At 35.3% G+C, this 288,358-nt stretch overlaps 2 protein-coding genes, 1 long non-coding RNA gene and 1 pseudogene across 6 annotated transcripts; 2 read left to right on the forward strand and 2 right to left on the reverse strand.

Moving 5' to 3' along the window:
* Positions 1-13,977: 13,977 nt before the first annotated feature.
* On the reverse strand, positions 13,978-70,817 carry SLCO4C1 (solute carrier organic anion transporter family member 4C1). 3 transcript variants are annotated; one of them, XM_045565953.1, is made up of 13 exons: positions 70,427-70,817; positions 66,658-66,921; positions 48,606-48,683; positions 42,657-42,753; positions 41,183-41,304; positions 39,626-39,744; positions 37,338-37,482; positions 36,740-36,935; positions 27,657-27,810; positions 22,905-23,095; positions 18,232-18,296; positions 16,515-16,652; positions 13,978-14,943 (listed from the first exon to the last, which is right to left on the reverse strand). In XM_045565953.1, the coding sequence occupies exons 1-13, from the start codon at positions 70,770-70,772 to the stop codon at positions 14,783-14,785; spliced, it is 2,076 nt and encodes a 691-aa protein (XP_045421909.1). In that variant the 5' UTR covers positions 70,773-70,817; the 3' UTR covers positions 13,978-14,782. The 3 variants fall into 3 exon arrangements, with proteins under 3 accessions (XP_045421909.1, XP_045421907.1, XP_045421910.1); XM_045565951.1 differs by having other exon boundaries at positions 48,606-48,788; XM_045565954.1 differs by lacking the exon at positions 70,427-70,817 and adding an exon at positions 69,538-70,173 and having other exon boundaries at positions 48,606-48,788.
* A 1,935-nt stretch (positions 70,818-72,752) lies between these two features.
* LOC123648309 lies at positions 72,753-131,808 on the forward strand. Its single transcript, XR_006738561.1, has 6 exons — positions 72,753-72,831; positions 78,126-78,250; positions 111,349-111,506; positions 111,623-111,845; positions 116,717-116,912; positions 131,758-131,808. It is a non-coding gene; the product is annotated as an uncharacterized LOC123648309 (long non-coding RNA).
* On the reverse strand, positions 115,320-190,990 carry SLCO6A1 (solute carrier organic anion transporter family member 6A1). Its single transcript, XM_045566029.1, has 14 exons — positions 190,458-190,990; positions 182,240-182,500; positions 176,112-176,297; positions 174,297-174,393; positions 169,882-170,003; positions 168,244-168,353; positions 156,394-156,538; positions 143,116-143,311; positions 132,706-132,859; positions 128,402-128,589; positions 121,797-121,861; positions 119,567-119,704; positions 116,648-116,812; positions 115,320-115,611 (listed from the first exon to the last, which is right to left on the reverse strand). The coding sequence occupies exons 1-13, from the start codon at positions 190,837-190,839 to the stop codon at positions 116,670-116,672; spliced, it is 2,187 nt and encodes a 728-aa protein (XP_045421985.1). The 5' UTR covers positions 190,840-190,990; the 3' UTR covers positions 115,320-115,611; positions 116,648-116,669.
* A 75,477-nt stretch (positions 190,991-266,467) lies between these two features.
* On the forward strand, positions 266,468-267,224 carry LOC123648176 (annotated as a pseudogene). The gene has a single exon (XR_006738509.1). The product of XR_006738509.1 is annotated as a DDRGK domain-containing protein 1-like (transcript).
* Positions 267,225-288,358: the final 21,134 nt, after the last annotated feature.

Below are 288,358 nucleotides of genomic sequence, written 5' to 3' on the forward strand. Positions count from 1 at the left end.
ACTACTTTTTATTCTAACTGGAAATCTTTTCAATGATATACAATGAGAAAAGAATTCTAGCAAAATTAGTAGAAGAATAGTAAAAATGACAATGAGAAAATGCAAATGAAATTTTTACAGAATGGCCAGACATATTCTTGCATCAAGAACAGAAAAAAAGTTCAGGCAACAAAGCACCTTATTGTGGTAGTAAAAACAGCACTGCCACCTGCTGGTAAGAACAGAAATTGCAAGCCTGGAAAGACTGAAAGGATTTAAATTTAACACTTTTTGCCCTTGAGACTGTCACATTTTTATGTCTAATGTTTCAAAATTGCTTAATTATTTGATAAAATATAATTTTAAGACTTAAAAAAACATTGTGTAACACCCTTAACTAAAAGTTGTGAAATGTGTTCTTTTTAATCTATGAAGTTAACCTCGGTATATTCTAGTAAAAAAGGGAAAGCCTAAGTTTTGGAGCCACAGGTATCTGGATTCGAATTTAAGATCTGACACTAGCTTTGTGGCTTGGACAACTTAATTTCCCTGGGCTTCGGTTGTTTCACACGTGAAACAATAAAGAGTGGTGTCGTGAGTATAAAATGTGTAGCACATCTAGTATATTTCCTCATACCAATGTTGAAACTCCCTTTATAAAATTAATAAAAGGTCACAAGGTGGGTACTGTGGTAGAGGCCTGAACTCTGCAAAGCTATAGGCATAGTTAAAAATATATATAACCAGCCATTGTTCCCTAGCTTGCTTTCCTATGGTTGCTTACTACTCAGGAGTCACACAGCTGACGGTCATAAATATTCTTAGCTTTCTTCATTGTCCCCATAGATAACATCATCCTCGTGAAAGGGCTGATCTTTGAGATGTCTTCCAGACCTGCATCTGACGTGGCCCATACCAGGGAACTGACTCTATTGGTCTTGCAACCCTCTACCTGAAGGCTGACTCAGAGCAAGAAAGAAGACAATTTCTGTTTCCCAACCCTATGAGTTTATTCCCAGCCAATCAGAACCAATTCTCTGCTCTTTGTGCCCACCAAACTGTCTCTAAAAACCCTGGCCCAAAAATTCCCGAGACAGATTTGAGATATTCCTCCCATCTCCTCACTTGGCATACCGTGTTATTAAATTTTTTCTCCACTGTAACCTCTGCTGTCTCGGCGTATTGGCTTCCTCCTGAGCAGCTGGCAACAAACTTGGCTGGATGGTAACTTTGGGGCTCAGAATACAGTACTTTGAAATGAAGTCCTCCGAAGCAGCCTCAGAAGCAAAAGTTTTTCTCTGACCTTTTCCTGTCCTTCTGTCTCTTAGTCCCATTCTCCCCCAAGGTTAGCCATCGAAAATAGAATGCCTCTTCCCTAATGCAGGTCATAGAAACCAGAACTCCGTTTCCCCAAAGCCAAGCCATAAAACCTAAAAATATTTAGTGTAAAAATTGGTAATAGGCTGGGTGCAGTGGCTTGCACCTGTAATCCTAGCATTTTGGGAGGCTGGGGTAGGAGGATCATTTGAGTCTAGGAGTTCGAGACCAGCCTGGGCAATAGCAAGACTCTCATCTCTACAAAAAAAAAAAAAAAGTGTCTAGGTTTAAGAACACTTGATAGCATGTAAATATTTAAAAAAAAGCCCTGACTTAAGCATAAGATATTTATATAACAAAACATTTGTATCCCCTTAATTAATATTTTGAAACAAAAACTGGCCATAAAGAAATTATCTTACCTACCATGCTTGACTGTAGGTCATAAGACCCCCATTCAGAGAGGTCCCTGCCCCCCATCCAGAAGAAAGGAACTTCCTTCTCAGAAAGGCCAAGAAGAATCTAGACAGACAGGCCTTGCTGGGTTTCCCCACTCAGTCTATTAGAATTAAAGTATACACTTTTTGTCCAGTCATATTCCTACACAGCTGTCTATACTTTATTGAACCTAACCATAAAAATGGACAATGTCCTCTATATCTTTGGGTCTTCATTCTGAAGGCTTCTATGTATACACATTGAATAATTTTTTTGCCTTTTCTCCTGTTAGTCTACAACTCGTCAATGATTTTTCTGTGAACCTTCAGAGGGCCACTTAGTAGATGAGCAATAACTGATGACTGTCTTATTTTCACTAGAATTACTTGATCTTTGCTATACTTTTTTTGAAAGTTTTCATGGGCAATGTTATCCAACATGTTTTTGCTGCTTATAATTTTCAGACCTTCAAATCACCTGTCAAAGACCTATGGTAATTATCAGTACATCATTTACTTATATAAAAGGAAAGCCAGTAATAGATTGAGCTGATCTAGCCAAGGCAAAAACAGATGGATAAAGAAAAGAGAGGGGAGAATGAAACAAATTCAGACACATTCGGTATCATGATTTGTTTTTACTTCCCCTGGGTAGGCTTTGGCCTTGCTGACGACTAGCAAAGAGACCAAAGTATTGTGCCATTCAGCAGCTAGATGAGTCAGTTGTTCCCATACTATTTGAAAGATTCCAAGTATATAGCTGCAGATTATGTGCCAGGATGTCTTTGTCTTATGTCTTTCAGTGTCTTTACTACCTCCTGCTTAGTTATGCCAAATTTGCCCCATTTTCCTTATCAGAATTTCTCACATTGTAATTGGCTCCATGAACAAACACAGTATCACACCTCCACATACATGCTTTCCCTGTAGCTTTCTTATGCTTTGGATTCCCAGGCCTGTAGCACTCAGTGATCAGAACTTTATAACCTTTCTGTTTAACCCTTTCACATTTTGAGTTACCTCCGAGAAACAGCAGACTCTTTGCAGGATATTAATGTCAAGACTCACCATGTGACTTCTGAATAAGCCCCCGGGCATGTATTACAGCCCAGCTGGGTCCTCTGCCCACTACTCTGTAAAGGCCAATATGTTGAGACAGAAGGTGTTGTAGCAGAGAAAGAGTTTTATTTTGCAAGGCACCAGGCGAGGAGATGGGAGTCATTTCTCAAATCCATCTCCCTGAGAATTTTGGGACTAAGGTCTGTAAAGGTCATTTGGTTAACAAATGGCTACGGAGTTGGTCTGCTGATTGGTTGGAGATGACCTCACAGGGTTAAGAAATATAAATCATCTTCTCAGTTGGGAGATTTCCTGGGTAGGGGGTCTCAAGGCTTATTGGATCCATTCTTACACCTGTCCACAGGTCTAGTTGATGTCAGTGGGTCCCCCTGAATGTAGAGTCTGAAAAATATCTCAAAGACCTGTCTTAGATTTACAATGGCAATGCCATCTATAGAAGCAGTTGGGGAAGTCAGAAATCCTGCACCTGTCAGGGAGGATACCACTAAGCAGTAACCGGTTGCAGCAGTAAGGAATTTAAGGAAAAATCACTGATTAACTTCTGGCTATATCTACACTTTCATAGAAATCAGCCTTTTATTACTATTTTTACCTTATGGTTTTACATTATTTTAATATAGGTGCTTTCACATGCCAAGATTCACCATCCATCACTAACCTGTGACTTCTGAATTAAACCTCCAGCACACACTGTATTTAACATAACCTGCCCCCAAACACGCAGCCACCTTCCTGAATGTCTTCTAAAAACCCTTGCCCTCAGTTAATCAGGGAGATGGATTTGAAGCATTTCTTCTCTCTCCCAGGTGAAGTCATCTGCAACATATCCTCTTTCTTCCTTGGCAATCCTTGCTGTCTCAGTAATTGGCTTTCTGTGTGGTGAGCAATCAGACCCAGGCCAGACCTCCCTTGTGGGTTCAGTAACAACATTACTATCACATTATTCCTGCACTCAACTAAACTACTCCTATATCTATCTGTCCATGAGCTATCCTGTAGTGTTATGTCCACGTTATCACTGAACTAGCTCACTAATGCAGGAAAAGAAGGAATTTACCAAGTGGTGTTCTCTAATTTTTTTTTTTCTGAAAGGAAGAACCTTAGGAAAAATTTAAAAGCAGGTAAATTTTTGTCCCTAGTTTTTCAACTTTCTAGCAACCTTTCTTCCCAAGCTCACGTCACTCTACCCTAAAGAACACATGCTTCCATATTTTTAGAAGCCCTAGTAATGTCTTAAAACTCAAAATTATCCCATTATTTTTCCCCCTCTTTTGATTGGAAGGACCACAGGGAATTTCACCCCAAAATATGGCTCCCTAGTATAATGAGTATTTTGAATTAAAGACCTTTAGAGATCAACAGACCTTGGAAGAGACTTTCTTTGTCCACAAAGGAGAACAATTGTTCTTTTTCCCCCTCCCTATTATCCCATTATCCATTGCAGAAAAGAAGGACAAGGATGTGACCACACCTGAATAGACCCTTTCACAAGATATTATCTGTCTCCAAGGACCATTCAAATTCCAGAGAACTATTTACAAATTAATCTTTTTTCACAGATCCATTCATTCACCCTAGTAATCACTTATTGCCATTCAACAGAAGTCCTCCTCTCCCTCTCTCATAACCTGTTTTGTCAGGATCCATGCTCCCATTCTTTCTGTAACCTAAAGATGGTATATAAGCTTCTGAACCCCATTAGGATATTGGGCAATCAATCTGTGCTTCTCCCTGTGGATACTGTAGTAATAAATTTGTAAAGCCTTTTTGCTTGTTAATCTGCCTTATGGTTAGTTGATTTTTCAGTGAATCTTCTAGGCCAAAGAGGGAATTTTCCCTGTGTTCCTATAACTTTCAAAACTAAAGTTTTATTGTCTCAGAGTAAAGTTAGAAATAAAAAAATTATGATCAAATCACTGACAACAAAATGTGATTGCTGCTCCCCTCATCATCTTAAATATATTTCTTAGTTTTATATTCAGCAGTTTCCAACCCTGATTTTGTTACCAAAAGTTCAGCACTTGTCCCTGAGGCTGCATCAGAAAAACAAGGACAAGTGGTTTTAGGAGAAGGAAAGGGGAGTCTAATCAATTTGCCGGCAAATGAGGAGATTGGTAAACTCCTGTCTCAAAGTACCAACGTCCTGCCTCTGACCAGAAGTACAGAGCTTTTAAAGGTTCTGATTAAACCTGTAATCCATCTTCAACTAAGACAATCTCATGATCTCCACCAGTATTCATCCAATCTTTGGCTAAGACAATCTCGTGACTTCTACCTGGACAATTCTCTCAAGCTATTTCCTGTGGCACAAAGAACAAAGGACACCCTCCTGTCCCTCCCAACTACTGGCCTTAGGCAGGGATATAGATTTTAGTTCCCAAAAAGGGTTGAGGGGGTTTTGAAAAGATAGAAAACATTTTTAAACTTTTTTAGGCCATTCTCTTACAACTTCACTTTAGAATCACCTGGGAAATTTTTAACAAAATAAACTTAATTTGTCCTGGATGGGGCTTAAACATTGTTAGTTTTAAAAGTTCCAAAGGTGACTTTAATTTATAGTCATTGTTGCCAACCTCTCAACCCAAAGTCTAGTTAATGACTTTCAAGAGATAAGGAATAGATTTTTGCATAGGCTTGAGAGGGAAAATTGTACTAAAATCATAATATTTATTTCTTCTGAGCAGGTAAAATGTGGATACAAAGACAGTAAAGTAACTGGAAAAAGCAGAGCTCAAAGGACAAATCTGTAAAGGAAATACTAGCCTCCTTTCTTACAAACATTTTCGTCACTAGTATGATTCTCTTAGGGACTTATTCAACTTGGGGAAACCCATCAATAGTTGATTTTTTTAACATTGTTTCCAGTATTGTTCTTTTCCTTTCAAGCTGATTTTAATGGGGCAAAATTTGCATATAGTAAAACATACCATTTTTAAATGTATAGTTCAGTGATTTTTTAAAAAGACACTAATATTGCCATCACTGCTGTGCCCTTTTGCAGATGTGATAGCTTTTTCTTCGATATAGCATTAGCCATTTCTCCAGTGAGCTCTTTTTCATAACGACTGGTTTTTAGAAAGCAAGATTCATTTGCTTACGTGGGCTCACTCCTACAGGACTATCATTACCTCTAGGCCTTTCAACAAACAGAATCTATACCATGTTTTTATTTTTTATTTCAGTTTATTATGGGGGTACAAAAGTTCAGGTTATATATATGCCCATGTCCCGCCCATCCCCCCGAGTCAGAGCTTCAAGCGTGTCCATTTCCTAGACAGTGTGCATCGCACTCATCATGTAGTTATACCCCCATCCCCTTCCCCCACCCTCCATCCCCCCCAAGACAGACTCCCACCCTCCATCCCTCCGAGACAGAACATTCCAGTGTGTCCATTCCCCAGACAGTGTGCAATGACATATTCTCTCTTCTTTAGAGAAATATCTATTCAGATCCTTTGTCCACTTTTTTGTTGGGCATTTACTTTTTTATTGAGGTCTAAGAGTTCATAATATACTTTATATATTCTTGATACAAGTACTTTATCAGATAAGTGATTTGAAAATATGTTTTCCTATTCTTTGGGTTATCTTTGTACTTTCTTGATGGTACTGTTTACAGCATAAAAGTGTTTAATGTTGATAAAGTCAAATTTATCTTCTTTTTTTTTTAAATGTTGTCACTTTGCTTTTGGTGTTATATCTAAGAAACCATTGCCTAACCCAAGGTCACAAAGATTTACTTCTACATTTTCTTCTAAATGTTTTAGAAGAAACACTTACATGTTTTAGCTCTTACATGTAGACTTATCACCCATTTTGAATTAGGTTTTATATATGGTATGAGGCAGGGGTCCTACCTCATCCTTTTGCATATGGATAAATTATCATCTATATCAGTAAAGACAAATATGAGAAAATATATATTTATACAGAAAATATATGTTTATATTTATGTATGTAATTACTTTTTCTAATATTCATTATTTTTTCATGTGAATTAGTTTTAACTTAGTGTCATTTCCTTTCAACCTCAAAAATTTGAGTGTTTCTTGTAAGGCAGGTCTGAGAGGAGCAAATTCTTTAGGTCTTTGTGAATATGGGAATGTCTTTATTTCACCATCACTTTTGGAGCATGTACTTTCTGAATATATAATTTGTGATCAATTTTTTTTCTTTCCCTATTTTGACTATGTCATTCCCCCCTGTTTTCTGGCCTCAGTTATTTCTGATGAGAAGTCAGCTATTAGTTGTATTATTTTCCTCTTATGCATAAGTGGGTTTCTATTTATTGCTTTCAATATTTTCCCCTTTTCTTTCAATTGTTTGAATATGATGTATCTACCTATGAATCTCTTTGTGTCCATCCTACTTAAAGTTTGGTGACCTTCTTGGCTACAGTTAAGCCATTATTTCTTCAAATATTTTCCTTCTTTTCTTTCCTTCTGTGATTCCAATTATCCTATATATTTGTATGTTTGATGGTTTCCCACTGTCTCTGAGGCTTTTATTTTAACTTACTCTTACTCTTTTTACTTCCTAATCCTCAGATAGAATAATTTCCACTAGAAGATCTTCAAGGTTGCTGATTATTTTATCTGCCATATTTAATCTGATGTTAAGTCTCCCTAGTAAATTTCTCATTTCAGTTATTATACTTTACAATTTCAAATTTTCTTCTTGTTCTTTTCTATAATTTTTTATTAACATTCCATCTTTAGTGAGTTATTTTGATCATACTTTAATGAAATTCTTTAAACATGGTTTTCATCAGTCATTTGAACATATAATAGCAGTGTTGAAGTTTTTGCATGCTAAGGCTAATATCTGCCTCCTCTGATGGGTTTCATTGATTATTTTCCTTGAATATGGTAATGATTTCCTGCTTATTTACATGCTTCATAATTTTTTGTTGAAATCTAGACATTGAAGAAAATATACTGTGGCAAACTTTGAATTTTTGTTCCTCCTGGGTGAGTTCAGGGATCCCTGTTAAATTTGTTGTTCGTCTGCTGCTGTTGCATGTTTCAACCAGCATTTCAACCTTAGGCTGGCTGAAACATTGATCACTGAAATTTCCAGTGACTGGAAAAATGCCCAGAGGCCTTGAGTTTTACTGTATTCTACTCCAAATCAAGCAGCCTCCTCTACCAGCAAACTGCTGGTTTTCACAATCTGCTCTATTCTCGTAGTATTACTATGATGATGGAGCTGGTAAAGGAAAGGGAGCATCCCCAGATTAAAACCTCAGGGACGCCCACTTTTCATAACCAAGATTTAGTATTTTTTTTTTCGCTAAATAAATATGTCCCAGTTTGTTACATGCCTTTCTTTGATTTTCAGAGTCCTAAAGTGGTTATTTATGACAATTTTGTCTAGCTTTGTTGCATTGTTGCACTTCAGGAGAGTATTTGATCAACTCCTTATTCTACCACTCCAAATGTTTTGCTCAGTAAATCAGGTTTTTACAGTGTATGTGGCAGTAATACTGAGAGTAATTTATGTGTATATCAGTGTGGTAGAAAGAATTCTGAAGATGCTTCCCCAAGATTCCCATTCCCTGGCCCATTTAATGAAACACTTACCTAGATGCTGTGGTAAAGGGACTTTGCAGATGTAATTAAGATTATAGACCTAAAATAGGGAGCTTATCTTGGATTGTCCAGGTTGCCCCAATCTAATTACATGAGCCCTTAAAAGCAGAGAATTTAATGCAGGTAGGGTCATAAAGATGCAACAAATAAAAGGAGTAGGAATGACAAGACAGGGAGGAAGTCAGAGAGATTCAAATCTTGAGGAGGAGTTGACTTGTTATTGCTGGTTTTGAAGATGCAAAAAGTATGGGGCAGTGCATGAGCCAGAACATGCGGGCAGCCTCTAAGACACCCGTACATTATCCAGCAAGGAAACAGGGACCTTAGTCCTTACAGTGCCATGGAACTAAATTTTCCCAACAACCTGTATGAGCTTGGAAGCAAATTCATCCCCAGAGCCTCCAGAAATAAATGCAGAGACAACAATTTGATTTCAACTTGTGAAACCTGGAAGGGATATCAGGAAACCAGGTGAACCACACTGTGCTTGGACTTCTAACCTACCCAACTATGAGATATAAATGAGTATTTCTGCATGACACTAAATTTGTAGTAATCTGTCTATGTGAGCAATACAAACCAGTATTGGACAATAATCCAGTATTGGACAAATAATGTGTTGTAGATAATGACAGCCAGGTTTCTCACTCAGAGAAAGAATTTACAAATAAGAAAAAGGAAGATTAACATGAACTCTGGATAAACATAGAAATAGATGTGTTGATATGCAAATCTTGGTTTTTAAATGCCATTCTTTGATAAAAGGAACCAGAGCTTCTTGCAGAAGGGAAACCATAATACAAGAGGAACCTGGAACATTTTGTGGTGCTGAACAATAAGGATGTGCTCAAATTATGATGTGGATATGTAAAAAAAAAAAAAAAAGAAGTCAACCTGATTAAGCTCTCAATGTCCAAATAGAAAACAATTTGACAAAAAAATTAATGGATAATAATCCATAGAATAAAATAATTACCAATGAGTTTATACTTACACAAAAAAAATAATTGAACAACTTTAAATAACAGTTGGGATGGAACAGTTCTTTCTTAGAATAGAATCCCAATTAATACACATTAAAAATGTGATGGAAATAGAAAATCACTACTGACAAAAACCACAGAATCATCAATGGATGCTAAAATTGGTGGATGAAAATTTGCCGAGAAACAGGATATTTGCATGGTCTCAAAGAATCTCACCAAGAGATAGCTCATAATAACAGAGGGGAAAATGAGGTTAGAGTGGTCAGTGCTGGCAGATACATTCATCAATGTCATATACAGACATCACGTACTCACGGATATGATGCACTGAGAAGAGCATGACATCCTTTTTGCAAAAAACATATAACATCAATATAAGAAAACATCAGACAAAACAAAATTGATGGATATTCTGCAAAATAATTGGCCAATCCTTTAAAAACCATCAAGGTCATATGTGGTAGTCAGCCTCCTAGATCATTCCAATGCTAATCTTGGTATTCACACCTTTTTGTCGTTTCCTCCCACACTGTACCAGGGAAGGCAGGCAGAATTCTAAAGCTGTCTTCCTGTTCCTTGTTTATTCAACCACATAGGAATATAGGGGCTGAGGTGAAGGGACTTTGCAGATGTAATTAAGATCACTAGAGTTGTCTATACGACCAGTAGAATGTGATAGAAGAAATGATATGTCCCTAATAAATTAAGTCATACAAGACACTGTGGTTTCAGTTCTGGCTGCTCTCCCTTTCCTTTGTAACATTCACCCTGAGGACAGTCAGCTCCTTGTAATGAGGCCCTAAGAAGAGGTTCATATGTTGAGCCGCCTTCTAACAGCCATGTGAGCACATTTTCTTATAAGCAGATTATCCAGTCCCAAGCAACCCATCGGACGATTACAGCCTTCATAATCAACATCTTTACTGCAACCTCTTGAGGGAACTCAACCTGGAACCACCCAGCACAGCTACACCTGAATTCCTGACCCTCAGTAACTGTGAGATAATAAGTATTTGTTGTCTTAAGCCACTAAAGTTTGGAGTTATTTGATACATAGCAATAGAGAAGAAGTACATCATGAAAGGAATAGACTAAACAACTGTTCCAAACTGGAAAAGATTAAGGTGCTACAATAAATAAATTTAATGTGGGATCCTAGACTAGACTTGGACCAGATAAAGACCACTAATGTTAAGACACGCAAAATTATAATAAAGTCTGTAGATGAGTTAATAGTATTGCGCCAATGCTAATTTCTTGGTTTAGATAATTGTTCTATGGATATGTAAAATATTAACACTAGGGGAAGCTGGGTAAAGCTTATAGGGAAATTGCTTGTACTATTTTTACAACTTTTTACAATTCCAAAATCACTACAAAATAAACTTTAAAAAAGAAAATCAGACACTAAATTTAAAAGAAAAAAATGGCTTATCAGTTCCTAAGGATAATTTTTGTAAGCTAAACCAATTTTAGCTAAAACACTAAAATGTTTTAATTCAATTTACCCAGTTTTTCAGAGTGGATTGTGTCTTTTATTTATTTTTGATTACTCTTATGTAATATATAAGAGTTAATGTTTATTGTACTTTGGCACAAAAAAGGCTGAAGGAACCTAAATGTGTGTGGTGAGGGGAAAGGAGCATTGTATCTCAAATTAATGTCCAATCTATTTCTCTAAAAGTATTGTACTGAGTATTTTGATAAACCAAGATGAATTCAATACATCCCTTCCAAAACAAATTATTTTTGTAAGCATCAGATATTTTACAATTAACTGTCTAGAAAATGTATCCTACTTATATAAATCATATATCAATCTGTCATATATGGAAACTATTATGTGAAAGAATTTTCCTAGTATATATTTCATAATAAATACGGTTTATATTGAATTAAATACATCTTTCGAGATACCAGAAATCACTGGATTAAATTACATTCATCTAATTCAAAAGTACACTGATTTCCCTTTCCCATCCATAAAATGTGCTTATATTCATAAAAAAAGATAAGCCAAATTTCAAAATCTGTGTCATTTAATAAGGTCAAACACTTAAAACAATCTAGTATAAATATTCTGATTTAATAGAAGGCATGTATATATATTTGTATAATTGTTACAATAAAGGAAATCTTGAAAGAAAATAAGTCTAAAATTTTATTTATACTTCCCTCCAATTTACATAGTAAAGTGAATTGCATACAGTTCTTTCCGTGTATAAGAGTTTTACATTTGTATTTTCTACAATTGAGGAAATCCAAATGTTAAAAAGGTTTACGACACATATCCAGTTATGTACAAAATCACAATAGGTCAACTTACAAGTTCAAGCTTACTTAAAAAATCTTTATAAATTGTGGAAAATACATTTCATGAACAATTTTGTTCTAGAAGTACCTTATCAACTCATATGATCTAAGTGAATTACAAAGTAAAAACGACTATAAATTACAGTAGTGTCTCCATTGTCCTATCATAAAAGGAGGTATTCTTTCTAAATATATATATTATAAATAGAAGAGTCTGATTCTCTTTAAGCGCCAAAACTATTTTCACTTTAACAATTTTCATTAAAAACTTATGTATCACCTTATAAAACTAAGTATGCTGAATAAAATGCAGGCTTTGATAATTAAGAATCTTTATGAATGCTGATTATTTAGTGATCTGTTTACCAAATTATTGCTATGTACGGGGTAATTTTTTTCTTCTCTCTAAATTAAGTGGCCCCATACTCTGGTGTTTCTTCAGATCATATAAATCTTTCACCTTTTAAATTAAGTGGCTCCAGATTAATATGTTTGTATAGTTAATCTGTTTCCTTTCTTACTGTCATTTCACATCTCGATCAGTGAGTTCCTCAGAATTTGCCATTACTTCCCAGCTATGAGACTCTTCCATTCTATTCCCTGCTTCCACATATAGGACACGGAAGCCCTAAACGTTCCTTTGGTCTTGGATCCAACAGGAAGCATCATTTAAAATCCATCTGGCCGGGTGAGAGAGAGATTATCAATCCAGATGTCATTTGTTTGTACCCCTGCCTATCTTTCCCTGCCCCTTTGGTTGCTATGAATTTCTTGCTTCCCAAATACCTGGATTTTTGGTTACCTATTTGGCTGCAGTCTTTGGTGTTTATGTTTCTGGTTTAAGCAGGTCCGTCTCTGAGATTCCTGACCCACAGCTCCTTTCCTCTAATACTCAAGTATGCTTCCTTGCCTAACTCCTAACTCATTCCTTTTCCTTGAATTTCACTTTATAAATGGTACTAGATTCTTGAATCATCATTGGCCATAGATTACCGCAAAACATAATCTCTTAAATTCTGCAAATTTTTAATGCTTCTGAACATGGTTTCCTACCAGGTCTTTACTCACAGTTTGTGTTAGCCTGATCACAATGTATATAAAACACCACTTGTAAAAAACTAACCTAGGGGAAAGCTGATAGAAGAAACGTGGTAACAAATCTTATTAAATTAGTAATATTTATTTAACAAAAATGTCAAATGGAATCATCTCTAGGTTTGAATGAACTTCAACATTTTTCTTTTTTTTTTTTTTTTTTGAGACAGAGTCTCACTTTGTCACCCAGGCTAGAGTGAGTGCCGTGGCATCAGCCTCGCTCACAGCAACCTCAGACTCCTGGGCTTAAGCGATCCTCCTGCCTCAGCCTCCCAAGTAGCTGGGACTATAGGCATGCGCCACCATGCCCAGCTAATTTTTTCTATATAGATTTTTAGCTGTCCAAATCATTTCTTTCTATTTTTGGTAGAGACTGGGTCTCGCTCTTGCGCAGGCTGGTCTCAAACTCCTGAGCTCAAATGATCCACCTGCCTCGGCCTCCCAGAGTGCTAGGATTACAGGCGTGAGCCACCGTGCCCGGCCAACATTTTTCTTAATCAGTAAAATTTAAGTTATTTTTGTTGATGTTCATTAATCTATTAATATATCCTCCATATTCTGAGCAACGTTGGCGTTAAGTCTGACCTCAGAAAAAAGAGTGAAGTTATAATGTTATCAGGCTTGTGAAATACTTTATCAAATAAATTATCAGGTAAAGAGTCAGGTTTAACATTTTAATCAAACTGCAATGATAGATATCTACCACATGCCAAGCACTATTTTAGGTGCCATAAGTAATGTGCTAGATGATTGGCATTTAAAATAAGAAAAATTAAAGTATTGAGTATGTAAGTATTGGTCAACAGTCCATTAAGAAATTTTTTCCTGTCTAGTTGGCACTTTACTGAAGCTGGCACTTTCCTCTGAAATATATTAACTGAATAATACTATCACAGAATCATAAAAGTTAAGTGTTAAAAATCAGCAACATCAATAAATTACCTCCTGGAATTCTTGAGTTAAAGTGAAAATATTTGTATACAATGCTGATATTTCTTTGTTTTTACATATCTATATTACTTTTATGTATAAATATCCTAAATAAATATAATCATACTGAATTGCACCAAATATAAAATAAAATAATAAATGAGTTAACTCAAAAAAATCAAAATCAAAGATCATTTAACACAAGTAGTTAATTACATCCCCTCAGTAGGCCCAATAAAATATATGTAATCATTTAAATATTTTATTTTTATTTTAATAGATTTAGGAGGTATAAGTTGAATTCCATTACAAGTATGTATTGTATGGGGGTGAAGTCTGGACTTTAGTGTACCCATCATCCCAACAGTGTATACTGTACACAAGTAATTTCATCCCTCACCCCCTCCCACAATCCTTCCTTTTGAGTCTCCAATGTCCACAGTGCTGATATTTCTGCATTCATTACATACTAGGACACAAAGAGGATGAGTAAGCTATATTCTAATAGTTTAATAACTTGTTTCGATAAAGAAAGGCCAGGCTACATTTAAACATGTAAATTAAACAAATTACATGATAAAGCTGGCACTAAATTCATGGGCTTTCAATAATAATTCCAAGAAATCATCACATAAATTTGATTAGTTTAAATTTTTATCCCACAAATTTTCTAAATAAACTCAAACTATTGGCATGAAAATTAAAATGAAACAAGTTATAAAAGGGATAGAAACATCGCTGTTTCTAAAATGTAAACTTTTAACCAGTTGCTGGCTTTTTTTCTTGTTATTAGCTGAGGATTTCATACCTAGACAATGGTAGATGAGTGTGTGTATGTGTGTGTGTTTGAGGCTTTTGGTGGTCTTTGAAGGCACAGGTTTGTTTCTTGTATTAAAAAAACAGATGAGTCCACACATGTATAAAAATACATTTGATTATAAAACATAAATTTTTAAAATATAATTGTCCATATTTGGTAAGTAATGCTGCCATGGCAAAGTGTGTTCTTAGAAATGGAGGTGAATTTTCCAGCCGTAAAAGTAGTCTCTTCATTTCACCCTTCTTTTCCTACTTTGTTGAAATCCTGTTGTACTGAAACAGTAGTCACAACTCCATTCTGATTTTGAAATGACACATCTGTGCCAGATGATGGTGGTGTATACAGAAAGATTGCAAACCCATTGAAGAAAATGGTGATAATTTTACAAGTAACAGCTAAATATAAAAAAAAAAAAATTAATCATGCATCTGGGTCTTTAGATATTAGAAAAATTAATTCTCATTGAGAAATTCTTCATAACTACAAACTCACTACTTTAAAGAGAATAATTACGTGGGCATTATAGTTCTATGTTTTAAATTTTTAAAACATTAGGGAGAAAGAAATAAAACATTTCTATACAATTCAATGAACTAGTATTTATTTTCTTTCAAAACAATAATAATGTACAATAAAAATTATCCTATTGTTATAATTACACATTCTTATAAAATAAGTATTATATAGGATTAAATAAATCCATGTTCTATTTCTAAATTTGTTAACACAATACCATATCTATAAAAAATTACAAGCAACCAAAAGACAATGATAAATGAAACTTACACCATCCTTGAACCTGAATAATAAGTTGCAGAATTTTCATGTCCAGGATGGAAAATAATTATAAAAATAAAAAAGACTTTGGAGTTCTTAGGAGAAAGCCTCTATGGAAATAATGGCTTTGAAGTTCTTAGAAGAAAGCTTAGGAGAAAGCACATTCAATGCTTAGCCAGATCTACTCTTCATTATCAGCTAAAAACATGAAACATTAAGATTTACTTTCACAAGCTTTGATTTATTATAGTATAAGCATTTAGTGTTAGCTGACTAAATTAATGTGGTCTTACAGTGTAGCTGTTGCAGTAGCTAGTTTATTTTTATTAATCAATAGTATTTTATTTAAAAATCTGTATTTGAAAAACAGGAATGCTCATTGATCTAAGCAATATCAGATTCATAGGGAGATTAGTTATATAGATACAACTGTTACAACTTTTTTGGTTTGTTTGTTTTTGAAAAATTAAAGGTATATATGTTTTGAGGAAAAAAAAATTCACGTTGATCATTGAGTAGGATAAGGAGTGATTCATTATACATGTATTTTGGCCAAAAAGTACAAACAAAAGAGATTAAACACTCGGATTACTCTATTTTTAACTATTTTAATTTCTTAGGTTGTTTTTGAAATTTTAAATTTCAAATTTTATCTTACTAGCACAAACTAAATTCCTCTATCTTACCTTAACTTTCATCTGTTGTTTAACCAAGACTATACAAACAACAAAAGGCAAAAAGGGTTAAACATCATAGCTAACTTTCTAAACTATAAAAAGTTTTCTTACAATGTGCCTTAAAGAAAAAGTATACTTCCCTACCTCCATTGTATGTGTTTTCCAAAGCCCAGATACCTAGATAATCATTCCAGAGAGTTTCTCAGAGTTCTCTTTTAGCTTTTGCGTATACTTTTCAAAAAATTTTGAGAGAAATTGTTAAAAGAAAATTACAAAATATATGATGTAATGAAAGCTAAAATTTGATTCTCTTTTATTTAACACTGAGCCTCGCAGACTTCATTAAAAGCCTCTCATAACATGCTGTGGTAATTATTCTTTGCTTCAGGATGATAGGATGGTTCAATAATGTGAACTGAACATTCCAAAACAACTATGACCTAAGTAACCAAGAAAAAGATTTTTGGGGCATCGTTAGTTTACTCTAAAGCAGTCAAGAAGTCACCACTTACTTATGGCTACTAGCATATGGGCCATCTTGATGTTATCATAAATCCAGCAAGCTCCTTTCGTTCCACATTCGTTAATATCCCAAAGCATACATGTGCTGTCTATTGTGACACCAAATATAATTGGTCCAGGTATTGTGCCTAGAAGAATCAGGTGAAATAAATATGAGTAAAGATTATAGTTTATAATTACAGATTTCTTTTTTTTTTATAGAGATAAGGTCTCACTACATTGCCCAAACTGGTCTTAAACTCCTAGCCTCAAGTAAACCTCCCACGTAAGACTCCAAAAGTGTTGGAATTACAGGCGTGAGCCAACATGCCAAACTAATAATTACAGATTTTTATATATATGGTTACACATATATTTCATATAAATAAAAATAGGTATTAATCTGTCCATATGCAAATTAATCAATTCACCTATAAATCAAAGGATATAAAGAAGCATAGATAAAATATTTTAAAATAATTATATGTCATTATTATGTATTTCTAATAAATTCAAAAAGTATTTTAACAGAATCTCTAACATACATTGGTTTAACATTTAGTTAAGAAAGTATTTTAATTCATTGCTTATCTAATACAATGAATGAATATCCCTTTGAAATTAGCTACTGTGCTTTTATAAAATCAAAATAAATTATTCTTGATACATAAATAAGTCTGCTAAACTACAGTATATGTGTTATGTGCATGCATGTGTGAGTGTGCACATAAACTAATGTGCATGTAGGTGTATGTGTGTATATACACGTACTAACAATCATATGTGTGCATTAGAGTATATATGTGCACATATACAGACATATACATATTTAATATATAATTTTTCATACTAACATACCTAAGAGTGTTTCTATCTTATATACACATACTCTCAGCCCCATGAGGCACTAAACATTCACATAGTTAAGGAACTTCCAATTGTTACAAATAAAATACATTATTTGAGGTGCCAATTCTTAGACAAAGATTTCAGCTACATACAGTCTATTTTTTCAGGACCTGTAACATGATAGAGTCAAAAGAGTACTGGACAGAGACTTAGGAATCATTTTCACCATTAATTATGTAACAATGGGCAAAACCCTGCACCTCTCAAGGCATTAATTTACTTATCTAAAAAAAAAAAAAAAAAACCAGAGAAGTTGGACTAGGTGATTTCTAATATTCCAACTTTTTATTTTTGTTTTAATAAATGATATTATTATATTCATTATGCTTCTCTCTTTCTTCTTATTTTCCTATGTCTGGAACTTTATAAAATTCTCTGACATAAATTCTTACTTCCAACAGTTCTTAACTAACCACAATATCTGTGCCACTGAAACATTTTTGACTCATTATTTTGCTAACGTAACACAATAGTTTCACAAATGGAGATAGAAGTAAGGAGACAAGGAACTGTGTGTTAATGATCATATTTTATATTACAAATAAATATGATATACTTTTTAAGGCTATATTTGCAACAGAACTGGAATTAACAGGTAACCAATCAGGCAGGTGAAAAGTAAAGTCATTACATTCTTATATGATATATAAATAATACTACATCTCAAACATTGGAAAACAGCTTTCTTCAACAACAACTATGTAGTCTTCCACTACACTTTAATTATTTTCTTGGTATGTACCATAAATGAATAAATCAATAACACTAATGAATCAAAACAACCCAATAGTTATCAATGATTAAGAAAAAGAGGCATACCCAATACTCGAAGCAACATAAATTGTATTCCCAATGCTAGAGACCGCTGCCTGTGATTAACACACCTGGAAATATAAATACATATGAGACCAAAAAAGTTGATATAGTATATTCACTCTTTGAGCAAGTTCACATTTGTACCAGTTTAGCATTTCAATCTTAAAAAACAAATTATTTGTAAAAGCTTATAACTGGTTTCATCTTCCTGAAATGTTATCTGAACTAAAATATTGCAAATAACACCAAAAGAGTCACTAGACCCTATGAATTTTAAAATATAAAGGAGAAAGAACATTTATTAACAAGACATTTTTTATTAAAAATTCTCAACAAATTATGTATAGAAGGAATGTACCTTAATATAATAAAGGTCATATACGACAAACTCACAGCTAACATCACACTCAATGGTGAAAATCTGAATGCCTTTCCTCTGAGATCAGGAATAAGACAAGGATGTCCACTCTCACAACATCTATTCAACACAGTACTATAAGTCCTGGCCAGAGCAATTAGGCAAGAAAAAGAAATAAAAGGTATTCAGATAGGAAAGGAAGAAGTAAAATTGTCTCTTTGCAGATGACATGATCATATATGTAGAAAACCCTAAAGACCCCATTAAAAAAAACGTTAGAACAAATGAATTCTTTAAAGTTTCAGGATATGAAATCATAATAATAAAAATCAGTTGCCTTTCTATACACTAGCAATGAATTACCCAAAAAATAAATCAAGAAAATAATACACAGTCATGTGCCACATGACGCATGATTTCAAAACACACAGTTACACATCATATGGCAACATTTTGGTCAAAAATGAACTGTATATGAAATAGTGGTTTCACAAGATTACAATGGAGCTGAAAAATTCCTAGAGCCTAGTGACACTGTAGCCATCATAAAGTCATAGTGCAATGCATTACTGGTGTTTTTGGTGATGCTGGTGTAAAGAAATCTAATGGTGCTCTTGGTAGTATGAAAATATAGCACATAGAATCATGTACAGTACCTAACACTTCATAATGATAAAATGACTATATAGTTGGCTTATGTATTAATATTTACTATACTATACTTTTTATCATTATTTCATATTGTACACCTCTACTTATGTTTAAAAGAAAAGTGAACTATAAAACAGCTTCAGGCAGGCCCTTCAGGAGGTATTCCAGAAGGCATTATTATCATAGCAGATGACTGCTCTATGCATGTTATTGCCCCTGAAGACCTTCCAATAGGACAAGGTGTGGAGACGGAAGATAGTGATATCAATGATCCTGACCCTATGTATGTCAGGGTGTGTGTGTGTTTGTGCCTTAGTTTTTAACAAAAAAGCTTAAAAAGTAAAAATAAATAAATAAAATAAATTTTAAGTAGTTAAAAGCTTATACAATAAGGATATAAAGAAAAAAAATTGTACAGCCATACAATGCGTTTGTGTTTAAAGCTAAGTGTTGTTACAAAACATCAAAAAGGTAAAACAGAATTAAAAGTTTACGAAGTAAAAAAGTTATGGTAAGCTAAGGTTAATTTATTATTGAAGAAGAAAAACGTTAAAAATAGATTTAGTATAGCCTAAGTGTATAGTGTTTATAAAGTCTATAGCGTATAGTAACATCCCAAGCCTTCATAGTCACTCACCATCCACTCACCACCTCACCCAGAGCAACAACTTCCAGTCCTACAAGCTCCATTCATGGTAAGTGTCCTACACGGGTGTATTTTTTTTTTATCATTTATACTGTATTTTTACTGTATCTTGTCTATGTTTAGATAGACAAATACTTCCCACTGTGTTAAAATTGCCTCCAGTATTCAGTATGGGAATATGCTGTACAGGTTTGTAGCCTAAGAGCAATAGGCTATACCATATAGCCTAAGTGTGTAATAGGCTATACCATCTAGGTTTGTGTAAGAAACTCTACGATGTTCACAGGACAAAATTGCCTAAGTATGCATTTTTCAGGATGTATACCCGTCATTAAGCAATGCATGATTATACTACAAAGCTATAGTAACCACACATTATAATTTTGGCACAAAAACAAACATATAGACTAATGGATAAAAATAGAAATCCCAAAAATAAATCCACATGTTTACAGTCCATTGATCTTCGACAAAGGCACCAAGAACACATAGAGGGGAAAGAATAATTTCTTCATTAAATGGTGTTGGAAAAACTGGATATCTAGATGCAAAAGAATGAAAGTGGACCCTTATCTTGGACCATATACAAAAATCAATTCAAAATAAATTAAATACTTAAATATATGACTTGAAACTATAAAACTGCTAGAAGAAAACATAGGGGAAAAGCTTCTTGACATGGGTCTGAGCAATAATTTTTTGAATATGACACCAAAGCACAGGTAACAAAAGCAAAAATAGACAAATGGGATGGCATCGAAGTAAAGAGCTTCTGCACAGCGAACAACAGAATGAAGAGACGACCTAGAGAACGGGAGAAAATCTTTGCAACCCATACATCTGATAAGGGATTACTATCCAAAATATATAGGAACTTAAACAACTCAACAACAAGAAAATAAATTAATTAATGAGCAAAAGACTTAAATAGATATTTCTTCAAAGAAGATATACAAATATCTGAGAGGTATATGAAAAAATGCTCAACATCATTAATCATCAGGGAAATGCACATCAAAACCACAATGAGATATCAGTTCATACCTGTTAGAATGGCTACTATCAAAAAGACAAAAGATAACAAATGTCAGCAAGAATATGAAGAAAAGGGAACACTTGCACACTGTTGGTTGGAATGTAAATCGGTATAACTATTATGGAAAAAAGCATGGAGATTCCTCAAAAAGTTAAAAATAGAATTACCATGTAATCCAGCAATCCCACTGAGTATATAGCCAAAGGAAATGAAATCAATATATCAAAGAGGTATTTGCACTCCTATGTTCATTGCAGCATCATTCACAATAGCTACGATATGGAATCGACTTCAGTGTACATCAACACATGAATGGATCAAGAAAATGTGGTATATAATAATATTATTTAGCCTTAAAAAAAATCCATGTTGTCATTTGTGACAACATGGATGAACCTGGAGAACATTATGCTAAGTGAAATAAGCCAGGCACAGGAAGACAAATATTTCACAATCTCATGCATATGTAAATTCTAAAAATGTCAAACTTATAGAGAGTAAAATGGTGGTTGCCAGGAGACTGAGATGGGGAAATGGGGTGATGGTCAAAGGGTACAAAGTTCCATTTATGCAGGGTAAATAAGTTCTGGAGCTCTAATGTACAGCATGGCAACTGTAGTTAATAATCCTGTATTGTACGCTTCAAATTTGCTAAGAGAACAGATCTTAAATGTTCTTACCACACACACACACACACACACACACACACACACACACACGATAACTATGTGAGCCAATGGATATGTGTATTAGCTTGATTGTAGTTATTATTTCACAATGTATATGTATATCAAAACATTACATTCTATACTTTAAATATATATAATTTTCATTTGTCAATTATACCTGAAAAAATAAGATATATTTGCCAATAAATCTGAAACAATATTAAAAAAAAATAAAACTAGCATTTTTACAAGAAAATATTTATTTTTGGCTATCACTGTTCACTTAAGGTTCAAGCACATAATTCTTACTCTAACTCTTATTAACTTTGAAACCAGACTCATATCTATGGGATAATGGTACAAATTTGAGGCAATGCAAAATAGTTGCTGAAGCTCAACCTGATTCAACAATAAGGTAACGACTGTCAAAGATGAATAAGACATGAGACTGGCACACAGGAGAGTCATCTGAGAGATAAAAAGACATCAGCTGAAAAGAAATAAGTAGTTGAAAGGTGATTTATGTAATTTTTAAATAAATTTTTAAAAAGCATTTTCTCTCTTCTCTAAATACCTTCCATTTCTGTGCAGTATAATGTCAACCATTTAATGTTTTTAGAAAGAATTTCTAAATTTTCCATCCATCAAAAAATATGTGAAAATGTAGTAAGTGAATTATTGAGGAACAAAAACTTGAAAAAGGAAATTTGATTCCTTCCCATCTGGAACAGCTGCTGTTTCTTACCTGGAAAAAGCTAGAATTTGTTGGGAAAAATATAGAAAGACTAATGAGTCTATGGCAGGGCAGGTAGAACATATTTTGTAAAATGGTATTGAAGGAGGAAGAGCAACTGAAAGCTTAAAATACAGACAAACAGCCAGGTGACAGCCAGCTTAGTAGCTGTAAATAAATAGTCCTGTTTATAGGAAGACGTAATATCACAGCACCTAATCTATAAGGTAGAATGCATGTCATTCTGATTCTAGTATATGTGCAGGACATTTTATTCCTGTGATACTCAAAACTGAAAATATCTACAGCTCACCACTGAAGCTTCACGTAAGAAGCAGAGAAACTAACAGCAAGGACACGCCAGGTAGGCAATGTTAAGACACTTTCACATACGTAATCTCATTTAAATCTCACACATCTGGAATTCTATGAGGTAGCTTATCCAATGCCACAGAACTGATGATCCTATAAGGTCTGAATTGGCACTGGAACCAATAACATAAATCCAAAATGAGCCCAAGTTCATTTTCTTCCCATTCAACATGTTGTCTTAGGGAATGCAAATTTCACAACACAATACATACCTTAGGATGGACACAGTTATAGGAGTACCAGCCATAAAGGTAAAAATAATTGTAACAAAGAAAATGCCAAGAAATATGGGCAAGTTTGCACATCGAGTTTCACACTTTCCAGCTTTAGCTTCAAAACCAAAACTTTCTGCAGTAGATGTTATTTCTGCTTTCCTCTCAATACAGGAACAATTATAATATATCTAGAAATATTAGACATAAAAATGATGAAAATGTTTATTTTGAAAACAGAACATTTTAAATTGGGTGATCTCTAGACATGGCAAACACTCTCACGTTGTCTTAATCCATATATGATAAATCATGCTGAGAAAGAGTAATTAACAGTTAAGAAATTAAGCAACTGGAAACAAACCATATTTATGAAGCAGAATCATCTGTATTTGCTTTTGTGGCCATTACTTTAACTTGTAACAGATTGACTCATGATTTACACAACAATTTAATACGAATACAATGGTTACCTGATCTCACACATTCTAGACTACTTTGAATAGATAAAAATTGCTCAAATAATGTTTTCTTGCTAACTTTCTTCTTTTCTGTTATGGAAGGCAAAGGGACATCTATAGTGACAATCTCATTATCTGCATGAGTTTGAAAAAACAAACACTATAATTTTGACAAGTGCCACAGTAAAATGAACTAGTATGTACCAAAACTTTGAAAAAAAAATGCTGCTTTTTTTTTTTTTTTTTGCTTTTTGTTTTTGGGTTTTTTTTTTTAATTTCAAAGTTTTAAGGGGGTATAAATGTTTTTAGTTACATGGTTCGTTTCTGTAAAGCTTGAGTCACAGCTGTAAGTGTGCCCATCACCCAAATAGTGTTCGTTGTACCCATTAGGTAGGTTTTTGTCCATCATCTCCTCTCTCCTCCCCCTGCTTGATTTCCACTAAGTTTTACTTTCTTTTGTGCACATTTGTGCTCATTGGTTAGTTCCAGTTTATCAGCAAGTACATGTGGTGTTTGTTTTTCCATTCTTGGGACACTTCACTTATAATGGTCTCCAGTTCCATCCAAACTGTTGCAAAAGGATTAATTCATCCTTCTATATGGCTAAGTGGTACTCCATGGTATACATACACCACATTTTATTACTCCACTCCTGAATTGATGGGTACTTGGGTCAATTCCACATCTTTGTAATTGTGAACTGTGCTGCAATAAACTTTGGAGTGAAGGTATCTTTCTGATAAAATTACTTCTTTTCCTTTGGGTAGATACCCAGTAGCAGGATTGCTGGATTGAATGGTAGGTCTACTTTTAGTTCTTTGAGGAATCTCCATACTGTTTTCCATAGAGGTTGTACTACTTTGCAGTCCCACCAACAGTGTTATAAACATTCCTTTTTCTTTGCATCCACACCAACATATGTTGTTTGGGGACTTTTTAATAAAAGCCATTCTAACAGGATAAAGTGTTATCTCATTGTGGTTTTAATTTGCATTTTCCTGATGATTAGTGATGTTGAGCATTTGTTCATATATTTATTGGCCATTTGTCTATCGTCTTTTGAAAAGCTTCCGTTTGTGTCTTTTGTCCACTTTTTAATGGAGCTGTTTGGTTTTTTTGTTGCTGATTTGTTTTTGGTAAAACATAAATCTTTAGAGATTCTGGATATTAACCCTTTATCAGATGTATAGCTTGTGAATATTTTCTCCCATTCTGTAGGTTGTCCATTTGCTCTGTTGATTATTTCCTCAGTTGTGCAGAAGCTTTTTAGTTTAATCAAATTCTATTTTTGTTGTTGCTGTGATTGCAATTGGCATATTAGTCATAAATTCTTTGCCTAGGCCAATATCTAGTAAAGTTTTTCCTACATTTTTCTCTAGAATTCTCATGTTTTCATACCTTATATTTAAGTCTTATATCCAACTTGAGTTAATTTTTATGATTGGTGAGAGACAGGCATCCTGTTTCACTCTTCTGCATGTGTCTATACAGTTTTCCCAACACCATTTATTGAATAGGGCTTCATTTCCCCAATATGCATTGCTGTCTGCTTTGTCTAAGATCAGTTGTCTGTAGACAGATGGTTTTACATCTGGGTTCTCTATTCTGTTCCATTGGTCTATATCACTATTTTTGTGCTAATACCATGCTGTTTGGGTTACTGTAGCTTTGCAGTATAGTTTGAAGTTTGGTAATGTGATGCCTTCAGATTTTTTCTTTTTGCTTAAGATTGCTTTGGCTACTTGGGCTCTTTTCTGGTTCCAGATGAAGCATATAATTATTTTTTCTAGATCTGTGAGATATGACACTGGCATTTTGATGGGGATTGCATTGAAACTGTAAATCACCTTGGGTAGTATGGACATTTTGACAATGTTGATTCTATTGATCCAAGAGCAAGATATGTTTTTCCATTTGTTTGTCTTCTCTGCGATTTCTTTCCTCAGTGTTTTGTAGTTCTCCTTGTAGAGATCTTTGGTTAAGCATATCCCTAGGTATTTTATTTTCTTTGTAGCTATTGTGAATGGTATTGAGTCTTTGATTTGACTCTCAGCTCTCAAATACAATTTTCTGAACTTTTTTCAATTGTTTTACCAAAAGCAAACTATCTTTCTTAAAATGTGTTTATAACAATTAAAAAATAGAAGTTACTACCTCATTATCCTTAAGGTTACTTTATACATAAATAACATTAAATAATTCTCTCATATATACATATATATGCATAGATATGCATATACATTAATAATATAAAATGTTGGAAAGTAACATTTAAAAATCACAAATATTACCTTTGTAGAAAAAGAATTCAGTTACTTAAAAAGTTTATTAGCTATAATTATTTCATAAAGGTATTTTACATCTCAACTGTATCCTTACTATAAATCTTTTTATACATTTAAAGTCTCAAAATCAGAGCAGAGCCAGGGAAGTCAGAGAAAAGTGGCAATTTCATTATTCCAAAGGCCAGACACTTTTTTTGGTGCTAAAACAATTCCAGGACCACTGGTACTGATTCAGGAAAACCAAATATACAGATGACACCTCCAAAATTGACTATTACATACACAACAATCAGACATATCACATAATGAAGCAATTCAGCCTTTAAGAATCTTAAGTAGGGGCCAGGCGCGGTGGCTCATGCCTGTAATCCTAGCACTCTGAGAGGCCGAGGCCGATGGATCGCTAGAGGTCAGGAGTTCGAGACCAGCCTGAGCAAGAGCGAGACCCCGTCTCTACTAAAAATAGAAAGAAATTATCTGGCCAACTAAAATTTACATAGAAAAAATTAGCTGGGCATGGTGGCGCATGCCTGTCGTCCCAGCTACTCGGGAGGCTGAGGCAGTAGGATCGCTTAAGCCCAGGAGTTTGAGGTTGCTGTGAGCTAGGCTGACGCCACGGCACTCACTCTAGCCCGGGCAACAGAGTGAGACTCTGTCTCAAAAAAAAAAAAAAAAAAAAGAATCTTAAGTAGGGAAACCTAGAACACTATTTTCTATCCTGATGAAACATGACAACTCTCTTACATAAATAAGTATACATTTGCCTGCAATATAGCTGTTAGTCAAAGTCTGTTTTTGTAGTTTGGGTCACTGGTGTGAAATATAAGACTCATATTACATTGCTGTGAACAAACATGCACAGGTGTGTATTATAATACATTAATATAAATGTATTTTGCCTATCTGAACTAGTTCACAAGGAAAAAAAAATCCTGTGAATTAATGGATTGTGACATGGACTGGTTGGACATGTCACAAATAGACATGTGTACTTAATGTAGAAATCTTTTCTTGCAATCTTTATCTTTATATAGGAAAAGGAATGTCATTTCACTATCCCATATTTCAAATATTTAAGAGTATCACATAATTCTTACATATCTTATTCATTGTGGTCTTTTATATCATAGTATATATTTTCCCCAGGTCCTTTTAAGTTATCACGTTATCTATTAATGCATAATATAGTATATACTACTTATAATCCAAATATTATTTATTCCCAAGGCTTTCAATTTAGCTAAGATGAAATTTTTAGATTATAGATATAGTCAATAAAATTCTATTTAATTCTCTTACACTATTTATATTAAAAATAAATAACATCTAGGTAAACTGATATGCATCCCAATCCAGAATTAAAAGTAAATTTCTATGCAAGAATGAATTGATTTGGGTATTTTTAAATGTGTCCACTGTACATCAAATAAAATATTTATTAAGTTTCTATTATATACACTGTACACAGTAAAAATAGGCAAAGTTAAGTACCGTTAAGGAAAAATACAGCTGAGCCTTGAACAACATTGGTTTGAACTGCCTGGGTCTACTTAATACACAGCTTTGCAGCATGTGAAACCTGCCTGTAGAGGGGGCCAATCTTTAATCTACTTGGGTTGTGGATTGCGGGTTCTGCAGGGCCAACTGCAGGACTTGAGTATGGGGCATTTTGGTATGGGGGGGGGTTCCTGGAACTAATTCCTCATGTATACCGAGGGGTGACCGTAAACCAGTGTAAAAAGGTAAATGATACTTCACTACTACAACAGAAGTGATGTTACTAAGATGTATGTGAGCAACTACCAAATTGACTTTTGAACAATAATTATATGAGGTGTGAAGGAAGGAGAGTCTTTTTCAGCTGGAGAGGTCAGGGGCTGCTTAATGGAGGAGGTGAGGCAGGAAGAAAAGAAAAAAAAGGCATTGCATAACTCCAGAAGAGGGATCAAGATCGACATTCATAAATACATTGCTTCATTAAGGGTAAAACAGCAGACATAAGTTACCTTTGGTTTTGTTTTTGAAACTGAGTTTAAACAACCTGCAAAGCAGGGAGAAAAATATTGGACTCTATCTCCTCCACAGACAGGATAATAATATGAGCGCAGACAGTTGCAATTGGCATTACAAGGGGCTGTCAAGTTTCCCAGTTCTCCTGTCCTGTAAGTAAGAAATGAAAGAAGGGTAAATTATCTATGTCATAACTTTTCATGAACCGTTCAGAAGTATTATTATATTTTGCCATTCAGTCATTTATTCATTCACTCAACACATAATTACTGAATGAATAAAACAAATAAAATTTCTTCCTTTGCTCATAGAGCTTAAGTTCTTGTGGAGGAGAGGCAGTAAAAACAAGAGTTATATAATACAATGTCTGTCAGTGATAAGAAAGATAAAGCAGAGCAAGTAGAGAAAACAGGCTTTCTCATTTGATGCCAGATAATTGTGGGGAGCTGGTTCTGTGGATTGCAGAATGTTTAGCAGCATCCCTGGTCTGCACCCACCAGACACCAGCAATAATCTCCTTAATTATGGCAACCACAATATCTCAAGATATTACCAAATATCTCTGGGAGGCAGGCAATATTTTAAACCTGGAAGGATGAATAGAATCATGTTGTTAAACACACTCATATATTATCAATGGGAAAGCTGAGGCCTAGAGCAATCAAGTTACATTTCTCTCCCTGCCAAATGTAACTTTCCTTGTCCCCAGGCCCAGTGTTGTTTCATGCTGCTCACTTCCTGTCTCTGTGGCATATTTTGACAATTCTTGTAATATTTCATAGTTTTGCATTATCATACCAATTATGGTGATCTGAGATCACTGATCTTTGATGTTACTATTAAAATTGCTTTGGTGTGCCACAAACCATGCCCCGATGAGATGGCAAATTTAATCCATAAATGTGTGTGTTCTGACTGTTCCACCGAATGGCCATGCCCTTGTCTCACTCCCTCTCTGCAGGTCTCCCTGATCCCTCCCTGCGACACAACAATATTGAAATTAAGCCAACTAATAACCACATAACAGCCTCTAACTGTTCAAGTGAAAGGAAGAATTGCACATCTCTCACTTTAAATCAGAAACTAGAAATGATTAAGCTTAGTGAGGAAGGCATGATGAAAGGAAAGACAGGACAATAGCCAGGCCTCTTGTGCCAGTTAGCCAAGTTGTGAATGCAAAATAAAAGTTCTTGAAAGAAGTTGAAAGTTCTATTGCAGTGAACACACGAATTATAAGAAAGCAAAATATCCTTATTGCTGATGGGGAGAAAGTTTGAGTGGACTATGTAGAAGATCACACCAACCACGACATTCCCCTCAACCAAAGCCTAATGCAGAGCAAGGCTCTAACTCTCTTCATTTTTATGCAGCCTGGGAGTGGGGAGGAAGCTTCAGAAGAAAAGTTTGAAGTTGGCAGAGGTTGGTTCATGACATTTAAGGAAAGAAGCCACCATCAAATATAAAAGTACAAGGTGAAGCAATAAGTGTTGATGTAGAAGCTGTAGCAAATTATTCAGAGGATCTCACTAAGATAATTGATGTAGCTGGCTACACTAAACAACAGGTTTTCAATGTAGACAAAACAGCCTTCTGTTGGAAAAAGATGCCATCTAGGATTTTCATAGCTGGTGGAGACATCAACACCTGGCTTCAAAGCTTCAAAAGACAGGCTGACGATCTTGTTAGGGAATAATACGGTTGGTGACTTGAAGTTGAAGCCAATGTCCATTCACCATTCCAAAAATCCTAGGGCTTTGAAGAACTATGCTAAATCTACTCTGCCTGTGCTCTAGGAATGAACAACAAAGCCTGGATGACAGCACATTGAAAGACAAGATTTATGGCTCACTGAATATTTGAAGCCCACTGGTGAGACCTACTGCTCAGAAAAAAAGATTCCTTTCAAAATATTACAGCTCATTGACCATGCACCTGGTCACCAAGAGTTCTGATGTAGATGTACAGGAGATTAATGTTGTTTTCATGCCTGCTAACACAACGGTCATTTGAGGTGTTCAAGATATTAGTGGAGGAAGTACCTACAGACGTGATAAAAATAACGAGAGAACTAAAATTAGAAGGGAAGCCTGGAGATGTGACTGAAATGTTGCAATCTCATGATAAAACTTTAACAGATAAGGAGTTGCTTCTTATGGATGAGAAAAGAAAGTGGTTGTTTGAAATGGAATCTACTCTCGGGAAGATGCTGTGATCACTGTTGAAATGACAACAAAGGATTGAGAATATTTCATAAACTTAGCTGATAAAGCAGCAGCATGCTTTGAGAGGATTGACTCCAATTTGAAAGAAGTTCTACCATGGGTTAAATGCCATTAAACAGCATCAAAGGCTACAGAGAAATATTTCATGAATGTTTTAAGAGTCAACTGATGTGGCAAACTGCATTGCTGTCTTATTTTAAGAAATGGCCACAACCAACTTAAACTTCGGAAACCATCACCCTGAAAAGTCAATAGCCACCAACATCAAGACAAGATCCTCCACCAGCAAAAAGATTATGACTCACTGAAGGTTCAGATGATCATTAGAAATTTTTAGCAATAAAGTATTTTTATTAACATATGTACATTGATATTACACATTTAACTGACTATAGTGTAGTATAAACATAACTTCTATATGCACAGGGAAACCAATACATTTGTGTACTTGCTTTATTGCAATATTTCCTTTATTGTGGTGGTCTGGAACCAAACCCACAATATTTCTGAGGTGTACCTGTACCTTTTCTTATACACATGTTTCTTAGGTGAGGCTATTTTGACTAAGCTCTTCATGATATAAACATTTTAACATGCAAGGTATATAGAAGCTAAAATTCAGAACTTGGAGCCACAGGGGAAAATGATCTGACAATGTCACACCTACTTTGTGACATTTCACTCTCTATTTATATCTATATATACACACATAAATATCAGTGAGTGTGTGTGTGTGTGTGTGTGTGTACTCACTTTCAGTTTTTTCCATCACTAAGAGATGTGTATGTACATTAACATTGTCTCTATGTCCCAGATCTTGATATATCTTCATGGCCACCCCCTACATGAACCTCAAAAATAATACCATTACTCTTGCCTTCCTATCTGATTACACTAAGGACAATTCATCTGGTAGCAACTCTTGTTAAGGTAGAAAATACCTAGTGGATTCAAATCTACTTTGTTTGTTACTCAGGGTGATAAAGTGTGTGCTAAACTATCCAGAACTTTCTGTTTTTCTAAAAGAAACATTCAGAAAAAGTGAATTGTTGTCTAGGTTTGGGTAAAGCTTACAGGGGTGAAAATCAGATCTGCACAACTTACCTCTAGCTACCTTTCAACATTCCCACATATACTTCTATTATTTCCAGACACATAATCTAACCTAAGTTCCATTCAGATTGGTCCCTAAACTTACCTTTCATTTTTTATAGCATTTATACCCTTAGTTTAGCATATTCCCTCTGCCTTTCCCTCATCTCAAATTTGTATCTCTCAAAACTCTTTGTATCCTTAAGAATACTTAAGCCCATTCTGCTATTATGCCATGATGGCTTTCCTGATTCTAATCAAATAAAATTGAAAAGCTCTTCTTTCATTATTCATGCACTGTTTTATTTTCCAATCTCTCCTTTGGAACAGGGATTTTGACATAAAGGTCTGCCAAAGAAAGCATTCAACAAATGTTGGATAAATGTAATGGAGCTTAACTAAACACTGTTTTAGAATGTTCAGCTTCACATTAATGTGAAAGAATGACAGACACATGAACAGCAACTACAAATCATGATAATTGTTGATGGCAAACTTTCCCAGACAAAGTATATTTTATTTATGTCATCTGAATGCCATATTGCACAAAATTATCGAGTCCTTGATCTGGAATACCACCTTCCTCAAAAGGCTCAAACATGTGTAATGAAAAAATTAAAACAGCATTGTGAGTTATAAAATACACTGCCGTATAACATCCTCTTGCCTGCTCCTCTACCCATGGCTTATAATTTCAAAGCAAAACAAATAAGGAAAAGAAAAATGGTCAATCCGGTTACAGGTAGAACCATGTCTACAGTTCAGAATATCAAAAAGTTATTTATTTATCTACAATAAACACGAATATCTAAGTAGATACAACAATGATTAGTATTACCTAGGATTAGCTTTATTTTATATTTCTTTTCTAGGCTATTTTTAGCTGACCTAATAAGTGAATTTTATTATAGGGAGTCATTTATATTTTTTTAAAATTTAAGACAGTAGGAACATATAATGTGAACAACTTCTTAGGGTGTAAATAATCCTTTAAAGGCAAAGATTTTGTTGTATTAAACTTTGTAATCCTTTACCCAAGCATAGTGCCTAGTACATGATAGTTGCTCCTTAAATGCTCTCGAATAGATATCCCCAACTTTTAAGAAGACATCAATTATTTACACCGAAAACACTAAGGGAATTCATCACAACTAGACCTGCCTTAAGGAGTCCTAAACATGGAAATGAAAGGTCAATACTCACCATTACAGAAATACATGAAAGTATAAAACTCACAGAACTTATAAAACAATCACACAAAGGAGGAAGATAAAGGACTCAAATGGCAACACAACAGAATTCCACCAAACCACAAAGACAAACAGAGAAAAAGAAACAAAACATTCATAAAACAAAAAGACAGACAAAAAACCTCACATATAGATATTAACCCTGAATGTAATGGATTAAACGATCCACTTAAAAAGATACAGACTAGCAGAATGAATTAAGAAAACATGATCTGGCCAGGTGTAGTGGCTCATGCCTATAATCCCAGCACGCTGGGAGGACCACTTGAGGATAGGAGTTTGAGACCAACCTGGGCAACATAGTAAGACTTCATCTCTACAAAAAGTAAGAAAAATAAGCCAAGTGGTAGTGCATAGTCCCAGCTACTCATAAGGCTAAGGGAGAAGGATCACTTGAGCCCAGGTGTTTGAAGCTTCAGTGAGGTATGTTCCCACCATTGCACTCTAGCCTGGGCAACAGAGTGAGACTCTGTTTCAAAAAAAAAAAAAACATGATCCAACTATATACTACATATAAGACATTCACCTTACCTATAAGTAAACTGAAAAGTAGACTGAAAGTAAAGGGGTAGAAAGAGATATTCCACATAAACAGAAACCAAAAGTGAGCAGAAGTAGTTATACTTAGATCATATAAAACAGACTTTAAATAAAAAACAGTAAAAAAAAAAAAGATAAAGAAGATCATTATATAATCATAAAGGGCTCAATTCAACAAGAGGATATAATAATTTTAAACATATATACAGCAATCACCAGAGCAGCCAGATTCATAAAACAAATATTGCTAGACCCAAAGAAAGAGATAGAAATACAATAATAGTGGGGATTTCAACATGCCACCCACAGCATTAGACAGAACATCAAGACAGAAAATCAGCGAAGAAACATTGAACTTAAACTGGACTTTAGACAAAGTGGACCTAACAATTACAGAACATTCTACCCCAAAACCACAGAACAGACATTCTTCTCATCAACACATGGAACATTCTCCACAATAGACCATATGCTAGGCCACAAAAAAGGTCTCAACAAATTTTAAAAAACTGAAATCATATCAAGCATCTTCTCAGACCACAGTGGAATAACACTAGAAATCAATACCAAGAGGAACTTCAGAAACTACACAAATGTATAAAGATTAAGCAACATGCTCCTGGATGATTATTGAAATTAAGATGGAAAATAATTTTGAAACAAATGAAAATAGAAACACAACATACCCAAATCTGTGGCACACAGCAAATGCAGTGCTAAGAGGGAAGTTTATAGTATTGAATAACTACATCAAAAAAATAGAAAGATCACAAATTAATAACCCTACATAATACTTCAAGAAGCCAGAAAAACAAATACAAACCAAACTCAAAGCCAGAAGAAAAAAAGAAATAACACACATCAGAGATGAACTAAATGAAAGAGACCAAAAAGAAATTACATAGAATCAATAAAATGAAAAGTGGCTCTGCAAAAAAGATAAACAAAATTAATAAAACAATAGCTAAACTAAAAGACAAGGGAAGGTACAAATAAACAAAATCAGAAATGAAAAAGGAGACCTTACAACTGCTATCACAGAAATACAAAATCATCAGAGGCTATTATGAACAACCGTACACTCACAAGCTAGAAAACCTAGGGAAATGGATGAATTCCTAAAAATTTACAACATCCCAAGATTGAGCCAGGAAGAGACAGAAATCCTGAACAGGCCATTAACAAGCAGTAAGATTGAATCAGTAACAAAAAATCCCCCAACCCCAAAATACTCCAAGTCCAGATAGATTCAATGTTGAATTCTAGCAGATAATACACAGAAGAACTAATACCAACCCTCCCAAAAATGTTCCAAAAAATCAAGGAGGGAATTTTCCCTAACTCATTCTATGAGGCCACTATCACCGTGATAACAAACCCAGGCAAGGACACAACAAAAAAGAAAACTACAGACCAATATATCTGATGAACAGGTACAAAAATCTTCAACAAAACATTAGCAAACTGAATCCAATAGCATATCAAAAAGGTAATACATTATGATCAAGTGGGTTTTATACTAAGGATGTAAGGTTCAACATATGTAAATCAATAAATCTGATACACACATAAAAAAAACCATATGATCATCTCAATAGATGTAGAATAAGCATTTCATAAAATTCAGCATTCCTACATGATAAAAACCTTCCACAAACTAGGCATAGAAGGAACATACCTCAAAATAATAAAAGCCCAATATGTCAAATCCACAGCCAAACTCATACTGAATAGGGAGAACTTGAAAGCATTCCTGCTAAGAACTGGAACAAAACAAGGAGGCTCATGTTCAACACTCCTATTCAACATAGTACTGAAAGTCCTAGCCAGAGCAATCAAGCAAGAGAAAGAAATAAAGTGCATCCAAAAGAAGAGGAAGTCAAATTATCCCTGTTTGCTGGTGATATGCTCTTATATCTAGAAAACCTTGAAGACATCAAAAAACTCAGATTTGATAAATTAATCCAGTAGAAATTCAGGATACAAAAATCAATGTACAACAATCAGTAGTGTTTCTAGACAGCAATAATAATCTAGCTCACAATCAAATCAAGAAGGCAATCCTATTTACAATAGCTAAAAATAAAATAAAATACCTACGAATATATTTAAACAGGGAATTGAAAGATGTTTACAATGAAAACTACAAAACACTGATGAAAGTTTGAACTGAAGATAGCACAAACAAATGGAAACACACACCCCATGCTATGGATCAGCAAAATTAATATCCTTAAAATGATCATACTGCCAAAAGGAATCTGAAGATTCAATGCAATTGCTATCAAAATGCCAATGTCATTTTCCACAGAATTAGAAAAAACAATACTAAAATTCATATGGAACCAAAAAAGGGCCCAAATAACCAAAGCAATAGTGGGCAAAAAGAACAAAGCTGGAAGCATAACATTACCTGACTTCAAATTATACTACAAGGCTACAGTAACCAATACACTATGGTACTGGTATAAAAATAGACACAAAGATCAATTGAACAGAATAGAGAACCCAGAAATAAAGCCATATATTTACAGCCAACTGAACACTGACAAAGTCAACAAGAACATACACTGGGGAAAACCCATCCTTTTCAATAAATAGTACTGAAATAATAGAATTGCCATATTCAGAAGAATAAAACTGTACTCCTCTCTCTCACCATACACAAAAATCAACTCAAGATGGATTAAAGACTTGAATGTAAGACCTGGAACTTTAAAAATACTGAAAGAAAACCTAGGGAAAGCTCTTGTGGACATTGGTCTAGGCAAAGAATTTATGACCGAGACCTTAAAATCATAGGCAACAAAAACAAAAATAGACAAAAGGGACTTAACTAAAAAGCTTCTGAATAGCAAAAGAAATAATCATAAGAGTGAACAGGCAACCTGGAGAAAGAGAGAAAATATTTGCAAACTATGCATCTAACAGGGGACTAATATCCAGAAATTACAAGGTACTCAGATAACTCAATAACAACAAAACCCCCAAATAATGCCATTAAACAGTGGGCAAAGGACATGAAAAGACATTTTTCAAGATAAGACATACAAATGGCCAATAGGTATATGAAAAAGTGTTCAATGATACTAATCATCAGATAAATGCAAATTAAAACCACAATGAAATATCATCTTACATAAATCAGAATGGCTATAATTAAAAACACAAAAATAAGAGATGTGGACAAGAATGTGGAGCCAAGGGAACGCTTATACATTGTTGATTGGAATGTAAATTAGTGTCACCTATATGGAAAACAGTATGAAGGTTTCCCAAAGAACAAAAAATAGAACTACCATTTGATCCAGAGATCCCACTACTGTGTATCTACCTGAAGATAACAAAATCATTACATCAAAAAGTTACTTGCACTTGTATGTTTATCGCAGCACTATTTACAATAGCAAAGACAGGGAATCAACCTAAGTATCCATCAGTGAATGACTGGATAAAGAAAATGTGGTTTATATACACAATAAAATATTATTCAGCTATAAAAAAATAAAATCCTGTCTTTCAACAACATAGATGGAACTAGAGGTCATTACTTTAAGTGGAAAAGTAACACAGAGAAAGACAAATACTACATGTTGTTCACTTGTAAGTGGAAGCTAAATAATGCGTACACTTGGGCATAGAGTGTGGAATGATAGACAATGGAGACTCAGAAGGGTGGAAGATGGGAGGAGGATGGATGATGAGAAATTAATTAATAGGTACAATGTATATTACTGATACTCTAAAAAGCCCTTGATTTCACCACTTCACAATATATCCATGTAACAAAATTACACATGTACCCCATAAATTTATACAAAAAAGACCCTACGTGTTCTTACATAGAAGAAAAGCCTTCTAATTTATAAAAAAAGCTAATTCCTCACCATTTTACTTAAGAAAGCATATATACTTGGAAATGCAAGCATTTGTTATTCTGATATTAATTATCAAAAAGTATTGAAATATATTTACCCATTATATAATTCAGACACACCAGCAAATGGCTCATTTTCACAGTTGGCATAAAGAAATACAAAACTCAGCATAAATGCAACTCCAGATGAGAACAACGCAAACTTCATCGTATTTTTACATGTCATTTTGAATTTTGACACAAGGAAACCACCTAAAATCTGACCAAGAGCAGCTCCAGGAATTAAAACAGCCCCTAATGAGAAAGAAGACACAGACAGTGAGAAAACACACACATACACTCAGTAACTCATAATAAAATTTGGAAAACATCAAAAACAAGCACCAATATAGTTTTAACATATAACAGTATTCCTCTGATAAAAGAATTATATGCATAAATGACTTAATTCTCTTAAATGAGGAATTACTAAAATTAATATAGTGAACATTAAGATTAATATATATTCTCTTTAGCCTTATATACCCTTTGTCTCTCTCAAGTTCATACAATATGTCTGAAAATCAGAAACTTTTATCAATCAGTATTAAATATAAATTTTAAGGAGTGGGATATCCCAAATTATATTATCCAATAAAATTTTAATGCAGTAAGGTAAAATTATTAGATTAAATTAGAACAAAGAAAATCCTTTACCTCCAAGGGTAGCTGCAAAGCTGGATGACAATCCAAATTGATTTTCTATAAATTTAGGTAAAAATGTAGCAAATCCAGTAGTAATTAACGCTTCTGAAGAAGTTGATAAAACTAAACATATAAAGACAGTATTCTTCACCAAATTCTGAAGAAAAAAAGTACAGTTCAACAAATGAATAAGTATGATTATCCTGCAAAGTACAGCACTAGAAAGTTACCATGATGGAATAGCAAAATTTTCAATAAACACAATATAATCATTTGTAAAATTTTAGCATTTTCTCCAGCACAAAAATAAAACTATGATTAATAGATTTACATACACTATTATGAAAAAATTATATATATGGAACACCTAGAGAGTTGACAGATGATTGATTCATCAATATTGTACTTATGACTTTATCACATTCAAGGGACCAGGAAAAGAAAGTAAAAGCCTGCTTGGACAGGTTCCCTTCCCAAGTCTTACTGTAAATATCCACACTATAAATTTACTCCCTATTTGATTCTTTCACTGTTTTGAATTCCTATGTCTAATAAACAAAGAACTTAAGACTGTGAGCACAGATAAGAATGTTCTCTAAGTACCAAACTTGTAGCATTGTTCCATAATTAAAAGACTAGTAATTACGAATCTTAGATGGATATGTGGTTAAGCAACTTTAATAGGTGTCTGTATTGCTAAAGCTCTCAGAATCTTATTTATCTACAGAGAAGAGTGCAGAGATTCATTGTTTTAATACATTTAAGCACAAAAAAATGAAAACCAAATTACAGTTCTGGAATATTAAATGCAAAGAAATGTTTCATAAACCTAAGCAAAACACACACACAGAGGAGTTACAAAGGGGCAAGATAAGAGATTTAGAAGTCAGAGCCAGATAACTTACAATATAAGGATAACAGAAGTGACAAAAGGAGAAAAGTACCTGGATGAAAACATGCAATAATTTAAAATAGTAGTAGTAATAGTAAAAGAAGAATAAAATACTTAAGTCTTCAGATTGCAAAAGATAATAGATTCCTAGGAAGATTTAATATAAAAAGACATACTTAGGCATTACCAAGCAAATTTCCTAAAATCAAGGATAAATGAAAAATTTACAAACTTACAGAAAGAATAAGTCAGAATCACATTAACAAGAAACTTCTCAAATTCAACATATTTAAACAGAAAAGAGCAAACAATATCCACAGACTGCTGGAATTATAGGGGAATGATCCAAAAGTATTGATCCCGACAGAAATATCATTCAGACATTCAAGGATATTTGGGTGGTATCCCATTCAAAGCAAACCAGCAATACAATCCTAGGTCTATAGAGATCTCAGTCAGAATAGAGATCTGCAAGAGGCCATAAGGATAAAAAAAAGCAATGTTGAGCAATGAATCTTGATGGTAATATAAATGGGAATTTATAAAATAAATTAAATGGAGATATATGAAATAGAACAGACCTACTATAAAAGAAAATAATAGTAGTTGGAATTAAAACTTATGAACAATGTCAGCAAAACACAAGAATGTTCATGTACTGGTGGCAGAGTTGAAAGGCGGGCTGAGTGGACAAGTAAAATCATGTTAAGGCTTTCATTTGACAGGAAGAAAAAAGTTATGAAAAGCAAATAATATCACATCTTTAAAAGCTAAAATTATAAACGCCCTTATGAATAAAGCTTTTATGATGCTAAATAGAAAGAATGCTTTCTGCTAAGTACAACCGAATAGACTCTAACACTTATTTCTTAGCTTCAAACCAAGTTACCACTATCCACCACCTTTTTCGCAAGGGAGAAATATCACTTGGGTATTCTCAAACATACATTAACAATTCAGTGATAATTGATGAATCCATTACACAAGGGAAATGTTATGGAATAATGGCTATAATGCTAATGAAAAACCACTGAATATTGATATTGCTAAGAAGACAACTCATCCTCTTTCTGCTCCACAATAATTTTCATTTGCTCAAAGGACAATACAACTAAATCTGAAGAATAGTTTATAAGAGCTAGAATTGTACCAAATAAGCAAACAAGAATGTATTATGAAAAGATTTGTGTGTGTGTACATATATGTGTCTGTGTTTATGTGTGTGTATTCATGCAAGTGGGGTTACTTATGAATGTATGTAATAAATACACACATCTACATATATGTACCTGTGATTTGTGTGTATGAGAGTGTGTGGTGTGTATGTGTGTGTGTGTGTGTGTGTGTGTGTGTGTGTGTGTGTGTGTGTGTGTGTGACAGAGACAGAGAAAAAACAGTTTTATTTTACCTTCAGTGCAGCTGGAAAATCTTTAATACTTTTTCCAAAATTCTCATCTGAATGTTGCAAGGAAATACTCTTATTCTGATGAGCCTGGCAAGTTTTTCCAGCTTGAATTTTTGCTGTACCTAAAAAAGTAGGAAATGCACTTGATTTGTCACTTCACTTTTCATTTAAAAAAAAAATGCTTACTTTTTAATTGACACACACTTCCACAAGTATATAAATTCCATAAGAGGCCAGTTCCTTTCTTTGTCAACAAAACTGTACAAATATCTAAGTAATCAGGCTGTCCTAAGAGCTAGTGTTCATTACCACTCAGGAAGTTCCAACCAGTCCAAACATTAAAATGAGACAATTTTACTCTAATCTCATATCTAAGCTCTTCAATTAAAATCTCTTAAAATGTTTTATTCCTTTCAAATGGTTCCCTTTTTTATCCTTTGTCAAAGCACATTTGTGGCCTTTTACTTTTACTTTCATTAGTTCTAACATGCTTAGCAGATGAAATATTTACCATCTATACCAAGTCCCTTTGACTTTTAATAATGGTACTGTGAATAAATCTGAGAAAACAGTCAATATATGGAATTATAAATTGAATGGCCGAGAAAGAAATGGAGTCCACTTACTTCTAGTCTTCCCACTTTTTTGCCAATTTCCAAAAGTTAATCATCTATTTCATTGCAAATAACAATAGAAACTAAATGCCTTCAACCTAGAGAAAAATACTTCTACAGATATGTATTTTAACTACACAATTAAACAGAAGCAAGATCTCATAGAGAAAAAATGGATATTCTTTTCTATTAACCTTTTCTTTTTGGACAGAGTGTCTAGTATTATAATATGGTAGAAAATGAGTATACTACAGCATGACTTTGGTGATAATTGAAAACTATAAGCTGTACTTTCAACTAATTAACATGAATGACTTAAGGCAGATTGAAATTATTGGCTACTGAATACAAACTAACAGTTTAAAAGATATTGTAGGCCAGGCACAGTGGCTCACGCCTATAATCCCAGAGCTTTGGGAGGCCAAAGCAGGAGGATAGCTTGAGGCCAGGAGTTCAAGATCAGCCTAGGCAACATAGCAAGACCCCATCTCCACAAAATTTTTTTTAAAGCTTAGCCAGACATCACAGCATGATGATCACTTGAGCCCAGGAGTTCGAGGTTGCAATGAGCTATGATCACATCACTGCACTCCACCCCAAGTGACAGAGCAAGACCCTGTCTCTAAAAAAAAAAGAGATATCACACCTTGCATACACATAAAGCAGGATTCCAGATAAAACCTAAGAAACAAATTGAACAAGTAGTAAGGAGGTGAATATGCATACAGCTTTATTATTAATTGGAAATATAGAAAACTCACGAATATTAAGATTGCTACCCAGTGTTTCCTAAAATGAAGATAGATATTCAAAAGTTTGCATAGGCAGACAGTTGAGATTCTATAAGACAAACAGGGTGAATCTATGGTTCTTATTAATTATATAGAAAACAACACTTGGCTTAGAAGTAGAATAAAACTCTCCTGTTTAAAGAAAACACATTTACCTGGTAAATGTTTTGGAAAGCAAGAAAAAGGTATTATCAATGACCAAGCAAAGATCCAACATAGAAGAAATCCAATCCACCAAGCTCCCAACCATCGTGGATCATCCTCAGTGACATCAGGACTACATGATATAAAAACAAGAGGTAAAAGCCAACTCTACCTTATTAATTAAAACTCAGTTATGATAATCATATACTTTATACTACTACTGCATATAGTACAATATTATTAGAATATCCAAAATTTTAATAGAGCCGTTGTGATGACTCAGAAAACAGGTAGCAGGTATAAATGAGTTATAAGAATAATGGTTACAAAGTATTTTAAAATGACAAATATGACATAAAAGTTTCAAATATTTAATAGTAAATATAAGTATGATAAATATTTGAGAAGATACACAGAATTTCTGAACATTCTTTAACTTTCGCTAAGTTTTCTCCACTGTCGTATTAAATTAAATACATCTCAAAGAAAATCACTGATCTATGTTAAAAGCTCACACACTGTGCTTCAATTACAGCATTTCTTTAAATGTAAAATTATTCTTAAAGTGATTTATTAACAGTTTTTTATAATGGTTCTCACATTTTAATATCAATAGGCCCTTTCAGAAAACACAACACTCCTACAACTCATGCAATTTTCCACTGAAATTAAAATGTCCTTTCTTAAAACTCTGACTCTCTGCTTCAAGAGCTTCTTCTACACACATTTTTATAAAGACTAAAAAGGCTCAGAGAACCAATCACATACTCATGACCACATTTTATTATTCATGGTCATACAAAGGATTGTGTAGTTATATTCCCAGTGGCAAAATGAGAAAATATGGCCTCACCAAAGAGCACTAAATTCTATATTCAGGAAAAAGAAAAGGTAACTCCGTAGTTAAGAGTGAAGTTTTGGAGTCAAAAATATATACTTCATGTCTCGGCCAAAAGATAGCTTGTGAAATAAGTGAACACAAAAAAATCATTTGTATGGAACATAGTATAGGATAAATAAATATTACTTATCATGATCCTTCATTGTTGGATAAAGTGACATACTTGGATCTCTCTGACATTATTAGAGCTACTATAGAACTTACTCTGAGAATCATAGACTCTTGAGACTCTTCAGGCTATCTGTCCCCAAATACATCTATGGAAAACATAACTTATTTGTATTGAATTCTTGTTTTTGAAAATGCAAGGCATCTTACATATGTATTTTTAAAAATTTCATCAACTGACTCCATTGAAAATCTTTATTCATGAGTAAATACATTATTATACTAAGATGGTATGGCATTGATGCATAAAGCAATGCAGCCAAAATAAGGCATTTTATAAGAATTATGTGTATTCAATTTTGTTTCCTGAAAAATTCCTCATACTGTACTGGCAAAGTACTGTAAAAATATTCTATGATGTTAGCATTATTGAAATAAAATAAATTTAAATAAAAGAAAGATAAATACTGTCTTGCCTTTGTCCCATAGCAACATCAATGTACATGGTTAGCAGCTGTCCTCCCAACACATAGCCAATAGCAGGACCTAAGACTGACATAGCATAGCCAATTCCTAGAGAAGAACAAACACATTTAATATAGTCATATGTATGACTTTGCTTTGCATGGCTAACAATAGTGAAGAAGAACAAATGTTTCACCATAGAAAAATTTAAACGAATAGACATCAAAATTACACATATTTTTACTAAAAATATATCATTTGAATGGTATCATTTGGTCAATGGTCAAGACAAGAAGCCTAAAATATATGACTCAATGTAAAAGGTGTTTGACTATAACAATGACTACAATAAAATAAAAAATAATAAATATATGGAAAGTTATATTTACTGGTGGCAGGGGTAGTATTAATATATCCACGTTATCCTTTACTCATAGTGATAATACATCGTGGAAGGAAACAACATAAAACAAGAAGGCTTTTGCACTCTGCACAACAAGGAAAGCATTCTTTATTTTAGACTACAGAAGCTGACTTCAAAACCTGGATCTTCCAAGAAGTCTATTTTTTAGATATAAGCCATTAGTTTAAACCTCTTGTTCTTCATGATTCTCCTCATTTTGACTTTCCCCAGAATTAAACTGAGCATATTTCTGTCAGAAATTCAAAACTTTGCCATATATACCTTTGAATTTTTATGGAATGAAATTTATTTTGACCAATCATTGCCTTTTTATTGCTGTTATTGTTTTTCCTTTAAGCCTCCAAGTATTTTGGGATGTCAGCTGGATATAATTTCACCATTTTTTCTTTCATTTTTTAGTTGACACATAATGATTGTACATATTTATGGGGTACACAGTGACATATCAATACATCTATATAATGTGTAATGATCAAATCAGAGTGATTAGGATACCCATCACCTCAAACATTTATCATTTGTATGTAAAGGGAACATTCAGAATCCTCTCTTCTAGCATTTTGAACATATACTATAAATAATTGCTAACTATATTCAACCTGCAGTGATATGGAACACTAGAACTTATTCTTCCTAATGTAATTTTATATCCATTAACAAAATTCTCCCTACGCTTCTCTCCCCTCTACTTTCCCAACCTTTAATAACCATAATTCTACTCCACTTCTATGTGCTGAATTTTTTTAGCTCCCACATATGAGTAAGAACATGTGGTATTTATCTTTGTGCGTCTGACATTTCACTTAACATAATGTCCTCCAGGCTCATCCATGTTGCTGTGAAGGATAGAATTTCATTTTTATAGCTGCATAGTATTCCATTGTGTATATATGCCACATTTTCTTTATCCATTCATCTGTTGATGAATATTTAGGGTGATTCCATATCTTGCCTATTGTTAATAGTGCTACAATAAACATGGATAAACCTGGAAGTTTAGATATCTTTTCCATATACTGATTTCCTTTCCTTTGGATAAATACCCAGTAGTGGGATTCCAGGATCGTATGGTAATTCTATTTTTAGTTGTTGAGAAACCTCCATACTGTTTTCCATAATAGCTATACTATTTTTACATTCCCACTAACAGTGCATAAAATTCCTTTTTCTATACGTACTTGGCAGCATTTATTGTTTTTTTGGTTTTTTTTTTTCTTTTTGGAAATAGGCATTCTAACTCGGGTGAGATAATATCTCATGTAGTTTGGATTTGCATTTCTCTGATGATTAATTAAGTGCAGCATTTTTTAAATATATTTATTGGTCATTTGTATGTCTTGTTTTGCGAAATGTCCATACAGATCCTTTGCCCATGTTTTAATCAGGTTTTTTGCTTTTGTTCATTTGTTTGAATTCCTCAAATATTCTGCATATTCATCCCTTATCAAATGAATAATTTGTAAATATTTTCTCCCATTCTATGAGCTGTTTCTTCACTCTGTTGATTGTTTCCTTTGTTGTACAGAAGTTTTTTAGTTTGATACAGTCCCAATTGTCTATTTTTGCAAAACTTTAGCCTCAACTAATGTCCAGAAGGATTTCCCCTATGTTTTCTTACAGTTTTATAGTTTCAGGTCTTAAATTTAAGTCTTTAATCCACTTTTAGTTGATTTTTGTATATGATGAGATAGGAGTCTAGTTTAATTCTTCTGCATATTTGGGTATTCAGTTTTCCCAGCACCATTTATTGACAAAACTGTCCATTTCCCAGTGTATGCTCTATTTCTGTGTTTTATATTTCTGTTTCATTGGTCTATTGGTGTCTGTTTTGATACCAATACCATGCCATTTTGATTAAATTTTGAGGTCTGGTGGTGTGATGTCTCCAGCTTTGTTCTTTTTGCTCAGTATTGTTTTGGCTATACAGCTTTCTATTTTATGATGCAGGCATTTATTGCTCTAAACTTCCCTGTTAGTGCTGTTTTTGCTGTAATCCATAGGTTTAGGTATGTTATGTTTCCATTTTCATTTGCTTCAATAAATTTTCCTTCTTAATATCTTCATTTATCGATTGGTCACTCAGGAGCATGTTGTTTAATTTCCATGTATTTGTACATTTTCCAAAGTTCCTCTTGTTACTGGTTTCTAGTTTTATTCCATTGTGGTATGAGAAGACACTTGGTATGATTTCAACTTTTTAAAATTTGTTGAGATCTGTTTTGTGGTTTAATATATAGTCTATCCCAGATAATGCTCCATGTACTGAAGAGAAGAACATTTATTCTGCAGCTATTGGATGAAATGTGATGTTCTGTTAGGTCCATTTATTCTCTACTACAGTTTAAGTCTGATACTTCTTTGTTGATTTTCTTCTAGATCATCTTTCCAGTGCTGAAAGTAAGATGTTGATGGCCCCAACTACTACTGAATTAGGGTCTCTCTCTTTAGCTCTAATTACAATTTGCTTTCTATATCTGGGTGCTCTGATGGTGACTGCATATATGATTATAATTGTTCCATCATTTTGGTGAGCTGATCTCTTTGTCATATAATGATCTTTCTCTCTTTTTTATATTTTTTGACTTAAAGTCTATTTTGTCTGATTTAAGTATAGGTACTTCTGCCTGCTACTGGTTTCCATTCTTGTGGAATATCTTTTTCCATCCCCCCACTTTAAGTCTACGTGTTGGAGTGACTTGCTTGTAGGTAGCGCATTTTCATATCTTTGAGGGCTTCTTTTTCTTTTGTTTTATTTTTAATCCATTCAGCCAGTCTATATCTTTTACTTGGGGAATTTAAACCATTTACATTCAAGGTTGTTATCATTGATAGGTGAGAACTTATTACTGTCATTTCATTAATTGTTTTCTGATTATTTTGTATATTCTCTCTTCCACTCATATTGTTTATCTTTGCAGTTTGGTAGTTTTCTGTAGTGTTAATGTTAATTCCTCTCTCTTTCTCATTTGAGTATCTGCTCTACCATTGAGTTTTGTACTTTCATGTATTTTCATGGTGGTTGATACTGTCCTTTTGCTTCCAGATATAGAACATCCTTAAGAATTTTGTGTAGAGCCAGCCGATTGATGATTCATTCCCTCAGTTTGAGCAACTTGTTTGTCTGAGAAAGACTTTGTTTCTTCATTTCTGAAGGACAGCTTCAATAGGTATAGCATTCTTGACTAACAGGTTTTTCTTTCAGCACTTTGAATATATTATCCTATTTTTTCCTTGGCTTGTAAGGTTTCTGCTGAGAAATCTGCTGTTAGCATGATGGAGATCCCCTCATATGTGACTTGGCCCTTTTCTCTCCCTGTTTTTAGAATTCCCTCTTTGTAGTTGACTTCTGACAGTTTGACTATAATATGCCTTGGAGGGGACATTTTTGGGCTGAATCTATTTGGAGATCATGGAGCTTCCTATATCTGGATGTCTATTTCTCTCCCAAGACTTGGTAAGTTTTCAGCTATTATTTCAATAAATATATTTTCTATGTCTTTTCCCATCTCTTCTCTTTCTGGAACTGCCAACTGTGAATACTTGTTTACTTAATGGTGCCCCATATATTACATATACTTTCTTTATTCTTTTTAGTTTTTTTTTTAATTCTCCGATAGCATTATTTCAAAAGATTGTCTTCAAGTTTGGAAATTCTTTCTTTTTCTTGATCTGGTCTATTGTTGAAGCTCTTGATTACATTTATTATTTCATTCATTGAATTATTCAGTTCAAGGATTTCTGTTTAATTCTTTTTTATGATATCTCTTTGTTGAATTTCTCATTCAGCTTTGTGGGTGGATGTGGGGACAGGTCAGCAAGATCCCAGGGATGTGGAGATACAGGGGCTATTGGGACCCAGGGCAGAATGTTGTCTGGTGGTGGCTCCAAAATGGAGCCATGCTGAAGTAGCTTGAGTACCAGAGGGTGGGAGTAACCCAGCGTGACTTCCCTCTCTGGAACAATGCAGTTGTGGACTCCAGGCTGCTGCCTATACTAGGCTCAGGGCCTGTGAGGGCTGAGGTGTTCTGTGGCTAGTATTGCAGGCATTTGTGGTAGGAATGTAAACTTTTGGGGATCTCTTCATTATTTTTTGCCCCACAATGGGGAGTCCCTCTTGGCTCTAAGCTAAACCAGTTAGATGCTTCACTTCCCTCTCTCCTCTCTGTTACCATCTCAATTTTCCACATCCCAGAGGGTCTTTTTCACTTCCTTGCTGAATTCTCATGTTCTCTCTTAGATGCTCTACTCAATATGTAGTTATCTCTCATTGTTTTGGTCCTTATTCATGGAGGGGGCAAGTGCTGGGTGCCTCTAGTCAATCATCTTAATGACTCCTCCACAAAACAAAATTTATGCATACACCAATGTCTAGTGTATTACCACCTTCTAGATGTTTTGTTAACTGCTAAGATTCTCATCCTCACATCCGAAAGAACAGGAAACTAATTTATACCTGAAACTAAGCATACATCAATGGCAGAAATGATTTATGCATTATCTCAAATCTCCAAATGAAAGCTCACACAAGGTGATCTGAAAACATATAAGAATTTTTTTTTATCTGTTGACTACCCTAATTTATATTTTAGCTATATTTTTAAATAGAAAAATTAAAGTATGTAATATATAAATAATTAAGTGTGCACACATAAAGGATTCATGCTCAAAAAATTTATGGATAAAAATACATGATGAAAAATGCTGAAAATCAGGGACTCACAAATTATCTTTGGAGACAGATCTTTTTTTCATAATTCCCAACTGGGTTAGATTAATAATTTTGTAAGACTATGTTATAAGTTTTGTAGAAGTATAAAATTGCTATAGAAGTTTTTACATTAGCAATGTGCCCAAGTAGATTTAGTAGTCTTTATCAGGGCTGCACTGAACATACTTCCGTGGCTGTGGCAATGGATCTTCTATGTTAGAATAATAGATTGGTAAGGAGAAAACTCAAATGCAAATAAAATATGCAATAACTAGATGTAGGGCCATGTATACTGTAATTAGCTCTACCATTTTGAGATCCGGGGAGGCATTTTAGAAAAACTCATGCTACCAGGAATTAGAGCACAAAAGAAAAAAAAGAGTCATATATTTCAAAAAAGGTGATTTGAAATGAAAAACTCCATCAAGTTTCCAGACACTATCTTGTGGTTTCTTTTGTAAACTGTAGTCAAGTCCACGTAGGATGTAATAATCACATAAAAGAGTAACGCTCAATCTCCACACCTTGTGTAAGTAACCCTGGGATTCAAGCAATCTAGACAGAATGCCGCTTGGATGGCTCTTCCCAACCAGGAAGGATGGCATGTCCAGAGCAGAAAATAAAGCAGGACGTAAACAAAAATCATTACTCTTTCTATTTACTGACTTAATACATTAGAAAATAATTAAACAGATAAAAGTAATACTGCATTTATCTAAGAGCAATACGGCATTACAACTAAATCTTTAATAAGCCTATTTTATGCTTTATTTCTAAAATAAGCAAATAATACAGCAAAATGATACTGAGTTTAGAGAGTAAGCTTACCTATATAGAGAGAAGATTTGTGTGTGGGCACAGAATCATCAATAAAGGCTGTTCCCAGGGTGTAGAGAGGAGTTCCTCCTGTCCCCAGCAACAGTTGTCCCAAGATGAAAACATACAAGTAGTTAGAAAGTGGAGAGGTTGAAGAGGTACAACTGGTACTATTCCTTGTTATTAAGCAAGTGTCTTTAGGAGAAAAAATAAAATAAAAATGTTAATTTTACAGAAATTTAGTTAACAGTTCAAATATATATCATACAAATTATACTTGCTTAACATGACATTAATTATTTCTTCCAATTGTTTCATTTTGATTATATTTAAACTATTTAAAAATATATATTACTTGAAAATTTTAAAAAATATTATCATTTCAAAATTTAGAAAATGTAGAATAAAACTGAGAAACATTAAGAATGAAAATTAATAAATTTTCAGGTAAACTAATCTAAACACAATTGAAGCAAGAAGTGCCAGGGAAAGATAGTTTTCAGATTAAGAAAGAAAACAGGTACTATATGACCATCATATTGAACTTATAAATCAATACCTTAACCACATTTGAAAAATATACTTAGGCTATGGACTATTTTGACCAAAATATAGTGATCCCCCCATATATATATGTTTACTATATGTATATTTAATATATATATTTACTATAAAGCAGCAATATTGAAATTATATCTAGTTCTTTTTTATAGCTCAACTGTTTTATCAAGTTTCCTTTTATGGAGCAATTTTTAGGTCTACAGGTTATTCTTATCAAAGGAAAAATGTTTACCTTTAAGATTTGATCAAAATCTTTTTCTAAAAATCATACTCAAAATACAGACTGGATATTTAAGTAAATTCATATTTCCTAAACTCAGCTGATAATATTAATGAGCTGAGATGACTGTTAAAAATATTCGCAGTCCTTTACCTTTGAATCCAGTTTATTACTCAAGAACATGTATTTAACAACACGGTCAGCTAATTCTATTTTCATTTCTTTATACTAGGTCAAGATATATTATTTCCTGATGGATGAGATAAGTAAAGCTTCCAAAGCACCAATCCTGAGATTCTTTTAACTCATTTAACTCATTATATTTTTCATATAATTGAAATAGAGAAATTAAGTTCATGGTCACCAAACTATAAGATACAAGTCTATGTATAAAATATGTATTTTTGCATTTCAAATTTAAAATATACCCTTTAATACTGTACATATTCAGACAAAGACAAACATAAGCATAATCAACAAGGATAGGAAAACATATATATTCAAAAGTAAAATTAAAGAAACTTTGCTAAAATACAGACTGATCTTTAATTTAAAGAAGGCATAGTGCATCCCAGGAAAATTTGATGCAGGACCTTCAACACAAAGATATTCCCTTGTAAAGTTACTGGACTTAAAAGATGAAGAAAGACTTTTTTGAATAGCCAGGCCAAAAGATAATGTCACTTATGCAGAGGGAAATAAAAAAAAACCAAAACAGTAAGCTTGCATTTAGTCTTCTCTAAAGCAACATTAATCCCATAGAGGCAATATGGAAATGCCAAACGAGTAATCAGTGAAAGATAGTGTGACCCACAAATTTTATGCTCAGTGAAACTCTCATTCAAACATAAAGACAAATATTTAAATATAGAATATTTTAAATCTCATGGAATAAGCCTTCCGTGAAAAAAACTACTGGATGGTACATTTAAGCTTACAGAGAAATACTTCATAAAGATAATTAGAAACAAATATGAAATCATTTATTAAACTGTATATAAATCTAGATTTACTTATTCTGTGAATTCTGTGGTATTACTAGTTGAGGAAACCATTTGATCCTAGGATTTAAACTTATTATGGGAAATCAAATAATTTCTGACAAAATAGAGTTGGCCCTCCCTATCCACAAGTTCCATATCTTCAGATTCAATCAACTGCAGATCAAAATATTCAGAAAAAATAAAAAATAACAATACAACAATAAAAATAATATAAATTTTACAATACAGTATTAACAACTATTTACATAGCATTTAGGTATTATAAGTAACCTAGAGACGATTTAAAACATATGGGAGAATGTGGGTAGGTTATATGCAAATACTGCGCCATTTTACAGAAGAGACTTGAACATCTGTGGATTCTGGGATCTGTGGGGATCCTGGAACCAATCCCCCAGGGACGCTGTACTTTCAACATTAATTAAAAGGCACGTGATTTGACAATGCACCACAAGAGGGAGCTCTTATGTTGTTTATAAATTTAGAGGCCTGTTGTCAATAAAATTAAACATCAGAACTTTACTTAATAGACAAACCGGTCGCCAGTCCTGCCCACAAATATTGACAGGGCCTGCGGCAAAAGGACATAAGAAAATCCACATACCATATGTCAAAACATAGAGAAGTTCAATACCAAGCTCAGCCTAACTCAATCCCACTCAAGAGCCCCACAGCCTGCTGCTCCCCAGGCATTTGCCCTGAAGATCTAGAGGCTAAAGGCATTTCTTTTTCCCCGGGTCTATCCTGCTGTCAGGGGTAGCGCAGGATGGATGCTACAGTGGGAGGTGGAATTCCACTCCCCCAGCCAGGATTTCCAGGCGGTGCCTCGAGGGCATAGAGCCCAGGGGAGAGGAGTGAAGAAGCATAGTTTTCCAGGAACCCAGCCTCCCCAGTTACCAGCATTAGGTAGCCTGAGGTGGCTTTTTTTTTTTCCAGCTTATAATGGAGGTACAAAAGTTCAGGTTATGTATAGTGCCCATGCCCTCCTCCCCCCCCAGTCAGAGCTTCAAGCGTGTCCATTCCCCAGACAGTGTGCATCATGCTCATTATGTAGGTATACACCCATCCCCTCCCCCCACCCCCCACATCGGTCCGAAACCCAATTGGTGTTATTCCCAAATGTGCACTTAGGTGACGATCAAGGAAACCAGTTTGCTGGTGAGTACATGTGGTGCTTATTTTTCCATTCTTGGAATACTGCACTTAGTAGAATGGGTTTCAACTCTCTCCAGGAGAACAAGAGATTCTATATCACCGTTATTTCTTATAGCTGAGTAATACTCCATGGTATACATATACCACAGTTTACTGAGGTGGCTAACTTTAAACAAAAGCAGCCTCTCTTTTTCCCTTCCCAGGGAGTGGCTGTAATTTTCCTCCCCTGGCCCCACTCCCATCTCCCATGTAGCCACTGCCCTAAGGAAGGAGAAAGACCTGCTGCTGCTTTTGTTTAAACTTGACCATCCCCAAATCTAAATAGCACTTACTGTTCCGGGAAATTGAGCTCACTCCTACATCCTTCTCCCATAACTTCCGTTCACTAATCCTGTTGCAAATCTTTCAAAAAGCTTTCTTATCAAACTTGAAAAAGAAAGCAAATTATCTTTGAGTCTCAATATTTGTGATATGTAGGTACCTCTAAGCACAGGGCTCAGAGCAGGGCCCCTCTTGCTGGGGCCTAAGGGCAAATCGTGGCAAAAGATCTGAGCAAGGAGCAAGAAAAATATTCTTCCTGAAGGTAAAAAGAAACACTGTGAAGTCCAAGTTTATATTCTTTGCCCGTAACAGGAGATGAACCAGGTGACAGCAGGGACTTCCCTCGCTGCTTTGACTCGTAAAGACAGAGAGGGTGGGGTGGAAAGAGACTGCAGAAAGAATCTCACAGACCATCCATCTTCCGCACTCTTTGTGGGAGCTGAAAAGTCAAGAGCCTTTGTCCGAACAGCCAACCTGCCAGGGATGGCAGCCGGGTCACTCACCTCCTGTGGGAACCTAACCGAGTCAGAGAAGTGATTTTCAAAAGGAGCTACCACAAGCATCTATAAGAAGATAAGAAAAAAGAGCAGCATAATATTATTAAAATTAAGACTAGGGCACTGACCACAAAAATATTTTCATGGAGCAGATGAAAACTGAACACATATTCATTTCATCATGAAATGAAGCAATTATTTATATGAAGGAAGACAGCAAAGCAGAAATAAAATAACAGAAACAAAATAGTAAGGGAAGGAAAGAGGAGACAAAAGATGTGCTGGCAGAGAAGTAAAAGGAAAAAATTAAAACCCCAAAGAAATGAAGATACAATTGAAAGGAACATAAGGGTGAACAGACTGAGAAAACCCAGTAACAGGGATATAGAGTAGAGATGAGAAAAGTGAGCAAAATGAATGAAGTGACATTGGTACCCAACCAACAACATAGTAGTGAGCTCCCTGGGTTTTATTTTTGCGTCATCTATCCTAGATTTGTAGCTAAATAAGCCAGTAACTCAGAAATGCCAAAGGGTGCAGATGGGGGAAAAAAAGCCACGAGAAAACCCCAATCATTCTAGCCAAAAGATCAAAAAAGAAGCAGCCTGGCTAAGCAGAAATATTCAGACAATAACCACTTTAGTCAATCCCCACTTTAGACAATAACCACAGAAAAAATAAACTGTGGTCTCACCCGTACCTACACCAGCAATATATAAACAGAGGCTGTAACAAGGTGCGTCAATCCCCCCTCTAGGGTGATGTTAGAGAAGGCTGAGAAGGGATCTGGGACTTTCATCCCCACCAAAAGGTAATGAATGACCCCCATCCCTGGTGCCAGTGGAGTCTATGTTGGTAGCCTGAATTTCCACCACCATGTAGTAATGGAGGCACTCGTCTTCCTCTTGCTAGTGTTAGAGGAAGCCTAGTGAAGAGTCAGACCTTTCACCATAGTCCAGTGGGAATTAAGGCCTACCTCTCCGCGCTGGTCAGCAGAGAAGGCCTGGAGAACAGTAACAAGTCACTCCTTCCCCCCCCAGACAGTGAGATATTAGTGGAGTTCCAGTGGAGATACAGAAATGCCAACATCACCCAACAATGACAAGGAGTCTTACTATTAGGTGTCAACTGAGGCCAGGAGGGAAACTAGGACTTATACCCCACATAGCAATAACAGGGCATCACCCACCACACCTCAAACTCATCAGTGTTGGAGTAAGCAGCTAAAGCAGAAGGTTTAAATAACATTCAGAGTCTAACGATACCAAGATTATACCTTATGGACATATAATGCAATACCTAGAACAAATACTCATAAAGCTACACAAAGAAATATACTCAAAACACTATAGATAAATCAAAATAAAATTCTAGAAAATGTTCATGCAACCCACAGGAAGGCAGGAAGAATTAAACAGAGAAAATGAAAAACAGAAAGAACAAACATCAACAAAATAGAAAAGTGCAAGTTTAAACTTTAACATACCAATACTGATACTACATGTAAATGGTCTGAATATTACAATTTAAAGACAGATATTGGCAGAGTGAATTAAAAAACATAACCCAACTATGTATCATCTACCAGAAGTGCATTTTAAGTGTAATGATATGAATAGGTTGAAATTTAAAGAACAGAAGAAAGATATAACATCCAAGCATTAAATCAAAATAAAATAGGAGTAGCTATGTTAGTATCAAAATAAAACTAACTTCGGAGCAAAGAAATTTACCTGACACAAAGAAGAACATTACATAACAAAAGCATAGTCAATCTACCAAGAAGACAGTAATCCTAAACATGTGCTCTCCAACAACAGAGCTGTAAAACATGAAGCAGAAACTTATAGAATGAAAGGAGAAACAGACAAATTCACAATTACAGTTAGTTTTCAACACTCTTCTCTGAGCAACTGATAGACTTAGCAGGATATAGACTAATTTAACAAGGGATATAGACTAACTTAACCACATCTACCAACAGGATCTAACTGACATTTCTAAAACACTGCACCAACCAATAGCTGAATATATTTTGTGTTCAAGTGCCCTGAGACCATATACCAAGATAGACCATATCCTGGGACATAAAGCAAATCCTAATAAATTTAAAAGAGTTAAAATCTTCCACAGTATGTTTTCAGACAACAATGAAATCAAACTAGACACCATTAACAAAAAGATAACAGCACAATCTCCAAATATTGGAAACTAAACAATATACTTCCAAATAATCCATGGGTCAAAGAGGAAGTCTCCAAGGAAATTAAAAAATACACTGAATTGAGTGAAAATGAAAATGTAGTATATTGCAATTGTGAAATAAAACTAAACCAGTACATGAGGAAACTTTATAGCACTAAAATGCATACACTAGAAAAACAGAAAAGTCTCAAATCAATAATCTAAGCTTCCATGTCAACCACCTAGAGAAAAAAAAGAACAAAATAAACCTAAAACAAGCTGAGAAAAGAAAATAAAGATAAGAGGAGAAATCAATGAATTTGAAAACAGAAAAACAACAGAGAAAAGCAATGAAACTAAAAGATGAATGAATTAACTACCTCTATCAAGACTGATAAAGAATAAAAGAGAGTAGACATATATTACCAATGTTAGGAACAAAGGATTTCACAACAGACCTTGCAGACAACAAAAAGACAATCAGGAAATACTAGGAACAGCTAGCTCTATACACATAAATTTGACAACTTAGATGAAATGGACCAATTCCACGAAAAGCACAAACTACCTCTATTCATCCAAAATGAACTAGATTTGAATAGCTATGATGGATAACTATTAAGGATATTGAATTTTTAATAAAAAATCTGCCCAAACAAAAACTTATAGGCCTAAATGATTTCACTTGGAGAACTGTAGCAAACATATTAAGAAAAACCAAAATTAATTCTAGATAATTTCTTCCAGAAAACAGAAAAGGAGAACACTTCCCAATTCATTTTATGAGGCTAGTAATCCCCTAAAACAAAAACCAAATAAACATAGTAAAAACAGAAAATGATACACTAATCTCCCTTATGAATATGTGTACATAAAAACTCTTAACAAATTATTATCAAATAGAATTCAGAAATATATAAAAAGAATTCTATGCCATTGCCAAGTGAGGTTTATTCTGGGATGAAAAGCTGGGTCAATATTCAAAAATTTAAAAACTATAATCTACTATATTAACAGGCTAAAGAAGAAAAATCACATGATCTTGATCAGATCACGTGATCAGAAACCACATGAACAATTGATATGGAACAAACACGTGACAAAATTCAACAATGATTCATCATTCAAAATTCTCAGAAAGAAAGGAATAGAGTGGAACCTCCTCAACTTGATTAAGAGCGTTTATAAAAACCTGCAGCAATGGTAAAAGACTGAAAGTTTTTTCTCCTAAGATAGGGAACAAGGTAAGAATGTCCATTCTCACCACTCTTATTCAAAATAGTACTGGAAGTTCTAACCAGTGCAATAAGTCAAAAAAATTAGACATACAGAATGTAAAGGAAGAAATAAAACCATTCTTATTTGCAAAAGATATGACTGTCTACATGGAAAACGCCAAGGAATCTACAAAATAACTTCAAGAACTAATAAGTAAGGTCACAGGATACAAGATAAAATATACAAAAACCAAGTGTATTGCTATATATTAGCCATGAACATATAGAAACTGAAATTTAAAATACAATACTATTTATAATCACTCAAAAAAACCAAAAGAGATATCTAATGAAACATGCATAATTTATATGTGAAAACTACAAAATATTGATGAAAGAAATTAAAGAAGATCTAAATAAACAAAGATATATATATATGTTCACGGATTGGAAGACTCAAAATAGTAAAGATGTCAATTCTTCCCCAATTAATATGCAGTTTAATGCAATTCCTATCAAAATCCTATTAAGATATTTTACAGATATACACAAGATTATTTTAACATTTGTATGAAAATGAAAAGGGAATTAGAGTAGTCAGTAAATTTTTAAAAATAAGAATAAAGTGGAAGGAATCAATCTATCACATATCACAACTTATATGGCTACATTAATTAAGATTGTGATATTGATGGAGAACACACAGAGATCAATGGAACAGAATAGAAATCTTGAAATAGATCCATACATATTTGCCCAGCTGATTTTTGACAAAGCTACAAAAGCTGGTGGAAGGAAAGCCTTTTCACAAAATGGTGCTGGAGCAAAAGGACAACTACAGGAAAAATTAACCTTGATCTAAACCTTATATCCTATATAAAAATTAACTCAAAATGCATAAAAGACTTAAATGTAAAATAGAAAACTATAAAACTTTTTGAAAAAAACAATAGTAGAACATTTTGGGGATCTAAGGCTAGGCAAAGAGTTCTTAGACTTGACAATAAAAGTATAATCCATAAAAGGAAAAATTGATAAAGTAGACTTCCTCAAAATTAAAAACTTTTGCTCTGTGAAAGACACTGTTGAAAGGATAAAAAGATGAGCTACAGACAGACTGGATGAAAATATGTGCCAACTACCCTGTGACAAAGACCTAGCACTTAAAATACATAAATAGCTCTCAAAACTCAATAGTGAAAAACAAACAATCCAGTTAGACAATGGGCAAAAGACATGAAAAGATATTTCACCAAGGAGGATATACAGATGGCAAATTAGCACACGCAAAGATGCTTAATATCATCAGCCATTAGGGAAATGCAAATTAAAACACAAGATTTCACTACATACCTACCAGACTAGCTAAAATTAAAAATAATGATAATACCTAATGCTGGCAAGGATGCAGATAAACTGGATCACTCATATATTTGCTGATGGGAATATAAAATGGTATGGCAACTCTGAAAAAGTCTGGCAGTTTCTCAAAAAAATTAAACACAGAATTATCATATGGCTCAGCTATTTTACTTCTTGGCCATCTCCCTCAGAGAAATGAAAACTAAAACTACACTCACACAAAAATCTGTACACAGATGTTCATAGTTTTATTTGTAATTATCAAAAACTGGGAACAAATCAGATGTCCTTTAACAGGCAAATGATTAAACAAACCATGGTACATCCATGCTATGGAATACTAATTGCCAATACTAATAGAAAAGAACTAACAATTGATAAATATAACAACGTGATGAATATTCAGAGAATTACGCAGAGCGAAAAAAGCTAACTGTAAAATGTTATGCCTGTGTTACTGAAATATACTAAAATATTTAAACATAAAAATGTTTATCGTGAGATGATTTATAATAAAAGTGTTTAATGTAAATATTCAACTCTATGAGAATGCTTAAAATGTAAAATGAAATGCTATGCAATAAAAATGCTCACAGGTTGCAAAATATATTAACTCTATAAAAAGATAGGCACAGTAAAAACCGTAAGAAAATCTCAAAGTTGCAGTCCTTGAGAAAAGAATAACAATGAATTGAGATTTTTCTCTTACCACTTCTTAGTATTATCCAAATTGTCTGCGTGGCCCATAGAACATCTCTAACCAGAAAAATAAAATGCATTAATAAAAAATATAACAAAGGAGGGCTGAGTAAATAAATTATTTATAAAAGGAAACAATATAAAAGCATAAGGATTCTGCAGCTCCATCTTTACTCATATTAAATGATATCTAATACACATTCCAGGTTTTTAAAAAAAGTAGATATCCAGATTCAAAATATTGTTTCCTTAAAACAAGGATTTTGAATGTGTAAGTATGAATCTGTATATGTGAATGTAATGTACAGATGTGTGAATATGTGTAAATGTTAGTAAGTATGTGAGTGTGAGCGTGTGCATAAATGCGTGTGAATGACTGTGTAACGCAATTACTTGACTATTTGTGAATACACATATGAATGTGTACATACTTTAAAAAAGACTGGCCAGGCCTAGTGGCTCAGGCCTGTACTCCTAGCACTCTAGGAGGCCAAGGTAGGAGGATCACTGGAGGTCAGGAGTTCAAGAGCAGCCTCAGCAAGAGCAAGACCTTGTCTCTATTAAAAATAGAAAAAATTAGCTGGGCCTGGTGGCACATGCCTGTAGTCCCAGTTACTGGGGAGGCTGAGGCAGGAGAATCCCTTTAGTCCAGAAATTTGAGGTTGCTGTGAGCTAGGCTGATGCCACGGCACTCTACCCTGGGCAACAGAGCCAGACTCTGTTTCAAAAAAAAAAAAAAATACTGAACAACGTTAACAATGGGTAATCCAGGTTGCATTATCACAAAAAAAAACCCTTTATTTTCTTCCTTATTCTATTTTTGTTTTTTCTACTTTCTGAATATTTTACAAAGCACCTATGTTCAAAATCAGTAAAAAATTAAAGATATTTTAAAAAAGGCAATTTGGCTATTTAAAAGGCAATATTTTAATGTGTCATTCTAAATGGACCCAATTAATATGAGCTATGCCAAATAAAGTATTTTCTTATCTCATAAGAAGAATACGATCTTAGAAACATATCTAATTAAAATATTTTCTAATGTATTATTTTTAAAAAGTTTGGCCAGACAATGAAGATATGTCAAGATCAAGGGACACCTACAAAAAATGTACTATAATGAAAGATTTTTATTAATTTATATTATTTTAAACTACCACTTCCAATAACTAAATGAAACAAGAAAGACAGTTACTTACCATGAACATCATTATTATTCATTGTTACTATTTAACGGGCAATTCCTCCGCACCAAGCACTGCCTTACCACCGCACAGGTATAATCTCCTATGTTGTAGCAATTATTTTTATCATGATTTATAGTTGAAGAAACTAACTCACTTCTGTCTGACCCTAATATCCCTGCTATACTGCTGCATAACTACACTAACTGTAATATGCTAATAGTATTAAAATAAAACAGAGAAACTATATTAAAACACCCATTGGACAATTTGAGCATTTTTAAGAACAGTGACTAAGAAAATTAAATTTCCTCATTTCTTTCCTGCCACAAACCACATTTGTTACCAACCTTTCTCAGGAAGCTACAAAACAAGCAAAACAAAACAAAAATTAGCATTGCTTAATTATCACCTCCCATACCTTATATCTAGTTAGACACAACTATGCCTATGGCCTGCTTGAATGCTCTCTCAGAGCATTTCATTTTACATGTAAAGATAAAAAATGTCTCTCAACAAATAATCCTGACATTTTAGAATAATCCTGACCACTTTAGAAGCTCTGAAGCGAAATGAACATTTTAGCAAGTAACTAAGACAAAAACCCAAAGTAGAATATCAAAGCATTTTGCTGTTTCTGGATATGTTTTTCATTCTAGCTTCCTTTTTCCCAAAGGAAATTTTTCAGAACCTAAATCTTACCCATAAAGATCATTTATGGCAAATAATTTTTGCCTGTGATAACACAATTCTTCCTAATTCAGTGACCAAACAAAAGAGAAAATGCCCCAATATTCTTTAGCCCAGGTTTATGGAAAATGTGGAAAGAGAATGTCAAACTGCCTTTATTTGCCATTACCTAGTCTTGTTATCTTCCGTGGAAGGGTAAGGCATTAGACTCCTAATAAGGCTCTATAAAAAGGATCTATTCATTCACTAATATATTTCACAACTCAACAAATATTTCTTGAGCACCTACTCTACATCACATGCTGTTCTAGGTCCTGACCATAAAAAAGTTTCTAAACTCAACAAGGACTTTCAAAATCATATACTTAGACCTAAGATAACATAGGGCAGATTTTCCCATGTGTTCCCTGAAACACCTAGAGAAGGAAAGGAAAAGGGAGGGGTGGAAGCCAGAAAAAGGAGACAAGTGTAACAATTTAACCTCTTGGTAAGTTCAGAATTCTACATATCATACCCCTAACTAAAGAGTTACAAAATGCATTTGCTTTTACAGTGATGTAATAAAGACACCTGTTTAACTTTCATTTTTTCCCAAACTCATTCAACCATGGAACGTATTTTAATGCCTCTAGAAACTGTGCTCTGCAGATCATACTTTGGGAAATGCTGGAACATGTTTTTCTCTTGATGAAGGCCATGGATTTTTTAAACCTCTGACAGAAAACTATAGTTTGTGAGGTGAATTGAGTTTGTACTAAGATCTCATTGATAAATTTTTTCCTGTTTATTTTTTCCCCTATAAATTTCCTCTATCTCAGAAGTTCAGTCATTTGAATTTCAACAAAACTGGCCGCATTAGAGCACCTAGTAATTCATGATATTTTATGAAATTCCTATTTTAAAGGAAGATATAAAGCAATAATCTTGAAATGAAAGAAATCTTTCTCTCCATGTTCACAGTTAAAACCTTTACAAAATAATCAGGCACTAAACTGGACATGTATATCCCAAATTGGACTAAGATAACCTGGATAATTTTTTAAAATATTGATTCCTGAGTCTTACTCCAGACTTATTAAATCAAGATTTCTAAGAGGCATCGTTAAATAACAACCATCCAGGGTAATTCATATTATCTAGGAAGTATGGGAAAGACTGAAGGGGATTCTGATATCAAAAATCATGATTGTTTCATTTGGAGCATTGACTATACCTAAAAGTTACCTCTAGCCCTTTTATCATGTGTATTAAATTTAAATTTGAATCATTTGTTTTAATACATCATTGTTTTTTCTAATCTAAGACAGCATCTCTCCTCTTTATTTCTTTATTCATTTCAATCACAATATAACCAAAGTATAAGAAAAATAAAAGCAATTTCCATAAAAGAAGAAGTATATCAAAGAAGGAAGAACACTCACTCAGAGTCCAAGCAAAATTAAAGCATCCTGTACTGAATTAGTAGTTGAAAAACTCTAAGATTCTTTGCCCTAGGTCTTCTCCAATCTAGGCAAGCATACCATGTTAAAAAAAAAAAAAATACTGTAAGAACACAAGATAAAAGATGGTAACTGGAAATCAAGTCCAACTTTGAGTCCCACTCTTATCATTTTCATAGCACTGCATTCTTAAGTAGTTACTCGGCATAACCAAAGTTCTTTGTTGCAACATTCTCCCTGAAATACCAGTCTAAAACCTTAGAAATTTAGTGCTGCAGCTAATGAGAATTTTTATCATTAAAGGTTACCTTTTTTTTTTTTGAGGGAAAGGGAATCGAAAAGAGAAACAAGGAAATAATATACCTAGGAAAAATTATGCAAGTATTGGGCAATAAATAAAAAGAGCTTTACTGGATTTCATAATTTTCTATAATTCCTCAGTGTTTAATAATGACCTCCCTCCCAAATTCTCAAAGAGAGCAAAAGATTATTTTGCTTAACAACATTAAAATAACACTCAACCAAAAGGAATTAAAAAGTACTTGGATGAAAACAAAATGTTATGTGGTAAAGATTTATTTATTACATTTTAAAGATTTTAAAGTTATATTAGAATATGTTCTTATATTAATGTTATATTAAAATATTTCAAAAGTGAGTGTCAAATATGATTTACTTGAAAAATGTTTTATGGCACTATTCTATTTTCAGATTAACATATACAAAAATCAGCCCTTGAAAGTATGTATTTGTTTCTCTTAATTTTAAGAATTCCTCCTTTTTTTGAATTCAATAACAAAACTTCACTTTGATAATCTTCATTCAAAGTTAATCACCTCTAATGCTTATGTCTCCATAAAAGTTTCCCTTAAAAACACCTTTCTCACAAACCTATTTAAATTTATTTTTTACAGAACGATAAAAAATTCAAGCTGTTTCTAAACACACCTTTCTATCTTTTGCTAATTCTTAACCTCCTTTTGTGTTATTCTCACACCTGGAGAAATTGTTCATGCTTATCATATTTCATATTTTGGTTTTTTCTACTTATTAACTGTATTATATTACTTTAATCTCCTTTTATAGAGATTATCCCATCTAAAGTGAGCCCTGACTTTGGTTTCTCTCAAGTTCAAAAACCAAGAGCAACAAAAAAAAAAAAGCACACAAAGGTGTGTTAATTTCCTCAATGTCCATTTCAGATTAAATTACATGCATGATTTCTATTAATAAAATGATTTCTTAATGTTATGCTCTATGTTATGTTACTTAAGAAGATTGTGCATTCCCTTTCTTCTAATTTATTTACAGGAATCTTTTTTATTTTTTGAGACAGAGTCTCACTCTGTTGCCAGGACTAGAGTGAGTGCTGTGGCGTCAGCCTAGCTCACAGCAACCTTAAATTCCTGGGCTTAAGCAATCCTACTGTCTCGGCATCCCGAGTAGCTGGGACTACAGGCATGTGCCACCATGCCCGGCTAATTTTTTCTATATATATTTTTAATTGGCCAGATCATTTCTTTCTATTTTTAGTAGAGACGGGGTCTCGCTCTTGCTCAGGCTGGTCTGGAACTCCTGACCTCGAGCTGTCCACCCGCCTCGGCCTCCCAGAGTGCTAGGATTACAGGCATGAGCCACGGCACCCGGCCAATTTATAGGAATCTTTCAACTGATTTGTTTTCCTTTTCCTACTTAAATCCCTAGTTGTCTTCTCTATTCTCCTTAAAGTTAGATAAATAATTCAGATTTTGTGTTATAGGTTCCCATATTTGCAAAAGTGAATGAGTTTACTTGAGCATTGACAAGTTATGATGTTTTAAACAAAGTACAGACCATTATACCAGACTACTTGAAATTGGGAAGAAATGGTTTAAATTCATAAAAATATTGAAATCATTCAATATAGTTAATACCTACTATGGGTATTAAGCATAAAAACTTGAAAAACATTAAACAAAGCATAAAAATTAGGATTAGTTTGAGTTGTTGTTAATCATCTATGAAATCACTATGAAGTCACTTCACCTCTTGCCCTAAGGTTTTACATTGTTTAAAAAAAGGGGATTTATGATTTCTAGCATTCCTTCCTGTTTCTAAATGTCTGAGTTGTTTAGATATGTAACACAATTTCAGTCCTGAATTCCATATCTGTTATACACACCTACACACACACACACACACACACACACACACACACCCCTCACAATGTTAAGGCAAACTTTCAGGAAAAAAAAAGAACGCAAAAATTCACAATATTAATAGTAGCTAGGCATTTTCATACACTGACAATGAGAGAATAACTGGCATACTCCTTCATGAAAGTCAGTGTGACATTATCTGTCAAACATTAGAATGAGGAAGCCCTTTAAATCCAGTGTTCGCACTTCTTGGATTCAAGCCTAATGATTTACACATTTATGTAAATGCATATGTTTGAGGATACATATTGCAACATTGGATATATAACATGCAGTTCATAGTTAAAAACTTCAAACCCAAATTCTTAATTTCCACCTCCAATTCTGTTCTACCTAATCTTCCACATCCTACTTAAAATCACCTCAGCTGATCAAGCTAAATACCAAGGAATCAATATTCATTCCTCCTTCACAATAAATCCAATAAATTCCTATCTCTTTTCCCTCTAAAATACACTGAGAATCAGTGATCTTTGGATCTATACTTTGGATCTACATCCCAGTTTCAACCACCCTTATCTCTCACATGAACTACAGTAAAAACCTCCTGAGTTATTTCCTCCCATTTACTCTCACAATTATAAAAGCCAAAATGACCATTTTAAAATACAGATAAGATCATGAACTTCCCTGTGTAAAACTCTTCCACAACTTTGCACTGCACTTCAAGCAAAGTCTAAATGCCTCCCTGGTGTCTACTCGCCTCTCCAAAACATTCTCCCTTGCTTTGATTATGCTGCCTAAAACTGACAATTCTTAAAATCTACCAAGCTCTTCTCTACTCCAAGGCCCGTAATCATTTTGTTCTCCAGCCTAGAAAACATCTTTCAAGCTCCTCATTATCTAGTTATTATCACAGTAGCCTTCCTTAGTGCACATATTTACCTTCTGCATTCATCTACATATCTCAGTTTTTAATTACCCTGTTAATTTATTATGTATTTCTTCCTACTAGTACATAAAATTCCAATGGCGTGGAACTGTTTTACTGCTGTTATGGCAGTACCATGTAGAGCCCATATCAATAAATATCTGTTGTATGAATGGCAGAATAACCTAAGAGCAACCTGAGTTTTTGCTTTCATTTGCCACAGATAAGCTGCTATTTAAATTATGAGTCTTAATTTAGAGTAAAAATTTTACAGATCAGGCAGTTCCTCTATCTAATCCATTTCAATAATCTACTAAATCTAGTCTGCTAAAATAATGAAAAATGTCAGAGCGACAAGAATTTAGTGAAAACCTGCATGGCACACAGTAATGTACTAAAAGTTTATGATCTAACTTCAGAAATCTTCTTAGCTTCATCTCTGGTCACACACACACATTTTAATTTGTGGTCATTTCCCTTTGGGAAATACAAATTGTTCGGATTGGCTATAACTCCAGGTGTGCATGGCACGAGACAAAGCTGAGAAGATTGCTGAAGAGAGATTAGGCTTTTGTACTGGAAGGAATGTTATGTTTTAGTTTAGAGAGTCATAGATTTGTGAGCAAGGTTTGTTTACTTTAAGAGCAAGAAAGGCATCTGGGTGAGGGCCTAGATGCAGCACAAAGATTAGCAGCTAAATGCTGTACACCAGTAACATTCTCACCATCATAGAATCAGTGTCATGTTTTCTTGTGTGGCAGATTAAAATTTAGATTTTCCCTTACTATTTAGATTTCAAAGGTGTTATACTTTAGCCTATGCTGCAATATGTGCCTTGTTCCTAAAACTACTCCCAGTGAAATTACATCAAGTTGGCCTTGTGCAATCTTGTTCAATCTTGGATAATATGCTAGAATCCACGTAAGTGCTTTTTCTACTGATAACATATTCTCCTTATCTTACCCATTCCAAACTCTATCACATTTTAAAAACACCCTCTATTCATCCATCTGCTTGAATATTCTATTTTTTACTTCTAAAATGAAGTCTACATACCTAAAAAGCACACTCCTAAAACCACGCTGCATGATATATACTTTGTTATAGAGAGTATTTTCCTTTTTGTTATCATTCTAGAATTGGAAAATTGGTCTTGGGAGAGATTGATACTTTAATATTATCTTAAGTCCATTTGTGTTGCTATAAAGGAACACCTGAGGCTAGGTAATTTATAAAGAAAACAGGTTTATTTGGCTCTCAGTTCTGCAAGTTGTATAAGAATATGGCACCAGCATCTCCTTCTGGTGAAGGACTCCAGCTGCTTCTGCTCATGGTGGAAGGGGAGCCAGCATGTGCAGAGATCACATGGTGAGAGAGGAAATAAGAGAGCAAGAGGGGAGGTGCCAGGCTCTTGTTAACAACCAGCTCTCTTGGGAACTAACAGACTAAGAACTCACTCACCTCCCTACACTCAGAGGGCATTAATGTATTCATGAGGGATCTACTGCCATGACCCAAACACCTCCTATTAGGCCCTCATCTCAACGTTGGGATAAAACTTCAACGTGAGGTTTGGGGGGAAAAATATCCAAACTATAGCAAATATTAATTTTCAATATTAACACACAAATATAACGATCTTAACATTTTCAAAATAATGCCTATAGTGTAGCAGGCTTCAATTCTCCTTTCTCTCCTAAGCCTTTTCTCCATTTACATAACCCTTGAAAGCTCCCAAACTGGTAACCATCTGATTTTATTCCTAATTATTTCAGTATTTGCTATTAAGAGTCTCAGGAAGGACATAAAAATGTTTCATTAGCACATGCCTCTGGCTCTACCATAATTGTTTTTCCATTAAAAATAATTCTTTGTAAAAAATTTAAATAATCAAATTTCCTTTCTGAGCCTTTGAATAATGTACTTCTTTATCTAACCACAGCAACACCAGAGCAACACTGTACATTGCTCTGAAGTTCTGTGTCTGTAAACTAGAGCCAAAAGTAGAGATAGTTTCAACAGTAGACTTTTCTTAGGAAAAGTCTCACTCCTATAAATGTCACCTCTCTTTTGTCTCAAATCAAGAATCAACATGCCCAGGGCCCAGAGCTGTAAACACAGAAAATAAAAGCACAAAGGGAAAAAATTCCAGATCTCAGAACTCTAATGAGGTCATAACACCTGCAAAGGAAAGCAGTCATCTCTTTTTTAAGAAGGATTGTGTGTAATATAGGAATGAGAATCGGATTAAAAATTTGGAGAACTGCTGAAGCAATGAATAATGTGCAGTCTGCCTCTGTAATGTCCTACTTCACCCAACTCACATCACAAATGAAGCAGTGAGCAGTGGAAGAGATTTAACCCTTACCCTACTGTACAAGTAAATTGCAATATAAAGTTAACAACCTAGTTTTAAACTAGTTCTTTGGATTAAAACAAACATAAACACAACGGAAACTTACCTTCAAAAACGGATCCCAACTGATATTCTCCACTGAAAAATTGTGGCAATGAAAATACAAGTGCTCCCAGTCCTATCATGAAGGATGCAAATGCAAGCCATCTTGGCTTGTGTCCTCTTTCACCAAAGAATGATACAAATAAAGACAGCAAACAGAATGAAATATCGTAACTTGATGATATCAGGCCAGTAAGTGAACTCTTCATTTCATAACGCTTCTCAATAGTGGAAATGCTAATATTTACTAGGCCATTAACTACAATACCTAAAAAAAAAAAGAGAAGAGCAAATGTATGTGCATTATTACAGCTTTACCATATAGATCATGATTATTAACACAATGAACTAAAGTTTGGTTGTTCATGGGTTTTTTGGTATTTTTAAATGTGCCAATTTTAAAAGTCTGGAAGTTTTATAGTCAGGCAACCCAAACATACTTTCCTGAAAATAAGTTTGCTTTATAAATTGTACACTTCTGAATTTTCAGGTGTTCAACAAAACTGATGCTTGCTACATACTACATTGTAGTTAACTATCTGTAATTCATTTTTCTTTAAATGACCAACAAAAATTCAGGCTGGTGAAGTCGCATAAAAGTTTGCTGGAGAGTTTCCAATTCCAACTCCCATGGACCTCACTCAGGAGAGTACAAAAGGTACAAATGACCCCACAGGCCGCTGCAGTTACACTTAATTGCTTTCCAAATTACTCAATCCTTAAATATACTTACCTTAACAAGAGAGTACTTTGATTTAGTCTTAAGAAGGAGAAATTGAGCTCTCCAACCTCTATTTTTTTCTAACACTCTTACAGGTATTGTTATTTAAAAAGTTCTGGAGCAAAAATAAACAAAGCTAAGAGTCTTACTTCAGCCACTAGCACTCTAAATCATAAACAAAGTAAAAGAAAAAAGTAAAAAAAAACAAACCTTACACTTCATGTGCTTATTATAACTATAATGAAGGAATAGAAGGTAAACAAAGAAAGACAAAATTGATTTTGACTGACTTAAAAATGTTCTGTCCAGATGTAAACTTACAGGAGTTTAAACATTATTATAGATTGAAAATAAAAAGCATATGATCAAATTTTAACTAGTTATTTCTTTTACTTAAGAGGTATTAGAAACTGTTTTCATTCATTAATTAACAGAATGAGTATACTCAAGTCATGATTTCTATAATCTCTTTAAATTTTACTTTATCAAGACTGTAACTGAAGATATATTTCAAGAAAAATGAATATAACAAGTTTCAAAAGTCCAAACATGATTTTTACTTTTATACCAACTTAATAAGACTACCAACTAATTTACAAGTCCTGGGATTTCAAGATAAAGTATCTAAAATACCTAGGAAGGACATTTTTATAAAGAGATAAAGTTATCTGATAATATGAAAATTTCCCTATCCAAAAATCAATTTCCCGGCCGGGCGCGGTGGCTCATGCCTGTAATCCTAGCACTCTGGGAGGCCGAGGCAGGTGGATCGCTAGAGGTCAGGAGTTCGAGACCAGCCTGAGCAAGAGTCAGACCCCCGTTTCTACCAAAAAAATAGAAAGAAATGATTTGGACAGCTAAAAATCTATATAGAAAAAATTAGCCGGGCATGGTGGCGCATGCCTGTAGTCCCAGCTACTCGGGAGGCTGAGGCAGGAGGATCACTTAAGCCAAGGAGTTTGAGGTTGCTGTGAGCTAGGCTGACGCCACGGCACTCACTCTAGCCCAGGCGACAAAGCGAGACTCTGTCTCAAAAAAAAAAAAAAAAAATCAATTTCCCAACACAACTACCATACTCATTAAAAATCAGTCATGAGAAATTATTGCCTTTAATGGTAAAACTTCTCTTTGGAAAAGTAAATTTGTAAACTTCTTTGGAAGGATAGTACTTTGATCCTATGAATTCCAACGTGAATTCTATGTTATGTAAGTTCCAAGAACACACTGATTTTAAAAAAAAATGCCATGATACACCGCAAACTACATCTCTATTGTAAATGCATGAAGATAGGAAGCACATTATGATATTAAGTGCCAAAAGAAACCCTGTTTGTCCTTGAGCAATGTTGGGTTAAATAAAATCAATTCATTTGACATTTTTTCTTCCCAATTAAACATCTATTAATATTCTACGAAAATAGTTTTCCTAAGGACCATGTTTGAGAAACATGGCAATAATGTTTCCAGTCACTCAAACTTAAACTGAAATGTGAATTAATTTACTGGGTCACTCTCCTCTCAGATTATGCTTCTTCAATTGGGAACCTCCAGGTAGATGAGGAATTAGCCTAAACCTGACACATTGTTCTAACTAAGAGTCCCAATTATATTTGATAATAATTTTAAACAATATTTTATATTAAATATAAAATTGTATACTCTGGAATAATACAGAAGTTTTGAAAGAATTTTAAGATAAAATACAAGACAAGAAAGTTTTTACTTGTGTCTAACTTTTTGAACTCATTCCTTGACACTGAGATTCTTCACAATCACTGATTTTGGATGACTATGATCAACACATTAACGCAAGGGGAATTTTGGTGGGGACAAAAAAGGTGGAAAAGGAAGTAACTCTTAAGCGTAAAAGCTACCTTCAGTAGAAGAGCTGCAGCTGACTTCCAATCAGCAAATAGTCACTTAGCACCTAACGTGCAAAACAAGGGGTACTGGGTTTCTTGGAGAGAGGAAGCAGGAATAAGAACAGAAAGTATACACATTCTTTGATTTTATTTTCTGTCAACTTAAACAAGAGCAATTTCCAACCCCCAAAAAATATTTTTTAGAGTGCATTTCTCCCAATCTTTGATTGACTACTTACATAATATTTTGAGACTATGACTCAAGTGACCAAAAAATATGTACATACCAATTCAAACTTACCTTCAGCATGTCCTTCAAGACACTCCACCTTATCTCCACCCGTCTTCAATTTGTCACCTTTACCTTCCCATTTCTTTCATCCCCTGCATTAGACACAACACCCTAGCAGCTTTGACCTTTTCTGTTTCTATCAAGGGAGCCATTCTCCCTCCACCGTATCACTCTCTCCTCCAAACTCGATTTAGACTGCAAACTCCTAAGGGTATAAACCTGGACTTAATCTGCAACTCCCAAAAGAATCCATAAGAGATCCTACCTAGAACAAAACAGATACTGGATACTGGATAACTACTGTGACAGAACAACTCATAAAGGCTTACCCTTCAACAATTAGGGAGCCTTCGCTAATGTACTCACTGGGCTCTACTAGTATCCACATTCTCTCAAACTCACAAAACGTGAATGCTTGTATCTACTCTATACTATAGATTTTAAATAGCTTTCTCCTTTGAGAAACATCCTACTCTCACCTGCGACTGTATCAATCCGTCCCCAGCAGAAACAACGTAAAAACACATCCCTTTAAAGAGGAATCAGGGAAAGGTCTGCTTTTATCATGTAAAATAACCTCCCCCAGGGCATGCCCTTCCCAAAGGAAAGTTCTTGCAATCTTCCATGGAGGTTTGGGATCCCCTAAAGTGAGGTTAGACCACCAAAGGGGGCAGGGTAGAGAAGCTAGTACGGCAAGTTTCCAGCGTTGCCTTAAAGGAGAAGCTGGAAAGTGGAAGGCGGAGCGCGGTCTGCGGCCGTCGGAGGGAGCGCACGCAGGTCGCCGGCCCGAGCCCGCCGCGCTCCGCGCCTCAGCCGCCCGGGGCCCCTCGCACCTGCCCCGCCGCGCCCGCTCGCGCCCGCTCGGCCAGAGTCCGCTCGCGCGGGCGCTGGACTTTACCTTGCGTGAGGGCCAAGAGGCAGTAGTGCAGCAGGAAGCCTCGGGGCGTGTTGCAACGCTGCAGGCACGGGGGCTGGAAGTTCCTCCACCCGCAAGGCCCCTCCTCAAACTCGGACGGCGGCCGTGGCCCGGGCTGCTCTGGGGAGACCGGGGGGGTTGCCGCAGGCAGAGGGGGCTCCGGTGACTTCTGGGGCTCCCGGGGCTCCTGGAGCTGAGAGTCCTCCCTCTGGGGGACGGAAGACAAGGCAGATACCTCGACCTGGGACGGCGAGGCAGACACGCGGCGCGGGGTGTCTGGGGTGGAAGGCACGAAAGCCGGGTTCTCAATGCCTTTGGCGCTCTTCATGGTCAGGATGGGTTCTCCGGACTCGGTGTCTCGGGGCCGCAGCCAGCCAGGTTCCCCTCTGGCTCCTCCCCCGGGCAGGTGTCAACGCCCCCGTGCGGGAACACTCCCCGCCTCCCCGCCGCCGCCGCCGCCCGACCCTCCTCCTCCACTCCCGGCTGCCCGGGGCGCGGGCGTCCCCCCCGCCGGCTGAGCGCTCGGCCCGCGGCTGCGACCCACCTGTCGCCGCTGGGCCGGACCGGAGGGCGCGGCGTGGGCGTGAGCCCCGGGGGCGGCCAGGTGGGGCGGCGAGAACGCGCTGCCGGCTGCCCGTGTCCGGAACCCGCCCTCCTCTGCCGCCCGCGCGCTCGCACCCTGCGCCCCCGCGGCCCGCCGCGCTCTGTCCCCAGCCCAGGTACTGGAATGAATGGACTGTGGGAGTCTGTGGGCGAAACCTCCCCCTGGGTGCTGACATGAAAACTGTAAACAGTTGCATCAGGAGATCGTTCAAGAAAACACTGCGCGGCTTTCTTCCTTTGCTGCTTACTGAACCAGGGTAGCTCTGGCCTCCAAGACTGCAGCAGCCACAGGTATAATACTTTGGATCCCCGAGAGCCTGGATAAGACTTTTACTTGTCACCCTCCCTAGAAACAGAAATCCACCCCGCCGCCTCCATCACCAGCAGCATTAACGACAGTATAACCACCTTTTTGGTTTTGGTTTTACTTCCCCAAAACTGAAGGAATAGAAAGTAAGAGACTTTAAAAACATATAGGACAGCCTCTGCTATGTATCACATATTTAAGATCAACAATCCTGATAATTATGTAAATAATTTCTACTTCTGGAATAAATAAGAAAAACGCTTTGAAAACAGCACCATTGTGTGATAGTTAACAATTCATTCATCCTCAAAAAAAAAAAATTATTTCCTGGGTGCCAAGCACTGTTCTAGGCTCTGGGGGTACACGAGTGAACCAAAACTGATCAACACCCCTACCTTTATGGTACTTCAGTTCTAATAGAAGACAGACAATAATAATACACAGTCCATGGCACATAGTATGATAAGTAAATACTGTTTTGTGAAACTTTTGTTTCAATTACATATGCTGTGTTTGCTGGGTTGAGGGATTGAGGTACAAAATATGTATCTTACTTTGAACAGGCGTACATTCTGTTCCCTGTTCCTTCCCAGTCAAAAAAATTGTAGACTGGACCAGAACATGTAGACTGGCCTAGAACATGGGGAAAGAATGACAGTAGGAACTAACATCTCAAGCGTCTGCTATATGCCCCATTATTATTTTTACAAAAGCAGTTGCTATTATCATTTACATTTTAGATATTAAGGAAACCACATCCCAGAGAGGATCAGTAACTCTCCCAAAGTCACACAGCTAATAAGTGACCTACCACTTGTTAAGTATTTGAATTCAACTCTCTCAGCCAGATCTCTTCCCTGGACTTTGCATTTTCTATCTTTTAATTACTACAGTCTACCTCTGTCAGTTAGAATAATTGCATAGCAATTCTAAGAGATCAAACTCATATTTTGGTGATATTTATGAGGTTTAGAATATTAATACTGCTCTGGATACCTCAGATTTTAGAAGTATCCAAATTAAGTGTCGTATGTAATCCCCCAAGGCCTTCTTTCAACAGAAATGGACTCAAAGTAGGTATTTACTTTGACTATCATTTTATCTATGGAATATGAAGTAACCTACCCAACCAGCAAATTTTGCTTTGATAAGATATGGTTACACACAATCATGGCTTAAAATTATTTTGCAGCTTTGAATTAAGAAATTCAAACTACACTATCTAAATCAAAGTGGCATAATCATCATGCACTTAAATTTATACTGTCTAAGGAGAAATCTTCACTCTTACAGGGTTAGTAGAATTTTGTTGAAAGATTAGCAGAAATGCTATTGCTTCATCTTAAATGCATCTTGCTCTAACTGAAAGTGTTACCAATGCTACTTTCCTGTTCTCTTACATTCTTTATGCTGCAATGATGGAAGGAAGGGGGCCCAGGTTTGCAACAAAGACCAAAAGAGAAAAAAAGAAAACTTGGTAGGTTTCATCTCTAATAATTGTATAGAAAACTGTCCATTTTTAAATTAATTCTTTGGTCAATCTAGGTTAAATGTGCTTCTACTGAGCATAGTCAAAATATACCATGTTAAATTTCAGAAGGTAATTGATAAATTGCTTCTTTTTTTTTTCTTAGTGGATTTCAGGTGCTATATTTTTAAAGGGTGGAGAACGGGAGAAAGAGCAGGGTTCCAATTTTATAGTAAAACTCCAATACTGTACACAGGAACAAATGTCCCTGCCTATGGATAGCATTCTCTGGAATGTGCAGTAGGTCTTCCCTGTCAGGAATCAGATAAACCAAGGGAAAATAGCTTAATGACAGAAGCCATCAAGATTATCTCACTAACTCCCCTTGCTCTGATTCTATGCTTAAGAGCAATCTTATCTTTATGCTTCTGTCTTCCATGTAGATATGTCTACTAGTGAAAATGTACTGATATGCCTATCTTTGTCATTTTCTTTCTGTGTTTTTAATATTTTATTAATTCCCTTCCAATTGCAGACTAAATGTGAATCCTTTAGTAGTATAACACTATGAGGCTCATAGAATATTAAAATTAGAGGGGTCTGGCAATGCCTGAATACAAACATGGTCAAATGTGGATATTGTTGAGGTTCATTAAAAATCCCAGTATTAAAGATTTATTAATATCACAGAATCTTATTTTAATTAAATAAGAGCAATGAAACAATCTAAATGATCATTGTAGTATTTTGCATTTATCTTTTCCATTTTAGATGTTTCACAAAATGTATAATTAAAAATAATTATATCTAAGAAAAATAGTGCCGAACGAGATTATTTTTAATATTATTTTAAATTGCAGTTGCACATAAAGATGTAATCATAATAAGAAATTAAGCTGTACTTTTTCTTTTAATCATATTAATCATAAATCATTAACAGATACATACACAAACACAGCTGACCATAAATTTTTAAAAGAAAATGTGTAAACATTTAATACAATAATCCTATAAGAAAGCTAACCCGGTAGATAATGAAGAATATCCTACTAGTGTAAAACTTATTATAAAGTATCAATTTAAGTTTTTCACTGATATATAATTATTATTATTTACTCAAAACACTATTAAACCCTGTAAAGCCTATTTATGATGCAAATATCACAACAGTATAGTGAAGAAATTATAGTTGTATTTTTATATATCAAGAAATGTCTTAAACTAAAGAAACTATCCTTTTATAAATTAGTAATATGTATATCATTTCTAAAATTACTTTGCTACTCAAGATCTGATTTTGATGCCTGAGAAAGAGTCTTTAATGTGCTATGATTCTAGAGGAGCTACATAGTCACAATGTCATAACCATGATGAAATGCCATCTTTGCAGAATAGAGAAACAGTCCTGCTGCAACTCTTGACAGTCCTATCACACGCACAATTTACCCACTACCTGTTTCTTAGTGAAGGAAAGTACTAGGATAATGAAGGTTATTAAAATTTAGATTTGTAGAACTATAAGGAACATCAAGATATCATTTGTTCCAGTAGCCTGCCTCTGGGAATTTTAATGGCAAATCCACCAAAAAGCTCAATGCACTCAGAAGCAAGAAACAGGCTAATAACAGATAGGTGAGAGAGGCGAGTGAGGAATTTTCATACATTCTTTCACAGTAATCTTTTTTCAATTTACTGGGAGTTGGGAAAAGTTTAGAAGAACTATGAGGTTGAGGGAGTTAGCAGACTGCTATTAATTAGCAAAAAAATATTGACTTATAAATATAAGAGCTTTAGTGAACAGAGTTTAAAGCAGTAGACACAGGTTAGTTGAAAAAAAAAAAAACCTTTCATTTTGCTTATAATTACTTATGGAAGCTCCAAAGGACAAGGACAAAGATTTTGTAACGCACAGAAAAGGTAGGAAAACAGAGAATTGCTTCAGTGAGCATTAAAGAAAATCAACTGTCTGCTCTTTGAGGAGAAGGTGCAGTTATCTCCATACTCCAGCTCATTAGAGCAAATGAAAATTTACTAGACCAAAGGACTATAGGAAGTGAAAGCATCCAAAGCAGTGGTGAAACAAAGACAAAATTTTAAAAAGTTAAAAAATGGAATATAAAAAAGCTGACATTAAAACTCCAGCCTATGGAGAGACTTCCGCTTCCAGCCAAGATGAAGTAATGGGTACCAGACTTAACCTCCACCTGAAATATATAAAAAAAAAAAAAGAAAGAGAAACTATATGAAGAAAAAAAAAAGACACCAGATGTAAGATAAGGAAGGACAGCGTCCCTAAGAGACAAGAAGAAACTATGTGAACAGTTTACTTGCTTGAGAGAGTTTTCAAGAAATTGAGTGGTGAGGGTGGGGCAGGACCCAGGACCCACAGAAAATCTCTAATGCTAGCTAAGATTGCTAGAATTTGCTGAGCAGAGTGCTGGGGAAGAGAAAGCTGCACAGAGGAGAAGTGCAGAGGGTTCAGCAGAATATGAATAGGACATAGGTATGAAGAAATGATTCTATTCCAGGGAAAGAATCACTTCAAGGGATGAGAGAGGCAGTGGCCAGTACTCAGACATGGCCCACTGACGGTGAAATAAGGAAGTTTTCAGACACTACAAAAGAAATACTACATCACCCAAAGCATCTACACACAAGAAATGTTAAAAGAAGTTCTCCAGGCAGAAAGAAAATGATACCAAGTGGCAATATTGATCTATATAAAAGAATAAAGAAGCTGGGCCGGGCGTGGTAGCTCACGCCTGTAATCCTGCACTCTGGGAGGCTGAGGTGGGTGGATTATTTGAGCTCAGGAGTTCGAGACCAGCCTGAGCGAGAGCGAGACCCTGTCTCTACTAAAAATAGAAAGAAATGATTTGGACAGCTAAAAATATACATAGGAAAAAAAAATTAGCCGGGCATGGTGGCGCATGCCTGTAGTCCCAGCTACGCGGGAGGCTGAGGCAGGAGGATCGCTTGAGCCCAGGAGTTTGAGGTTGCTGTGAGCTAGGCTGAGGCCACGGCATTCACTCTAGCCCGGGCAACAAAGTGAGACTCTGTCTCAAAAAAAAAAAAAAAAAGAATAAAGAGCACCAGAAATGAGGAGATGATGGAATGTAAGACCCATGACTAAATACATAAGATTTTTTTCTTAATATTTTAATCTCTTTAAAAGATAATTCCTTGTTTAAGCAAAAATAATAAAGTGTTGTGGAGTTAATAAGATACATAATGGTAAAATATATGATAACAGTAGTGCAAAGGCCAGGAAAAGAGAAATGCAAATATGCTATTGTAAATGTCTTATACAGGAAGCAATATATGTGTCTTATATGTGAAGTAATGTAATATCAAAGGTAGAATATGATAATGATTTCTAGTGTGAGTACTAGAGCAACTTCTAAAATAGCAACAGCAAAAAAGAGCCAAAAAAAGAGATAAAGTGAAATCATGTAAAATATTCAATTAATTCAAAAGAAGGCAGCAAAAGAGGACATAGGGAACAAAAAATGAATTTGTTGGAAAGAAAATCAGTACCAAGGTAATGACTTAGACCTAACCATATGAATAATCACACTAAAGGTAAATAGTGTAAACACTTCAATTAAAAGGAGAAGATTGTCAGATTTGATATAAAAAAGAAGAACCAATTAAATACTGCCTATGACAAACACATTTTAAATATAAACGTTAATAGGTTAAAAGTAAAGATTGGAAGAGAAATGTTATATCATGCTTACATTAAAAATGGCCTATAAATTTTATAGTTGGATGAAATGGATAAATTCCTTATAAGACAAATTACAAAGATCTCTCAAAAGGTAATAAAAAATCTAAAGAAGCCTGTATTTACTAAGGAAATTGGATTTGTGATCAAAAATCTTCCCACAAAGAAAACCTCAGGCCTCATGACTTCAGTGGTGAGTTCTACTAAGCTTTTGAGGAAGAAGTAATGGCAATTCTAGGCAAATTCTTCCAGAAAATCAAAGAAAAGGGAATACATCCCAATTCATTCTATGGTGTCCAAATTACTCATCATTTGTCTGAACTTTATCATAGCATCTGCCCCAAATTACCTTCTATGTCCTTGTGGATCTGATAAATATGTGTGGGCTAAAAGACAATACAGTTAGTACTATCTGTGTGGTTGAGATAGATAATCCTTTTTGACTGACTACAGCAAAACAGTGATTGAATAACAGATTAATGTCAACATAGAGAGATAACTTTAATAAAAGCTGAAAATATGTATTAGGATAGGCTACTAAACAATCCCATGAGCTTAAAGCAATAAATAATGGCTTTTCTGGAAAGTTTTTCTGCAAGGTGGATTCAGGGGTCCAAATTCCTCCCATTTTCTGATTTTCTTATCTCAGAAGTTTTGTTTGTTTGTTTGTTTGTTTTGTTTTGTTTTGTTTTTTCTTGCTACAAGTAAATTTGGGAGAGAATGAAGATGTTTATACTCATGTTTCTGGCCAGCTCTTAAATAGATGATATGACACTTCAGCCCATATACCACTGACCAAAACTTAGTCCCCTGTCCTACTGAGATGCAAGAGGGGCTGGATATGTACTTGTACTGTATGCTCAGGAGGAAAATAAAAAAATTTAGTGAACACTTAATGATGTATCTGCCACAAATATTATGAATATTATGAATACCTTGTATAACAGCATCAGGAACAAATATGCTAAAACCACAATCCATATCTTACAAGGTGACATAGGTTAAAAAAATTTTACAAATCAACTTAAAACTGTAAAATGAGAGAGATTTGACTAAACATCATCAAGTTAAAACATAAGTCGAAAGTAAATGAAGTATGGAATCCAGGTTGAGATTTTGTCTCTATTCTATACATTCAGACTGTCTCAAAATATTGTATTTAGTCCTAAATGTTGCACCAAGAGAACCACTGACTAATGAGAGCAGTCCTGGGGATAACTAAAATGGAAAGAATAATTGAAATTTGTCACATGGAAATTAGTTTAAAGAACTATGAAATTTTATCCTGAAGAAAATATATAGGAGTAACATGGTAGCTGTCATAAAATATTTGAGCGGAAGCATCTTTTAAAACAGAGATCAGACTTATTCTTTATATTTCTTAAGATTAGTACAAGGACCATATAAGTAGAAAGAAAATGTGGGCTCAATATAAAGGAAATTCTTTTATAAATAATTAGAGCAATGGTTGTCAAAATGTGATATAGGAACCCCAGAGGTAACTAAGACCTTTTCAAGGGTTCTAAAAGTTTATAACTGTAGTCAAAATAATACTAGGATTTTATTTGTCTTTTAGACTCTCATTTTCTTACCTGTGTGCAGTGGCATTTTCCAGAGGCTGGCTGCATGACATGTTACATCACACAAAAGAAGAAATGAAAACCCTTTATAAAGCCAGACGTTAAAGAGATTTTTAGAAAGGTAAACCATTTCATTCTTCCCACTATACTTTTTAAAAAATTTTATGTTACTATGTAATAGGTTTAATATTATTTTAAATTCATAATTAAATATTAAAATGGTACATTTTAATTTATAATATAATAAATGTTGATAGCTATTTTCCATGTAAATATAAGTTCTTTGGGATCCTCAATAATTTCTAAGAGTATAAAGAGGTACTGAGACCAAAAAGTCTAAGACCCACTGAAATAGAGCTATACAAAATGAAATACATTGCCTCAGTAGATGATGAATTCTCGATCACTAGAGGAGCTAGCTGATCAGTTATGAGGGATACTGTGTGAAGCATTCAAACTATAGAAACTTGGCTTGAACAACCACTGAAGCCTATTTTAAATTTGAAATCAATGATGCTAAAACTCCATAATCATCCATTTATTTCATAAAATACTGACAAGAGCATACATGTACTCAAAATTTGTATTGTCAGACAACTATATAGCATCAGAGTCATAATTAGAATTTTGTTGTCTTTCCACTAGACATTGTTATTCCTTCCCTGGATGCTATTCCCTTAGTTATCAACCTTACATTTACCTGTAGGCCTTGGCCAGGTGAACAAATAGACTGTGTTCTACTCTAACTGGAGCCATTCCTGAGCTCACTGGCTAAAATGTTTGTTGGTTTTGACCACCTTCCTCTCTTAGCACTTCTTGACTGACTAGACCATAGATCTCTCAGGCTTCTGATGTACTGTTTATTCAGACACTTGGTTTTTATGCACGTCCAAGGCATTTAAAGCATATAATAGCAAAGAAAGAAAGATTGAGTCCTAGGATGTGGGTGGGAAGTAATAAAGCAAGACTAAACCAGATGAAGACAATACCTACTTTTGAGGTCATCTACAGAGTGGGATGTTGTAAACCACGAAGGTACACACAATTGTAAATCAAATATTTTTGCAAATAATGGGCCTGAATATAAAAGATATATTGATTGGATGTCATGCAAGACTTGCCAAAGAAATTAGTGAATATAGTATTTTTTAAGTGTGAAAAATATTGTAAGCATGAGCATTAATTAGTTGCTATAATATATTTGTTATAATAGTCAAGCATGATTGTTTCGTCAATGTTTTGGATTTGATTACACATTGTTTTATTATTTCTATGGTTCAGAAGCTTATATCTGTATTTCCTTGCAAAAAAAAAGAGAATCAAGAGTAAAGCCAAAAATCCTAAAGTGAAACTGAAGCAGTAAAATAAAACCGCCTACTAGATACTGCAATGGCACCAACAAGAGGAAGCTGATCTTGAAAATGATTTCCTACAGCCAATAAGTGCCTTTGAGAAAATTTCAGTAGTTTCCAAAAGTTTTTGCATTTATTATCCAAATACGTAAAAAAAAAAGTGACCTATTTTTTATGATTCCTGCTTCTTATGTAGTGAATATAGAAATGTTGCAGGGTTTTTTGGAATCCTAAAAAAGTACAGACCCAAATACCATTTTGGATATTTTAAAGAAAACAGATTGAGCAAACCTGGCATTGTCATCTCATATAACAATATCATTTTTAATGATTATTTTGATAGAAGACAAAACACTAATACTGAATAAACTTAGTAAAGTTATCTCAGTTCTGCTTACACAAGGAAAGTAAAATATACCACTCGAATAGCAATTTCACTGATTTTCAACAGAAAATAAATAAAATCGAAATGTAAAGAAGGAAAGGAAGAAGAGAGGGAAGGAGAGAAGAAATTTCATGCCTTTGTACCTAGCTATTCAATAATACATACTTTTTCAGAAAGTAGAGCTCGGCCATTTCCAAGAGTAAATAATAAACCAAAACTGATCTAATATAAATAGTCCACTATCAAGTTAGTTTATATAACTTACTTCACAGAAAATGAGCAAAATCACCCCCTCCTTCTCAAGCAAATAATCTACTTGACTTCATATTACATAAAACCTGATTTTCTTAGTTGCTCTGGTAACATAAAATATTTCACAGCTAGTAAAATGGTTGGTATGAATAAAGAAACCTATTAGAAAGGGTTCTGGTTGCAAACGTAGACCTGCCAACAGCAGCAAAAAATTAAAATGGATAAGAAATATCTACATAACAGAGAAACCAAGAGAATGTAACAGTTGAGCTCGTTAGTGTAGAGACAAACATATTTAAATAGCTTCTGAGGATTTCATTTAAGATGGGAAATGGAGAGGTAAGGATTAACAGGAAAGGAAAACAACAAAACACGTCAATTTTAAAAACATATCAAAGTGACAGCAGATAAATAATTGTCAAGGGACAGGAGTGTGGGAGAGACATGAGGGAAGTTTTGGGGTGTTGGAAATGTATGTCATAATTGTGGTGGTTATTTGACTATATACAGGAAGTCCTTACTTAACGTTGTCCATAGGTTCTTGAAAACTACAACTTTAAGTGAAATGAGGTACAATGAAACCAATTGTACCATAGACTAATTGATATAAACAAGAGTTAAGTTCCCACAGCATATTTATGGTCACAAAAACATCACCAAACTTTTACTAAACCCAAAACACTTCTAATATTAGACATTGAAATTAATGTGAGCTATGCATACACTTAAAGATTAATAAAAATAGGTAAGATAATTATTTACTGACTTATTCCAGTTCAGGGTCAAGGGTGTCTGAAGCCTACTCCCAAAGCCCCAGGGCACAGTCAGGAGCCAAGCCTAGACAGGACGACATGGCTGTCGCAAGCAAGGTGTGCTCAGACTGGGGCCATTTAAACATGCCAGTTAACTGAACATGCATATCTTTGGGATGTAGGAGAAAACTGGAATACCCAAAGTGCCTGGAGAAAACCCAGGCACACATGAAAAGAAGGTGTAAACTCCACGCATACCGTGGTCCTGAATGGAATCAATTTTTTTTTTGTCATCAACATTTTAATGAAATGATGTTATTTGAGGACCTGATGTATTCTTGTCAAAATTCATCAAATTATACTCATAAAAATTGGTGAGTATTGTACCTCAATAAAACTGATTTTTAAAAAATCTGTTTGAGAGAATTTAGTAAAAGGGCAAGTTCAGCACCATATATTTCCAAAGGTCTCAATGCAGCGTCTCAACATCTACAATCATTGATGCTTTGCCATTTGCTAGCTTTGTGGCTTTGCCCAAGTTATTTCACTTTTCTTATTTCCTGTTCTGTAAAACGCAGAATGTAGCAGCTATGGCATAGGCCTGTGATATGACAAATGAGTGAATTCATTAATGTGCTTAGCAGAGTATGTGGCACATGGGAAGGACTCTATTCAGTTTTTCGTACATTCTTAAAATCTTGATTAAGCATCTACTACATGAAAATTATTTTACTAAGGGCATGGTATACAGCAAAGAACAAAACAGACAAGTCCTTTCCCTTTTGGAGCTTATATCCTAGTTGAGGGGGAAAAAAAAAATCAAACAATAGCAAAAACAAAGTACCTGAAGATAAGTACTGTATGTGTTATGCAGGTAATCAAAATAGGTATGAAGAGACCAGATGGTTTCTTTAGTTGGGATAGTAATGGAAGGCCTCTCTAAGGAACTAATATTTAACCTGAGATATGAATGAGGAAAAATTTAAAAGCCTACACAAACCTGAAGGGATTTTTAAGCCAAAGCAAGTGTACTTTTGTCTATTAGGATGATGGGAACATTTGGAGCCATTTAAACACATAAGTGACAATTTGATTCATGCTTTCAAATAATATGACTTGTGTGTGGCACTGGATTGGGGAAGCCAAAGGTAGAACATGTTACCCAGTTGTATTAGGTTCAGCTGTGAATTATAGCAAAGAAAAAAACAAGCAAAATAGTAGTAGCTGAAAAACATTTATTTTGTTTTCAAGATGTCCGGACGTAGTCAGTTCATGGTGGCATGGTAGTCCAAGGAGTCAGTCATTCAGGCTCCTTCTGTCCTATTGTTCTACCATGTGTGGTTTCCACTTGCCAGATCGATTTCTGGTTCAAAATGACTCCTGAAGCTCCAGCTATTACATCTGAATTTCATCCAACAGGAAGGAGGAAAAGAATGAAAAAGGGCATTACCTGGAAGTTGCACACGCCACCTTTGTTTACATCCCATAAACCAGAAGTCAGTCACACCTGGCTAAAGGAAAGCTAAATGATAGTCTTTACCCCAGGCAGCCCTGTGGCCCATTAATAATCTAGAGTTCAATTACAAAAGAATAAAGAATTGATTATATGTGGAATATGGTGATAAATAGCAATAGCTTAGACTAGAGGAGGAAGGGCACAGTGGTGGTGGTAGAAAGAAAGATTAATGTGTGGGCCTCTTACCTCTGGTAGAACTATGCTGTGGCATGCAGATTTCTCCTTTGGGCTTGGATGGTGCTATAGTGTTTGGGGGACAGGGCAGATTGGCCTTTCCTTTCAAAAATACTGCCTTTGATAATGATATCATTCATCAACAAAACTGCTTTTGGTGAGGAGAACAAGATCAGTATCCTCCTGCCACATTAAGGATCAGCATTCAATGCATTTCTCTACCTAAGGATGCAGTTGCTACTGGTAGACCACTCCAACAGACACATGCTCAAGCAAGTTCTTGCACTACTTCTTCCATTATCCCCCAGGCTTCGTAGTGGCGAGACCCCTTACTGATGCTAGCTCCATCACCTTCCCTTGACGGATTCATGTAACCAAGGTACATGGGGGCATTCAAGAAGTCTGGAAAATACCTGAAGTCACATATAAAACATTGCATTTATGTGAATTTTTTCAGGAGCACAGTTCTGTGCATGTCATCACATTTTTGAAGTGTTATATGATACCCCCTGCAAAGTTCAGATCTACTGGCTTAGAACCAGTCCTGAGATGTAATTAATCTTGCCTGTATCTCACTCTGGCTTCTTGAGATTTCTCAAGAAGAAGGTACATCTAAACCCAAAGGCTCTTTGCTAAATTTTCTCAACTAAAACATTATTTTGAAGAAGGAAAGAAAGAATAAAGAAGTAAATAATTTCCTCCAGGTGAAAGAACTCTTTTGGACACTGCCCTTTTCTATCAGTTCCTTAAATTTGAAAGTCTGCTCCCACAAAGTAGTGTAAAATTAGAGGTATGAATAAGCAAATGATTTTGGCTCATGAACTGAAATTCTTAAAGAAGGATGGTCAGTAGGTATTTTTAATTACATAAATAAAGGTCTGGCTTGAAGAGCCATAAATTCAGTTTTCAAAAAATCAAGATCTAACTAATATTTATTGGGCATTTTGTTTTAAAACTGCATCTCCTTTACATTTCCTATTCAAATAAGTAAATAACTTCAGCTCAACAGTCACCTTGACTGGCGACATCTATTTTCAATATCTTCTTCTCAGTAAATGGCCTCACCAAAGCCAGAAACCTGAGAAAAAGCCTTGACTGTTTGGTTTTCCTCATATCTCATATGTGAGGGTTAATTTTATGGGTCAACTTGACTGTGCCATGGGGTTTCCAGATATTTGGAAAAAGAGTATTCTGTATCTATGAGTGATTCTGGATGAGGTTAACCTTGGAATCAGTAGACTGAGTGAAGCAAATTGCCCTCCCCACTGTGGGTGGGCCTCATCCAATAAGTTGAAGTCCTGAAGAGAACAAAAAGACTGGCCTCTTCTGAATAAGAGCAAACTCTCCAGCAGACTGCCTTTGGACTTGAACTGGAACATCAGTTCTCCTGGGTTTCCAGCCTGCTAACCCACCTAGGAAATTTTGGACTTGTCAGCTTCTAAAATGTGTGAGCCAATTCCTGAAAATAAATCTATCTACACACACACACACACACACACACACACACACACACACACACACACACACATCCGATTGGTTCTGTTTCTCTGGACAACCCTGACTAATACACCATGTTAATCTATCAACAAGCACTTTTTATTCTAGCTCCAAAAATGTCTTATATCTACTTTGCTCTATCTTCACTGCCATTGAACCCTTTTTTTCTTTTCTTTTCTTTTTTTTTTTTCAGACAGTGTCTCACAGTCACCCAGGCTGGAGTTCAACAGTGTGATCATAAGCTCACTGTAACTTCAAATTCCTAGACTCAAGCAATCCTCCTGGCTCAGCCTCCAGAGTAGCTAGGACTACAGGTGCACATCACCATGCCTGGATAATTTTTTTAAAATTTTTTGTAGAGATGAGGGTCTCACTATGTTGCCCAGGTTGGTCTCAAACTTCTGGCCTCAAAGGATACTCCCACTTAGGCTTCCACCCATTAAACTCTTCAAGTCACCCATCTCCTATAGAAACTACTCTAAATAGCCTCCTGTGGAGTTTCCTATTATTCCACTTAAGTTCTACAATTTATTTTCCACATAGCACTCCAAGTGACTCTTTAAAAGAAAAACAAAAGAAACATTCAAGCATCAACATAAAAATTATAATAACGGGCTATAATTTATTAAATTAAAGAAAATCTATGTATCTATACTAGTAAAATAAATAAACAATAAATGAAGAAAGGAAAGCCCTTTCTTACAGTAGAGTGCCAATTAATAATACAGAAAGAATGATGGACTTAGAAGATGAAACTAGTGGCAAAAGGCATATTGTATAGTCTCAAAATACACCCCCACACAAATTGTATATTCATTATGAAGGAAAAAGTGGTAATAATAGTGGAGAAACCTTATGGAGATCATCTTAACCAAGTGATCAAAGTTCCAATATTGGGACAAACTGACATTGGTGAGTCTTGATATGATGCATTGAGAAGAATACAATGTCACTTATATGGTACTCTTGACAAAAAATGCATTGCCAGATCTAATTGTAAAGAATTATCAAACTAAAATTAAGAGACATTCTTCAGAATAACTGGCCTGTATCCTTGAAAATTAGGAAAACGAAGTCCAAAAAACTATTCAGATTGAAGGCAAGTAAAGAAACCTGACAACTAAATCCAAATTCAAAATTCTGAAATGGATGCTAGACTAGGAAAAATAGATGTACAATATATTATTGGAAAAATTGACAAAATTTGAGTATAGGCTGTGAATTATAGAATTGTATCAACATTAAATTTTGTGATTTTGATAATTATACCATGATTATGCTAGACAATATTCACGTTATTAGGTAATACATACTGAAGTTCTTAAGTAAAGAGATGTGCTATCTCAAGCTTACTCTTAATATATTGTTAAAGAATATGAAACTGTAAATGTGGCAAAATATAATTAGAAAAACTGAGTAAAGGGTATCGGAAATTTCCTTCTACTATTCTTGTAACTTTCCTGTAATTTTGCAATTGAACCAAAATTTGAAAGAAATAAGATTCGAAAAAATAAGACTTTTCACAAAACCCTCCAATACTTTCCAGGATATATAGAAAAAAAATAAAACATCATTCTCATGGCCTACAAGGGCCTATATATTTTAGCCCTTGCCTATCTCTCCGATCTTATCTCACAACACTTTACTCCTTGCTCAATATACCTAATTGTGAGGATCTCCTATTCCTTCCTTCAATATGACAAACTCTTTCCTGCCTCATAGCCCTTGAACTTGCTATCCTCTCTGCCTAGAATACTACTCTCCAGGACCTTGTGAAGCCGATGTTTTCTCAAATTCAATCTCAGCATAAATGTCATATCAGGGAGATTTTCTCTGACTTTATTAAAATAGTCACACACACACACACACACACACACACACACACTCTATCACCTTGTCCTGTTTACTTTCCTTATGTCTTTTACGCAATTCACAAATACTTTGTTTACTTGTTTATTATTATCTCTCTCCTATACGAGAGTAATTTTGTATTTCCAGTTCTAGCCTAATAAGCGTTCAATAAACATTTGTTGAATGAAATGAATCAATCAAGATCATGAACTACAAGGAAAAACTGAGAAATGATCACAGATCAGAGAGACTAGGATTGGATCCTGGAACATGAAAAGAAGAAAAAGAAAGACAGAAACACTGGTGGAAAACCTGGTAAAATCTGAATAAAGTTGTAGTTTAGTTTAAAAAAAGTGATGTGATGTCAATTTCAAGGCTAGGCTGTGGAAGACCATGACTTCCATCTTGCCTGCGCTCTGCCTCGCTGGCTTTTCTTGCCAGCTGCTCTGATGAAGCAGTTTCCGTGTGAGCTGTCCTATGGAGAGAACCACATGGCAAAGAACTGAAGGTGGCCTCTGGTCAACAGCCGTGAGGAGCTGAGGCCCTCCAGTCCAACAAACCTTAAGGAACTGAATCCTACCAGCAACCATATCAGCATGCTTGGATGCAGACTTTTCCCTGTGCAAGCCTTGAGATGACTGTAGTCACAGCTGACACATGGAGTACAGCCCTGGGAGACTGTGAGTCACAGAACTCAGGTAAACTGCACCAAGACTCCTTGATTCATAGAAACTGGGATGATAAATGTTTCTGTTTGAAGCCATTAAGTTTTGGACTAATTTGTTACACAGTAATAGATAACTAAGACACATAGTTCTGCACAATAGTTATCCCTATTTTTACAATGAAGGAAAGTGTCTCAAAGAAATTAAATAACTTGCCCAAAGTTATATAATTAAGTGACAAAACTGGAATTCAAACCTTTGTCTCTGAAAGACAAAGTTTATAGTCCTAGTCCCTGCATTATAATGTGCTCACAAGGCCTTGTACGATAGTAGTTACATTTCTACTAATGAAATAGTTCTTGTTAGGTCCGTAGCCCCGAGAGAGACACAGGAAGCCTCATGTGTAGCAAAATGCTGTTTCTTTTGAGTATCTGGGTGCAGATGGCTGAAGGCTGAAAAAGGTGTCCACGAGAGAAATGGGGAGAGCCTTGGGTTTTATTGAGGGTTTTTCTGGGAGGAGTAAATAAATTCTTTCCAAACAACCATGAAAGATAAAGAAAGTAAGTTCCCCTCTTGCATTCTATTCTTTTATCTCTCTAGGGAACATCCTTATCAGGAGGCATAAGGAAATTAAGTTCCCCTGACAAAGGCTAGGTGCCTAAATCACCCCTAGGAAGGGGAAAGGGGTGGGTTTACAGGAGATTTGGAAGGAAGTTTGGGGAGGGTAAATTCTTTAAGCCTAACAGTTCTAAGCCAGGGTAAACTTTTACAAAGCATCCAAACCTACTGCCAAATAAATTTTAGAAAAAAATACTCTTTAACATTTAGCTATGTCAAAGTAAAACCATGTTTTTGGTGGGTGATTATTCACCACAATCCAAAGGGACATCAAGTAATATTTAACTAGTAAATTTTTTCAGCTGCTTGGAGGTACTTTTGGCAATTAACATTCGGTGGACCCAGTGATGAAAGACAAAATCAGATGTTCTATAAGATTCTATAGTGAGTTTGAGGGATTTCAGGGCTGATCAAGGGAACAGATAAGACATGAGCTTTACTTGGACAACACTTTTACAGGTGCGCATGTGGGGATGGTCCCTCACAGCATAATACTATCTCCAGAGACTTCAGCCAGAAGGAGAAGAGGATCATAGAGGGGCCTTATATGTCTCAGTAATGTTACTCAGCAGGCCAGCAGGGAGTCTGGGTCAGAGAGCTGCAAAAGGCAGCAACGGCTTGTGGTCTTTTATAGCTACTGGGTTTATCTTATCTATGACTGGCAGATGTTGGGCATAGTTTCCTATGATATGCAAAGTAGGCAGGCTTCAAATGGCTAAATATCTGTTTATTTGGGCTATGTTGAAGACAACTGGATGTGTAAAAATTTGAGTTTAGTACCAAATAGGCTTTTGAATTCACAGGTTGCATATTGCTATGAAGACATAAAGAACCTAGGGGTCATCTTTGACCCATTTATGTAATAGATTCATGCTAAAGTTCATCTACAATTGATTTGGTCAAATGGCAACAACTTGCCTTAGAAACCTCTAGGCTAAAATAAAATCATACTAAAATCATTCTTTGGCAGGTAACTCTGAAGTGTCAAAGAAGTATTTGTTTAGGCATGTGAGAAGCTCAAAACTCTCTGAGAAAACTATTGGCCCTCTTTGCCAGGCATTGCTATAGACTATTCCTTGGGCATTTCCATGAGGGGCAGAGTTTCCTCTAGGCAAAAATAGAACAATCTTTTTAATTTATATAGCTCCATCTTATTCTGCTACTCATCATCTTCTATTAAAAAAAATGACTCTTGGCCGGGCGCAGTGGGTCACGCCTGTAATCCTAGCACTTGGGAGGCCCAGGTGGGTGGATTGTTTGAGTTCAGGGGTTTGAGACCAGCCTGAGCAAGAGTGAGACCCTGTCTCTACTAAAAATAGAAATTATCTGGACAACTAAAAATATATATAGAAAAAATTAGCCGGGCATGGTGGCGCATGCCTGTAGTCCCAGCTACTCGGGAGACTGAGGCAGAAGAATTGCTTAAGCCCAGGAGTTTGAGGTTGCTGTGAGCTAGGCTGACACCACAGCACTCTAGCCAGGGCAAAAGAGCGAGACTGAGTCTCCCCCACCCCCCCAAAAAAAGACTCTTTTAAATGAGATACACAGTCTTCACTTCAGACACTAACCAGACAACCCAATTTAGAATCTCAAATCTTTGTGTTAAAAGGACAAATGGGACCTGGAGCAGTGGCTCAGGCCTGTAATCCAAGCACTCTGGGAGGCCGAAGTGGGAGGATCGCTTGAAGTCAGTAGTTCAACTGGCCTGAGCAAGAGTGAGACCCTATCTCTACTTAAAATAGAAAAAATTACCCAGGTGTGGTGGCACACACCTGTAGTCCCAGTTACTCGGGAGGCTGAGGCAGGAAGATCACTTGAGTTCAGGAATTTGAAATTGCAATGAGCAATGATGATGCCATTGTATTCTGGCCCAGGTGACAGAATGAGATCCTGTCACACACACACACACAAAAAGGTACAGATGAAATATAACACTCTAAGGGGAATGTTAACCATGAAATTTTCTAAATTTTTTAAGCCCTATATTCAAGCCAGAACTCTAAGAATTAGAGAAGCTTGGTTCCTGATAGAAATATCTTTATTAACCTATAATTTGGTATCTGTTCTTTTTAGGATATGCTGTTATGTCACATTCCAGTAACAAATTTATCCTCAAATTGTATTGTCTCTATTTCTAGCTCCAGTACATGTTCAATGAGGGTTTGGAGGTGTTTGCTATATTATACTTATTTACTCAGGGGCTCAGCTTGACTGAGGGTCTACTGTTTTGTAGTTGTACCATCTGGACCATTATAGACACAGTAGCAGGAAAAGAGAATCTGAAAAGTGACCCATTTCACTTCTGCTCACATTTCATTGGCTAGAATTAGTAACACCTAACTTTAAGGGACTAGAAAATGTAAGTGGTGGGTGTGAATAGAAGATTTGATGAATGTTATCTCTGTGACAGTGTTATTCTCCTAAATGTTTGAAAACTAATGATAGGTGTATTAGTTTCTTATTGCTGCTGTAACAAATGACCACAAACTTGTGACTTAAAACAACACAGATTTATTATCTTACAGTTCTGGAGGTCAGAAGTCCAAAATAGGCCTCACCTGATTGAAATCAAGCTGTTGGCATTTCTTGGCCTGTAGCCGGCTTCTATCATCAAAGCTGGAAATGGCCAGTTTAGCCTTTCTCACATCTCATTACCCTGACACTGACTCTTCTGCTTCCCTCTCTCACATTTAAGGACCCTTGTGATTACATTCAACCTGGATAATCCAGGATAAGCTCCCTATTTTAAAGGTCAGCTGATTAGAACTTTGATTCCATCTGCAACCTTAATTCTTTGCCATGTAACACAACATATTCATAGGTTCTGGGGACTAGGGCATGAGCATGTTTGGGGGCCATTTTTCCGCCAAACACAATACAGTAAAAGAGAAACAAAACGTTTGTACAGCTTCTGCATACTTGTTATTAAAGATAATGTTTACCATGTTATGCACTGACCTTTGTATAGAATTCACATTTAAAAACTGTAAGAACTGATAGCCTTCCTTTTATCCCTTCATGGGAAAGAAGTAACACAATATGTTTTCCTTTCTTAGAGGAAGAAGAAAAATGAATGCTGTAATGCATTGCCATGGGCATTTCAGTATCAGTCTCTGGAACAAGTAAATCCTGTTTTCCTAGGTAGTCCCGTAATTTCTTTCTCCTTGGAAAAACATGGTCCCTGCTATTTCCAATGCTTTTAGAAGCAGAAAAGGTATTATGAAGTACATTTATAGAAAGATAAAATAATATTAGCACTACTGAATCAAACAAAATCATAGAATATTAGATGCAAAGTGAAAGGAAAAAGTATTGAAACATTATTTGCCGAATAAACTTGTTCTTATATCAGTATTTTATTTACAACCACATAGAAAACAAGGCATATATATAACCGGAAGACAGAATATTCAGAGGAATGAAATACTGTCCCGTCCCTCAGGGAAGATAACATTTATTTGGAGTGATAACACCATATACATAAAGGCATAACTAGCTAATCAATCTAGCAGGAAATAAGCAGGAAAGTATCTTATAAATAAATGCTATCAGAGTCGGATCAGGAAGGAAAGTAGTAAGAATGAGTAATTATACTGAAAAAAAGTCTGATGGAATGAGAGTAAATTTTAGAAATTTTGAATTATAAAGCAAGTTAGAGGTGTTTGTGTCAGAAGGACTTATTCTTTTCATAAATTTTGTGATGAAAGATCAATTTTATAAGACAAATATACCTTTCATATCAAACCCAGAAAAGGTCAGTGTGCAACTGGAAAGTTATAGACAAATCTCACTTAAAAACACAGACGCAAAAATCTCAAATAAAATATAAATTCTTAATATATTAAAAATATTATGGTTCATTAGGGTTTATCCAAGAATTATAAGAATGGCTTAATTTTTGAAAACTTATCAATATGATTCACTTTGATAAATTATTTTTATTTATTTATTTATTTGAGGCAAGGTCTCTCCCTGTCACCGAGTCTGGAGTGCAGTGGCACAATCATAGCTCACTGTAGCCTCAAACTCGTGATCTCAAGTGATCCCTCAACCTCACCCTGCCTCCGGAGTAGCTGAGATTACAGATGTCAGCCAATTTTGATAAAGAAGAAAAATAAAACGTTTATCTCAATAGATAGATGTTATAAATTTGGATAATAAACACACATTTATAGTAAAGGAAACTTTTTGTATTTTTAATTAATGCATAATAATTATACATATGTATGGTGTACAAAGTGTTATTTTGATATGTGTACATACAATGCGTAATGATCAAATCAGGGCAATTAGCGTATCTATCACTCCAAACATTTATCATTTTGTGTTGGGAACATTCAAAATCCTCTCTTTTAACTATCTGAAAATATGCAATAAATCATTGTTAACTGCAGTCACCCTATAGTACTATAGTACACTAGAACTTATTCCTCCTATCTAGCTGTAATTTTGTATCTGTTAACCAACCTCTCACTACCCCCCATCCCCCATTCTTCTTTCTCTATAGTAACCACTATTCTACTCTCTACTTTTTTAGCTTCCACATATGAGTGAGAACATGTATTATTTATCTTTCTGTACCTGACTTATTTCACTTAACATAATATCCTCCAGGTTCATCTATGTGAACCTGCCATGAATGACAGGATTTCATTTTTTTTTATGACTGACTAGTATTCCAGTGTGTGTGTGTGTGTGTGTGTGTGTGTGTGCTCCTGTGTCACATTTTTTAATCCATTCATCTGTTGATTGACACTGAGTTTTAGTCCATATCTTGGCTATTATTAATAGTGCTGCAGTAAACGTGAAAGTTCAGATATCTCTTTGATATACTGATTTCCTTTCTTTTGGGTAAATACCTACTAGTAGGATTGCTGGACTATCTTATAGTTCTATTTTCAGTTTTTTGAGGAATTTCCATAGTGTTTCCCATAATGGCTGTCTAATTTACACATGATGTAATCATATTAGGAATCAGTATTAAAAAATCTGGGAAATTCCCAAATATTTGGAAATGAAGTAACAGATTTCTAAATAGCCCATGGGTAAAAGTAATTCACAAGAGATATTTTAAAATATTTTGAACCGAATGATACCAAAACCAAAATATATCAATATTTGTAAACACATCTAAATAAGGGCTTAAAAGAAATATACCATTTTAAATGTATATGTTAGAAAAAGTGTTTAAAAAACAGTTGTGTAAGCTTTTCATGCAAGAAGCTAGACTTAAAAAGGGAAACTAACCCAAATATTCACAAAGAAGTTAATAATAGTATAGAAAGAGTTAGTGAAATAGGAAAGAAACAGTAGAGAGAAGCAATCAAACCAAGTGTTGATTATTTAAAAATTGTAGGGAAGTTAAATTCCTAGCTAAATTGATAGAGAAAAAAATGAAAAAAATACAAATTATGGATATCAAGAATAGAAGAGGGCAACATTACTACAAATCCCACAGATATTAAAAAGATAAGAAAATATTAGAATTAATTTTAGAAATATTTGAAATCCTACGTAAAGTTGACAAACTCACTGAAAGACATCTGTAACCAAAACCAAAATTGACAAGATATAAATGGAAAATTATAATAGCCTTATATATGTTAAAGGAATTTTATATATATATATTTTTGAGACAGAGTCTCACTCTGTTGCCTGGGCTAGAGTGCCATGGCGTCAGTCTAGCTCACAGCAACCTCAACCTCCTGGGCTCAAGCGATCCTTCTGCCTCAGCCTCACGAGTAGCTGGGACTACAGGCATGTGCCACCATGCCTGGCTAATTTTTTCTGTATATTTTTAGCTGTCCAGATCATTTCTTTCTATTTTTGGTAGAGACGGGGTCTCACTTCTGCTCAGGCTGTTCTAGAACTCCTGGACTGAAACAATCCTCCTGCTTCGGCCTCCCAGAGTGCTAGGATTACAGGCGTGAGCCACTGCGCCCAGCCAAGGAATTATATTTGTAATTAAAAACATACACATAACACACACACACACAACTCCAAGATGATTTCATTGATACGGTCTATCAAAACTTTGAGACAAATAATATCAATCTAACAAAACTTTCAGGAAATAAATAAGTCAAGAACAGTACCCAAATTATTTGTTGAGGTCTGCATAAATCTTATATAAAAACAAAGACATTATAAGAAAAAAATAAATAATAATTATGAGCATACATTCAAAAGTCCTTAAAGAGGTGTTAGCAAATCAAATCCAACAATATATTAAAAGGATACTGTATTATGACCAAGTGAAATTTAAGCCAGGAATAAAAGATTGGCTTAACATTCAAAAATCAACTGATAAAATTCACCTATGAACAGAAAACTAGGAAAAGATCATATAAATATCTGAATTGACAGATTAAACTATATAAGAAACGAAATACGATCCTATAGAAGAAAGTACATATTCAGATAATTCACAGAGGAAAAAAGCATTGGAAACAAGATTAAAAAGAATATTCTAAACTTAACAAATAATTGGTGATACCAAATGGCACCTATCTGAATGGAAATAGTAACACTGACCCAAATAAAATAGAGCAATGAGATCACTTATGTACTGCTGAGGGGTAGTTAATTTGATAACTCAGTTTTTAAGATCAGTTTGGCAATAATTGGTAACATTGAAGAGTTAATAATATCTTATCACACAGGAATGCTTGTACAGATGGATGTGTGCATATATGGATGGATGGGTTTGTAAATATATGTATGAATGGATGTGTTAACTCACTCTCTCAAAGATTTCAACCGTGAACTCCAAACGAGTTATAGAAGAAAATTCATGGCAAAATTGTTACAGTAAGAAATTTTAAGCAATTTAAATGTGTGTCAATAGAAAATGCTCTGATGTAAATACCCATGTTCATGGTGTCATATGACTGTGGCAGCCCCAGATACCTTTACTAGCTCTGTTTTTAAATCTTCGATACCGATGGCCACAAAAGAATAAGCCAGTTATGAGTACTCTGAGTAATTCCATCTGGCTTTGGAAATCCAGGAATCTTTTAGAAGAGTAGATAAAAATATTTAATTAGAGACCGAATTCTTAGGCTGTATCAAAATGATATGTTTAGCACTTTGTTAATCTAAATTATAGAAGAAATAATAGGATCCCAACAATGCCTAATTACTAGGCTAAACACGGTTTTGGAAAGGAACTGAATTTTGATTTCTAAACTAGGATTCCAGAAACATATTTTTCCCTCTTTACTCCTGGGGAAGAAAGCAGTGATTCTTCCCATAATCAGTGCTCCAGTGTGGGTTTTCTGTGTTTTATACTAGGAGAGATATATTTTTCATGTATATAAGAAAAAATGTGTTTATATATTTATAGGATCGGGGGGAAGATAGCTCTTCAGGTCAGTGGTGCTCCCTCAGGGATCTTCATAAGTAGTAATGCGGATACCAAAGCTTTTACAGTATGTCAGAAAGAAAATAAAAGCAGCATATTTGCTCCCAACAAAATTACATAGGATTTTCTTCAATAAATGCAGTCTGTTTTTTTGAACAAAAAGTCTTCCAAAATAACAGACCATGAAGGGAAGGAGAAAAAACTTAAAAACATAGTTGTTGGTGCAATTGTTGGGAACTACCCTGATCCGTTGAGTAGTGCTTCAGTGTAGTAGAAAGTGGACCACTGAAAGCCCTGCACATATAAGCAGTTGGTAAGCCTAGCCTGTCTTATCAAATATACCGCTGGTTCATAACTTGCATTTACAGGTGGTCCTGAAATGGATTTTTATTGCAGTGTGGGAAAACTTTACATTATATATTTCTTCTAAGAATGAAAATCTTTTTTTTAATTGTAAAAAGCTGCTTCCTAAGCATGCATATTTTTGAATGTGCATTCTTTTTACTTATTTCAAATGAGTTTCTAGATTTAAATAGTTACATCAATATGTTAATAATAAAAATAATAAAGAGGTGCCAAAGAACCATGCCCAGCTGAATAAATAAAGATTATATATCCAAGGCTAGACAATGTTGACAGACACACTCCTGGAGGCAAAGAACAAGGATGGAACCAACATCCTTATTATAGGTGAAACAGTTCTATCTGTTGTCTTTCCTGATGGCAAATGACCAACAATTCAGACCACACAGACTTAGGGGCATAACCCTTGCCTTTTCTCTTCTGCCCCACCCAGTACCTTCCAATTGGAAAAAAAAAAAAAACACCTCTGTGGTTTATGTGGGGGGAGGAATGTATGGTCAGAAGTGACCTCCATACTCTACTGCTTTGGGGCAAGAAATTGTTGGGATTAACCTTGAGCTAAAGTAAACAAAAAACTATTTTCCCTAAATAATACTGTCAATTCCTAGGCATGGACTGACTTAGAAAAAACAGAATTAAATATTAAAAATAGTAATATGCTGGCCACAGTGGGTCACGCCTATAATCCAAGCGCTTTGGGAGGACAAGGCAGGAGGATTGCTTGAGGCCAGGAGTTTGAGACCAGCTTGGGCAACATATTGAGACCCCCATCTCTACAAAAAATGAAAAAATTAAAATATTAGCCAGGTGTGATGGTGTGCACCTATAGTCCCAGCTACTAGGGAGACTAAGATGAGAGATGGCTTGATTCCAGGAGTTCCAGGCTGCAGTGAGCTATGATCACGCCACTGTACTCCTGCCTGGGCAACAGATTACGTGACCCCACCTCAAAAAAAATAAAACCCACCAGCCAGGAAACACTTTTGCAGAAATTGAGATAAAGGTACACATTGCAATCTACTAAAAAGCTGTACTTTTTTACCCTAGTACCATCTTAAATGTTTATTACTGAAAAAGTCTTAAATTTTTACTGACTTTAATATGATAAAACATGTATTAAAAAACACTAATTTGCCTTTTTGTTATGTCCACATTCAACAAAGAGTAAAATGAGGTGTATCTTTGTATTTTGAAAACAAACTCCCATGTAAGCTTATTTTTTGTCAATAGTGAAGCAGTTTTAGAGTTGGAACATTTCACAGTGCTCAGTTTTTGTGATCCCCCTGAAATCATTTAGCATGGAGATTTTTTTTCTCCCATGAAATTTCTTACATGACTTCCTTAGCTGGTACCAAATCTTTCCTTCTACCCACCTAGTCATTGTTGTTTCCTAAATGTTATTCATAGCAACTTAAACAGATTAATGTCAGTTAGGATCTTTCTTCTTAGTCAAACAACAATATTGAAGTGGAAAAAAAAAAGCAAAAAGTCATAGAGGAAATTAAAATTAAAAAAACAAAGCTAAGAGGTAAGTACATTTTTGTTCTAAAGATCATAAATAAGGACAGGGTTGTTGCATAAATTGCACATGGTAATTGGAAAGAGTAACTTCCTGGATCTGTAAGAGTGAAAAACTTTTACCAAAAAAGTAAGATTTGTCTAGTTGGAAGTTTCATAACATTTTCAAAATAAGTCTAAGCAAACAAAAACAAATCTATCTATCTGTCTATCTATCTATCTATATGAATGGTTATTAGTTTGCTACAGCTGTCTTAACTAAGTAGCACAAACTGGGTCATTTAAAACAACACAAATTTATTTTCTCACAGTTCTGGAGGCTGGAAGTCCAAAATCAAGGTGTTGGCAAGACCATGACTCCTCCAAAGACCATAGGGAGGAACTCTTCCTTCCTCTTTCCAGCGTCTGGTGGTTGCCTGTAGTTCTTGGTGTTCCTTGGTTGATAGATGCATCACTCCAATCTCTGCCTTCATATTCATGTGGTGTTCTCCTCTTTGTGTTCTGTGTGCAAATTTTCCCCTTCTTATAAGGATGCTAGTAATCAAATTAGAGCCCAATCTAACCCAGTATGACCTCATCTTAACTTGATTACATCTTCAAAGATTCTAATTTTTAAATAAGGTCACATTCACAGTTACTAGGGGTTACAACTTGAACATCTTTTGGGAGAATACACTTCAATTTATAATTGAACACACTTAGCTGAAATGAACTTTAAAACAGGAGTTATGCATGTCAGGGAGGCTGAAACAAGTTGGGAAGTGGCTTTGAAAAGAAAACCCACAGAAGATTTTATAACTGTATCCAGCAAGCTATCACCTGAGACTCTCTAGAAAAAGTGAAGACTTTTGGGCCAGTGGCATTAAAAATAAAATCACTAGCCGTTAATTCATTCAATTAATATTTTTTGAACATTTACTGTATGATAAATGTGGCAACAGAGTGATGAATAACTTAAGACTTTCTTTCAATGTCTCATAAAAGACCCAGAAAAGAGCTAGAAAAGAGCCAAGCAGGTAAACAATGACAACGCATTGCATATCATGATCAGATTGGAATTTTAAAAAGATTTCTTTCACAGCATGGAGGAGAGGGATTTGGAAGAAGAAAAGGCCAAGAGACCAGTTAGAGAGGTGTCATGCTGATTATATGATAGAAAATAAAAAAGGTTGCAAAAATGAGGTCGTGAGGAAATGATTCTAAGGGCAGAGAGGGGAGACACAGTCAGAAGATCCTGTGGCTTGAGGAATTCTTTCAAGCTCCAGCTACCAAACCTACAAAAATACTTTCAACAGCACCCATCCTTTCCTTTGTGCCCTCTGCAGCAATGGAAGAAATCCTTTCTCTTTGCTACAGCTAAGTTTTCCTCCTGTGCTTTGGACTCTATCTTTTCCCCTTCTACTTTTGAGTAATCTAGCTCTATTAGTTATATTCTTGCTCCTAGACAATAGCTTCCTACTTGCTCCGTCACCAGCTGTTGAAGATGCTCAAGCCACCCATCACAACAGTAATAGCAACAACCACCACATCCACCACCCTCTGCAGACCTCAGAACTCCAGCCAACTACTGTCTTGTATTTTCTATTGGCAATCTAATTTATAGAAGTTTATTATATTAGATATCTCCAATTGCTCATTTCCAACCCATTCCTTAATCTACTGCCATTTAGCTTCTGCTCCTACAATTCCTCTGAAATTGCTTTTAATTCTCTTTTCCAACAAACCCTTTGTTGATAAATCCAGTAGGCACTTAGATCACTTACTTTGTCTGACCTCTCAACGACTTGTGACAATTTTGACTATTCTCATTGTCTCCAATATATTCTTTTGCCTTGGCTTTTGTTGTATCAATTTCAATCATTATTTTTTTTTTCATTCTTATCCTTTTTAGGTTTTTCCTCTGACCATTTCTTCAAATGTTGTGTTCTTCAAAATTTATCAGTTTATACTAGGCCCTTTTCTCTTCTTGGGCAAATATATCTTTTTCCATGTATCAGATTATCATTTTTATACCAATAATCCCCTAATATGACTGCAACTGGGATCTCTCTTGAGCTTCAGATTTGTATTTTCAACTGCCAAATCTACTTGGCTGCCTAATTGATACTGCAAACTTAGTATGTCCAAAATTAAACTCAACTCCTCCTTTAAATCTTCTGCTCTTCCTGTATTCCACATACTAATACATGGTAACACTCTCTATCAAAACATGTAAACCGGCTAAGGTATCAATCTTAATTCCTTTCTCTCTCTCTCCCTCTCCTCTGCCCTTCTCTTTCTCTCTCTCACTTCCTACCATCCACATTCTACCCTTAATCCCACTGTTGCTACTATAGTCCTGGCCACTACAATACCAACTCCAGTGAATTTCTTTTTCCTAAAAGAACTTCATTTTATTCATGATATATGCCTTTCCTTAACTGCCCATGGGACCTAAGTGAAGCTGATCTCATCTTCAACTCTAGGGGGCAAGATCTGATTAAAGCATCTAATTATAGCAATCATATCCCCCTTGACAATGATTAATCTAGAAGCTCAAATTTAAGTCAGTCTGGTTATTATTACCTTTGCAAATATTATTGTCACAGGTGTGGACACATAACCAAAATTTGTCTAACCAGACTGAAGCAAAGGACTATGTTTTTTCCAAAAGTAGGAAGAAAGTTATTTCTTACCCATTGGATGTAGGCAATGCAGCATATTGCTTCTGCTGCGACAACAGATGCTTCATTATTCTCTTAAACTTCTCGATAATTCTGTTTTGTGCATCATATTGACATACAGCTGTAATAGAATAAAATACTCATGAATGCTATCTGGGATTCTATTACATGTTATAAATATTTATAATCTGCAATTTGGCATTTTTGTTCAAACTTTTATGTATAAGATTTATTCCTTTTAGTAGCTATACCTCAGTTTCATTCACTTTTATATGCAATAGTTCACATTGCAAAGATATAACACAGCGTAATATGGTTTCCATTGTATGCATGCAATGTATATGTACATACAACATATACGATGGTTTGCATTGCAAAAACATAACACAATGTATTTATGCATTGTCTTATTTATTAACATGTATTTTTTTCCTTATTTCCTAATACAAACCAAATGTTTCTATAAATGTTTGGAACATGTCTCTTTTTGGGCATATGTGAGAATATTCTAAGATACAAATTCCCAGGAATGAAATTTCTAGATCACAAGGTATACATTTTCAACTTAGAAGATAAAACTAAATGGCTGTCAGAAATGCTTACACCATTTTACACTTCCACCAGAAATCTAAGAGAGCTCTTTTTTTGTCAAATTCTAAACAAGAAATTTTTGTTATGATTTTTTAATTTTTGTAATTTTAAGGAGTATGAAATGGTATCTTTATTTTTAAATCTATGTTTTCATGATTGCTAAATAGCTTGAACATGTTTTCATATTATTATTGGGCAATTGTGTTTCCTCCCATATGAAATGCCCTCCCCCACCTTTTTTCTGTTGAGATTTGTTTAGTAAATTTTATAAGTTTTAATATTTGGTGTATATTAATATATTCTGTATTGCCCTAGATTCAGACAAGGAGTATACTTGTTTTGGAGTCCATGCTTTTATACATGAAGATTCATGTCTTTCATTACTAAATGAAAATTTTCAATCATTAATTGCCTGAATATTTTCTCCTATTCTTTGTATTCTTTAATTCTGAAACTAGAATTATTCCTATGTTTTTCCTTTTACTTCTAGCTTCCACATTTTCCATCCTGTTTAACATTTGCCTCCTTTTTTTTTCTCTTTCCTGTGATTCGTGGGTAATTTCTTCAGATCTATCTTCCTGTTCATCAGTGCTCTCATCAACTGTGCTTAGTCAGTTCTTTAACCTGTTCATTGATTTTTTTAACAAAATCATACGATTTGTCATTTCTAACTTAATTTGTTTTCATTTACTTTCAAATCTTCCTAGATATTTTGATACCTTTATTCTTTACTCATTTCTCCCATCCAAGTACTAACCAGGCCGAACCCTGCTTAGCTTCTGAGATCAGAAGAGATCAGGTATGCCTAGGTGTATGGCCATAGATGCTTTACTTATTTCTTGAGTTGCCTATTTATTTCTTTAAAATTTTAAATATAATTATTTTATACTCTCTATGTAAAAGTTCCAATATTTAAAAACCTTAGCTGTTTGTTTGAAGGAGGTATATAATTCTGCTGTTAATTGTTTCTGCTGAGTCTCACTTATAGTGGCTTATTTCATTATGTGTTTTGTAATTTTTTTTAATTGTGCATAAATATTTATTTGGTCTAAATCTATGAGGATTCTTAGAATCCTGGACTGAAGGCCCATGAGTTTACTTATGACTGGCAGCTATTAACATCTTAGTTTGATATCTGAAAACATTTTAAATTCATGGGTTGGCTTCGAATTTCCTGAATATATAGGTAGTATAAATTTCAATCACAATTCCACCTGATGGAAAGACTATGAGGACCACTTCTTAAGGGAATACTTCATTCTTCACCAGTATGTAAGGCCAAAAAGCAAATTACTGTGCCCGCTTCCTTTGCTAGCAGACAGGTTTTTTTTTAAAAAAAAAAAATTCTGGCTGGCCTTTCATTGATATTATTGCCCTTCAGTAGTTCTGGTTTTACAGAGATGAAGGAACCTGTTCTATCCGCTAATTTTGTGCTGGTCTAACGCCTTGTCATCTGTTTCTTTACATTTTTGCAAGTTAATTTATATATTTAATAGAATGTTTTTTGTGTTTAATCCAAAATATCTAGGTGCTTTTTAACACTTTTGAGATTATCTAGACTAGAAGTCTTTTTTAAAGCCATGCTTTCTTTTCAATATTTTATTTTTTTTAATTCAAAGGTAAATAATATCTTTAAAAAGCATATTATATATACTTGCTTACAGAGTTCAGGTTTTGGTAAACAGTTCAGTTATCTCACTACTTTAAATAACTCCCTGTGGCTCTTTCTGTCTCTACCCATTATTCTAGAAAATTTTACCCACTCACATGATTTCCATTATACACAGTTGATTTCAAATTTACAACCCATTTTCAGATTTGTCTTATGAAAGTAGATGTAGGTATGTAACTGCCTATTTCACATACTCCCACTTGAATTTCTTACCTCAAACCTAATGAATTTATTAGAAAAGCTGAGCTCATTATTTCCCTTGTATATACCTCTATAATTATAGTAGCTCACACCAGAAACCTGGAATTTACGTTTGGTGCCATTTTATTCCTCTCCTAAATATTTCTAAAATCTGTTCATATTTCTGTATTTCCTCTATTAACACCATAATCCAATTCACGATTAGCTGTTGTCAAAAACCACTCAGAATTTGTAAATCATATCACATCTCTGTATAAAAGCCAAAGTTATTCTTTTAAATAAACATGTGATTGTCTCCCCTCCTCTACTTAAAATTCTTTAGTGATCTCCCACTTGATTTAGATCAAGTGTTGAAATCTTAATGTTGCTCACCTAGCTTTCCATCCCGATTTCTCTGTACTTTCACATATAACTCTTTTTCTTGATCACAGCTCTCTCTGAACATACTGCCTTTTTGTTTTTTTTCTTATTCTTCAAATGTGTCAGGTTATTTTTAAATTAGAGACTATATTCTATTACTTATTCCCCTGGATCCAAACAATCATCTTGAAGCTCTTTCTTGGTTAACCACTACTATTATACTCGTATGTGTGTGTGTCTGTGCGAACACATGTGTATTAGCTTCATGTCTTCAAGTCTTATTGCTTCATGCATCCTACTCCTTCCTTACATATTCTTTTTCTTCATGAAATATGTCCTTTAGTAGATCTTCCCCTGAGGGTCTGTGGGTGGTAACTCTCTGTCTGAAATTTTCTTTACATCAAATTTACTTATTCTTTTCCTTTAGCACTTTGAAGAAATTATTCTATTTTCCTCAGGCCTCAATTGCCACTATTAAGATGTCAGTCTAATTGTCCCTTTGTTCCCTGGTTTTGGTGTTCTGCAGGGTTACTCAAATTTTTCTAAGTAACGATTTTATTTTATTTGTTTCCAACCTAGGACATAATATAATTGCTGAATATAAGATTATATGTTTGATTAATATGGGCAAATTCTAACCCATTACTTCTTTGCATATTGCTTCTCCTCCATTTTCTCTCTCTCTCTCTCTCTCCTTTTTTTTCTTTGTAGCTTCTATTAACATACACTGTACCTTCTTATACTATCCTCATTGGTTCTTAACCTCTTTTTCACAGTTTTTATTTCTATCTCTCTGTGCTGAATGCTGAGAAATATCCTCCAATCTTCTAGTTTATAAATTCTTGGTTCAATGCTATCTTATCTGCTTTTTAAACCATATATTTAAGGGTTTAATCAAATTATTTCTTTTTATGTCAAAAGTCATTTTGCTATTTTAATTTAATTTTAATTAAAATTTTAATTTGATATCAAAGGTCATTTGGTTCTAATATTTTCCTGTAGTTTTGGTTTTGGTTCCTCTGTTTATACATAATCATTTGAACTATATATATTTTGTCTTTTCTCAGATTGTTCTGTTTTCTCTAGCTCTTGGGGTAAAATCCTACCATTTATTGTAAATATTTACTCACTTATAACAAATTGCTTCTTTATGGATTTTTAAATTTTCAGTTATAAACTCATTTTCAATGCTGGTTTGTCCATAGTAATTCCATGTGAAATCAGTTGTGAAAATACCTTTTAAATGAATTTGCATTTTTTTCTTCTACCAGAAACCTAGAGAGTTATCAGAATGAGACCAATTCTTTTATTAATTTCTTGAGGTTTTCTCTCCCTTCCTTTAAGCATTTTTTTAGTCCAGGTTCTCAAATCTCTCAAAAGACTAGTACAATATTCTTTTATCTTCTTTCAGTTTTTCCTACTTAAAATCCATCCCCCATCCTGCCACTAAGGAGATTTTCCTAAAATGAAGAACTGATTATTGTACCTCCCTGGTTAACACCTTTCAATGCTGGCCATTCTATAGGAAAAATTCCAAAGTCCTTATCTGACATAAAAAGTATTTTCAGGATTTTTCAGTGCATAAAGTTTCATGCAAAAAGATTTACTTCCCATTGTACCATCATTATCAACCTCTCTTGCAAAACACATTTAAAAAAAATGGTATTGAAGAAATCTCTAAATGTTTAATAGAATTCCGCAAAACTGTCCTATTTTTTCATAGAGCTATGTCTTTTCTTACACAATTCTTCATATTTTCATTTATTTTTTTAAATTTTTAAAATATTTTTATTTATTTATTTATTTTTTGAAACGAGGTCCCGTCCATTGCCCAGGCTAGAGTGCTGTGGCATCATCATAGCTCACTGCAACCTCAGACTCCTGGGCTCAAGCAATCCTCCTGCCTTAGCCTCCAGAGTAGCTAGGACTACAGGCATGTGCTGCCACTCCTGGCTAATTTTTCTATTTTTTATAGAGACGGGGTCTTACTCTTGCTCAGGCTGGTCTCAAATTCCTAGCCTTAAGCGATCCTCCTGCCTCAGTCTCCCAGTGTTAGGCTTACAGGTGTCAGCCACTGTGCCTGGCCTCTCCTTCTTTTTAGAAAATTGTATTCCCCATCCTTCCTTCCTAGGGAGCAAAGTTCATGTTATTCTAGTGATGTTTTAATGATGAGCTTTCAAAAGGATACAATGTGGTTGTTCCATGAAATTGGCAGCAATATGGTTTCTAAAGCTTTCCTACTTCTCTGACAGAGCATCTGGGATAACGCATCCCCTAGCTGACAGAAAATATACAACAAAATGATGTGAAAGCAGAAAAAGAGAAGTGACTCATCACATACAAGGACTCCTCGATACGATTATAGTCAGATTTTTTATCAGAAACTTTGAAGGCTATAGGCAGTGGGCTGATATAGTCAAAGTTCTAAAAGAAAAAAAACAAACAAACCATGAATCCTATATCCAGCAAAACTGTCCTCCAAAAGTGAGGTAGAGATGAGACTGGCAAGATGGCTGACTAGAGGCAGCTGGTGTGTGCATCGCCTTCAGAGAACCATCAGGATATCCATCAAATGCCCATATTTCAAATAAATCATCAGAAAAAAAATACTTGAAGGTAACAGAGAGGTGCTCAGGGCCAGTGATAGCTTTGAGCAGCCCCCGGTCACAGACCTGGGGGAGGGGTAGACAAGAGATCCTTGGGGCTCCACAGTCCTGCCTCGGATCCTTACAGTCTTAGCTACAGAAGAGCTCCTCAACACCCATAGGCCTCCAGAGTGGCATAGCTAGCTGCTAGGAGATCACGCAGAGACACTGCTTGAGCTCACATGGAATTCCACAGGCTCTTCTGCCCCTAGGCCACTGGGCAGCCCTTCCCCCAATGCTCTAAGCCCTATCCCGAGGCTGCTACTTCCCCACTGCTAGACCAGGGAGGAAAACAGGAACCTGGGCAATCCCCCTCCCCCTCTAGGTCAAATTTTGCCACCACAACTGTGGGCTACTGCAGGACCAAGGGGTGTTTGGACCATGAAATTCATGCCTGTTGGCCTTCCCCAGAGCTGCCCGCCTGCCTGCTTCCACTTAGAGGAGCATACCTTCCCTGGTGGCCAGACTGCAGCAGAATTGCAGTTGACCTACTTGAGTGTTCTGCAGGTAGCCTGGAACCAGCCCACCTCTACCTGTCACAGTAAGTGCTTGAACTCAGGGGCCTGAGGACAAGTTCATGGGCCTGACCCCATGCTCCAAGGAGTTTATCATGTCATTCAAGGGCACAAAGTAGAGATTTTTGAACTGATCTCCAAGGGGAAGGGAGCCCACATGGGCAGCACTTATAGGAGAGTGTGCTGTGAGTCTGTGCTGTGGCACATGCCTGGGGCATCTCTCCCCCCACAGGAAGGATGGAGCAGCCGTGCTTTCTGTCCTGAGCAAGGAGGTTCACAAACTGAGGCTGCTAAATTGCTCGAGCATGGTTGCCTTTTGACTGGCCTAGCTGGTTTGGCGTGCTGCTGGAGGCCAGATGCCACAGGGAGATCCACTGGGTCAGGGAAGTGGGAGTCAAGCAAACCCCACCACTGCCTGTTAGACCATGGATTCCAAACTGCCCCTCCCCCATGAGCGGGTTCTTTGGCATAGGAGGGGCACCTCTGTCCCTCCCTGGAGGCTTGCACCAGAGGCCTGGGAACTGACCCTGATCACCATTGGGATAATGCTTGGGCCAACCTTTGAGGAGCCTGATCAGGCTTCCCTGACCCAACCTCATTCCCAACTTTGCCCCCTGACATTTTCCTTAGTAGTTGTGGAGTACAAGAAAGGGCAGCCTTGGGGTTCCAGGGCCCCATGCATCACCTGGGACATCCAAGTGCTTCTCCTGACTGCCTAGGGCTGCACATAAGTCCCAAAAATACCACAGCAGCTGGCTCTCTCCTACAAGTGTCACTTACTGGCAGGGAGGTCAACCTGTAAGCCATTTACATCATTTGCTGATTCAATTGTACTAGTTTTGGTCAATAAATATCTGCAAGTGCCACTTACTGGCCTGGAGACTAACTTGGCCATTCCAATATGATTCACACTGTTAGAAGTGCATAGAGCAGGGGAAAAAGATAAGATTCCAGAGACCTCCATCTCCCCTTCTTGGCAAAAGGCAGGAAACCTGCCCACACATACATAATACACAGCGACTATAGCCTACACAGAACTAGCATTTGAGAAAACTACCACAATAAGGCTATCTATAACCAAAGACTTTATTCAGAGATTTGGCCTCCTGAAAGTACTCATAAGGGAAAACAAATGTCAATATATATGCTACAGTCACACCATTAAGGAGAGGGGAAAGTCCCATCTAAACAAAAATAAATTAAAAAATAAGTGACAGCTTCTCCAGATGAGGAGGAATCAGTGCAAGAGCTCTGGCAGTATGCAAAAGCAAAGTGTAACAACAGCCCCTGTGTCCCCAAGTATCACATCAACTATCTAGCAATAGATCCTAAGCAAAATGAAAAATACTGAAATGGCAGATAAAGAATTCAAAATGTGAATGCTAAGAAAGCTCAATGAGATTCAAGAGAAGATGGAAAACCAACTCAAAGAAACCAGAAAAATAATTTAAGACATGAATGAAAAATTTACTGAAGAAATAAGTATATTTTTAAAAATCCAGAATGTTTGGAAATGAAAAATTCATTTAAGGAAATACAAAACACAGTGAAAAGCTTTAACAATAGACTAGACTCAATAAAAGAAAGAATTTCAGAGCTTGAAGACAAGTCATTCAAATTAACCCAGTCAGTAAAGAATAAAGAATCGAAAGAAATGAAAAAAGATTTTGAGAAATAAGGGATTATGTAAAACACCCAAACATAATAATCATAGGTATCCCTGAGAGAGAAAAAGAAAAAGAAAAAAGCTTGGAGAATTTATTTGAGGGAATAATGGAGGAAAACCTCCCTGGTCTTACTAGAGATTTAGATATCCAGATATAAGAAGCTCAATGAACTACTGAGAGATTCATTACAAAAAGGACATCGCCAAGCCACACAGTCATCACTGGGGCCAAAGTCAACATGAAGGAGACAATCCTATGAGCAGTGAGACAAAAGCACCAAGTAACTTACAAAGGAAAACTCATCAGACTAACAGCAGATTTCTCAAAAGAAACCTCATAAAATGGAAGGGATTGAGGACCCATCTTTAGTCTTCTGAAACAGAGGACCACCAGCCAAGAATTTTCTATCCTGCAAAACTAAGTTCTGTAAATGGAGAAGAAATAAAGTTCCAGACAAGCAAATGCTAAGGGAATATGTCACCACTAGATTAGACCTATCAGAAATGCTCAAAAGGGCTCTAAACATAAAAATGAAAGGTCGATACTCACAAGCATAAAACTACTCAAAAGTAAAAAATCCACAGCTCTGATAAAATAGACAAAGGAAAATACAAAGCAACTAGGTAACAATCAACACAATGACTGGAACAGTATCTCATATATCAACATTAACATTGATATTAAATAGTCAAAATGCCCCACTTAAAAGATATAGATCAGCAGAATGGCTTTCAAAAAACCCCAAATATCTGCTCTCTCCAAGAGGCTCACTTAAATTATACAGATTCTCATAGACTCAAAGGAAAGGGGTGGAAAAAAATACTCCATGCAAATAGAAACCAAAAGAGAGCAGGGGTAGCTATTTGTTATATAAGGTAAAACACACTTTAAATCAACAATATTACAAAAAGACAGAGAAGGTAATTATATAAGAAATGGATCAATCCAATAAGATATTGATACAACACTCCTAAATATAAGTGCACCTAACACCAGAGCTCCCAGATTCATAAAACAAATATTACAATACTGCTAGACCTAGGAAAAGAAATAAACAGCAATATTACAATAGTGGGGGACTATAAAACTCAACTGACAGAACTAGACAGATCATCAAGGCAGAAAATCAGCAAAGAAACATTGGACTTAAAGGGGACTCCAGAGTGAATGGACTTAATAGACATTTACAAAACATTCTACCCTAAAATTGCAAAATATACATTTTATTCATCAGTATATGAATTATTTTCCAGGGTAGACCACATGTTAGACCACAAAACAAGTCTCAACATTTTTTAAAAAATCAAAATCATATCAAGTATCTTCTCAGCCCAGTGGAATAAAACTAGAAATCAATTCCAAGAGGAACTTTCAAAACTATATAAATATATGGAAATTAACCTGTTGCTGAATGGTCTTTGAGTCAATGATAAAATGAAAATAGAAACTTAAAAAATTCTTTTGAAATCAATAATAGTGACACAAGTTATCAAAAATCTTTGGGATACAGTAAAAGTTATGCTAAAAGGGAAGTTCATGCCACTAAATCCCACATCAAAAAGACAGAAAGATCACAAACTAACAACCTACCATTACACCTCCAGGGACTAGAAAACAAGAAAAAACAAACTCAAAGCTATTAGAAGACAAGAGATAACAAATATCAGAGCAGAACTAAATGAAATTGAAACAAAATTACAAAGGATCAATGAAACTAAATATTGGTTCTTTGAAAAGATAAACAAAATCAACTTTCTCCCATCCTGTGAGTTCTCTCTACTCTATTGATGTTTTTTGATGACCAAAAATTCTTAATTTTAATATAATTCACTTTATTTTTTATGAGTAATGCTTGTTGTGTCCTGTTTAAGAAATCTCTGTTGTGTCCAATCTATGAATGTGGCATAGCCCTCAATTTATCTAGGTCTTTTTAAAATTCCCTTAATGATGTGTTGTAGTTTTTTATGTAAAAGATTTTTTCACCTGTTATTATCTTTTTTCCCTTGCTGTATTATAAATATAATATTCATTTCAATTTTTGCAACTGCTCCATCCCCAGGTTTAATTCTTGGACAGGAGAAATTTCCTTACCATCCGTCTTTGAAATACACACATTTGAAAACACACACTTTTTATGGCTGAGTAGTATTCCATGGTGTACATATACCACATTTTCTTTATCCACTTATTAGTTGATGGGCACTTATGTTTATTCCATATCTTTGCAATTGTGAGTTGTACTGCAGTACACATATGATTGCAGGTGTCTTTTTAACATAATGACTTCTTTTCCTTGGGGTAGATACCCAGTAGTGGGATTGCTGGATTGAATGATCTTTTGCAGCAACTTAGATGGAACTGGAGGCCATTATCCTCAGTGAAGTAACTTGGGAATAGAAAATCAATGCTACGTGTTCTCACTTATAAGTGGGAGCTAGGCTACAGTTACAGAGGGGAATATAGAGCTATGCAATGGACATCAGAGACTCAGAAGGGGGGAGGGTAAGAGAGAGATGAGGGAAGAAAAATTACCTAGTGGGCACAATGTACACTACTCAGGTGACAGATACATTAAAAGCCCAGACTCTCAGGGGGATGGGAGGGACATGGGCAGTGTATGTGGCCTGAATTTTTATACCCTCATGATGATAAACTGAAATGAAAAAAAAAAAAAGCCCAGACTTCACCATTATACAATCTATCCATGCAACAAAAAACCACTTGTACCCCTAAATCTATTGAAATTAAAAAAATAAATAAAACTGCACACTTTTTGTGGTTGTTGTTCTCAATTCCCTGAGAATGAAGGACTAGAAATTAAGAAGCAATTTCAAAACACAAATACAATTTTCTTTCTGCTGTATTTTATATAAGATTTATTTCATCAGAAATATTAAGGCACTTCAAAATACCATTATCAATATGTATTTACCCCAATTCACAGATGAGTATCATGATTATAGGTTTACATAACAGTAAGTATATGATCTTTCTCTGTAAGTTAACTATCATATGAGTAATCTGTGTATAAAAAATGAAAAATGTTATCTGAACACAAAGAAAAAAGATTGCAGACAAATCTCTTCTTCCAAAAATATACTACTTCTTTAAAAAAGACAAAATGCTTTTTTAAAAAGATTGAATTGGTAACTTTAAGATATTTTACCTTTCCCTACATGTGAATAGTTATATCCCTAAGCTATTTAGGCAATAATATATGTAATACAGTCATGCACCATATAACTACGTTTTAGTCAATGATGTCTGTATATAAGATGGTGGTCCCATAAGACTATAATGGAGCTGATGAATTCCCCCAGGAAAATTCACAGTGAAGAGTTTAGCAGAAGATTTTATACACCTCAACAAGCTCGTTAAAATGTTTGAAAACATAGACCCTGTGTTAGTCTGGTTTGTGCTGCTGTGAAAGAATACCTGAGGCTGGGTAATTTATAAAGAAGTATATTTGGCTCATGGCTCTGCAGAAGGTATAAGAAGCACTGGCCTGGCCTCTGCTTCTGGTGAGGGCTTCAGGGAGCTTCCAATCAAGGTGGAAGACAAAGAGGAAGCAGGTGTGTCACCTGGCAAGAGAGGGAGGGAGGGTGCCAGGCTCTTTTAAACAACCAGCTCTTGCATGAACTAATACAGTGAGAACTCACTTATGGCATGGAGGGCACCAAGCCATTCATGAGGGATCTGCCCTTATGACCCAAACACCTCCCACTGGGATCCACCTCCAACACTGGCGATCAAAGTTCAAGATGAGATTCAGTGGGGCCAAATATCCAAACTGTATCATTCCACTCTTAGCCCCACCAAATCTCATGTTGAAATTTGATTAATAATGTTGGAGATGGGTCCTGTTGGAGGGTGTTTGGGCAGATGCTGGCACAATGTTTCTTGTAGATTCTGCAGAACTGTGAGCCAAATACACTTCTTTTCTTCATAAATTACCCAGTCTCAGGCATTCCTCTATAGCAATGCAAAATGGACTAACATAGACTCCAACATGGAAAGGTTTTCATTAATACAGAGGAATATTCATGGTGCACTACCTGCTTACAAGAAAATATGACCAAAAAAAGGAAACTGAGGGGAGTTAGCTACTCTCCCAGCAAAGAATCGGGTCTCAGGCAGCGGTTGTCGCAAAGGATGAAAAAATAGTAGGAAATAGAAAATAGAAATAAAACAATACACAGAGGCAAAAATGCAGTTTATAAAGAATAGATTTATGAATATAGGAAAGCGAGGTGCTTGGGGGTCCCCACAATATCCCTGTAAATTGTGAGGCCAAGACTGAAGTTTTACATCAGTATTTATAGGTACAGTGATTGATTGCCAGGGGTAACAGATTTACATAATAACAGGTAGTTCATTTTAGGTTCAAAGTCTCCCAAAGGCCTTCTACAGGTCCCTTAATTAACTCCATCTATGTGAACAAACAGTTACAAATTCTTTTTAGGACAAACTTCTAAGTTTTAAGATAAGACCATCACTTTAGCAAAACACAGACATAGTAGCTCTAATTATTGTGTATTGAGATAGATTCTTCAGAAGTCAAGCAAGAGCTGTCCCTTAGGCTAATGGCTTTAACCATAGGTGTCTGTGTCGGCGGGCATGTCTTTTTGATCAGCTCCCCATCCCGTGGCTCCATGCAAACCTGCTTTGTGGTTCTAAGCAGTCGAGAACCACAACCTTGAGACTGCAGCAACACCTTGGAATGCAGCTGCTACTGACCATTGAGACGCCCTCCTGAGGTGAGGCAGCTTTTGATATCTGAACTAATACGTTCACATATTCCTCAGGGCAAAGCCTTGCAAAAATCCTGTCTCTAATATTATTGGGGGCATTTCCCTAAATCAATATTTCTTAGGCGCAACAGGAAACAAACCAAACAAACCATCAGGACACATGTTTGAAAAGACTGACACCTCCTCAAGAAGATCCTCAGGCAGGTCCTTCAGAAGTTATTTCAGAAAAGGAATTGCTATTATAAAAGATGACAGCTCCATGCCTGTTACTGCCCTTGAAGACCCTCCAGTGGTGTAGGATGTGCACATGGAAGACAGTGATATCGATGGTCCTGACTTAGCTAAGTAGGCTTAATGTGTGTGTTTGTGTCTTAGTTAACAAAAAAAGTTTGAAAAGTAAAAAAATAAAATAATTTAAAAAATAAATAAAAACTTACAGAATAAGGATATAAAGTATTTTTTGTACAGCTATACAATATGTTTGTGTTTTGAGCTAATATTTATTACAAAGGAATCAAAAAGTTAAAAAAATTTAAAAGTTTATAAAGTAAAAAGTTACAGTAAGCTAAGGTTAATTTATTACTGAAGAAATAAAACTTTTCAAATTGAGTGTAGCCTAAGTGTACAGTGTTTATAAAGTCTACAGTAATGTGCAGTGACATCCTAGGCCTTCTTCACATTCACTCACCACTCAGTGATTCATCGAGATTTTATCTTGTATACCTTATTTTTAGTGTTCCTTTTTTAAGCTTAGATATGTTTAGATAGACAAATACTTCCCACTGTGTTAAAATTGCCTCCAGTATTCAGTACAGTAACATGCTGAACAGGTTTGTAGCCTAGGAACAATAGACTATACCATATACCTTGGTGTGTAATAGGCTACACCCTCTAGGTTTGTGTAAGTGCACTCTATGATGTTCTCACAACAGTAAAATAACCTAACATTACATTTCTCAGAACGTATCCCAGTTGTTATATAAGGAATGACTGTATAAGGGAATATACCAAAACTTTTATCATTTTCTATAAATCCAGTATTCTACTCTGGATGAATAATAGAACAGTACCTATTAGAAAGACATATGTTGTGTTAACACTTAATTGAAAGCCTAAGATGAATTTTTATAAAACAAATACAGTCATGTATCATTTAATAGGGATACATTTGTTCTGAGAAATGCATTATTAGACTATTTTGTCATTGTGCAAATATCATAGACTGTACTTACAAACCTAGAGGGCATAGTGTGCAATACAGTCACTTCACATGGCCCCTTACTGGCAACATTAGTTGTGGATTTTGTAAGGTTAGGGGCCATAATAAAGGAAACAACACTATATTAGACAAAGCACAAGAGAAAATGATGCAATCAAGAGGCTGCAGCTCATACATCATGACATAACAGGGCATACTCTTTTATAGTAAACTTTTTTTATAAGTAGAAGGAGTACACTACAAAACAATGATAAAAAATATAGTAGGGTAAATACATAAGCCAGTAACATAGTCATTTATTACCCTTATCAAGTATTATGTTTTGTACATACAGTAATTGTATGTATTACTTTTATACAACTGGCAGTACAGTGGATTTATTTACACCAGTATCACACAAACACATGAATAATGCATTGTGCTATGACCTTATATCATTGGTGCATTATAATCCTAAGGGCCCATCTTGGTTATGTGGTCCATCAGTAAATGAAACATTTTGCAGCAAATGACTGTAAATACAAAATTCTATGGCTTTCTTTTCAAATAATTACTCTAAAATCTAACTTCTTTGTATGATATATGTCTTGCATTTAGATAAAAAGTATACATTTTCTATTATGATCTAGGCTTTTCAAGTTGCACAATTGGTGATAGGATTGGAGGTTGGAGTGGTGATTAAAATGCATAATCAACAGAGGACTACAATTAATGGTTATAGCAAAAAGATACCTCCTATGTCAAGAATCAACACTGGATTAATAAATTTATCACCAGTGCTTTCAATAGGAGATCTTCAGACCCTCCAAAAGTGTTCTCAGATTGAAGTTTTTAAAGCCCAATATTATGCTATGTATGGGACCCAAATAAAATATAATAATAGAGAATGTTAAAAATATGAGGAGTGCTTATGAAAATATTAGACTGAACACACATCTTTATTTCTCCATGTCTGCCAGACTGGAATAACAAAATAAATATAAAATGAGTAAACTCTTAACAGTGCTGAAAATTGGGAAGTATGCTATTAATAAACCAAAAATTGATACCTTTCTAGACTATAAATGGGAGATTAAATACTAAATATGATAAGCAAGACACCTTCAAATATAAAATATAATTCAGAAAGGTAAAAGAATGAGAAACTAGGATTTTCATTGCAATTATTTTAAAAATTTGCAACAAATGCAATTTGAAGAGCACAAATTCTCATCAATTCTAAAACATAAGCATTTATTTCCACTGTATTATTTTGTATGCATGCCTTTACAGTGTTTTTTTAGGCAAAATTAAGCACCAGAAATAATTGAGTTTTTGGAGAAATATTGTAGAGGTAAGCCACTCAAAAGCCTATGCAACTTTGTAACCAGAGCTCTAACAAAAACAATCAGAATCTTAATAAATCTTAGCACAGTTAAATCTCCACTAGCATTTTTACCCAGCATCCCAGTCAGTCAATATTTTGTAGGTTTAAATACTGGGGCTCACCTTCCCCCTTTAAAATTCAGGTCATTGAGAGTATGAATTCCCCAAAGAGATCAGTTTCATCAGAATTAAAAATCTGACATTTAGAAATATCTTTGCAGCTTCTTCATTTGCACTTGCAGTTTCACTAGATACATTGACATTGTCAAAAGTGTAGTAATTCTTGAAAGCATTAAGTCATTCAAAACTCTCTCCAAAGGAAGGTAAGATTTTTTGGCATTTTTTAAGACTTCATTTATTGCTAAGGTCTTTCTCTGTAATAGTGAGAAAATTTCCCCTGATTATTTAAAAAATGTTAAATTGGTGTTAACCAATGGAAATTCTGGGTTATATTACATCACTTCCCTATTTATCAATCCTCTATGAATTAGTTTGTGATACAGAAACACATTTTCGTTTGTGGCAGAAAGCTATATTTAAATTTAAAGTGTTAACACTACTCCCAACTTATTATAATTTTTATAATACTTTCACTGGTTTGTTTTTTGAAAAAAACATGAGAAAAACATATATAGATAATATACATCTATACACACACAAACACATATACCACACAAACATATCTTACAAGCACCTTCAAAATGGCTCTGAATATTATTATTTTACCTTATTTCTTAGTTGTATCAATTTTTTTTTTTTTTTTTTGAGACAGAGTCTCACTCTGTTGCCCAGGCTAGAATGAGTGCTGTGGCGTCAGCCTAGCTCACAGCAACCTCAGACTCCTGGGCTCAAGTGATCCTTCTGCCTCAGCCTCCTGAGTAGCTGGGACTACAGGCATGCGCCACCATGCCCGGCTAATTTTTTCTATATATATTTTTAGCTGTCCATATAATTTCTTTCTATTTTTAGTAGAGACGGGGTCTCGCTCTTGCTCAGGCTGATCTCGAACTCCTGAGCTCCAATGATCTGCCCACCTTGGCCTCCCAGAGTGCTAGGATTATAGGCGTGAACCACCGCGCCCGGCCAGTTGTATCAATTTTTAAATAATATTTTTAGATAGTAGAATATTAAGGAAGTATATAGGTAATCTAAAATTATTTAATTTTAATTCTAGTAAAAGCTAAAAATCCTACACACATTAAAAACATTATCAGAAATGTTTCACAAGAGGGCACTTTATTACGAAAATGTAGATCATCATAAATACATTTTTGCTGCTTATGTAAACTTCATTTTTCTCTTTTGAAAGTTCAACACAGCAATAAATCTTGTAGAATCTTTAAAGGAGAAAACTTCTGTTTTTGCACTCTGGTCCTCACATGTTCGGCAGACCTGCTGGTTCAAAGAGTCAAGCAATCAAGTAGAGTTTCACGTGAAGATTAACTCATAGATTTTCAAAATGCATGTTGAAGTTGAGGAAGAAAAATGTGTAGCAAGATATGAATAATCCCTCCTTCACATTGGCATCTGCCAGCCATGACCACAAATAGGGAAATGTCCATCCAAGCCGTCATCGATACATGTGAATAACAAAGGAAAAATTTTGTCAGTTAGCACTTCTCCCAAGAGAACAAAGAAACACTGTAGAGAATTTTTTCGTTTTACAACACTCTGATTTGTATATAATATTTGGAAAATATAATTTGGATGGATATACAATGATGTATGAAAAAAACTGTAGCCAAAACTTTCTATAGAAATATATTTTAGCTTAAAAAATCCATAAATTGTTGACATGTTTCCTACATTTAAATGTGACTATTTCTTCAAGTGAAATAATTATGATCAATCATAAAGTACAAAAGCACAAAAATGGATATGAACTCAGATTATCAGGTAATCTTTATCAATAAAATTCAAATGAAGGTCAAAACACAGAGGTACATTATTTTATTGAATTTTATGGCTACTAAAATTAAAGGAGCATGAATATATGTATTGTAAGCTGGCCAATTAACCAAAGAAATTTTCTGGGGAAACTGCTACATGGCAAATCATAGATAAATAAAATGTTAAATTTTAAAAGTCTTAAAATAGCCTTTTTTTGGAAAATAAATATGACTTTAATTTCAATTTTTATTATACGACCTGGATTAGCAAAGCTAATTTTATTTAGAAAATTTATGGAGAAATAAACATCCACGGCCCAAATGACAAGTACTAAGAACAAACTATAGGAAACCTAATCAATCTAATTAATTCTACACAGTCAAGAATCAATAACTAATAGGATATGACAGCAGTCAGAATTAACCTACATATATTTTCCCATTTCTACTTCAACCTCTTTCAAAGTATTATCCTTCCATTGAAAGTATTAAATGTGTATCTTATATTTTTAAAAATTTAAAATACAAAGACTATATTATACTAGTACTCAAAATGTAATATAACGTGATTATATGAAGCACATTCATTTGTTAAACACGTAACTACATAATTATTCTTTCAAATTTTATTAATATAATGTTCCATTGAAAGATTGACAATGTATAATTCTTACACAATGATGATCCAGTAACAAATCACTTCTTTTCTTTGTTTTTTCTTTTTGCTTTCATTTTCTTCACAGGTGTAGGTGACATGTGAGAGTCTTTCTTTAAAAACCGATTGAATATAACAAATGCGATACTAGTAAAGGTGATAGTCAATATTTTGCAAACAGAACCTGAATTAAAAAAAAATTTAAAACAATGATCAGATGCGTCAATGTATGTAGAACAAAAGTGTTTTGTTTGTGGTGAAAATGCCATTGACCAAGAAAAAAAGTAAGTATATTTTATCTCTAAAGGTATAAATTTTCCTATTGTAGAATGTAATTAATGCCAAAAACTTGTATCAAGCTACTTAAAGGAGATTTACAGAATGTTTTAGATTTCTTAGACATGTAGCCTCCAAAATGCAAAATATGTTATTCTTTCATAGAATGTTTTAATTCTAAAACATACAAAATAAATTCCTATTTTCAAAACTTAACTATCAATAGGAACTGGATCTGTTTAAGTCACTTCATGCAGCTTTACTCTTTTTGAAATATTCATCATTTCCCAAGTAGAAACAGAAATATTATAGAAAATTGTTTTTTTTTTTCATTTTCATGTTGCAAGCTTCAGAAGGTTACATTACAAGCATTATATAAAAGTACCTGACTTTGGATGCAAATGAACTTGTATATTAAAGTCAAAAATATTTTACAGCAATAATATCAATTATGTGACGTAATAGTTTCAAAGGATAAAATAGGAAACATTAATGAGTTTATGCCATTTATAGTGACACAGTAAAATTTCCTACATTTTAAAGCGAAGAATACTATTTTTTAGTAATAGTTATCTCTGCTATAGTTGTAACATAATAATAAAACTTTAAATAGTAAATAACTATGAATCATTCTCTTGGGGATACAGTTTGTGAGGAAAAGTTGAGCAATCATGAAGAAAGAAGGCAGTAGTGCTTCCAAGAATAAGGAACTAGTTGCATCAGGCAAATTATCTGAAAACAGTAAGAAAAGCTAGGTAACATATTAAAATATTCTGTTTTAAAACTTAATAGAGTTAATAAAGAAATAAGGAAGAGATTAATATCAAAGGGAGGGGAGAACTTAGTGCAGTTGCTCTGACTTCAATTTGTTTCCCTGAGGTCATTTCCCATATTGTATGGGGGCAAGAGGCTGAAAATCAAACATTTACTTTGGCAGAAGACGCTGTTGAAAAACAAAGCTTTCTTTGGTCTAACAGGACTTGAATGGCAAAATTGAAGTGAGGCTTCAAACAAATAGCAAGACATTTGCTAAATATCAAAAGCAGGAAGAGGGCAGAATGCTCAGAGACCTGGCTAAGTTGTGAAGCACAGGTAGATCAAAAAAAATTTTGCCATTGTTTAAATCTAATGTTCTGCTGAAGAGAAAGTGCTGATTACCCCACTATCCACCCCTTGAAAATTTCAAGTCAGTAGTAAACCAAATCTAACTAAAGCTGTAAATTAGCTGAGAACCAGTTCAATCAGAGATTGAATTAACTTACCCTCCACTTAAGTAGACTAACAGAAGAAGGAAAATGTCCCTTTCTGAAGGTAAATATTTGCTTCAGTCTATAATGTTTTTTCTACAAAAGGCCTGGAATGCAATCAAATATGGCAAGACATGAAAAAGCAACAAAATAATACTTCCAATCAAAAGTGGAAGTAATCAATAAAAGCATACTCAGAAAGGCCCTAGCTGTTAGAATCAGTGACTGTGACCTTTAAAATAGTTATGGTGAAACAAAAAGCATCTAGTGGAAAAGGCAGACAACATACATGAAGAAATGAGAAATTTTCAATACAGAAATGGAAACTACAAAAGTTAACATGGAAGAGATGGTAGAAATAAAAACATATGATCCCAGAAATTAAAAATTCATTATGTTCATTTAAAAAGAGACTGGATAGATGAGAGAAAATAATAAATGACCTCAAAGACAGTTTAAGAGACAATTTCCAAAGAAACAAAAAGAAAGAAAGAGAACAGAGTATCCAAGACATATAAATAATATGATGTAGTTGCACATATATTTTAATGGAGTCCTAGAAGGAAAGAGGAGGAAAAATGAGATAAAATAAATATTTTAAATGGTGATGTCCAAGTACTTTCTGAAAATGTTAAAGATGTCAACCCCACAGATCCAAGAAGCTCAGCATAACCCTAAGAGGAAACAAAAGGACAGATACTTGGAAGATTATACTTAGGCACACCACAATCTAGTGAAACATAGTAAACATAGTCAAAAATTAAAAGAAAATCTTGAACAAAAGCCAGAATAAGACAGATACTACATATAGGAAAGCAGCCTTACAAATGACAGCTGTCTTTTAGCCAGAAACAATGGAGATCAGAAAAATGATGTCATATCTTTAAAGTTCTGGAAGTTTTTTAAAAAAGGCATTTTAGGATTCTGTATCAAGCAAAAATATCTTTCAAAAAATGAATGTAGCCAAAATACTTTCTTAATAGACAACAGGTAAAAGAATTCATCTCCTGCATGAAAGAAATGCTAAAAAAGTTCTTCAGGTACCTATACTGGATATAACACCAGATTTGCAGACAGGGGTACATCTTTTGATGAATGTAAAAGAATATACGTATGTACTCATACTATATTTATAAAGAAAAGGCAGACTTTAAGAAAAAGAGCATTAATGGAGAGAGGAAAGGACATTAAATGATAAAAATGACTATTCATCAAAAAGACATGCACTGATTCAAATACATAAATTCTATAGTACTTTAGTTTCTAAAATATTTTCTACATAATCATACAAGCCTCCTTTAATCCTCAAAGTATCTATTTATTGATGGTTTTTTATAATTCTACCTTACTATAAACAACTGTAAGTTTTGAAAATAATTTTATTTCTCTACATTTCTTCAGTAGGGATCACTTACATATTCCTACCAATAGGTGGGCCATTCTTGTTTTGTTATAGATCCAGCAACGTCCTGTGCGTCCACATGTACTGATATCCCGAAAAGTACAAGAATTTTCTCCTGAAAATTTAAAAGCTAGTGGCCCAGGAATACTCCCTATGAAAAATACAATGATTGTAAATTCTACATGAAAACACTATAGGTCAGGATCAAAATTATTTTCTTCTAAAATTAAACATGTTATATATATATGCATACATACATCTATATGAGATAAATCATAATATAAGTATACCATTTAAAATTATCTAATAATTTACTCAGGATTGATAACCAGTGAAAAACAATGTGAGTTTTCAAAACATCTGTATCCCTGTAGATGTAAAACATTTAATACATTTGCATCTTTTTACAATGTTGTACATGCTGTTATTTAGATGGCATCTCAAAATTTTTGATTTCTGCATGAAAAACTTAGGAGAAAGTATTTAAAACAGAGACACCAAATACTGATTTTTATGATTTCAGTATGTCTTCAAAAATCTCTATGAAATTTTCAATGACTGAAACATGAGTTTGCCATATATACATGTTATTTATCAAGATTGAGAAAAATAACTGAAAATGCAAATGCTTTGGTGTGTTTATAGTAGCCCCAGATTCAGATGACCTCAGATGACCACAGATTCAAAGGAACAGCTGTGCTGCCTGAGGGAAACCTCTACATATTCTCAGAGACAACATCTCCTCAGCAGCAGTTATTTTCAACTAACAGTGATTGAACAGTCACACACACACACACACACACACACACACACACACACACACACACACACACACACACACACACACTGTCTCTCTCTCGCCTCAAAGACACCAGAATCAGGTTCTCAGAGCTAAAAAATATCTCTGATGTTTGACCATCTTCTTTAAGCAAATATCAGAGCCCTCTTGCCTCATGACTCTTGATTCCTACCCATGCTCATTATATAGATTTCCCCATCTCCATGAATGATTACATTCTTTTTATAGTTGGTCAAAGTGAAAATCCTAGGCTACTAATTCACTTTTTCTATTTTCTGCCATCTTTTTCCAATCCATCATGAATCTTTGTAACACTAATTCCAAACATATCTTGGATACGTTGCTTTCTATCTCCACTACAACTCCTAGAATCCAATTTATTATAACTCTTAGACTTCAACAAGTCTCCCTTTTCTTTTCCTCCACATTTATCTCTTATAAGTATTTCTTCCTCCTTCAGCAAAGTTATATTTTAAACATAGATCAGATAATATTTATCCTCTGCTTAAAATTCTCTAGTGGCAACCCTGCAATACCTAGAGATAGTCTGTATCTGTATCTGTCATCTTATTTTACCCTCTCCCTTTCAAAAATACATCAGCCTCCCTGGCTTCCTTTTGCAGGAAACTCCATGTGCACTGGCTGTTTCCCACACTGCTTTTTCCATTACAAATCTCTTCTGATCAAGTGGATCATTGTCCAAAACAAAAATATGCTCCAATTTTTCTCATTTCAGAAAGCTAATTTTAATCACACATGTGGATCTAGCTATCAAACGATTTCTCTATCCCACATGAGAGGCACATGCAGATTTTTATACATGCCTTTAACACATGTCTTTCAGTCCTCAATCAAGTCTAATCAGGTTTCCTTACCCCTCCAACATTTTTAATCAACTTCTTGAATCAGAAGTCCTAATATAGTCATAATATGGATGTGAAATCTAGGTTTTCCTATTTAAGGAAGCCAAAGCAAAGAGTGTATTATCTTTGGCAAAACCAATTTGTTCTTAGGAACAAATAAATCTTTAAAAACATCAGATTCAGTGTCTTTGGTGATTAAAACATTCAAAAGCAGTAGTCTAGGTTAGTGGCTTCCCAAACATGCAAGCAGTGTGGAATACAGTTGCTGTGATTATACAAATGCTTTGTATGAACTTACCAAACCACTTTTATGAGATGATGAATACATTCAGATTAAACAGATTGTCTCTCCTGATCAAATATAATATATTTTTTGTATGACAGTTAGGATGAGCTTTGCTTTAGGTATTCTGTCTTTACATTAACTATCTCCTAAATTATGTAAGGCAGCTCCCCCTTTCACTTGCTTTGTGTCATTTAACCATGATTATTTGTAATTCTATATATTAATGCATGTAGACACATATACATATCAAAAAAGAAACAATTTGATATAATAAAAGATTGCCAAAAATCCATACCAAATATTCTCACAATCACATAGTTCACACCCAAGGCCAGAGAACGCAGTTTGTCAGGTAAAATCCTGAAAGCAAATAGCAACGATTATCATCAGCACATCATTATTATCAGCTATAGAGAATGTATGCTAGGTTCAAGGTTAATTTCTTTTTCTTATGCATTAGCTATATGAAGCATCTTTAGCCAGTTGACAGAGTTCAATCCGGCCTATTAAAGGACTGCAGCTTTTCCCATTTCTCCATATCCTGCCCCTTGCCAACCAATTCCAAAGCTCCTTGCTCTTCCCAAGGAGGAAGGATTTTATGGTTCAAATCCTCTGCTTCAGCCTCCTTTTCCTTTGCCAGAAAGACTTAGCACTAGCTTTCCTATTTACCTTTCTTCATTCTGTTGTGCATATCCATTGTTTTAGATTTATTTTTGCCCCTGGGAGATCCTTTCTCCACATTTTTCCACCTTACCCTCTGCCCTGGAAGGCTGACCTAAGTGGACTACATCAACAGGTTCTCTTGCCTTCTGACTTCTGATTGGGTTCTACCAAAGGGGCACTCGGAGTTAGGGAGGGAGTGAGGGCAAGGTGTTCATTCCGAGCCTCCCTCCCTGCAGTGACCTCAGGCTGACTGGGTCCTACAGGCAATGCAGTCCTCTTTTCAGGTCTCGCTCTTTCCCATTTTTTGTTTCCCTTTGGGCTTGGGCTGATAACATAACAGAGGTACTGCACTATACCTTGGAATTCCTTATACCCTACCCACATTTTAAACAGCCACTTTATTTAACCTTACTCCAAGTATCCTAATTTGAGGGTGCCATCTCTTGTTGGACCTGTGACTATTATACTCACTATTTAAAAGCTAAGATAAATGAAAAATATTTTTTCCAAACATAAAGAATGGGGATTCCAGTATTTCCTATTGATCAAAGCAAGTATTTGTTTAAAAAAGAAAAATAATTAATAATAGTACGTATCAGTAGTTTGGAAAATGAATTAAAAATACAATTAAGAATAATTTTTGAACATTTTAGAAAGTGAAAAAATAAGTGCTACATTTTAATGAGCATTTTAAATAAACTCTATGCTCACCCTTTCTTTCCTCATATTAGAACTTGAACAATAAATCGTAGTATGATCAACATTTCATCCAAAATTATTTAATTTATAAAAATGTCGCATATGTACAGATTTTGTGATATTTTGCAAAAGGTGAGATATTTCTACCCATATCAACCTGGTAAAAATATATATTTCTTCCTCAAATGTTTACTACTAGGAAAACGAGACAAATTACCCAATCCTCAAATGATAATTATATTTTTAAATAAAAAATAACATACTTTTATTACAAGGAGATTCATTAGAGTTTAAAAAAAAGTAAAGTGTCACATTTTAGAACCAAAGTTTAGTATAAAGTTTTGATATAAAGTGGAAATGTTGGCTATATGTCTAATTATAATTGAATATTCTGATTCATTCAGCATGAATAGTTTTCTTGTATATGATATGATATTGGTGCTGTCTGAAGCATATATATAACCGACCACTACACAATAGTGTAATCATTAAATAGTATTTGTGTATCTTCCGTTTGATTACAACCCTCTTTCTAGTGAATATTCAAACCAAGATGAAAAGATTAATGATTTGTAGGATTTTCCCAAATTAGTTAAATGAACAGCACAAAATAAATAATAGGTATGTATACAAAAACTTTAATGAAAACTTACTGTTTTAACAACAAAGTGAATACTTTTAAAAAAATTTTATCTAATGAGTAAAGCTACACCTGGTTTCAGAATTTTATTAAACAAACAAAAAAAAATTGTTAGCACTCTTCCAAAATGTAAAAAGAAGCTTCCACCATGTTTTATGTTACTTATAAACTTATATTTTCAGGCTATATCTTTCTCATAGGACATCAGTGTTAGGCATAAATTCTTGTCATGCACAAAATTTGCTCTACCCGTGGTGCTCCCTGATTCAAAAAGTGGAGCCATCACTCATGCACTTCTCCCGGAATGAGATCCTTTATCTCATGCACCACAGCCAATCAGTAATCAAATACTGTGATTTTTAAAAAAAAAACATTTTTTCATCTTTCTCTTTCTGTTTTTTACATCTCTAATTCCACTGGCTTATTTCAAGCCTATATCTTTTATGTGAAATAAATGAAACAACTTCTTCATTTATCTTCCAACAATGATCCTTATCTACCATATAAGAGCTAAAGTGGTTTTTCAAGATGAAATTCTGATGATTACACTGCCTCACAACCTAGGATCCTAGTTATACCCTCCCTAACTCCCCAGACTAAGTTAGATCATTCTATAATTTTTTCACTGCATTTTTCTACATTTTCTTTGGAGTATATTCTCATATTACAATTAAATGCTTAGTAATATAACTACATTTTTTATTCTGTCTACAGTGCTACTTCCAACACTATTCAGAGTTGCAGGGACCTGTTTGCTTTAGTTTCTCTTTTATCCTACTTATTTTTCCTTAATGTGCTTACCCACTTTCTTGTTTGAATCCACAATGACTATCATAATTAGGGAGACATTAGTATAATATTTTAAAATAATGATGGGTGGAAGGGAAAAAGTTGAAAAATTAGTTTTTCTAAATGAGAACCTCAATGGAAAGACAGATAAATGATGAGTCTTTTCTGTTTATGCTTAAATCTTAAACTGCTTCAGATTTCAGCACATTTCTTGAGAGGAAAAATAATTTTTATCATTCTTAGCCCTATGTGATCACCAGAAACTCTGCCAGTTTGTTTGTCCTCCAGTAGTGACCCTCGACCTGGGTCTGAGTCCATTGTCAGCCTCTAGCCTGCATCAAGAATTTGGCAAGTATCTCAGGGATAGCTTCAATGCCCAGCTCACCTCTAAACACTTCTGCTTTCTCTGGAATTTTTTTTTTTTTTTTTTTGAGACAGAGTCTCACTTTGTTGCCCGGGCTAGAGTGAGTGCCGTGGCATCAGCCTAGCTCACAGCAACCTCAGACTCCTGGGCTTAAGCGATCCTACTGCCTCAGCCTCCCGAGTAGCTGGGACTACAGGCATGAGCCACCATGCCCGGCTAATTTTTTTTTTTTTTTGTATATATATTTTTAGTTGGCCAGATAATTTCTTTCTATTTTTAGTAGAGACGGGGTCTCACTCTTGCTCAGGCTGGTCTCGAACTCCTGACCTCGAGCAATCCACCCGCCTCGGCCTCCCAGAGCTAGGATTACAGGCGTGAGCCACCGCGCCCGGCCTGGAATTTTAATCTCTCTGGTCATTTGCCTAGTTCTGACTTTAAATATCTGATTCTTATCATTTAACCCAGCTTTTCTAGTTATTCTCTACAGGGGAATTGGCCTGCTGCAAACTATTGCATTCTACTCCACTTCCATGGCTTTATCACTTATTTGATAGTAATTTCATAATTTATGTCTTTGGCTTTGACTTTTATTGTGCTTTAAAAAAATAAACTGCATTGTTTGAATTTGTAATATAATTATGTGCTCTGGAGAACAAGAAACTATAAAGTAGGCACACTGGAGAAATTTGCTTACTTATACCCCTATTTCTACCCCACCTCCCAAAGGTTATCATTTTAACTACTTTCTTGTTTATATCTCCCATTTTTTATGCAAATACAAGTAAGGATAAATACATATCTCTATATTCCACCCTTTCATCACAGTAGGTAGCATACTATATTCATTGTTCTTTGTTTTGATTTTTTAATGTAACTACTTATTTTTAATATCCCTTCTTACATGAACATGGATATACTCCCTATTCATTTTTTACAGTTGCATAATATTGCTTTGTTCAGAGGTGAGATCATTTATTCAAATAGTCTATTATTCCTTCACACTTAGTTTTTCCCAGTGTTTGGGTTATCTGTATCGTATATTATGTTATATATATATGATATATGATATAGATAACCTTACAGGTATAAATTTATTTGTTTGCAAAATATCTTCAATAAAAACTTCAAGAAGTACAAGTGCTGGCATAGCAAGTAAACATATCTGTAATTTTGTTAGGTATTACAGATACCTCTTAATAGAGTTGTATCATTTTGTGCTCTCTCTAGCAATATATGAGAATACTTGTTTCTACATACTTTCATACACAGATTCTATTATCAAAGTTTTCTTCCTGTCAACCAAATATACAATAAATATTATCACATTACAATTTTAATTTTCATCTCCTTTATTATGAGTGTGGCTAAATATCCTTTCATATTAGTATTTGTATTTTGTGTTCTTTGATGCTTTGCCACTATTCTATTTCATTGTTAATCTTAGGAACACTTTACAAATTAGAAGAATTAATCTTTTTATAGGATATGAGTTATAAATATTAATTGTTGCTTGGCTTTTGACTTTCCTCATTATTATTAATTTTATAAAGTAAAATTTATCAGTCTTTCCTTCATGACTTCTAGATTTTGAATCATAGTTTGAGAAACCCACTTTTAAAGATAATAACAAAATTAGCCAATGTTTTCTTCCAGTATTTGTAATATGTAATTTTTTACATTTAAATCTTTATTCTATTTGAGTTTTTCTAGGTATATGAAAAGAGCTATGGATGTATCTTCCCCCAAAATATATCCAGTTATACCAGAACCATTTTCCAAAAGAGTCCATCTTTGGTGCACTTATTTAAGATTTCATTTTCATTATACATTAAATTCCCATATGAGTTGGAGTGTATTCTTAGACTTCTTGTCAGTCTGTTCATAAGTCAATACTAATTTTTATTTCAAAATATTAAGGGGGTACACAGGTTTTTGTTACACAGATAGCTTTTATAAAGCTTATGTCAGGGCTATTAGTGTGTCTATCACCAGAATAATGCTCATTGTATCTGTTAGGAAGGTTTTTATCCCTTGCCACTTCTTGATTTCCAATGACTTTTACTTCTGTCTGTGATTATGGCAACACTTACATGAAATTTCAACTTTGTTATGTCTTTTTCTATCTCATATACTAAAACTAGAGTATATGTATGTGTGTATGCGTGTGTTTTACTCTCCTTATTGCTCTGTCTAGTTACCAAGAGAAGTGAGAAGATTCAGAACTAAACTTGTGGAATGTTACTATCATCTCTTTCATCTCACTGGATGCTGGAAACATTTGCTTGGATGTTTCATGTCCTTTGCCCACTTTTTGATGGGATTGTTTGATTTTTTTCTTGCTGATTTTCCTGAGTTCTATATAGATTTTAGTTATCAGCCCTTTATCAGATGTGTAGCATACTAACATTTTCTCCCATTCGGTAGGTTGTTTGTTTGCTTTAGTGACATTTTCCTCCCCTGTGCAGAAACTTTTCAATTTGATCAGGTACCATTTATTTATTTTTGTTGCTGCTGTGACTGCCTTAATTTTCTATTTAATGGAATCATTATTCTTTCAGTTCCCCAAATTGGAAGTCTAGATATAATCTTTGATTTCTCCATATTTTGTACTAGACACATCAAATTAATAAACTTTACCCTTTTATCCAAGGTAAATATTTCCTAAATATTCTATCCTTTTTATTTCTAAATACCACTACTAAATTCTAATTACTTTTCTTTTTCTCCAGTTCTTCCCCTTAGCTCCATCTTCCACAGTATCTTCAAAGTATTCTATATAAAATGAAATTTTATCACTTTTATTCCTGAGGTTTACAGTTTTCAATAGCTCCCAGGAGTGTACACAAGATAACACTATTCACATTAACACGGCAACACAGGCTGTCCATAATCAGATCCTTACCTAGCTCAAATCTCCTTGCCTCCTTCATCATCATGCTATTCCTGTCATAACAAACTTCTTGACAAGACATTTCATACATTTTTGCCTCTACTTTCACTGCTCACTTTTCCTATTATGGCCTTGCCTACTAACTGCTTGCAAGTTGAGAAATCAATTATCTTCCTAACCCAGTTCAAGTCATACCTCCTACAGGACTTTTCAAATCATCTTAGATAGAAATTATCATTTTCCTCAGTTGTTACCTAATAAGCCTGTACAAGCTCCTCATGACTTAAAATTTTCTGTTAGCATCTTGGGAAAAAAATGGAAAATTATGGCCAATTATTGTTACTGTGATAAAAATGAATATTAAGTAGATTTCATATATTGAGAAAGAACATATGAATAATAAATGTCAATTCTATTTAGAATAATAATAAACTTCTGTACTGAAATTCTAAAAGTTATTATGTTCTTGCATTGATGACACTGATGTTTTCGCATAGTCAAATGGGCCTATGTAGAAGTAAATAGTCAACAAATTCGTTTAACCAATGAATCAACATTATAACTAAATATGTGTTATAGAATTTCTTATATTTATGAATTTTCCATGTGTGTTAAATTAAATAAATACCTTGTTTTAAGTTAAACTAAATGCGATATCTATTTACTTTATGCAAATAAGCTAGTTAAAAGAGAGAATTAATTATATACATAAATTTTGACAGTGTAACAATTTTCCCCTCTGCATTTGCTCCCATGAAACATAGAACAATCATTTACTACAATATTCTAAAATTTTCCCCAAATCACTTTTCTTATGTGTTAAATGGATAATGATTTTGAATAATATGTACATACCGAATGATGGCCATGGTGAGTGGTACGCCAGAAAAGCCAGAAAATATAATTACAGAAGAGATAAAAGCAATGAACAAAGGTAATTTATAGCATTTTGCGTCACATTTTCCAGGTCTGGCATCAATAAATTCACCTTCTCCATCTGCAGTTATTAATCCCTCTTTAATGCAAGAACAATTGTAGTACATCTATGAATATTGAAGAAGAGAAACAATCTTTCAAAAATATAGTCATGAAACAAAAACTCACACAATAAAATTTCTATCAATAACTGTAGGGAGACTGGCTAATTTTATTAATAAATATCTTTACATTAAGCCTGCAATTTATTTAGAAATGAAACATTAATGATAAATCCAAGATATTTTGCCTGACATACCTCCATAATATGCTGAAATAAAAAAATTTTTAAAAATTACAAATATAAATTAACACTGAAAATATGGGTGATACGTAAATGTATTTGAAATGTTTTAGATCTTGGTGTTTCCTGCCAAATGTCAGATAAATTGCTATGCCCTTGACTGATCCAATTTGACAAACCATGTGGCTAAGATTTAGGAAAAGTAAAACCTGCCATCTGTGTCCATGCCCTTCTTCCACCACAACCCCCCCCACTATAGAATTTGGTTATATTTGTGATTAAAAGAGACTATGCCAACAACAACAAAAAAAGAATTAGTGTGTATGTGTTGCATTATATGTATAATCATAGTTATTTAGGAAAAGTTCTATTAATTTAAGAAATTTCCCTCAAAATATTTATATTCAATGTTGTAAGTAAGGCAATTGAGGGCAGTTAAAGATAATGTAAAGAATAAAATGAAATTTTAAATAAAGCAGGGAAAAATTACAGGAAATATTGGAGGGGTGTCAGGATATACTTAACAGATCAGGGAACGCCTCAATGATGAAGTGATATCCGAGCAGAGATTTGAAGAAGTTAAGGGAGTAAACCATGTGGTTACCTGGAAGAAGTATGTTCCAGGCAGAAAAACAAAGTCCTTAAAAAGTCTTGTGCTAGAGCTTGCTTGACAAGTTCAAAGGAAAGCAAGGAGAACAGCATGGGCTGGAGCAGAATGGAAAAGAAGGAGACTAAGAGAAAATAAAATCAGGGTGGCAGGGGAAGAGTTGATTACACATAAATTGGTAGGTAATTACAAGAGCAATTTAAGAACTTTGGTTTTTATCCTGAGTGATGGTGAAGCCATTGGAGGGATATAATATAAATGACATCTTTTAAAATATCACTTTGGCTGCTATCCTGAGACTACTGGACCATGTCGGCAAAAGTAAAAGCAGATGAAGCAGTTAAAAAGCAATAGAAATAAGGTGCAAGACAATAGTACTTGGGGTCAGGATAGTATCAGAGAAAATGATGAAAACTGTCAGATTCAGCATTGACTTTGAAAGTAGACGTAAAATGTCTTGCTAAAAGATTCTAGAGTGGAAATGGTTACCAGAAAGAGAAATTCATATGGAAACAGCCTCCCTGGGAGAAACTAAGGCCTTCAGTCAAGAGAGGCAGTCAGTTCATAGTTCACAGAGAGAACCAAGAAAATAAATACCACAACTTCTCTTTTTTACCCCCTATCTTTTTGATTTTTTTGCTAGCATTGCACTCATTATGACCTTAATTCTGTCATAAGCCAGAGGGCAAAGGAGCTCTCATCCTACAGCTCAGTACCCTGGGACAATGAGCATGCTAGAGAAGTTGAAAAGTGGATCTGGAGGATAGATAGACTAAAGGTATGTAGCAAAACAAATAGCTGCAGGTCATAGAATTTAAGCTAACTAAGGGTAGAAGTAAAAATATAAAGAAGGTTTAGTGAACTGATGGCAGAATTAGGAGATATTAAGCTCTGGAAGGGCTAAAGAATTGAGGGGTCCATGTCTAAGGGGGAGTGAGATGCAAGAGAGGAAGCTGTAGTTTAACAGTGGGATGACTGACATTGAGATCATGGAAGAAGTAAAGTTATTGAAAATAAAAGGCCTAGGGTGTGACTATGGAAGGATGGTAGATGAGGCAGGGTGCAAACAAGATTACTGGGAAAATATGAGTCAAGGAATTATAAGGGTAGAGTACTTTAGAAAGAGTTTGAAGATAAATTTCAAAATCACTAAACATGGTATTAGAAAGATTGCCACCACTTTAATACTGGACTGCCCAGGCTCCAGAACTGTGAGAAATAAATTTGTTTTCCATATAAAATACTCAGTCTGTGGTATTCTGTTATACCAACACAGAATGGGCTAAGATACTCATTGATACTTTTGGATAATAAGAAAGAGTGTCAGTGAACCAGGGCTTAAAATCCTCAAGGAATGAGAGGAAGAAATTTTGAGTCTGAAAATGACTATAACCAGGAAGGCAGTAAAAGTCATGCCTTTTGAAGTATTTAAAAAACAAAATTCTTCTGCCTTGTCTTTGAAATTAAAAGACCCTGATGGAATCTGCAAAATAACAGCTGGAATAAGTTTCAATGATGGAGGTTTGGGAAGAAGTAGGAAGAAAATTCTCTGATGATTAGTGGCATACTGCTAATAGTAGTTTCTGCTATTCTAAGTTTTCCTTTGGAGACAGTATTTTCATCAAGGATAATTGTCCTGTTGGGTAATTTCTGACAGATCTATTTTATTCTTCTTTCAATTTTTATGAAAAAACATTTTCTTCAAGAAAAATATTTGTTTCTTCTTTCAATTTTTATTAAGTGTCAAATGCTATCACACAATTTGGCTATTTTGTGGATTATTTCTATCACTATTATTCATTATGAATTAATTATTCCTTAAAGAAATATAAGAAAATTATGAAGAGTTTCATAAAATAGAAGGAAATTCCATAAAAGGGATTCCCCAGAAAAGGGAAGAGGGGTTGGAGCTATGTAATGGATACTCTGTTTACCTCTTGACTATCCCATGGGATCTAAACACCAAGGTCAAACAATTCTGTTGTAAATTGTGACATGGTGAGCATTTAAAAAATAATTTATGTACTATAAAATAGAGGACAGAGGTAAGTGGAGTATAGATAAAGCAATATTTTTCATAAATTAATAAATTTTCCATAAGTTAATAAATTATAATTGGTATATGGAAGTTCATTATTTTTTGTTACATTTAAAACTTTTCACAATAGCATATTTTAAAGATTTTAAGCATAACGTATAACCTTTAAAAAGAAAGGTTTTTAAAAAGGGTACATAAGCTTTTTTATATGAATGCTCAATAAAAATCTGAATATATATTACTAAATTGTAAGCCAGTGAAAACATTACTATGAGGAACTAAATTAAAGTTGGTCAGGTATGCTAATTTCTTGTATGTGTATAACAGGAAAATATATTGTTACACAGGTGTAAAATTAATAAAGGATTTTATCACCAATTAAGGAAGGTGACACACCCATCAATCAGGAAATATACCTCCTTGTTGCTCTTTCCCATTCACAAGGACTAGCCAGAACACGGAAAGAGGAACAGAATATTAAGAGCCTGTGTCCATACTTCTGTGCAACTTAAAAGGTAAAAATGTAGCAGAAAGTCCATTATTTTACAGCTTATTTATGAAACTTTGGATATTAAAAAATTAACCCAAACAAGTCGAGTGGTCAACTACTTTCCATGACAAAATAAGAAAATGTGTTAGGAGATGGTAGAAGGCCCAGGGAAATAAGGGATTCTGATGGTAATGGCCACAAAAATGAACAAATAGAAAAGTTTTAAAATGCTCCCAATTCATGTAAATGCCAAACGACAAGCAGGAATAACATATATTCAATTTCACATCACATATTACTACCCTATGAATCTTCTTTGACTCTTACTTTTCTGGTGGGGCAGAAACAGCAACACCAAGGTATAGAGTAAACATTTTGAACTTCTTAGCAGAAGGAAAAACTGAGTGAAAGGTGACCAAATGGCTAGTATTGGTCAACCCCTTGGCGTGGGAAAGATTGTAGTTCAAGGAGTTGGGAGATTGGGTGCTGCTGATAGGTAGCATAAAACTAAGAAAAACTACATAAGTGGAAGACAAAATGCTCTCTTGGGCTTTTTGTTTTTTCAACGTAGCTATGGCAAGAGGTATATAACAGTCCCCCACTGCTTTAAAACTATAAAATTGTGATAATATGTAAGCACATTTTAATGCAGGAGTATCTATTTCATGCCCAATTTCCATAAGCTGTTTGTATGGTGATAACATGAAGAAAATTTTTTTCCTTCATTTTAATATTAAAAAATGGAAAATAAGAAAAAAGCTTTTATAGAGACCTAGGAGAGGAAGGAACATATTAAAATAATTACCCTTTGTTTGTTTAACATTTTAGAATATGTACAGCCTGCAAAGCAGGGAGAAAAATATTCAATATCATCTCTTCCACATATAGAACTATGAACTGAAGATGAGCATCTACATTGTTCATTGCAAGGAGCTGTGAGGTTTCCCAACTGCCCTGTTCTGTAAAAACAAGATTGCATGTAATTATATTACCATTGTTTTATAATTATTAATATATATCAAGATATTAATATCAATATAATTCATAAAAATATGCTTATTGAAATAATTTCTTTAACAGCTTTAGTGAGTTATAACTGATATGCAATAAACTGCACATATTTAGAGGGTGCAATTTGAAATATTTTGATACATGTACACACTTGTGAGATCATCACCACACTCATCCTAACAAACATAATTATCAGCCCCCAAAATTTCCTTATGCCCATGTGTAATTCCTCCACCCCCTGGCATACACTGATCTACTTTCTGTTACTATTTATTAGTTTGAATTTCCTAATGTTTTATGAAATGGAATCATACAGTATGTATACTTTCCTTGACTGCCTTCATGCAGCTGTTCTTTATATGGTTTTTGTGTAGTTATATACCTCCATGTTTTTTGGGTAAATATTTAAGTTTTAACTTTTTAAGAAACTCTCAAACAGTTTTTCCACAGTGGTTTCATATTTTGCATCCCCATCAGCAGTGTATTAAGAGTTTCAGTTGTTCTCCACATTTCTTATTAATACTTGGTATAATCTTTTTTATTTTAGACATTCTAACTGGGCTATGGTAGTTTCATATTGTGATTTTTTAATATGCATTTTGCCAGTGACTATTGATGTTGATCATCTTTCTATGTGCTTATTTTCCATCTATGTATATTGACTAAATGTTCAAATTGTTTGCCCATTTTCATTGGGTTGTTTTCTTAGTATTAAGCATTGAAAATACTTGATATACTGTATTCTCTAAAGAACTAAAAAGTTCTTTGTTATAGTGGACACGCTTGAAGCTCTGACTCGGGGGGGTGGGGGGGCACGGGGGGGTGGACACGGGCAATATACATAACCTAAACTTTTGTACCCCCATAATAAGTTGAAATTAAAAAAAAAAACAAATATCTTTTCATAGTTCATGGCTTGTTTTTTTCCTTTTTTAAACAGTCTTTCAAAGAACAGTTTCTTAATTTTGATGAAATCCAACTTATCAATTTATTTCTTGTCACACCATATGTTTGATGTCCTATCTACGAAATCTTTGCCTAAACCAAGGTCAAAAGTATTTTCCCTTATAGTCCTGGAATTTTATATTTCACATTTACATCTACAATCCATTTGAACTAATTAGTTTATATGGCGCAAAGTGCGGATCAAAGTTCATTTGTATATAGGTATGTAATTATTCTAACATAATTTGTTTAAATGACTGTATGTTCTCCACTGTATTTTATATGCATCCTATCAAATATTAATTACACATATATGTGTGGGTTTAGTTCTATAGACTCTCCATTCTGTTCTACTGATGCATTTATCACTTTCATGACTACCACAGCTTTACAAAAAGTCTTGAAATCAAATTTTAGTCCTTCTTTTTTGTTGTTCTTTGGAATTGTCTTAGCTTTAATAGGTTCTTTGAATATCTATATAAATTTAAAACTTATTTTGCCAATATCTGAAGATGAAAATGCTAGGATTTTAATTGTGATTGCATTAAATACAAACATCAACTTGAGAATTAACATCTTAACAATATTGAGTCTTCCAACCCACAAACATGAGTGATCTCTACATTAAAAATTTAGATCTTTAATTTCTCTTAGGAATATTTTGTAATAATGAGAATATAGGTCATTCACACCTTTAATCAGATTTATCCTTAAGTATTTGTTTCTTGATACAATCAGTAATGGAAATTTTTGTTTAATATCAATTTTTGCTTATTTGCAGGTAAAAATACCTTAAATTATTGCATATTAATCTTGTCTTCTGTAGTATTTTTTCTTTTCTTGATACTATAGTTAATGGTATTATTTTTAATAATGGTTTCTGCTTACTTGTAGGTAGTACTTACAAATACCATAGATTCTTGCATGTTGATCTTGTATACTGCAACCTTACTAAAGTTATCTTACTTGTTCTAGTGGTTTTATGATTTTCTAAATAGACAATTGTGTCTCCAAATAAACACAGTTTTACTTCTTTTTTTTTTCTATCTGGATGCCCTTTATTTATTTATTTTTCCTCTTACATTATTGTAATGGCTAGACTTTCAGTGTAATGTTAAAATAGAAGTATTGAAAGCATATATCCTTTTTTTGCTCCTGATTATTCAGTATTTCATCACTGTCTTAGTCTGCTTGGGCTGCTATAACAAAATACTGGGTGGCACAAACAATAGACATTTATTCCTGATAGTTATGGAGACTGGAAAGTCTAAGAACAAGTGCCAGCTGGGTAGATTCTGTGTTTGGTGAGGGCCCTCTTCTTGGATTGCATACTGCCACCTTCTCACATGAAGCAAAGAGGGAAGGCTCTGGTCTATTCCCCTTCTTATAGGACATTAATTTCATCATGAGGACTCCATTCTCATGACCTCATCTATGCCTAATTACCTCCCAAAGGTTCCACTCTCCACTACCATTACATGGGGGATTAGAGCCTCAACATATGAATGGAGGGATATACAAACATTCAGCCCATAATAATTATTAGTATGATGTTGCTGTAGGTTTTCATAAATTCCCTCACTAGATTGAGGCACTTCCCTTCCATTCCTAGTTTCTTAGTTTATTAGAAATGGATGCTGAATTTTATCCAGTGGGGTTTTATTGGCATCTATTGAGATTTTAATAGGGTTCTTTCATTTTTAGTTTTTTAATATGGTAGGTTACATCAAGTGATTTTCAAACATTAAACCAACCTTGCAATTTCTATGATAAATCTTGCTTGGTCATGATTTATTTTCCTTTTAATATATTATTAGATTCAGTTCACTAAAATTTTTAAATTGTTTTTGCATCTATTCACATGAGAGATAGGTCTATAGTTTTCTTACAATATTGTTATCTGGTTTTGCCATCAGGATAATGTAGGTCTTGCAGAATGAGTTAGGAAGTATCCACTCCTTTTCAATTTTCTGAAATGATTTGTGTGGTATTACAATTAGCTAGTCTTTAAATGTTTGATAGATTTCACCAGTGAAACCATTTAGACCTGGAGTTTCTTTGTCAGAAATCTGTAGTTAACATTTAATTTATTTAATAAATATATAAATTATTTCTTTTTGAGTTTGTATCTTTCAAAGGATTTATCCATTTCATGGAAGTTGTCAATTTTGTTGACATAAAGTAATTCCATAATATTATCCTATTACCCTTTTTATATAATTAGAATTTATAGTGTCATTGCATCACATCTCTGACTCTTGATACTCTCTATCTCTCACCTAAGAGGCAAAAAACTAGAGGTTTAGCAATTTTATCAATTTTCTAAAAATACTATCAGAATGTTTTTATTGATTTACTCCATTAGTTTTCTCATTTCCACTTCATTGATTTCTACTATGATTTTAATTGTTTCCTTTCTTCTTATTTTGAGATACATCTGCTCTAATGTTTCCAGTTTTTTAAAGATAGAAACAAAACAGTTATTGTTTTGAGACGTTTTTCTTTTCTAACGTAGGCTTTTAATGCCACACATTTTCTCCTAAGTACTGCTCTAGCAGCATTCCAAAATTTTGTTACAGTATGTTTTCCATTTTCATTCACTTCAATATACTTTCCAATTTTCCTTTTGAAAAAATTATTTGACCCACAAATAATTATTATTACTTAGAAGTTTTATTTGGTTTCAAATATTTGGGGCTTTTCCAGAAATCTTTTCTTAATTAACTGATACTTAATTTAATTATATTGTGGCCAGAAAATTTAATTCCACTGCATGGCTTGAATCTTTTTAAATCTATTGAGACTTGATGTACAACCCAGAATATGGTCTATCTTGGTAACTGTTTTATGTACATTTGAACAGAATATGTATTATGTTATGTTGAAAATTTATACAAATGTCAATTAGGTTGGTTGACAGCGTTGTTCAAACTGATTTTTTGGTCTACTGACCACTGATTGTTTGGTCTACTTTTTCTATTCATTACTGAGTCTACTTCTATTCATTATCTGACTATATGTGTGGATTTCTCCATTTCTCCTTGCAGTGTATAAGTTTTTGCTCCACATATCTTAAAGCTTTTTCATGAGGTTCACAAATGTTTAGAACTGTTATGTATTCTTGATAAACTGGCTACTTTATCATTATGTAATGACTTTTTTTATTACTGCTAAAATATTCTTTGCTTTCCAAATTACTTTGTGTGATATTATACTCCAGCTTTCTTTTGATTATTTTTAATATGATACACCTTTTCCTAGCCTTTTTAAATTCATCTACTAGTGTCTGTATATGAAATGTATTTCTATTATGCAGCACATACAGTCAGATCTTGCTTTTTTACTGAATTAAATATTCACTGTCTTTTAATTGAGATATTTAAACCATTTAATAAGATTACTATATGGTTAGGTTTACATATACCCTCTTTTTGTTTTTCATTTGTTCTTCTCTTTCCTGTTTCCCCTTTTCTGTATAAATTGGGATTAAATAAATATTTTTGTATAATTTCATTTGAACTCCTATGTCGGCTTACTAGCTATGACTCTTTGCCATGTTAGTGATTGCTTCAGAATTTATAATATACATTTTTAACTTAACATAGTCTACTGATGTGATTTTATAGCATTTCATGTAAACCCATATTATTCTATTTTATTAATAAATACTTAATTTTAAAGAGAAAAAATGATAATATCAAAAGCATATATGTTTACCCATGTAGTCACCATTTCCTTTACTTTTCTTCCCTTTGTGTAAATTCATATTTTCATCTGGTTTCATTTTATTTCTGCCTGAAAGACTTCATTTAACATTTCATGTACTGAAAGTCTATTGGTCAAGAATTACTTATATTTTTCTATCAACAAAATCTAAAATTATTTCTCCTTTATTTTATTTACTTATTTATTTTTTATTTTTTTTTTGAGGCAGAGTCTTGCTCTGTTGCCTGGGCTAGAGTGAGTGCCGTGGTGTCAGCCTAGCTCACAGCAACCTCAAACTCCTGGGCTTAAGTGATCCTACTGCCTCAGCCTCCTGAGTAGCTGGGACTACAGGCATGCGCCACCATGCCCGGCTAATTTTTTCTATATATATTTTTAGTTGGCCAGATAATTTCTTTCTATTTTTTTTTAGTAGAGATGGGGTCTCACTCTTGCTCAGGCTGGTCTCGAACTCCTGACCTCGAGCAATTCACCCACCTCGGCCTCCCAGAGTGTTAGGATTACAGGCATGAGCCTCCGAGCCCAGCCTCTCCTTTATTTTTGACAGATATTCTAGCTTGGAACAGAAATCCACGTTGACTTTCTTTTTATTCCATTGTTTTCTTACCTGCATTTGTTTCTGATGAAAATTTTCTGTTACCCTTATCTGTGGTCCTCTATGCCTAAAGTATTTTTCTTACCTCTTGCTAATTTTAATATTTTTTCTTTATCACTTATTTTGAACAATTTGATTATGATATACCATGATGAAATTTTCTTCATGTTTCTTGTACTGAAGGTTTGGTGAGTTTTTTTAAGTCTGTAGGTTTATAGTTTACAGAAAATTTGAAAAAAATTGGCATAATATCTTGAAATATTTTTATTTCTCCATATTGGGGGAGAAATAAAAGTCTCCACTTTTGGGGATTTCATCTACACATATAGTTAGCCACCTAAAATTGTTCAAACCACTGTTGATTTGCTCATTTTTATTAATTCTATTTTCCCTGTTTCCATTTGTATAGTTTACATAGCAACTGATTTTGAGTTCACTGATCTTTTCTTCTGCAATATCTAATCTGATATTAATCTCACACAGTGTATTTTTTATTAATATCTCACACATTTTAGTTTCCATTTCTAAATGTTTAACAGGGTTTTTAAAAATACCTTCTACCTCTTATAACATATGTAATGCAACACAATAACTGTGTTAATGTCCTTCTCTGAGAATTTTAACATTTATATCAGTTATAGGTCAATTTTCATCAAGTGATATATGTACTCATTATGGGAAGAGAATTTTGTAATTTTTTTTATTTTTTGCTTCTGTTTTTTGTTGAGAGCCAGACATGATGTATCCGGTACAAGAACTGAGCTAAGTGAAGTTTTATGTTTATCTGTCGAGAAGTTAGTCTGTGTTTAATGTTCGCTGTAGCTGGGGGTGTCAGAGGCCTCAGTATTTTGTAGTATCCTCATGTTTGTCTTCTCTATTGTCTTTGAGTTTCCCTAGTAACTCTTTATTCAATAAGTATGTCATGTAGCTTTCTCATTTGTAATTTACTGTTATTGTACTAGATATCTCTTGATGTGGTCCTAGGATATTTAGAAGAGGAAGAATCCTATAATCTTAAGACTGAATTTGAGGCTTTTGTGGTTTTTGTAGTGAGCCTAAGTCTCTGGGTTGTGACCTCCAGAAGTTCTTCTTGGTCTTTTTTGTCTTTTCTTTATGTGAGACAGAAAGATTAGAGGGGTTGACTTGTCTAATTGTGCTTCCTTCTAAAGTTTGGTAGGGAAACTCTGGTGAAGATGTTTCTCTCCCAGGCAGGCTTTTTTGATGAAGAGAACAGACCACTCTGGATATATTTCAAGATGGTTGCTTTCTCTTTCCCACTGCCCCAAACATAAGAAATTTTTTTTTCTTTTACCATCTTCACCTTGAGAACCTGGTGGAGCTTCTGGATGTAAGAGTCATGAAAGTTTGTGGGTCCCCTTAAGACTGGGCCCCCAAAAGTTTTCAACTCTCAAACCTAGCAGAAGAAAAGAAATAACTAAGATCAAAGCGACACTAAATGAAATTGAGAATAAAAGAAATATACAGAAGATCAACAAAACCAAAAGCTGGTGTTTTGAAAAGATAAACAAAATTGACAGATCTCTTGCCGGATTGACAAGAACTCGAAGGGAAAGGACTCTAATAAACTCAATTAAAAATGAAAAAGGAGAGGTCACAATAGACACCGCAGAAACACAAAATATTATCTTTGATTACTATAAAAACCTATATGCCCCAAAACTACATGATGTGGAGGAAATGGACAAATTCCTGGAAACACACAACCTCCCTAAGTTCACCCAGGAGGAATTAGAATTCCTGAACAGACCAATATCAAGCATAGAAATTGCAGCAGTAATTAAATATCTTCCAAAAAGGAAAAGTCCTGGACCAGATGACTACACTTCCAAGTTCTATCAAACATACAAAGAAGAATTCATACCTATACTACAGAAATTATTCCACAACATTGAGGAAGATGGTATCCTCCCTAACTCATTCTACAAAGCCAACAACACCTTGATATCAAAACCAGGAAAGGACACAACAAAAAAAGAAAACTACATACCAATACCCCTCATGAATATTGATGCAAAAATCCTCAACAAAATTGTAGCAAATTGAATCCAACAGCATATCAAAAAAATAATTCACCATGACCAGGTGGGCTTTATACCAGAGATGCAAGGCTGGTTCAACATATGCAAATCTATAAATGCAATTCACCTCATAAATAAAAGCAAGAACAAAGACCGTATGATTCTCTCAACAGATGCAGAAAAACGTTTGACAAAGTCCAGCATACCTTTATGATAAAAACTCTTAGCAAAATAGGCATAGATGGGACATACCTTAAAATTATCAAGGCCATATATGATAAACTCACAGCCAATATCATTCTGAACGGGGAAAAATTAGATCTGGAACCAGTCAAGGATGCCCACTATTCCCAGTTCTATTCAACATAGTGTTGGAAGTCCTTGCCAGAGCAATTAGACAAGAGAAGGGAATTAAGGGCATCCAAATGGGGGCAGAAGAGATCAAACCCTCACTCTTTGCTGATGATATGATATTATATCTCAAAAACCCCAAGGATTCAACCAAGAGACTCCTAGAATTGATAAATGAATTCAGTAAAGTCTCAGGATACAAAATCAAAACACACAAATCAGAGGCATTCTTATAGGCAAATAACAGTCAAGCCAAAATTCAAATAAAAAATGTAGTACCAATTGGATATCAGACTGGGATGGGGGGTGGGAGGAGGGGATGGGTGTATGCCTACATGATGAGTGCGTTGCACACCCTCTGGGGAATGGTCATGCTTGAAGGTGCAGACCCGGGGAGGTGGGGGGGGAGGGGATGGAGGTATGATTACATGATGAGTGCCAGGCGCACTGTCTGGAGAATGAGAATGGACGCGCTTGGGACTCTGACTCGGGGGGATGGGCGGGACATGGACAATGTATATGACCTGAACTTATGTACCCCCATGATGAGCTGAAATAAAAAAAATAAAATAAAATAAAATAAAAAATAAAATAAAAAATGTAGTACCTTTTACGATAGCCTCAAAGAAAATTAAATATCTAGGAATATAAATATGTTTAATGAAAGAGGTGAGAGACATATACAGCGAAAACTATGAAACACTAAGAAAAGAAATTGTAGAAGATGTAAACAGATGGAAAAATCTACCTTGCTCATGAATTGGTAGAATCAACATCGTTAAAATGTCCATACTACCTAAAGTGATCTACAGAATTAATGCAATCCCTATCAAAGTACCATCATCATTCTTTACAGATCTAGAAAAAATAATTCTATGCTTTGTATGGAACCAGCGAAGACCTGGTATAGCCAAAGCAATCTTAAGCAGAAAGAACAAACTAGGAGGTATCAGTCTACCAGACTTCAAGCTGTACTACAAGGCTATAGTAACTAAAACAGCATGATATTGGCAAAAGAATAGAGACGTAGTCCTTTGGAACAGGACTGAGAATCCAGAGATGAAACCATCTGCATATTGTCATCTAATCTTTGACAAAGTAGACAAAAATATACACTGGGGAAAAGATTCTCTTTTCAATAAATGGTGCTGGGAAAACTGGATAGCTACATGCAGAAGATTGAAACTGGATTCCCACCTCTCACTTTTTACAAAAACCAGTTCAAGATGGATAACAGACTTAAACCTAAGGCATGAAACCTTAAGAATCCTAGAAGAAAATGTAGGGAAGACCCTTTCAGACATCAGCCTAGGCAAAGAATTTATGACGAAGACCCCCAAAGCAGTCACAGTAGCTACAAAAATACACAAATGGGACCTCATCAAAATAAAAAGCTTTTGTATAGCCAAGGAAACTATCATTAGAGCGACTAGGCAACCTACAGAATGGGAGAAAATATTCGCATGTTATACATCTGACAAAGGGGTGGTAACAAGAATCTATCTAGAACCCCCAAAAATCAACATGAAAAAATCAAACAACCCCATCAATAAATGGGCAAAGGACATGAACAGAAACTTTTCAAAAGAAGACAGAATAATGGTCAGGAAACACGTAAGAAAATGCTCAATGTCTCTAATCATTAGGGAAATGTAAATCAATCACCTAACCCCAATGAGATTGGTCTTTATCAAAAAATCTCAAAGCAACAAATGCTGGCAAAGATGTGGAGAGATAGGAACACTCTTACACTGCTGTGGGACTGGAAACTAGTGCAACCTCTGTGGAAAAGAATTTGGAGATACCTCAAAGAGCTAAAAATAGAAATACCATTTAATCCAGCAATAGCACTATTAGGCATCTACCCAAAGGAAGAAAAGTCATTCTATAATAAAGACATCTGCACTCAAATGTTTATGGCATCACAATTCACTATAGCAAGGAAGTGGAAACAACCCAAGTGCCCATCAATCCATGAGTGGATTAATAAAATATGGTATATGTATACAATGGAATGCTACTCGATTATAAAAAATGACAGTGATCTAGCACCTCTTATATTTTCCTGGATAGAGCTTGAACCTATCCTCTGAAGTGAGGTATCACAAGAATGGAAGAATAGGCACCATGTGTACTCGCCATCAAATTGGCACTGACTGATCAACACTAAGGTGCTCACACAGTAGTAATATTCTTTGGTAGTTGGGGGCTTGGGAGTGGGTAAACTCACAACTAATGGATGTGGTGAGTGTTGGTGGGGGGAAAGGGCACATCTCAAATCACGGTTTGGATGTGGCAAAGTCATAACATGTAACCAAAATGTTTGTATCCACATAATATACTGAAATAAAAACATTAAAAAATTAAAAGAGAATATTTGTTCCCTTACTATAAAAGTTGAAACTATTCTTTATATTTCTTTTATACCTCCAATAATTCCAAGAATGATATGAACATAGAAAGATTACTGAATAAATAATTAATTGACTGAGAAATATGCTGTTGAATTTCGATGTTAAAGTCTAATATACAAGATTATATTTATATTTACCCATCATAGTCTTCAGTGATCCCAGCAAACTTCCCTGGATCACAGCGTACAAAAATGATAAACCCAAGCAGTGTAAGTGATACAGCAGACGTAACTATTACAAATATCATAAGGGCTCTAGAAGACATTTCTAATGTGGAAACAATGATACCTCCCAGAAGCTGGCCAAGTGCACTTCCTGGAAGTAAAACAAGTCCTAAGAGAAAAGAAAAGGAGGAAAACACAGTTAGAAAATAATCAGCTGACAGTACAGATAATTCATATTGATGCAATCCCCTCTGCTCTAAACATATAGCAAACATAGATTTAAATTAAAAGACAGAGCAAAAGCTTAAAGCCATGACAAATATCTTAATAAACTTGAACCTTAAAAGAAACACAAACGTGAGTAAGGCTAAAGCCATAGGCCTGCTTAACTTTAGGGCAGTGACAGTGAAGTTTTGCTCTTATGTAGTAATCATATCTAAAAAAGACCCAGGAACTTAATCCATGCAAAACAAAAGATAGGAGCTGTCTTATAGAGAGCTATTTATTAGCAAGCTGATTAGATTTATATCTTATCACAGAAGGCATGATTACAGTGACCAGAGTTCACAGAGATTTGTTAACAAGAATTGAACCAAGCCACTCATTGGTTCTGTGAATGCATGTGCAATATCGACAATCTCACAACAAAGCAGGACTCCAGACTAGCCATTATAAGATAGTTTTCTAGTCAGGCATAAGTAATTAGAAATAGGCAAAGCAAAGAAATAGGAGGAGGAGGGAAAGAAGAAGAAATGTATTAGAAAATAACCAGATGAAGATAGCACAGTAAATTTATACATTGATGCAATCCTCTCTGCCCTAAATATATAGCAATGGTATATTTAAATATGAGTATAGAAAGAAAAATATGACAAAAACAAAGAAGATTCATTAGTACTAGTTTAATTTATATCACAGAAGTATCTAAAGCAGATTTGAAAATAGGCAATTTTAGAATACTCAAAAAGATAAATGACATAAAAATGAAATGTTCCATAAAAATAAAGAAGAAAAATAAAAATAGGAAGGAATAAAACAAGTGGATGAAAAAAGAACAAATAAGAAACTCAGATATTAAAAGATATAATTATTAAAGTAAAAACTCAAATCTCAGGATAATCTTCAGACTAGAGACAACTGTAAGTAAACTGATGAATTTGAAATAAGCACTGTATTATTCACACAGTGTGTGATTAAAAAAAAAGATAGAAAAAGGAATGAAAGAAGAGTAACCAAAATGAGTAGTTAAAAGACAATGAATATAGTGGAGAAAACTGGCAAACACTCCCTCAGCCAGGTGATCAAGGAAAATGCAAAAATAGTCATATGGATAGTATATCCCCCTGATAGGAAAATGGCATTTACCTCTGTGGTCTTCCTTCCAAAACCTATAACCCCAGTCTAATCATGACAAAACATAAGAAAATTTTCAGTAGAGGAACATCCTACAAGATACCTGACCAGTATTCCTCAGAACTTTGATGACTAGTACTCACTGAAACAAGGAAAGACTGAGAAATTGTCATAGCCAAGAAGAGCCAAAAAAAAAAAAAAAAATGACAACTAAATATAATGTGTTTTGCAGGATGAAATCCTGCAACATAAAAAGGAAATTAGGTAAAAATTGAGACAATTTGAATAAACTATTTAAGTAGTAATAATGTGTTAACAGTGGTTCATTAACTGTAACAAATCTACCATACTAATGTAAGATGTTAATAAAAAGGGGAATTGAGTGTACAGTATATGGGAACTCTCTGTACTATCTTCAGAATATTTCTGTAAACCTAAAACTTAAAAAAAATAAAGTTGTTTGCTAAATAAGATAATAAGAATAGAATAAGAGGCTCCACAAAAAGTTTTACAGCAGTTGTGAAAAATGCAATGAAAGGAATATCAGAAAAATTATAGCTGAGAATGAGAAATTTACATAATTAATGAAATATTAGCCCTGGGAATAAATGTACACTCCAACTACTACTGAAAAGTATTTTAAAAATTCATTTTTACAGATAAGAAAACAAGGTAGGAAAACTCCATAACATCAAGAATAAAGCAAAAATTATAAAAGCTGCTAGAGAACATATTACTTGCAAAAGAATGATAATTACAATGATAGTTTTTTTAAAACATAAAATTAATAACCTAGACCAAATATGTACACACACACACACACACACACACACACAAACACATACACAAACAAAATCCTGAGGAGTGAGGACAGTGAACTGTCACTGGATAGTTAAAATCTCCTAAAGAAATCAGGGGGCAAAGTATGAATAAAAAAATGAGTCCATCAAGAGAAGGCAGAATAGTAGAGGGGAAAAGAAGCAAAATAAAAGGGCAGTAAACAAAAAAATACAAGAAAGAAGTTAAAAATTATTTAAATATTTTAGAATTCATAGTAATGATAAATGGATAAAACAACTATTTTAAAAACATAATTAAATTGGATATTTTTTACTATAGAAAATTTGAAAATAAAGCAGAGAAAAAATATAGAACACAAAATTGTAAATCATGAAGATGTATGTACATACATAATGACATTGTATAAAATAAATGATGTAAAAACTGTCTAGATCCAGGAGATAATTTAAAATCCATAAATAGACTATTTTATCTCAGTTTTCTCAGAAATAGAGAGTTATCTTACAACACTATTAAAAATATAGAAATTAATAGTAGATTCAAACAATTGGTTGTTTTAAAAGAGAAAAACATATATTTAGAAATCAAAAATCTCTTCTCAATCCATGGCTTAAAGAAAAATATGATTATGAGAATTAAAAATTCTTAGAACTGGCCGGGCGCGGTGGCTCACGCCTGTAATCCTAGCTCTGGGAGGCCGAGGCGGGTGGATCGCTCGAGGTCAGGAGTTCGAGACCAGCCTGAGCAAGAGTGAGACCCCGTCTCTACTAAAAATAGAAAGAAATTATCTGGCCAACTAAAAATATATATACAAAAAAATTAGCCGGGCATGGTTGCTCATGCCTGTAGTCCCAGCTACTCGGGAGGCTGAGGCAGTAGGATCGCTTAAGCCCAGGAGTCTGAGGTTGCTGTGAGCTAAGCTGACGCCACGGCACTCACTCTAGCCCGGGCAACAAAGTGAGACTCTGTCTCAAAAAAAAAAAAAAAAAAAAAAAAAAAAAAAAATTCTTAGAACTGAGTAACATTTAAAATTATATCTAAGTGTGTTGGGTGCTACTAAAGAAAATCTATAGGCCAGGCGCGGTGGCTCACGCCTGTAATCCTAGCACTCTGGGAGGCCGAGGTGGGCGGATCACTCGAGGTCAGGAGTTCGAGACCAGCCTGAGCAAGATCGAGACCCCATCTCTACTAAAAATAGAAACAAATTATCTAGCCAACTAAAAATATATACAGAAAAAAAATTAGCCGGGCATGGTGGTGCATGCCTGTAGTCCCAGCTACTCGGGAGGCTGAGGCAGTAGGATTGCTTAAGCCCAGGAGTTTGAGGTTGCTGTGAGCTAGGCTGATGCCTTGGCACTCACTCTAGCCCGGGCAACAGAGCGAGACTCTGTCTCAAAAAAAAAAAGTAAGTCTATAAATAATAATACCTACATCATAAAATTGTTAGGGAAACTAAATTAATTAATATTTAACTGCTCAGGAAAGTATGTGGGCACAGAATAAACATATCAGTGTTTGTTAAAAGGGAGACATTTATAAACAGATATATTTATTAGAAAGTAAAACAGTACAAATAGGGGACAATATTTTCCAAGATAATTTGAGAATTGGAACTAAGTCAGTAACTTCAGAAGGATGAGCTGTAAGCCTGCGGGTAAGGAAGTCAAGAAGAAACAAACATTTTACCCTAGAATCTCAGACATTAAGAGCACTAGGTATCACTGAAGCAAAGGTGAGGTAGAATTAAAAACAAGATTGGATGACAGTCTATATAAAATGTTTGATCCCCAATTCTTACATCCACCCACATGCTGTATGATTGCCCCTCTGCACCCCAGCAGAAGACCCTAGGTTTATTCAGAGTTTGAACCAGACTGTAGGTTTGGGAAAACAATGCACATTTGTGAGCAAAAAATTGAGAACTCTAGGATTCTTACCCAACTAAGCTAAGAAAATATTGGCTGTTACAGTTATTACTCCAGGAAGAAGACTATAGGAATTCCCAACGAGAAAACTGTCTCAAGAGAAAAGATGCAAAAAGACTGGACATTGGGATTCAACAATTTACTATTAATACCTGGGTCCTTGAAAGAACATCCTACAAAGAGACAGGAGTTGAAAATTCAACAATGCACAGAACTTCCAATCAACTTTTAATGTAAATATATTATGGTCTGCCTAAAGGTACACAAATAATAATTATATACACTGATGAATTTTCAAAGTGAACATACCTATACAACCACCACTCAGATCAAAAATGGAACATTACCAGAAACCAAGAGGCTCTTTCATGAGCTCAGGATTTTATTTTTTTAAAAAAGAGAGTGAATCACTAAATATGCATACAGGTGGCTTCTTTCCTTCAAGATGTTTGAAAAATTCACTCCTGTCTTTTTATATAACGAAACATAGACTGCGCCTACTTATTGCTGAATAGTATTCCAGTAAGGCATATACCCCAGCTTATTCATTGTGATGTGCTTTTGTGCTGCTACTATAAAAATTCATGTACATGTCTTTTTGTAAACATTTACATCTCTGTTTAGTTTATTCTTAGGAGTGGAATTTATGTTGGGTATATAACTAGGAGTGGAATTTCTGGGTTAGGGATATTATGCATGTTCAGATTTTTGTGGTACTGCCCAACCGATTTACAAAGTAGTGAAACCAAGTTACACTCTCACCATTTCACTTTGGCAGTCAAACTATATGATATCCAAGGTTAGGTCATAAAAATGCCATGTACTTTTGCTCTCTTAGGTTACTTAATCTTGGAAATGCCAATTGCTGCTCCACATCCAAGCCAACATGTTTCTTTCTTTTTCATTTTAGCCATGCTGATGAATGGATAGTAGAATTGCACTGTGGTTGCAATATGCATTTCACTGAAAACTAATGAAGGCAAGCACATTTTCATATGATTATTGGCCAATTTATATTATTTTTTGTAGAGTGCCTTTTCAAGGCTTTTGTCCATTTTTTATTGATTTTTTGCCTTTTTATTATTGTCAGATATTTTTACATATTCTAGATACAAATTCTTTTTAGAATAATTCTATTGAAAATATTGTGTTGCTTGCATTTTCACATTCTAATGTTGATATTTGATGAACAGAAGTTCTCAGTTGTAATTTAATACCACTTTTCATATTTTACTCCTTTATGGCTATGTGATTTGTGTCTTGTTTAAAAAATCTGTTTTCTCCAAGGCCATGAAGATATTTTCCCATGCCTTATTCTAATAAGTTTTATTTTACCATTTACATTTACATCTATAATCCATCTAGAATTAGTACTCATATATGTAGTGAGGTAGAAGTCAAAATTTACCTTTTTATAAAAATGTTTACTTGACCCAGTATCACTGTACAGCACTTTACCCTTAACTGTGGGACCCTCTATTCCATGCCACTGATCTATTTGTTTACCCTTGCACCAATTACACTGTCTTAATTACTATAGCTTTGTAACAGATCTTTTGGCAAATTGTATTTTCCAAAGATAGCTAAAATATTATCTCTTCTCACAGAAATGTGACCTTAGCACTCATTCCATTAAGTGGTTAGGTCTATGTCTTTCCCCCTTTAATCTAGGTAGGCAGTGAAACCATGTGATATCCAAGGTTAGGTCATAAAAAAATGCAATGTACTTTTGCTCTCTTAGGCTACTAGATCTTGGAACCAAGCCACCATGCCATGAGAAACCTAAAGCAGGCTATGGAGAGATCTGTGTGGAGAGAATTCAAGCTCTTATTCCTGCTTGTTTCCAGCCAACATCCAGCACAATTTTTCAGCAATGAGAGTGGGTCACCTTGAAACTAAATGCTTCAAACCCCAGTTAAACCTCTCCTGCTTATGACACATGGAACAGAAAGAAGCTGGCCCTACTGGGCTCTACCCAAATTTTAGATTTGAAATTAAATAAATAGCAGTAACTTAAAAAAAAAACACTGTTTTATGGCAATATTTTATAGCAATAGTAACTAGAACAAGTATTGATATCCAGTAGTATACGTCCTACAACTTTAGTCTTCTCCAAAACTGGTGCAACCATTTGGGGACTTGCATTTCCATATAAATAGTATTGACTTCTTTCAACTTCAATCAAACAACAAATAATACTGCTAAGAAATACGCCAAGATTTTGATTCAGGTTGCACTGAATCTACAGATCAATTTGAGAAGAGCTGACATCTTAAAATATTAAATCTTTTAATCAATGATTGCAGTATATTTCACCATGCATCAAGGTCTTTTAGGATTTCTTTCATTAATTTTTTAACTTCTCAGTGAGAGATCTTATATGCCTTCTGTTAGATGTATTCTTAATTATTTGTATTTCTATATTATCATAATGGTATTCTCAAAATTCTGTCTTCCATTTTTGCTGGAGATGTAAGTGAATACAACTGACATTTGTATATCGACTTTTTCTAGGTACATTATTAAATTCGTTGTTTAATTATACTTTTCCTGTATTACAGAATCTTTTAGACCTTTTAAAAGCTAATCATATTATCAGTTTTTAGTGAGAGTTTTACTTCTTGTTTTTCAATCTTAACAATTTTCATTTCTTTTTCTTGCCTTATTTTACTGTTTGGTACTTCACTTCCAGTGCAATGTTAAATAGAAGAGGTGATAGTGGACATCACAGTCATTCACTGAATTTCATAACATAAAACTTTAAATATTTCACCTTTAAGTATGTTGTTTGTTTTGGTTTTATTTTCTTTTACTTGCCATCAAATTCAAGTGTTTTTCTATATCTGTTAAGTGTTTTTATTTTTTTTAATTATGAATAGATTTAAATATCTTTCCTAATTTTTTTCTCATTGAGATTATCATATGCTTTCCCCCTTTTTCCTATCTGTGAGATGAAATCTGTCTATAAATTGACTTTCAATGCTAAATCAGCATTGTATTTCTGGACTTAATCATATCTGTTTATGATGAATTATCACTTTTATATATTGCTGGATTCAATTTGCTAATACTTGGTTTTGGATTTTTTTCAAATTATGTTTTTTAAAAAAAGCTTAATGTGTAATTTCCCTTTGTTTGTAATGTTCTTGGCAGGATTTTCTATCAAACTTGTGCTGTCATAAAACAAGGAGAAAATATTTCCTCTTTTTCTTATATGAAGGACACTTTAAGATTCATGTTATTTCTTCCTTAAATGTTACAATAAATCACTGGTGAAGCCATTTAGATTTGGGTTTACTTCGTAAGAAGCTGTGTAATGATGGATGCAATGTCTTTAAAAGATATCATACTATTTATATTTTCTATTTTCATAAGTTATGCTCTTTTTAATTTCATTGATATTATCATGTTTATGCATGTGACATTTTTCAAAATAATCTTATACTGTCTTTTTAATGTCTGTAGGGTCTGTACTAATGTATTATTTAAAATCCTTGATATAGGTAATTTGTGTGTGTGTGTGTGTGTGTACATGTGGTTCTTCATCAATTCTGCTAAGTCTTTTTTTTTTTTTTTTTTTTTGAGACAAAGTCTTGCTCTGTTGCCTGGGCTAAAGTGCCGTGGCATCAGCCTATCTCACAGAAACCTCAAACTCCAGGGCTCAAGCAATCCTCCCAGGATCCCCTCAGCCTCCAGAGTAGCTGGGATTACAGGTGCATGCCACCAGGCCCAACTAATTTTTTCTGCTTTTAGTAGAGATGGGGTCTCACTCTTGCTCAGGCTGGTCTTGAACTCCTGAGCTCAAGCGATACTCCCACCTTGGCCTCCCAAAGTTCTAGGATTACAGGCGGGATTACACCGTGCCCAGCCAATCCTAAATCTTTATCAATTTTATTCATCCTTTCAGAGAAATAACTTTTGGTTTTGTTGATTTTCTCTACTATATGATAGTTTTCTATTTCTTTTATTTCTGCTCTTATCCTTAAAATTTTCTTCCATTATTTCCTTTGTTTTACTTGTCTTAGATTGATTTGCTCTTCTTTTTCTAGTTTTTCAATATTTAATTATAGATGATGAAATCTCAACCATTTCTTTGCAAGTGTATGTATTTTCTTCTAAGGATTAATTTAGTTGTATCTCATGTTTTAAGATGTTATATCTTCACATAATTTACATTGTGATTTTTTAAAATAAAATTGTATCATTTAATTTCCAACCTGGTAAGCTTTCTAACAATTACCTTTTATTAGTGATTTGTAGCCTAATTTCATTATGGTCAGAGACTGCATTCTGGATGTTTTCAAACTTTTGAAATGAATTAAGGCTTGCTGTGTGACTCAGAATATGGCCAACATTTTATCACACTTAAGGAGAAAATGCTTTTAGAACTTATTTGGTATGATGTTCCAAATATAACAATTAGGTTGAATTTTTGAATTTTGTTGTCAGATTTTCTATGACCTTATTTTGTTTTCTTGTCATACAGCTATTGAGAGAGGTATGCTAATGTCTTGCACTATAGTTACAAATTTACTATTTAGTTAAGTCAATTTTTTGTTTTATAGATTTTAAGCCATGTTATTGAGGGCATACCCATATATAATTGTATGATCTACCTCACTGATTGGCTCCTCTGACATTATAAATGATCTCTCTTTATAATAAGTAATGCCCCTTGCATTGAAGGATACAATATTTTAAGTTATGCCAGATTTTCTTTTGGTTAGTGTTTCCTTCTTTTTTCCATCCTTTTACTTTCAACTTTTCATGTCCCCATATTTAAAGAATGCCTCTTGTTAGTAACATATGTTGGACTTTTTTCTCAACTTGGCATTTTTCAGTCTATTTATATGTAACATGACTACTAATACATTTATTGGGTAAAAAATTTCCATGGGTCTCATGTTTCTGTATATCCTGCAGGTGGAAGCACTGACTGCTCCTTTTTCTGAACTACCTCTTCAAGGATATTTATATAGTGAACAACCTTGGATAACAGAGATAGCATGCTCCTTAATACTGTACTCAATGGCTCTGATTTGGATATTATATCTTCATCAGCAAAGGTAACTAATAAAGCCTCCCCAAAAGTCAGAAGACTGTTCATCATCATTTGTAAGTTAGTTTACAATTTTGAAAGATGGAGATAATGCCCCTTCTGGGACAAAGAGAAGACGTGCTTGATATCAAGTATAACAACGTCTCCCTTTGGAGCAAAAGATACACATAATTACGACCCATTATAAAAGATTTGGGTTCCCTAAGGTCAAGTTGCCTTTCCTGTAATGCACTTTGCAGTATGTGCAGATGTCGCCCAGCCTTCTTCAGCATCTTCCTATGGAAACTGGGGCTCACAGAAGTGGCAGAAACACACACACACACACTTTCACACACACACGCTAGCTACTGCTATTGCTGTGAGTGATAAACTTTCCTTCATCTCTGGCCAAAGAATTTTGTGTCTTTGTTATTAATAGCTTGCAAGTAGGGTGAAATTCAAACCCATCACAGATCTTAGGACTTTTGTCAACAAAGATGGGATGCTGACAGAGATACGGCTTTTTGTAGCTACAAGCTGAAGTAGATTTAAAGACAGCTCCACAGAAGGTGCCATAGTTCTTATTAACTCTCCTTTAGGTAAAGGCACTTTCTTGCCAATCTGGTCATCAGCCTCAGGTCTTCTCCATTATAACAAATATTACTAAGATTCATTCTGGTTAGACAGAAGATTCCTCTTGCTTTCAGACAACAGTTACAGAGATGTGCAACTACGCTGAGTGTAAAAGGAGGAAACTTTATAACCACTATTTCAGAGACCAGGTGAATCATCAGAACTTTATAACTGATTTGCTTGGGAGACGAGGGAATGGAATGCATAACTGCTTATTTAAATGAAGTAGTAATAGCTGGACTGAGGTCCAGCTCCTCTGGCAGTCTACCATGCCAACCTTAGGTCCATTCTAAGACAGCAATAAAAGGCCTCAGAGTTTTTTTGCAGCATGTCCTGAGTGCTATAACATAGCTGTTCTGTGACCCTCTTAGGAAGACAAATTCCTGTGTAAAACCACAGATGAGTCACTGAATAGAATTTGGACTCTCAGTTCCCCAGAAAAGAATATAAAGTGACCTTATAGGTGGTATTAATAATTTGGACAATTTCAACATATTTTCATTTGTGGCTTCAATACACTGATGTGTATTTAGTTTCAATACACTGATGTGTATTTAATTTCACATCATTGAAGCTGTGGCTTCAATTTGTAAATGTATAATTGGTATTTATATTTTACAAGCTTCTACTGTGAATGCTGCTAAACTCCTAAAGTGATAATGGAACACATAAGTGGCTACCCAAAAATGTCTCCCTGTCTCCTCTCATAGTGTCTAACAGAAACAACATAGAATCCCAGGGACGAAAAGAAAGTCCCACCTTTGAGTATAGACTTAAAGGCAGAAGGGGTAGTAAGAGATGAAAAATCTCAACTGAAAAGACCCTAGGGCCAGTGGAAAAGGTTATCAGGAGCTAGAGGTTTACAGTGGATTAAACATCACTGAATTCAGCTGTTGCTCCTATAGTCCTGGCTGATCCAGACGTTGCAAGGTAAAAAAATTTACTACATAGACTGATGGCACTTTATGTAACTGTCTTGGACATTTCCAAAACATTCTTTTGTATTCTATTGTCACCCAAAGACAAAGACAAATTCTCATTTATGCTTCAAGGCCATAAATATATATTTGCAGTATTGTCTTGGTAGTAACTAAACTCCTCTGCCATTTGTTACAAAGAGGTGGTAAGGATTTAGTGTGAGTAGCCTCTGATAAGTAAACCTTTCATGGATAGATAATAGTCAGTTAACTAGAGGGTCAGAAGCCTCAGACTCAATGGCTTTGACTTTGGTATTATCACAACTTCATCAGCAAGGGTAACTGATAAAGTCCAACAAAATCCAGAAGACTGCTCATCAATTTTGCGGGGGACTATGTAGACAGATTCACAATGCTCAATCACTCTGGAAGTCAAGGAAAAATTGTCTCCCTTTTCTCCAACCAAAAGACTGTCTAGTATCACTTTGGACTCTGGATATTAGAGACATGCCTTACTTTGGCATTCTACTTGGGCTTTTATATCAGCTGACCCACAGTGATTGTAACCCATAAACCTACATTAAAGCTAATCGTCAAGCTCTGGCATACCATCTACTTTGAGGAGCTACAAATTTAATGACCCCTTCGAGCTACGAATCTCCATGACTGATAATTTTGTGGACTAGAGCCTCTGGAAAAAGGAGGCAGCCTCCCCTTAGAAGCACCATTTGGAATATAGGACTCATTGACTTCCTAAAACAGCTACCATTTGAAAAGCAATTATTAGCTTACTACTGGCCACTTGTCAAAGCCAAAGCCCTGACTTACAGAGACCTTGTGACCCTGTGAACTGATGTCCTTATTTTGAGATGGACTAAATCAGACTTACAGCTATGTGGTAAGCATTCCTTGTCAAATGGAAATGATATATTCAAGAAGATAGGGGTAGTCATAATCAATCATCAAGTGTTTATAAAAACACCACCAGTAGATAATGTTGCCCTCAGAAGACTGGAAATTTCCCTAAAATGAAGTTACTCTTGGCTATGTAGGGAAGCCTCATGAAAGGATAATATGCAACTTCAGGGTAGTTATCTCTACAACCAGCGTAAGCCAACTAGAAAAAGTGGTACACAATTTTTGTCCCTGTCTTTAGTTGAAATAATCAGTGACACCACCTCATCTCTCGAAAGCACTTTGGTCAGCCTCACTCACTGATCAGCATTGCTGTGGGTGACAGAATTGCCCCAGATTTCATCCTTGAAGGCCAAGGTGGAATCTAGAATTGCTAATACATTCTGCTATACTTGGATTTCCATCTCAGGCTAAGCAGAACCTCAATACAGAAACTTAAGAGAAAAGCTACCTGACTTCTAAAGACAGACCCTGATGGCTAAAGAATCAGCTGACTGCGTCCAGGACCTTAAGGGTGTGGCTGGAGTCAATACCACAAGTGGTGTCTTCCTGTTATTTGAATTCTGTTGACATTGACCTTACTGAAAACAAATTGGATGGACTTAGTTCCCAATATTTGTTTGTTAGATTAAACAGAATAGCCAAAACATGTTGTGCTCATGAAAAAAATTGTTACTATGGCCCTGGAAACCGATGTGTGTCATGTTTTGGCTTTTTGGACAATTGGCAGTCTGATAATCATGTGCCCTCTACCTAAAAATCTACTCAATAATAGGCTTATAGTCAAGTTTTCTGCACATCTTAACATCTGTTTTCTATTTGGTGCCCATGTTTTATGTTTCTTCTATCTTTCTTTGTTTTGATTAATCAACTCTTTCATATTAAAATACTTTTTTACTATTCTTTTATTGGTTACCCTAAAAGTTACAGGATGCATCCTTGACCTTTTACAGCCTAAAATAAGTGATTGTACTTACCACTTTCCCATTAATGCTAGAACTTTAAAACATTTAATTCCATTTACAATCTTTTTTGGAGTCGATTCTCAATATCTAGGAAAGTTGAAGAAGTACACAATAGCAATTCTCCTTCAATATTTAAACCTAGATAAACTTTTATAAATGTACACAAGAAGATATCAACAAGCCTATTCACTACTAAATTGTTTGGAAACATGAAAAAGTTGGAGCAACTTCATATCCACTAATAAGATAATAAAATAGAATCTCATAGTAATTAAAATGCATTAAATAGATCTAGATCAACACGAATCTGAAGAACATAATTTCTGATGACAAAAGAGTAGCATAAGAGTACATACAAAATGATACATAAATTTTAGATTGTATATAGACAAGCACATAAGCAGTAAAGATGTACAAACAGGTATGGGAAGGATACACTCTAACTTCAGAAGAATGGTTATCTGTGAAAAGGAACAAAGATAAAAGGGATAGGAGTGACACGGAAGTTCTTACAAGGCTTTGTGTGTTAAAAATCATGATGCAATGATGCCAAAAGGCTCATATTTTTAAAATTTCAGCAAATTGTACAAATTATATTCAAGCATATTATTCCTTGTATTTTGTGTTTATATGAAATATTTCGTAAGTACATACAAGACTTTCTCCAAAATTTTTGACTTGGCACAATGAGAAAGATAGTCTACCTGCAATCATAGTTGCGAAACTGCGTGTTAATATAAACTGATTTTCTATATAGATAGGCAAAATTTCAGAAACTCCAATCATCACTAAACTTTCTGTAGCTTTAGACAGAGCTAGGCACATATATACTGGATTCTTCATCAGAATCTGAAATAGAAATAAATCACATATCAATTCTTTTATTTTGTTAGGTGAAGAGGAATAGATATGCCCATTCAAATGTTAACGTTCACCCTATAAAACATTCCCTTTCCCAATCTAAACTGAAAATATATAGATAGACATCAAAACAGAAATCTACAATTTACCAATATACACATTCCATAAAAAACAAGTAGTGCTTGACCGTTTATATTTTAATTTGATCACCATGCCACATTTAACTTTTATTTGTGGGCCTGGAAGTTTGTTGGAATGATTAGGGAAGAATAGATAAATCATTAACCAAGTCTCTAGACTATCTCTCTACTTTTGTTTACCTGCTTATTTTTTTAGGAAGCCTTTCTCATTTAACTAAAACACAAAACAAGAAAATTTAAGCAACACTCAAGAAAAATCACTAGTGTTATAGTCAAGATTCTATTACATTTTGCTCCTGGAATTCCACCTACACAAAGAATTAAGTTATTTAAATTCTGCATTAAATCTGTTGAGCTTATTCAGAAGTCTTATTAAGATGTGATAGTTCCCCATTATCCATTATACTATTATACTGTAGAGAGTAATTAACAAGACAGTAAGTTAGATTAAAATAGTAAGTTTCAAACTAATTTCCATACTTCCTTGGTTACATATTTGTCTTTGAAAATATTTAGTACTGTTTTATGTTTACATATTTTTAATTACTTTAAACTTTCTTTTTCCTGCCCTAAACATCCCTTGCTAGATGTAATCCTATTCTTATTCAGCTTCTGCGTGTCATCTTATTCAGCTTCTGCGTGTTATCTAATTTTACACAGTGTGATTCCACCATATTTATTCATTTCCATGGGCTTAAATACTTAGCTTACCTTTAACTCCCTACTATCACAAACAAGGCTACATGAAACATCCCTGTGTATGTACTCTTTAGGTCCTATGTTAAGCGTGTCTCTGGAAGTACTAGAAAGGGATTGCTAGGGCATTGAGATTTAGCAAACTTTATTCTTCTATTCCTCCAGGTGGTTCTCCAGAATGTACCAGTTTATACGACCACCAAAATGTAGTACACTTCCATTTCCTTCATGTAGCAGCTTGTACTTTCTGAAATTCATCAGAGCACTATTTCTGGTTCAGCATGCCCTTCCAGAACTATGCCATGCCCCCATCAAAATTCATTAAACTTGGAAAGACCTTATGACTGCTTCAACAAAACAAGTAATGCTGCATACTGTCTGAGGTTAGGTCATAAAATGATGGTACGGCTTCTGCTGGGATCTCTTACTGCCTCAGACCTCTTGCCTTGGAACTCAATCACCATGCTGTGAAAAAGACCAGGCCGGATGGAGAGGTCATGTGCGGGTGTTATAGGAAACAGCCACTCAAAAGCTAATATTTGAGTAAATGAGCCTTCAGATGATTCCATCTTCCAGACTTTTGACCCCAAGTATAGATGAAAGGAGCAAGTCTTGCTCAAATTGCATTTTCATGAGCAAGATATATTTTCTATTGTTTTAAGCCACTAAATTATGAGATGGTTTATCATGCAGCAATAGATAACTAGATACACCCCACATAATCACCAACACTTGATACTATTAGCTGGCTTCCAAAATTTTGCCATGCTTACAAATATAAAGCAGTGCCACAATGCTTTATTTCATATTTCCCTAATTTCAAATGTAACTGAGTATTTTTTCAAATAATTCTTAACTATTTGGGATTCTTCTATGTATACATAAACTATCTATTCATATTTTTATTAAGGTTCCTGAAATTTTGGTATAGGTTTCCCAATAATTTTTTATTATTCATTAATTGCTTGGATTTAGATATCTGCCACCCATCTATTAATATTGTCTATAGTTTCCTTCATAAAACAAAAATTCTTGACTTGATATAATCTAATCCGTAAAGTTTTACTTCATATTTTATACAATTGCAATCTTGTTTAACATTTTTCCACCTCTATGTCACAAAGATGTTTCTTTCATTTTTTAACATTAATTATGTTGTTTTATTTAATCACATTTTATTAACCTGAAAATCACCTTTGTACATAACATGAATTAAAAAGCCAACTTCATTTTTCACAAATAATAAACAAATTTGCCATCACAACTACTAAACAATTATCCTTGAAGTGCCTCTTTTATCATGTAGCAAGTTCTTATATAACATCGGTTGCCAAGTTCTCTGTTCTGTTACACTGGTCTACTTACTTGTAATGCGGAAATGCTGCAATGTTTTTATTACCATAGCTTTTGTAACATGTTTTAATGTGTACCAGATCCAATGCTCTTCATTTTAGCTATTCATGCCCTTATTCCGACATACAAATTTTAGAATCAATTTGTTACTTAAAAAATTAAAATTCTTGCCATAGTGTTGATTATACTTGCATTGAATTCATGGATTACTTGAGAAAAAAATCACATAGGTGAAGACTGTCATTTCATCCATTAACCTGATATATCTTTCAATTTATCCCAGTCTTCTTTAATCCTGTTGCATAGAGTTTTAAATTTTTTCATGACATTTTTGAACATTTCTGTTAAATGAATTCCTGAAGTATTTATAGTTTTGTGATAACTTTGTATTTTATTATCTGATTTTAAATTTAGATAATACTTCTGGAATATTTGTATTTATTCTAATAGCTTAGTTATTTTATTTTTTGTTTAATCTTTGTTTATTTTATATTTATTTTATGTTATACATTCACTAATTGTTCAATTAGTAGATTATAGCTCTTTTGGGGGTCTTCTAGTTTATAAATATTAATTTAGTCATTTGCTTAAAAAGTAATTATTGAGAATTAAATATCAAGCACAATCCTTACCCTAATTAAAGTTATAGTCATATCCATGATTTTATAAGAAAATATCAGTCTTTACTACCTGCAACAGGCAGAAGAGACAGAAAAATCTAGTTTTAATCTTGGTGTTGCAATTTATTTTTGGAGCAATAAGTCACAATTTATCCATCTCTCATTTTTAGAATGTATTATATTATAGTAGACAGATCAATAGATTTAGAGTTAGATATAACAAATATACTTTTAACCTCAATTCAGCCACCTGTATGTATGCATGTGTGTGTGTGTATATAACATATGTGTCTTTGAAAAAAGTTACTCATTCTCTTTAAATTATTGGTTCATCATCTATAAAATAGAAGCAGTAACATCTAATATTTCTTGGTGGTTATGAGAATTGAATATATGTAATAGTTAAATACAATTTCTGGCACATAGTAGATGCCCAATAAAGAATATACATTAGTTTAATAATTTCTAAGATGAGAAAATTATACTAGATTTCTAGACTTTTTGTTTGCAAACTTTAGTGTACCTTGAATCATCTGCAGGATGTGAAACATAGACTGTAGGTCCTACTTCCCTAGTTTCTGATTCAATAGGTCTGAAGTAGGGCCTAGAATTTGCACTTCTAACAAATTCTCAAGTCATACTGGTGCTGTTGGTCTGGCAACTACACTGAGAACTACTACACTAGATAATTTTTGTGTTTAGTCTCTTTCAGATTAAAATGGACTCAGTTAATTCAGTTGATGCAATTTATCATAATGTTATGCAGGAAAGTAAGAAAGCCCAAATACTTTCTTATTAGCTAAACAATTTAGCAGTCATAAAGAAATGGAACATCATTCAGAATAAGATGGTAGTTTATCTTGTTCACTCAATAGTGGAAGTTCCATTGCTTTCTCTTGATTGGTTCAAGGGTGTAGATATTCAACTTCTTTCTGTCAGCTTATTGCATATTCATCTACTTCTATTTTAGCTACTATTTTTCACACATTTACTTCTCTTTCTCAATGGCCTTTGCTCTTTCATTTTGGCTATGTCAATTCATCAGAGCTGTGTTGTTTGAGTCTCCCACTCTTCCTTCTGTTTATGCTCTCCCAAGAAAGAGGAATTGACTAAATTAGTCACTCTATAGCAAGGTGTCCCTACTGGCCATTTTTCTCAAGCTAGGATATTGCTAGGTTTAGGGGAAATCTAAAGATTGTTCTCTTGGGCTTAAGTGCTGATCCCAGAACCTAGTTTTGGTTAGGACGTGTGGATTAATCATACTGAACATGGTAACTAGTGTGCAAGGAAACAATTCAGGGCACTTTATTCAGAAAGGAACTGTGACCATAGCAAACACTAAGAATAGCACAGATTCCCTTCCAATAAAATGTCTAGATTTTCCTGCTCTTACAAAAAATCCTTCCTTAGATATGAATATGGGAGGCAAAAAAAAAAGCCAGATTTATAAATAAGTATCCAAAGAGTTTCATGTAGTGAACTTAGACTCAATTCTGGTTGGTACTGATACACAGAAGGAAAAATCAAAGTAGTGCTGCACAGTAGCAGATAATTGTATGCAACTCGTCTTACCTCACAGTACTGTATTTCTTAAGTAGCTCTAGTCCATCACGGAATTTGTCTACAACCAGGGTTTTTACCACACCGGGGGTGGGGAGGGGGGTGGTCATGCTGTTCTGAAATTATGCTTTCTAACTAGGCTAGGTATTCCTGCATGTGCTTACTTAGTAGGAGTCTGAAATAATGGTAGGATCAGCAAAATAAAAAGTATAAGGTATAAAGGCCCCAGAAAAGTAGGCTCAAGTTCAGGAAAGTATCCTAGTAACACTGGGAAACAAATGTTAATGAGAAAATCAATGCAGAGGAATGCTGCAAGGAGGAAATAGTTTCTAAAGTCTCAAATAAGTTTTAGTGACAGTGGGACAAATAGTGTCCCAACTAATTCTGGAACTTTCTCTTTCATGCAGTGGAAGCATTAATTTACTCCCTACCCTAATCAAGTTTGCACAGCAGGAGACTGATTCAACCAGTAAAAGACCACGGTAGTGCCTATAGACAAATAAAAGCAAAACATAAGTTGAGGAGGGTACCAATAAACTTCTTTGAACTTCTGAAGTGTTTTACTCAGCGATTTAACTTCTCACTTGCTCTGGTCTTGATTGTTTATGCTAAATGTGTAAAATTAGCTATGGAAAATAAATAATTATTCTCTTCATCAAATTTGTCCATAAGAGTAAAATACCTCACCTACAAAATGGTGCTAATTGCAGGTTTAAAAATGTTCAGCTGGCCATGCTGGCATCTCACCTCCTCTGCCTCCATGAAAACTAATTTATTTAAAGTCACACATAGTGGACTACTCAGAGGCTAAAACTAGTACAAAATGTCCGGACCTAAATATAAGTAATAAATATACCTTTCAAAATCATATTATTTACATTGATTCTACTTTCTACAATAGTAATTTATTTGCTTTCAAAGGAAATTCAATATTTTGACTACCAATAAGAAAATGACTACATAATTTAAAGCCAAACATCATTGCCTAGATAATACCATTTAAATTTTTGGTTGGTCTGTTGTTTACTCAGAACAGTATTGCTACCTTTGGCAGCTGTGATGCTGACCTTTCCCAATTGTTTGGCACCAATATTGTGATTGTTGACTACAATTCCCCTGACGTTTCCACGGAGTTCTCAATCATGGAAGCCTGGGTTTACTGGCCAGATAGCTTTATATTTGCTTCTGCTGGATATTTTAAGGTGTTAGGGTTTGACACAAAGGTTACAAAACTATAAACCCAACCAAAAACAGAATGATCTTTGTGTGATTTTTTTCTTGTAAGTTAAGACTAATTTAATATTGATGATATAATGAAAACAGCTGAGCCTTCTGTGTTATCAGCAAAGTACCCATGTATTTAACTTTCAGTTTCTAACTTGGGTGAACAATTTGTATTCACAGGCTCTATAAATGATTAACAAGGAAATAACTTAAAATGATGACTACCTTTGCCTCTCGGTTTTCATAAATAATCTTGATAAACTACTAAAAATAAATAAATTAGGTAAATGTAAATGGGACAAATATTTATACATAAAATTTTCATGTAATTTAAGATCTTAAGGTTTCGGTAAATTAAATAATAGGTATTCATTAAATGTCTGGGTCATTTCCAATTAAGAAAAAAATTATGTTATAGGAAAAAATACTTTTAAAAATTAAAATGGTTTTCATCTATAAAATACTAACATATGACAAACGAAGATTTCTTGCTTCCTAGGTTTTCATTAAAATTTAAGAGTTAAAAATTTTAATTACTGTATAATTCTATACATAAAATATAAAAATATATAAGATATGTTTTTAATGAGAAAAACTATAAGAAAAGCATAAAGTCATGTTCTTTATTGATAAAGAATAATTTTATCTAACTTGGAGGTTAAAGTTGTTTAATGTATGGATTTAGGAAGAAAATAAAAACAAGGTAAAAAATAACCAACAAGTAGGAAAGAAAGATGAGAAAAGCTATAGATATGAAGATATGTTTCTTGGCAAGAAAGGTTTAAAAAAGACAGAGAGAGAATAATTTTGTATGATAAAAGAAAATCTTGTGTGGTGACTTTTTGTCCTAAAATAAAATGACTGGTTATTTAAAATGAAATTAATAAAAGGAATTTTATGTATGATCAACTTAGCTATAATTGGAAGAAAATTTATTTATAAGTCTCTCTAAAGATTGAGCCTTGATATTAGAAATACATTAACACAAAACTAAAAATTTTGGTTAGGACAAGATTTTCTTAACGTATTGATTTGTTCTTAAAATTACAAGAGGAGGGTTTGACTTTTAATTTCATCAAATTTAGGTTAAAAATATAAACAGGTTTTTAATCTATTTCTTTTTGGAACTTCTCAGATTTAAATCTCAGAAATTCAACTTCTGCTGTATCTCACTGCTTTCTGCTTTTTCTCTCTTTGAGAAGGTCTGAGACGGTAAATCTCTCCTCCAACTTTCTCATCAGCTCCTGTAACTTTTTTCTCTGGTTCTAATTCTGATGTTGAAATGTTTCTTAAGTCCTAGAAAAGGCAATGTTTGTCTTCAATGTAACTTGATTCTGTAGTTTTAGCTTTTGATATGTCTAAATTATATAATCAGGAAACGTCTCATGCTGTTACTAAGAGCTACATATTCCCCTGTCCAAGGTACTAGTTTTCTTGTTTACATTCCTCTATAATGTATACTCATAACCTTGGACACATTCTTCTTGTGTCTGATTAATTCAAGTATCCTTTTCATCAGGTTTGGCTTCCAGGTTACCTAAATAGGCTTCCCATAAGGAGAAATAATCATACTGCGGGAGGTTTTTCTCTACCTTTTGCTAACTGGCCTAAGAAACAAAATTTTGTTATATTTCATTATTTTTATTTTATTATTTACTTAATAATATTATTTTATTATTGATTTACTTTATTATTTTAGTAAGATAATTTCTGTCTTGTCTATATTAGGTTTTTGAGTACTTAAAAAAAATTGAGCTTTAAATGAGTTAAGATGTTTCCATCCATGTGCCTTTCTAATTTGTTTTTGAAGTTTTTCATTATCATTCTGGTTAAACGAATGACCATTACTTTATAGTGACTTATGATTCCATTTTGATCAAATGTTTTCAGCCTTTTAATATCTTTAAAGAAACTTCCCCCAAATCAAATCCTAAATTAAGTATTTTTGACCTAGAATTGACTTTGAAATTTTCCATCTGGGCCCCTGGAAGGCCTCAAAGGATATATTTCTCATCCCACAGAGATATTAAGTGATTAGGCTTATTTGATAAATTATATAAGAAACGCTTTCAAATAATAAATGATACTATGTCTTCTTTTAGTTGCATTTATGGATATATTGTCAATACAAATGTTTCAAAAATTATATAAATTCACAGAAGATCTAATATGTTATTGATAGTAATTCTGGTTATTATCTTAAAATGCTATATAAGAGAAATAACCAAATTTCCTTGTCAATTACTTTCATCAGATTTTTAACCATGGCTAGTGGTCAATCTATGCACCTGACTGAAGAAATGCTTTCCTCTTCTCAGTTATAGGGAGGATTTCTAACTTACTACCAAGCACTTATTAATGCTCTAAAAACTACCACAAGGTTGTGGAATCCTTTTATAGTGCCCAATCTGGGTAGTGACTCCTGCATCCACATATCCCACCTAAAAAAGATACCTGCGTAAGTCTGGACTTCCACCCCAACATCTGACACTGAGCTCAAGTTGACTAAAGCCTCAATGCCAAGATGAAAAGATGTCAACAGCTGCTGAGGTGGACTGCATCCCCCCTGAGACTCTGGACCAGGCCTGTATCCAGATGAATGCTTATACTTACCTTATAGTGGTCATTACACTAAGTGCTTTAGGAGTCTTCATAACTGTTACTATTCTATGTAAAATAGGATACTTATTTTCACCTTGTTTATTTTAAACTAATATGCCCAGCCCTTACACACACTTTATAATTGTTTTAATTATTACAACTTTAGGTATCTTGTGTATACCAGAAATCTTATGTCAAGCTAAGGTAATTCCATGTATTCCTATATTTAGACATCTGTAAACCTCCCTTGTCTACCCCTATTAGAGCCACTTTTCTACCATTAAGGCTTAAAACTTTCTCTCTAAAACCCGTGACCCTCAATCCAAAAAATATTGTCACTTCTCATCAGCCAGGTACTTTACTACCTTAAAGAAAACCCCCAAAGTTTAGTTAGTAACCCTCAGGAGTTCATATGGGACTCCATGCCTCAAGGTTTCTCCTTTGGTTCAATTTCTTACATAATTAAGAAATTTTCACGATTAAGAATTTTTCACGATCACAACTATATTGACCTTTTTTCATTCTTAGTCAAGCCCTTGCAGGTTTGGAAAGATAATTTACTAATTAATCTCTCCCAAAGTGTGGCAGATGGAGATAATCTCTCAGAATGCTGGATTTGCCACCAAATTCCAAGGACCATCTAAGATCATTATATACCACTCATTGTACCAGGGATCAATTTCTCTGACACACCAAATGTTACCGTATATTTACATCTGCCCCCTCTGAATGTTACTTTTCATATTCACCACCTAAAGTGAGATCTTGCTTCTAGCCCCTGCTTAATAATGTCACCCCCACTAGGTCTATGTATCCCCAAACTAGGCACAGATGAATTTTTCTAACTTAGACAAAAAACACATTTCAGTTCTCACCTTTTCCAAACCATCATCCTCTCATATTCCCAACCACCCACCCTCACTGCTATATCTGGTGACTGACAGTCAAAACAGAAAAACCAAAGCAAATTATGCCAGTGACTGCCATTTGTTAAACATGAGGCCTCTATGGGTTTCTGGAAAGCCATACATTGCTCACTGGCGTTTGAAACACCTTACCCATAAATCAGCAGCTAAACAGACACAACATTGGGGGTATAACTTGTGCCCCTAGGGGACACATTTTTGTGTGTGGCATTGGGTCTAACCCATCAACCCACAGTTGGGCACAAAGATATATAAATAGCTAGCAAATTGAAGGGCTTTGCCTTCTTGGTCATTATGTTGCCCCTTTCTCTATTCACCTCAATTATAAAAACGGTCCTGCTTTTCACTCCATAAGACCAAAAGAGAATTACCAAGAGGCTATCAAGACACCTGGCGGCAGAGCCTCTTAGCTATAGTTATTCTGGGGTATGGAAAATACACTAAAAGAGATAAGAAATTGGTCAGCCACAGTAGGTCAAATTGCTGAAAACACCATCATAAACATCACATCCCAAGAAAGGTCCCTAAACTCCCTGGATCAAGTAGTATTAGATAACAAAATTGCCTTAGATTTCTTCCTTGCCAAACAAGGGAAGTCTGCATAATAGCATACCTGTTATACTTATGTCAACACCTCAGGAGACATAAAGACCCATTTAGACAAGATTATCCAATAGGCCAAATGGTTACAAGAAGTAAAAACTACTGTGGTTAAAACCAACATCATAGTAGCACAACTTACAGAGCTGATAGATAAGATGAACCTGTCATAATTCCATGTTAGCTAAAAATAAATGTTACCCTAAAGCCTTATAAGCTACACCAATTCTCTACCTGTTTACCTGAGCTAATGAATGCCTGTCTACCCCTCCCTTGTGTGGTCTGAGTTACTCAACTGGCTATAAGCCTCCATGCCACCTGAGTCCCACTGGGGGACTTGATGGACCCAGAGCAGGTAACCATACCACCGTAGGCACCAATATGGAACATGACATAAATTGGTCATCAATGTTGTTTATAGCAAGTTTCAACTAAAAGGAGGTATGTTAAAATATACTCCCAGCTGACAGACAAAACAGACTCCCTGTGGCTAAAATGAGGCATATCAGAAATGGAATCAAGTGGCCATAGCAGGGAGAGGGGTTGGTCACATACCCCTGTATTACTAACTGCCATAAAGTCTTCTTTCCTGTAACTGGGCAGAAACTAGCCCTTAAAAAACTGTCAAAACAGCTACAACTGAGAGTTTCCCAACTGACCCCAGTAGGCCACCCAACACATGTTGACTGGACCCCTCAACCCACCTCCAGCCTGTGGTCCCACCAGCAGCTCCAACTGGACAGGAGACAGACCTTGCAAACATTCTTTCCTGATAAAACAGCCACAGACCTCAAGCCAGTTTCAGCCGACTTATAGAGACTGCACAAAACGTCTTTATGCCCTATAGTTCACCTTTTGACACAGAACCAAATTCCACCTCATTTTAATGTTAAAACTCCATCCTAAAATGAACATAGAATGTATGTTACATATATGTTTGCCCACTGGTCACGAGCTTCCCTCATAAATATTCACATATTTTTCCCAAACCGGCTAAATATGCACATAAGGCAGACCCTAAAAAATATAAATGTCAGCTTTCCATCTTCCCTCTTCAGAGCATGTGTTTTTTGGTTTCCCCAGAGGCTGCATTCCCTGATCTGTAGATTATCTCTCTAAAAATAAAGTTTTCTCTCCTTTTCCTTCCTCCATAGATCTCATGGTCATTTGTTAACAATGATTTAATAAAAAGATAAACAGTGAATAGAAATAAGTAAAACAAATTCTGATTTTATACAACATATCTGTTCATTTTAGGAAGAATTAAACTAATAGAACAAAAAGCATCCATATATTATTATATTATATTGTATTAATCAAAGGTCTATCAAAGCATTAGGGAGGGAGAAACTCATTTTGCCTAGGCATGTAAGATTTGATTTGACAAAAAGTTCTACTACGTAATTTGGGAAATGAGTTGAAAAAAAATCTATATGTGAGAAACACAATTCTATAAGCAACATTGTTTTTTTTTTTTTACCTCCCCAATGTCTGTTTTGTAGACCTTGTTTCTCACCTAGAGAAACAAAGATTTCTCCATTTTATATTGAGATAAAATATTTTCTATGTAATGGAAATGTTTGTGGGAATATTTGTTAACTTCTAAAGTTCCCTTCTCAGTCATTTAAACATACTAAAAAGATAATGTTGATACCTACATGTCATCTCATTAAATGCCTTATTTATTTCTGCAGGGGGAAAAATAAACACAAAATAATATAAATGTAAAATTAAAAGAAAAGAAAAAAATAGCTTGTACCAGTCTCTGACATTAGCCAAGTTCTTGGCTATGCCACTTAGGTAGGGCAGGTCCTATTTTTCATTATCTGTAAAATGAATAGGTTAATTAAAAGACTTCAAAAGTCCTGCCAAGATTTAAGTTGAACATTTTATGGTTATTTTCTTAACTTCACTATTAGAAAATTGCACAGGTTGACTTCATCGGCTTGTTCATATATAATATTTTACTTTACCCAAAGAGCAGCAGGCAAATTCTTGATAGTTGTTGGAGCTTCTGTATCTTTAAGTCTGATATAAAGGAATTGAGGTTCTTTCTGTTTCTTAGCCTTTATCTCTTCTGTACCTATATGTTAACAAGTAAAATAATTTTATGACATATTCAAATAACTAAAACACATACATGAAACATACTTACACATCCTAATAAACTCAGTTAGTCCTGGAATGGCAAGTGAGCTATTTCTGAACAAGCTAAAGTCAATCTGATTAATTAAAAAACACATTCTTCTCAAAGAGTGCTGTCTCAAAGAATATTCTGTGATAATGAAAATTTTCCATATCTGTACTTTTGAATACTGTAGCCACTAGCTACATGTGGCTATTAAATACTTGAAATGTAGCTCCTATGATTGATCATATGAATTTTCAATTTAATTTAATTTAAAAATTAAATAGCCATACTTGGCAAGTGACTAGGATATTTGCCATAAAGTATGAAAGAATAATCTTTAATGTTACTAAAAAATACTTTGTGCCAATGAAATGTACTGTAATTAGGAAAGTATTAGATTTCTCTGACTTTATATGTATTTTTCAGTGTTTCCAAAAGAATTTTAATGATTATTTTACCTTACAACAATTCTATGAGGTAATTCATACATTAAATAATGCTAGGTAGGTAGATTTAAATATGCTTCATTATTTAAGACAACTTATGAACTCTAGGTATAAATCATTTACATTTTTTTCCCAGAATTTATTTTTTTATTTTAGGATATTATGGGGGTACAAACATTTTGGTTACATGTAATGCATTAGCCTTGCCCAAGCCTTGCCCATGCATTAGCATGCCCTTCCCCCATACAGTGTGCTCCACCTCCATTAGTTGTGAATTTACCCATCCCCGCCCTCTTCCACCTGACTGTCACCCAATGAATATTACTGCCATGTGAGCACCTTAGTGTTGATCTGTCAGTACCAATTTGATGGTGAGTACATGTGGTGCTTGTTTTTACATTCTTGTGATACCTCACTTCAAAGGATGGGCTCAAGCTCTATCCAGGATAATATAAGAGGTGCTAGATCACCATTGTTTTTTGTAGTTGAGTAGTATTCCATGGTATACATATACCACATTTTATTAATCCACTCATGTATTGATGGGCACTTGGGTTGTTTCCACATCTTTGCAATTGTGAATTGTGCTGCCATAAACATTTGAGTGCAGATGTCTTTATTATAGAATGTGTTTTTTTCCTTGGTGTGGATGCCTAGTAAATTTTTTCATTATTATTTTAATTAGATTTAGGGGGTCCAAGTTGAATTCTGTTACATGTATATATGGCATAGTGGTGGAGTTTGGGCTTTTGGTGCACTCATCACCTAAGTTATAAAGTATTTTTAAAAGAAAATAATGAGAAGAAAAAATATGTACTAATGCAATTCTGGTACAAAAATAAAGTATATCTGGGTGCAAAGCTGTTTCATTTGTTCAAATAACAATAGTACATGGCATTGTATCTCTATGACAGACCACTATGAGAAGAGGCATATTCACAAAGAAATGTAGTATAGCCATTCTCTGAGAATAGGGGCCAGGGTGGGGTAAAACTATTGTCCTTTAATTTAATAAATTATATTTTTATAGTCACCTGATATACTGTTTGGAAAGCATGACAATGGTATTAATGTAGACCATGCAACAAGAGCAGTAAAAAGAAAATCACTCCACCAAGACCACATCCATTGTGGATTATCATTACCGTTTTCAGCGCTTTAATAGAGAAAAAATAAAAAATGTCAACTTTGGGTATTTTATTAAAACAAAGCCATAATCAAACAGAGGGAGAGGGAAGGATGGAGGGAGGAGGAGAGAGACAAATGGAACATTTTCTGCTAATTTGTCACTATTGTTTGTTTTGTTCAGAGGGAGTGGTTGTCAATCCTCTAATTATGCGTTTTTCTTTTGTCTTACAAGATCCTAATGTTTCCCTTTTCCTTCTCTTCCCTGGCATCACTCAGGTTACAAAAGGTGCTTGTTTGGTGCCTATTCTTCCATTCTTATGATACCTCACTTCAGAGGATGGGCTCAAGCTCTATCCAGGAAAATATAAGAGATGCTAGATCACCATTGTTTTTTATAATTGAGTAATATTCCATTGTATACATATACCATATTTTATTAATCCACTCACGGACTGACGGGCACTTGAGTTGTTTCCACATCCTTGCTACGGTGAATTGTGCTACCATATATTGTCTTTATTATAGAATGACTTTTGTTTCTTTGGGTAGATGCCTAATAGTGGTATTGCTGGATCAAATGGTAGTACTACTTTAAAAAAAAAAAGGTGCTTGTTTGTTCCTGTTTAACTTTTTTCTCCATCAGAGGCTATGAATTTGGAAGACTATCTCTTTAAATCTTATCTCTCCTTTAAAATCATTCCTGCCCCACTTTAGAAAAGCACCTTGACCTTTATGGCAAGCCTGCCCCTTTCAGTTGCACAATTGCAGATGTGGTATCTGACCCTTTAAATCATATATACTTTCAAATCTCTTTCTTCTAGTCCCTTCTCTGAACTCCCAGATTTAATGTAAATTTATCCTTTGAGTGATCATTCCAAATCACCCTGAGCACCCTTTGTTGGTCTCTCTGTCTTGTCTCCTCTCCTGATAGGAAACATATGGTATACCCACTAGATCCTTTGAAGAGAGAGTGGTGAGGGAACTGTCTAGTGGTGTAGGCAGACTTGAGGGAAATGAACAAGGCTTAGCCCAAAGTTCTGGGGCTAGCAACAGTAGCAAGCTGTTCCTATAGGTCTGAAGGCCAAGAGGAATTGTCCTTAATAAATGGATAGGGCAGGCTGGTGAGAGGTTGTGGCCTTCAGAAGATGGATACAGTCAATCTGGGCACCCACCCCTCAGAAAGAAGCCTTAAGCTGCTTCTGCCTTCTCATCTGCCATTGCCTCTCACTGGCCAAGCCCAGCTGAAATCTTTAATACAGAGGAGTATATTGAGGCTGTCAATATCAGCCTCCCTGGGAAAAGATTTTAGAAAGATGGAGAGTGAATTTAGAGAGGCAAACAGAATACATTCAGCACACATCTTATTCTCTGACATTTTATCTATCCCCTTTATGATATTTGCCTGTCAGCTACCAAAACTTTACACTAGCCAGGTAAGAACTAGGTAAGCTGTCAGGGGAGATAGCAGGAGACCTTTCAGGAAGCATCTCTAGAAATAAGTAACTATGGAACTGTTCTTCTGTAACTCATTTTCTGTTAGTTTTGCCTTTATATAAACCCAGAGTCTCAGAAATGGAGGATAAATCTTTCCATTTTCTTAAAGTGGTAGGTTATAGCTTCTTAATTAACTCCATCATCTCAAAGAGAGAACAAGAAAAGTAAGGATGAGGTCACTGATGGTACTAATTCTCAATACATAATTAAAACACAGCTATAAAAATACATATTTATATCACAGAAGGAAGGAAATAAAGATTAAAGCAAAAATACTGTAAATGAAATAGAGACTAGAAAAACAATAAAGAAAATTAACAAAACAGAGAGTTGGTTTTTTCAAGAGATTAATCAGATTGACAAACCCTTAGCTAGACTTAATCAAGAAAAAAGAGAGAAGACTCAAGTAGCAAAAACCAGAAATGAAAGGGAGTCATTATAACTGATGCTGCAAAAATGTAAAGGATCACAAGAAACTACTATGAACAATTATATGGAAACAAATTGGATAACTTAGAAGAAATGGATAAATTCCTAGAAAATTACAACCTACACCAAGACTGAATCATAAAGAAATAAAATATCTGAACAGACCTGTAACTAGTAGTAAGGAGATGGAATCAGTAATTAAAACCTTCCAAAAAAGAAAAGCTCAGGACCAGATGGCAAGACTCTACCAAAAATTTAAATAAGAATTACAACAGTCTTCTCAAACTCTTTCAAATATTTGAATAGGAGGGAATACTTCCAAACTCATTCTTTGAGGCCTACATTACCCTGATAACAAACTCAGACAAAGATACTACAAGAAAACTATAAACTAATATTCCTGATGAATATTGATGAAAAAATCTTCAACAAAATACTAGCAAATCAAATTCAATATGACATTTTAAAAATTATACATTATGATGAAGTGAGATTTATTCCTGGAATGCAAAGACTTAAAGTTGTAGGATGCAAAATCACCACACAAAAATCAGTTGCATTTCCATACACCAGCAATGAACAATGTACAAGGTGAAAGTCTTATACACCAAAAATTACAGAACATTGCTGAAAGAAATTGAAGATGACACAAATCAATGGAAAGATATCCTATGTTCATGGATTGAACATGGAAATTACTATTAACATTTTTAGAATTAATATTGTTAAAATGTTCATGCTACCCAAAGTGATACATGATTCAATGCAATCCCTATCAAAATTCCAATGAATTTTTTGCAGAAATAGAAAAAACAATTTTAAAATTCATATGGAACCATAAAAGACCCTTAATAGCCAAATCAATCTTGAGAAAGAAAAACAAAGTTGGAGGCATCACCTTTCCTGATTTCAAAATATATTGACTGCAAAGCTACAGTAATCAAAACAGTATAATACTAGTATAAAGACAAACACATAGACCAATGGAACAGAATAGAGAGCTCAGACATAAACTCTCGTGTAAATGGTCAAATGATCTTTGACAAGAGTGCCAAGGCTACATAATGGGCAAAGACTTTTCAAAAAAAGTTATATCTACTTTTTTTTGTTTGCATGTGAAAAAAAAGTATTGCGAAAACCAGATATCCACAACCGAAAGAATGAATTGGACACTTACCTTACACCATATACAAAAATTAACTCAAAATGGATTTAAAACTAAATGTAAGGCCTGAATCTATAAAGCTCCTAGAAGAAAGCATATGGAAAAAGCCTCAGGACATTGGATTTGACAATTAATTATTGGGTATGACACCAAAGGAACAGGCAGCAAAGCAAAAATAGACAAATGGACTACAAAGAACTGAAAAACTTCTGTACAATAAAGGAAACAATCAACAGAGGATAAAAGCAACTTAAATAATGTGATAAAATATTTGCAAACTATATATTGAACAGGGGTAATATGCAAAATATATAAAGTACTCCTTCAACTCAACAGCAACAAAAAACAATCTGATTTAAAAATGGCCAAAGGACTTGAATTGACATTTCTCAAAAGAAGATACATAAATGGCAACAAGCATGTGAAAAGATGCTCAATGCCAGGAATCATCAGGCAAATGCAAATCAAAACCACAACAAGATATCACCTCATATCAATTAGGATGGCCACTATATAAAAAAATAGAAAATAACAAGGATTGGTGAGAATGTGGAGAAATTGGAACACTACAGTGTTGGAAGGAATGTAAAATAGTGTAGCCACTATGGAAAACAGTATGAAAGTTCCTCAAAAAAATTAAATATAGAATTACCATATGATTCAGCAGTCCCATTTATGAGTATATAGCCAAAAAAATTGAAAACAGGATCTCAAGGAGATACTAATATTTGTACACCTATGTTCATTAGCATTATTCACAACAGTCAAGAAGTAGAAACAACTTAAATGTCCACTGAAATTGTGGTACATAGATACAAGGGAATATTAATAAGGAAATCTTGTTATATGCTACTACATGCATGAAACTTGAAGATATTACGCTATGTGAAATAAACCAGTCACAGAAAGACAAATACTATGTCATTCCAATTTTATGAGGCGGCTAATGTACCCAAACTCTCAGAAACAGAAAGTAGAATGATGACTGCCATTTTTGCAAGATGAAAAAGTTTTAGATATCTGTTGTAAACAATGTGCATATAGTTAACTACTGTACACTTAAAAATATTTAAGATGGACATTTTAGATATAGTTGTATGTACATATTTGTGCATATCAGTCACATATGCATATATTTTCTAAAAAATGGTTACTACAAATTAAATATATGTTTATTTATAAGCTATAGTATCTATTCAGTAAATATATTAAAAAGGAAATAAAATGGCTTACTTTATCTCAGAAGTATTATTCTCAGAGACCTGAACTAGTGGTGCTCCTATCACATAACCTAAAGCATATCCAAGTGTTGATGAAGCATCTGCAATACCTATAAAATAAATACTGAAATTCAAGCAACTTTATAAGCCGGCTTTGTCATCAGATGATAAAGATTAATTGACTGAAATGGATTGCTTCTGAAAGTTTTTCTGAGCATTCTATATTAGAGTTCTCAAAATAAACAGAAGCAATAGGAGATATATCCATATATATATCTGCACATATAGCCAAATATCTATCCATACATATATATATATATCCATATCTATCTATCTATAGAGAGGGAGAACAGGAAGATTGATTTTAAGGAATCAGTTCATACAGTTGTGAGCCTAACAGGTTCCAAATTTGTAGGTCAGGCCATTAGGCTGGAAAATCAAGTAAGAGTTGATGTTGCTGTCTTGAGGCAGAATTGCTTCTTTGGAAAACTTCAGTCTTTGCTCTCAGGACCTTCAACTGGTTGGGTGAGGCCCACCCACATTATGGAGGGAATCTGCTTTACTCAAAGTCTACTGATTGTAAATGTTAATTGCATCTTAAAAATAACATCACAGAAACATCTAGGCTGGTATTTCACTAAATAACTGTGTGTCATAAGCTAACCAAGCGCACACATAAAATTAACAATTACACATATTATATTATCCAATCAATGCAGGTATTAGTGCTTTTTAGGCATGCACCAATAACCTTCATTGCTTGGCAAGTATCTCTTGAAAAGATGATAATTATTAATATATTTTTGTTAATTAAATTTAAAAAATAAACATACAACTCAGATAACTGAATTATATAATTCATTATACCTTATTTAATCTATTAATATATACTTAATGTAATATAAATAAATATATTTATATTTAGCATGAACATAAATTCAATATACCTTATTTCATTTTAATTTTTGGCACTATAACAAGATAATACTTTAAAATCATAACCTTCGCATCTTTCACCTTAGCTACCAGAGTAGCAGAAGATGGCAACACAGTAAGCTTCTCTCTACAGTATATAGATGTGTATTTTAATTGCTATTCAGTAGAACCAAAAGTAAATCCCACAGATTTGCTGCTACCCACAACCAACACTAATAAATTACTGCAATGTTTTTTCTAAATGCAAACAGAAATATGAATATAATCTATTTTACTTTATTAAAGTGACTTGTTTCACCTATGGTGGAAAATAATTATTTTGGTGAAAAATAGCATTAATATTTTCTTTTAAGTTGCCTTCACAATAAGTATATAAAAGTGACATTTATTTTCAAAAATGATAGACAACTGTACAAATAAATGACCAGAATATATTGTACAATAAGAAAGTATAGGCTATTCTGATAGGTCTCCAGAATTACTTATGGTAGGATATAGTAGCATAAGGTATTGTAAATAGGGGATACTATGTTGCATTCCATTATATATATACATATATATATACACACATATATATATACACATACATATGTATATATGGTAAGAGTATAGTATTTATTACTTAAGAAAGTATGTATTTTTTCTATTGGTCTACATATTTTCAGTGACATTCAGATGACCTGTCTTGAATTCTAAATTTCTAGCAGCTCCTCAAAATAAGGTAGTTTAATGTGATTTTTGAAGTGAAGCATACCAGTTATCATTTATTACAATGTTATCATAAGGGCCAACAGTTAGTACTTCTATATCAGTTTAGATATGCACACCAAAATACAGAAGCTCAGTGAAAATTCAAAATAAGTCAATCCTATCAGAGGAGGAAAAAACTTACCTATATAGGTACCAAGTGAGTGTGTTTTAACGCTGTCATCAAGAAAGGTTATTCCAAGGATATAAAGAGGCATTCCTGCTATTCCCTGCACAGTCAACGCAAGAATGAAGTAAGATAGGTGTTTCAACTTGAAAGATGATTTGCTTTTCCGGCAAGGACTGATAACCTTTGTTGCTTTGCAAATATCTTTTGAAAAGATGATAATTATATTTTTGTTAATTCAAAAGTTAAACATACAATAAATATGCAGTATTATTTATCAAATATTTCCCTTTTTCAAGTTATTTCCACCATTATGCTTTTTTCCTTTAGTTAGCATTTCATTTATATTGAATGTAGTAGTACTACAGTCAATCATGTTCTCAGAAAAATGCCATGATAAAAGAAAACTTGTGGGAATACTGGAAAAGACACACATATTATAAACCAAAACAAATATACACACATTTATGTATGCATACATACATTTATATACCTACACATTTACACACACATATAACATATTCCTCTTAACTTTGGCATCCAGTTCTCCTGGCTTTTGATCTCGGATCTGAATTATCAAAGATTAATTTTCTGAGTTCAGTCCTATGTCCAGTTCTTTAGCAATCTTTATATTAATTCTGTGTCACCCTGCTTAACAATTTCCCATTTTAGACCCGAAAACTTCTAGAATATAGGTTCATTAGGGCGAAGCATTCCATGGTAAGCATTTCTCCCTGTTAGAGTTAGTCATGTGGCCATGCATTACATTTTAACTTCCTTCAGGTCACAGTTTATTTCTTATGCTTTTTTAATTTGCATGGTGTTAGAACAGTATTAAATAAATGTTTGTGTAATTGCATTAGTTATTAGTTTGGTAGATCTAGATGATATTATTAAATCATATTTATTGTGGCCATTTTGGTTGAAATTTAACAAATTCTCTTAAAATATTATTGTGGAAATACTATTAAAGTGCAGATTGCAAAATAGTACACAAATGGAAACTTTCAGCTGGCTTAGTACCCATATGGAATGATGTTTGGCTCCATATCAAATGAGAGGGGGTCTCTAGAATTGTGATTCAAATGCTGATGGTTCAATTTTATATAGACAGTAAGTTGTTATGATATAAATATCAATGTGATATTTCCAACACCATGACCCCTCAGTTCCTTGAACTCCTCTCCTCTTATGCACTATACTTCACCTCCTGTAGCTACTCATTAAATATCAAAAATAATAACTACAAACCTCTCCTAATTGCAATTTCAAGCATCTACACTCTAAGCACCTCTATTTTTCCAGCTCACTCCTTCTAGTAACCCAATTCCAACAATCCTCAAAATTCATCAGGATAATGATCCTATAATCCATTGATCCTATTTCCTTTCCTGTCCCAATGTCCCTTTCATGTCATTACTTCTCTCATTATCATCTAAACACTTGTAATTTCCTTGTTCTCTTTCAGGTCATGCAATCCCTTGCTAAAATTTTAACCCTAGTCAAACTAACTCTTTTTCCCACTCTATCCCTATACCTTTAAAGTTGAATGTGGCTGGAGAAAAACACATAACCATATGAATCCCACTTTGAATTCACAATTAATAAACTCAAGGAAGTCCTTCATGTTCCTTTTTCCTTTTTTGTTCTTTTATTTATTTATTATTTTTTTGAAATCCCATCCTTCTTGTTCTTATGTGCCTGATAATCATAAAATATGTCCCTAGTCTATTCACTCTTCCCTTCTCCTAGAAAATTCAAGTTGCTTGTTTTTTCTCCCCCTAGGGATCAAGTCCTGAGCTTTCCATTGACTCATATCTGAAAATAAATATTTTCCCAATAGAATAAACAAATCTTTTAGTACCCTTTGTCACACTAAAAAAAAAAAAAAAAATCTCCTTTTTGGACCGTAGGTTATAGGACCACCCTAAGCAGCAACCAAGAGAGGATATGATTTCAAAAAGGAAGGAGTGATCAGTATCACAAAATGTTGGTGATAGCTCTAGAAATGTAACAAATAAAAAGTTTTCATTATATTAAATAGCATGAACTACATTAGTGACTTGATGAAAATAATTCTGTTATAGTGTTTAAGATCCAAGGCATATTAAAGTGGTATCAAGAAGGAATAGGAGATAAAAATCAAGAAGTATGAACAATTCTTTTAAAAATTTTGTCTCTTAAAATGAGAAGATTGTACAAAAAAGATAAAAAGGAGACGCTATTGTTTAAGAATGGAAAGAACATGAACACATTTAACTGTCAGTAAGCGGGAACCAGTAGAGAAAGAGAATGTGCAGAAAGAGGAGGGAGAAGATCTCCAATGGGACAAAGTCCTCAAGGATATATGAGAGCACAAGATGTTTAGCAGGGGACATCGCTTCCATTTTTTTTTAAGTGCTCATGTGAGTTTATTTCCATGACAAAACAAATAATTCAGATGAAGTATTATTAATAGTAACAGAAAAACTCAAGAGCATTAGTGTTAACATATTTCTAATTTTTTAAGTGACAGTAATCCATTCAGAGTGAAAAAAGTAGATTTATTTGCTGACCTCAAAACTGCCAGCCAATGTTACAATAAACATATAATATCCAAAGATGATACCAGTAATAAGAATCCTGCGATTATGTGTTCTCTTAAACCATGAAATTTGGAAAAGCACTAAAATGATAAAAGAATGAAGTCTCGAAAGGAAATGTGACATCAATGAGTCAGAAACACCCACTGAGTCCAAAGACCTTAGTGTCTCAGCCTGTACAAACCCCTGGCATGCAATGTGTTCAGGACATGCTGGAGTGAATGATCCATCTAAGATGGAAATAACTCAAAAACAGCAGAATATTCTTGTGACCTCTCTTGAAACTCTCCCTGTGTTCATCTGATAAAAATCTTTCCCCCTGCCCTTTCATTCCTTTCCCTTAGAGTCTGCTGTTTAATTAATTATTTTTTAAATTTCAGAATATTATGGGGGTATAAATGTTTTGGGATTTTTTTTTTCCATTTTAACAGGAAGGAAGAAGCAAAGAATGTCAACATGCAAATACAGGCGAAATTATAAATTCTATGTCAAGAAGTTAAGTCAATTTTCTTTTATGACATGTATTCTCCATCCAACACAGAAGATAAGAGTTAATTGAGTAAAGTCTAAAATCCTTGTTGTGAATTATGGAAGACAGCTTGGATTTAAAAAATGTTTCTAGGTGAACAGATAGATTTGACAGTGCAACTGAAATCGACAGCAACAGATTCATTGTAAGACTAATCAGCAGCCTAGGTATAGGTAAAGATGTGTGATTGGGTCAAAAGCTTTACAGGCCAGGGAAACGAAGGGCAAGGGGACAAAGGAGTTTAGGATAATGATTATAGTGTGTTTGAAAATCTCTAATATTTCATATTAATATTTTAATTAATAATTTATACTATTAATTGTTAATTCATAATAAACTCAATGTTTCATATTAGGGGATATAAAATAAGTTACAAATGAAAGGAAGTAACAACAAGCAGAATCTGATGAAGGGAGAAAATAGTTGTCACTATACTGAAGGTTCCAATGAAAGAAAAGAACTTTTGTCTTTGTCATGTAAGTTGGAAGAATTGATCAGTGTAATCAGAGAGCTGGATAATAGGCATTTAGGAAGTTCTCCATAAAGTGACAATGTACTGAAACCATGGGTACGTGTAGAGGGTCACTTAAATGTAGATCTCCATAAACTAAAGATCAGAATGTGATACAGGTGTTTTCATGAACTAGTGGAGAAATGTCAGTTTTAACTTCCCAAGCATGTAGTGGAGTACAATATCTACATGGTGACTGAAGCACAGGTGTTGGAGATTAACACGTCATCAGTACAGAAGACTGTGATGGGGTTGGGGCAGCAGAGAAAGAGAATAAGAAGTGCTTGCAAGTGGACTGTACCAAAGATGTTCAGACCACTCATAAGAGACGATGATGGGCATAGCAGCTAACTGGAGAGTATAGAAAGAGGACAGAGTAGGAGAAATATTCAGAAACAAAGAAAAAGATGAGGGAAAAAGATAAAATAAAAAAATATAGAAATGCAATATACATATATATGTATATATATAAGTAGTAATATATGTATATATACATAAACTGAAGTATGAACATAGAATAGAAACGTAGTTATATAAGAATTAAACTTTCAAACATAAGTAAAATATCTGTATAGATCATTATTTGAAATGAGCACTTCTGCAGACCATTGACTATATTTCTCCTTCTCTAGTATGAAACACCGAGTCACCCCCTAAATACACTAAATAGGTATTAGATGAATTTTATGCTCCTAATCAAACACAAAACATAAAACATTTAATATCTAGATGATATAAAAAAGTCACAGAAAGAAGAAAGAATGCACTGTTTCTACCCCTATGACTCCTATTGAGTACTGATTGGCATTTTTAATATGTATCAAGCAGTGTTCCCTAACTTTTCACTCTTTTTGACCAGAATAGGGTTAAGGTAAACATAGGAATGAAGTGTTTTCCATTCCTTTCTTCCCATAAGTAATCTTCCAGTTTAGCCAGCTGTCAAATGTTCCATAAGTATAAATAAATGACATACATGCATATTATATAGTTCATATACTGATATATCAACATATTGTTTAATATATGAATTATACAGTATATCAATATGTTGATTATGGTAATTATTGTTTGCTGTATTTAATATGAACTATTTTTATATTTAATATATTGGAAACGCACATCATAAATACACATCATAAGCACACTTTGTACATTTCATAAGCATGTATATACGTGTACACAGACATCCTCCTGCCTTTTGTCACCATATCTTGCTAAAGCCCAGTTTAAAAAGGCCAAAATGGGTAAATGTATTCCAATACAGATATAAGCCTGTATGTGACAAGAAAGTACTTGATACAATAATGTCAAAAATAGAGCTATGAAACTTCAAATACCCTTTTGATCTAGTGGGAATAAGGAAAAGACAGTGGAATAAATTTTTAAAAACGCCTGGGCCTGGCGGCTCATGCCTGTCATCGCAGCACTTTGGGAGGCCAAGGCAGGAGGACCACTTGAGGCCAGGAGTTCGAAACCAGCCTGGGCAACAGGGTGAGACCCTAGTCTCTACAAAATTTTTTTAAAAAAATTATCTGGGTGTAGTGGCACGCACCTATAGTCCTAGTTACTAGAATGAGGCAGGAGGATCACTTGAGTCCAGGAGTTTAAGTTTCAGTGAACTGTGAGCACACCACTGAACTCCAGCCTGGGTGACAGAGCCAGATCCTGACCCTCCCAAAAAAAAAAACAACAACAAAGCAAAGAAGCCACAAATTTTTTTACAATTCTTTTTTTTTTTTTTTTTGAGACTGAATCTCACTCTGTTGCTCTGGGTAGAGTGCCATGGTGTCAGCCTAGCTCACAGCAACCTCAAACTCCTGGGCTCAAGCAATCCTCCTTCCTCAGCTTCCCAAGTAGCTGGGACTACAGGCACACACCATCACGCCCAGCTAATTTTTTCTGTTTTTAATAGAGATGCGGTCTTGCTTTTGCTCAGGCTGGTCTTGAACTCCTGACCTCAAATGATCCTCCTGCCTTGGCCTCCCAGAGTGCTAGAATTACAGGTGTAAGCCACCGCACCCAGCAGATTAAGACTGAAGTACTATGTCAAAGAGCAGCTCCCATTTTGAAATAATAAGAGTAGCTACAAAGGGTCTGATCTTCCTTTTTTCATGTGTAGATTTATGGGTTTATGTTTGTATTCATGCTTGTGTGTGTCTGTGTGTATGCTGAGGTCAGAACAAAGACATTGATTAAAGCATATGGTGGAAGACATAAGGAATTACTCAGCTTCTCAAGTCATAACATATATGAAAGTTAACAAAAGAAAAAATTTTTGTAAAACAATTATCCCAAAATATTCTTTCTTCTCCTTCCTAGGTCCATCTCTTGTATGAAAGAGTCTATGATCATGATGTAGATGGTCACTAGGGAGCTACAATTAATTAGTAGATTTGATCATATAAATCGATATGGATGGATGGATACACAAACAGGCAGGTATCATTGTCTATTTCAAGTTCCTTGAGCCAATGATTTAAATGAATATTGATTTGATATATGACAGTATATTTTAAAATCTTACCTTCAATTTCTACCTTCTGTTGATTATATCTGCTATTAATGAATGGATAAGCAAATAAAAGTGATCCAAATCCTATTAAAAAGGAGGAAACTACAATCCATTTTATTCTCTTATTCCCTTCTCCATAGAATGCTACAAATATTGCTACCAGGCCAGATGAAATATCATAACTGAATGCCAATGCAAAATTTTCAATGAGTTTCAGATTATAGTCCTTTTGGAAATTGTCAATGCTCAAGTCTACAAGAGAAAACAAAATACCTAAAAACGAAAAAAGAAAAAAAGAAAGCAATAATATGTATTTTAAGAGACAAACTAAATCGCCATTATAATTATTACAAAGCAAAACTGAATTTACACAAATTTAAGTTTATTTTATGTTATTCTGAATGTTTAAAACTTATAAGCATATAAAGATTCCTTTTCTAAAACACTAATAGGCCTTGACCTCTATGAAATAATTGCTAATTGAATTTCTGAAGCTATTTTAACTACCTCTATAAGTAATTTCCTGAAAAATACTAATTATTATATCATCTCATTTAGTATTGCTCTTTATTTTAATGTATTATATTTCAATTACAAAAAATTAGTAAGTATTAATATAATGATTGTTTATCTAACAGACAGAATAGGAAATAAAACATTATCAAAATAGTTGAAGCCTAATGCATACTCCCCCTAAAATAAATCGATATAAAGACTGGTTACAAAAGTAGTACATTTATTGGAGTGAAAAGGGAAAATGGTTACAAATCAACACTCATGATATCCATACAACCAAAGTTGCTGGAGCATGGGCTGCTGCTACTACTGCTCCTGCTGCTGCCATTAGAACTGCAATCACTACCTCTTTTTGCAGGAAGCCAGGAGCCCATACTATTCCCAATGCTATGAGAGGCAACTCACAGCCACCTGCTGCTTCTCCTGCTCTTGCAGTTGCCAGAGCCAGAGCCCATGAGCACTATACTGTTGATGGAACCAATTTATTCATGAGCATAAACCCAGGAGCCTTCAATCACCCAGCATTGCTCCTGCTGCCCAAAACACCGCTAGAAACAGAGAAGGGAAAAATAGAAGTTTCCCTTTGCCCCTTTTCAAACCTACTGCCACAGCCTCTCACTAGCAATACCTAAGTGGAAGCCCACTGGCAAAGAACTCTGGGAAATGTACTTTACAGGCTGCCAGTCCCCTGGCAAATAGTGAGCAACGGAGTTGATGGCCAACAAATAACTTGCAGAGTTCACCCTTCAGTATACATTTTCACCCTTCTTCCTATACTTAAACTTACATAAAAAATAAATAGCAACATCATCATGCTTCTGCCTAACATATTGCTATTATTATTCTTCCAAAGATGCTCTCACTTTTTCCCAAACAAGATGGACACATAGACCAATCAATCACCATATCCATCTCAGGGTGATGTTAATCCTCCTAATTTTGTCATAAACCTGAATGTTTTTTCTTTAACCTAAAAACTAAATCGCAAAGGCAACCACCAATAATTAAGCAAACATATCACAGGCCTAACTAAATTTGTGAGGGAAGTGTATTGCCAAAGAAACCACAAGCCACACTTGGAGCCACAACTAGTTTAACAGACCAATACCAAATTTTGCTGCACTCAGGGGAAGAATTTTCTTTAACTTTCACTTTAGATGTCACCAAGGAGGATAGTGTTCAAAGCAGGAAATATGTACTGTCAGTAACTGAGTCCATCTCTAGGGTGGAGGTGTTAATTCTCCTTCTAAATGAGGCATAGTCTATAACCTAGAGTAAATTTATCTACCTTATATAAAGTATTGATATAAAAATAAAATAGGGAAAGAGGAAGGGAAAAAATAAAGAATTGGGATATATACATAAATAAACATATACACACATAAATGTATATATGTTTTGTGTGTGTACAAATAAAACAAACAGGAGAAAATGCACAGCTGCTACAATTTGTGTTTCTCTAAATGGTTATGAGACCACAATTGATATTTAAACTCCTTCTACTATTCACCCCCTTTTCTACCACTTGATCCCAGATAACATATATAGGTTGCTATTCTGAACCATATATCTCATCCTATAGGACAGTACCCCAAACTTGTTGATTATTGTCTACTAGGTGGAGTCTTCTCTGAGTCTTTAATACGACATTATAATTATCTCTAATGCCAAGAGTTTCTGGTTACTGAGATATGAAGTAAGCTCAGTGAATTCCATGAACATGAATCTCTTGCTGTATTTCTTTTGCTGTAAAATAAGTTCCTTAATTAGAAGCAATGTGAGGGTAAATATGATCAGAATGGTACACAAGGCCTTCATTAAGTACAATTATGGTAGTGCTGGAAGAACCATGGTGACAAAAGAAGAACCCATATTCAAAATAAATATCAATTCAATGAGGATAAATTATTGCCCATTTCATAATAGAAGCATAACCATGTAATCCACCTGTCCAAGCAGCTGGGTTTCACTGAAGAATGGAGCCATTTCTTAGATTATATTTACTTTTCCTGCTAGCAAGGCAGGCACTAAGCACTGCAATAGCCTGACAGTTCTGGTGAAGGTAAAGCCATTCATTCAGCTCTTGTATAACCTCCATCCTTGATGCAGTTGTCACTCTAAACAAAAGTCCATTAAACAAGAGAGAGAATGGCCAGGGAAAGAGGCTGGCTAATATTCACAGGATGTTAATCTACCTACCTCATTATCGAAAGCCTCCTGTGCAAGGGATTTCTTTTGGCGAACATTCACATAGGATAACTGTGTTCATTTAGAGACACACCATTTACCCAGCCTTTCAAGTCACCAAACGGCCAAATCACTAGGGAATGGTTAGCATGGTGTCCAGGCAATGTGGAAGATCAGATGCACTGCTGAATGTTCTGTCCACTCAGAGAACTTCCCTTTCTCTAATTTTCAGGGTCTCCCAAGTGGGGCTATAATGCTACCATAGCACACTCCCACCTTCAAAAAACTACAGAGGCTCACCCAAAACTGTGTCTCTTTCTTAATAGTGAGTGGTACAAATGAACAGTCCTTCATTTTAGAAGAGAGAGCCCTGCATGTTACAAACCAATTGGTCTCTAGAAACATTACTGAACCGGCAAGGTAATTTTTGATACATAAGATATTTTCTCCCAAGACAGACTTTACGTTAGTCATCCTGGGAAGGCCAGGTCTGATTCTAGTTATGAGTCTGGCAGCAGCAAGGGGCTGTGCGATGGGTCAGCACCAAGAGGGGAGTCAGCACTCCCTTAAGTTGGGCAAGGTCAATTCAGAGTCTTCCGAGCAAGGAGTTGACTTCTCTTCAGATACAGAAGGAACAGTTGTTCCTACTGGCAAAGGAGGTATGGGATTTGGGGATTCATGATTCTCAGATTCACTGAATTCCACATGAATGCCTTTATCCTAATTTTCACAGTTCCACTCTTCTCCAATCAATATCCCAATTCCCACATAAGTGATTTGATGAGTCTGTGAGTTCAGCTTACATTGTAATTCTGCAACCTGTGAATAAGGGTTGGTATTGCCCAAAATAAACAGTATGTGGCTAAAAATGATAAGAGTTTCTCGTAAAGCCATGAGAGAGGCTTACAGATTTTCTAACCACACCCTAAACTTCTCATTTTCTTTGTGTAAATATTCCAGTGCAATCAAAAGCAGTCAGGAAACCCCAGAATTTTTGTAGTGTAAAGTTCCACCATAGGAGTCAATCGCAGCAGGTATTTGGTTTCCCAAAGTCTTGTCTTCAATAAGAACTTTATCCTAGGCAATATTTTAAATATTTTTTTTGTCATTATATGCCATGGACTTCCAGTGAACCATTTTCAGTAGGCACAAATATCGCTATTTTGATTGTTTTCAAGGCCAATCAGGTCAGATAACCAATTCTAGACGCTCATCTTTGAGTGTTTGTTTTGTTTTGTTTTTCCTAGTTTAATGCCTAATAAGGAATACTATATCAAAAAGCACATAAATTTTGTTACTTATAGACAAATTACTTTTATTACATTGGCAAAGCTAAAAAGTTTATCCAAAAACTTTTCAAACTTTTTAATATTATCTCTCAGAACATTTTTAAAAAGTAAGAGAATAATTATTCTTAATTCATATTTGCCTATTTTAACGAGTTTCTTAGCCACACTTATCACTAATAAAATGGAATTTATATATTTCATGAAAAATATATTTTAATATTTTATTTCTAGTAGTTTTTATAAAATTATCTACAACTCATCAAAGTTGCTTTTTATAGTTTTACAGTAAAAGGTTAACTCAGCAGGCCTGGGTGGCTTAAGACAGGCCTATCTTCAGGACTGGCCCTTGACTGACTCCTAGGAGATGATGAACGCTGAGCGCATGGAATACTCTGCACTTTTATAAAAGCACTTTTATATGGGTGAGGCCTCGGGTCACATCATACCAGTTGGATCACGTAGTTTATGCTAACAATGTGATTTATAGTGAACACCTTTTTCACTGTGGGGTGTGAGTGTAAAGTCTGAATAGCTGAGGTTAGACAGATGCTGGATGCCTACATAACTGACACCTAAAAATCTCTGAACATCAAGGCTTAGGTAGACTTACTTCGTTAGCAACACTTTGCATGTGTTGCCTCACATTATTGCTAGAAGAATTAAGCATGTCCATGTGACTCCACTGAGAGAAGACACATGGCAGCTTGTGCTGGGTTTTTTCTAGGCTTCCCCCCATGTGCCTTTTCCCTTTGCTGATTCTAATCTGTATCTTTTCACTATAATTAACCATAGCCATGACCTTTTTCTGAGTCCTGTGAAGTCCGTCTAGGGAATCATTGACCCTGAGTGTGATCTTAGGGACTCCCAACACAACAGTTAATAAATCTGAAGTTGTGAAAGTATCTAGCAAGCTCAAAAAAAGCACTGCTAAATAAAGGATGTTTTCAATTATATGTTTGTATTAAAATATTCAATTGTATTTTTGTATTAAAATATTTCAACCAAAATATTCCATTCAAAGATTCTTTCTTTGACACATATTTTAAAAAAACAAAACTCTTCAAATAAGTTGTCTCTATGATTATTTTGAATGTTTCACTAAATTTAGCCATGCAAAGTTGTAGGCTTACTTAAGTTTATTCAATTCTTATAAAAATATAAATCTGTCTAATTAAGATTAAAAGCAGTATCCAAAATTCTACCCCAAATAGAAATTTGTACACAGCATAATTAAGGAATTTCTAAAGTAAATCTCGTATGCTACTCAAGCTCTCATAGTTTAATTTGTTTAGTTCCTCTCTTGATTTTGGGGGAATAAATTTAATATCTTCCCATTTTTAAGCTTTGTTTTCAATAATTATAATTTAACAAAAGCTGCCAATATTGAAGAAGTATGGTGCCTCACTCACTGATTACTTTTATGAAAGATTTCCAACTGCTTTTCAATACAAATACAATCCAAAGTCAGAGAACTTATTTATAAAACAGTTCATAACCATATTAGGATTCTGAAGTTAATTTATGAAATAATTGTTCAGAGGTCCAACATTTGTAAAATCTATTGTATCTAGGAGGCAAAAAGCCAATGTATGCTAGCAAGATGAAGTATTAATACATATAAATTTGAATATGAATAAATATCTATAAATTTTTATGTAAAATATGATAGGTTGTCAGGATACAATTATGAATTATTTGTGTACCAATTCTAAGCACATTTCTGCTTCACAGCTTTCTTAGTCCCATAAAAGCATCGTCTTTACCATGATACTGTACACCAAAATCTGTGTTACTATTATTGCCACAGAAATAAATAATTTTATCTTCATAGATGAAAATTTTAAAATATAGCATTCACATTAATTTTAGATGTTTATCTTTAGCAGAATGAGCTTCCAAAGTTTTCCTCTAATTACATAAAAACCAAGCCATTATTGGAATTAACTGGTTTTTTATTTGAAGACCCTGATGGTACTGATATGAAACTGGCATTATTTAACAGTCTGAAAAATTAACCTTCTGCTAACGGGGCCAATTCATTAAAAGCTATCATTTTAGTTTCATATGTGCATAGGAAAACTTGGAATTGAAAATGAGAATAATTCAATTAGAACTGTCATTGAATCTAAAGGAAAAATTCATACTTCACAAAATGTTTTGTTAATAAACCTTCTGCAGCCACATGTGTTAAATCACCTTCTTTATCCATAGTCTTCTAAAATAACTGTTAACTTCAGCATGTCTTTTGACATATCACTACGTACCTTTGATGAACAGCAAATGTCAACAATGTGCAAGTTTCATCAACTTTCTTAAGAATTGCACATGCCAGTTTTGATGTCATTATGCCAGGAGGGTTTATTGGAAAATAAAAAAGTATTACCAAAAAAATAAAATCATAAAATCATGGTGACATACGCTATATAATAAATGAAAACACCGTGGTAGTAAGCATACTTAGACTATTTTCTATGCACTCTATGACTTTACTGTTCAGCCTCTATTTCCTACAGATACTTCAAGTACAACTAATCTATAATTTCTAATGCTTCCCACTGACACTACCAAAAGGCAGCCTGGTGCCTTCATGCAACTCGCAGGTTGCAGCATGGGCCCTGGCTAATATACCAAGTGGGTGACAGAACCAGCAGCATCAAATACTTGCCTAACCACCCAATACTGGAAAGAGTTAATTTTAGACACTTGATCTAAGATTACTTCATTTACCAGGGAATGCTTGTCACACTGTCCCTGCAAGGAAAATTGCATTAACACTAGAAAGGGTTGTCTTTAGACAGAAAGAAAGATCAGAATTTCAACAAAAGTGCCAAGGTAATTCAACGTGTTAAAGGGCAGTGTTTTCAATAAACTGTGCTAGAGTAAAGGATTTTTTTTCTATATGGAGAAAATGAAGGTTGGCCCTTTCCGTATACAAAAACAATTCATTCAAAATGAATCAAAGACCTAAACGTAACAGCTAAACCATAAAATCTGCATAAGAAAACTAAGCACAAAATCTTCATAACATTGAGTTAGGCAATAGTTTAATTGATAGGAACCAAAAAGTATAAACTATAAAAGAAAATAATTATTAAATTAGACTTCATCAAGACTGAACCCTTTTTTCATCAAAAAGACACAGAAAAGAAAATGAAAAGGCAAGGCACCACCAATTGGGAGAAAATCTTTGTAAACATTTATCTAATAAAAAGCTTGTGTCAGAATATATAAAGAGCACTTCACTAAATAATAAAACAACCCAATTTAACCCAACCCAAGTGAACTTCACAAAAGAAGACATACAAATGATTAAAAAGCATATAAAAAGATATTCAAGACAATTGGTCATTATGGAAACAAAAATTAAAGTCACAATGAGTGAGATACCATTACACACTCACTAGAAGAGACAAAATTAAAAAGACTGACAATACCAACTATTAGCAATGTGGAACAATCAAACTCTCACATGTTGCAGACTGGCAGGAATACAAATGGTGCAGTCACTTTCTAGAGAAATTTGGCAGTTTCTAATATGTACACTTCTAACAAACACTTACCATGTGACCCAGCAATTCTACTCCTAGTTATCTACCCAAAAGAAGTGAAAACATATGTCCACACAAAGATTTGTATGTGATTCCTCAAGACAGCATCATTTATAATAGCCAAGAAAAATAAGAACAATCCAAATGTCATCAACTACTGACTGGATAAAGTGTGGTAACTTCATGCAATGGAATACTTGAAGTCCCACCCCATCACCCTCAATTTGTAGATTAGGAAACAAGATCCAGTGGAAAGCGGTTTAGACAAAGCATGTCAAAATTATGGGCAGAAGGGAAACAACCTAGCAATGGCAGTTTTCACCTTTATATTAAGCTCCCAGTGATTCAACACAGAACTTCTCAGAGTTGGTGACCAAACATCGCTCAATGATTCTCCACCACCCTCCCTCCAGCTGGCTAGACCCTACCGCCCACCATGTGGAGGGCGGGCTGTGTCAGTCAGGTGTGGGAGGAGGTGAGGCAGTGACAGGAGCGGGAACCTAAGGTGTCTGCCCGTTAACCTGCTTCGATTCCGACCGCGCCTTGAGGACGTCAACAGGTCCAGCCTCACACGGGGCCACCCGAGCATCCTCCACTCGCCCTTCCCCCCTCTCCCGCTTCACGACTTCAGCAGCCCGGGGGCGGCCCCCCGCTGCCTCCCCAGAACCACCCAGGGTCCCCCAGGCTCACCTTGAGACAGGACCAGGACGCAGTAGAAAACCATATAGCAGCGAATGTTGTTGAACACCTGACAGCAGGGGATCACTATAGGGCCTAACGCACAGGGCTCCCCCTCCACGCTGACTTCCGTTTTGGGTGGCTTCTCGGTCATGGGGAGGATATTGGTTATTTTCTGTTTCTGAAGACCGCCAAACTTTATCAGGGCCGTCGGTAAGTTTGCCAGATACAGAGGTATTTTCTCCGCCTTCTCGGCATTCTCGGCCTTGCCGGCGTCCCGGGTCTTGCCGCCGGCCTTGGTGCCCTTGGCAGGCCGCGCGGGGCCGGGCTGGGACTCCAGCTTCTCCGGGTTTTCCCGCCCTGGCCCATGGCGCTCTCCGGCGATTCGGGGCATGGCTCACCCCAGGCGGCCCCGGGCTATGGGGCCGGTGTGTCCCCAGGCCCGCGACGGCCAGCCCTGCCCGAGCCACCCCGAAACCCCGCTGGGCGTCGGCGTCAGCGCCGGAGACCTCGAGGGCCACAGGGGCGCCTTCAGCCCAAACCTCCAGAGAACGTTTCTTCTCGGGCAGGAGGCGAACGTCCCCACGGGAGGTTGACCTTTGCCCTGGAAGAACTTCGAGGCTGTTTCCCTTCTTTGCATCCACGTGGAGAAGGGAGGGGAAAAGCTAGAATTGGATTCCGGTGACTGTTAACTCAGAGAGCACCGGAGTAACTTGAATAGAAGTCACATTTAATGCTTACTAATTAGGAAGCAAGGAAAGGAAAATGTGCCAAAGATGGGAAAGTGGAATTGTCCCCCAGTTTCTCCAAACTTATTTTATTGCGGCGTCTTTCCAACTCCACGGTCTCACTAGAAATTATCTGAAAATTGTTGAAGGACCGGGTGAAATTAGAAGACATGTAAACAACATTTTCACCACAACAAAGATTTGGAAGAACAACAGAAATCAGAAAACAATGTCCCAATGAATGCCTTTACGTGAAGTGTTTTACACAAAGAAATTATTGTCCTAGAAACTCTATCCCCACCAAACACAGAAAGGATTATTATTTTCCACTCTAAATGAGGGCACGAGACCTAGAGGATCATTTATTTTCACAGGTATAAAAATCCTACCAAGAGAAAAGGTGTAAGCAAATTGTAGTAGGATATGAAACTTGAGTGTTTTATACAAAAATGCAACTTGTTATTGGTTTTCTTTTCTTAGGCTGAAATATAAGCTATTTAGGCCATATATACGGAGAGTGTGACTTTCCAGGAGAGATTAAACTATTTTCTCTCCCATGGATTAAACATTGTATTGCCGAAAACAATTCAGCTGTACAAGTTTTTGTACTGGTTAGAAAGTACTGGCCTGGTAGACCAGAGGAAAAAAAACCACTAAGAACCACGGACCTAAAACCTGAGCTTGACTCTACAGAGCTATATGCACTTGAGTGGGTGGAAGTGTAGTTTTTCCTATACCAAACGACCTGGTTTGTCAAAGGTACAGTCACCTCATAAGTAAGAGCAATGCCCTGCTTTTCCATATTCATCATACTCAACTAGATGCCCCCTCACATTGCTTCATGACATTAATAAGCATGAAGGAAACACAGGATTTCTAGGAGGTAGGAAAGGTGGGGGGAGAGCTCTTATTTTCTGTCCATTCAGGCAGTAACAGAATGGACACTGCAGAGAGGGAAAGACAGCTCTGTTAAAAAATAAATGGCACTGGAAATTTTGCTTCTACTCAGAATATAGAGAGCCAAAGAGAATGTTACCCCCGCTCTAACTAACAGCAACAACAAAGCTGGATAATATTTAAAAAATACTTTTTTGAGCCCATCGGAGAGCTACATTTGCAAAGCAACCAGATGAATTGATTCCAAAGGGTAGTAAGTCCCTCAGAAAAAAAATGGGACGCACAAACTGTTTCACCTTTACGCATTTCAAAATGTGTAAAGAAAAAAGCTGATAGAACTAAAAGAAAGAGCACAGAAGGAGGAAAGAGTGATCATAAAGGAAGATAGAAACCTTTGAAATTTTAATTAATTCTTGAAGGCCAACTGAGAGCTAGCTTAACAGTTTAGAAAAAATGATATATATAAACTAGAAAAAATAAATATTTACATTTAAATATAAAAGATTTAAAATATAGTTTAACATTTTTAAAAGATAACTTTAGTAAAAGATTGTTTAAAGCAAAATAGTAATGATATATTATTGGGTTTGTAACTTGTATAGAAGAAAAATGTATCATAATAATAACATTAAAAAATGAGAAGGAAGAGATATTAGTATATTATTGTAAGGTCCTTTTGCTATGTATGAGGTTGTATTAACAATATTTAAAGATAGATTCAATAAGATAAAGATATATATTGTAAATGTTAGAGGATCCATCAAATACATACATACATACAGTTGTACATATATTTACACCATAATATACATATATACACACACACACATATAAGGTATAACTAGTAAGCCAATGATGGAGGTAAAATGAAATTTTAAAATATTCAACTAATTAATAATCGACTGATAATTAATAAATAATCCACTTAATCACAATAAAAATTAATGGTAGATTTGAAAGCAATTTACAATAATACTTTAAAAGTAAATGGCCTAAGCATTCCAATTAAAAAGCAGAGACTATCAGATGAATAAAAATGTAAGACCAAATTACGAGGTATACATATGTACAAAAAAGCCACTTTAAATATAAAAACACAATAGATTAAAATTTTAAACATGGAAAAGACATGCTATATTAACACTAATAAAAAATTGGAATGGCTATGTTAATGTCAAACTGACTAGATTTCAGAGCAAAGAATATTACCAGGGGTTATTGTTCATTTTATAATAATAAAGAGATCAATTCATCAAGAAGACATAAGAATCCAAAAAGCATGTTCCTCTACTGACATAGATTCAACATGCCTAAAGGAAAAGCTGATTGAACTAAAAGTGAGCGTGTAATGGTATCTCACACTCACTCTTCAGGTTCTGGCTGCTACCTTCTAACTAACTTTACTGTGACCTCCTTGATCTTCGGGGCTATATGTTCCAGCTATACTCAGCTCATCGTGACTCCCCAAATATTTCACAATACCATTTCACTTTACATATCTCTATTAAAGCATGCAACTTACTGTATTTGTATATGCATTATTTCTTCACCAAACTTAAGCACCTTGAGGTCACAGTGCTTAGCCCTGTGATGTCGATGTTACATGATGTCTGAGAAGCCAATGGCTACAACCCATGGAAACTGCTAGTTATAGAGAAATTTTTAAAGGAGGATATTTGAGCATATTGTGAAGGGTGAAGATAAAAACAGAGAAATATTGTCCTTGGATTGATTTACCCGGGGAAAGTTTACAATTAAGCAATATGTGAAGTTGAAATAAACATAAAGTTATTTTTACTCATTGGCTGGTGAAACCTAGAAATTTAGTGTGCAAAATGTTAGAGTGGATTAAAGTTGGAGATACTAGCTCATTTAGTTGGTCAATAAATGTAATATACAGCTGAATGAGAAGACTGATGATGAAGAGGACCTTTAGAAATATATTCCTATTAGAGACAACACACTTTAAAAATAACTTCTGATTTAAAGCCATTTCAAATGATTTCTAAGTGGCACGTTAAGTTTTAAAAAAAAGTAAAATATTAAAAGATAAACATGTATCGTGGAAGAGAAATTATTCTGACACTTGTTAGACCAGTAAGGCAGACTTTATTCAAGACTAATGCAACAGGAGAGAGAAATTGTATTCAAGTCTTGAACACAACAAAGAAAAGTGAGGATATACAGCAGAAGAGGAGATTGAGGGTGTCAGTGGATAGAATATTACTAAGAGGAGACGTCAAAGGTAAAGAGATTCTTGCTTAATTGACCTAACAGGATTCTTGCTACAGGCAGGCCAACGACTTAATATATATCAATGGTGGGGAATGAGGAAATTGGTCAAATATCAAAGGTGATTAAACATCATGGGTCTGATGACTCAGCAGGATTCTTTTCTATGACTGGTTTAGGCAGGCTGAGGACAGGGCCCAAGGATGAGGACTACTCAAAAGGAGGGCTCAGTAGACTGTGTAAAGTTTGATCAAGGAGAGGGTCTTTGTCAGCATGCATATATAATGGTTTGCTTTTTTCACTATTTATAACATTTGAGTTATATTACATGACATAAGTCTATTTCAACATATCAGCAATTCTGAAGATAATCCCTTAACAAGTTTTGAAAATAACATATCTCATTGATGTGTTAAATAAAGTTTATCAGCCAATAAATAAATTTATTAAATAAAGCTTATCAGCCAATACCACTGGAAGCACATTCATAGCAGTAAGACAAAATGAACACTGAAGGAGAGAGTCAGGGAAGGGTATGTTAAGAGTTTAGGGTTCTAGAGTTGGTCACAGGGTGGTCTTGGCAGGGATTAGTCAGACTTTATGAAGTAGGCAGGTCTCTGCCACAGTCAGATTGAATTTTCAGAACACATAAGAGTGCGAGGAGTTACTGTTGGATCAATTTGTATGTACTATTATCTTAGAACATATGTGCAAAGTGTCTGTAAGCAATGGCAAGACATATATTTAGATCATTAAATATGAAATGTCCAATTTTGAATCAGAAGTGTAGTTTATTATATCTCAAACAAGAAGCAGTACAATTAACCAAAGTATGCACCCAAACTATCAACAGTTTTGCCATCTTAACAGTAGCTTGCTTATGCCAGGAGTGAAGAAGCCTGGAGAGTGAGTGGCAATGAAATCGTGAAAGGCGTTTTCCACAACTTGTTGAGAATTGAATATTTTGCCTTGCAAGAAGTGGTCCAAAGCCTGGAAGAAGTGGTAGTCATTTGGTGCAGGGTCTGGCAAATACAGTGGATGACAGAGAGCTTCCAAATCCAGCCTCTGTAGTTTGAGCAGCATTGTTTGCACGACATGTGGTCGAGCATTGTCTTACAAGAGGATTGGCCTGTCTCTATTGACCAATCTCGGCTGCTTAATCACAAGCATCCTCATCATTTCATCCAATTCGTTGCAGTAGACATCTACTGTAATGGATTGACCAGGTTTCATGAAGCTGTAGTGGATAATACCACCACTGGACCACCAAACAGACACCATTAGCTTTTTTTGATGAACATTTGGTTTTGGACTGTGTTTCAGCACTTCATCTTTACCCAATCATTATACCAAATGCTTGCGATTGTCAAAAAAAAATCCATTTTTCATCACAGGTAACAATATAGTATAGAAATGATTTGCCTTTATGTCGTGACAGTAAAGAAAGGCAAGCTTCAAGGTGTTCTTTTTCTGATCCTCATTTATTTCATGTGGAACCCATCTATCCAGCTTCTTTACCTTGCTAATTTGTTTCAAATGGTCCAATACTGTTAGAACAGTAATCTCAAACCTTGCTGCTAGTTCACACATGGGTTGAGGTGGATTCACTTCCACTACAGCTTTCAGCTCATCATTATCTACCTTGGTCTCAGGTCACCCACATGGTTCATTTTCAAGATTAAAGTCACCAGAATGGAACTTGTCAAACCATCCACGTACTGTGCATTCATTAGCCACATCCTTCCCCAACACTTCATTGATATTTCAAGCTGCCTGTGTGGCATTGGTTCCACAACGGAACTCATATTTGAAAATAACACAAATTTTTGACTCATCCATTGTTTCACAAAAATTGCTCTGAAAAAAATTTTGAAAGATAATCACAAGCCAAACCATGTGTTTGAAAGACTGAGGATGTACCTTCACTATAAAAAGAAACAAGAAGTGTCAAAGCAAAATGTCAGAGATATCAACTATTTAACTGAGTACTTAAGGACATCAGACATTTCCTACTTAATAACCTAATACATGCGTATGGGTCCTAAGGAATTGGTGTTAAAAGAGTTTGACTTTAGGAGAAACAATATAAATCGTCTGTAATCGAAATTTGTTTGGTACGGTTTATCTAATCTACCAGTGCATTTTTTGTTTGTTTTTTTTTTGAGACAGTCTCACTCTGTCACCCAGGGTAAAGTGCAGTGGCATCATCATAGCGCACAGCAACCTCAAACTCCCGAGCTCAAATGATCCTCCTGCCCCCGCCTCCTGAGTAGCTGGGACTACAGGTGTGTGCCACGACGGCCGGCTAATTTTTCTGTTTTTAGTAGAGATAGGGCCTCACTCTTGATCAGGCTGGTCTGGAACTCCCAAGCTCAAGTAATCCTTCCGCCTTGGCCTCTCAGAGGGTGAGGGAGTGACTGTGACCGCTTACAATTTAGCTGCCAGCAGGAATTCCCCTTCCCAGCTACTTAATGTTTTAAAAGATTTAATTTGCTGCCATCTAGAGGGCATACACTTTGATTTTTTTATACTAACTCTAAAATATACTTCATTTGCTATTACTTTTGTTACTTACATTTTCTTTTAGGAAAATATTTTCAATCACAAAATTATTTAACAGTCTTGATAATGTTTCTAGTACTCTATCTGTGAGAGTTGAATTAGGGTTATTGAATATGTTCGGTGTAGAACAATGTATTTTTATCTATTCTGTGCTCAATTTTATAACAGTACACAGTATATTTGTAAAACTTGAGTTTTAAGGCCAAAATATTAAAAAGAAAATTTTAGACTCTTTTGATAATTATGATTTTAAAACTCTTTTAGTTAGGAATATCTGATTTACAAAAATTCTAAAGCAGGGATTGATTACATACAAATTAGTAACCAGTTTATTAAGTTTAGTTAAACTCGCCGAAAGTCATGTTTTAGATGACTGACTGACAATTTATTTTAGGAGCAATTTGAATGGGGAAAACATCTATTATCTGTTTTCTTTCATTTGTACAAAGGGAGAGGCCTTCTACTATACCTCCCAGAAAGGAACATTGAGGACTACTTATGGTCACTCTTTTTACCTCATTATTTGAATATTTCCCAAGAAAAATGGTTGATTTATCTTACTGGTGAAAGTCAGGAAAGGACACTGAGAATGTAGGACCTTGGTCTCTAGTTATCTTTTCTTTCTGGTAAGTTCGATTCAGTGGGAGGAAGTAAAAGCATATTTTATCTTCATGTCTCGGTTGTGCTCTTCAATCGAGCTTTTCCAGCAGTAAATCTGATATCTTGTTTCTTACCTCAGTTCTGTATCTACTTTTTTAATGCATTCAGAACTCAAAGGCAAAAGGGAGTGAAATTAGTCCAGCATTTACAAAAATCCAGGTTTTTAAATGTGTATGTGTGAAACAGGATGACAATTGAAATCAAGGGAAAATGGAATAAATGGGAAAAGGTTTTTTTTTTTTGCAGGATATAGAGATGAGTCCTGAATAGAGAAAAAAGATCTTTCGAAAGTCAAGCAAAAGAGAGAGATAATTAAAAAGTATTGACTTAAATACAGAAGCTGAATGGAGAAAAAAGATATATAACAAATAATTACAGAATATAAAAATTATTTAATTGCAACAGTAAAACTGCTATAAAGAAGTACAGAATTCAATGAGAATTTATGACAAGGATATCTGCCCTAGACTAGAGGATTCAGAAGGATTCCCTCAGAAACCATTTAAGTTAAGATCTGAAAAATGATTAAGAATTTTCTAAGCCAAGGACTAGGTGTAAGAAGAATATTTTGGCCAAGGGAATAGTTTATGCCAATGACTTATGGTAGGAAGAAACATGGTGCCTTCCAGGAATAGAGAAAAGGTCAGTGTAGTTAGAGTTCAAATGTGCATGACCATTGGCGACATAAAGATTAGAGACTTGAATCCACAGAGCAATAGGAAATCATCACTAAAAGATGACATTATCTCATTCTTTTTATGATTGAGTAGTATTCCATGGTACATACATAACACATTTTCTTATAAGTGTTCCCGTTTCACCACATCAGCACCAACATCTATTGTTTTTTGATTTTTTAATAATGGCCATTCTGACAGGGGTAATTGATCAAGTCTTGAGACAAATGGAAGCAAATAAATCACATAAAATTGCTGTTATTCAACTTTTGTGATCTAAAAAAATCATTTATATACAATTTAACACATAGTTTAGAATTTCCATATTCTCTAGCTATAATTTTTTATGAATTCACATTTTAAGAACCAAACCAAGTGTATTTCAATTGCTCTAGCTCTGTAAACATACCTGTCTTAAAGCTTTAAAAAGCTAGAAAGTATGAAAGTCATCTTTCTCTAGGTATATTCTGCAAAGTGTTCGTTCATTACAGTGAAAGAGTTTTCTAGCCACGTTTCCTAGGGATAATGACTACAACTTTTTACAGGATATGATCTGAAAAACATCTTCCACTGTGCAGAAATCACTGACTCTAGATTATTCTTGCACTACAAAATCTAGATCTAATATGCCCTCCCCCATCCCCACCATGTAGTGGTCCACTATATGAAGGCTATGTACATCCTAGTTTTCAATATAAGTAATCCAAGTCTCCATCGTGCTTGGATGTAGGAAACCCAGATCGTCAGCAATTTCACCTCTTCACTGAATTTCTGGGCTGTTTCTGAAGAATATTAACACAATTCACAAATCTCTAATGTGAAAGTATGATTTCCAAAAAGATGCAAACATAACTCACACAAAAATTCAGTAGTGTGAAGTATTTATTTGCCTCATTAATGAGGAAACCAGCAAAATGGTGAGGCTGGTTCAAAAAGAATTGGGGAAAGCAAAGCATAGTGGCTCAAAGAAATAGTTGACTGAGAATGCTAATTTAAATACAAAATTGGTTAATATCCTACAGAGCAATAAAATTCTAGTGGTCATCTTTTTTACAGAAAATTATTTGCATCTCTTGAAGAAAATTCATTGTATCACTATCTGGAAAGAATGATTTACATCAGTTTCGAGAAGTTGGTATCTACTTTTACAGAGATGTAAAATACTCTATTCATTTCTAAATAAAAAGTCAAAAAAAAAGTACTTACCCCTAGAGAATCATATGATACCACCTAGGCTCAGCTAGACAATATCCAGTATGAAACTGAAAGGATACTCAATAATTTTTTTTTCCTTTTTCCAAGATTTGGATACTTTTTCTTAACATTGCTTAATATCTGAGCTGCTAATTGATTCTAGTAAAGAAGACATGGCACACATCCTCTGAAGGTTGCCAGTAACCTGAAACAAGGTTTCCCCAGGCTGTTACCCTTCTCTCCCAACAGATTTTTTTTTTTTTTTTTTTTTTTTGAGACAGAGTCTCTCTGTTGTCCAGGCTACAGTGAGTACCATGGCGTCAGCCTAGCTCACAGCAACCTCAAACTCCTGGGCTCAAGTGATCCTACTGCCTCAGCCTCCCGAGTAGCTGGGACTACAGGCATGCGCCACCATACCCGGCTAATTTTTTCTATGTATATATTTTTAGTTGGCCAGATAATTTCTTTCTATTTTTAGTAGAGATGGGGTCTCACTCTTGCTCAGGCTGGTCTCGAGCTCCTGACCCCGAGCAATCCACCTGCCTCGGCCTCCCAGAGTGCTAGGATTACAGGCATGAGCCACCGCGCCCGGCCTCCCAACAAATTAATCCCAAGTATAGACTCCAGCTAGAGTAACCAACCATCCTGGTCTGCCCAAGTCTGAGGAAGTTCTTGGAACATGAGACTTTCAGGACGAAAGTGAGAAATTCCAGGCAAACCAAGACAAATTTGCTATCCTAATAAAAGCCCTTTCCTTAATTCCACAAAGAATTAAAACCACCCCAAAACATAATGTAACATAAACCAAAATTTTACTCAAATCTTTGGGATATTACAAAATAGAATTACCATATGAAAAAAAGAAGACCTCAAAACCAGATATTACTTATAGCCACTCCCAGAAACTCCTGGCCAAACCATTCCAATGGAACTCCTTGTGGACATCTGCACCTTAGTCCCCAATGTCCTGCCACATTAGGTTTAGCTCCTGCACACATGAGTGTCCTTCAGCATAACTGGATGTCCTGGAATTCAGAATGAAGACTCCAGCAAGGGAGAAAATGGGGAGTTTTGCATTCTGAAAGGAAACAAATTGCAGAGACATGGCTCCATTTCTAAGTAGGAAAAATGTTTATTTATAATATAGAATAATTTTACTTTTTATTGTGGTATGTCTCTTCATTCCAGAATGCAATATCAGCTTATCTTAGGAAAAGCCCTATTGAAATGTTTATTTCTTCCCTAACACAAACGAGACCACTGATTTCAAAGGTAAATTCAACCTTCTCCATTCATAGAAAAAAAATTCCTTGCAACTTTGAAGTTGCCAGATTTTCCCCCTCACAATATGTGGTAATTTGTATTTTTCAAAGATGACTGCAGTAAAGTATCCTGGCCCTCATGCTCTCTCATGATGTGACATTGACAGTTCTCCATCAAACGTGGGGTCAAAGTGGCATCCCCTTGAGTCTGGGTGGGCTTGTGACTACATCCAGAGTGATGCCTTCTGCCTTCTGGGACTAGGTCTTAAAGCAAACTGAGACCCACCACCCTCAATTCAATATATGTGCATATAAATTCAAAACTAATTTTTCTAAAATTGTGACGGGACACACGACAAGGTAAGTTGTGTTCCTGTACAGAAGTTGATAGGAAAGAAAGATTTCTCTGTTCTTATCATCCCTAATTATTCTCAATGATGGATCACCAGAAAATTCAATTAGGCCCTCCTTTAATTTCGTTGAAAGCCAAGCATTGTATGTCACCAAACTTATAAAAGTAATTCAATTATTAGCATCACTCATTCTCTCAACACTAACAACACTATTTCATATAGTTCCTTTGTTTGGCCCTGGAACATTTCTACATTAAGTGAAAGCAGCACAGTAAATTTCTGAACAGGTAAGAGATGTACCTTATGTTGGAATGTGGAAGAGAAAAGTTGTGAGAAGAGAGAAGAAAACAGGCATGGCACTCTGACACGAGCCCCTCCAGCCACAGGTTCTTAGACAGAGTACATGTGGAGTTCAGAATCAAGAAATTAGTTTTCTTCAGACTGTCCATATCCTTAAAAGTATTCATGTACCATGTTTAGGCCACCATATTAACTCATTTTATCCTTAAAACAACACCATGAAGTAACTACTATTATTAACCCATTTTACAGATGAGAACATTTAGACAAAGAGATGTTGCATTATTTGCCCAAGGTCACAAACTTACCAACCAGCAGTACCAACTTTACATCTAAGTTATTTCTAAAGCCCACATTCTTAGGGAATGTCCTATATGCCGTTCATACATACTATAAATACAACATTTGGTTTGAACCCACATGTCGTAGTCTGCTCAGGAAGCCATAAAAAAGTACCATAGATTGGGTAGTTTAAACAACAGAAAGCTATTTCTCACAGTTCTGGAGACTGGCAAGTCCAAGATCAAGGTGCCAGCATGCTCTGTCTCTGGTGAGGCCTCTCCTCATGTCTTGCAGATGGCCACCTTCTCGCTGTGCCCTCACATGCCCTTTCCCTTGGTGCGTGCCTGTGAAGAATGGAGACATCTTTCTCTCCTTCTCTTCTTATAAGCTCATCAGTTCTATTGGATTAGGATTCCCTCCTTAATGACTTCATTTAACCTTAATTACCTCCTAAAAGCCTGTCCCCAAATATCATCACATTGGGGGTTAGGGCTTCAATATATGAATTTGGAGAGGGGGCCACAAGTATTCAGTCCATAATTACCACATATCAGAATAAAAGAAAAATTAGAAAGAAAAAAATGAATATGTGAGAATAAAGGGAATTACAAATGATCTCAAATATTATTTGTTCTAAATATCTAATATTATGTATATCATTTAATATTTATTTAGTTAATAGAAACTTACAATCAGAGGGAGAATTATATCAGTTGGTTTCATCTTCTGTGTTCATCTAGTTTTACCCTTTGGTAATAATTTTTAGATCCTACAGTTTTTCCACTTGCTAATATCCTTCTTTTACTCCTCCTCTCTGGCAGCACCATGGGGAAACTACCAGGAAGGAAGACATGGCCACAAATCAGCATCTCTCTGTCCCAGTTCTTGCTCTGAGATCTCATCTGTCATATTGTCCCAAAAGCAGAACTAAAGAAAAGGTACAATTGGTGTCCTTGGGGAGATAGGAACTCTGAATCGATGTTATTGTTGATCATGGAATTTTTTTTCACCTCTGCTTGCAAAAAAGAAAAGTGGATTAGCCCTTGCTATTTTTTTCTCAAATAGGGAATGGCCATTTTACTCACATTTGTATGAGCTCTAATTTACTTGTTTTTCTTAGCAATCTTCCAGCCACTGTTTTCTTTCTTTCTACTTCAAAGAGTCCATTTTAAAGTATCAATAATCCTTAAATTTAGTATTTGAGTAGTAAATTAAACTAAGCTTTCACTTGGAGTAATTTTTTTTCCTGAACCATGATAAAAGACAATCTTGGTTTTTGAATTGGGATCTTCAGGTTCATGCTTCCATTAATTTCTGAATCTGTGCTTTGAATTATGAATTTATAAGATGGCATTGGTAGAATGAGTCCAGAAACTTGGCTAGAACGAGGCTATAAAATCTAAGATATTCCACAGCAAAACAACATCCCTAGAGAAATTATCTTACTGTAAGTAATATTAGCCTTATGAGCATAAGGAAACTTCATTTTTCACGATCTCAAAGACAATAGATTTAGCCACAATCCATTGTATCTCAATAGTAATTCAACAGGTTATTGCAATTTTTTTTTCTTTAGAAATCAGCTCTCACTTAGAATTTAGGTAAAGACTCATTTGTCTGAGATAATGAAAAAAAAATTGTTCAGTAATGGTATGAGCCATCTAATGGGAGATATCGCTTATACACTGTGTGTGATTTTGACATGGCCATTTCTGTGCACAACTATGTTTATCCATGGGGTGGTGGGGCAGGGGCAAATAAAACAGGGCATTTTGAGTAGGAAACAGTGTGGTTAAAAGATTGGTACATGGTATGTAAAGAGAATCAGGCTCATTATTCTGTGACTTTCAAATTTAGGACTCTATTGTTCACTGGTGTATCCAGTAGGGCAATAGATCTCTTTACCTATAAACAATGTGAATAAAGACATGCATTGTTTACTGAATTCCTATTTTTTGTCTCTTTATGTTTATTATTTTGTCCTACATTGTCAGACCATTAATATTGTTAGTTGAAATTCATGTTCTGCTGCTACAAATTTTTAACATCTCTGAACCTGTTTCTTTATCCATAAAATGTGGAGAATAATGCCTGACTTCAACTTTATACTGTAGATGAAGTAAAATTAAGTGTATAAAACATCTACTACAGTGCAAAGCACTCATTAAGTGATGATGATGATGGTCATTACTAGGATCAGCTAGTAATCCATAGGTCAAGTCCCTCATGCAGTCCATGGCACGGATTTGGAGCTCAGTGTATGTATCTGTAAAGGTGCTGTTATTATTCTACGGGCAGGGCACCTCCTGTGCAAGTTATTTAAGTCAGACACACAGGGTACACCACATGTGAACCCATGTGTTACTAATCATTGCTCTGCTGTAAAGGTGGAAAAATGTAGCTCAACTCTCTCACCTCACCTTATCAATGCTCTACTATGTGCAATCAAGGCTACAGCTCTCACTGTGAAGATGGGGTAATGGTGTGGACTCAGGCAAAGTTTAGGAACAGTCCAGTAGATCTGCGGTGCCCCACCCTCAGGCCATGGATGGGGACCAGTCCCTGGCCTGTTAGGAACTGGGCCACACAGCAGGAGGTGAGCAGCAGGTGAGTGAGCAAAGTTTCATCTGTGTTTACAGCTGCCCCCCATTGCTCACATCACCACATAGGCTCTGCCTCCTGTCAGATCAGCAGTGGCATTAGATTCTCACAGGAACATGAACCCTACTGTACATTGTGCATGGCAGGGATCTAGGTTGCATGCTCCTTGTGAGAATCTAATGCCTGATGATCTGAGGTGGATCTGAGGTGGTGATGCTAGGGCTGGGGAGCAGCTGCAATTACAGATATCGTTAGCAGAGAGGTTTGACTGCACAATAGATGTAATGAGCTTGAATCACCCCAAAACCAACCCCCAACCTCAGTCCATGGAAAAATTGTCTCCCACGAAACTGGCCCCTGGTGTCAAAAAGGTTGGGAACCACTGCAGTAGCTCAAAGCCAGGACAGGAAGGCAGTGGGCAGCGTTGTGACAGACTGAGGTTTACAAGTGCTGAGAGCAAAAGAAGCTTGGTCTGGAGTTTGGGAGAGGCCTGCCAATAGTATTAGTAGTAGTATTACTAGTTCAGGTCTGAAGAGTTGCTTCAGCACTAAAGTCCTAGCATGAAAAATTTCATTTGAGATTAGTGATATTATTTCTTGCTGTTGGGTTCTAGTTGAAGGCTTTGCTGGGTTTGGGTGATTCCCCAAATGGTAAGCTTTCAAGTCAGGAGGGATTGACATGAGTTGGAGAATGGCAAAGGAGTCCATCAGGCGCCAACACACATTAGGAATCAGATCTTTCAAAAGTTCGTGTGGGTTGTTGGGATCATGACTTGTTGCTGTGGTCCTCTGGGAAAAGCCTTGAAGTTATAGGAAAGGATTGTACGTGTGAGTGTTCTAAAGTAGAAATATGTTTGTGAGTATATTGCAAGCAGGCAATATTAGTATATCTTTACAAGGGGAGTGAATTAGCCAAAATGATCAGGGATTCATTGGAGAAGTTCATGTTTAAAGGGCCCTGAGTGTTGGGAGACAAATCTTCACGCGTCTCTCCCATTTATGCATATCTTATGTGAAGTGAACAGATTGAAGAGAGTGTAAATGTTAAGGAGTTAGACAAGCTAGGAGTACAGGAGCATGATTCTAAAGACCTGATTTAAGTAGTTGATGATGACGATGAAAAAATTACCTAATTTTAAGATAAAATAAATTCTTTTCTGTGACTACTTATTTGTAATTCATCTCAAAATATATAATATGAAGAGCCAAAAATAGAGAGTGATTTATTTAAAGAATAAAGGAAAGGCAATGAAGTTCTTGGTGGTGAATAATATATTTGATGTGACAGTGAAAAATTCATCAGGTAATTGGTAGAGTTCAGATAAAAATAGAAACATTTAGCTTTAGCCAGGGAGAAGCCAACAAATGAGGGTGAAAAATGACCTTTTAAATGAGATTAAATTTGGAATTTCAGATAGTTGTTAAATGAGCACAGGGAAAGGTTCTCCTGAATATGGAACACGGTGGCTGTTCTGCAGAAAACTTATTAACCTTTGGATAGAAATTCTGCTCCCGCAGTGACTGCGTGATTCCTTTTAAGGTTTTTTTGTTTGGTGTTTTTCAGTTTCTGTGTGTATGTGTTTTTTTACACGAACCCATCATGTCTTCTTTATTTCCATTCCCTAGAATCTTATTATTACCCAATTTAATTGAAGTGCTTGCTTTGGAAGTCAGTGTTAATCAGGCAAAAGTAACCATATACTGCCAGTTTTCAGATACCTGTGTGTCACACCTCAGTAAACACAACTGAATTTCAAACCAAAGCAAACACTGATTCAGCCGCGCTGTCAGAGGAGCTTACTCCCGAAATATCAAAGGAAAAACATTAAGTGACATTTTGTGAGAGAAAAAATAGTGCGTGTAAAGTACCGTAAGTTTGACTCTTGCCTCGAGGAGAAAATTAAATATTAAATATATATACTGGATTAACAGGTCACACTAGAAAAGTGTGTATGTGTCTGTGTGTGTGCCATGTGTGTGTGTAAATCAAATGCTATGGTTCCAATAGGTCAAAAACTTCTCCCAGAAACAAGTCTTTTGCTCCACAAAAATATCCACGCATTATTATTAAGGCTCTGGCCAATCAACATTACATTCATGAAATGTGAAAGGGTTCGTTTCTCTGTCTGGGTTTTAGGTAAACTGCTATTAGCTTTGGCTTCTTTTCAATTTTAACTTTTAGTTTTGCCAGTCATTTATGACACAGTGTTAGGGTTTGTTCTCAATAATCATTTATCTATTCATTCAATAAGCATCCTTTGAATGAAAGGCACTACATTATAGTGAATAAGAACATGGGTGTGGATTAATCTATCTGGATTTGTATCTTGATTCCATTATTTACCAGCTATATGTTTTAGTGCCTTGGTTTCCTCAAATTTAATTTAAAGATAACAATACTATCTGTTTCACAGAGGGGTTACTGTATTAATTGAGGCATGCATCCTTCCCAGTCTGAAAAGCTATTGCTACAGCAGTAGAGGAGGGAAAAGGGATGGGAGTTAGGTCAATGCAAGGCTATAAGGACTGTGGACTGGGTAGATTTCCTTAGAACCAAGAGTCCTAAGGTGGCAGGTAAGGGCTGACATTGCAAGAAGAGACAGCACACATAAAAGCATGCAAGTATATAAAAGGACAGCACATTTGGGGAATTTATGACACTTTTTATGGCTGGAATAAAAATGAGTCTAAAGGAACAGTGGAAAATTAGTCTGGAGAAGAAGGGGTAAGCTCACATGTTACCAAGACATTTATTGTATTTGCTGAGAAGAGTTTATATTATAATATTTTCATTTGCAATTTAGGGCTCATCATAAATAACAAAAAACATAGTATTATTTTTTCTCTTTAATGGAGATGATAAATAATAGGCAATGTCTTTATGACTCATTGTCCTTGTCTGGCTCTCCGGGGAAATGATAAAACAGGGCCCAGCAATGTCTGTTACCATTGCCATGATCATGAAGTATCTTGAAGGGACCTGAAGATTGTAGAACTCCAGTAAGCCATGACTTATCAGTGACATCAATTGCTTTTCTTTTTCTGGTAATCAAATCCTCTTTTTCTTTTGGGAATTACTCTTCACCTATTTGATGTGATTCTAATAATGTGTCAATCCCTACCAATCCAGATTGACCAATCAAACTCCACAGGCTTCTGGAATTAATGACACTCCAAGAATGGACCCAAGAAGATTCAGTCACTTCTCTTCTGGCAATTAATATGAACTCCGGATGAAGGAAGCTCACCTTCTGAGATTGGAAGCCCTAAAGATTATGTAACTGTTGCATTTCCAGGGACAACATTGATGTCACATACAGAGAGCCTGCCTGAAGCCAATAAAGAGGAAAGCAAAGACAAGAGATAGAGAGAGATAAACAAAAAGATGTCTTGGATAAGTCAAGTCCCAAACCAGGACTAACTTTTAGGATTATCAGTTATATCTGACAATAAATTTCATTTTCTCATTAAACAACTTTAATTAGACTTCTGAGTCTAGCACCCAAAGACAACACAGATGATATGGAATATGAAAAAAATAAGTCAAGACAACTGAGTAGACAAGATAAAATAAGCACAGGCAACTCCACACATTTTATCTGTGGTAGTTCACTTCATATATTTTATTAAACACTTCAATAGGTAATGCTACCATATATATTTACTTTAAAAGGTCTCTGGAGAGTCCAACAAACAAAAATCCCAGCTCTGATTAGACTCATCTGTGTTTTGTAAATTCACTAGGATTCTGATAATGTTTTTTTAGGAACTACTTGAGCAAATGGGCAAGGTGATTTAAGGGTGTGGACATGACAGCCCTACCGCAGGGCCTGCAACTAGGTTTTACCACTCACTGGCTATGTGAATTGGTAAAGTCATTAAGCTTTTCATGCTTCAGTTTCTCTTTTATAAAATGGGGATAATAATAATTGGTCCTATCTCATAAGGCTACTGTAAGGATTAAATGGGTTAGCCTATGTAAGTGGCTTAGAGATACTAGGCATATACTAAACATTGTACAAATATTTATAAGAGAACATATGGTGATACGTGTTAAGCTGTGGTAAACTGTAATATATTTTTCATTAAATAAATCACAAGAACAACTTTTGTAAAATTAGTGTGGTCACTAACAACATTCTGCTAAATGATAAATTTTGGATTTATAAAGTTTATATAACTCTGGTTCTTTAAATTATAAACAATTTGCATAATTTTTTCATAGTTACTTAGGGATTTTTTTAAAGTAACATGAAAATATGCACACTTAATCTGGAATCATTGGACAACTGAATTGCCTCCCAAGAACTTTAAAGTTGACTACAGGAATCACTAATTAAATTAAGATCTAGAAGTTTAGAAGATAATTACACTGGCCCTTCTATAGTGAATTCTGACGTGGGAAAATGACTTGGCAAAGCCTTGCCCAATTTTCAACAGTATATCAATGATAGGAAATGAGCTACTCACCAAGTTCAGTAAGTAAGCAGGTATTAGTCCACTATAATTAAGCCTGGAGTTCATAAATTGTATTTTTAGGTAAATATGTGCATATTGCAGACCAACTTAGCAGTTTAATATTTGCTAAAAATGAAGGAAAGAGATTAAACACGAAGAAGAAGAGGCATAAAATGGTAATTGTCCCTTACCAGGTAAGAGATTTTAGTTAAAACATATAATCTTTCTATATCTCAAGATCCTTACTTATGAAATAAATATAATTCTTTCCCCTAATTAATTCAAGGATTGTTGTTTGCTTCAACAGAATTAATTTTTATCCAAGTTTTCATAAAGTTATGTGATGTGATTGCAAGCCTCCTCTTCTGTATGACTTAGTATCTTCCAGGCAGTATGTCCCAAATGCTTTTCCTGTAATAACGCTAATTATCAGATCCTCACCATGACTCACATCTCGTTTCCATTTTATAATGATTAAGTTAAGACACAAATGATAAATAACTGGTCCAAAATGACCCACACAGCAAGTGATGGAGTCCAGACTCAAACTCAGGTAGGCCTATCCTAAAAATGTTTCAATTCTGCCTAACCCAGAATGGCATCTGTATTTCATCAGCTCCCCAACCTCATTTTCCCTAGGCCTTGCCTCTGATTCCTGCCATGGCTCTGGCGACCAGCTAAATGCTTGCTGTGACTCCCTTGGTGCCAATAGTGCCTTGCCTGGAGCGACTCCTCAGGCCTTTCCAATTCTGTGTCCTGAGGGTTCTACAGGATCCCATTTGCTGCACACACAATGACAATTGGGGCTTTATAACCCTGGGTCACTCCTGATCAGTGGGGGACAAGAGCCTAAGGACAAATGCTTCTTCCTGTGCATTTTCAGGAGGACAATGCTCAGAGGTATTCAACACCCTCCTCAGAAGGATGGAGCCCCCATTACCTACAGCAGTGACCAACTCAGTACCTTACCATTGTCTTGGCTTCCCTTGCCTCCCCGTTTGACTTTGCTCTCCCTGCCACTATCTGTAACTGCCTCAAAATAACTACTGGTACGCAAGCCCTTTTTTCAGGCTCTGCTTTCTGCAAGATGTTAGATTAAGATATGGACTGACCTGAGGAATTATAGGTGATCAGGTTTCAACTAAATGAATAACTCTTAATATCGAGCACTTTATTAGGAAAAGAGTCTCATTATTTCATGTGTTATGGACACAACAAAAAGACAGCAATGAGAAAAAGTTGTGACAGTTCTGAACACAAGGAGAAAGAATTTCACCATCTGGATATTCTTCCTGAGGATAGATAGGATAGTGATGAATACTACGTTTCTGAACCTTTTAGACAACAACTAGTCTCCACAGGGCTTCTGTATTTATGGTTTATCTTGTTTTCACAGATAATGATCTATTGCCATATAAGTGGGGCCTCAAAGCATAATTAGACCAAGAAGAACATTCTTTACACCAGCCCCACCTCTGAACTCATATAGCACTTCCACTGCCAGACACTCATTCCCCAGCTCTATTAATTAAAATAAGCCGCTCATGACACGTCTTTTCTTCTAAGGCAGTTGGAGTAGAAAGAGAGAGGGTGATAGATACAGAGTAGTGTTATTTCTCTGTGTTCATTTAAAACCCAGTTAATCAGCATTGGGATTCTGGGCGGGGGGCTGGGAGGAACCAGTTCAAGAAGCAAGCAGGTCTGATTATGATTGCTCGCTTTGGAATGCTTTAGTAGGGAAAAAATGTTTACTAAAATTAGAAACCAAACTATTTCTCTGACTAGTTCATTCTGACCAATGCAGGGTTACTTTGGGTCTATTATGTATTTAGAGCCCTAAACATTTACTTTTCTGGCTCCTGAACATCTCTGCATCACTTTCTCTTCTATCTTCCAAAAAAAAATTAGTGTTATTCCTGGAGATATTCCCATAATTGCTGGACTTTTCGTATCCCAGGCTCCAAGATTACATAATCAAAAGAGAGCCATAGGAAATATTCCCTAAGATATAATACTGACTGTTTTCTACTGTTTAAAATTAATATGAGAGCAAGGGTTTGTGGAGATTCATTATTAAAATGATTTCTACTAAACATCACTAAAAGTGCTCACTGAAATACAGTTAGGAGTATTCTTAATCTCCCTTGCCAGCAGTGCTCCCATTGGCAGAGCTGGGATGATAAGATCTACTTCATACAAAGAGGGTAAAATGAGAAATCTATATAAGCCTCCTGGCCTAATGTTTGATGTATTCTAGTTACTCAAAAAATACAATAAATATTCATTCATTTCTTTGATTTATAGAAATGACAGCCTTTAGTTATCCCTGATTATACAAATGTGCATGTTACTAAAACTAAGCAACAGTGGCTATCACCTAGTACTTATCATGCATCAGGTACTGTGGAAAGCACTTTTTATGTGATGTGTCATTCATCCTATACTCTATTAATTAAGTACATGCATTATCCCTATTGCAAAGATAAAGGAGAAAAGAAAGATAATTTACTAAGGTCATAGAGCTAGCCACAATTCAAACTAAATCTAACACAAAAGCCTAAGCTCTTAGCCACATGAATACTTATAAATATCACTATATTATTAGTCAGTTAAAGGCTTAACAAGAGTTTTAATGAAAAGTAGCCCAGGAATAAACATTAACCACTATTAAAGAGACCAAATAATACACGCTAGAAAATGCTATCAAACTAACTAGAAATTCTGTTTTTTAATAAATACTGATTACTCAACCACCTTAATCAATGTGGATGTTTTATCTATTAGAAATATCACAAAACTTCGAGCTCAAAACTAACCAAGTATTTCCAGCAGGAAAACAAAAACAAGTGGGGAACTGGAGGGGCATTAAATATAATCTGAACAACTAAAATGGTTTCAAATATGTTACTGTAACCTTTAGCATATCCACAAAGAAATAAGTCTCTTTAACAAGAAATTCTAAGAGATACTGTTTATCTATTTGTTTGTTTTCGTTTCACCCTTCTTGTACTATTATATTGTTTTTCCCGTGTGACATACTATTGCCAGTAACTCAGTATATTCCTAAAGCAGTGGTTCTCAACTGTGGCCACACACTGATAATCTAGGGAGTTTTAAAAATACTGACACCTAAGTCCCATCCTCAGGGATTCTCATTTAATTGGTCTGGGATGTGACCTGGGCATCAGGATTTTTTTAAAGCTCCCCAGATGTTTCTAATATGCAGCCGAGGTTGAGGGCCACCATCCTAAGGCTTGCTATAGGAACTATACATTTCATATAGGTTTGTATTGCTGCTCTATGAAAAATAAAATTCTGGGTGACTCAGCATTACTCCCAAAGTAGAGTTGAGAAGCTACTCACCATGCAGAGCTGTTGCGCTCTTTGCTGCTCTGTGCAATGCACCAGTTAGTAATTCAGCCTTGGTCCCACAGGGGCTTTTCAGAGATGTTTGCTGCTTCACTACCTAAGACAGAACTCCTTGCGATTTTACTTGGCTCACCAAGCAAGTATTCTACCATTTAGAATGACACTTAAGCCACTCAGCTGCTATGCTTCAGAATAAATTGGATACTAGGGGATAAGTCTCCTAAATACAAAAGATCATGGTAAAAAGAAGATATTTAGGTTGAAATACCTGGATTTCTTATAGTCACAGCATATATCCTAAAAAGTGAAAATCCTACATCTTTATAATTATCTAATGCATATTAATTGGTTCTAAGAGTTCTTACTTTGGAGAATAGTGCCCTGTAATAGAAGACATACATTCTATAATGATTTGCATTGAAGGCATATCTTCAGAATCTTGGAACATATCAAATACATGATGGTAATTCAATATTCTCTGTAATTATATGTACTTGTTTATTGTTTCAGAAAACTAAATTGAGAAAGCATATCCTTTCTAATTCCTTCAGGGGCTAACAGAAGAAAGTTTATTCAAGTATTCTAACCTCTTTCTCCCTATTTAATTTCCACTACCAAAGGAAAGATGATGTGATCTGCAATAGTTCAAATAATATAAAAGTAATTTTTTGTCAATTCCCATCAGCCAATGCCCACTTAAACACACCTATAGTCAATTAAGTTAGGTTTATCACTCTCAACAAGGAAGACTGCACACCATGGAATAATGGGTATATCAAAAGTGGGGAGTTAGAGGAGAGACTTACAGAGTTTGGGGACCTGGAGTGAGAAATAGAATGGCCTAGGTCTACTGGTCACAGTTTGTAAACTAGGGAATTGCTAGAGCATTCAGTGTTCTCCTCTTTGGAGACTCCCTGAGGGGTTACAGTTAAATCAATCTATCTGTGGTCTCACCTTCAAATGTGTAAGTCTGAACAAACTGGTACTCTAAGTTTACAATGGACATCATTCAGTACAATTTACCTGTTCTACAAGGCATGCTGCCATGTGCTTTGAAAAGTTGTGGTTTCTGTTTCAATTCTCAGCTCTCACTTTCACATACTAATTGTCAGCAGGGCCATTTTCCACTATAAATAGAATGTAGCTTTATAATCATCTTGCCTACCTGGTTTTCAATGGTAAATCTTTAATGACATTTCTGATCTCCGTTAAGGATGTTAGACATTGCATATTCCAAAAAAAAATAAGGAAAGACCTAAATTAAATGATTCCTGAACATAATACTATAGACAAACCTTGCCTAACCTATCTAAAGTAACTCACTTCCTAATTAGATTCAAACATGAATACATACTATCCCATTACTCATTATTATGCCTGATAATTATTATTGCCTGATAGCATTTATTATCATTTGAAATTACCTTATTTATTGATTTATCATGTCATCTTGAAAAATAGGATACAAGAGAACAGACACTCCTGACTGCAATCTCAGTGTGCCTCCTAGAATAGTGGCTACCATACAATAGGTGGTCAGTGAATATTTGTTGAATAAATAAGGGAAATATTCATATAATCATATGATTTGATTTAACTTTTATTAGGAAGATTTTTTGCAGTGAGTTGATAATCTACTCACATATGTTTTACATAATCTTATAGTCTTCAGAACTCAACTAAATATCAATTTTATTATTGAAAAGAATATATAATTTTAAAGCAGCACTTTCTTTTTAATTTTTCTTTTTTGCAGCTCCAAAGAAACAAGAACAATAATTTTGATAATATCTTGGAAGTCATTAGGGAAAATCATTTCTAGTTCAATAGATTAATCACAGATATTTTAGAAGTATGTTTACCATATTGTTAGGTGTATCTAGAAGCAACATTAAGATAAAATAATTTTCAAAGGTTCATGTAACTGCAACAGCACGTTTATGTATTCTGAAGAGTTTTCTTTATCAGTAAACATATATACTTTTTAATAAAACTAGCATTCATGATAAATGTGAAATCTAGATAATTTTTGTTCTGTGTCAAATGAGAAGCTTATAATATGAGGTTATGCAGTTGTCAGTCTTCACTTTTCATGGGTTTGTTTTTGTTTTTTTAATGCAATTAGGAGAGTAAGAAGGAAACAAGCCTGAGCTTTCCTTTCTCTCTGTTACTGTCTCTCTCTTAATTCAAATGTTAATTTTCAAATTAGAATTTGTTGTCCAGAGGGGAGAGAATGCTCTTCCCAGACTTTCAGAATAAGTTACCACAAAACATTTGGATTATCATTTCAAAAATCTCTGTTGAATGTGGTTATTTACCTCCAGTTCACTGATGTGAATATCTTTTAAATTAACATCAGCAAACTTTGTACAAAGTTTGAATTTATTACTGACTTCTAGATATCATTGTTAGAAATCACTTCTTCAACAGGATTGGTAGTAGCTACTCAGAATGGCAAGAATATGAACTGTCAATATCATGTGTGGTATATGAACTTGTACAATCTTCCCTGAAAAGGATTTGTACACTTAAATACTACACAATTAAAGGTTAGAACACCTGCAAATGGAAGATATGTCAAATCTATGTACATACAGATAGAACTTCAGACTTTAAAAACTCTTTTGTAAAAATTTGATAATTGCTGATTTGTTTTAAGTTAGCCATATGTGGATTTTAAAGGAGAATTGCTTTTCTGAGGAATTACCTTCGTGTACTCTGACCACTACCATCAGTTTCATGTCAAGATATTTTTTTCTACACTGAACATGAGTGTATACTGTATCACAATCAGAATCATTAACCTTCTGTTACAACAAATTTATTTATATGGTTCTTCCATTCAAGTCAGAGTTAATTGAAATTACTAAATATTATACTTTTATTTCAATGCCACTTGCCTATAAGACCTGCAGATGTAATTAGTTACATTCGGATAGCTTTCATTTTTCAACGGGCTAAGTTTTGTAATGAAGATTGAATATGAAGAGTGCTAATTCTGATAAGTTGGCTATCTCCTCTTTCTATTTTGCCTATAAATTATAAAGTATATTTCTATGGTATTTTGCCAGTAAAGTGGTTTCACTTGACTTTTTTTATAATCAATGCTCACAAATGATCTTTTCTTCCACCCTCAATTAAAAATATCACTACAGAGGGAACTTTTTTTGGTTCCCCTGGCTAGTATTTCTTCTCCCTTCTGTGGTAACAGCAATAAGTTTTCCCTCACGTGTGCTAGTTTGGACCATTCCGTATAGCGTCTAGAACTCCTTCCCAACTTTGGGGTGGCCGCATGACCCAGGCTGAACCAATCATTGTACCTCATCTCCTAGCACAGTAATTGGCCCAGGGCTGGTCTCATAACTCAAGCAAGAGCAATAAGAATCTTCACTGAGACTAACCTAGAGATGTTGGCTTTTTCCACTGAGGTTTTAAGATAAATGTATATGAATTTAAGCTAACAGCAATCATCTTCCATACCATATGAAAAGAAACTATCTCCAGAATGACACCATTACACAGATAGAAGCAGAAATGGAAACAGAGACAGAATTCTGATGAGATCATTTAATTTTTTTACACCTGAAGCATCTCTTCAATGCTAGGATTGTGTGGAGGTGAATCCCTTTGTTTTTGTTTTCTTTAGCTCTTTTGATTGGTACTTTTATCGCTTATAACTTAGTGATTCCTAATCAATACAACTTTGTATTTTTAAATGTGGTATAAATACAAAATACTGAATTCTTGAGTAAGTCATTAATTCTATTTGAGTTTCACCAGTAAATTCCTTTTTTTTTTTTACTCTTTTGAGTGTGTTTAGAATTGATGTGCTACTAACACTGTAGCTATCCTGCAAAACTTTTAGGAAAACATTTTATCTCCCTACTGTGAAAACTTCTTTGTTATTCTTATTAATTTTGTCCCAGTGTGCCCTATTTTGCTCCGCTTAAAGTTACTAGTTGTTATCTTACTGTTTGTTTCTGTTGTACTAAATCCCCTGCTACAATTTCTTCATCCTTAGATTTTATCCACATTCCTCTACCCAGATCTTTGTGACACGGGATGATGAATACCGGATTTTTGAAAACTTTCTTCTTCTGCTTGGCTCCTTTCAAGTATAAGTTCCAGTCTTTTATCTGTGTTTTCTCATCTCTGTGGAATCTGCAAGCCAGGTTAGAGGGAACTACATTACACTGAGGGGTGGAGGGCAAGGAGGAAGCCAGTGGGGTCTTGGTCATTGACAGAGAAGGATTTTAAACTCCCTAAAGCCCAGTCTGAGGAAGGATGAAAAGCAGGTCAATGTCTTGTTGCTTCTCCTGGGCTCTCTGGTGGGAACAGATGTTCTCAGACAGCATGACACAGCTAAATCTGCCTACCTGATTGTACTCGGTAAGCCGTACTGCATTGGTAAGCACTGTGGAGAGATGGGGTATGAATTATCTCCCAGAAGAAAGGACAAAGAGCTGAGCAAAACTCCTGATTAACTGCACTGAGTCTGCCAAGGTGTATCTCCTGGGCAAGGAAAACAACAGGCCAACAGGGGCTGCCCGACTCTTATTTTCAAAACAAGATAATTAAGAATGTTTACCAACTGGCCACTATGTGTTATTTTAGACAGTCTATGTATTATGCCCTAAACCAAATAATTTTGTGCTTTATAATAAATATTTTGGCCAACTGTGGAACTTATAGATAGCATATTTCATTTTCTCTAAATTTCCATAGTGATGCTGTTGTTGGCCTTTTGTTTCCTGAAAAAGAAAGCAAACTAAATTTAGGGAATGGTTACAATTCCTCAGTAGGACTGAGAAGAGAATTATTTGAGGTTTTACTAAGTTTTCTTGCATTTCTTAATTTTTATTATACTGTAAATTATGCCTCAAGGAAACAAATTTTGAGGAAGTTATTTTTGTTTATATTTTTCTATTTCATTTTTTGCAAAGCAAAAGTCCGTAGCACAAAGGCTAAGACGACCCCTAGGAAATTACAGTGAGATACGCAGACTAAAACTTATGAATTGAAGGCCATATTCCATTTGTCCTGACTTATTGGGGTAAAAAGAAGAGAGAAAACTGAAATAGGGAACACAAACTAAAAAAAGAAAAGAGAGAAAGAGAGAGAAAAGAGAGCCCAAAATATCACATGAGAATACAAAAATAAAACCATAACAAATGTGTATTTTTTTTTAAAGCCCTTAAATTCAAATGTACCTCAGAGACTTTTATCTGGATGTTTCTGAAATCATAATATATCTTCCATGTCTTTCATTTGTTACTGTATATTTTTGGTATAGCACTCACCAGCCATAAGTCTGCCTAAGATGCAGTGTGTAAAATCAGGTAATAGGTTCTGGGCTGCTGCAAAGCCAAAAGCCACTATTCAAATAAGGAGAAAGCAACAGCTGATAGACGGAGGTAACATAAAAGAAAAGGAAAAATTGTCTATGCCTCTATATAATCTGATTCAATCGAGTTAATCAGAATTAAAGTTCTGACAGTTGAGAATGTGTTTTATACACAAGACCCACTTTACTTTCTTGAAAATAACCTGTCAATTCCATCAGCCAACTAGTTAATTCATTTAAAATGAGAGAGAGAGAGAGAGAGAGAGAGAGATCTTGCTTATAAGGTTGAACTACTTGGTTGTTTGAGTGAACTGGTTGACAATTTTGTTCAAAAATAATCAAATCAGAACTGCATATATCTGGATAAAGTTATTCAAATTGCTTCCTAATCTTAGCACTTCAGCCAAGCTCTTAGGACAATGGGTTAAATGTGTTGGGGCTTCATAATTGCTTGTTGAATAGTGCTACAAAGGCTTCATGTTTCATCGAACAGTACCGGTCAGTATGGAGATCCATTTTAAATGATAGTGAGAAAAAAAGTCAAAAGTTATTTTAGGTTCTGGTATATGATAGACCAAATTTAATCACACTGACACATTTGTAATATATAGATAGTTTCAAAATAGTAATCGCTCAGTTATTCATTATAATGAAATCTTTTAAAATGAGAGAGAAATTATTAAAGGGAACTTGCAGTAACTAGACCAAGAGCTCCCTGTAAAAAGAGTACACATATATTAAGTCTAATAGAAATTTCTCATGGAATAGTTCCTTTCATGAAGGGATTATACCGAGCTAGTGCTTGCAAAAGTGCAGCTTCGTTGCCTGGTCTACCTGGTTTTGACTATCTAAAAGTTTTTTAGTGCTATAATGCAGGGCTTTTGGAAAAAAAAACAACAAAGAACTGATATTTTTAGCAAGATCCTTTAATACCTTAAATTTCACAATATATTTGCTTTAATAAACCTGCAGTAAATTACAGTTGTATAGTCTTTAATTGGTATTAATTTCCAATCTTTCCTTCCTTGAAGAAAGCCTCAGTCATGAAAGGTTAGAGTGGACTTAGTCCTGGTCTTTGCACAGATTTTGGTTGTCTTTTATCTTTTGTTTCTATCCTTGAGACATGGTGCCCTCTTCTAGAGAACCAGAAATGGAACATGTTTGCTGAGACATTTTCTTCCTATCAGTGTAGAACTCTTCCAGTCTCTCTGTCAGGTACCAGGGTTCAGGTTATTTGCTTCAACCACAAAGAGTTACTAGCTTTCCGTGAACTACTTTATCATTTCCTACCACTATTGCAGAAATCTATGTGATTAACAATTTTTCTTTAGGCAAGAATTATCCTACTCAACCCATCTACTATGATGTTTTTTCCTCTGTCACTGGCAAAAAAAAAAAAAAAAGTCAGATAATGGTTTTGATGATCAGGCAGACACAAACAAAAAGAAAAGTCATGTTTAACAAGAGTCACTTACACATAAAGCTTTAGGGAAATGTTGATTACCTCCAAAACATTGCACTGTCAAACATGTGCAGAAAATTCAATCTCTTTGACGCATCATTTTTATTGCACATTCACTTGCAGAATTTAAATAGCCAGAAACTCTGGGACTATATGAAGAATACGATCTGAGTGAGTGTCAAGGATATGTAAGTAAGAGAGTCAAATCTGCACCTCTGAATGACTTCTTTTAAATCACTTACCTTCAACAAACATGTTTCCTCGTTATTAAGTTATGGAGAGCAACTTTTGCCTCTTACATCACCAGAATGTTGTAAGGGTGTTGCAATGAAATATACATAAACTTCCTCTGAGAGAAGAAATTTGTAAAACATAAATTCATTACACAAACCGCTTTCCATTAGAAGGGTTGAAACAGGATACAGTCCTGACTAAGCCACAATTCCAACAAGCAGAGATCCCTGGTGCAGCCCCACAGGAAGCATGGTTCTATAGCCCATTAAAAGCCATTTATTGTTTTCATACAAAATTTTTACCACAAAATGTACACAAATTATTATAGACGATAGGGTAGAGGTTTGTGGTTAAAATCTCCTGTAACTTAAACCTAACCAAGCTTAATGTACACAGAAAGTTTCTTCCATTAATAGGTTATAGAAACCATTCTCTAAAAGGCTTAGAGTTGCATTTTTTAACTTAGCTGCCATAAAAGTTGAATCAAAACTGCATTGAATTGACATACTGTAGAAAAGAATTCTATCAATTAGTAAACGAGGTAAATTTTCTTAATTTGCTATAAATACTTGACATAGTTCTGCAACATTAAACATAGGCAATATATTCAATAGTTTAAGCAATATGTACTTAAACAAGAAAAGAAACAATTTAGCCCTTGAATACTCATGGCCACAGTGGGAATGACATCATGATCTTGGCCGGTACTACTCTCCAGGGACCCATGTTGCTAGGAAACAGGAGAAACATGAAGCTCTCCAACCATTTGGGATGACCATTCTAAATTGAGCATAAAAACAGTTCCTGGTTGCAGTGTGTCTTAGAAAAACAATAGAACAGCTGGCCACTGATAAGGGCATGCTCAGACCTAAGAACGGCTTTCCAAAGAAAATAATTTCCTCTCTGAAATTCAGTATTTACATGAGAGAATTTTGTGTTCTGTTCCTCTTGGAGAGTGTTTAGTCCAATTTATAAAGCCTATTGAATATTTTTTTAATGTTCTGGTACAGAATATAGAATAAAAAATTTATTGATTTTTCAAAGATGGATACCTTCTCAAATGTACTTTTCATACCATAAATATGGAAGAAAAATAATGGCATGGTCTCAAATGAACCAATTCTCTAATATTGGCTACTGCCCAAATGTTTCTGTTTTATAGGTGTAATTCAGTATATCTAGCCATTTAAGAAAATATTCTTTATTCATTGGGTGAAAGATGTTTCCATCAAGTGAATCAAAGAAGTATGTTGAGATATGCTATATTTCTAGTTCTTAGCATTGCTAGTGTAAAATAACTTAAAGTTTTAAAGCCTTATTTTAGAATTTTTAAAAGAACATACAGTGTTTTTAACTCTCAATTGCATTTAATTTCTTATAGTAAGTACTAATACTACTAGTGCCTTGTATGCTATAGTAAATGTTTATGTGGCAACTGGTTCTACTCAATTAATTAAAAATAATGGATACTCAAGACAATTTAAGAATCCTTCTTATAATTGTGCAAAGAAGAGCTCTATCCCTCTTCTAAATTAATGCAGGCTTTCCTATAATTGCACATCTCAGAGCAGACACAAATTTCAAGTAAAGTAAATGAAATTTTATCAGGAAATTAACTTTGAAAATCAATGTGTCTACAATTACATCACTGTTTGTAGAATGACATTTCATCTTTTGTGCTTTTATTTGTCACCATAATTTTTATATAGTGTTACTGTCAGTCCCAGATTATATGTGAACTCCTAGAAGACAGGAATTATTTATGCTTTATTCATCTTTATATCTGCTGGACCTAGTATTATGTCTGCCACATGTTAAAAATTAAGTTTTGAGGCTAAGTGAATAGGTGAGTGAATTATCTAAAGCCAAAAGGCTAAATCATCATCTCCCTATATATTCATTGTATATATTAGTACTGCTACTAACATACAAAATGAAAAATTTTTAAAATTTAAGAGCATAGGGGTTTCTTGCTTCTCTAGTACTATGTTTTGACCTATCATTTTATCTTTGAGAAAACAAATTTTCCACTATCCAGTGTCTGAGATTTACACAAGATAATTTAGCACTTCCCCTCCCCTATCTTCTACTAAGAAAATAGCAGGTGGAAATGTTTTGTCTTATACATTTGATTATTTTTTGGAATTTTCTTACTTTGAGCTCATAAACTACTATTTAGAAATAAGATTCAAAATAAAATAAGAATGTCTAAATAAAAAGTAGGGTAAAAATTGTCAAGTCACAATTCTTCCAATCCAATGCAAATGTAGATTTTATAAGCATTTTTTCCATATGTACACTAGGTGGAGCCATTTGCTTAAGCTAGTTGTAAGAACATTGAGCGTGTATTTAATTTTATAAGAATCTGTCAAACCGTTTTTCAAAGTAGCTATCCCATTTCACATTCCCACTAGCAACATATGAAAATTCAAGTTGCTTCACATCCTTATTGGCACTTGGTTACTTTTTTATTTTAGTCACTCTGATAGCTGTATAGTGGTATCTCATTGTAGTTTTAATCTGCATTTCTTTAATGACTCATGATGTCAAGCTTCTTTTCATGTGCTTATTTGCCTGCTTGATATCTTCTTTGCTGAAATGTCTATTCAAATCCTTTGCCCAATGTTTGTTGTGTTGTTTGTTTTCTTAATGTTGAGTTCTGAAAGTTCTTGATATTACTATACTACCCAGAAATTCTACTCCTTTACTCGTATTCAAGGTAAATGAACACCTATGTCCACACAGAGATCAATATACAAGTATTCATAGCAACTTTATATTCGCCAAAACTGAAAACAGCCTATCAACTAGGAAATGAATGAAGAAACTCCAGTACACTCATCCAATGGGATAGTACTTAGTAGTAAAAAGGAATGAACTACATGCAACAACATAGATGACTCTTAAAAGCACAATGCTGAACAAAAGAAGTGAGACACAAAAGACTACATACTATATGATTCCATTCATGTGACATTCTTGAAAGGAAAAACTAAAGAGATAGAAGTTGGATCAATGATTGCAAGGGACTGGAAGTGGAGAGAAGGGATTGAATGCAAAGGGGCATAGACAAACTTTTGGGGGAGATTAAACTATTCCATATCTTGTTTACAGTAATAATTATGCAGTTATGTACATTTGTCAAAAGTAATGACTATGCAATGACTTAAAAGTTTATTGTTCAAAACTTTTGTATAATTTTTGGATATTTGTTTTCTTAATATCCAGTATTTTAATAATCAATTAACTGACATACCAAAAATTGCCAAAGAGAAGGCAATTGATATTATGAACATTCTGAAGAATTCTGGTAGTTTTTGTAAAAGTCTCTATTAATATACAAATCTTAACATTTGTTTCTCTTTCTTATCATATCTTAAGAATGTGCATTGATATTTTTTAATAAAATTATATTTATTTGAGAGGCTCAATGACACTAATATGATAGGGTGATATTTGTTTTATAATGAATAATCTAAATATAAGCTGGGAATTAACATAATAGAACATCCTGGTGATCTGTACAAATCAATTATCAATACATACTGCACTTTCATAATAGGATACTTTCTATCTTTTAAATATATGTGAAAATGGGAGAGAAGGAAGATGGCGCAAGAGAAACACCTCCAGCCAGAGCATCTCTGCAAGAAGGAGAAATTTTAGATAAAAGTGAAAAAAACAAACAGGCAGACAAACATAGATCAGATGAAGGTTGGAAGGAAGGGTGCCTGGATCTACAGGAGACTCCATGGGAAGAAGTTGTGGGGCAGAACTGGAAGGAGAAAGACATCAACGGGAACTGAGCCCCAGTAGGCTTGGAGACCAATGACAAGGGTAGGTAGAGCAGTTAAAATTCCCCTCCCTTGCATCTCAGACTGCTGGTGGGCTCCCAAACTGCTGGAGGGACCTGCCAACACCAGCCCAGAGACTGCTGATTACAGCAAGCAGAGGGCCTCATGCAGACAGGGCATCAAGCTCCCAGCTCCCTCAAGACATCCCCCACCCAAAAGACCCGAGCCAAACAGCAGGCACTATACTGCTTCATTCTCCCCTTACCTTCCTCTACCCATGGCTGCCAAGAGAGACAATTTAGCCACCACCTGGAGGATCCAGAGGGAACGGGACCTTCCCTTTTGGGGCCCTGTAGTGGACTGAGGGGTACTCGGACTGTGAGCTCCCTACCTGCTGATGCTTCCTGGTGCTGCTTGCCTGGTGACTCCAGCAGAGCAGGGCAAACCCTGAGATGGAGAGACATTGATCCAGCTTGGGCACCCCACGGGTGACTTAGGACCAGCATTGTTCTCCCTGGCATGGTCAGGGGTTGATCTCTGGGGCCTGGGGGACAGACCTGCTTGAAGAGATTCCATTTTAATTTTAGAACCAGCTTGTCAATTTCTACAAGGAGTCAACTGAGATTCTGATAGAAATCATACTGAATAGGTAAATCAATGAACATTGGATTTTTTTGATTTATTTAGGTTTTCTTTAAGTTTTTAAACCAGCAGTCCCCAACCTTTTTGGCACCAGGAACCATTCTCAGGGAAGACAATTTTTCCACGGATTGGAGGGTGGGGGGATGGTTTCGAGATGATTCAAGTGCATTACATTTATTGTGTACTTTATTTCTATTATTGTTACATTGTAATATATAGTGAAATAATTATACAACTCACCATAGGTGGGGGACCCCTGTTTTAAACAATGTTCTCATAGTATAAATTCTCTAGCCTCCTACTTCTGATAATTCCAACCAGTTTGTGCTCCTAAGCACATTTTATATAGAAATTTAGAGCCTCCACTATTCGTGGAAGATACAATTCCATATCATTTTGGTAGTTTCCATGAAAAACAAAGTAATAGGAGACAGGTCCATTAGCTTTCTCACACAGCACTACTAGACTAGCTTTTCCATGAACAGTTTCTGTTCTTGTTTTCTTGTTCCCATAAATATACCTTTTGTTCCAAAATCAGGTGAAAAACAATCAAATCCATCTGGAAGAAAGAAAGAAAGGAAGGAAGGAAGGAGGGAGAGAGGGAGGCAGGAAGGAAGGAAGGGAGGGAGGGAGGGAGGGAGGAAAAAACATCCCACAAGATTTGGCAAGGGAAAGAAGAAGAAAAATAAAACTGAGCCCTCTGCCTTGACTTCTCCCCTGGACCAGTTTGTGAGTTTCTAATTCTGATATAGGAAGGAGAGCCCATTGGCTTAGCTTAATCTATAAACAGCCTCAGTCCAACTGGACCAGTGCTGAGCAGAAACATTTAAAACATCATGACTTTGGCTAAAGAGCTCTCGAAAGTCATAAGAACTGGTGGATGCCTAAGATACAACATATAGCCTGTTTTTTTTTTTTTTTTAGAGTCTCGCTCTGTTGCCCGGGCTAGAGTGAGTGCCATGGTGTCAGCCTAGCTCACGGCAACCTCAAACTCCTGGGCTTAAGCCATCCTACTGCCTCAGCCTCCTGAGTAGCTGGGACTACAGGCATGCACCACCATGCCCGGCTAATTTTTGTCTATATTTTTAGCTGTCCATATAATTTCTTTCTATTTTTAGTAGAGACAGGGTCTCGCTCTTGCTCAGGTTGGTCTCGAACTCCTGAGCTCAAACGATCTGCCTACCTCGGCCTCCCAGAGTGCTAGGATTACAGGTGTGAACCACCGCACCCGGCCTAGCCTGGTTTTTATTAATACCTAGGGTATGGATTTATTCACTTTACCCTTAGAGGGTCTTACATAATGGCAATATTCCACTTGAACAAACAAAGCACACATCCATGACCAGTGGTTTTATTATTATGACTATGACTCCTCCAACTTAGGGCATGTCACCTGTCTTTTCTTTTGTAATTTTGGCCAAAGCATAGTCATGGGTATTTACAACCTCTATCTAAATCGATTGTGATGGTTAATTTTATGTATCTCTTTGATTAGGCTAAGAGATGATCAAATAGATGGCAAAACATTATTTCTGGGTGTGTCTGAGAGGCTGTTTCTGAAAGAAGTGAGCATTTGAGTCAGTAGACTGAATAAAGATCGCCATCATCAGTGCAAGTGGGTATCACCCAATCTGTTGAGGACTTGACTAGAACTAAACTCAGAGAAAGGGTGAGACTATTCTCTCTGCTTGAGCTGTGACATCCATCTTTTCCTGCCCTCAGACATCTGTGCTCCTAGTTCTTGGGCCTTTGGACTTGAACCAGGACTTACACTATCAGCCCTTGCCCTGGTTCTCAGGCCTTCTGACTCAGACTAAATTGCACTGCCAGATTTCCTGGTTCTCCAGCCTGAAAATGGCAGATTATAGGACATCTCAGCCCCCGTAACCATGTAAGCTAATTCCTATAATAAATACATATGTGTGTGTGTGTGTGTCAATATAATAGGATTCTCCAGAGAAACGGAACCAACAGGATATATTATACATGTGCAAAATATAAAATTATATATGTACACAAATCTCCATATATCCTTTTGATTCTATTTCTCTGGAGAACTCTGACTAATACATTGAAACAGACAATATTATAAATACTATGGCATTCAGACACTTGATCTTTGACACAGGCATCTCATGTGGTAATAATGACACTTTATTACCATAGGATTAATGATGAATTTTCTTTACCAGGTACACATTTGAATATAGGCTGACTGGAAATAAGTCAGACTGACGGAGGAGAATGAAGTTGTAGAGTTTCCATAGCATATTAGATTTTTTTTTCTTTACTGAGATGTCATCATAGATCATAATTCACTTGAGATGAAGTGACTGACTCTATACAGTCTTCTTGTCAGAAATAACTGAACAAATGTCAGCTCTCTTCTAGTGAAGTCTCTCTTGCCTCATAGGACTTGCAATAATGCTATTGTTGTAGTATCTTTTTTGAATTATGTCAGAGAGTCACTGAAATCTCTTGGCACCAGGTTCTGAAAAAGACAACATGTTGAACAATGAGAAACGGAGGAGAGGTGTGATTAATTGTTAAGAGAGAGAAGCACAGAGGCATAACTCTTCCCCCTGACAGATGCTCCAGCCGATGACACAGAGTCAAGTAATATCATTGTTATAAGATATTTGGCCAACTGCTTTAGGCACCATCTGCTCGTTTTCCCCCAGAAGAGTAATCCTTCTTCAAAGGTTAAAGAAAAAGTTTAAAAACCTGCCCAGGCAGTTCATAAATTTCCATCGATTTCCAGAATTGTGAGTCACTCAAATGCAACTCAAAGAAAAGTTAACCTCAAACAGGGCAAGGACCATCAGAGCTGAACAGAACCAAAAAAAAAAAAAAGGCTAAAAAACAAATTCTAAATAAAGTTTGTATTATTTCTCTTGCATTTTCTTTCTGAATATAGTCTGAAAAGCAAATTGGCTAAATCAATCCGAATCTCAAGCTGAATATTTATCTTACCCATATGAACTCCCATTATGCCTTCTCTTACGATCGTAATATAGGAATGGCATAGATAAGGCAAGTTTGAGGAGGGAGTGGTGAATAAGCAAAGGAGTATTTGCGGAGGATTTGTAGGCCATGTCCAAGAGAAAAAAGCCTGAAAGTAATTGAGCAAGTTTAGCGTGGTGGTTAAACTTTGATGTCAAGTAGATTCACATGCAAATCCCACTTACCACTTACTAGCACTATATGTAATCTTGGCCAAATTACCAATATAAACCTCATCTTCTTTCTTCCAGGGTTATTGAAAGGGCCTCCAGAATATCCACATCAAATAACTTCAAAGGTGATCCATTCACAGAGAATTCCATATGAATGGTGCCCCTTGCAGTTACACAATGTGACTAGCCCTGTGCCTGGCATACAGTGAGCATTTAAAATGGCCACTGTTAAATATTCAATATTCAGTCCTCTGTAAACAAGAACGAGGAAATTCTACAAATGTCAGTGTTGCATAATGGGTAAAACATGAATGATAGAGGCAGACTGTCAGTATTCTAATATTGAGTTGTGCTACTTACTAGCCATGTGACCTTGGGCAGTTTACTTAACTTATTGGTGCTTGAGTTTCTTCATTAGTGAGAGAGGGATAATAATTGTACCTAGTTTTTAGGGCTATTGCAAGCATTAAGTTAATTCATATAAAACGCTGAGAACAAAATCTAATAATAGAAAACAATAAATGCTAGCTCTAATTATTTACATATTATGTGGAAAACTATCCTAAACATGTTGTTGAGATGATAAAGCAAAGTGCTGAATACCTTAAGCAAATAGGGGAATTATATGCATGCTTTTACTTACATATGCATAAAAGTTCTCTGCAAGAATAGCTAAGAAACTAACATTTATTAACTAACTGGAGGGGAATTGCTTAGAAGGAGAAGAGAGAATTTTCATTAAATGACTCTTTATGCTTTTGGAATTTTGAGCCCTCTGAATGTATTGGCTATTCAGAAATTAAATTTTAAAATATTGCTAATATTATTGTAATCAATTTGATATCACTTACCTCATTGCTATTATTATTATCCTAATCAAATATCACTGGGTACTAATCATTGTATACCATAATACACTGTGTATTCAATGAGGTTCAGAACACACTACTCCAAAATATGGGAGCTTGGCATGCTGAATATTTTAAGCTCAAGGAATTTGAGAAACAGCATGCACAGAAAGTTCTCTCTGACTTTCCCCTTGCCCTTCTCCCCTGAAGGAGGTCACAAAACTTAGAAGAGATTTTTCTGACCTTCCCCTGCAGCAGGTCATAAGACCCTCATGTGAGAAGTGCCCTCCCTATGCCCAGAGGAAAGCAGCCTTTTGATCTCCAAAGATACCCAGACAGAGAGAAGATTCTGAATAAACAAGTCTTGCTAAGTTTCCCCAGTTTATTGCCATTAGATCATACTCTTTGCCTTATCATATTTCTCCATGACTATCCACTTTTCATCAAACCTATTATAAAAAACACACTTAGGTTTAACTGTTTGAGTCTTCATTTCCTTATGAAGGATCCCATGTCACATAAAATTTATATTAAATAAATTTGTATGCTTTCTCGTATTAATCTTTGTTATAGGGGCCTCAGTCATGAACCTAAGATTGGTGAGGAAAAGATGTATTTCCTTCCGTGAGCTAAAATAAAATCTTACGCCCCCCCCAGCTGACTGAATGAACCCCCTCTTGGCCAAGTGGACCCCAGAAATGCCCTAAAGCTGAATTGCTGGCCATGAGAAGGGAGGTCAGACATGCCTCATCACTCTCCCTTCCCTTCTTGGAGATATATTTTGTAACTCATTAATAGGCCTAAGGCTATACAAGGCAAAGTTTAAACCACACCTGCAGGCCATCAGTTTACTCAAAAAATCGCTTGAATTTCAGTGGCTTGTCTCTGATTAACAGACATCCTTTTCTTAAGTTAAAATATTCCAAGCCTTTAGACAAAAATTCATTTCTTTAACCAATTACAAATCAAAGAATCTTTAAACCTGCCTATAACCTATAAGCAACACCATCCTTTGCTTACAGATGTCCCACCTTTTTGGTACAAACCAATGTATGCCCTCCACACATTGCCTTAGGGTCTTACATGTAATTCCTGTTTCCATGAATGTATAAAACCAAACTGTAACCCAACCATGGTGGGACCACTTGCTCAAGGCTTCTTGAGCATGGCTCTCTAGACCATGGTCACACATATGTGGTTCAGAATAGGTCTCCTTAAATTATTTTACAGAGTTTGGGTCTTTTTCCATTAACACTCCTCTACATATTGCACAAAGGAAATATTGGACCTCTCATCCAAGAGCATTTATTTGGACACAGCAAATATATACAAACTTACAACACAAGAAAATATACCATGAAAGGTGTGTGAACTAAAACAAAACCTTAAGCCCTCTGCTAACCGAATGGACCCCCTCTTGGCCAAGGGGACCCCAGAGAAACCTTAAAACTGAGTTACCAGTGATGATGGGATGGGAGGTCAGACAGGCCTCCTTATACCCCGTCCCTTGCTAATGGCCATCAGGCTTTTCTCTTAAGGACTAAACAGAAACCAATCTTATGATCCAGCCCACCATTCTTTCCTGATAAGAGAACACCAACCATGGACTGGTTTTTAATAGGCTGCGGAGCATGTGCAGAAAGGAGCGTGTTTCTCCTTTCATAAATATTCATGACTCCTCCTATGGCCTGTTAAATATGTATAATATATTTAGCCACCCTCCTCAGTACAAATTCCTGTTATTATTGTCTCTGCCTTGAAGCACGTGTTCCTGGCTTCTAGCCAGGGCTCTGCTTTCCAGCCTGTCGAAATGGCCACCTGCAGGCTGCGACCCTTTATGAGAAATAAAGCTCTCCCTTCCAAATTTATGAACCTTGTCATTTTCTTCAGTAAATAGCAGAATGCAGACCACATTCTGAGGGGTGGGGGAAAGATGTCAAAGGACTGAGACACCAATTCTGGCTTGAACTCTCTGTGAAACCTTGAAGAATGCATAGTTTTTCAAAGGCATTTGAGGTAGAAATCGTATGATTTGATGACACTAAGATGGTACATGACTGGGAAGTACCAAGAACTGTAAGATATAAAAGAACAAAGCATATGACTGATGCTGGAATTTAGAGGTAAGCTACTTTATTCACATGTCAACTAAAAATATTTTCCACTAACTGGAATAAGTGTGTGTGTGTGTGTGTGTGTGTGTGTGTGTTTATCTAGGAGTACCTATTGAATAAGAGAGGTAATTACTCAACAGAAAGGAGAGACTTTATTAAAAATAACTACATTGATTGATTAATCAACCCAACTGTAACTGTGGAGCATCTATGTAAATAGAATAACAATTAATAATTATCTTCTCACAGAATTATCTTCTCTTTAGAAAATGATTTTGTAATTTCAATCAGTTTACAAAACCTAAATCAATTTAATTGCAAAGCATAGATATTTTCCTAATGTATTTTCTTGGAACTACCTCCGTTAGGATCTTCTGTGAAGTTTCCTCCCACTATATAAACCTAAAAAGTCATCTCTAATCCTTCTCATTTATACACTATTAAACAATAGTCCTTGAGTCAAAAATTACAAAGGCTTTGAATTTAACAAACATTTACTTAGTGTCTATGAAGGGCTGAGTTTTCACAAACATTATTTTTCAATTCTTACAACACTGTGAAGATGTATTTTAATTGTTACTTTACAAACAGGCAGATTGTCTTAGAGAATAATGAATCTTATATTAATAATAGCTGCCAGAGCTGGAATCAGAACTCAGGTGCAGTCTGTGTATATGTGCGTGTGTGTATATGTGTGTGCATGCATGCACACATGTAGGTGATGGCAAAATGAAAAAAAAAATAAGGACCAAAGTCAATGGAAATTTTTAATACTGCAGTATTGCCTCAAGATCAAATTCTAGGTATGTTATACTCAATGCAACAAGAGAGACAGCAGTATTATGTTTAGGCATCTACATATTTTCTTTAGTCAAGATTACAATTTGCCTTTGCTGATTTATCTTCCATTTCTCTCTGTGCCAGTTATCAATTTATTGCAGCTCATATCCAAATACACCCTCATTATCTGTGTCTGTCACAATGGAATTTATCTATTTAAAAAATTCTCCTTTGCAAGAGTCACAAAGTTAAGTTTTTTCAGTAGAGAGGGCTGGAAGGACATTATAGGAAAAAGAAGCCTCTCTTTCTGTTTCTTATATGGTTCTGTTTCTTTCTTCTTGTTCCTACCTTGTGGCAGCCAGAAAAGCATGGGTAGGGACATCTGGCAGACATCTTACCCCTGCCCAGAGCACAAAGCTACTTGGTGAACTCATAGTTCCAACCCTAGTTTGGTGACCACTTTGCTGCAGCCTTCTTGACACAGACATCACACATCCCAGATTTTGTACAACCCTGCTGACTGTTACACCCCAACTCCTCTGTGTGCCTGCTCTGCAGCCTTGGCCCACCTGCACCTCCCACAGCCTGGAGACCACAGGCCGGCTCTCACCACACAGTCCCATGAGATTCTCCACCATCCAGTGGGCCACAGCCACACCTTCTCTAACTAGGTCTGAATCCCAGCTGTGGGGAGGGGCTGCCCCTTCCAAGTTGGTTCCTTCCTTGATACACTTTCTTGCCCTAGGATAGGCTTTAGGGTTCTCTCAACACCTGAATAGTTAGTTGCCTGTTATAATTAATAATTCTTATATTAAACTTTCCCTCTTCGAATTATTGTGTGATTTCTGTATTCCGTTTGGACTCTAACTGATATAGTCTCTGTCATTTTTCAAATAAATACATCTAGACTATGATTTTCTTGCCTCCCTAAAGTAGAATTTCAATGCGACTTTCCTCACTATGAAGGAAATTTGGTTTGTCAGGAAGCAGAAAAGGAGACAGCTGAGGATAATTATCTTTATTTGACCAATTAAAATGTTTAGCCATTGAAGGTGATTTGGTCCTAGTCCTGGCCTAAGCCCACTATCCAGAGTATCAGCTCAACAAAACATTCCTCTCCAGAGTCTGCAAATTTTTGTCAGTAAGAATTAGAATATAACTTTTCTAAAGAAAATACTAGGAAAATCACTTTAGGAAGAATTTAAAAAATCCAAAATTCTAGTGTCAAGTTTTCTAAAAAGAAGTAGGCATAGATACCATTTTACAGATTTTTTTATTACACTTGAAGATTTTTCCTGAGCATTTAGTAATAATGTCTTATGCACTATTGTTAATAAAAATCAATTAATAATTTGACAATAATTAACAATATATTTTGATAACCCTAAGAAAAATCCCATTTGTTAGGGACTAAATGTTTGTGCTGCCTCTGAAATTCACATAGTAAAGCCATAACCCTCAATGTAAGGTATTAGGAGGTGGAATCTTTAGGAAGTAATTAGGTATGAAAGAGGTCATAAGGGTAGAGCCTCCATGATGAGATTAGTGTCCTTATGAAAAGAGGAGATACCAGAGCTTCCTCTCTCTGCCACATGAGGATATGGTGAAAAGGCAACCACTTTGCAAACCAGGAAGAGGGTCCTCACCAAGATCCAGATCTGCTGGTGCCTTGATCTTGGACTTCTCAGCCCCCAGAATTGTGAAAAATAAATGTCTGTTGTTTAAACCATCCAGTCTATGGTGTTTTGTTACAGCAGCCTGAGCTGACTAAGATACCATTGTTAAAAAAATGTGATTGAAGATCTAGTCATATTGAACAACTCTCTCATATCTCAGAATAGACTATGTTCTCTCAAGCCCTGGGCTTTGCATATGCTGCTCTCTTTACCTGGGATACCCAGTCATTCAATATCTCCATTCTTATTCTGGCCAACCCCTGTGTATCATTCAGCTCTCAGCCTAGATATCATTTCCTTCAGGAAGACCTTTCCTCTGATTGCACTTCCCCTTTCCCCACCCCTGACACACAAACATAAAATTGTATTGTGTTTCCCCATGTATGCGCTCCAACCCCTCAATACAGAATAAGCTAGCACATAATAGGATATCAGTAAACACTCTTGGGCCACTCTTAGCTTTTTCGAAAAATTCTATATCTATAGCCTCAGTCAGTTGTTCACACATAAAGTTGCTCTTAACACTTAAGAAAAGTAACAAAATTTACAGATTTTGTATAACCTAGGAAAGGTGAGGAAGCATTTGGGAAAGAGAAATGCTTGCCAAATCACAGCTATGAGTGGTGATCTCAAGAATTAACTAAAAATCTTCACAAAGACATTTTCGGATGCTTTACAGATAATCCTTTGGAAAGCATTTTTGTTCATTCTGGGTAGTAAAGTAAAATTTTCAGATAAGGAATCTTGGCAGAGCCAGAGTCGGAGATTTTACATTTGTGCTGTACTACTTAGGAGAGGACTGACTTTTTTCCTCTTAGAAGCATCATTGCCTCTGTAAAACTTTAAACACATTTTCTCAAGGCAATATTTACCTTTTGGCAGCTAAGAATGAGAGATTCAATTTCTGGAATTTCTGACCAATCTTGCATGATGTTGATAGAGTGAGGGTTTTATAAGAACCTCACTAATGATTTTACCTAGAAGGTGGCATTCCTTTCAAATATCCTAATTTCATTTACGCTTTAATTGCTTATATCATCAATACAAATATACCTGTTTTGTCAGCTGAGAGGAAGAAAATTATTGCCAACTTCAGAGTATACATAATGATGCGAATTGCTCAGCAAGGTCTGCCTGCATGTGGGAGTTTGTTTCTTTGCACTAACAAAAGGGGTTATGAAGTATGAATGCAGGAATAGACTGTTGCTCTTTGGAATGATATTTAAATATTCTAGAGCCAATATAAATTAGCTATTTAAGCCGACTGCATTCAAAGTGTTCTAAATGGATGCCACATTACGAAATGCATGAAACAGTGTGGAAAAGACCCAGAAACTGGTCCTTAAATAACTTAACAATATTTTTCTAAGCTGTACCACAAACAGATGAGTACAAAAATGTGTTCCATTTTCCAATTCATAGTTGATCTAGAAAAGAAACACTTTCTTAATACAGAGTCATTTGCAGCTGGTGTTACACTTCAGATTTGACCATCTCTGCTTTTCATCACCAGCTGCAGCATAATAAGCATCTTCACACTGCCCATTATAGCAGCGATATTAAGAGTAGTCAGAGCCAAACTGACTCAGTCCTTTAGAAGCTTAACACTGCAAACGAGCATACATAATATGCATAGAAACTAGCTGGTCGTGCATTCATTAAAGTACAATAACCAAACTCTGATTATAGGCTAAAGAACCAGTGTCACTTATCACAAATCTTCCAACCCAGTGTGAAAGGTGATTGAGATAATATGTATCAATAAGGTGCACAGCTCCAATGCTCTCCATCTTTTGGCAAGTGCAAATGAGCCAAGAAGTGACTGGGAATGATATAAAAATGTGTTCATTGGGTCACATAGTTTTGAAATATTCAAAATTGGATGTAGATTAACAACTAAGAAAATGCAGCCAGAAGAAGAAAATGGCTTCTATAAAGTGTATATGGAAAAGTCAAAGCATTCACATTAACATATCCTAAAATGAAGGTGTTTGCTAAGTTGTACAATTGTCCAGAAGAGTGTTTTGGAAGGTACATTACAAAGCCTTCTATCATCTGGCCCCTGCTTTCATTACATATCCTACTCTGCTCCACTCAGCCACATTAACTTTGTTTACTGTCTCAACCTCTTTTCTCTTGAGGAGAGGAATGGTTGTTGTTCCTGGAATACACCTGCCTTATGGCTTTCGCACTAGCTAGCTGTTTCCTTTATCTAACTTCAAATACCTGACTTCTTGTCATTCACATCTCAGTTTAATTTTCACTTCCTCAATCAACATTTACCTTCAAGAAGTCACTTAGACACTTCACCCTATTTTATTTTCTACTCTAGCACTTATTGCTAATTTAATTTCTTAATTGTTCATGTGTTTGCTTGTGTGTTGTTCCTTTTCCATCTCTTGCCAGTAGAAAGTGAGCTCTATGAGAACAAAAATCTTGTCTATTTTATTTATTGCTAGCTTTCCAACATATAAAGCAATTCCTGCCACACAGTAGGCATTCAGTAAATACTTGTTAAATTCATGATTCTCTTTCATGCATTCTTTCATTAGGAAGAAAATGAAAACTAAGAATAAGCTCAGTGCTTTGAAAAAGTAGTATGTAACATAATCTTATACCTGATGTTAACCCCCTCAAATCCTTTGGAAAGTAGATGGAGTATGAAGAAATAAATGTAATGTAGCACATGTTTATCTGCATCAGGGCTTACTCTAATATATAAAAATGTATATTTTTAAAGAATTAAATCCATTAAAGAAAAGCATATTTAATAATTTAATTATCTATTTTCTTGGAAAATAATTACCTGCTTGATTGCTAATTCACACATCCATAGTAAAAATAAAAAAGAGACACAAAGCTAAACATTTTAATACATGGACTAATTAAAAATACTAATAACCTGCTTTATTTAGTCTAATGTTTTCGAAGAGAAAATATATTCTGAAATGAGGACTGAAGGATTATCTAAAATGACTAGCTAGGCAGAAAATCATCCACAGATCTGACTGATTTGGTTCTATCAATTCCCTTAATGATTGATTTGAATTGCATCAACACTGATTGGCCACAATGATTGCTATTGGGATTAGTGTCTGAATCAAACAAATCTCTTATTCCCAAAACTGAAATTGTGTGCATTTATCATTCTTTGTAACCATAGCAGCTGTGAGAAGGCTGTCTCAAATTGATAATTATTGTATCTTTAGTGTAGGGTCTTGATTCTCCATGACTTCATTTCTTAGCCAGAAAATAGCAAGAGAGAAAGGATTAGAGACTAAATTAGAGAAAGTAAGAATAATAAGTATATGTTAGAGAGAGAATTTGTAAGAAACAATGATTTTTAATAGGTAAATACCTCACATATAGTATTTTTTTTTTTTTTTTTTTTTGGAGACAGAGTCTCACTCTGTTGCCCAGGCTAGAGTGAGTGCCGTGGCATCAGCCTAGCTCACAGCAACCTCAAACTCCTGGGCTCAAGCGATCCTTCTGCCTCAGCCTCCCGAGTAGCTGGGACTACAGGCATGCACCACCATGCCTGGCTAATTTTTTCTATATATTTTTAGTTGTCCAGATAATTCCTTTCTATTTTTTTGTAGAAACGGGGTCTTCCTCTTGCTCAGGTTGGTCTCGAACTCCTGAGTTCAAACAATCCGCCCGCCTCGGCCTCCCAGAGTGCTAGGATTACAGGCGTGAGCCACCATGCCTGGCTGTCACATATAGTATTAAATATTTTTATTTGGTAGATACCAGATCATAGGCTGAAGAATAATACTAATATTATTGCCCTTAGAGACAAAGAAATCTTATCTTTTAAAAAAAATGTAACCATTAAAAATATATTTCAGATAATGGTCAAAAAAATGATTGGGTTGTGATGTTCACTTCAGTCATTATGGAGTAGCAGAAACTTAATTATTTTCCCACTGTAAACAACTAGAAAACTAGATGAATATATATTGAAAGATTTGCTAACATTGATCTATAGGCAAAATAGAAATGTGATCCCTAAGAAAAAGAGAACAAATGAGTTTAGTCTTATAATTGCTCAGTTTTCTTTTTAGAGGGGCATTCTGAACATTGAAGCAGACAGGGAGATCATAAGGAAAGCATGCAATTTACTAAGTCAAAAAGCCAAAAATCAAAGTCCATTGACTCAGGCAGAATTCCAGAGAGGAAAAAGCTACACAGAAAACCCAAGAAATCTGTTAAGGCTGGAAAAAACCAACTAAAGCTCAATAAAGTGAATTATTCCAAAGTTTACGTGGGACTGGGAGATGTTCCAATTAACTCAAGTGGAGGGTCCTTGGAACATTCAATAGAGATCCAGAAGGTCAACTCTTAGTGGTGGGACTAAATTATTCTAGAACAAAGTCAACTCTAGATCCATTGAAACAAGATAAGCTGTGAATGGGTCTAACTGCACTGTCACGAAACTATTAATACCTATCAAAACAAAATCCAACTTTCTTTAAAGGAAGAGAACAAAATCTAGATACTCAGCAACGTAAGGTCAAAATGTTCAATACCCAGTAAAAAATTACTAGATATTTCAAGAAGCAAAAAATGTGACCCATATCCAGGAGAAAAATCAGTCAGTAGAAAATGTCATGCCAACAAGAGGAAATGAAATTTAAAGGCAAAAATGTTAAAATAGCTATTGTACCTATCTTCAAGTATTTAAAGAAAATGTTAATATAATGAGGAAAGAAAATATTTTTAAAGAAGCAAATGAAGATCTAGAGGAAAAAATAACTAGAAAGTGAAAAATTAACTGAAAAATATTAATACCAGTTTAGACACTGCAGAAGTAAAATAAGTGAACTAGGAGATATAGCAATAGAAACTACCTAAAATGAGGAGGAGAAAAAATCAGCACATCGATGACTTATGGACTATTACTAAGCAGTCTAACATGCATATAATTGTAGTCCTAGAAACAGACGGGACAGGAGAAAAGAAAAACCGCTGGAAGAAATAGTGACCCAAAATGTCCCAATTTAATAAAAATTATAAATCCACCGATCCAAGAAGCTCAACAAACCCCAAAAGGGATAAAACAAAGAAAGTAATACCAAGGCACATCATATTCAAATTCTTGAAAACTAGTTATGAAAAGAAAAATTTTAAATCAGCCAAACAGAAACACATTACATAAGGGGAAACAAAGATAAAAATAACAGGAATGGAAAACTGTAACTATCATATGTCACCATGATTATGATCTACTATTTTTTAAAAAAACTAATATTTGTGAATAGCTAAACTAGCTTAAGACAATTAGATTACTTACATCAGTTAGATAGGCTTTGGTCTATAAGCAGACATTCAAATTATTTCTTCTTTTCTTTGTGCACATAGCTGGCCTATATGTATGGCCATGTGATGAAATTTTGGCTGATGGGACATGAATGGATGTTATTTATGAAACATTCAGGCTTGGCCTACTAAAACTTTCTACTTGATTCCATGCTCTCTTTCTGTGTCTCTCAGCAAGCAGAAGACTCTGACATATGGGATGACCAAAGCCAATAGATGTCCCCCTACTCAACCTGGTAATTTATATCTGTGACATAAACAAGAAATATCTTTTATTGTATTAAGTCATTGAAAGCTTAGGATTTTCTATTTATATCAATTACCCTTCCTTAACCAATATAGTCAGTTTTGCAACATGGAAGAATCATACACATTTACCTGTTTTGATTTACAAACAACTCTAGCTAAAACAATAGATATTAATGAGCTATTTTACATATAAGATTGATCAACTTTACACAGTCAATAAATACCAGGTTCAAAATTTGAACCCAGGTCTTTCTGAGTCCAAACCCCTGTGTTCTTTTAACTGCCTCACATCACAAAACTCTCATACTTATTTCAATGGAAGAAGAATTGGAAAGTGGCGTAAGTATTGATTTATGTCAAATTAAGATAACTAGAAAGAATTTCTAGTTCATCAGCATAGAGCTCTGAATAATTCAACGCAAGTATATTCTAGGAGAGTAAACTAAACTAAAACTAAAATGCAATCTGTAACAGAGCTGCACATCTGAGAATTAAAAACACTAATTTTGCTGTTCTCTTTACATTAACTCAGTTCAGTATTTATAGTCTCATATTTGACTTACTTCTCACATAAAACCAGATAATAACCACTGATGAAATGTCTTCATTTTCATAGCTCTGAAGCAAATAGAAAATACCACGTTTTTCAATATTTTATGCTTACAATATTTAGCAGAGTTTATTTTATCCATTAAAAGGTACTCATGTGTTAACATAAAACAAAGTAAGGAGTATTACTATCTCTTTCCCTGCAGATGCAATATAATGCAAATCTATTAGAACATGAGATTTTTCTCCTTTAGCTTCTTATAAACTTTTTACAGCCATTAGAACAACCTCTGAATTCATTGCATACTCTTCAACACATCTCTTTTACAACACATGGTGCAATACATTATTAACAATGGGAAAACATATTTTATTTCTTTTAAAGCTCTATTATTTATCTTTTTATATATTGTCCAAATTCAAATAAATATGTCCAAAAATGTCTACCCTTTTTGCAGGGAAATGGTTATCACATATAAACCAGAGAGAATATAAAATGACTACAGTTTTCAGTGAAATAAGATCACTCTGTCCTATAGTTATTTGAAATAGTTTCGGCTTAAGTGGCTGTGTCATCAACTCAATAAAAATTTAGGTTCATTAGTTATATTAATTTTTTAATGAACTGCTTTATAATTATGTAAATTATATATCTTTTTTGTAGAAATGACTGCATTTCTACAAAACCAGGTACAGCCTATGAAAGTCCACTTGTATTTATTGATATGTGACCAATATTTTGTCATTTTTGTCATATTGTTTGTCATACATATACATGTTCATATGTATGTACATTTGTCTTACATATAAATATTTCTTACTGTGTGATTTTTTTTTCACCATGTGATATATTTTATTCTACTTTCTTTTTCTCTCAGTATACCTTTTGGTATTTAGGAATTTTGTGATTTTGTTCTAACAGTTTGTCACTTGGGATTTTTTTTTTTTTTGAAATGTATTGAATTCACAGTTTAATTTGGAAAGGACTGATTTATTTACAATACAGAACTTTCCCATTTATAATCATCATATACATTTATTCATGTCTTCTTTTATGTCTTTTAAGCAAAGTTTTATATTTCCTTAAATTCTTAATATTGAACATTACTTATGTTTCTTCCATATCATTTTACAGTTTCAGATGCTATCAAAAATGAGATTTTTCTCTATTTCATTTTCTAATTGGTTATTTCTGGCATACATAAGTAAGCTATTGATTTCGTATTTTGTTATATTACTGGACTCTCTTACTAGTGCTAAGCTTAACTGAATTTTTATTTTGAGATAATTTTAGATTCACATGAAATTATAAGAAACAATATAGAGAGATCTCTGTACCTTTTACTCAATTCCCCTAATGAAAACATCGAAAATTCTAAAAATAATTTTCTTGCAGTTTAATTACATCTTTGCAAATTCTATTCTTATTTTAATTCTTTATCAGTGTCTGTCTAGAAATTTTTATGATCTAAAAAAATCTGAATAATTTATTATTAAATTTTATCAATACATTCTATGTGATCACTGTTTATTCCAAATTTTAAATGATATAAACAGAAAAATAAATGTCCAACAATCTTGCACTGTGTGCATGCTGTTCTATTGAAATTGCAAATGCAAAACAACACATTTTACAGTTAGCCAGGAACCTACTAATATCTGAAGTATATAGACTGTATTATGAATGTGCTTTTAAATTCTTAAATAAAATACATGGCATGATCCGTGTATCTATTCGCTGAAAGGTCGTGGTGCACTGAAATCATTGGAGAATGGTCTAAAGACTGTTAGATTTCTGTTTATCTCAAATAGGCAAATACCTTTTGTAACCACAAAGGCTCAATAGGAAGCAAAAAATACTGCTTTAATATTGACTTGATAAGGGCTGTGGAGTTTGAGGGAATGCTTTCATGTTCTGACAACTGCCTTTCTTTCTCAAAAATGATATACTAACAACACATGCTAAATTTATTGAGATGTGAATGAAACGTATAACATTTGTACTGAATTCATTATGTTCTCCAGATGCTTTCATTTAGAAGGAAAAGTACAAGTATGTTACTATTCATTTTGGGCATTTCTTGGTATATTTATATTAAAAATAGAAATTAACATAAATTAAGCAATCAAATCTAGAAGAGTGTCATTTGGTTGAAACCTTTGAGCAGCTTCCATTTCAACCATCATGCCCATTTTGCAGATATCAATTTTGTTGTGACAACATACAAAATAAACAGGAAGGAATATTCTTTTTGTATTTTTCACCATGTGAAATTTCATAGGACAATACCTTTAGAAAAGGATAAAGAGAAAAGTATACTTCAATTATACCTACAATGTCTAGATATTTGTTTGTATTTACACTCACTTTAGTAAAGAATATAATAAGGTTTTTATACAAAGAATCTAACCAACTCTTTGCATGCTCCTCTATGCTCTCTGCATAGATTTTTTTTTAATTAAGCATAGAAAATAAGAATCTGTTAGTATCTAATAATTAATTTTACGTATGTAATAATTTTTTCATAAACTCCAATTTTATCAACAAAATAGCAAATTTACATATTTGTTCAACAGTACATGCATATTTGCAAATATCTGGTCCTCAAGAGAATAAAAATATAATAATATAAAGATGGTTTTGTCTATGCTACAAAAATAAAATATTGAAGATACTTTCAAAATTATGAGTTTATTTTAATCTTCAGTCATCTTAAGCTTTTCTATAATTTCTAGATCAGTGTTGCTTAATAAAAATATAAGGTGAGCCACAAAGTAATTTTGATTTTTTAATATTCATTTTTTTAAAGTTTAAAAGAAAGAAATAATTTCAATAATATATTTTTGTTAATTCAATATATCCAGATATTATCATTTTAACATTTAATAAGTATGCAAAAATTATTGCTATTTTACATTCTTTTGTCATGTTAATTCATTGAAATCTGGTGTGTATTTTACACCTTCAGCATATGCCAATTCAGATTAGCCTCTTTTCAGGAGCCAATAGCCGTATGTGGCTAGTGGCTACTATAACAGACAATTCTAGATGAGCCAGATCATTATGCATTATAAAGGTTATGAATAAACTCTACAAATTATAGGGTGCAGAAGGTGCCAATATCACCACAAAAATAAAGTGCACACCTAGTGCATTGCCTTGCTGTAAGGAATAGAATTTTATTGAATAAAAGTCAGCTTAGAAATCATCAAAACATATTCAAACATCAACCAACAAAACAAAAATTGCCTGCCATTTGGTGCCACTCTCAGAATCACATCTTCAGCCATAATCTTTTATCTGATTATGAGATTGCAAATGCTTCAAATTGTTCAAAAATAAAAATTTCCTTTAAGAAAGTTTGTTTTGAAAACATCCAGGAGTTGGCAAACTTGTTTTGTAAGGGGCCATATATTAAATATTTTAGATTTTGTAGGCCATACTGTCTCTGTCATAACCAATGAACTCTGCAGTCGCAGTGGAAAAGAAGCCATTGACAATAAATAGACAAATGGAAGTATCTGTATTCCAGTGAAACTTTATTTACAAAAACAGATGGTGGGTTCACCTCTGGTCTAAACTACTTTCCCTGCAAGTAAAAGAAAACCGGCTCAAACTTGTTGCATATTTATTGGGAACAGCAGCAAAAAACAATCTTACTCCAGGTGTTCAGAAGATACCGTGAGAAATCCATTTTCTCTCCACTTCTTGACCATTTGCCTCTCCCAATCTAATGCTCTTACTGTTCATGATCCCAGAAGGAGAGAGAAAAACCCTCTCTCCTGTAGCAACTATACCAATCTCTAAAAAGGCATTCAGGTCTTGCTTAAGTCATTTTCCCATCCTTGGATCAATCAATGTTCCTAGTGGAAAGTGAACACTTACTGGTCAGCCTGGCTCATGTGCTTACCTCTATAAAAGCAGGAGTGAGGGGGCACATTTGATTGCTGTACTTGCCAGATGAGAGAGAGGTAATTAACTAAAGTCAAAAAAAAAAAAATGTAGAGAGAAAAGGAAAGAACTCATGGCAGGGACAAATTACAGTGATCATTACAATGGTTTTGGATAACTTCAACCTTACATTGAAGAGAATTGATGAAGGACATGGTGCTTACATGCCTTATGGTTTGAAATGAAAGCATTTAATAAATACATATATTAATGCTATATTAATGAAAAATTAGAAGCTACTCACCAATATCATCATATCTCAGGACATTATCATTACTGACTCTTAACTCCAGTGTTGGAAAAAAGAATACCAAGAGGAACCAGGACTTCTTCATCTGAAAGCATCAGGCACTGGGGTGGGATGGGAGACAAAGCCAGATTGTAGGTGTAACGATAGCCTCCTGATAAGCAGAAGGCGGATGTACAAAGTATAGCAACAGACATCTGGGGGTCCATACTTGAAGAAAATCACCAAAGAATGAGGAATTCTAACAAGCAGATCAAGCAATGAGTCATATGATCTAGATCAAGGGTATATATCCTGATGGAAGTCACTAGCAATCACAAGAATGGAATTTCAGCCTTACAGTATTTGGGATAACATTCAAGTTTATAAAACATGATTGCAGATATCAGAGACAGAAAGAAGGATGAATATTGAATTTCACAATAAAAGGCACAGTGATCTGAATTGGTGCTGAAAGCCATGCCTGATTATTGGTCTGGAGTTCCTTCACTCTCTCCTACCCAAGGTCAAGAATTTCCTAGAATATAAGACAGGGCTGAACTTGAAGCTGATGATCAATTCTTCAGAAGATGCAAAAGCTAAGAACAAGAGTCTTAAGAATAGCGGAGGCAGAGCGCGGTGGCTGACGCCTGTAATCCTAGCACTCTGGGAGGCCGAGGCGGGTGGATCACTCGAGGTCAGGAGTTTGAGACCAGCCTGAGCGAGACCCCGTCTCTACTAAAAATAGAAATAAATTATCTGGACAATTAAAAATATATATAGAAAAAATTAGCCGGGCATGGTGGTGCATGCCTGTAGTCCCAGCTACTCGGGAGGCTGAGGCAGTAGGATCGCTTGAGCCCAGGAGTTTGAGGTTGCTGTGAGCTAGGCTGACGCCATGGCACTCACTCTAGCCTGGGCAACAAAGTGAGACTCTGTCTCAAAAAAAAAAAGGAATAGTGGATATCTTAAAATATTATAAGGAAAGTTTGTGTCTATTCTCTGAGATAGTTGGGTTTTTAAATGTTTTTAATGATGATTTGAGTTCTACAGGCAATAAACAGAAATTGGATACAGTCTTGGAGCTCATCTGTCAAAGTAATATTTAAATGATTTTCCATGACATATTTTTAGGTTGTATCCTAATATTAATACATAATAGAAATGGAAACTATTTCCTATGGTACAAAGCTGATAAAATAAAGCTTCATTGCCATAGAAAATAGCTTTCATATTAACCATATATTAGTTAGTGTACCATATGAGTTCCTATAAGACTCCAGAATATAGTGGTTTAAATATGATAGGATTTATTTTTCTCTAGCATGACAATCCTGAGTTGGTCCGGCAGCTCCTGTCATTAAGGCTATGCAGGTTTCCAGGCTGCCAAGGCAGCTCAGCCAATTACAACATTAGTTTCCATCACTAAGTTCAAGGAAACTATGCCAACTGTCACCTTCCCAGTGAGTGGGAAGCAGAAAAGACAAAGGAAATGAACAAGCAGTTCCCTAATAACGAAGTAGTAGGAAAGCGTCATATATCTTGTCCAATTACATCTCATGGTAAAAACTGTGTCATACAGCTGTCACTAGCTGGGTAGCTATGGAGAGGTTGGAATGGGCTGGAGTTATATTAAATTAGAAGGGGGATTGGATGTTGGAGCTAGATTAGCAGTATCTGCCATCCATCATCCATGCCTTTAGAAGCATCTTATTAGTGCTTAAGGAGGATTAATTACCACTCAAAACATTAAAAAATTATTTTAAAAAAGTAGAACACAGCCCTTGCTCTTGAGAAACACATGGCAGAGTGGAGAAGCTGTCCGTGGAAATAATTTTAGAAAAGTAGCTGTTACATTGGAGTATGTATATGAGGTTCTGTGACCACAGAGAATAAGGCACTACTGTTTACATGAGAAAATCAAGAAAAGTTTCATGGTAGAAGTAGTGTTTGAGCTGAATCTTTTAAAATGATTGAGTTCACTAGGTAAAGTAGGAAGGGATGCTTCAGTTAGCAAAGTCTCAGCAGAACACTGTGGCTTTGGAAAATGGCAAATAATCTTGTATGGATAGATCTATTCAGTGTGTGTGTGTGGGGGGGGGGTGTGTGGGTGTGGGTGTTTGTGTGTCTACACATGGATATATGTTTGTGTTAGGGCACAGAAGTGAAGTGAAGAAGTCAGAAATGAGAGGAGATGAGTCCAAAAAGGTGCACAGGGACTAGATTGTAAACAGCCTCGTAAGGAATTTGGACTTGATTATGAAGCCATTGAAGGATTTTAAGCAGGAGAGTGATGTGGTAGATTGACATTTCGGAAATGGCATTTTGGTTGAAGCCACCTCTTATGAGGACTGCATGGAAAGAAGCATTCTTCATTTTGATTTAATTCAACAAGCACTTGTTGAACACTCTGTGCCAGATCTATGCCCTGTTCTAGAAAAAGCCAATATGCAGTGAAATCAAAGGACAGAGGAATCAAGTTTGTTTCCCCTTTTGATAAGTTCTCTCTTACGACATACCTCAGTCTTTAGAGGACAGAAAGGATGGGGAAGAACAGATCCTGAGTAAAATATACTCTTTTACTTATATTGGTCTTCAGTTTCAGTCCCATGAGGTTATCATAGCAAGTTAATCAGGTTCTCATGCAAACAAATAAAGAAACAAAAAACAAAAAACTTTCATCAAGTCTACCCCTCTAGGTTTCAGACATGACTGAATTCCAAGAGTGAGTGAGCAAAGTTTAGAGGGAATCAGTAAAAGCATCACATCTCTTCAGGAAGTTGGCCCATCACCCACAGAGCAGCTCTGAATTTCATGGATGGATCTCATTTTATTTATTTATGACTACAGAAGAAACGATAGCGTCAGCTACCAGGAAGTTACTGTTCCCAGTTACTTAAGATGAGAACCAGTTCCATGGCTTTGGATAATTTCTCACCACCAATTTACAGGCGAAAAGAATTTGAACTGGGAATTTTGTCACCGTATAATCAGATCTGGCTGGATATACACCAAACTATTTATTGCTACCTACTTTATGCTACTTTCAAATGACCTCAGTTAACTCATTAAAAATTGTGAGTCACAAAGATATTAAAATCCATAAAAAGAAAATAAAAAATTCTGAAAATACCTTTCAAATATTAATGTATTTATTTTCACCAGCAGATGGCATTATTTAGTTTTTTTAAATTAAAAAACATTAGCATATTAGCAGCAAAGTATTCAGAATAGTTTAATATATGAGTGAATAATGTAGTTTCAAACAAAAGAATCGTCAAAGAAATGGATTTAATGTGTTTCATTTGTTCCAGCACTTTCCATCTGTACAAAATGTTGCTTCTTTTGAAATCAGCTGAAGATTATACATGTATAAGGTACAGGCTGGGGAGCACTGAGAGAGGCAAATAGGGCTACCAGTGCCCATATTTGGAAACAGATGGTTTGAAAACGAATAAAGGTAATTAGTAATAATGATGTCTTGACTGCACAGAGCAGCTGTCCTCCTCAGAACTCAAGAGCTTCTTTCATTGTCTCATTTATCCTCTTGACATCTAGTCATGATATCAAGAATGGAATGGACACATCTATGTGTTTTTTTGTTTTTGTTTTTGCCTTTAGACAGTAATAACCCTTTCTGACACAACAAACCTACATGGTTAGATGGTTACAATTGCAACATGTGAAATGCCCTGAAGGTTGTTTAAATAATGGAACAAAAACTTTTGTATCACAAATATGTAAATTTGCTTGAACTGGCAGGAAAGGAAGGTAGAGGAACCTGGAAATATTTGTTATAGAAATTCAGACCCAAGAATACTTTTCTACGTGCCAGGTAGACTTGTAAACGTGGACTGAGATTGAGATTATTGATTCATATAGGGTTTGAACTAGAATACTAGGTACCTGATTACTAAATTAGAGATGATTTTTGTTTGATTTTACCCCCACTGACACTATACTAGCATCTTCCTAGAATCCTAAGTCTCGTGAATATGAAAAGACCTAAAACACCTTTGTTTTCTAAGAAATCTTAGAACTTGAAAGCATAAATTTACTTACATGTTAATCTAAGGGGAGGTTTAATTTTTTAAAACCTAATTGCTGATAAATTGTCATCTGAAAAGATTATGCTAGCTTGGGAAGTAAAATTTTTTTAGAAGGTAAATTTAAAAATATGAGTACTTTAGAATAATTTAGCTTGAAACTCTAGTACACGTTCCCTCATATACTAGAACAGCATCTCGAAAGCGGAAACGATGAGCATTAGTGGCCCACCAGAAAAGAGTGGATCAGATCTGAAACCCCTTTTTTAAAATTTGGATGGATCCCTTGATCCATAATCTTATTCTCTTCCACTATTTGGTAGGCTGCTTCCAACTTTTCACTCTAACACCATTTTCTCCTTCTCCCAAACCTGCCAATCAGTAGGTCTCCAGCTGATGAGGGCAGCTATCTGTCCCTTTCTATGTGCTTTTCTTCCTTTATTGATTGGAGATCAGGGGAGGCCTCAGGGGGAACTAAAATTTTCATAATCAATGTCTAAGAGATACAACGCTCTTCCCTCAGGCAAAGCTCTTGATGAAGTTAATACCAGTTTCCACAAAGATTTCTCTTAATATTTTGAAATAGTATTATGATTTTTCCAGTTCTATGGAATTGCAAGAGAAGTGATATTTCCCCATAAGTCACTTTATCTATTATTTTCCTTGAAGTTTTTTCCCTTTAATAGCTGCAATTCTGGGTGTACCTACACAGCTTATATGACATTATTGGCTTGTGAGTGACCTACGCCAAAGAAACCTGAAGAAACGCTGGAGTTTCTGGGTCATGAAAACAATGCCAGTTTAACAAAGAATGTCAAAGGAACCGAATCATCCCAAGGTCTGCTTCAGATTTGGGCTAGTTCCCAGGATAAATTCTAGTCTAAGGCATCTTTGAAATGACCCAAAAGTCCAGAATTCTTTTTCAAATTCTTACTAATTCTGAGAGAGTCATGTTTGAACCCACAGTCATTCCTCACTCTTTATCTCTTAAGCAATTATAGGCCCTGTTCACTCCATACAATCCCAAATCTTGTCCCCTGGCTAGGACATGAAATCCTTAAATCATTCAAAAAACCTTTCATTAAAGTTCTACTATGTTCCAGGCACTGTGTTTTATATGTAAAAAATAATGACAACAAAGAATAAAACTTAGATACTCAAGGAGCTTAGATTCTAATGACCTTTATGAACTATTAGGTAATAACTGCCAAGCAGGAGAAATGTCAAGTAACTGGACATGAGAACAGGAGTTCCTTACACCTCCAGTTTATTCCTTTTTACAGCTCTTTAACTTTCTATATCAAATTCAGAGCCAATGCATGCAAAAGGAAAGAGTATGTTCAAATGCCAGGATTTATGCTTACTGTTGTGTGACTTGCATAAGTTATTTAATTCTCTGGGCTTTCATTTCTTCATCAGGTGGGTAAAGATAAACAATGACTCCCTCATCAGAAGGCTAGGAGAATTAAATGAGATGGTATCTGGAAAGCACTTACCACGATGCCTGGTCTCCTATCAGATGCCCACTAAGGATATTTTAGAATTAACATTTATTGAGCAGCTTTTTTTTGGGGGGGGCAGGTAATTGTTCATGTACTTTCTCATTATTTCTCCATAGCAACGTGGAGGTAAGGTTTATTATTCTCATATCTTAAGAAAACTCAGAAAGGAGGCTTGCCTAATTTCATACAGCTAGCATAATTCAAAATCATGTCTTTTTATTTCAAGTCCAAAGTTTTTCCTTTATACATTTTCAAGGAACACAACATTGTCCTGGAAGAGATATCTCCCAAAGGACTGTCGCAAGGTGTGGAAAGCTATTGAGTCCAGTTCTGCAACCCAGGGGTCAAAGTTGTGCTGCTGAAGCATGCCCTTGTCAGGTGTAGGTAGAAAAGAGAGAATAAAGCCTCCTCCCTCAGGATGAGGCAGAGAGCTTTTATGTTTTTCCCCACAGAGGACTTATTACTGCAGTCTGTAGAATAAGAAGGGAATAATTGTGCAGTAATGAGATGGGTGGATTCCCAAAATTAATGGTACCCCAAATGTGATGGCACAATTGGCATAGCCAGATAGAAGTGTTTCTCTGTGCCTGCTCCTTAGAACAAACCCTCAAAGGAGACAAAAGCTTCAGCATGAAAGGGAAGCGAGCAAGCAACAAATGCCAGAAGCCTATCAAAGGACTGAGAAGCCTTGAAGATCAGTGCTCAGCTCTGAACTAAGCTGTTCTCTGAACTAAGGCCAACATTCTACCTGCATTTGCCTTTGGAGACGAGTCACATGATGAAAGGCAGAAGTGTCAATTTACCGCTAATGAACTTGCAGAATCTGGCACTTACATTAGTATATTTCTTGATTCAAAACAATATTGGAAGCAAAATGTCTAGTATTAATACATAAATTATCACTTGGATTTATTTCAGCACTGTAAATTCACGATCCATCATTCATGTGCAAATAGTAATCTGGTAGTGATTTTGGTCCATCCGCCATGGTGGGTTGAAATATACTAACTGCTCCATTTTGTTTTCACTTTTATTCCATATCCTATTTCCCAACACTTATCTATCATTGATAAGATTTTTAGTCTACTGAACAAGAAATTTGATTCAAAACTCTGTATAATACTTTGTACATATTTTAGCATTATATGACAACATTTTTGGAACACTTTTATCAAAGATTTAAGTTTTAAAAATATTTTTGCATGCTTAGATTGCTTGAAATCAACATCCTTACATATTAGCAATTAAACAATGAGACATTCTGCTGCTGTTTAGATTTTTAACTTCACTTTCAATATTTTTTTTTGTAGAATTTGAAGCATTATTTATTTGTGTGTGTGTGTTTGTATTTATGTGTGTGTAAAACAGGGTCCACAAAACACTGGATACCCCAATATTTCTACGAAAGAAGATCGTATCTTTAATATATGACCTCTGCTTATTTGGAATCCATAGCTTCTTCAATGCTGTTCTCCAAACCAACTATTTTTGACCCAGGCTTTTTACCGCAGTTGCCTCTCCTGAACATTCATTCAAACCAGACCATACCTATTTCACCTTAATCCTCCTTTTTCCAAGCCAGAATTTGAACTGACACAATTCTCCATTCCTTGTACCATTTAGGAGTCAGGGAAGAACACCTTCCTTGGGCTTCTCATTCTTGAAGACCTTACTTAATGCCTTCAAAAAGTAGGGCTTTGGTCTCTTGCCTCCATAATCATCTATCACCTTAATAATGACAATACTGCCTTCATCTATAACTTCCATATATTCCTCACATCTCTCTAGATAACATCGTACTTAGCACACATTTTTCTTCCCAACTCTATCATTTGACATCATCCTAAATAACAAATAACACATTCGTGAATTATGAGCCACCTCAGTATCATGCTATTCTTGCCCTTCTTTACATCAATAACATACATCTACCTCTACCTTGGGACATTTACGTCACAAGGAGATCTCATTGTCAAAAAGCACTACTCTATGAAAAAGATACCAAGTTCACTGCATTTCTTTTCTGACTGCAGCCTCTTCCCCCAGATGTCCCATTTCCCTCACAATTATCTCCTCCCTCACTGGCCCTAAATCATTCAACCCCTACACTTCCCCAGTCCTTGATGCCCTTTTGGCTTCACTTGGTCCCTTTGTTTACTGAATTTGTGGGTTAACTTTTTCAGAGATTCATTCTAACTTATACCCTCAAACAAATTGCTAAGATCAATGAGGTGCAGAAGAAAAGTGATAGGTTATCCTTGTCCATAAGCAGTTTACAGCTAAGTAGGGGAGATAATAAATTCATGTGTGGATGTGTCTACCTATTTCCTCTTCAAAGAAATGACAATAACCTCTGCCTTGGTTTGCCTCAGAGATAACAAAGTCTTCTTTCTAGCTTCCTAATTTCAATCTCCATTTCACATTGGAAAGCACTTGTGCCTAGAGTATGGGAGGACTAGAGAAAAATAATTTCAGTTTGTTCTTTTTTCTTGTAAGGATATTATAAAATTTTCTTGCATCCATTCTGGAAAGTTATTCTTGCTTTAATTATTTTGGGTGCTGTCTTTAAATTTTATGGCAAATTTGAAAATAATGAAGAACTGGTTAACCATTTGTGATGGTTAGTTTTATGTGTGAACTTGGCTAGGCTATAGTTCCCATATTTTTGATCAAACATCAGTCTAGATGTTGCTATGAAAATATATTTTAGATATGATTAACATTTAAATTAGTAGATTTGAGTAATATAGATTGCTCTCCATAATGTGGGATGGTCTCATCTAATCAATTGAAAGCCATAGGAGAAAACTCTGAGGTCTGTCAAGGAAGAAGGAGTTCTGCCAGTAGACTGCTTTTGAACTGGAGCTACAATACCAACTTTTTCCTGGGTTTCCAGTCTGCCAGGCTGCCCTGCTGATTTCAGACTTGTCAATCCCTACAATTATATGAGCCAATTTCTTAAAATGAATCTCTCCATATATGTGTGTGTGTGTAGTATGTGGGTGTGTGTATGTATGTGTGTATATGTCTTATTGGTTCTGTTTCCCTGGAGAACACTGACTAATGCATCACATTATCTTGTATGAGTAGACCAACATGATAAAATAAAGCTCTTTGATACAGAAATATCTCAAATAGCTCATGCTAGAAAATCATCAAGAAATATTCTGCTTTTTGCTGCTTGGTTTGCTTAGCATATCAATAACCAACAACATAATTCTCATTATTAAAATATTACTAAAAACAAAAAGTACTTACAGCATTTATTACCAAATATTTGGCAAAATTCAATGTGTTGCTTCCATTTGAATAAACTTAACTGTTGCTTCTCCTTGGGTAGTGGGAGTATCGAGATAAGTAGTTTCAAATATAGCAGAATGTAATTTAAATAAAAATAACACTCAAAAATTCATTTCTACCTCTCACCCATACATTCATTCACCAGTGAGTTACCAATACCCATTTTTTTCAACAAATTATGGAGTTTCCGTTTTGTTTTTATGCGAGGGGAAAGCATCAGAGTAACATTAGTATATAAAGCAGAGAAGACATTTTCCACTCCCTACTCAGAGCCAGTCACCTTCAGAAACAGAAGGACAAGAATTCACTAGAATAAAGAAAAACATGACTCCAGCTCAGTAGATTCATTTCTCACTGTAGAAAGGACAAAGGGGCACATTGTGGTGTCTGGGGGTTGTTGTTGTTGTTGTTGTTATAGCACTATAGGAGAACTAATCGTAAGTGACACTAAAAAAGTCATATTAGTAAAATGAATTGTAATTGGAAACAGAACAGATCTCATAGAAGACGGAAGAGCAAGAAATCAAGCCACAGCAGGAGGAGACCTGGGAGGAACTTAAATGAGTTCAAGTCTGCAATGTCTGATTATTTTCATAATGAGGAGTTTATGAAATTATCAGAAACCTTATGGGTCAACGAGCTGTTGTTTTGAGAATTTGAACAAGATTGGACAGGTTTCAGATGATGAGAAAGGTGATTGTTTTAGAAAGAAAAATGGGATAATAACCTAGAAAATTATAGAGCCAAAAATTTATTAGCTTAGCTAGAAAGAATATTGAGAGGAAATCCAGGCAAAATGATTTGCAAGACCCTTATAGAGGACAGGACAAGGAGTGATAACTTGCTTGTTTTCTTAAACAATAAATTTTAAAGTAATAATTTAGTCTATTGTAAGGTGATGATCCTGGTATATAAGGGAAGAGACACAGGTTTTAATCTCTTACAAATTTACTTAAGATCTCGCATGATATTCTTAGTTAACATCATAGAAAAATAAGTCTACACATGGCAGCTATCATAGCTGAGAATTTATCAAACATAATTGGAAAACGAGGTCTACTTGTCCCCTCCCCCAGAGTGAGATTTCTAAATAAGATAGGAAAGAGGATGGGGAAGGTATCCAAATGTCCACAGAGAGACATTATGGCACAGTTTCACATGAAGACTTGGTATTCAAACTTAAACACCTTCAGTTTAAATCCCAATTCTGTTTCTTACAAGTAATGGGATCTTGGGCAATTTACACAATCTCTCCAACATTCACTTTCCTTATCTATAAAAATGAGAATAATAATATTATGCAATGAAAAGTAAATGAGATTATAAAAGTAAAAGATTTGGCAGAGTGACTGGTCAGTTAATGATAGCACTAAGTAATTTAATAATTTATTAATTCATCTATTTTTCCCACTAAATTTTGAGTTCCTCAAGAACAAAGATTACACATTGGTCTTCCACGTGTTCACTGTATACAATAAGAAGCTTAATACAAGTATGATCCTGGTATAAGTTTAAGATTTTACATTTAGTGTTCATATTTCATACTTAATAATTTACATGGGGCAGATATTCCAAGTGAATGGTAAAGAAGAGGAAATAAGAACAGCGTATGCTGGACATGGGACAGTCTCGAGAAGGCAGGAAGGGCAGGGATATGCTTTGTCCGACTGGAAGGAAGGGCCCATCAGCTCTGCATCAATCAAGGCAAGTAAGAGTCAGACATTGGAGGAGGTAGATTAATAAAATGGCACCAGAAGGGGGAATGCAAGTATGAGCTTTATTCTTGACAAAAGCACATTCTTTTCCAGCCTGTTTTATAATTCCTGTTGGAATCACAGATGTTTGCCTGAAGAAATTGTAACCTGCAGATAGACAGAAGTACTATGATTGTGTGTGCATTTTATGACTAAAGAAAACATACAATAGCTGGGGCCACATGGGTGCGTTTATACACACCACAGAAGAACCGAAGGGAGAATCAGATAACCACCTATTCATTTCTTCAACACTGCAGAATGTCTATTATGTACTAGATGCTAAGGACACAAACATACATCAACAGTTTTTGCCTTCTATCTGTTCATTGGACAATACCAGCAGGCAGATGTGTAAACAAAAAACAAGTACAACAAAGGTAGAGAGAAGCCATTGAAATATATGCAAAGCCCTGTCAGTGCACTGAGAATGAAAGTCTTAGAATGGATTTGACCAAGGAAGTAGTGTATGAGGGGGTCGGTGTCCAGGGTGGGAAGGCTATTTGCAGCAAAAGGAGTAGTATCAGTTACCAACTTGAAGCTACACAGGACACCAAGACTCTACACTCTGACTTGGGGAAGTCCATACTCTGACCTGGTATTTAGAACCATGCACAGCTTTTATGATAGCAGTCTTATTTCCGCTCATAGTTTTCTCACTTTCAGTTTTAAACTGTGTTAGGTAGTTGAGGTTGTTGGGAGCCTACCTTTATTGTGTTATATAGGTTACTAAATGGCTGGAGTGTCTAAGGAGCAGTTATCAGTAAGTTATTATCAACCCTAGAAGATATATCCAGGCATATTTCATTGTGACTGATCCTGTGCTCAAGAATTCTTGAGCTTTTCTTTGGCTTGGATAATGGGAAGCAATTATGCTTACAGAATCCAGAGGTAAAAGAAAGCCCAGAGGACTGAATTAGACCTTTTACCATCATCATGAAATCTGACTAGTGATTGGAATAAATTTGACTAGGTAAGTAAGGACAGATACTGGCAGAATTAGGGAGAAAATTCAAAATTAAGGAAATGAAGGTAGACTTGGATGGATATTTAAAAAATATGGTGGAAAAATGTATTAGAGTCATAGTACTTAATAACTGTCCCATGTGATACAAAATGCTAAAAGATTTTTTGAACTTGGCAAAAAAAAAATCACATGTCTAAAAGAACTTCAGAAACTGGAGAGTAATTAGTAAAGTGCCATAAAAATGTGTCATAGCTCGGTGCTCTTCAGTTTTTCTATCTTATTTCCCATAAACTGCTCACATCAAATGTCCAGGTCCAAACATAATGGAAACACTAAGCTCATTCGTTTCAACTACTTTTAGAAGTCTGGAAGCATTTTGTTCTGTTAATGCCCTATGGACTGTTAGGAAAGCCCAATGCCCCACTACACTAGTGCCTCTCAGTCCCTCTGTGGTGACAGCCTAGTTCTTATTTCTAATCCAAAAAAGACCAATATATTTATAAAATACTACAAAAATGAATAACCAGGTAAATGAAATTACAAAACTAGACATAAAAAACACAAGTCCAAATTGTTTATGATTACATTCCACAGGACATAAATCACTTTGTCAAATTGCTTATAAAAGTTTCTAAATGCTTACTTTTGATGTCTTGACTTATTTCATCATGGACCAGTCACAGACAGTCATGGATCAACACAGGTCCAAGAACGACACTAGGAGTAGCGCTAACTTAGGCCCTGGTGTACACATCTCTAATCGGGGGGGAAAAAAAAAAAAAAAAGAAAACAATACAGCAGAAGAGGCAAGAAGAGGCAGAAGAGTGTAATGAAGTGGTGTTAAAAGTCCAGTACCAGAGGTCAGGGGCCTTGTGTTCTGTACTAGCTCTTGCACTAAAACTCTCTATTCCTCCAGTTTTTTCCACCTGGAAAATTATGAGATCAGTCTAGATGATTTGAGCAATCTTGTCTAGCTGTAAAATCCCACATTTCTATAACTAGAGATTTAGAAATGAAGTCTTCTGAGCAAAACAATGGGCCAGGTTATTTACCATGGAGAAGAGAAAATAAGCATTGTTAATTATGCTGTTACTATATTTGTATGGATGCAGTTCACTGTATTCTCCATGACCCACACAAAATCACACATGATGTAGGCATGATAATTCTGCCACCCAAAAGACAATCTTACCTATAAATAATCAGGAAGACTGCAGTAAACTTTAGACACATCTAAATAATCTCTTGACATCTCCCTAATGAGTATAACTCTGGTGCTAGTGCCAGTTGTCATACGTATGACGTTTTATAATACTGAGAACCAGAATAATGAGTCCTACATCTATTAAGCTGGAATAATTTTACCATCAGGAATTTACATACATAATTCTCTTCACAGTTTAAAGCAACTATTGCTCAACTCTAGAATAGTTTAAATCTTTTTCATCTGGAGTAAATTCCTGCTTTGACCATTGATTTTGTTGTTTGTTCTGGCAGTAGATTTCTTTATGACTTTTAAGGGGTGGGGAGATTGAAAATGCATTGTAAGAATCTTTTCTTTTCATTTTTCAACCCTCTCCTCCATATCCATCCCAGTCTATTGGTTTTCCAGTTGCCCCATGAGGAAATATAATTTATATCAGAGGAAAATGTTATCTATATACTACTCTATTTCATTTTAAAAGACTGATAAGAGATGACTGCTACTAAAAGCTGAGCCAAAAGAGACGGAAATCTAAATTCCTTAGGATAATCATATGAGAATAATTATGGTGTGAGAAAGGTTTTGCAGGCAAGAGAAGGCTCAGGTATATGGAAAGAAGTTGGAGTCTACAGAGAAAGTGCCCAAGCTTACTTGTTTTTAATATAAGCCTGTACATTGACTCAAACTTTCACTGAAGTCTGCCACCATGAAAACATCTGTGTGTAGTTCAGAAAGATGACAAGGAAAGGGGGTCAAGTTCTACACCTTGACTTGTGTAGAGCAGAAACAAGAGGACCAGTTGGTTACAGAGTTGAGATGCAAGTGAAACAAAATGTTGAGGAGCTTAGAAACTTGGAACCAGAAGGGGCCATGAGAATGTCAACCCTCAGGATTCAAAGTTATTTTAAGAGAACCTGAGGTTTCTCATAGGATAGGAGTTTGAGCCAAATATTTATTTTTTGAGCCTCAAAGAAAATAACAGCCTCCCCTGAAATCCAAGTTACAGTATAGACAGTTCTCAGTCCTGGAAGAATGCTAGAATCATCTGGAGAGCTGTTAATAAAATTTCCCATTACTTGGACCATACCCCAGAACAATTAAATCAGAACCTCTGGGGGTGGGCCCCAGGCGTTATTAATATTTAAACCTTTCCCAGGGGATTCTATTGTACAGCCAAGGCTGAGATCTATTCATTTAAGCTGTGGAAGTATCTTTACAGAATTCTTACTCTTGAACAGAGGGTACTGGAAGGGAAGTGAGTAAATCAGGTATTCTAAGCAATAGAAGGAAAAACAAAACACTGAATCAAAGATATGAGAAGATTATTCAATTCTGCAGTAAAATTGAGTGCATGAGAACATAGAGAAGACCTTCAAATGTGACTAATATGAAAGCACCATTTTGCTTTGTGAAATGTATTAGAAAAATGATGAGGATAATATCTGGATTACAAAATTTTAAACTGGAAGAGAAGAAATAGAAAGTGTAAATCCCTCTTTCAAGATACTGAAAGGGTTGATGAGACAAAAGATGGAGACCATGACAGGGAAAGAGCTCTGCAATAACTAGGAAGCACAAATGTCAGGAGGCATTAATAAATCAAAACCAAATTTGAATAGCGTTGAATTTTGACTGTTCCTGACACTACACATATTTCCTTATGGTCACAAGTGAAAGGATTGGGAACCATGTTGATACAAGAATGAAAAGCACTCCTTCACTTTTTTCCATAGGAGGAGGGATAGAGAACAAAAATTAATTATAGCACAAGATATATTTAGCTCTAATTTAATCAAATTAAACATTAATCACAAATGCCAATGGTTTACTCTTCTCTTGAATCTATCACACATTCATATAGGGTCATAACATAGAAGAATACCAGATAGTAATAACTTATTGAATTCAAGCAAGCAATTTACACCAGTGTGTGAATGGCTTGAGTTTCTAGATCCCTTAGAGAGATTTGCCTTCTAAAATACAGAAGCCCTATTAATATAAATGAAGCTCTGTTTGGCAATCTGAAGGAGAAATCTGCAGCAGAATGCTTGCAGCAGACGGCCTGCAGCCAAGTCTGCACTCCGGCTAGAAATCAGCTCTTCTTTGAAGCCAACTTTTATAAACTGGTCCTAGTTCTTCGCAGCCTCTACTTCTGAACCCCAGGTCTTCTAAGAATGCCATTTCACCTTCGCTGGGTCCCAAGGTGGCTCTTGGCCCTGAAGGAGACGAGGAGAGGAGAGTAGAAATTACAGTGGCTATTCTCATATGCAAGTCAGTGGTACATACAACTGGGTTCAGAATATCAACCCAGAATATTTTTTCTATGTACTTCGTAGAAAAATAAACACAAACCATACGACATGTTTGCATTACCCTATATTCTTACCTCCAAACAGCCCTTCAGAGCTCTCTTTGCCATCCAGACTGCCTGGATCTTGCCTATTCAGAAAGACTCTTCTGTTTTCCTCTTGAATGCACATAACTTTCAACAGAAAAATATGAAACTTGTCATTGGATTTTCCACTTTCTCACTGTCTTTTCTAAAGTTTTATGGGAAAAAAAATTCAAAGAGCACTTGGGGAGAACAGCTATTTCTAACAGACCCTAGAGACAGGACATTCAAGGTTTCCCGGAGGAGGTACTGAGATGTGCTTAGTGAATAATAAGTCTGTAGCCAGCCTTTGCCTAGGGGGTAGGATATTTCCTGGTCTACCAACTCACGTGTGAATGGTGAACAACCTCTTAGAGTAGAAGGTTCTTCACCAGAAGTGATAGGTTCCCACTGTACGGGAGAAACCTTTCAGTTATGTGATTAATTAAAAGATCATATTTGAAGATCAATTATCTAAAGTGAAGTAAATTTTAGATTAAATAGAGCCACTCTTGAACAGACCTTAAATAGAATTTCAGAATAGAACTTATATCCACAATACCAGGGATCACATTTTATAGATAATGACGATGTATGACCTGTATCATGGCCTGTGTTTCTGAGAGTTACAGTGCTTCACTCTTTTCCTTTGTTTTGCAATAATAGCCATCGTTTATTCAATGCCTTCCATGTGCTGGGTACTATACACAACTTGTCTTATTTAATCTCCTCACAAAACACCATAAGATGAATATTCACGTCCCTGTTTATAGATGAGCAAATAGAGGCTCAGATGTGTCGAGTGGCTTACTACAGGCCACACAGCAAACTAGTAATGGAGTATTAGATTTATTTGGCTCCAAAGTTTGCTTTCTTTCATTAGACACATTACACTAGTTTTCTATATGTTTAAAGGAGCTTCATCACTATATAAGAAGAATTCCTTCACTGAGATCTTCGGGCACTGAAATTCCTCTATCCCAGCAGAATTTCAACTCAGTGCTACACAAAGCAATGAACTTACTGGAAAGGTTAAAGGAACGCTGAAGGAAGCTGCTGGTAAAATAGGGCTACACAGAGGATAAGCAACAGCGTGTCTGAGCTGTTAAAGGTGTATTTCTAGAGTGACAGAGACAGCATACCATTATTCTGGCTTAAGAGTAACAGGTCAGACATAACACCCGAGCTTTGGCTCAAGAAATAATTTCAGGAATATTAGACTGAATTTATGAGGTCGACATGGAAGCTCAAAATAATAAGAGCCATTATACTGGCTGACACCAGAAATAGGAAAGAAGCCCTGTTCTTTTCATCATCTGACCCTTGGAGAAAGTGGTACAGGTTTAAGATTTTGAAATTGGTGTGATGTGGGGGAAATAATAAATTGCAAAAACTTAGTAGGGCAAATGGATTCATGACCAAAAAAAAAAGTTCTTTATTTTGCACAAACTATTATTGAATTCCCTTTATATAGTCAACACTGCCAGGTACTGTGTAGGTGGACAAGATAAGTAAGGCACAATACTTCCTCTCCAAGAGCTTATAATATGATTAGGGAATAAGGAATAAATACAAAGTATAATTTAGTGTCAAAATAAGAGGTGCTAATAATAATAGCTATAAAATGCAAAGAAGAAATAAAGAAATGAGGACTGGAGTGCTCATTCACTCAACTAATGTATTTATTAAATCCCTCCTGTGAACCAAGAAATGTAATATAATTAACACTATGGCTAAGCAGTAGAGTCTTTTGACAAGTGAGAGGTTTCAGGTAAACTTGTGAAAACAAGAAACATTAATATATAGTTAGGCAGGTCAAAGGGGCAAGCGACTTTTCAAATAAGTAAAGACTTTAAAAGCAGCAAACTTATTACAGCTCTAAGCAAGTCACATATATTAGCTCAGTCAATCATCACAAGAACTCAGGGAGGTGGGTACTATTAGCATTCCCATTCTACAGATGAGGAACCAAGGCTCAGAAAGGTTAAGCAATTTACTCCCTAAAGCACATGAGTAGAAAGTGGGATAGCCAGCATTCAAATGCGGTGAGTAAAAGGTTTAATTGCTTTGCTATATAGCCTCTTTGGGCCTCATGTTAAGGAGGACCTGCCTCTGCAAAGAACACAGTATTAGCATACCTGCACACGTTTATTACCAGCAGTTTAGGTTAACATCAAGTCTCTTGTCCTAGAGCTTGGTAGTTCTGATTAATTTCTAAGGCAATGGTTCTCGAACTTTGTGGTGCATCGGATCACCTGGAGAGCTTGTTAAAACACTGAGATCTGAACCCCACTCCAGAATTTTCAATTCAGGTTCAGTCTCCCTGGACCCCAAAATTTGCATTTCCAAACAAGTTCACAGGTGGTGCTGATGCTGCTGGCCTGAAGATTATGCTTTGGAAACCACTAATTAAGAAAACAAGTTCCCAACGTTCCCCACAAATTTTATATCTGGGGCCTTCTATCGCTGAGCATAGAATTGGACATCTCTATTTCCACGTCCCAAGAATCTCAAACTCAGCATGTCTAGAATTGAAATCACTGTCTTCTCACTGAAAATATGCTCTTGTGTTTTTTGCCATCTTAAGTGATGACACAAGTTAATAGTACTTTGGAAGCATCCTTGACTCTCTCTCCACCTGCCCACATTCAATCAAAGCACCATGTCATGTCAATTTTTCTCTTTTTAATACCTCTTTCAGCAAATATTTATTAATCACTTCTATGTGCTAAGCTGAATTTGATTGGTAAGAGGTTGAATACCCTCAGATATCAAAACCAGATAACCTCCCCCACTGCAGTAAGAGAGAAAACCACCTTAATAGACTTGGCAGTGTCATAGAAAAAAGAATATTTGTAGAATTTGGGAGTCTGGCTCAGAGAGTTAAGAAAGGTCCTTCAGAAAATGAATTGAAATCAAGCAATGGTCATGACATACTAGTTTAGGATTGATCATCATAATGAGATGAGAGCCTTAATAAGTAAACTGTTGTTTGATAACTGAGCTATTTGTCTACCTGAGCAGACTATTATCTCAGATAACTTGATCTGCAGAAATTATCTGATGCAAATATTGCAACTATATATCGGTTTACTCCCTTATCTTTCTTGGGCAAATGTTTCCTGGAACAAAATACTAACTCATGTTGTTACGGGTGGTCTCTGTTCTCACTGCTAATAACCATACCATATTTACGCAGGTGATTGCAGTTCTCTGAGATACCGTACCTTAGACTTAAGGAACTTACATACTGGTGAGCAGACAGACAGGGTTCCAAAAACATACCTCCTTGTTAAAATTATTTGTAAGGTAGAAAGTGTACAGAAAAGAAGAAATATCAGACCCTTCCTGCTGAAGGACATCTTCACAGTGGAGGTGGCACGGACTCAGAATGGATAGGGAAGGAGAGCAAGGCAGCACAGGTAGAGGAAGAGGAACATGTGAAGCTATAGGGACATGAAATATCATGGCTTCATCTCCGTTCTACTCATACTCCTAAGCTTAAGTTCAGGCCCTCCTGTTTTCCTTCATTATTTTACAATTCTTCTAGCTGTTCTCCCTGTCCCTAGTCTTGTACATGCACATCCCAATTCACCCTACCCTGTGCTCTGCTGCTGGTGATATATCTATCTGTACCCCAGGTACCTTCTCTTACACCCTTGGAGGGAGCAATGTGTAGTGCTCTTTTGGAGAGGAGAAAAGATGGTCAAGGAAACACTCTGCCTTCTCTGGATGTGTGAATTCCAGAAATGGCTCCCTTTGCTGCCCAGTTTCTCATGGTAAAAGTGTACCTGCATGCCATTCAGGCATGGTGTAGTAGTGTTTTTCCTTTTTTTCTGGCTAATGAACCCAAATGTATCGGATCTCAAAGAATATCCAAATAGGTCTTTACTTGAGGTTCAGATGATAAAATCGAAATTGTATGGAGTGGTGGGGAGAGGTTAGGGTGGGCTTTGGATGGCTTTGCATCCCTCATTTTATCTAACCCCCATCTGATAGGCCATGACTAGGGGTCACTTCCTAGACCCTTTCATGTGTCCACATGGATGTTGCCTCCAATGGCAGAGTCTCCCCACGGACCCCTCCCTCCTTCTCCCCATGCTGCCCTCTTCTTGCCTCCTCTGTGCTTTGAGCTTTTACTTCTTCCTCCCCGCTTCTTAGATAATGGAACTTCCCCCAGCAATTATCAGGCCTATAGCCTCTTCCTGGACCTTGGAGAGCTTTATGATCTCCCAGTTGTATGCTGAGGGTTGCTGGTCTAGCGTTGTAAATCAGGCACAGCCATTCTCTCCCTATCCACTTCTACTGCTGGTTCAGGGGAGAAAGGGAATTTCCAGTTCTGAAAAGGTGAGGAGAAAAGGACATTGGGGTTGATCATCCACTTGGTACTGCAGCTTAATTTTATTTTTCCATTTCTCTTTAGAGGTGTCTTTTTTTTTTTTTTTTTTGTCCTATGGAACACACTTTTATTTTTTCCCATTTATTTATTTATTTTTTATTTCAGCATATCATGGGGGTACAAAAGTTTAGGTTACGTATGTTGCCCTTGCCCCCCACCCCAGAGTCAGAGCTTCAAATGTGTCCATCCCCTAGACGGTGCACATGGCACTAATTATGTATGTATACACCCATCCCCTCTCCCTCCACATCTGCCCGACACCCGATTAATGTTATTCCTAAATGTGCTCTTAGGTGATGATCAGTGAAACCAATTTGATGGTGAGTACATGTGGAACCCATTCTACTAAGTGAAGTATCCCAAGAATGGAAAAATAGAGGTATCTTTTAAAAAAAATCAGAGCTCTTACCCTCCAAGGGATAATCTCCAGCCAATAACAGTCAACAAGTCTATATATAAGATTCATATCCCCTCTTGTGATGATTAACTTTATTTTACTTTAAAAATAAAAGTATCTGTCACCTGAGTAACATTACAAATACTTCCATTAACGTAGCCTTGGAAGGTGTCCTATCCAGTAACCTCTTCTCAATTCCTGGCCTCTTGTCCCTCAGCTGCAGAAGGGGGGATGAGGACAGTCCTATGACATATCTTGCCACATAACCAACCTACTTAACACCCTCCAAATTGTCCCAGTGCCCATGAAGAGAGCACGTGACCCCCGAAGGGGCAGCCACTGCTCAGCTCCAATCAATAGCTGCCATGAGAAAATGCAGACTCTTTGTGGCAAATTTTCAAGAGAAGCCAAAAATCTGGGGGTCCAAGTGAAATATCCTCATTTTTAAACCTTGGATGATATAAATGAAAATAAAGCAAAGCTGAAACAGAAGACTCTTTAGGAGAAAGTGTATCTTTGATCTCTCACCTCAAGGATCAAGTCCAAACTCCCCAGCACACAGGCCCCTAAGGCACTGGCCCTGGCCTCTTCTCCAGCCTCATCTCAAACTGCTTTCCACAAACAGTGGATGCAGCAGCAATACTAAACTCTTACCAGCTTCTAGAGCTCCTTCTTCCTTTGCTTTTGAAAGTGCTGTTTTCTCCACCTGGAGTCCTTTTATAAATATTGTCTACCTGGCAAATACCTATTCCTGTATCAAAACCCTTTGGAAAACCTCCTCTTGGAAGCCTTCCCAGATCAATCTCCCCAAATCATTCTCTCTGCTGTATTATTTCTGTACCTTATACCTATCTTTCTTATTATCATTAGTTTCCATTTATTAATTGTGTACTTTGTTCCAGAAATGATAAAACAAAGGTAATTAAGGATGAGTAAAGTAGCTTACTTAAAAGCATAGAATTAGAGCAAGAGCCAGGATTGTAATCAAGGCCTGTCTAGCTCCAAAGCTCCAATGTCTGCTACCACATTCTACCTTCTAGTTCTGCATGTGTTATTTGGTTATATCAATTCTCCCCACTCCTTAACTGGGATCAACTGACAGCAGGTTCAATGTTTTATTCATCTTTGTATCACTAGTACCCGGAATATGATGTATCTTCAATCAATGTTGAACTGAGCTGAACTGTATTTAAATGGAAATCATACCAGTTTTATTTGATATTGCTCTATCTTCTTTTCATTGTTTAATTCTTGATATTTATCTTAATTCATATTCTTCATTTTTAATCATTAAAAAGAAATTCAATATGATGTTTTTCAAATTTATTACCTTCCAAAGGGCAGAATTGTCATCATTTTAACAGTGACACACTGGATTCAGCTGATTATTTTCTGGGCATTATTTAGGAAACAGAATATTAGTTCTTCAGTTCCCAAATTTCAAATCTTGATTTAGCAGGAAAAGGCCAAATTTTAGAAAAGAATTTTAATCATTGATTCCAAGCAAACATACTTAAGCTATAGTTGGCATGTCCTCTCTGTATCCTAAAGAATTTTTACAGAAGAGATTGAGCTGTAATTATGTCTCCTTCTATAAGATATTGAGGATAAATGTGTTCTTCATGGATGGGAAGATGGCCCGACTTATCCACTGTGGATAAAGCATATACACACCTTGAGTTATTTCCAGCAAAGAGAAGCAATTTGTGCTCAACCTTTTAACTGTTGCTCAAGTTTCCCACAAGAGCAAAATACATGGCTCAAAGGAAAGAGAGAGTCTGACTTGATGACAACTCTCAGTGAATAAAATCTATGAATGGAATCTTACTGCACCAGACTCAAAGTCAGTATTTAATTACCTTTTCCCTGCCCCAACATCCCTAAGGAATCCAGCATATTCTCAACTGTAAAGTTGCTAGAACTGTCAGTGTGGGAGGAAAAAGGAATTGGGAAGAAAGAGAGACTCTCACCTACAGCCATTCAGAACATCAGGAAGGTATGTGGAGTTTCTCACCATGTGATTCTGATCAAGCAACCCCATCATGGGCTGACTCTCAGCCTCCTTTTTAGACTGTTCCTGCCACAGACACAAGTTTCACTCCAGTGGAGGATTTGGGTGCAGAGTTACCTTGAGGACGCTCATTTCTGAGATTGAACTGATGGGAATAGATTACTTCTAAGAGATTTACTTCAAAGTATTCTGAGAATAATTGTCCTGAGATGCTGAAAATACTTGTCTTGATATTTTGGTAAAAAGAGGTAAAGACAATTATTCTAAAAAAAATAAGAAAAATGGGGTACTTTTCAGGTGTATTAAGTGTAACTATTTTCTGATTCAGATATTTCATCCAACTGCCCTCTTTGCTGTCCTTTATTCATAGGGCCTAAGTAAAGTAAGAGTTTGTCCCCCAGCTTATCCATTTAATCCCCCACACTGGGGACAAGAACATCTCACTTTAGCCTTTTACCTTCTTATGCCTTTCTGGGAGTCCCCACTAGGGAAACTATCTTACACACGCTCAGAGTCACACCCAGAATACTTCATTTCTAAATTTTATAAGCCACGTGTCAGGTACAGTCATCCTGTTCTTTGAGATGCAAATACAATTTTGTTTGGACAAAATGCAACATCCCTAATAATCCTTTTCTTCCTTTCTTTTTTTCTTTTTTGAGGCAGAGTCCCACTCTGTTGCCCAGGCTAGAGTGCCGTGGCATCAGCCTAGCTCACAGCAACCTCAAACTCCCGGGCTCAAGCAATCCTTCTGCCTCAGCTTCCCGAGTAGCTGGGACTACAGGCATGTGCCACCATGCCTGGCTAATTTTTTCTATATACTTTTAGTTTTCCAGCTTATTTACTTCTATTTTTAGTAGAGATGGGGTCTTGCTCTTGCTAAGGCTGCTCTCAAACTTCTGACCTCTAAGGATCCTCCCACCTCGGACTCCCAGAGTGCTAGGATTATAGGCGTGAGCCATCGTGCCCAGCCCCTAATGATCCTTAACCTAATGTTGCTGCTACTGCTTAGAGCACCTCACCACCTCAGTCTGTCTCCAGGCTGACTATATTGCAAAGTCCCTAATGAGAAACTCCTTGGACCTCCCACATGGTGGTGATGACCCACATTGTACCTCCCTGTGTTAGAGCAGTGGTTCTCAACGTGTGGCTCGGCAACCAGCAGCATCAGCATGACCTGGGAACTTGTTAGGGATACAAATTATTGAGCTCAAAACCAGACTTGCCATGTCTTAATCCCTGAGCATGGAGCCCAGCAATCTGTGTTTTAACAAGCCCTAGTTGATCCTGATGCTCTCTAAAATTTGAGAGTCACCGCTTTAGAGCAAAAGTATTCAAAGAGTGGGCCATAGCTCTGCAGCATCAGTATGACCTGGGAGCTTATTAGAATTCAAATTCTCTGGGCACGTGCTACCCTTATTGAATCAGGATGTCAGGATTCTGGTGTCACAAGCTCTCCAGGTGATTCTCATTCTTGCTGAAGTTGGAGACACGACTTTAAAGCATTTCCCTTTACTGTTACTCCTAGGACTCCTCATCTAGTGTCTTTTTTAGCACAAGAACGAAGGGGCTGGAGACCCCAGTAATACAATTCTTTCACATCCCCTTCCTTTACCTTCCCAGTGCATACAGGTGTTGCTAAGCTTCTTGATGTGATGGGTCAAGCACTACTGGGGCTTGCTGCTGAGTCTAGCCTAACCTGACAGATCATTTCTTTTGCATAAAGGAATATTTCTCCCAAGAGCCCAATCGCATCCCTAAGGATTCTATGACAGCTAAGAAGAAGGCTTTGCCTGCTCAGAGCACAAAGAAAAACAAAACAAAAATTACCTCTGGGATAGGAACTGAGGAAACAGAGTTTGTCAAATCACATACAAACAGTATTGATGAGTGTCAGCACTGACACAACCAGAGCATCCTGTCACAAATCAAAGGATAGAAGGCATATTCAGAAAGGAATTTCCACACGTGAATATGGTGGGTTTGGTTTGACTTGAAAACTGCATTGCATTTTATTTGCTAGGATGGCAAATTCTCAACAGAAAGAGAAAACATAAAACCAACAAGATGCAAAGAAAGAACTCACTGTGCCTCTTACATTTTTATTTCTATAAAAGCACAAAGTGGGAGCAATGGATTCAAAATTACCCAGGTGGTCTTGCATACATCAGAAATGTAGAATATTAATTTGGAATGTTTGGAGAGTTGCCTTGAGAACAGGCATTAGACGATCACAGAGGGAGGCTGAACGCAAGGGGCGGAAGGAAACGCCTGGAGTCCCAGCGTGAGGCAGAGTGGAAGAAGGAGGAGGAGCAGCTTTGCCTGGAGGAGGAGCAGAAGGAGGAGGAGGAGAGGAAGGCCCGGGAGGAGCAGGCCCAGTGGGAGCACAAGGAGTACAGGAAGCTGAAGGAGGCCTTCGTGGTGGAGGAGGAAGGCGTGGGCGAGACCATGACGGAGGAGCAGTCCCACAGCTTCCTGACAGAGTCCATCAACTACATCAGGGAGTCCAAGGTTGTGCTCTTGGAAGATCTGGCTTCCCAGGTGGACCTGAGGACTCAGGACACCATAAACTGCTGAGGGGACTCTAACAGGTGTGATTGACAACCGGGGCAAGTTCATCTATATAACCCCAGGGGAACTGGCTGCTGTGGCCAACTTCATCCGACAGTGGGGCCGGGTGTCCATCCCCGAGTTTGCCCAGGCCAGCAACTCCCTCATCACCTGGGGCCAGGAGCCCCCTGCCCAGGCCCCAGCCTGACCCCAGCCCTTCCCTCTTGGACTCAGAGCTGCTGCGGCCTACCTGGCCACACATCTTCATCCCTCCCCACCTTCCTGGGGCAGTCATGGAGTGTGGCCAGGCAGTTGTAGATTAAAGGCCTGTGAGCACTGCTGAGCTTGGTGTGGCTTGGTGTGGCAGAAGGCCTGTCATCCCAGATAAGCAGGTGAAATTTAGGCCTCAGAAAATATTTGAGAGGTAAAGAGGGTCCCTTGGAAGCTAGTGGAAGTCCCATTCTTACCATGCAATCATTCATTCAGCCTCCTCTGCCTCACGCTGAGCTTTTCGAGCCTGTTCAGGATTGGGTTGGCATGGAGAATTTCAGTTCTCACATGCAATTTAATGACAAGGTTATTGCTAGTCATTTCCTGGTATTTACTTTCCATTACAATAGCCTCATAATCAGCCTCATAGATGACTAACACATTATGTTCTATCATTTTGCTTTTATCAAGGTTCTAAGAGAAAGTAGAGAGAATCTGTCAAATCAAACAATATTTTGTACAACCAGTCACCTGGAAAACATATAAATTTGGATACTGACTTAAAAGTTAAAGCATCAAGGGTGAGTTTTAACTATGTCTGTGCTCCCCCAGCAAAAGTTCTGGGCACATATTTGGGGTACAATAAATAAGCAAAAAGTAAATTAATATTATTTGATGTTTATTGAAATATATATATGTATATGTGTGTGTGTGTATATATATATATATATATATATATATATATATATATATACAGGATGCCTCAAAAGTCTCCATACATAGGAAAAATTTCATAATGAATATTTTGTAAATAAAGGTACATTTAGCTACAATTTCCCATTTTCCCTATGCATGGTGACTTTTGGGACACCCTACATATATATATTTAGTTAATATACTTAAATAAAAGAGGCAAAAGAAGTTTCCCAAGTTTACCCCAATCTGTATTTCATTAAGTCTATGTTTTTACTGTTTGCCCCATTCTTTTCCACGTTGCATAATGCTTCTCTAAAATGTGTCAGGGCCTATTTCCTTTTCCATGAAAAATTATTTACTACATTTAATCTGATTTAGAAAAGCAACAGTGTTTCTTTTAGCACATGATAATAGAGTATCTGGCTCAAGCATATGCAGTCTGCTTTTATTAGCACAGTAATTTGATTATTTTGGGTATAATAGTGACTAAAATTTGCATAATTCAAAGAAATAAGGCAAAGATGGCCAATTAGGATGCACAAATTATTTTTCTAGAACACAAAAGAGACAAGAATTATTAAAAACAACTACAGTAGCTAAATCAACTGCTAATGACCAGATGACAGAATGACAGACCATAAATGTTAGGTATGTAGCCTTCAAAACGTGTGCTCTCCCTCTTTTTGGTTTTTCCCTCCCTATATTTTCCCCTTATTGATGATATGTGCAGGTAGACCTTTACAAGTTTTTCTTTTAAAATATTCTTCACTTCCTGTTATTTCAGCATCCCCTGAACCCCAGACTCATTTCATGAGATTATCAAGTTCACATGCCATTGAGAAGAAAGAATTAGAACACAAGAAAAGGGCATAAGTTACAGAAATGTCTTATAATTTATCAAAAAAATAAGTATAGACACCCTCTTTTTAATTCTGTCTATCCCTTTAAAAGTATTACATAGGACCTGTGATTATACACTGGCTTTATAACCTACTATTTATTAAGCTCTTACTTATCAGAGATGGTGGGACATCTACTATAAAATGTCAAGGTTCAGAATTCTCCAGGAAGTACTCTACAATTACAGACACATTTCTTGTGGAAGAAGAACATCCTCAAAAGAAAGTTTAAAAGAGAATCCAGATGAATATCTTTTCAGATGGGCCACAAATAAGCCCTGGTTTCAACAACTCCCCAGAGCTGAAAAGCTAAAGACTTCTATAAGATCATATTTCAGAAGGAATACAGTGCTTAGCTCCTAAAGCAATAAAGTGGTTTTTATCTCAGAAGCATACAACATCATAAATAACATTGTCATCCAGAAACAATGAACTGATAAGCACCATTTTGTGTTGCAACCAAGCAGGCTGACATGAGCATGAATGCAGATCTGCCCACTCCACTCAGGGTGACATTTTCTACAGACAAGAAGAAATGTGTGGTGTGAGATCAATAAAGAAGTAATTAAAAGTAAAAGGCTCTTAATGATTGTAAATGAAGCTGAGAACACAAACTCAGATCTCAATAACCTAGAGTTATGACTCCAGGGCTATGGTCTGTTAACATCTGCTTCTTGGGTAGGAATGTTTTCCTTTCAAAATAACAGTGCTACGTGAATCAACAGCTTCCAAAGGAACTATTTCATGCCATCCAACCTTAGGTCTCAGACCTGAAAGAGCTCATTGATTTTTGGTGAAATCTCAGTTACATAAGTAGGAAGTTATTTTTAAAACCATACCAGATGCTACAGTTCCTCCTCATTGCTCCCACATGGATGTGCACTGTTTATTCAGAGTTGAGCCAAAAGCCCTGAAATGAGAAAGTTAAGTAGGACTCTCTGACAAACCAAAAGAACAGAGCTGCATGCAATGGATCTGTAAATATTTCTTTTAGTTTTATTATTTGGCTGCTGGCTTTTGAGCTGGCCACACTTGCACACGCAAAAAACCTCAGAGATTTTCTTCTTAGGAGGCACATGGTTTTCATTCTGGAACTGACAGCAGGATTCTTTCTTATTTTAAATCATTTTTACAGCCTCCTTAGTGAGAATAAAACATTAACAGATAAACTACAACCATGGCTCATCGTTTTGCCAGAAGAAATGTAATGTAGTCCATGCTCTGCTGTCAGAAATAATCTTCGGTAACATAAAAATGGTAATTAATCTAGTCAAATTGGAACTCAAATTAAAAGGAATTTTTATTGCCATAATGTATCCATGGTTTGAAGGGTTCTTTCTACTATGTATTTTTTTTTCTGTAACATGGCGTTAAAATTTGATCACGAGTAAAAGAAACTAAAGTGTTTAATGATCGTATCTCATTGATAAAGTAAGTTCCTGACTTTATTTGAGTATGTCACAGATGAAATGTCAAAACCACATAGTCTTGTCTTATGGTTCTCCAGAGAATGTATTTATTCACTGTTGTATCCCTAGTACCTAGAACAGCAGCTAGGAAGTATTCCATAAATGAAGGACCTAGGGACTATATCTTAGGTATCAGAACAATCTCAGTTTTTAAAGCCATAACTGTTCCTCTTTTGTTTTCTCAAATCTTCAGTACCATTTTCTACAAAGTGAATGTAAATCATCAGTATCATTTCTCACCATAAAGTTTTACTTTATGTCACCTCTCACTGCCTCAGATATATACTTCGTGATTAATAAACACTATTATTTACCACCTATTCCCATGTAGAACTACCAATATTATTTACCATTTTTACATGTAGAACTACCACTGTATCATTAAATAAGATTGAATCGTTTCTTCGCTTAAAATTCTCTAATGCCTATACAAGGCTTAGAATAAATGTCAACCTCCTTGCCAAGGCCTATGAAGCCGTGCATAATTAAGCTTTTGTTTATATTTTGAACCTTATCTCCTACCATTCTTCCTTGGTCTCTGTACTGAAGCTCATTTCCATTTTAGGAGTTCTGGCTTTCAATAATGGCCAAGTAGCTTGTATCAGACTAGCCCTCCTGCTGTTAACAATTAGAAACTTGGGTGGGAAAAAAAAAACCTACTGTTTGAAGGCACTGAGGAGTGACAAAATTCATGTAAACTAAAGGAGATTCAATCTTTGAAAGAAAGGAATTCCACTATTGGAGATCCACATTAACGTTTTTTTTTCCCTATGGCACACCCCAGTGTATAGACCCGAGTGGGCAGAACTCAAGCAAAACATTATTAGCTTGAGGAATCAGAGGAGAGAACCAAGAGCTTCCTAATGGCTGGATATTGTGAGGATGAAATTCTAGAAAGGAGGGTGTTACAGAAGAGAAAACCTCCAAGTCTATGTATAACCCCTACTCAAATCCTTGTCTGACTCCTAAACTGCAGATATGTAGAATGAAACTCCAAGGAGCTTGGGGGAAGGCAATAGTTAACAGAGACTTCAGTTAATGTACACTATAGGAGAGTGAAGATTTTGGAATTAAAGTTCTGCCCAGTTACAGTGGCTTGATAAATGCATCAGGACTTCCATTAAAATCCCAGGAAGAACCACACTTTGGGATTAAATACTACAAACCAGGACTAAATGATTTAACAATAATTTAACTGCCTGGTAGAAAAATAGAAATTATACTCTTCAGGGAAAGATCATTGAATCCAGAGTCTCCATAGCATATCAATATAATATCTAGTATCCAATCAAAAATGACTAGACACATGAACAAATACGGAAAATATGACCCATAGTCAAGAAAAAAAGAACAGTTAATAGATAAAGACAAACCAGATGTTAGGATTAATAGACAACTTTAAAATAATCATAACAAATATAAAGAGATCTGGAAGAAAAATTGAATATAATGAGATTAGGGAATTTCAGGAGGTATATGGAAAATGTTTTTATAAAAACACAAAAATTTGAAACTGAAAAAAAATCTATCCAGAATAAAAATTTATTGGATAGAATTCATAGTGGATTGAATACAAATGAAAATATTTTAGTAAACTTGAAGATGGTCAAAAGAAATCATACATACCAAAGCACAAAGGGAAGCATATATATATAATATGTATATATAATATGTATATTTTATATATATGTTTCAATTCAGTTTTAAACTCAGTCCAATCTGAAAATCTAAGTAGTTTCCATAGGTAGCAGTGTTCAGTCGTCTATTCCCAAGGTGATGCCCAAATGTGTGCTGAGAGCAGCTGGTTTACATTATGGCAAAGGTGAAGGAGAAGGGTCCTTGGGGATGGGGTCCTTTGATCTCTGGGATGACAGCCCTTGTCTACCTGAATTCAGCTGCCTCTTCTGGCACTCACAACTAAAGCTTGTGTTTATCAGAACTCAGGTGTGTCATGGGCTTCCAAGATGGTGCAGGTACAACCAGAGAGGTGACCACTTTTTAGAGTCCCAAATGGGGAACAAGAACACACCTGCTCCCTGCCCTCCATTCCTTCCTACTCCCTTCACTGTTAATACCACTGGTACTCTCTAACTTATCTCATAACTTCTGGACTTTAGCTTGGAGAGAGGGAATCCTTCTTGCTTTCTCTGTAATCTCTAACAAAATTCCCAGGCCAGGAAAGGCTGTGTTTACTTCCTGTAGTTTATATCCTCTTCTTTCTGTTCTTAAGAACCATCTGAGTCTTCATTGTCAAAGGCTAAAGTGGAAACTCCTGTATTCTACAAAAGAATGCTATGAGCAGGGTCCAACATCTTAATACCTGAGCTACTAAGAACAGGAAACGGATAGAGAAAATTGGGAAATCTTGTCTTAAGACAATTGACTGGCTATTGTGTTGCTTTATAGTCTCATTTCACAAGGCAGAAGCTGACTATTATCTGCCTTTGTATTCCTTTTCCAGCAAATTCTGATCTCTCCTTAGACATATAGACTGCTGAAGCTGACCAGGACAAAGAGGGAGGAGGTGAGGATACAGTAATACTTTTCAAATACTACTATTACTTAATATTTTGTTTTGTTTATGACTATGCAATATGGACAGAGCTGTAGGTTATAAATCCATTTCAGGATAATTTTATAGTCATATGGGTCTTGAAGCACCTTGCATTTTACACAGAGCTCGTTACCACGCCATGTTCAGATTGGGCAAGAGCCTCATGATATTGCTTTATGAAAGTGACTCCCCTTTTCCCCAAATCCCTGAATCTATGTTTCACATCAAATTTAAGCTTCTCAGGATCAAAGTGAACGTAATTGGAAGAAAACAGTATCTCAGCCCAGAGATTTCCTAGTAGATTCTTTTCTCTAAGTTTAATTATTACCTCCTCTGGGTCATTAGAAAGTGTATTAGATTCAATGCATATCAAGCCTTGAATTATGGCTTAAATTATCACACTAAATTATGATTATTTTTAATTCCCATGTCTGTGTTTATTATTGAAGGAATTCTCATTCTTCTTTTCAAAACATGTTCTTAAGTGAATCTAGCAATAAATTTCTAAATTTACTTATGGTAATCAACAAAAGAGGATTTAGCATAGTGATTGATGGCATACTCATCTAGAGACAGATGTTCATGGGATTTAATTAAAACAAAGTTTTCAAACTTCTATATTTCAATTATATATATAATAATCATTCATATAGATAGATAGATAGATCTCACAGGACAAATCCCCTCAGAAGCAGGGAATTTCAGATAATGTTGTCTCTGCTGTTTTATTAATGACACTCGCCGATGGGAATCAATGAGTCACACAAGGCCTGCGACAGATTCCTGTCTTTCCTTAAATGTCATGTTCTAGTTCTATCAATGTAGCAAGATAAAGAACAACTCATGCTCGTAAACCTTAGGCTGATGTAGCAGCTGAGTTTTATGTGCACAACTAGCATTTTAAATATTTAATATACAGGATTCCTTCTAATTTCAGAAGAAATAAGAAGGCAATGCTCCTGAAATCCTATAAGCTAGTCTATCATTTTAAATCCAAGAGTAAAGGATTATGGTTCAAATGACTTCAAGTTGGCATTTGATGGTTCAGAGGAAATGAAACCATTTCAGAGAAAACCACCAGACTTTTCTGAAAAGAAGAGAAGACAATTTTAAATATGTATTTTATTTTCTACATAGTAGCCATAATATTTCTCATGATCAGAAAAGCATGACATAAAGTTCAATAGCACCATGAAAAACAGTTATTCCTCAGAAATGAGGTGTAGTATCTTTTATTGGACAAATTAAAACCACTAGAAAATATTGGAAATCTTTTTCTGTAATAAAATTTTTAATATCATATTATTGTGAAAGCATCACTACTCTCTTCCTTAAGCTTCAATATCTATCACAATGTATAGTCTATCACTATATAGTTGTTTTAATAATGACTGTGAAAATATAAAATAATAATAAGAGTGTGAAAAAATAAAATATTTACTGAACAAATATAGTAGGTATAGCTGTAAAAGTTGTCTAGGTCAAAAAAAGAAAGCAGTATGAGTTTGAACCTCACCAGAATAGCCATATATATGTATTTTATATATATATGATACATATATGCATACACATATATGTATGTGTGTGTGTGTGTGTGTGTGTGTGTGTGTATGTGTATCTTCCTCTTTGGTCTCTCTTTTTTTTTTTTAACCTCTTTGGTCTCTTTTTTTTTTTTTAAGACAGAGTCTTGCTTTGTTGCCCAGGCCAGAGTGCCATGATGTCAGCCTAGCTCACAGCAACCTTAGACTCCTGGGCTCAAGCGATCCTCCTGCCTCAGCCTCCTGCGTAGCTGGGACTACAAGCATGCGCCACCATGCCCAGCTAATTTTTTCTATATATATTTTTAGTTGTCCAGCTAATTTATTTCTATTTTTAGTAGAGACAGGGTCTCACTCTTGCTCAGGTTGGTCTTGAACTCTTGAGCTCAAACAATCCTCCTGCCTCGGCCTCCCAGAGTGCTAGGATTACAGGTGTGAGCCACCACGCCCGGCCTTCTTTGGTCTCTTAACTGTATTTACATGAAAAACCAAAAGCCCCAATGGTAACACAAAAAAATGTTTTCAACCTGGTTAGAATTATTTAATGAAAAAGTCCAAGGTAACAGGGACTTGTTAGGCATAAAAAGTAGCAGAAGATAGCCAGCGTCCTTCTTCTAGGAGGATTATCACAGTACAGGGCCTAAGAGATCTTTGACTAATATATGCAAAATGAGAGTTTATTTAGGTAACATCAGCCATATATATTCAGATAATACCAGGGTATTTGGGCATAACAAGCAGAAACATTGCAGTGTTTTAAGTAAGGAAATACCCTTTACATTATTAGAAGCTGACATCTCACAACCAATTCAGGAACTAGTTTTCCAACATTTTTCTTAAATCTCATTTAAGGTACTAAATCCTACAAATAAGTCTAATTAGCATAAAAGGAATACATTTAATGACATTCTAAATATAGATCAGCACTGAAATCTGAGGCCTAGCCAGGTACCTACTTAAAATTGACTAAACTGTTTCAAATGCTATGTCTTTAAATTAATTTATGTTGAACACAGTGGGTTCCAGAGTCAATGCTGGTTGCTATGACAACAGACACTGAAAATTTAAAGATCCAGCAGCAGGCTCAATTCACTGCAAAGCAGGCCATTTTACATTAAAATTACATACCACTGCAACCGTTTCAATGAAACATGTTACACAGATATATGTGCAAGCCATCTTTTTTTAAGACAATTTCATTAGTATATGTGAGATACGATGTTTATCATTTTAACTCAAATATCCTCCTAGCTAGATTTAAAGAGTGAATTAGAATCTAAATTTCAGAAAGCAGGCAACTAATTATCGAAACGCTACACAAGGGAAGAAGGAAAGATATCTGAACTAATCATGTAACAGAAACACTGTAGAGCATCAGTCTATAGTATTTGCTTTGCAAATGTATCCTTAGCTGGTGGGCTATTCTCATTAGACGGAAACTTAAAAGAACAACTACAAAACAAAAGAAGGAACATGCATGTATATGAATACACTGAATTTTTTAGCTTGATAAAATGCATAATGATTTCTCTAAAGAGTCCTTTAATTGGCTGTAAAATTACTGGGTTTGAAAATGATTGTGTTTTGTATTGTTCCAATACAGTTTTTATGGGGGTCAAGGCTCATCAGTTCTACCAAATAAACATACCCACTGATGCAGCCCAAAAAACAGTCACCTTGTGTATATAAACCAAATGGAGGGAAACGAGATTTGAGGGGCTGTCAATCAGTGTGTGCCAGGGAAGAGGAAGGTAGAGGCCTCCAGAAGTGATACTCCTCCCTGTCTCTCCTTCCACTCAAGCAGGAAGAGCAAGGGAAATGCCTGCTGGGCTATGGTTAAATGCACATGGTGGTAGCCCAGTCTCCCAATCAGTCTTTAAAAGCACTCACACGCACACGCTTTTCAGCTGAGGCCTTTTTCCTGTTGTTTAGTCTGCTAAAGTGTTACGTCACTCTTGAGCTGGCTCATCTTGAGATACTGATTACAATTGGTTCCCTCTGTGGTATCCCTGATGCCAAGAGTTAATTCCACTTGAAATAGAGAGATTTCCTTTCCTGTGTTCATTTTATAATTCTCAAATTAGTTTCTTTAATCAAGTTTCATTTTTCAAACCTTGTTTGAAAGAGGAACAGGAGGTGGTGAAGATTATAGAAAGGAGAGAATTATTTCCCTCTCCTTAAGTTGGTTCCCTATACTAAAGATTTCCCTACCACACAGGAATTAAGTCTATGAAAGATCTCAAATATCTTAGGGATATTTATTCAGTTTGTTGACTCTATATTTTACAGTTCATTGGGATGCTTAAAAATTCCACTTCATTTCTTATCCAAGTTTTCCTACTCCACAAAGACAAGAATTAAAAAGAAAGAAAACACTATTGAGTTCCAAAATATACAGTGTCCTTGGAATATGGACTATGAAGACAAAAATCAATGAGAATGTCCACATTTCAAATGAATTTCAGAGATGGAAAAATCAAACTATTTGAATATGTGAAATCCAATATTGCTTCTCCACTCTGAAATTATAGGATATTAGTTATGTTGAAAACATGTTCATGATCAGAATAAATATTACCCAAGATGATTCAGAGGGAAAAAAATCTTCTATTAAGAAAAAATATATGTGGGCTAAAAAACATTAAAACTCATTCATATTATGTAAGTTTTCATTTGTTTCTTTTCAAGTGGTTTAAAAATAAAGAATCTGCTGAAAATCCAGTGGGTAGAGAACTATAAACAAGATACAAATTTTGTATTTTTAAAACTGTGTGTTTATAGAATCTAAATGGAACAGTTTGTTCCATTAAAACCATCCTTCAGTCTGCAAGAATCCTCGTTAGGTATTTATAGGCCTCGAGATAGACTCCAACTGTTGGAGTTTACAATGACTTTTCACACATTCCTGTTTAACTTATCAGCAACAACATTTATAAATGTGCTACATGGCATAAGAAATTATTTTTATTTAATTTGTACCTCCCCAAAGTCATTCAGTGTCCATGTAGAGTAAATAATGCAAAGCTGTTTAACATGACTCATGAGGCGTTACAGTTGGAAATATTTATTGCTTCTTTTTAACCATTCAAACAAAACCAAACTCTTTTGAACAACTGTCATGAGCAAGGCACCGTAAAGGATATAATCTCATAGCGGGGAGAAGATTATCCCAAAACTGATCATGCAGACAATGCCAACAAAGATGGTAAAAATGATTTCTACTTGAATGTGTCAGGAAAGACTTTCTGGAAGAGCTGGAATTTGTTCTAAAGCTTGAGTTTGCAGAGTATAGGGGCCTGTACAGATAGAAAATGAGGGACCTTCCAAAAAGTGGGGCCAATACAAACAAAGACACACTGGGAAAACATGTATGCTGTTCCAGAGGTCCTAAAGAGACCTATCAGGAGACTGAGAAGCTGTCCAAGAAAATTTCAAATCCAAGTCTAAGGAATGCGATAGTTGTTATTTAGGCAAGAAGAAAAATGGCAAGAGGTGAGGTGTTCTTCAGTAAAATTCCCACGTCAAAAGTCTGCAGATGGACTGGAGAGGGAAGCCATGAATTAAAGACACAAGTTAGAAGGTTCAGTCCAAGTGGAGGCTAGAAGGTCTGGACTAGGATGATAGCAGGAGAGCTAGGGTTAAAAATATTGCAGAGGTAGAATGAAGAGGATTCGGTAAAGGGCAGCTCGAGCTCCTCATCTTTAAGGGTTAAGAGATGTGATATGTCAACAAGTATGAATACATCACAGTAGAAAATGTTAAATTATACTGCATTTTGGAAATGCAGGGCAAATAGTAACGTCTTGATTTTGCCTTTAGCTAATGTGATCTTCCTTTTGATCCTTCATCCCCACTTCTCTGCTAACTAAGCAGGCAAAAAATGAACTACATAGCCAATTGTTTAAAGCTTAATAAAGTCCAATAATTCAGATAGTTCCTTTAGGTGGTGCTTGGTCTCCGTGAGATAAAAAATTCTGTTTTTTTAGATAATCTCACCTTTTCTCTTCCTTGCTCCATGAGTGGTGAATGGATGTGTAAGTGGAGGGGTATGGGGGCCGTGTTATATAACCTTGTGGTGTTGGGAAACCATGAGGCCCTTATGCTATCTTTTCATCCTCTGATCCTTGGGTGATGCCCTGGGCTATCTGATCTCTTGAGCCCTGCGGACCTCCAGTGCAGAAGCCTAGAAACTTTTAAATTTAGATTTAATTCTCTTGGTTCAAGTGATGCTGTTGGTGATGGCTCCTGGCTAACCTGAGCTCACTTAAGCTTCTACGATGGACCCATTGGAGGTCTGCCCTGAGCTACCACTCAGCCCCACCTCAGGCCGTCCATTCAGCAGCCCTCGCTGTGGAGCCACCTTCCCCAGCTGCGCCTTTTAAATTAGACTCTTCTCTATATTACAATGAAAACAATGATAGGTTGGAAAAGCTATCCACTAGGACCTGATTGACTGATCATGCTGGAAACCATCAAATTTATTTGACTATGACTGCAACCTAGGTCGATACATGGCAGTCTATTACATGATACGGGAAACAAGAGTCTTCCTCTATTCTTATAGTATCCTCACTTACTTAGGTACCTGTCCTTCTTTAGGCCAAGTCCAAATAAGTAAAAAATCTGAGCAGATGTCTAAATGTCTCTGCTTTCAACCCCCCCCCTCATTCAACTCCTAATATTTCAGTGTCAGAAAGAAGCAGCTTTTTATTTACTTCTGTTATCTCATAGCCTCCTTCTTCCAGGCCCCACCTGAGCCCCACAGTAGCCTAAGGCTGAGGCTTCCAACTTGTTTGTTAATATGGTAGCATATTAACAACAAGATACAAGAAATTCTGTTGTTAATGTGACAACAGAGGAAACCAAAGGAATTTAGAAAATCCCTCCTCGAGACAGTAGCCTGATTTGTAAGAATATTAAATTGCTGTACAATCCTATCTTGGATGCCAAAAACTGAATATTACCTGGATATATTAACTTCCCAGAGACATAGATGCCTCAAGTAAGATTAGTTGGAAGGTCCTTACAAGGAAAAATAACAGAAAAAGTATGTTATTAAATAATGTCTTTCAAAATATTACCAATGTTACAAATGGATCTATACAATTAGTATTACACAGCATTTCCAAATGAATAATTAAGAAGACTTCAAAAATGTTCACAATGGATATGACATATGCTATTTGAAAGTGGATACTCATTCACGACTCTAAATAACATGTATGCCTTTTCTGTACAGAGATTGAATAAACACAGTGATGCTGTGTCTAGGACTAGGTGTGAGAGCGGGACTAGAGGGTTTGGTATTCTAGTTAGCCAGTTAAATAATTAAGCAAATTTCAATTGTTAATGAATTGCTTGACTATCTGATATACAAACTGAAGTTACCAAAGAGGAAGAAGAAAAAAATTAGGACTGGAAACATTTATTAATAATTCATGTTCATAATGCTTGTCTCAGTACCCTTTTCTTTCTCTTTGTTCTGTTTTCTTCCTATATTTCTTTATTTCTTTTTCATTCAAGCTGACCCCCCACAAAACTCTTCCTTAATCTCTCATCTGCCTGTGCTTCTCTCTAACATAAAGACAGAACACAACACACAAACCTTTAATTGTGTAAATCTCCACAATGACTCAGTGAAGTATAGGAAGTACCTCAGGTCGCCAGTAGAAGTATTCATTCTATTATTTTTTTAAAGTCATCTTCCATTGTCTAAAGGACTACCTGTTGCTTCAGACCTGTTGTTTACAAGCTGTGTAACCATTAGCAACAAATTTAACCTCTGTATCTTCCATGTCCTCTTCTACAAATAAGAATGATAGCATCTGTCCTTGATTTACTGGATGGTTGTGAGAATCAAAACTGAGATCAAGTATTGCTCTTGAAAATTCTTTGTAGATTTTAAAGTGCTATAGCCATGGTTGGGCATTATTGTCTTTACCTCCCTACCCATATTCATTATCTTTACCTCCCTACCCATATTCCCTCAAGACTCACTTCTTCATATCCAAAGTTGCTCGCTCTGGCCAAAGAGAAAACTCAGCCCACTCAGGGCAAACAGGAAGTGCCAATTCCTGGTCTTAAAAGTAGCCCTCAAGCAATGATGAATCAGAAACTTGTGGATAAAATACCTCAGTTTTCTTAACTGTGAGGTGCACCTTCTACACGGCCACCTGGAGTTTACCAGTGAAAACGACCCCAGTTTAACCACAGTGGTAATTTGCTTGATAACAAACTCTTCCTTCCCTAACTCACCTGCTTCCTTGCTGCTGTTGACTGGGGTGACCTTGAATCAGCCACTTGCTCATGAATCCCTGCCTCTCAGTATGCTTCAGGGGGAAACAAAATAAAGGCAATTATCTTTTGACCATGCCTTGCCTTCTTTGCCTGAGAGAAATCTCTGAAAGCTGGAAGCCTAAATCATACAGGAATTCATGTCTGAAGTGTTCTCATTTCTCCTTTTTAATCCTTCAATTAAAACCAGAATGACAAATTTTCTGATAATAAAATACAGTGGGTGTTCTCCCTCGGATGACTCACTTATCCTGCAGTCGAGCTGGCAGAAAGATGCCCCAAGCCTCTTTGAGAAGGTCAGGGAGCTCTGACTCAGCCCCATCCTCCTAGATTCATACTTAGAGTTAGCAGGTTCTTCTGCCCAAACCTGTTTTATATAGAATAATAAATTCTACTAAGAAACTAAAGATCTTCACTCTCTAAGGGTCAAAGATCTTTAAAGTACCAGATTCCCAAGAGTCATTAGTCTAAACTTCATGTTGCCTTCATATCTCTACAAAAAGTAGTATTACTCTCTTTTTGAGTTAATAAAATACAAACACTTTCTCAAAATACATTTTTTAAGTGTTCGTTTTAACTGGAAATCACAGCTCAATCTATGAAGCTATGAAGACCCGGCTTCAAATCCTGGCTACCACTTTTACTAACAGTGACAACAAGTGCATTACATAACACTTAGGACTCCATATCTTCTTTCTCCAAATTAGAAATAATAAAGTAGCCAGATTTTACAGTGGCCTTTAGGAACAAATGAAATGATCTGTGCAGCCTAACACATAGTAAGTATTCATGTTAATTTATTTTAAAAGAATCTGGTAATACTTCATTCACTTAAATAACATTTATTGAACATCTGTTTTTTGCCAGAATAAATAAAATACAATCTTTCTCCTATCCTCCAAGAGCTTCTAATCTACTGGGGAGACAGATATGTTCTTTTAAATTAATAAATAATTGAAATATATACAATACATTATATCATCTTCAACATACTATTGCATATTAGTATTAAATTGGATGATAATTATAATGAAGCTAATTTTTCTTGACTACAGCAAAAGTGCTCTCCAAAATTTCTATGCTTTATGGACCACAGTAGTATGCAGACACTTGTATCTACTTATCCCATATTCAGCAGATGAAATTGCGTAACACTATAAGTCTTAGGAACGATTTTCTGCAATTACTAGGGTGCTAACATTTGAATGGTTAACACTGAGAGTGCTGTTCAAACCCTAGGTCACGGCAAATGGGAAAAGAAAATTATAACCAAGTAAGGCTTTGTAGTGGTCCGAGAGAAACGACTTGCTGCTCTGTCTACCTTATCATGTCACTCCACTAAAATTACCATAGGTGTCATAAACTGATATCAATTGGCTAAGTGCTTAGGGGCCTGGGAAGTTTAATGTTCTCCTGCCAAAAATATCTAGTAATATTTTTGTTGATCACGGTAGCAAAAGCTCACCCTGCTTCCTGTCCTACACATTTCCAGCATGCTTTGTTCTTATCTGAGAGAGTTTTGTGTATGCATGGCAGGCTCTTGACCCAGCTTACCCCAAACCTGCTAATTTCCGTAGCTGATCCTCACGTGCCATTCCTTAAACGGGAAGCACACAGCACACACACCCTCGCAGACCTCTCTCACACCCCCTGAGGATGGGCAGGGTGCCATGTGCTTGGATAGGTCACCAGAGGACCAGCCTGCTGATGAAGTGACGTGTGCTCCGCCAGCAGGTCTAGCGAGGTGTTCAATTAAGACAAGAAGAGACGTAGCAGAAACTCACAACTCACCCATTAAGGATTTATCGTGCTAACTCCTGGGCCTCAGACCTAATTTTTAAACTGTTTGTTCCTGATACTCTATAAAATCATCTCCAACTTTCTTAAAATTATGATAAAGGTATTTCTGTCAGCACTTGGAAGATCAATCAAGCCTTCACCTTAACCTTGTCCTCTCATTTTTGCAAAAGCAAATGCTTAATTTTTTTAAGAACCATTTGCCTATGAGAAATGCATTTCTAATAACTATTCCTACTTTGGGAGCAATTTTAACTACCTTAATCTCAACTCTTCAAATCTCAGACACATCTTTTATAATGACAAACATGACTTTATTTCTGCTCTTAAATAATCATTATATTTTCTCTTATTAAAAAAGGGTAAATTGTACAATTAAACATCAATCTGGCCATCTAGGTTTTAATTCCAGAAGAAGCTTATGTTTGGAGAAACCTTATAAATTACCTTTTCCAGCATAATTGACCTTTTTCTATTATCAATTCAATCAGTTATTTATTGGGGTGGAGAAATGCCGAAGGTCAGGAAAAAGTGGCAAGAGCCAAGGAACGAACACCATTGCTTTGAGTTTGTTGTTGTTCTGTGCAAACCACAAGGGAGTCAAGGAACAAAACAGAGCCCTGGGCAGCTAAGGGCTGGGAGGTGCCAGTCTGATGACATGGTCCTGCAGGTTGTTACCACCTTGGTCTACACCTCCAGGACATTCTCCACAGAATCATCTGTGTTGCTTCTTCTCACTTGTGACTTTCAAAGGGTGGTAGAAGAGGTTCTGGTACACCATGGATTATCCTAGTACTTTAGGACAGACAAGATGAAGTATATCTAAAAAGTTCAGATACATACAGGGAGGAAACATGATTCACTGAATAATTCAAGTTTATTGCTACCAACTCAAAGAAAGATGGATAACCCATGAAACACAGGACTGGAAAGAGATGGCAGGTCATAGAGTTGGAGGAAAGGCTTTCTACTGATTTCTTTGAAAAGTACACCTCCCACCTTGGCAACTGCTATGACTCACTGGCATTACTTAAATTTGAGACCTATCTATGCAGTACAAGTCCTCCATTTTACAAATTATAGAACTGAAGTTCAACTTTCCTTAGATCAAACCACTATTTTAGTAGCGGAGTTGGATTAAAATCTAAATTTTCTGCCTCTTGTGTCAGTCCTCTTTTTACTCTGTCTTGGCTAAAGTACACCCAGAATCTGAATATTTTTATAATAATCAAAAATAATTATTCTTTCTTATTTATTTATTATTTTTTATCCTATTTTATTTATTGAGTATATGCTATGTTTCAGGCACTATCATAGAAGCTTTATCTAGAATATACCATTTAATTTCACAACAGTTTAAGTGAAGTAGATACTGTTCTATTCTATATTGCATTAATAAAGCAATACTTGGTGCAACTGAATTATGTGCAGCATAAAATCTAACAACTAGTAAGTGGCAAAACCACCATTTGGATCTATGTCTGTCTAAATTCCATTAGAATTAAGGGGCAGGTTGTGAGATTAACTGTGGCCAAAAGATCTACATCTGTAAGCTCTCTTCATGCCCATTACTGTGGTCTTAGTTCAGGATCTTATCCTTGCTTAGACTATTGCAGTAGCTTCCTGATAAATCTATTTTCGTCTCTTCCTGGCTAGTCCACCTTCTACACTTATAACAGAATTATATTTTTAAATGCATAGTTTATTATAAAATTCTCCTATTATTTTCCAGGTCACACAGTTTATAAGTATCAGAGTGAGAACCAGAGACCCTGGACTTTCTAATTTTTAGTTCTTTCAGATCTGGTGCTCTTTTCACTCTTCCTCATTAATTAATAAAAATAAAACACATTAATCCTAAGGATAGTGTCTGAAACATTATATAGTTATTTAATACTAGAAGATGAAGTTGTAAATCTAATCTTGCTATAGGTGATACTAATCTACTGCAAATGCCTGGAGAAAAATTAGTGACTAATTAAAAACCCAGATAAGAATAATATTAAGGAACAAAAGTAATGGAATAACTCCCCTATAAACATGGATATATAGACATTAACAAATCAGAATCAAAAAAATACTTGTGACTAAATTAGGTTTATTCCACGAATGCAAGGATGGTTTGAATTAGAAAGCTTAGTATTATAATTGAACACATTAACAGATTAAAGAAGAAAAATCATATAGTCATCTCAACAGATGGAGAAAAAATGTTTTATAAAATTCAACACCTGACCATAACAAAAATTATGAGCAAACTTGTAATGAAATAGAGTTAATGACTAGGGGGTTAATCCTAAAAATGAGACTAAATAAATTAGTAGCTACTAAATTATTAGGTAGAGATCTGGAAGAAATTATACATTGAGAGTTTTGTTAGTGTTCTAAGTAGTCTGTATAAAAAGCACTTTTACCTGGTAAAAAAAGATTAAGAAGGTGAAATTTTTTCATATTTTCAAATCATCCCCTATATTAAGTCATTAAATATTGTCATGTATCTCAGTTTCATCACTCTGTAAGGCTACACAGTCAAGAGAGTTTCACTGCTCTTTGTAAGTCAGTTTTGTTTCGTTTTGTTTGTTTTTGAGACAGTCTCACTCTGTCGCCCCCAGCTAGAGTGCAGTGGCATCATCATAGCTCACTGTAATCTCAAACTCCTGGGCTTAAGGCCAATCCTCCTGCCTCAGCCTCCTGAATATCTGGTACTACAGGCTAATTTTTCTATGACTATTTCTTATAGAGACAGGGTCTCACTGTTGCTCAGGCTGATCTTAGACTCCTGACCTCAAGCAATCCTCCCACCTGTAAATCAGTTTTAAACCTCCAGGGCTTTAGCTTGATACAAACGAATGTGGGGACAAAAAAAAGGAGGAAAATGAACGAGGACAGACTGAGCTACACACACACACACACACACACACACACACACACTAGGTCATATCAAATACTCTTAATGGAGCAGAATCAAACTACTTTTTACCACTGCCTATTCATTATTTCAACAGCAACAACAGCCCAGATCATATAGTTTAATCTTTACTTTTGCCTTCCAAGTAACAAATTCCAACATAAAGACCAAATCAAAAATTTCAGAAATGTAATCCTCTTTTGGGAGAAAGAAGAAAAAAAATCCCACCTGTTTATAGTTATAGAATTATAAACATAATTGTTAAGAATATTTAGGAAACTTGATTAAATTGAGAAATGAAACATTCCCTCTAACCATACACTAATGGGAGAAGAGACAGACTGTATAAAGAAAGAAATATGAGACAAAAGCATAGAAAGAAGGAATGATGACATGCGATGAGAGAGTTCTTCCTGAGTCCCCAAACACTCCAATCTCTAGTTTTAATATATTTCTGAATCATTTCAACATTGCTGTCCCTGGGTTTTAAAAAACAACTCTGTAATCTTATAATCAATTATTATTTTGCCCAAGCTGTTATTTGCAGCCAAAGATTTCTAACTATAATACATACTGACTGCCAATAGGATATAAGCTGATGCGTAGATGGATTAAGATTTCTTTTGCATTTTTATTAAAAGGTCCCGTCAGAGCCCCAGGCTCGCCTGAGGTTAGCAGATATTCATTCAATTAAAAACCAAACCTACTGTGTACAATGCACATGACAACATGGGAAGGAAAGTCACAGTCTTTGAACAAGTAATTAATTTTTTAGCCAATTAAATAACCTGGAAAGCCATACAACTATGTAACCTTCCTTCTCTTTTTATGGCGGAAAAAAAAGCTAATTGGCTAAACATAATAATACCAGGGACATTTACAAGGAGAACTGTTGCAGACTATTTCCTGACAACGTTAAATTTTCACTTCCTATGTCCCACATCTAAGGCACAGCACAATATTGATTTTCACAATGATAACACCGAGTCATCAAGAAGTAGTTAAAATAAGGCCGGGCGCGGTGGCTCACGCCTATAATCCTAGCACTCTGGGAGGCCAAGGCAGGTAGATTGCTTGTGGTCAGGAGTTCGAGACCAGCCTGAGCAAGAGCGAGACCCAGTCTCTACTAAAAAAAAAATAGAAAGAAATTATATGGCCAACTAAAAAAAAATCTATATAGAAAAAATTAGCTGGGCATAGTGGCACATGCCTGTAGTCCCAGCTACTCGGGAGGCTGAGGCAGTAGGATCCCTTAAGCCGAAGAGTCTGAGGTTGCTGTGAGCTAGGCTGACGCCACGGCACTCATTCTAGCCTGGGCAACAAAGCAAGACTCTGTCTCAAAAAAAAAAAAAAAAAAAAGTAGTTAAAATAATTCAAATATATTCTGTTTACCAAGGGAAGGACTCATGTTATATGGTTTTGAATAAGGTCCATGGAAAAGTTCTGAAAGCACAAGGAATCATCTTTAAGTTTTCAGAAGAACTTTATTTGTAAAGCTGTAGTTGATCATCAACCCTGGTCAAACAGACCCAGGTTGGAATCCTGATTCTGTCATTTACTAGCACCTTGGTCAAATTGCTTTACTTACCTCAGTCTTCGTTTCTTTATTTGTAAAATGGAATTAATGATACGATATGTCTCTTAGAGTTGTGATGAGCATATGATGCATTTAGCAAAATGCCTGGCATATTGTAAGCATTTACTAAATCTTATCTTGCAGAACTAGTATTATTACTTTTTGTATACTAGGACACAATCAACCCACACCCTGAAGAAAAGAGAGATGATTTTTGAAATTAAAATATATAGTGATGAAAATATAGTTCATGCTTTAGACTTATAATAGTTACAAGACAGGGCGCAGTGGCTCATGTCTGCAATCTCAGCACTTTGGGAGGCCAAGGCAGGATGATCACTTGAGGCCAAGAGTTTGAGACCAGCCTGGGCAACAAAGCAAGAGCCCATCTCTACAAAAAATAATAAAAAATTAGCCAGATGTGGTAGGACACCTCTGTAGTATAGATACTCAGGAGGCTGAGGCAGGAAGATCACTTGAGCCCAGGAGTTCCAGGTTTGGTGAGCTATAATCATCCCACTGCACTCCAGCCTGGGCAACAGAACAAAACCTTATCTCTAAAAATAATAACAACAACAATACTAATATTTTTAAATAGTTACAAATCAACTACTTAACAGTTAAGATGTATTATTTCTGTACATCTATACACCTGTAAGTTGAGGGAATACATTCTCATATGAGAGAGGATCTTACATGCAGGAACCAGGTATACATGAGTTTAGAGAAAAGAATGCAAGCAGCAAATTTGCAAAACAATAAATAAATGTTTGGCTGGAGCACAGAGTTTGTACATGAAATAAGTAAGAAGTAAATAAGGCCAGGCTTATGAGGACCTCACAAAGAGAAAGCACATTGAAAAGGGAGAACTATGAAACACTGAGGAAGGAAATTGCAGAACACGTAAATAGGTGGAAAACCATATCATGCTCGTGGATCGGAAGAATCAACATTGTTAAAATGTCTATACTACCCAAAGTGATCTACAGATTCAATGCAATCTCTATTAAATTACCAACATCATTTTTCACAGATTTAGAAAAAATAATTATACACTTTGTATGGAATCAGAGAAGACCCCGTATAGCAAAAACAATTTTAAGCAATAAAAACAAAATGGGAGGTATTGATTTGCCAGACTTCAAACTATACTACAAGGCTCTGGTTCTTAAAACTGCCTGGTATTGGCACAAGGGCAGGGACACAGACCAGTGGAACAGAACAGAAAATCCAAATATAAAACCATCCTCATATAGCCATCTAATCTTTGACAAAATAGACAAAAACATACTCTGGGGACAAGAATCCCTATTCAATAAATGGTGCTGGGAAAACTGGATAGCCACATGTAGAAGACTGAAACAGGACCCACAGATTTCACCTCTCACAAAAATCAAATCATGATGGATAACAGATTTAAACCTTAAATGGGAAATGATTAGAATTCTAGAAGAAAATGTAGGAAAGACTCTTACAGACATTGGTCTAGGCAAAGAATTTATGAAGAAGACCCCTAAGGCAATCACAGCAAC

This window comes from Lemur catta, chromosome 12, assembly GCF_020740605.2.
Source record: "Lemur catta isolate mLemCat1 chromosome 12, mLemCat1.pri, whole genome shotgun sequence".
In the NCBI taxonomy this organism is placed as follows: domain Eukaryota; kingdom Metazoa; phylum Chordata; class Mammalia; order Primates; family Lemuridae; genus Lemur; species Lemur catta.

Coding starts and splice junctions, on each gene's coding strand:
- SLCO6A1 (XM_045566029.1), bottom strand. CDS start 190,839: ATGCCCCGAATCGCCGGAGAGCGCCATGGGCCAGGGCGGGAAAACCCG. Junction 174,394..176,111: donor CTCACTTGGTACCTATATAG/GTAAGTTTTTTC, acceptor TTTATTTTATAG/GTATTGCAGATGCTTCATCA. Junction 168,354..169,881: donor CTTTCCAAACAGTATATCAG/GTGACTATAAAA, acceptor GTTAACATATAG/GTACAGAAGAGATAAAGGCT.
- SLCO4C1 (XM_045565951.1), bottom strand. CDS start 70,772: ATGAAGAGCGCCAAAGGCATTGAGAACCCGGCTTTCGTGCCTTCCACC. Junction 66,922..70,426: donor CCTCTTGGCCCTCACGCAAG/GTAAAGTCCAGC, acceptor TTTTTTTTTTAG/GTATTGTAGTTAATGGCCTA. Junction 39,745..41,182: donor CTTTCCAAAACATTTACCAG/GTAAATGTGTTT, acceptor CTACTTTTTTAG/GTACAGCAAAAATTCAAGCT.